Raw genomic sequence first — 288,358 nt, forward strand, 5'->3', positions numbered from 1 at the left:
TACAGGTATGTAGTGAGAAGAGCCTAATTCTTTCCAGGAGGAAATGAGTTCTAGTCCCAGCTGGGCCACTGATTTGGTGTGTAACTTTGGGGAATCTTCTTCCTTTTCTGAGCTTCAGTTTCCCAGAAGTTTTATTTCCACTGAAAGGTTTCACATGCTTAGCCCATATCATTCTAATTTTTGGAGCTGATATCTTAAGGGCCCCTTCTAATGCCTGCAATCTATTGTCCCACCCTGATCTCTCTGTCTATTAAGGCTCAGGGGAATAATTTCCTCCTTGAAGCCTTCCCTTACCCTCTCATCATCTCCTCAAGTAAAGGCAGTTTGGTGCCAAAAGAAAAATAGGAGATGCAGAAGGGCACCCAAACAAATAGAGCAATTTAACGAGTGTCTTGTTATATCACACACACGTTATACACATGTATAATACTTCCTCATTTATATGTGGAATTTAGTTGCTCTCAATTCCATGATTAGTTTGTTCTCAAGTTTCTTAGCATAAGGGACTGACCTGCTTCCTTTTTAATTATCTCAATCTCCTTTCTTTGCATTACATTTATTGGTGCATACGTATTTCTTCTCTCCATAGGAGCACAGAATCAGAGTCTCCCACGTGGGAAGGATTTCAGAGGCTACCTAGTCTGATTTATACTTTAAAAACAAAACAAAACAAAAAAAAACCCTTACCGTACCATCTTAAAATTGCTACTAATAATCAGTTCCAAGGAAGAAGAGTGGTAAGGGCCAGACAGTTGTGGTTAAGTGACTTGCCCAGGGTCACACAGCTGGGAAGTGTCTGAGGCCAGATTTGAACCAGAACCTCTTGTCTCCAGGCCTGGCTTTTGATCCACTGAGTCACCTGGTTGCCCTAGTCCAATCTATACTTTATCCATCTCAATACAGGTTCATTTGGTCACTGCTTGAAGACTTCCTTTGAGGCGTCACTCACTGTCCAATAAAGGCCATTCCACTTTGGAGTGGCTCTAATTATTGTTATTGTTATTAATAACAAGAAGTTGACACATATAGCATTTATATGGCATCGTGGGGTTTGAAAAACACTTTACATATATTATCTCATTTATCCTTCACAATAACCTTGTGTAGTAGGTGCTGCTATTACCCGCATTTTCCAGATAAGGAGGTTATTAAATATCACATAGAACTAATAGATATCTAAGGCAAGATTTGAAAGATCAGGTCTTCCTGACATGAAGTGAAGTCCAGTGATCTATCATGCCATTCCTTTTTTGCTTGGGCATCCCTATCTTGACCAAGCTGGAAGTATGGTGGCCTTTCAGGACAGGAATCCCTTAATCAGTGCTTTGATCTGCTGACTGGCAGGAAAGCTTTCAAGGACTCCACTTCCAAACTGGGATCACCATACTGGTGCTGGATTTCATGCAGATGCCAGATTGGTTGTAGCCCTATTGCAGCTCAGACCTCCTGAGCTCATGTGATCCATTAGCTTCAGCCTCCTCAGGAACAAGGACTACAGTGTGCTATTACTCCCAGTCTCTATTTTTTTTTTTAAACAGCGAGTTTCAGTGTGCCCCCTGCCCTTGCAACTTCTGTCAATTTTTCTATTTCTGCTCTTTGGGGACAAACAGAACTCCTTGCCCTTAAGACACTTGAATACAGCTATCATGTCCCCAGTAAATCTTCTCTTTCCCAAGTTAAACCTCCCCATTTCTTTTCACAGCACTGAACTGGAGCATCTTCCCTTTCTGGTGGCCATTCTCTTGATATTCACCATTTACCAGCTTATTTATCAATGTCCTCCCTAGAATCTAGTGTCCAGACTTGAACCCAATGCTCTCGACTGTTCTGTGACATCAAGGTATTGGTCATGTCAGAAGATAACCTTGGCTTCAGAGTTCTAAGATTGGGCTTTAAATCTTCACTTGGCCATTTTCTCTGTCACCCTAAAAAGAAGTATCAGAGGTAATGGAGAGATGCAGGGTGGACTCAAGTAGGCTTCAACATATTTCCAATAATCACCCCTGTGCAAGAAGTGCCAAGGAGGCAAAAGGATTGAAAAAGAAGATGGGTAGTTCATGTGGCAAGAGAGTAGATTGACTAATGGATGACATAAGTGTTGCATTGAAGAAATAAAAATAAACCTAAATACCTAATAATCTAAAAATACAAGAAATGTAAATATACCTAAAGGAAGGTCTTTAGAATGTTGGGTCAATAGGAGAACATGGACAAGAATTGTGCAGGTTGAGAAAACCATGACTGAAGGAAAAGAATGCCTATATTGATGAAATCTCAGATCTATTCTAATATTGAGTATGTGACTTTGGAGATACTCGATGTTTCCTCATCCCTAAAAGAGGAATAATATAATAAACAAATATTTAATATTTTATTATTATAAACATAAAATGTAATTAAAAAGAGGAATAAAATAATATAAGGAATAATAATAATAATATGTTCCCTACCAACTTCATAGTATTGCTTTGAAATTGCAAAGTCTTTAAGTACTACATAAACACGAGATATCATAATTATTGGTTTTTCCTAGTCAGTCAATAAACATTTTTTAAGTACCTACTGTGTGCCAGGTACAGTGTTAATAAGTACTGGGGATACTGAGGAAGACAGAAATCAATCCTTACTATCAAATAGTTCTGTCTAATGGGGAAGAAAAGACACCATACAAATAAGTATGTACAAACAGGCTATATTCAGAATAAATTGGTAATGATTAACAAAAGGGAAGGTGCTAGGGGCCCAGCTCCAGACCTCTTCAGACACAGTTTTTAACCTGCTATAAACATTCATAGTATGTGAGACCTGGAGCTGCAATGTGCACATGGAACTATTTTTGGAAATTGGGTTCCACCCAGTGTTTAGGAGGAACATGTCTTTCCTGTGGCCTTTCCTGGATCTCATCCCAACTCCAATGGGGACACACTATATTTGTGAAGCAGCTTTTGATCTGGATTTCAATTCCTTGTTTACAAATGAAGAAACAGAGGTCCTGAGATTCTAGTTAAATGATTTGTTTCAGGTCATTTAGATAATACACAGTGGTGGTGGGATTTGAACCCAGGTCTTCTCATTCCAAATTCAGGTCTGTTGCATTTATTCTATTATTGTTTATACATAGTGTATTGTTTCCCTCAATTATTATGAACTCTTCGAGAGCTTGTGGTTCAATCTTGTCTGACACTTTTTGACCATATTTAGGGTTTTCTTGGCAAAGATATTGGAGTGGTTTGCCATTTCCTTCTCCAACTCATTTGGCAGAAGAAACTGAGGCAAATGGGGGTAAGTGATTTGTTCAGGGTCACAAAGCTAGTAAGCATATAAAACCAGGTTAGAATTCAGGAAGATGAGTCTTCCTGATTCCAGCCCCGGTGCTCTATCTACTGCATCACCTTCAGAGCACGGACTATCTTTTGCCTTTCTCTATATCTCCAATACTTAGCACAGTGCTGGACATAGAGTAGGTGTTTACTGAATGCCCAACTGATTGAAGCCTTGTTTCAGCCCTGGATTATACACTTTGGAAGTACTGTCCTCCTTTTGGCTCTCTTCAGATTAGAGACTCCTTTCAGAACCAGAACTGGAGGACACCCAGGCCAGGCTGGTGTCATTCCTCTCCAGAATATATTTCAGACTTACTCTAGCTTGCCCAGAGGCTGGGTACTTTTGTCTGAGACCCCCCTCCTACCGTTCTCAGCTTCCCTCAAAGGGTAGTCTTTCTCCATTAGAATGTAAGCTCTTTCTGGGCTAGGACTGTCTTTTTTTCTCCCTGTATTTGCATTCTCAGCACTTAGCCCAGTGCTTTAAATGCTTAATAAATGCTTGTCAACTAACTCACTCTTTTCACTTTACCCTACAGCTTTCCAGGGAGTTGCTATTTGTATTGACCAAGAGAATCCCACACTGAGGAAATTACAGATTCTGGAAATATCAAGGCATAGAAATCTACCTCCATCTGGTCATCTCTACTCAAAAGCTTCAATGTCTTCTCTATTCCTTCTGAAGTGAAATCACTTTGAACTGATATTCAAGGCTTTCCACAATCTGGTACCACCCTCCCTTTCCAGTCTTATTTCATATTACTCCTACATGTATTTTATAGTCCTGTCAAACTGGTCTACACTCACCAAACCCTGAGCATGTCCTGGGTTTTCCGGCCTTTGTGCCTTTGCTCATGCAGTTCCCAAAGCCTAGAACAATGTTCCCACTGGGCTCTCCTTTTCCCCACCTCCTCCCAAAACTTTTCAAATCCCAGGGCTACTTTAAGACCATATTAAAATGCTGCTTCCTGCTTGAAGTCCCTCTTCACCACACCCTGTCCCTGACTTTGAAGAGATCTTTCTACTGCTAGGACCCTGAACAGAATTTTGTTTGTACTTTTTTTTTTAATGCAGTTAATATATTATAGGCATAGTAGTTATTTTCCTAGGTCACCCAGGTAGACTATAAGCTTCATGGGGCAGGCAGAGTCTCTCATTTAGGGTCTGTCTCTGCAGTAGAGTCCAACAGTGTTCTACACTCAGTAAATGATTAATAAGTGTTCGTGTTCAGTTGAACTGCAAGAAAGAAGAGGGAACTTGGCAGAGGGGAAAGGGCATTGAACTGATAGTCAATAAAACTGGGTTAAGTCCTGACAGGCCTCTTCCTGGATATGTAACTTTCTCTCTCTTCCCTCTTCCTCTATGACATTTATATTCTATATACCTTGGGTAATTTCCCTTCATCTAAATTTCCTGATCTGTAAAATTAGTCAGTTGGATTAGGTCCCTTTCAGCTCTGATATTTGGTATCTTAAAGTCCCTCTCAGCTCTGACATTCCTTGTCCTTAGGGCCCTTCCAGGTCTGATATCCTGTGTTCTAAGGAATTTCCCAGGTCTGATGTCCTATATTCTAAAGGCTAAGCTCTGCCATTCTCTGTTCTAAGGGTCCTTCCAGCTCTGCCATTCTCTGTTCTAAGCTCCCTCCCAGCTCTGACATTCTGTGTTCTAAGTGTCCTCCCAGCTCTGACCTTCTCTGTTCTAAGCTCCCTCCCAGCTCTGACATTCTCTGTTCTAAGCTCCCTCCCAGCTCTGTCATTCTCTGTTCTAAGCTCCCTCCCAGCTCTGACATTCTGGGTTCTAAGCTCCCTCCCAGCTCTGACATTCTCTGTTCTAAGCTCCCTCCCAGCTCTGTCATTCTCTGTTCTAAGCTCCCTCCCAGCTCTGACATTCTCTGTTCTAAGTGTCCTCCCAGCTCTGACATTCTCTGTTCTAAAGTGTCTCCCAGCTCTGACATTCTCTGTTCTAAGCTCCCTCCCAGCTGACATTCTCTGTTCTAAGTGTCCTTCCAGCTCTGACATTCTCTGTTCTAAGCTCCCTCCCAGCTGACATTCTCTGTTCTAAGTGTCCTTCCAGCTCTGACATTCTCTGTTCTAAGCTCCCTCCCAGCTCTGACATTCTCTGTTCTAAGTGTCCTCCCAGCTCTGACATTCTCTGTTCTAAGCTCCCTCCCAGCTGACATTCTCTGTTCTAAGTGTCCTTCCAGCTCTGACATTCTCTGTTCTAAGATCTCTCCCAGCTCTGATATTCTCTGTTCTAAGCTCCCTCCCAGCTCTGACATTCTCTGTTCTAAGTGTCCTCCCGGCTCTGACATTCTCTATTCTAAAGTGTCTCCCAGCTCTGACATTCTCTGTTCTAAGCTCCCTCCCAGCTGACATTCTCTGTTCTAAGTGTCCTTCCAGCTCTGACATTCTCTGTTCTAAGCTCCCTCCCAGCTCTGACATTCTCTGTTCTAAGATCTCTCCCAGCTCTGATATTCTCTGTTCTAAGCTCCCTCCCAGCTCTGACATTCTCTGTTCTAAGTGTCCTCCCGGCTCTGACATTCTCTGTTCTAAGTGTCCTTCCAGCTCTGACATTCTCTGTTCTAAGCTCCCTCCCAGCTGACATTCTCTGTTCTAAGATCTCTCCCAGCTCTGACATTCTCTGTTCTAAGCTCCCTCCCAGCTCTGACATTCTCTGTTCTAAGATCTCTCCCAGCTCTGACCTTCTCTGTTCTAAGTGTCCTCCCAGCTCTGACATTCTCTGTTCTAAGCTCCCTCCCAGCTGACATTCTCTGTTCTAAGTGTCCTTCCAGCTCTGACATTCTCTGTTCTAAGCTCCCTCCCAGCTGACATTCTCTGTTCTAAGTGTCCTTCCAGCTCTGACATTCTCTGTTCTAAGCTCCCTCCCAGCTCTGACATTCTCTGTTCTAAGCTCCCTCCCAGCTCTGTCATTCTCTGTTCTAAGGACTCTCCCAGCTCTGACATTCTCTGTTCTAAGTGTCCTTCCAGCTCTGACATTCTCTGTTCTAAGCTCCCTCCCAGCTCTGACATTCTCTGTTCTAAGATCTCTCCCAGCTCTGACATTCTCTGTTCTAAGATCTCTCCCAGCTCTGACCTTCTCTGTTCTAAGTGTCCTTCCAGCTCTGACATTCTCTGTTCTAAGCTCCCTCCCAGCTCTGACATTCTCTGTTCTAAGATCTCTCCCAGCTCTGACCTTCTCTGTTCTAAGTGTCCTTCCAGCTCTGACATTCTCTGTTCTAAGCTCCCTCCCAGCTCTGACATTCTCTGTTCTAAGATCTCTCCCAGCTCTGACATTCTCTGTTCTAAGCTCCCTCCCAGCTCTGACATTCTCTGTTCTAAGCTCCCTCCCAGCTCTGATATTCTCTGTTCTAAGCTCCCTCCCAGCTCTGACATTCTCTGTTCTAAGTGTCCTCCCGGCTCTGACATTCTCTGTTCTAAAGTGTCTCCCAGCTCTGACATTCTCTGTTCTAAGCTCCCTCCCAGCTGACATTCTCTGTTCTAAGTGTCCTTCCAGCTCTGACATTCTCTGTTCTAAGCTCCCTCCCAGCTCTGACATTCTCTGTTCTAAGATCTCTCCCAGCTCTGACCTTCTCTGTTCTAAGTGTCCTCCCAGCTCTGACATTCTCTGTTCTAAAGTGTCTCCCAGCTCTGACATTCTCTGTTCTAAGCTCCCTCCCAGCTGACATTCTCTGTTCTAAGTGTCCTCCCAGCTCTGACATTCTCTGTTCTAAAGTGTCTCCCAGCTCTGACATTCTCTGTTCTAAGCTCCCTCCCAGCTCTGACATTCTCTGTTCTAAGATCTCTCCCAGCTCTGACATTCTCTGTTCTAAGCTCCCTCCCAGCTCTGACATTCTCTGTTCTAAGCTCCCTCCCAGCTCTGATATTCTCTGTTCTAAGCTCCCTCCCAGCTCTGCCATTCTCTATTTTAAGGACCTTTCCAGTTTTGACATCCTAAGCTCTTTTTTTTTTGTTTGTTTAAACCCTTATCTTCTGTCTTAGTATCTATTCTAGGGCAGAGGACAGGAAGGGCTACAATTGGGGTTGAGCAACTTGCCCTGTCACACAGCTGGGAAGTAGCTGAGGCCACATTTGAATCCAGGTCTTCTTGACTGCAGGTCTGGTACCCTATCTGCCCTGACATCCTATGTTCTAAGGGCCCTCTCAGCTCTGATGTTTTCTATTATGAGGGGCTTCCTAGCTGCAAAGTCCTGTGTTATAAGGGCCCCTCCAGTTCTGATGTTCACTGTTCTAAAGTCCTTTCCAGTTTGGACATCCTTTGTCCTAAGGGCCCTCCTAGCTCTAGCCTTCCAAGTTTCAAGGGTCCTTCCAACTTTGTGTTCAATGTGTACTAATGTGTTCTAAATTCCCTTCCATCTCTGACATTCTCGGTTCTAAGTGTTGTTGGTTCCCCACCACCCACCTTCCAACACTGGTCCCTTACAATTCTGACATTTTCTATGAATTGACTGGAGGCTGGGAAACCAGCTTAGCTCCTTGTTTTGTGGACTGGATAAGTAAGGGCTGTTTAATAAATACCTGCTGGAATAGAATTGCTACCTACCTATGTGGGTGTGGCTGAAGAAGCCCGTGTTCCAGCACCAGGGCCAGCCCATAGAGTTGCTTTGTATTTTTATCTGTGGCTAGATAGAGCTATTTGCTGTTTTCTGTCCCTCCCTTGGCTCCAAAGCTGGCCAAAGGATCCACCCTCTCCCTAGTTTGTTCAAGCTGGGCCAGGTTAGGCAAGTCTAATGACTCCTATAGGAGGCAGATTTCATTTCAGGATAAAGAAAAACTCCCATTATCCAGCAGTGGGACTTTTTCTAGACATAGTGGGCTCCCTGACTGAACAGAGTTCTTAAGGGGGCAGCTGGGTAGCTCAGTGGATTGAGAGTCAGGCCTAGAGATGGGATATCCTAGGTTCAAATCTGGCCTCAGACACTTCCTAGCTGTGTGATCCTGGGCAAGTCACTTGACCCCCATTGCCTAGCCCTTACCACTCTTCTGCCTTGGAACCAATACACAGTATTGATTCTAAGACAGAAGGTAAGGGTTTAAAAAAAAAAGGGGTTTATTTTATTTCATAAAAAAAAAAAACCTTTTATATTCCAAAGAGATACAAAAGTTTGTAAAAAAAATATTCATAGCTGTGCTCTTTGTGGTGGCAACAAATTGGAAAATGAGAGGATGCCCTCCAAGTGGGGAATGGCTGAACAAATTGTGGTATATGACAGTGATGGAATACTGTTGAACTATAAGGAATGATGAACTAACTGCTTGATTTCTATAGGAACTTTAATAACCTTCATGAACTGATGTGGAATGAATTGAGCAGAACCAGGAAAACATTGTACACAGTAGCTGAAACATTATAGGACGATCAAGTGTAATAGACTGCTACTAATAGCAGTGCAGGGATCCAGGACAATCCTGAGGGACTTATGAGAAAGAATGCTATCCACATATAGAGCTGTGGGAGTAGAAACACAGAAAAAAAACAAACAAATATCACTTGTTAATATGGTAGAGGTTTGGGGTTTTTGTTTTAAAAATTATTCTATTACAAAAATGGAATATGAAAATAGGTATTGAAAGATAATACATGTATAACCCAGTGGATTTGCTTGTCAGCTCTGGGAGGGAGAGAACATGAATCATGTAACTATGGAAAAATACTTAAAAATGTTGTTAAGGGCTAGGCAATTGGTATTAAGTGACTTGTCTAGGGTCACACAGCTAGGAAGTGCCTGAGGACAGATTTGAACCCAGAACCCAGTCTTTCTGTCTCCAGGCTGGGCACTCCAACCACCTAGTTTCCCCAGTAAGTGGGATGGATCTTCCTAACCAAGTCCTGGCTCTTGAGGAGCTCAAAATCTAATGGGAAAGAACATGCAAAAGCTTTTGTACAAATATATTTGTAAAGGAGAAGTTGCATGTTGTCATAGATGTAAGGCAATAATAATTAAGGAAGACTGGAAAAAATTTCTTGTAGAAGGGGAGATAGGTTAGCTGAGACATGAAGGAAGGCAGGGAAGTCAGGAGGCAGAGGTGAGGAGGGAAAAAATTCCAGCATAGGGGATTGCCAGGGAAAATTTCTGGAGTAGAAAGATGGAGTGTTTTATTTGAGGAACAGGAAAGAGGCCAGTGACTCTGGATGGCAGAGTGGGGGAGGGAAAGGGGGAGAGTTTGGAGTTGGGCGGGGAGGTTGTAAGAAGAATGGGCAGGCTTTGAAAGGCTTTGAAAACCAGAGATTTTACATTTGTTCCTATGTGTCTATATCAAGGGAATCACTTGATTTTGTTGAGTTAGAAAAGTCTTTGGGAAGATTACTTGATAGCGAAATGGAAGATGGACTGGAATGGGGAGAGACTTGTCCTAGGCCAGCTCCATGGCATGCTATTGCAACAGTCCAAGTGTGGGGTGATGAGAACATCCACGAGAGGGGTGACATCAGAGAAGAGAAACAGGGCATTTCAGAGACCCTGCAAAGGTAAAACCGACAGGCTTTGGCAGCAGATTGAATTGGAGGGAAGGGGAAATCCGTGAAGAGTTGAAGATTTTACCCAAGTTAGGTTTCTGAGGAAGATTGTTGGTGTTCTTGATTATAATAGGGAAATTTGGAAGGGAGGATGGTTTAGGGGGTGAGATAAAAGTTCAATCTGAGACATGCTGAGTTTAAGATGCAATAGACAGCTGGAGATGTGAGGCTGGAGATCAATGGAGAGGTTAGGTCTGGGTAAGAGATATAAAAATTAGGGGCAGCTAGGTAGCAGATGGGATAGAGCTCCATGGATGGAGTTGGGAGGACCTGGGTTCAAATGTGACCTTCAGATACTTCCTAAGTGACCTTAGGCAAGTCACTTTACCCTTATTGCCTCACTGTTCTGTTTTAAAATTGATACTAAGAGAGAAGGTAAGGGTTGAAAAAAAAAAGATATTTGAAAATCATTAGCATGGAGATAAGTGAATCCATAGATTAATGACAGGCCTTGAACTCAGATCTTTCTGACTGTAAACCCATAATAGTAGTTATAGATCAGTGGTTCTTAACCTTTCTAATGCTGTGACCCCACAATACAGTTCCTCATGTTGCGGTGACCCCAAACCAAAAAATTATTTTGGTGGCTACTTCAAAACTAGTAGTAATTTTGCTATAGTTATGATTCGGAATGTAAATACCTGATATGCATTATGGATTCTCATTGCTACAAATTGAGAGGTTGAGAACCGCTGTTATAGATTGTTTTAAGCTTGCCTTTCTTCTCATTTTACAAATAAGGAAAACTGATGCTTCAAAAGGCTTTGATGGCATCATGAATCAGGTTGAATTCCCTGGACAGAGATAGACGGGTGCATTGGGATTGTCTTTTTTTTTAAACCCTTACTTTCCATCTTGGAATCAATACCGTGATTTGGTTCCAAGGTAGAGGAACAGTAAGGGTTAGGCAATGGGGGTGAAGGGACTTGCCCAGGGTCACACAGCTAGGAAGTATCTGAGGTACCTGAACTCAGGACCTGTCTCGGTCTGGCACTCCACTGCCCCAGCCCCACTCTCCCTATCTTCCAATTGCTACAGTTTCTTTGACTTTATAATCTCTCACCCCCTACCTGGTATGTGTAGATTTCAGTACAGACGCATCTCAGTAGGACCACTGTGCACAGGACTCTAGGGATAGATGTTTTGTGCCTGGGTGACTGAAAGGTTTTCCTGGGACACAGAGCTTGACACCAACTAGTTTCCTGGTCTACCATTCTTGAGGATGGCTGCTTAAAATAGATGGCCTTAGACTGGCCCTGTTATATAATCCTGCTTTACTCTGCTGCCTAATGGACACTACCACAGAGCTGCTGCTGCCTTAAGGCCTTCGGGAAATTCCTCTGGCTCAGCCAGACTTGCCAAACAGATGCTGGGCACGAGACCTGTGTAGTGTATCAAAGGCATTGTCCCTCCATAGAGCAGAATTAGAACCAAAGGGTGGAAATAGAGTCCTAAGTAAGAACTTTTGTGCTAGAGGTAAGTTCCAAAAAACTCTATAAAAGACAAACAGTAATGAAGCATGCTCTCAGTGAAGTAGGAGCTGAGTATGGGAGGGAGGGAGGCAGAGTTCCTGGGATAGTTAGGTTAAATATAATATAATATAAGGTTGCTGATAAGCCATGTGAATTAGGCTTGGGGCTTTCCCAGTTAGTCAATTGGTATCCTTCCTGAAACTAAAAATTCTTGCTAGTAGGTGCTGTTTAGTTATATCCACATTAATGAAGGACTATTAATCATTTTGATCAGTGCCTTTAGCGCTGGCACCTTGAGCCAAAGCCTTGATCACACATTGCCTTAGAGCAGGGGTCCCCAAACTTTTTACACAGGGGGCCAGTTCGCCGTCCCTCAGACCTTTGGAGGGCCGGATTATAAACTATGAACAAATCTGTATACCACTGTCTGGGATAGTGGAGGCTGCAGCGCTGGCTGTGATGGGCCTGTCACACCTTTCACAGACCCATCACTGCCACCACTATACTGGGCAGCAGTATACACAGTGCGGACTCCCCAGATCACCGCTCACCATGCTGACGTCTTTCATTGTGCAGCCACATAATTCTTTGTGCGGCCCCTCATTCTTCAGTTTCTCTCAGAACAAGGCGCCATGCAAGGGATTATGTCACTGGACATAGTACTATATGTGAGTGGCACTACTGCATCCTGTGCTCCTCTCACAGACCACCAATGAAGGAGGTGCCCCTTGGGGAAGTGAGGTGGGGGCTGGATAAATGGCCTCAGGGGGCCACATGTGGCCTGCAGGCTATAGTTTGGGGACCCCTGCCTTAGGGTATGACTCTTAAAACCGTGATAACTAAATCTAGGAGAGGGTCCTAACAATCAAAGATGTTCAATTAGGGATCCAGTTGCCTTGTCAGGCAGGGAACTTCTCATAAGTGTGTTTAAATAGAGGTTTGATAGCCTTGTTGGGATGTTTTAGGGAGGATTCCTTCTTGGGGTAGGACAGTGGACTAGATGGTCTTTTAAGGTCATGAAGAGATGGCATTATGGTGTACACTAGATTTGGAGTAAAAGAACTTGAAGCTTAATCCTCCTCTGTGATCTTAGGTAGGGCACATCTCATTTCTGAGAGCCTCAGTTTTCTCGGAGTCTTTATGGTCTTTTCTCAACTGTAAATTCTAAGATAGCTTTTTATCTCTAAGGTAACAGGATTTCCTGAGTGAGGGGTTGGAGGTTTAGATAGGTGAGTAATAAATAATATCCTGCATCAGGGTCTGCCCTGAGCAAAATCATGAAATAAATTTTTCCACTTTCACTGTTCTGACCCATCTAATCTACTCTCCCCAAAATACACAAACTAGAAGAAAATATCCAGCATTTGGCACATAACCCCCCCCCCCCCCCAAATGTTAAACTGAAGGAACAAAAAACTCAAGATCTAGCCTCACTCCATAAATTGAATTAAATTTAAATACTTATTAAAGTGTCAATTAAGGTGTAGAGGACAGAAAAACAGTACTACCTCCTTTTACCTATGGAGAAACTGATTTTCAGAGACATGATTTTGTCTCAAGTCACCCAGCCAGTCATTGATCAGCCTAAAGATTAGAATCCAAGTTTCCAGCCTGAGGAGCCAGTATTTTCCCCCATTACTTTACCGTGAGTCATCAATTTTTGACCTTATCAGGTTCCTCAGACTTTGGTAAAGTCCTTCAAATCCTGCTCTGCTCCCATTCCAGTAAGGAGATAGAGAAGTATGCAGGCTCAGTTTCTTCCTCCCTCAATGTCATGGAAGACGGTGGTGCTGGGGAGTAGTAAGGAAGGAAATAAAGTTTCTGATGGACACCCTAAGATTGTTTCCTTCTTTACAAATATTTCCTCGACACCCCCATTACGGGGATCCAGGAAGCACATGGCAGGAGGTGCTATTAACATTCTTAATCGGGCTACTCCTCTTCTCCCTCTGCTCGGTTCTGATCCACTGGGCTCTGGGGCGCCTAGCTAAAGCCACCAGCATGGTGTAAGACTTAAACCCCTAGGATTACTGGGGTTTGAATCTCGTCCCTGTAACCCTTTTCGACCTTGAACAATTCACTTCCTCTCGGGTGACCTCAGTTTCCCCATTTGTGGACGGAGGCTCGCAAACGCCTTTTTCAAGTCCTAGCAGGAAAGAGTGTGTCAAAGCTTTCATCATCCGCCCCCATCTTTTGCAAGCGTCTGAGGAGGAGCAGCTCCACAGCTCGTGCAGGCATCCCTGAGGCTGGCCGCGGGAGGGGAAGGGGAGGGCAGCTAAGGACAGGAAGGGAGAGCCTAAAGGGGCGGGGGAGGAGAGGACGGCGGAGGGAGGGCGGGCCCTCCGGGGCCGTGCGTGCCGTTCGGCTCCACCTCCTCGCTCTCCGGCCCTCCCCCCCTCGCGTCGGAGGAGTGGTTTCGCCCAGCCCCTGGCTCATTGTGCTCGCCTCACGCCGGCCAAGATGGCGGCGGCGCTGGAGACCCGGGGGCTGTAACTACAAAAGAGCCAGCGAGCCAGCGTGGGAAGGTGGGAGGGAGAGAGAACGAGAGGGAGAGAAAAAGAGAGAGAGAGAGAGAGAGAACCTGCGGCTTTGCTGCCGCCGCCGCTGCTGGTCGTGACTTCTGGGCCTCCGCCTTCCTCTTCTGTTGCTGCCTCTGCTGCTGCTGCTGCTGCTGCCGCTGCCGCCGCCGCTCGTGCCCCTCCTCCCTCGTTGCCCGCCCGCCCCCAGCCGCCTCCCTCGGCCAACCGTCCCCGCGGTCGCCAGCCCGCCCGCCGGCCCCGCTGCGCCCGCCCCGCGCCCGCGCCCACTAGTATGGTGCAGCGGCGGTCGCGCTCGCGATCATGGGTGAGAAGCTGGAACTGAGGCTCAAGTCGCCCGTGGGAGCCGAGCCCGCCGTGTACCCGTGGCCCTTGCCTGTCTATGTGAGTATCCGCGCCCCGTCCCCGCTTTGCCCCGAGTGTGCGTGTGAGCATGTCTCTCGTCTGACCCTGTGGGGCTAGAGGGTGCTTGTGCCCTAGCACCACTGGGGCCTGCGCCTGGATGGGTGCTCCCAGACCCCTGGCTCCAACCCCTAAGGCGCTTTCCTTCCCGGCCCTGGCTTGGGCTGCTCCCCTCCCCATTGCTCTGTTTCCAGGCACCCCTCTCTGCGTCCTCAAACGCCGGGGCTCGGGGCTACCCCTTACGATTCTCTTATCCCCCACCCAGGCTCCAGACCACCTTCTCCCTAAACTTGCAGGCTTCTGCCAAGCCCTTAGCGTCAGTTACCCTTCTTGTCCCACAGCGAGCCGCCCTTCTCTCACCCGCCCCCCTCCATTGCTTTCAACCCTCCTTGTCTCCCCTCAAATTTCTAGGCTCCTGCCAAGCCCCTTGCTCCGGCTATGCCCTTGAGCACCCTCCCGAAAAATTTTCCCCAATCCCCCCCCCCCCAAAAAAAACTTCTGACTATGCCCCTTGGCTTAGAGTACCACTCTCTGAAGATTCCCTAAACCCCTTCGATTCGATTCAATCCAATCAATCAGTAAACACTTATTTTACCTACTATGTGCCAGGCACTCTGCTAAGTCAACCTTCTTGGGTTGACCTCTCCTAGTTCCCGTTCTGTAATTGCCCGTTCATCTTCCTCCCACCCCCCACCCCCAACCCCTTATAATTCTGTATATACCCCTCCTGAATTTTTTAACACAGACACTTCCCCTAAAGCCCTTAGGCTCCTGGCAAGCCCTTCATGGGATTACCACTCTTTTGCCCCTTTGGGTCTTTCTAAAATTCCATACACGTTCCTACCCCCCCCCCCCCCCCCCCGTTTCTTTTGCACCCTTTTCTTCCATAGCCCTCTCTTGCTGTTTACCTCCTTCTGGGCTCCTCCACCCCCCAAATTCCCTAGACACTCATCGGTTTCTGCCCTGTCCCAGGCAAGCCCCCCCCCCCATTCTTCCCTTGCACGTCTTCCACGCCCAGAACATTTCCCACTCTCACTCCCCTCCTTCCCTTGCCTTCCCTTGCCTTCCCTTGCCTTCCCTTGCCTTCCCTTGCCTTCCCTTCCCTTCCCTTCCCTTCCCTTCCCTTCCCTTCCCTTCCCTTCCTTTCCCTTCCCTTGCCTTCCCTTGCCTTCCTTTGCCTTCCTTTGCCTTCCCTTGCCTTCCCTTGCCTTCCCTTCCCTTCCCTTGCCTTCCCTTGCCTTCCCTTGCCTTCCCTTCCCTTCCCTTCCCTTCCCTTCCCTTCCCTTCCCTTCCCTTCCCTTCCCTTCCCTTCCCTTCCCTTCCCTTCCCTTCCCTTCCCTTCCCTTCCCTTCCCTTCCCTTCCAATAATCCATACTAATTACCAACTCCCCTTCTACAACGCTCCAGTCTATTCTAGACAGGTCTCTTTCTGCCTGTCTTCTGCCTACACCCCCCTTGTACTCCCAGTGTGTTGGTGGGTTTACTTGGTTGTTTGGCTAACCCTCTCTCTGAAATATATAATGGAAGTGTGGAGGGTGGGGGACTATCCTAGATGAGTGAGGGCCCCAGACTTGCCAATCAATTTTACACTGTACCTGGGAGCCCAGGCGGTCTGTGAGATTGGGCAGTTGAAGTTATTTTTATATTCCCCCCCCCCCCCTTCTGCTCCTCCTCTCTCCTCCCTCCCCTTCAGTCATGTGGGCATGATTCCTTTTTAAAAAGAAAAATGCAGAAGCAGTAGGGGAATTTGGTTTCTAAAATGGCTCATCAGTCTTGACAGATAAGCTATGTGTTGGGGAGGAGGAGGGAAAGAACACTGACTAATGAAAGGGGGAAAAGTTTAAAAAAATTTTTCCTCGAAGATCTCACAATTCTCCAAAGCTAAAATGTGGGTTTCTGAAACTTTCTAAGATGATGCATTTGTCAGTGGAGGTCAGTATTCTGAGTGGTTCATGGAGGCAGTCAGTCCAGCAGTGCAAGCCTGTTAGTGTTTTTTTCCTATCTACCATCTCTTGGGAAATCTGAGCAGTGTTTATGTGTAAAAATTTCCCCCTTAATTCGTGTTTTACCTACCTCTGTTTCTTTTTAATATTCATTATATAGAAACTCAATTTTATCTTCCAGTTGAGGGGATTTAAGATGGTTCTCATTTTCATCTGTTTTTTAAAACCTTACAAGCTTATTCTTTAGGGGAAATATACAACCTTTTCTCTACATTTGTTTATTTTAGAAGGTGACTTGTTGGCTTGTGTTGCCTACATCTGAATTGTAGGACCTCATTGGTGACACCTTCTGTCCCATGACGGCATCTTTGCTTAAACTGGAAAAGCCCCCCACAAAGTGGAAATTTACAAATGGCTTACAAACCATATAAAATCCACTACAATCCTTGGTGCAGTGGCTCCTCTACCCTTAGTATGGAAATATTTCATTATGTTTCTTGGACTCTATAGACTGAATTGAGTATATTGTAGAGAGCAAGTAAAATAGCAACAATTGATAACAATTTTGGTTGCATTTTACTTTGAAACTTTTGTCCTGGGGGTGGGGAGTGGAGCTTGATCTAAAAAATTCCCTGATAGGCTATATATATCTCATTTGGAATTGAAAAATATATTTGTATATGTCAATGAGTTATTGGAAACATCTTGCTTGGAGGTAGTGTAGCAATTTGCCTTTGGCTCAGAGTTCTTGGGTACTTCATTTTGTGCAACTGTGGTTTCTCAAAGCCTTGCCAGTACAGTAGGACTTTCTATTTTTGATCATCCTGTTTCCAGAGAGATGTTGAGCCTTCCAGCACTCAAGCAGTTAATACAGCTTTTCCTGTAGGGCAGCTCTGGGTGTGTTTGGGTCTCTGTGTATACAGTATAGACAGAGGGGGAAGGGAAATCTTTCATTTGATTTGTAGAAAAGGAAAAGGTTTTTTAACCTTGTCACCTAATCTAGATTATATAGACCAATATTTCCTAGGAAATAATATTGGTTACCTTCAAGTGCATATGTTAGTTGTGGGTAAATTGCTTTTCAGAAAAGGGTAAAATAAATGATATTTGTTAAATATAAGAGATTTCCATGCCATTCTTTATGCTTGCATTTCTCTTTGCTAGTTTTTTTGGGGGCAGGGGGAGATTCTATTTATAAATTTAAAAAAACATCCTGTTATTTGGATGAATTTGCTTTGCTTGAGTTGCATTTTTTCCAAAGATGAAATGTCATCTGGAGATAGTGACATTTTCTTTCCAGCAGCTTGGTTGAAGAGACGATATGCCTTTTTTTTTTTAAATTGTGAGGGGGAAAGGGTATTTGCAGCTTAACTGTGGTGTAGTCAATTCCTTTTTGGCTTCTAGGATATTTTAGAATTCCTGTTTGAACATTGCTATCCCCTAGCTTTCTAATATTGGGCTGTCCTGAACTACAGACTTTTTTCCCTCGCTGGCCCAGGCTTCATTTGGCAGGAGGGGTATGTGTGTTGCTGTCCTTGCAGAGCTGTTTGACGTCAGCAGTGCATTTCTTAGTTTCACTGCACATTTAACTTTGGGTTTCTAGGTGGTAGGAGGACAGAGAAAGATTCTAATTTTGTATGCTCTTCTCTTTTCCACCAAATGGATTCTTAGCTTCAGTATTAAATCTCAAGTGGCATATTTCTTTTAATTTTTTTTAGGCTTGCCTATTCCCTTTTGGGTACCTGCTTTTGGAGACTGAAACATTTTCTATGGAAAATGGGTGATGATTCTTACGGAAAAATGTATTTTGTATGCTAATCTAATGAAATTCTTATGCAAGTACCAAGTCAAAGAAAGTATGATTCTTGAAATGTTATGGAATTAAGTAGAATTAAAGTTGGAGTGGCAACATATTTTAATTTTTAGGAGCAAACAAAACATAGTTATCCATATTTGGATTTAGGCTTAACTCTGCTACTAATTTGTGTAGCAAATTAGTGGCTTTAGGTAGGTTACCTCTGGGACTCAGTTTCCTTATGTCTATAAAGTCAGAAGGCTAGATTCGTTTGACTTTGAAGATTCTTCTGTTTCTCATTCCAAACTCTGAACTGATAACTCCTTAGAAATGGAGGTCTCAATTAAAAGGAGGTCAATACAAAAAGTTAGATTAAAATTAAATGAGGATAGTCAAATAGGATAACAATTTACCTTGCTATCCTTTAGGCTGTATTCCATACTCTTTGTTTTTTCTTTGGTAAGTAGGGCTAGGGACACTTCCAAGATACCCCTAACCTATTTAAATTTGATTGAAAACAACTCTTTCTGCTTCACTGGCATACATATGCTTGTCAGAATTTGGAAAGAACCTAAGAAGATGATGTGAAACATATATTTCCCTTCAAGACTAATTAAGGCTGTGGGAGGGGATGCAAGGGTGTTTCAGATATAGCCTCCCACTGGCTTATATACAAAACTGAAAGTATGACTTTTTCCCCCGCCTTCTGCTTCCTTCAAAGGGAAAGGCCATGATTTTCTAATGAATACATGGTGAGCAGTTGTGTCCTTAACGTGCTGTGTTGAATAGAGCATGGTGAGTAATCTCTCCCTGTGACTCAGAAAATATTTTCTGATGCTGACCTCCATTTTTATGAGTGCCCTCCTTAATCAGAGCTCAAATGGGTTTATTCATACAGAAGTAGACATTAACTCTTTGACTTCCTTTGATGGACAATAATTGCCTTTAAGAAAGAAAGCTAAATATGTGAAACTTGAGGTTTAGAAGTTAGTATCACAAATAGGATTAAAGCTTTTCTTATCATTTAACTATCACATGCCCCCCAAAACTACTTTTAAGGACCATATAGATGATAAAATTCTGTGTTAATCAATCAATAAAGTCATTAAGCGGTTGGAGATTGGAAGTCTGCAAGAGAATTTGGGACAGGATAAGAAGATTTGAGAATCATTAACATAGAGCTGGTAATTAAATCCATGGGAGCTGATGTGTTGAGAATAATAATGTGGTTGAATGCAGTAAGGCAGGTTTAGTAGGAAGAGAACACTGGCCCTGGGTTTTAGTCCCTTTCCTGCCCCCTACATTGTAATGTGATCTTTAGGGTAAGTCATTTGTCTCTGGCCTTCAGTTTCCTCATTTATTTAAATCAGCATTGGATGGACTAGGTCAGCACTACCTTTCAGTCATTCTACCTACAGAACAGGTTCTTGCCTTCATCCTTTTCTTAAGACATAATTATCTAGTTCTTATCCTTTTAAGGTATGTCTAGCTCTCTCTAGTTTTAAAAGCCAAACAAACCACTACTTTGTCTCCACCCTCCTGCTTTATCTGATGTACTTTTTCTTTTCTCATTCATAGCTAAGCTGCTTGAAAGGTGTAATCTATACTTTTCCTCCCCACCAGGATTTCAGAGTTGGAAAGGACTTCAATGGTCATCTTATTTAGCCCATACTTGAAAAGGAATCCTCACTGGGTGTTAAGAAATAGACATCCAGTTTGTGCTTGGATGCCTCCAGGGTGTAGGAACTGACTCTCCTTCCTCTCTTACCAAGCCTAATTTATCTCCTTGCAATTTATACTCATTGTTGTTTTGTTACCCTGTGGAGCAAGTCAGATTATTCTTACAGAAGAAAGACATCAGCCCTACCTCATATTTTCCTTATGTTAACAGTCCCAGGTACTGCAACTTACTCTATACAATGGCAGGGGCTGAGTAAAAGAGACTGACACTTTTTCATTCCAGTGGCGCCTCTTTCAGTGCTTCCCAAATTACATTTGCTTATTTGGCTACTGTATTATTCACACTACTCCAGCACATGGACTTTGCAGTCTGCTAATGCCCCAGAACTATTGGACAAAGTGCTATAACAAGCCCTCTCTCAGAAAATGCTGATGCCTAAGTGACCAGAGGCTCCTGTTAGATCATCCAGTAGTGATATCTCTTTAATATTTCTGTACCTTTTTCCTGTCTTTATCATGAAAGGCTTCTATGTTTTCAAAAATAGATATTCAATTTGACCTCTTCTGCTACACCTTCCCTTTCCATTTTTTCCTCTGACAATCTTTGCCTTTTCACTATTCTGCTTTTGATTCTATATTTGTCTTTTCCTTCCTCCTTTGAAGTCCTGACCACTTCCATGGGGCATATAGTTTATCTCTGAGTAAATGAAACCCAGATCTTCATTTCTTTCTTTTGTCTTATAGTGCATGCTGTTAACTCCTTAAAACAAGACCCACCTTAAAAATGAACTCATTTTCTTATCTTTGGACTCCACAGTATTCCTGTGTGGATTGGCTTTTCCAAGTCTCCAGCTCAGTAAAATAATTTTTTGGTAATTGGTATGGCAGAGTAGAATTGCCATTTTAATTATATTGGCTCTGCCCACCCATGAACAGTTAATATTTTTTCAGTTATTCAAATCTGACTTTATTTGTGTAAAAACTGTTTTATAATGATTTATAATTTATAGTGAGAGCCCCAAACCAGTGCATATCTGGATTCAGGTCCCTCATACTTCTCCTTGTAGAAACTTCCCTGCTGCCCTTGAGGGCTGGTAGGGCCACCAAGGGTCAAGCCTTCACTGAGGGGAGATCTCCATTTTGTCTCCCTCAAGTAATTCAGGGACTCCTGGAGGGAGTAGTGAGGGAAGCCATTTTCATCAACCCTTTCCTCACTGCCTTCAGCCTTCATTTCCCCATGTAAGGAGTGAGAGTCCGTCCCCCCCCCCCCCAAATTACACTGAGAATGAGGAATCAACATTAGGGGATCTAGTGGGTGCCATTGAAAATTAGGAAGAAGGGAGACTTTTTTTTTTTTTATTAAAAAACCCTTACCTTCCGTCTTGGAGTCAATACTGTGTATTGGCTCCAAGGCAGAAGAGTGGTAAGGGTAGGCAATGGGGGTCAAGTGACTTGCCCAGGGTCACACAGCCAGGAAGTGTCTGAGGCCAGATTTGAACCTAGGACCTCCCGTCTCTAGGCCTGGTTCTCAATCCACTGAGCTACCCAGCTGCCCCCAAGAAGGAAGAATTTTTTGAGGAAAGATAACTTGTGTTTTGACCCTTTCATTTAAAAAAGTACAGGGTTGGGGGCAGCTGGGTAGCTCAGTGGATTGAGAACCAGGCCTAGAGACGGGAGGTCTTAGGTTCAAATCCGGCCTCAGACACTTCCTAGCTGTGTGACCCTGGGCAAGTCACTTGACCCCCATTGCCTACCCTTACCACTCTTCTGCCTTGGAGCCAATACACAGTATTGACTCCAAGATGGAAGGTAAGGGTTAAAAAAAAAAAGTACAGGGTTGTTGTTAGACACTGGGGCCATGTGAATCAATATGGACAGTGCCTTCCCCCAAGGAGTTGGCTTATAGGAGGCTTACTATGTAAACTAAGAAGAAGTAAAATAGAAGGGAGAAGGCAGTAGAAGCAACAGACTCATCTAGACAAAAGGCACTGGGGAAAAAATAAAGATGAGGATTATTTCATCTGAGGGATTAAGGAAGGGTTATGGATGAAGGTGCCACCTGAGTGGAACTTTGGAGTAAATAGGAATTTGATTGAGATGGGAAAAAGTTTTGAGACTTTGATGGTCTATCAGAATGTTGGGGGGGGGGCAGTCAGGTGGCAGCTTGGAGCTCAGATAGGTAGACATGCACAGTCATAAGGCTGCAAAGGTATGTTATTGGGGCAAGGTTATGGAAGGCCTTAAGGGCTAGTACCCTAAGGAATCATATCTTTTTTTCTTTAGAGCCAAAAGAAGATTTCTGAAGGAGGATTGATCTGGCCAGATGTGTTTGGGAAAATGTGTGGAGGATAGAGAGGAGGAGGAGGGGGGAAGAATTTTGGGAGAGGAGTGGACCTAAAAAAAGAACCATCTGAATTAGTCAACAAGCATTTTGATAATCTAATGTGCCAGTCATTGTGCTAAACTCTGGAGATGCTTGAGAGGTAGGAATTTATTTATTTTAGAATACACTATTTTTAACTTTCTTAGAGGAATTTAAATGGTTTGTTTTTTGTTGGACTTCTACAAACTATGTGCTAATAATTAAATTAGTGAATAGAGAGTACACCTTGGGGGCAAGAGCAACTAAGATTCCAATCCAGCCTCAGGCATTTAATAGCTGTCAAACCTTGGGATAGAGCCTACCCCTCTAGCCTTATTTTTTTAATCTATAAAACAAGAATAATCTTTGCAGTACTTATCTCATGAATTTGTGGGACTCAAATTCAATAACTATGGGAAGTGTTTTGCATATCTTAAAACAGTATAAAAATATCTTTATATGACCTAGGGCCATACTTTTTTTTTCTGGAACACTTAGAAATATCTGTGCATAGAAATGACAAATAATGACTTAATGCCAATGTTTGGTCATAAAGGTGTTTTTTTCCCCCAATTAAATTTTTTTTTCAGTAATATGTAGAAACAGTTTTTGACAATTGTTTTTAAACATTTTACAATTCAGATTTCTCCCCTCCCTGAGGCAGTGAATAGTCCCATATAAGGTTATTTCCACACAATATTTCTTGTTATGATAGAAGACACATATCTATCGCACATACAACAGAAAATCTCATGAAGGAAATATAATGGAAGATGGCACATTTTGATCTGCCTTTAGATTCCAATAGTTTCTTCTTTGGCTGTGGATAACATTTAATCATGGAGGCCCTTGTGGGTTATCTTGGAGACTTGTTTTGCTGATAATGGTTTAGTACCTCACAGTAGATCATACATCATACATTATTATTGTTACTGTACATTGTTCTCCTGGTTCTGCTCACTTCACTTTGTGTCAGTTTAGATAAATAAGCCTTTTCAGGTTTTTTTGAACTCATCCTTTCTTATGGGGCAATAGTATTCCATTATAACCATATAACACAATTTGTTCATCTATTCCCCAAGTGACGGACAACCCCTCAGTTTCTAATTCTTTGCCACTACAAAGAGAGCTGCCAGAAGTATTTTGCTACAGGTAGGTCCTTTCCCCTTATCTTTTATCTCTTTGGGATATAGACCCACTAGTGGTATTGCTGGATCAAAGGATATGTATAGGTGTGTGGCCCTTTGTGCCTGGTTCCATATTGCTCTCCAAAGTGGTTGTATTAAGTCACAGTTCAACAGTGTTAGTGTCCCAATTTTTCCACATCCCCTCCAACAGGTATCATTTTCTTTTTTGGTCATATTAGCCATTCTCAGTAGGTTTTAACTCAGAGTTATTTTAATTTTAATTTCTCTAATCAGTAGGTGGTTTGGAGCCATATGATTGGATAGTTTTAATTTTAGACCACTAGATTTAGAATTTGAAATCAGCTTAAAATGCCACTGACTGCATTTTTTGCAGTATTGAATTAATTTTTCCTTCCTAAATATTTTGATAATTTTTGACAAGGCTTCAGATACTGAGAAACATCCTGTGGGTCATAAATATATGCAATAGTATTTCTCAGAGTTGGAAAAACCTTAGAAGTCATCTAATCTAATCAGGATCTGAGGAAGCTCCAATGAATGATCATATTTACCTTCTACTTAAAAGATCTTCAGAGATGCACTGGTAGATAATTCCATCTATCTACTCATCTCATTCCTTTGGGGTATGTTAGGAAGTTTTTTCTTAATTCTGGCTAAAATCTGCCTTTTTCTAATTTTTGTCATTGTTCCTAGTTTTACCCTTTGGGACCAAGCAAGATGAATTTAGTTTTCCTGATTTAGAATAGATTTTCAAGGTGGAGGGAGAAATGATAACTACCTTCAAGTAAACTTTTTCCTCTTGATATTTCATAGGTTCCAATTCAATTAGCAACCTCAGAGTTGCTTTATCCAAATATACCACCGAATCTGAATCTTGGTGACTATTATTTTCTGCCTTTTTTTTTCAAATATAATTTAACAAATAAGATTTCCATAGACAAAGAGGTTTGTATATGAATTTGCATCTGTACCATACTGGTTACTTTAAAAAAAAAAAGCATATCATTCAGCATATTATTTTCAAAGCTGACTTATTTGTGTTTCTTTTCTCTTGAATGCATTTTATTTATTAAAAAAAATTTTTTTAACCCATAACTTTTGCCTTAGACTCAATACTATATATTGGTTCCGAGGCAGAAGAGAGCAGTAAGGGCTAGGCAATGGGGGTTAAGTGACTTTTCCAGGGTCACACAGCTAGGAAGTGCCTGAGGTCAGATTTGAATCCTGTCTCTAGGCCTGGCTCTCAATCCACTGAGCTACCCAGCTGCCCCCATGAATGTATTTTAAAAGTGTTTCAAGGGTCCTATTTTAGGCATTACTATTGCAAGCCCACTCTTCTCATCCTTTCTCTTTACTTAAAAAAAAAAAAGATGAAAACCCTTGTAACATAGGCATAGCTAAACAAATATCTACATAGCCATATCTGAAAGTGTATGACTCTTATACTTTCTATATATCGCTCCTCATGAAGTAGGTAGCATGCTTCATCATGGTCCTCTGGTCATTGCATTTATCAAGGTTTGAGGATTTATTTTTCTCTACTTCCTACTACTCTACCCCTATGGAACAAAAAAAAATAGAAAAGAAAACCCTTATAATCTATATGTAGACCAACAAAACTAATTCATAATCTGGCTATGTCCAAACTGTTCCCTATGACTATCACCTCTATTAGTCAAGTATAATTTTTATTTTATTTATTTTCAAAGTTCATTTATTTATTTAATTAATTTGGAATATTTTTCCATGGTTACATGAATCATGTTCTTTCCCTCCCCTCCTTCCACTCCACTCCCATAGCCAAAGAGCAATTCCACTGGGTTTTACATGTGTCTCAAGTATCATTTTTAAAAGCACCAGCTTGTGTGCCAGGCATTGTATTACATTCTAGGGATACAAAAAAAGGCAAAAGACAGACTCTGCTTTCAGGGAGCTGAATGTAATGGGGGCTCCTTATATGTGAACAAGATCTAGACAAATTAAATTGACTATCAGAGGGAAGGCACTAAGATTAAGGAGGACTAGGAAAGATTTCTCACAAAAACATGGGACCTTAGCTTAGATTTGAAGGAAGCCATGAGGATGAGATGAGGAAGGAGAGAATTCCAGGCATGAGGAATAGTCAGAAAAAATGCCCAGAATTAGAGATGAAGTGCCAGCCAAGTGTGAGGAACATTGGGTTGACCACTGCCAGTGTCACTGGCAAATGCCATGAGAGTAAAGTTTAAAAAGACTGGAAAGATAGCACAGTGGATGGAGCTCCTGGCCTGGAGTGGGGAGGACCTGTATTCATATCTAGCCTCAGATACTTCCTAGCTCCATGACCCTGGGCAAGTTACTTAATTCCAATTGCCTAGTCCTTGATGCCTTTCTGCCTTGGAACCAATACTTGGTATCAATTCTAAGACAGAAGGTAAGGGTTTTAAAAATTAAAAGAATACTTGAAAAGTAGGAACAGGCCAGGTTACAAAAGACATTTGAAATCCAAACAGGTATTCTATTTGATCCTGGAGATAATAGGGAGCCACTAGAAGTGAATAATTATGCAGTCAGGTCTTCATTTTAGGAAAATCACTTTGATAGCAGACTGGAGGATGGGCATGTGTAGGGAGACTTGAGATAGGGAGACTAACTCCAAGGCTGTATTAACAGACCACATATGAGTGATGAAGGCGGGGGGGGGGGGGGGGGAATAGTATATTTGAGAGATATTATGAAGGTAGAAAAGACAGGACTTGATAATTTTTTTTAAAATTTAATTAATTTAGAATATTTTTTCCATGGTTACATGATTCATGTTCTTTCCTTCCCCCCCTCCCTCCCACCTCCCATAGCCAATGTGCAATTCAACTGGGTTTTATAAGTTTGATAACTAATTAAATAATGATAAAAAATGAAAGAAAATTTTATCATAAAATTTCATCCTGAGTGATTAGGAGGATGGTGATAACCTCAATAATAATTGAAGTTAGGAAGAGGTGAGGATTTGAGGCAGGAAGATAATAATAAATTCAATTTTGGACATGTTGAGTTTAGATGTTTTAAGGGACATTCAGGTTAAAATGTCTAAAAGGCAGTTGGGGGTGTGAGCTGTGGAGTCAGGAGAGAGTTTAGAGTTGGATAAGTCAATTTGAGAATTGTCAATATGTGATAAGTAAAAGAATAAAAAGCAATGAGAGAACCAAACAGAATAATATTAGAGGGAGAAGAGAAGAGGATCCAAGACTGAGCCTTGTGGGACACCTCTGGTTAGCAGGAGTGACCTGGATGACGATATACCGAAGGGGACCAAAGGAGTAGACAGATAGATGGGAGAACCAGGAGAGAGCAGTGTCACAAAAACTTGTAGAGAACAACATGAAGGAGAAAAGGGTGATTAACAATGTAAGAAGATGCAGAGAAGTTGAGAAGAATGAGGATTGAGAAAAGGTCATTGAATTTGTCAACAGAGATCCTGGTTAACTTTGGAGAGAGTAGTTTCAGTGGAAGGATGAGTTCAGAAGCCAGATTTCAAAGTTAAGAAGAGTGATAAAAAGGGAGTGGAGGAACCATAGACAGCTTTTTCAAGGACGTTAACCACAATAGGAAGGAAAGATAAAAGTTAATAGTGAGAATGGATAGGCCAAGCTGGCGTTTCTCACATATGGGTGAGACATGGGCATGTTGTAGGCAGAAGGTAAGCAGCTTCTAGATAAGGAGAGTTTGAAGATGTGAGAAAGTAGATATGATAGAGGTAGTAATCTACTGCAGATGACAGTATGGAGTAGGATCACATGTGCATGTAGAATTAGCCTTGGCAAGAATAAGGGATACTTCCTCATTTGAAACATGAATGAAGGAGGTTTTAGAGAAGACATCTGGGTGATATGAGGTGAAGAGGAAGGAAGAAGAGGGACATGCTTTATCATGGGTCCTCTAGAAGGTAATCAGGTTTTAAGTCTTTCAAAGTGGTTTTCCTCATTGAATTTGATGTATTTCTTCTTCATGAAACTATTCACCAGTCCTTTGTTAAGTACCTGTAACTCCTACTTGTCCCTCAATCTTCTTAAACTTGTGCATCTCAAATATGAAAAATAATGCTATTCTTTTTTTCCTCTTAACCTAGTGTATTCATTTTACCTTCTCATTCCCCCTTAGCAGTATCCATCTACCCCCCTGGTTCTTTTTCTTTAACTCTCTAGATGCCCTCTGATAAGGTCCTTCTGTGGAAATGGAAATCATTAGAAAAAATGTGATTGATCACATAATGTGATAGGGCAATGATTGGGGTTTGATCACTCTACTGCAGATATGAATATCATGGAAATAGGTTTTAAGCAATGATACATGTGGAACTGCTTGTTGGATTCAGGAGTGGGGAGGAAAGAGGTGGGGGAGAATCATGAATACATGTAACCATGGAAAAATATTCTGAATTTTTAAAAAAGGGAAAATAAGGTTCTTAAGGAACACTTGTCTCTTCTATTAGATTGTTAGCATTTTATCATCAAATAGGCCCTACTAATTTCTTTCTGAGGTTCTTTTTACTCCTCTGTGTACATTGTAGAGTTTCTGATATTTATAACTGAAATAATGATGGTCCTCTTTCATTAAAGGTCCATTTTTTTCCCCACCCTGGGCCAGATCTACTTTAATTATTTTTGGTTGTAAAGCCACATCTTTTGCTTGTTAGAGTTTTGTATTCCAGAGCCCCCTGGTTTACTGGAGAAGATGCCAGGTTTGGTATGATCTCAGTTGTGTTTGCTTCCTTGTTTGGTAATTGACTTGCTTTTCTGGCTTTCTTGCAGTATATTTTCTTTGACCTGGAAACTCTGGGTTTTGACTATGACAATCCTGGCACTCTTTGACTTTTTGGAGTTTCTTTTCAGAAAAACAATCAATGTATTCTCTTTATAGCTGTGGTAGATCTGATTTAATAATGATTTCTTGAAATAGAATGTCTTGTAATCAATTTTTTCAAGGAGTCAGATGATTGCAAAATTATCTTTCCTTGATCCATTTTCCAGGTCATTGTTTTTTATATCACATCCTTTATTTTGTTGTATTTTTTCCAATCTTTTGTTTTTGTTTTAGAATTTCTTGCTTTCTCATGCAGTCTTTGATATGTACTTAATCTAAACTAAAATCAAGAAATTCTCTCTTTTAAACCCTTACCTTCTGCCTTAGAATCAGTATAAGGCAGAAGAGTGGTAAGGGCTGGATAATGGGGGTTAAGTGATGTGCCCAGGATCACAGAGCTAGGAAGAGTCTGAGGCATTTAGACCTGGCTCAATCCATTGAGCCACCTAGATGCCCCAAGAAATTCCATCTCTCTTAAAAAACAATCAATTAATTAATTAAAATAGTATTTTTCCATGGTTATAAGATTCATGCTCTCTCTCTCTTCCTCTTCCCTCCTCCTTTCCAGAGCTGACAAACATTTCTGCTGGGTTATACATGTATTACCACTCAGAACCTCTTTCCATATTATTCATTTTTGTAACAGTAATCTTTTAAAACCTAAACCCATATAGACAAGTGATAAATCTTGTTTTCTTCAGCATTACTTCTCTAACCATTCTTTCTCTTTATGTGGATAGCATTCTTTCTAATAAATCCTTCAGGATTGTCCTGGATCATTGCATTGCTATTAATAACAAAATCTGTTACATTTGATTTTTCCTCAATATTTCAGTTATTGTATGTTTTCCTGGTTCTGCTCATTTTATTCCACATGGGTTCATGTAGGCCTTTCCAGTTTTCATAGAAATCAAGCAGTTTTTCATTCCTTATAGGACAATAGTATTCCATCACCATTATATACCACAATTTCCCCCAATTGAGAGACAACCTCTTATTTTATTTTTTGTTACCATAAAATGCGCAGTTATAAATAAATAAGAAGTTCCATCTCTTAAGCCATGTTTGACACTTTCTTGTTTAGGTACTTTTCTTTCCAGGTTTTTCTTCAGGAACTTTTATCTCTTTGTTCACCTTTTGTTCCATCTTTTTGTTTTTTTTTTAATTAAAAATTTTTTTAAACATTATTTTATTTGGTCATTTCCAAACACTATTCATTGGAAACATCATTTTCTCCCCCCCAACCCCCCATAGCCGACATACGATTCCACTGGGTATCACATGTGTTCTTGATTCGAACCCATTTCCATGTTGTTGGTATCTGCATTAGAGTGTTCATTTAGAGTCTCCCCTCAGCCCCTGTAGTCAAGCAGTTGCTTTTCCTCGGTGTTTTTACTCCCACAGTTTATCCTCTGCTTGTGGATAGTGTTTTTTAGATCCCTGCAGATTGTTCAGGGACATTGCATTGTCCCTAATGGAGAAGTCCATTACCTTCGATTGTACCAGGGTGTATCAGTCTCTGTGTACAATGTTTTCCTGGTTCTGCTCCTTTCACTCTGCATCACTTTGTTCCATCTTTTTCTGAATTAGAATTCAAGGTTCTGATTTTGCCCCTTGTTCTTCTTTTGGGTAAGGCTCTCCATAAGTCTCTTATCGGTCTTCACCTCCCAGGGTAAATCTGCTCTGTGTGCTGATTGGTTTTAGGCCTTTCTCCTCATTACCCTCTCTCCTTTTCCTCTTTCTTGAGACTCTTAGGGTCTTTTCTGGGTCTTCTGTAACATCTCAAGACAGAGTACTAGGGACTCTGGTTAGTGCCTTGGTTGTCAATTGTCAATTTGAGATTCTTCCTAAGACTTTCACCCATCTGACCATTTGGGGGCTTTTTCATGAGAATTTCTTGCTTTTTTTGTTACAGAGAGAACCTTGTAGGACTACTAGTGTCAATGACTGGTCTCTGGTTGTACTTGCAAGCTGTTTTAAAATTTTGGATTCTTTATATATATTTAAAATTTTTTTTTTCAATTTTAGTTTTTCTTGCTTTGTATACAGGCTTGTTTGCCTGCTCTTGGTTGTCCTAGCTTTTTGGGCATCTTATTTCCTATTATGTTTGGGCTTATTATGGCAGACTTTTTGTGCAATTAGGGTAGATAAAATTAAAGTAATTCCTCATTGGATTTCTTTATTGGTATTTGGTTTGGAGTTGTTTTTATTTTTTTTTTTTTTGCTGGAGTGTACCTTTCTTAATTAGTTCTGTGCCTGGCTCTCAGCCTTTGTCTCTTTTTCTGCCCAAACTCCTGCCCTTAGACTGAGAGACTTGGAACATACACAGTTATTTTCTTGATAATGTTCCTTTTATGGCTTCAGTCCTCATCTCTTCAAAATATTCTTTTATGGCTCATGTCTCCTCAAATCTCTTCAAATTTCCCTGATCACCTGCTCACTCCATCATATCTACACCTTTGTTTTTGCCCTCACTCACATGTCTACCTTTTTTTTTTAAACCCTTACCTTCCATCTTGGAGTCAATACTGTGTATTGGCTCCAAGGCAGAAGAGTGGTAAGGGCTAGGCAATGGGGGTTAAGTGACTTGTCCAGGGTCACACAGCTGGGAAGTGTCTGAGGCCAGATTTGAACATAGGACGTCCCATCTCTAGGGCTCACTCACATGCCTACCATTTCAGTGATCAGTAGCTCTAAAATTCCTCCGTTAGTTTATATAGTTTATATTTTCTTAGGATTATGTCTCCTTTTCATTATTATTCTTGGTCCTTACTGTGATTTATAAACCCTGCCTTTGCCAGGCTGTCATGCTTTCTCTTTATATGCTCTTTTCTGTTCCTAATTTTGGTCTGAAAAAAAAAAATAATTGTCTTTCATCTTAGAATCAATATAGTATTGGTTCCAAGACAGAAGAGTGGTAAGGGCTAGGCAATAGGGGTTAAGTGACCTGCCCAGGATCACACAGCTAGAAAGTGTCTGAGGCTATATTTGAACCTAGGACCTCCCATCTCTAGGCCTGCCTCGACAACCACTTAGCAACCTAACTTCCTTTATTTTGTTGTGGAACATTTACATGTCCTAGAACTGTACTGGGTGAAATCTAACTTTTTTTTACTGTGTCTACTTCAGATTTATTATTTAGTCAAAACTAGGTCCTTACTGTATAATAATGTGATTGTTTTACTCCTATCTGATTCTTCATCCTATTCAATCCAGCAGTTTTTCCAACCCTTTTCTTTCTGTAACCCTCTCTTTGTACTACTTTATTCTCATCCTTGCCCATACACATAACCCAGTAGTAAGTGCCTGTTGGCTGACTTTGAGTGGTAAACCTTGCCTCTTTTATGTTACTGAGAAAATTTGAATCTCCTTTTTCCTTTCTCATCTCATAACCCCTTGGCACCATCCTCTATTACTTGTATCCACATACTTTACTATTGTTTCTGATGAAGATATAGACCTTCTCATCAGGTCTAATTGTATATATTAATGAATAAATGAAAAAGCATTTATCAAGTGCTTACTGTGTCCCAAGCACAGAGAGCTAAGTGCTAGAGATACAAAATAGAAAAGTGCGACAGCCCTTTTTTCTATAAGGTCACATTCTTTTTTTTTTTAGCATTTGAACTAAGTCTTTTTAAATTTTTTATATTTTTTCCCATTTGAATAAGTTTATTTAGTCAATTTAGAACATTATTCCTTGGTTACAATAAATCACATTATTTCCCTTCCTCCCCTCCACCCACTCTTCCCTAAGCTCACATTCTTAAAAGGAATAACATGAAGCCACAGGACTGATAGTAATGCCTAGTCATTTGAAAGGCACAACAGCAAGTATATGGCATGGTTGGGAACTCAGGGCCACCAGGAAGTGTTTATCACTTGGAACTTCCTGACTGAAGAGTATGCAAAGCATTTTTTCTGTGTGGGCAGGCTTGGTTGTCTCCCTGATGGGTACAGATTGCCAGTGCTTATAGATCCTAGTTACTTTGGATTATCTGGTCTTCTCCAGCAGATTTAATATTTTAAATTTAGTATTACTGTACAACACTATCCTGCTTACCCGAGTCTCCCTCTGATGCCTCCGCCTCCACCCCTCAGATATTCTTAAGTCTAGTCAAAAACATGGAGTTGTAGGCCTCTCTAGCACATCTTTTCTCTTTCAAGAGGTGGAACCACTCCTCTGGTCATTGGTTCATTTCATCACCCAGCATTTGGAACTTCATTTAAAAAGAAGTTCTTTATATTATTGTAGTCATTGTCTTAAGTTCTGCTTATTTTACTTTGCATCAGTTCATGTGAAACTTCCCAGGTCCCTCTAAATCTATCCCTTTTGTTGTAAGTCAGAAAGAATATATTGAGAAAATCTTTTTATTTTTTTAAAACCCTTACCTTTCATCTTAGAATCAATACAGTGTTCTAAGGCAGAAGGGTGGTAAGGGGAAGTGAGTGACTTTTCCAGGGTCACATAGCTAGGAAGTATCTGAGGTCAGATTTGAACTTAGGACCTCCTGTCTCTAGGCCTGGCTCTCAATCCACTGAGCTACCCAGCTACACCAGAAAGAATATATTGCATTTATATTTTAAGATTTGTTCTGCAATTTTCTAGTTTGTGAGCACCTGCCCCTTTAGATAAAAGTTTTTTATAGTTTTAAAATAGTATTTTAAAAATTTGTGATTGTATTTTTATTCTTTTCATATACTATTTTTTAAAAGATTTTAATTAATTGATTAATTAAGAGAATTTTTCCATGGTTACATGACCTATGCTCTTATCCTCCCCTCCCAACCCTCTCCCGTAGCCAACACACAGTTCCAAGGCCTATTTCCATATTATTGATATTTGCACTAGGGTGATCGTTTAGAGTTTGCGTCCCCAATCATATCCCCATTGACTCATGTGATCAAGCAGTTTTTCTGCTCCCACAGTTCTTTCTCTTGATATAGATAGTGTTCTTTTTCATAAGTCCCTCAGAATTGCTCTGGATCATTGCATTGCTGCTAGTAGAGAAGTCCATTACATTGGATTGTGCCACTGTGTATCCGTCTCTGTGTACAATGTTCTCCTGGTTCTGCTCCTTTCACTTTGCACCGGTTCCTGGAGGTTGTTCCAGTTCACATGGAATTCCTCCAGTTCATTATTCCTTTGAGCACAATAGTATTCCATCACCAACAGATACAATTTGTTTAGCCATTCCCCAATCAAAGGGCATCCCTTCATTTTCCAATTTTTTTTGCCACAACAAAGAAAGTGGCTATAAATATTTTTGTACAAGTCTTTTTCCTTATGCTCTCTTTGAGGTATAAACCTAGAAGTGATATGACTGGATCAGAGGACAGGCCATAATTTCAGATTGCCTAGATAAAAGTTTTTAATAAAATAAAAATGCTGATATATATTATTTGTCTACATGGGTCCTTTCCTTATGTCTTTGGTCCCTTTGGAATATATGCCTAGCTGAAGAAGATGATAGCTCTCTGTCATGTTATCAGAATCCTTAAGCGTTCAGGTCAGATTTGCTCCCTTCTATTCCTCTAGGTTAGGGTTTATTAAAAAAAAATGTCCTGGACAAGCTTGCCTGATCCACACAGTACAGTGGGACTGTTTCCCTTTTTTTCAAATACCTCTACAGGGCTCGTGCTACTTAGTGCATCCCAGTTTTCAGGTTCTTTTTTCCTATTATGATTTTATTGATAGTCTTTTATGTTTTAGATGGAAATTTGTTGTTTTTCCAATCTTAGACATCTCAACCGTGGGAAGAGTCTCAAGCATGGTTTTATAAACATTTTCTCATGAACATAGTTTTTTTCAGAGCATAATTTTTATAGCTTTTCCCCTCTTTTATTTGCTTCAAGTGGCTACACAGATCAGAGTTTGATGTTTAGTAGTTACAAAAGGAGAAAGTGTTCTCTTTCAGCAGGGAGTAGTTGCTATCTGTTGGCAGCCTTTGGCAAGATTGAGCTGTGTAGATGATTCACTGCTTAGTTGTTTTTCTCACCGAGACCTCTTCTCTGAACAGAAAACATTCCATGAGAAGGCAGAGTGAATCATAGCTATCAATGATAGAAAGCACTTATTAGATCATTGACTCATCTTTCTGACTGAGTAGAATTAATTGAAGCTGTGTCATCAACTTTTTGCCCTCCTGTTGCATTTCTATCTAACCCACTTGATGATTAAACTATTTTTTGACTTGGCATTATTCCCATTTCTTAATACTCACAAAAATTCCATCACTGGAATGGCTTTCCCCTAATAGCTGTTGAGAAAATTTTAAAGCAAAATTTAAAATTGCATAAAATTGTGGCCTGTTGGATAGGAAACACCTCTTCTAAAACTGGGAGGATCTTAAATATTGTTAAATATCTCAAGAAAGATGGCTTAAAAAAAAAACCCAGCAACAAATATGTATTGGTAATACATGTTAGGGAGATTGAGGGTGGAAGAATTGAGCTGAGATCTTGAGGGTATGGTCCTGGTGGAGGCCTTGAAGGCCCTTGAAGACAGCTGAGCTGCCAGTGGATTTAAGGATAGTAGACTACATAATGAGAAGGACCTACAGGGGTAGCAAGCATAGCCAGACTCAGAGAACTATATGTAGAATCAAACACCAGGAATAGGGCCCTTGTTTCAGTAGATAGAAGAAAGAAAACCCATTTCTAGGGTAGTCAAGTTTGTGAGGAGGGACCCCTAAAGTCAGAGGGCAAAGGGTTCTTTGTAGAGACCAAAAGATTTAAAAAATCTTTACTAGTTGGAGTTGAGGTGTATTTGAAGATTCATTGGTTAGTTTTTTTAAACTCTATAAATAGGAACTGTGTTTGGGTTATTTCTCAACTGTAAAAGATGATTCTCAATCTACTTTTCCAGCCCCAATCCCTCTGCTTACCTCCACTTTCTCATCTCCAACTGCCTTTTAGACGTCTCTTCAGACATCTTCCAGACATCTCTGGATGTTCAGTAGATATCTTAAACTCAGTATGTTCTAAACAGAACTAATTTTTTTCTCCCCCAAATATTTGACTCTCTTCCCTCTCCCTACTTCCCTACTATAGTGAAGTGGCAACATCATCCTCGGAGTCCCTCAGGCTCACAACATAAGAGTCATTTTGGATTCCTCACTGTCTCTACCCTTCCCCCTCATTCACACTGTTGCTAAGGCTTCTTGATGTTGTATCCTATTACCTCATGCCTGGACTACTGGTATAGCCTGCTTGGTGCACAGGAAGGGAGTGTGTGTGGGGGTGTCTCCTGCCTCAAACCTTTCCCCACTTCTTCCATCTTCCATTCAGCTATGAAAGTGATTTTTCTAAAACGTAGGTCCAGTTATATCACCACCTACTCAACAAATTTGACTGGCCTCTGTTTCTATTGCCTCCAGAATAAAATTCAAAATTGCTCTGTTTGGCATTCAAAGCCCTTCATACCCTATTCCTCCCCCCCCCCCCCCCCCACCTTTTCAGTCTTGTACCTTACTCTGGAATGAAAAACACTTCATATGCCTAGAATTTCTTCTTGTTACACTCACTTCCTTGACCTTTGAGTCCCCCTCCTGACTTCCTTTAAGTTTCAACTAAAATTTCACCTTCTACATGAAACTTTCCCAACTTCTCTTAATTTTAGGGAGCAGCGAGGAGGCTCAGTGGATTGAGCCAGGCCTAGAGATAGGAGGTCCTAGGTTCAAATTGACACTTCCCAGCTGGGTGACTCTGGGCAAGTCACTTGACCCCCATTGCCAAGCCCTTACCACTCTTCTGCCTTGGAGCCAATACCCAGTATTGATTCTAAGACAGAAGGTGAGGGTTTAAAAAAAAAGTGTTGGACAAGCCTTGTTTTCCTCATTTAAAAATGGGGATAATGGGGTATTTGTTGAAATTCACTTAATAAATTTTAGTAGTGTTTCTTAGACACCTTGAGGATGATCCTCTTTGGAGTATCATATTTTTCACAAAGTATTGTGCTTTTTGATGTCTTAAGGCAAGATACTATAGTTATCTGCCAAGATCTAATGTGGTGATGTCCCATTAAAGACAATGAATGTTACTTATACGGTTAATTTTTTTGAAGGACCGGGGCAAGGGTGGGGGGTGTGTTTGTGTGTCTGTGTATCTTGCATTTTTCAGCCTACTGGCTGAGTGTTGACTGTCCTAATGAGATACAGATAGCATCCTTAGCACAAAGGTATAATGGTTTGGCCATGTCCCAGATGCTGTTCCTGAAAGAAAAGCCTAAATATAGGGCCAAGGATGTGCTGAACCTAGTTAATGACCACTGCATTGGCATGCTTTATCACCTTCTCTTGTCATGGGGTCACCCTGCCAAAGTAGGGGCAGCCAGTGCTGCAATAGAGACGTGTTGACAGACACTGGCCATAACCCAAATTCAGCTTGGGAGTTGTCTTCCTCACTGTTCATGTCCTACTACAGTTTGGGTGAGGAGCCAAAAGCATAGCAAAGCCTGAATGGGAATCACCTTATGACCCTGATAAGTGGTTTTGCATCTCCTCACCAATATAGCTAGGTAGTAGCCATATTTAGGTTCTGACTTTTAGCCCTTTCTATGTGATTGGCTTCATGTTTGAATTCATTAGAAGTTTGGACAGGAGCCAGAGATAAACAAGGTCAAACCTGGAATGTGAGCCTAAATGTGAGTGCTGCTGCAGTGACCCACAGGCACTTTACAGTTCTTGGCCATTTGGAATAATTTCAGGTCCCAGATTTTAGCTGCTGTTTGCCAACATCATTCTTGGTGCTTGATAAATCCAAGAAAGGACTTGGGAACATATGGCTACATACATGCCTTTGGTAAACACTGCTGATGCCTAGGAGAGCAATCAAAACATTACAATTGCAGTATTCTGCAACTGATGGACAGTTGCTCAATTCTTTGGTGTAATTAAGAAATGAAGTGTCTTCGATCCAATTGAATTTTCCAGATGGAGATAATCTCCCTTCCCTCTTGTTCTATTTTTTAAGTTATAAGTCTAAGTGCTTTCTGCCTGCAGTATGTTGCTAGGCTAGGGGGAGGTAGGAGAGCATCTTTATAGAGAATTCTCATTTTGAAGACCAAGGACAGCATGAAATTCTGGCCCTGATGAATTACTTTGTGGCTTCATGTGAGTTACTTTACTTTGTGGGATTTTTTTTTAATTCAAAGAAAGATATTTTATTTTCCTAATTACATGTAATAACAATTTTCAATATAGGTTTTCTGAAATTATAAGATACAAGTTGTCTCCCTCCTTTCTTTCCCTCCTCTCTCTCCAAGATAGTTAGTAATTTGATCTGACTTATACATGTAATAAAATGCAAACAAAACACACTTCCATATTTGTCATTGTTGTAAAAGAATACTCATATAATACCATACCCCCAAATAAAACTGTAAATAGACTGTTATGGAAAATAGTATATACTGTGTGATAAGTAGGATGATTTCAGAAAGAACTGGAGAGATTTACCTGAACTGATGCAGAGTGAAATAAGCAGAACTAGAAGAACATTGGGTACAGTTACAGCAATATTGTACAATGATCAACTGTGAAAAATTGTTTACTCTCAGCAATTCAGTGATCTGGGACAATTCTGAAGAATTTCTGACAAAGAATTCTATCCACCTCCAGAGAAAGAACTGTTGGAGATGGAATGCAGATTTTATTTTGGGGTTTTGGTTTTATATGAATGTACTCTTCCAACAATGACCAATACTGAAATATGTTTTGCATGATAAGACATGTATGAACCAGATTAAATTGCTTATCAACTCTGAGTTGGGAAGGAAAAGGAAGAAGGGAGACAGTTTGGATCTATAATTGTGGAAAACATGTTGAATATTATTATTACACATAATTGGAAAAATAAAATAAGGTAGTGTGATTTGATCTGCATTTTACTCCAATAGTTCTTTCTTTGGAAGTGGATTTTGCTGGACTTTTAACAAGCATTAGGTATTAGGTGATTTCTAAGTTTTGACTTTATATGTCAAGTGTTTGTACAATACTTAGATAAGCTATTAAAAATAAAAAACCCTTACCTTCTGTCTTAGAATTAGTGCTTTGTATTGGTTCCAAGGCAGAAGAATGGTAAGGGCTAGGCAATGGTAAGTGACTTGCCCAGGGTCACACAGCTAGGAAGTGTCCAGATCTAGATTTGAATCCAAGATCTCCTGTCTCCAGGGCTGGCTCTCTGTCCACTGAACTACAACCTAGCTGTCCTTTAGATAAGCTATTAATCCTATGTCAAAGACCAGTAGGGGCTAATATAGCTGTTATTCTACAAAGTTATAGAAGGACATTAAACAAGTTCTGTGAAATTTGAGGGAGAAGAAAGGTGGTTTACCTACTTGTGGGTAGACTTTAAAGAGTAGGATAGGAATTCAAGAGGAGAGAGGGCTTCCTTTCCAGGCATAGGAGACACAACATATATATTTCACCTCTTTCCTTAAGAGGATTCTCAGCTGATCTAGCAGGGTAGACTGGACATGGAACTCTTAAGCTATGGTTTGAATTTCTAGTTCTATTGGGAGATATTTTGGTGTCAAAAGGCTGATCATCATTTAACCTTATCTACAAATGAAGAGAATATTTAGGAATCATAGGTTATTGAGGAAAGCCCAAAAGGATATATAAGCATATGCTGTTTGTTGTTAAAACAGAAAACCTTTGTTAGAAATGTTATCGTATTTTTTTTTTTTGGTCACAAGAGCTATTTATCATTAGTGGTTTCAAGGTGTGTTAAGTTGTTTTGACATTTTTTGCAGAAGTGTGGGGCGATGCTCAGGGTCACACAACTAGGAAGTGTCCAGAGCCAGATTTGAAGAAACCAGGACCTTCTATCTCCAGGGCTGACTGAATCACCTAGATGCCTCCCTATCTAAGACAGCAGCATATTTTACCTTTCCAAGGAAATACAAATACTTCTTCAAAAAAATACATACTCCAGGGGGGAATTAGGAAGAATCACATATCTATAATATCTAGGGTTTGAGAAATTTTTGAACCTAAGAGTGCCTTGAAAAATACATCTCCTCTCCCTACATTCTTTACATTAACTTATTCACTACAAGTAGATATGAAATTTTCCCAAGATTGACTTTGCCAAGGTCCAAGAACATGTTCTAGAAGGTGGAATTAGAACCCCAGATTCCCAAGACCCCTTATTCCATTTATGTTTCCCATTTGAATGTGTTACCTTCCTTCTTTAGTTCATGGTGTATACTTTTAGAGAATTCTGTCATTGCCTAAACCTCATCATAGCCTGTATCTCTGAAATGTAGATGTGTGGTTAATTTGAATTCTCAGAGAATAGGATGTTTGGGTTAATTGAATTATAGACTGGGTGTTCTGATAGTCACTGTGCAGTTTAAATTTTAAGACAGCACTGAGACTTGGGACAATCTATTTTTAAACCCTTCTTGAAAATTTTTGTAAAATGTCTTGGTCTGTTTTCTTGCCTTGCCAAATCAAAACAGTGAATTGGGCCAAACCCATCTTACTGGGCAAATTGCTTAACCTCTGTGCCTTAGTCACTTCCATTTATAAAATGTGGGTTTGGATTAGTTTAAGGTGGCTTAAAATAATTTGATTATATTTATTTCCAAGCATTTCTAAGTACCTTAAGGTTATAATTATAAAGGTTAGAAGTATTTTGCAATGACCATCTATGAATATAAAGGATGTGGGAGTATGAGTTCCATATACTAGTAACCTCTGAGGCCATTTGATTCAACCTAGATCTAAACCGACAGTCCTCTCTATAACATTCACAACAAAGGGGCCAATCTAGCTTTTCCTTGAAAGACCTTAGTGAGGATGCATCATTCATTCTGTTTTCAGATTCTTAGGCATTCCTTCCCTTTCTTTTCTCCTTCCTTTCCCTTACACTTAATAGATATCTATTATAGTAATTTAACAAATCTTTCTCCCTCCCCAATGCCCCAGTAATTCTTAGTTCTCCCTTTTTGTTCCAAGCAGAACAAACTAAATCCCTCTTCTGAATTTCATTCTCTAAAAAATACCAGGAGTCTATAATCATCTTATTCTTCTATAGGTGCCACATTCCTTGTTCTTTTTAACTTCTTAAGTCAGTGATGGTGAACCTTTTAGAGACTGAGTGCCCAACTGTAAACTGTGGAGAGAGGGAGGGGAGCACCCCTCTCCCATATCCCTCTGACTTTCTGTTAAAGAATTCTGGTGAATTCTGTGCTTGGGTGATGGTGGGTGTACCCATAGAGAGGGCTCTGAGTGCCCCCTCTGTCACACATGCCATAAGTTTACTATCACAGTCTTAGGTTATAACTTTTAGATTTCTCCCCATCCTCACTGGCTTCATGGATGTCCTTCAGTCTGTCTTTATCCTTATTTAAAAAAGTAAGTTTTACAAAATTATTAATGAGTAGAGAAGTATAAGTTAGGGAAAGAATTTGATTTGGGATTGAATAAGCTTCACTTGTGTTCTTGGACACACACATGGAGAGTATCTTTACCTTTGTATTATCATTTAACATAGTGCCTGGTATATACCAATTGACTAACAAATGCTTATTGACCATATGTTTGATTGATTGACTGAGTCCTGGTGATGAACTCCCCATCCTGAGGCAGATTGTTTCCTGCTCTGCAACTTGCAGATGGTTTTGGAGAGGTGCCTGAAATCCAGAAGTTAAGTGATTTGCTCAGTGCTCAACATATAGTAAGCATGTTGTTAGAGGAACTTGAACCAAGGTTTTCATGACTATCCACTATGCCATGTTTCCTCTCCAAAAAAAATTATTAAGCATCTTTGTTTTAAACAGCTGGAGATAAAAAGAAGCAATTTAAATCATAGTCCCAGCCCTCAAGGAGCCCATGTTTTTATATTACAGGAGAGAAATAGAGATAGATAGATAGATAGATAGATAGATAGATAGATAGATAGATAGATAGATAGATAGATAGATAGATATAGATTTGGTGCAAAACCAAAAGTAAGGTTTGAGGTGTGGGCACTAATATCTGGGGCAGGAAAAAAGGTGGATATTGGAGGAAGGTAGGTAGGGTTTGAATCTATGAGGTGAGGAGTGTGGGGGACAGAATAAAGGCACAGACACAGATTGAGGAAAGAAAAGTCATGTTTATCAAAGGTTGGACACATAGGTTGAAGCCTGAATTTTGAACCTCTTTAAAGGCCCAAAAGAGGAATTTGATTATAGAGTTGATAGGGAGCCATTGGTGTTTGAATATTGAAGTGACATGGGTAGACTTGCACTTTAGGAAAATCACTTGTAACTATTTATAACTACTTTTTTTTAAACCCTTACCTTTGTAAGGGGTAGAAATGTGAGGGGTTTTTATAAAAGGTTGGACTGGATTATTTAAAATAGGGGTGCCAGGAATTTGATTAATTCCAGCATGATTTTTTAGCAATTTATTTATAAAATATAGAAGGAGTGAAAGTAAGAAAATCAGAGAGAATAGGGTTAGATATCTAGCCTACACACTAAGTATTTTGCTCCGGCCCCTGGCTCAACCCAGGCAGTGCTAGTTAGTCCAAGCCGGAGGGGCCTCAGCCCTGAGCCTAGGACCCGGGGATGCAAGGAACCTCTCTCAAAAGGGCAGGTCTCTCCTGAGGCCAGTCCCTTCAGAAAATCCAGGAAAGGAGTCCGCCTTCTTTCCCTCACCACCTATAAGTCCAAAGGGAAGCAGTCTGAGATCTCAAGCCTGAGCTCCTCCAAAGTCAAGTGAAGACCCAAGAGAGAAAAGACTGCCTCAGGAAGTTCTTGGCATTTTAAAAGATCATTCCTTTTAGTCACTTCCTGTGACTTTCTTCTATCTATCTATCTATCTATCTATCTATCTATCTATCTATCTATCTATCTATATCTAAATCAATCAATCAATCAAATAATACACATTTGACCTGTATCAATTATACAGGTAAAGCTTTGCTTTAGTCGACTGATTCATCATCCACTAACACACATGTGGGTTGTAGACCTCTCCTACTCAAGCATGAGTGGAGTGTATAAGCCTTTGGTTATTAAATCTAAAAATGGGCAGGGGAGAGTTAATTTAATCTTCATACCTTCCATCCTAGAAACAATACTGTATATTGGTGCTAAGACAGAAGAGCAAAGGGATAGGCAAAGCTGTTAAGTGACTTGCTCAGGGTCACACAGCCAGGAAGTGTCTGAGACCAGATTTTGAACCTAGGACCTCCCATTTCTAGGCCTGACTCTCAATCCACTTAGCTACTCAGCTGACCCTTAAACCTCCTTATTCTTTACAGTCAATTTTAGATCTCTTCTGGAATCTTTTCAAGAATATTTTATTTAGCAAAATATAGTTTAGTGGTCACAAGAACATAGATATACTGTGAAAGAGACCTTAAGAGTTTACCCTCATTTTACATGAAAAACTTAAGACGAGAGTGTAAGCCACTTGTCCAAGGTCCATTTCACAGTGGGAGAATTCTTAGTATGAATCCAGATAATCTCATTGCAAACCCTGTACTCTCTCTCTTTAGTTTACTGCTTCTTCCCTTCTATTACCCCAAATCTCTCCTATGCTCTTTGAAGGTAAAGAATTGTGATAGTTGCATTTTTCCCTTTCCAGTGTCTAGCATGATATCTTGTACTCTTGTTGAGTTGTTTCAATAAAGTTCAGTTGTATCCAATTCTTTATGACCCCATTTTGGGGTTTACTAGGCAATGTGATTATTTTGAGAAGTAAGGATTTATGTTATGTACATTTAACGTGAGTGCCATTTAAATATTAAATTGATGATTTCTGAGTTTTGGATTAGATATGTAGAGTTGGTTTTCGGTTTTTGTATAGGTAAATTCATTTTGCAAAATCTCCCTCATTGCTCAGAGTTGAGATGTTGAATTCACTATCAAACCACAGCATGGTTATTTAGCATTAAAAGATTTGAAGTATTTTAAAATTTATCTTTGTGTTGTCCATGTGAGTTAAGTGAAGGAAGGTAGTAATTTGAAAATTCATTTGGAGAATAGCTGCACAAACTATGATAAGTAAATTTGTCGGAATACTATTGTACTGTTAAGAAATAATGAAAAGGATGGTTTCAGAAAACCTTAAAGTACTTGTATGAAGTGATGGAAAGGTGAAGTGAGCAGAATCAGAAGAAAAATCTATACAATTAAAACAATATATATTTTATATATACAATCAACTATGAAAACTTAGTAACTCTGATCAATACATGACCCACTACTATTCACCTCCATATAGAGAACTGAAAGATTGACTCATAGGGCAAAATGAAGCTTTATTTTCCTTTTCTCTTTAGGGTTTTTTTTTGGGGGGGGGTGCATTTTGGACTTTTTTTTTTTGCACTTTTTAGGTCTAGATTGTAATCCTGTTATACCTTCTTATCCTGTATGATTCTTTTCTATTCCTAATAGGATTATATACTTAGAATAGGAAGGAACCTTAGTGACTTTCTAGTTTTGTAGACTAATAAACTGAAAGAAGACTTTACTAGGGTCAGTCACATAAGTATTTGCAAAGTCAGGGATCAAAAAAGGCCTTCTGATTTTAAATCTAGCGCTCTTTCCAGAGCATCTGCTGCTGCTTCTTACTTTGCTCTTATTATTATATTGGGCCTTGAACTAAATAGAACTAAATAAAGCTTTTGCAATTTAATTCTTCTGAGATCACAATTTTCTATTATTTGTAACTATACTAATTGTTATCACCAGAATATTGATGAACCTTTGCAACCACGAATAGTTTTGTATTGTTGAAAGTCTCAATTTTCTAAATGCCATTTAGTTTGATCAATTTATCTTTTATTCAAATCTGGGCACCTAGATCCTTGTTTATCTGCAGTGCTCATTTTAAGTATATTTATGGATAGGCCCAATTCGACAGGATGTTTGTGGTCTGGGTATGATGTATTTTTATCTTTATTATTTTATAGATTGTTAGATTGATTTTTAATGTATTATTGTGAATTTCTTTGTGGATTTTTGGTTTTTGCAAGAAATAGCATGTCATCTGTGACTTCACATCAATAGGAAATTCTTGCCTTGTTTATCACATGAGGCAGCTAGGTGGTAGATAGACTGTTAGACTTATAGTTGGAAGACCTGAGTTTGAAATTTGACTCAGGCACTTACTGTGTGACTCTGGACAAGTAATTTAATCTCTCTTATTTGTAAAATGGGGGTAATTTTTTATGCATCTGTCTCTGGATTGATGTGTCAACCAAATGACATAACACATGACAACATAATTGCAAACTTTAAGTACTTTTAAAGGCTGGCTAGTTAAAATGATAATTATTATTAGGGCATGACACTGGCAAAACTCCTCATTTCGCATGAGATTCTGTATTCATAAATGGTAATACTAATAAAAGTGGATATTTCTATAGCACATTCTATGTTCCTATCAGGGTCTCTTTACAGTTACCTTATTTGATCCTCACAACAACTTTTGGAGGTAGATGCTATTGTTATCCCCATTTTACAGATGAGGAAACTGAGGTAAACAGGGGTTAAGTGACTTGGTCAAGGTCAAATAGCTAGTAAGTGGCAGAGGCTGGATTTGAACTCATAGTCTTTCTGACTCCAGACCATTATATAAATGAAGAAATTGACAAGAAAAGTCACTTGCCCTAGCAATAAATGGAAGAGTCATGATTAGAACCCAGGTTCACTGATTTAAAATCCATCATTCTTTTCACTATCTCACACTGCCTCAGCTAGGCCTGAGGTTTTTATATCATTTTATTTTAAATTTTATTAATTTATTTTTTAAAAGATATTTTTCCATGTTTACATGATTCCTTTTCTTTCCCTTCCCTCTTCCCTCTCCCCTCCCAGATCTGACAAGCAATTCTACTGGGTTGTACAAATGTTGCCAGTTGATACCTATTTCCATATTCATTTTTGCTATAGAGTGCTTTTTTAAAAGCCTAAACTCCAAATCACATATTCACATATCCATATGTATGTGTGTGTGTGTGATAAGTGATGTCATGCTCTTTACTCCCATATTTCTTTCTCTCAATGTGGATAGCATTCTTTTACATAAGTGTGTTCTCACTTGTTGCATTCCTACTAGTAGCAAAGTCCATTACATTGGATTTTTCCACAATGTTTTACTTTCTGTGTACAATATTCTCCTGGTTCTGCTCATTTCACTTTGCATCAGTTCATTGAGGTTCTCTCAGTTCATATGGAAAACCTCCAGATCATCATCAATTTTTTGCCACTTATAAGCAATACTATGTATTGCCTCCAAGGTAGAAGAGTGGTAAGTGGGAGTCAAGTGACTTGCCCAGGGTCACACAGCAGGGAAGTGTCTGAGGTCAGATTTGAATCCAGGACCTCCTCTCTCTAGTTCTGGCTCTCAATCCACTGAGCTACCAGGCTGCCCCCAAGGTTATGCATTCTTTTAAATCCCTTTATGCATAAATTGCTTTCCACAATGTCTGGATTAATTCCACAACTCCACCAGCAATGCATTAGTGTCTAAAGCATTTAGAGGTGGCACTTCCTTCATTGTTTTAATTTTCATTTCTCTAATTATAAGAGATTTAGAACACTTTTCCATGTGTTTATTGATAGTTTTGATTTCTTTATCTGAAAACTGTCTTCATGTCTCTTGATCATTTGTCAATTTAGGAATGGCTTGAATTTTTGTGCAATTGACTTAATTCCTTATGAATTTGGGAAATGAGACCATTGTCAGGTTTTTGTTATAAAGATTTTTTCCCAATTTGTTGCTTCCCTTCTAATTTTGGTTGCATTTTTTTTTGTTTTTAATTTTTATTTAGAATATTTTTCCATGATTCCATGATTCAGGATTTCCCCCCTTTCCTCCCCCTCCCAAAGCTAACAAGGAGTTCCAATGGGTTATACATGTGTCATTGTTCAAAACTCAATTCCATATTCATATTTGTAGTAGAGTGATCTTTTAACATTAAAACCTCGATCATGTCCCTATTGAACTATGTGATCAAACCTATGTTTTTCTTTTGCTTTTCTATTTCCACAGTTCTTTCTCTGGATGTGGATAGTGTCATAAGTCCCTCAGAGTTGTCACATTGCTGCTAGTAGAGAAGTCCATTACATTCGATTGTGCCACAGTGTATCCATCTCTGTGTACAATGTTCTGGTTCTGCTCCTCTCACTCTGCATCAATTCCTGGAGGTTGTTCCAGTTCACATGGAATCCCTCCAGTTCATTATTTCCTTGAGCACAAGAGTATTCCATCTCCAACAGATACCACAATTTGTCTAGCCATTTCCCAATCGAAGGACAATCCCTTATTTTCCGATTTTTTTGCTAGCACAAAGAGTGAGGCTATGAATATTTTTTGTACAGATTTTTTCCCTTATATTTTTGTGGTACAAAGCCATCAGTGGTATGGCTGGATCAAAGGGCAGGGAGTCATTTAAAGCCCTTTGTACATAGTTCCAAATTGCCCTCCAAAATGGTTGGATCAATTCACAACTCAACCAAAAGTGAATTAGTGTCCTGATTTTTCCACATTTCCTCCAACCTTTATCACTTTCCTTTGCTGCTTGCTGTATTGGCCAGTCTGCTAGGTGTGAGGTGGTACCTCAGAGTTGTCTTAATTTGCATTTCTTTAATCAGGAGGGATTTAGAACAGTTTTTCATGTGCTTATTGATAGTTTTCATTGTGTGAAAATTGCCCATTCATGTCCTTTGGCATTGGTTTTGAGTGCATAGAAACTTTATAATTTAATAAAAATCATTTATTTTACATTTTGCAGTCCTGCTTGGTCTTAAATCTATCATCCGATAGATCTGACAAATTATTCTATGTTCACCTAATTTGTTTATGATTTCCCTCTTTATATTTAAGTCATTTATAGACTTGGTATAGGATGTAAGATGTTGATCTAAGCCTAATCTCCCCCATACTGTTTTTCAATTCTCCCAGCAGTTTTTGTCTGATTGTGGTTTCTTGTCCCAAAAACTGTGATCTTTGGGTTTATTGAACACTATCTTGCTGCTGTCATTTACTCCAAGTCTATTCCATTGATTTACCCTTCTAACTCTTAAGCCAGTACCATATAGTTTAATGATCATTGCTTTATAGTATAGCTTGAGATCTGGTAAAGCTAGACCTTCATCCTTCACATTTTTTTGCATTAATTCCCTTGATATTTTTCATGTTCTGTTTGTCCAAATGAACTTTGTAATAATTTTTTCTAATTCTGTAAAAAAGTGTTTTGGTAGTTGGATAGGTATAGCACTGAATAAGTAAATTAATTTAGGTAGGATGGCATGAGGTTTTAAGTTCTGGACTGGGGTGGTGCAAATCAAACAAGCATCCTGAACCCTTGGTAATTAATAGATTTGCATCTGAATGGAGAGGAAGAACTTAAAGAGGAACCTTAAGATTTGTCTTAGGTACTTGAGAGATGTTTAATGGATTTCCAGAAATCATAATTGTTTTGAGGATAGGAGAGGGATGATTGAATGACGGTATATTACAGAAATGTAATAATAAAGGAACCACTTGGAAATATCAAGGGTGAATACATTTGGTACTCAAGCTTGAGTGACAAAGCTTGGTAAGCTACAAAGGCAGAAATGAAATGTAAAGAAATAGGGATAGGGGGGCAGCTGGGTCTCTCAGTGGATTGAGAGCCAGACCTAAATCTGGCCTCAGACACTTCTCAGCTGTGTGACCCTGAGCTAGCCACTTAACCCCCAATGCCCAGCCCTTACTGCTTTTCTGTATTGATTCCAAGGAGAAAGGTGAGGGTTAAAAAAAAAGGAAATGGGAGTACAGACTTGGAATCTTGGTGAAATTTGGAATTAATGTGTTGGGAAGAGAAAGAAGTAGAGAAGGAACTAATTATAAGTGACAGAAAAAGGGAGTGATACAGTTACAAGAAAAGTTAAAAGGGAAGGTCTTCAGACATTAAGTTCTGATATAGGTAAGGAGAATAAAGAGCAAAAGAAACCATTTGATTTTGCTGGGGCACAAGATAGATGAAAATTGTTGATAGTAGTTATAGTCATTATAACTTAACATCACATTAGTGGGGTGGGCAATAGATTTCCCTCATGCTTTTTTTTTTTAACCCTCACCGTCCATCTTAGAATCAATACTGAGCATCAGTTCCAAGGCAGAAGAGCAGTAAAGGCTAGGCATTGAAGGTTATAGTGACTTGCTCAGGGTTACATAGCTGAGAAGTATCTGAGGTCACATTTGAACCAAGTACCTCCTATCTCTAGGCCTGATTCTCAGTCCACTGAACCACCCAGCTGCCCTGCCCCCCCAATGCTTTTTTTCTTTTAATTTACTTTATAGACCATCAATCTCATCATATAAGATGGCTGAATAAAATGATCTTTCTTTTTTTTCCCCCCTCCTAGGACAAACACCATGATGCTGCTCATGAAATCATTGAGACCATTCGGTAAGGCTTTAGTATCCTATCTGTTGGAATGTTGTCTGTTTTTCTCCCATGTCAGGATGCTAATGGAGAGGAATCTAGTGATGAATTTTTTATAACCCTAAACTCTGCTTACCCTTTGTTCTTACTCATAGATAGCCAATTCATTTTGTGTTTGACTTAATTTCATACTGGTGTAGAGAGAGATACTTTAAAAAAGTTAACTTAATCTAAATTTGTAGGTACCTCCATTTAAACAATTTTAGTTCCTTATGGGTTCTGCTCCTCCCCCATCATCTTCCTGACTATCCTTACTCCTGCTTTTAAAGTTTTTTTCCCTTCCTTTTACTATTTCTAATATTTAAGTCCCTCTATTTGTTGAACATTCTAGTGGGCTTTTTCAGAACTAGAGTAGTGGAGTTCGGAAGATCCAAAGGTATGTTGGACCTTATGTTACCAGACATAGGTCCAATGCCCACTTTCTAACATGGATGTGACCATAGTTAAAGTTATTGTGGATTGTCAACATTGTCAGTCAACTGGAATGTACCTTAGCAGATATTGTATTATAAAAAGTTGGGAAGAAGTGGGGAAATGGTCAGAATTAAGAAAAGATCTGGAGAGAGTAGTGTTACTTTTCAACAGTCATCAGTTTTCCACATTCACCTGTCCCCTCCTCCCCTCTCGTTCCTCCCTTTACCTTCCGTCAATTCTGTGTATCAGTTCTAAGGCAGAAGAGTGGTAAGGGCTAGGCAAATAGGGGTTAAGTGACTTGCCCAGGGTCACACAGCTAGGAAGTGTCTGAGGCCAGATTTCAACCCAGGACCTTCCATCTCTGTGCCTGGCTCTCACTGAGCCACCTGGCTTACCCCCCCCCCCCCTTTTTTTTTTTAATTTAATGACATGGCCTTTTTATTTAGGGCTTTTTGTGCTATATGGTTTTAATATAAGCCTAATTTCTCTCACACTGTACTGCTATGATTGCTTCTTGGCCTTATTTAAGTAATCTATTTGATTAAGCAGAACTTTTTCTTTTTTGATCACTATGAATTAGTTTTAGTTATTGCTTTGTAACACAGCTTGAGATAGCACTTTTTCAGTCTTTTTGGTTCCTTTTATATCCTTTCATGGATTTTTCAACTGATAAACTGAAGGTGACAATTAACTACATTATATCCAGATGAAGCTTAATAGCAAGATAGTGTGCACAGAGAGGGGATGTGGGCTTCAGAATGACCACTGTTGAATGTTTATGAAGGGAGAAACCTGCTTACTGCACTGTGGCGTGGTTTCTTGGAACTGAAAACTCCCTAATGTTCCTTCCTCACCAGTTCTTACATGCTGAAAGTCTTTTTTACTGTTACTGAAATGCCATGTACTAATGCCTTTTGTCCTACCAGAAATTGTAGACATTCTGTGATCATGAATCCTTTGCTTTATTTAGCACATCAAGTGAATCTGTTGTTTGTATAAACAATAGCAAGGGGGAGTGATTGGGGTGAAAAGAAATTATAATCCAGCCTTCTATACTCCAATGAAATCAGTAACTAGCTCGGAAGCCTTGATTTGTGTTGTCTATTGTCATGTTGTGGATAACAATTCTTGTACCTTCATACTTTCATGTGGGTCACCTTATTTTATCTACCCTACAAAAACAGTGAGAAGTGATAGATATATATCTTCCTTTTGTAGTTAAGTAAACTAAGGCATATTAAATCGAACAAGTTAATATAACTGTGTGTTGCTGGGTTTGAAACACATCTTAGGACTTAATAGTGTTTTTCCCCAGTACATCATGCTGTGAGCTTGATGAAATCATTTTCCCCTTTTCCCTCATGTAAAATGAAGGCATTAGATGAGTTCCAACATTCTTAATTGTAAAATGGACTGGTAATTTCATTAGTATAGGGAGCTCTCAGGTGAGGAAACTTAATACTATTATAGATCACTATAGTCTTAAAAGAGTTTCCTAGAGTATAGAGAAAGGTTAAGTGTTTAGGTTCCTACATTTCATATGTGGCAGAAGTAGGTTTTTGAACATTGGTCTGTCTTCTTGGTTTTTAGGTTATCTTTTATAGATATTCTGGAGTCTGATACCTGTCTAATTTAGCTCATGTAGTTCTGAATAAACTGTTTTATACTGTTATATATAACTGCTATATATTCTGTTAAATTTTTTTGAGGGGGGAAGAAAAGGAGGAAGCTAGAATTGTTGGCAGTAAAGTATTGAATTTTTTTCACCTGGAGGCTTTTTAGAATCCTTGTTTTCAGATACTTTCCCTCCATATGTAGATAAATCACTTTTGACTCCTCTGAACCTTCTGGCTAATTTTTTTTCCCTTTTAAACATTATTTTATTTGGTCATTTACAAACATTATTCATTGGGGGATAAAAAGATCATTTTCTTTTCCTCCCCCCCTCCTACCACCCCTCCCATAGCTGATGCTATGGGCAAAATGGCAAAATGGTAATGCCCTCCAAAGGATGGAAAGTGTCAGTAAAACTTGGAAGGTCAGAAGTTAATAACTGCAAGCAAAATAGTGCTTGAACTACTGTGTTAAATTTACTATATATTTAAACAATACTCATTTTCTCTTCCCTGTGTAGGGAAACGTTCATAGTTGTCAAACTCATAATAAAATAAAAAAGAAGTTTTATAGTAATATTTAAGATTTAGAATTCTTTATAGGTATTTTTAAAAACATATTTTGTAAATTGGTGTTATAAATTTTTTTATTGCACCATCATTCTACCAATATCTGGGGGCTGGCCTAAAAATCATTAGGACATAGTTTTGAGATAATTACAACAAATTAATATTTACATAGTAGAAAGAATTAGTTTTGTGTCCTTCGAAATCAGAAATCTCATAGGTTAAAAACTGATGTATTTCCTATCAATGAAATGCATGTTTTTCAAAAATCTCAGAATCTTGATTTGATATTTAAAAGGGCAAATCCCCTTTGATTGACTAGTCAATTGGTTCTTTAGGCCAATTTATTTACTACTACTACTTTACAAAAATAAGCACTCCTTTCCAGTTGATACCCATACTCTTTTACAAAATCTCTTCTCGAAACAGTTATTGTCTATTGACAGAGTAGAGAACTATGTATGTCTTGTTGAGTGACTGGAATTTATGGCTGCTTCAATCATCTTAAAATTTACATGACTACTCAGTTTCTCCATTTCTTGCCATTCCTTATGTCCCATTATTTTATTCATATGCCATGATTGGCTCAGACATTTAGTCATCACTGGACACATTGTTTCCTGCCTTTTTTCACAAATAATGCTGCTAGGAACATTCATTTTTTAAAAATTGCGCCCCCCCCCCCATTACATGTAAAAAAAATTTTAAACTTTTGTTATTTTTTTATTTTTGAGTTACAAATTTCCTCCCTTTCTTATATGGGACAGTAAGCAACATGAAAGAGATTATACGTGTTCAATTATGTAAAACATTTTTCCATATTAATTTTGTGGAAGAAAATTTGAACAGGCAGAAAAAAAAAGAAAAATAATATGCTTTGGTACATATTTAGACTCCATCAAGTCTTTCTGTGGAGAGCAATGGCAGTTTTTGTCCTGAGTCCTTTTGTGACTGTCTTGGAACATTGTGTTGCTTAAGAATAGCCAAGTCATTCACGTGCTATTACAAGTTTCTTGGTTCTGCTCACTTCACTCTGCATCAGTTCACATAAGTCTTTCCAGGTTTTTAGGAATGTTATTATACACATCTGTTCTGTTTTCAATAATCTCATGATATAGACCCCATACTTGAATCTCAGGCTATCATTTCCTATTAGCCACTATTGGTTATGATAACTTTTGGGCACCTTCTAATGAATTCTTTGAGTATGTTCAATTTATAAATTGTTATAAATAACTCATATTTGCACTGATAATTAATGTCAGTAGACAATGGTGCCTAAAGATAACACGAACATATTAGCTCTGTATGATTTTTCCTGACTTGGACAATAAAGAATTGCAAATGCTTCCTTAGTCATATGTCCTGTTCACTTAAGCTCTTGGTCTAAAAAAACAATATTATTTTTTTTTTCCGATAAAAAAAAAAAACGGAGCCAGAAAGATAGGTAGCCCAGTGGATAGAGAGCCAGGCTTGGAAACCAGAGGTCTTGGATTCAAACGTGGCCTCCCAGCTGTGTGACCCTGGGCAAGTCACTTAACCCCAATTGCCTAGCCTTTATTGCTTTTCTGCCTGAGAACTGATACTTAGTATTGATTGGAAGACAGATAAGGATTTTTCTTAAATGTAGCAAATCACTTAAACTGAATTTTTTTCCTTTCTTCACCCTTCCATTTCTATGTGTAGCTCTTTAGAGCTATCTTTATTTCCATAAGTATACCTTTATTAGGGTTCCTTTTGTTTGTCTTTGTCTCAATATTAGAATAAGAGATTGAGTTTCTTGGGTTTATATTTTTCTTGGGTTATAATTTTCAAGTCTTACTAATCAATTTTGAGCTCATTTGGAAAATTTTTTTCCCCTCCATTGTTCTGTCTACCACCAGTGCCTTGACACATAGTAGACCCTCAAATGTTGCATTGGACAGTCATCTTACCTCTCCTTAAGTCTTTCAATGTCAGTACATTCTCTGCTTTGTGATAATAATAATCCATTTAGGTTTTCTTATTTATTGTGTGGAATGCTTGTCCTTGTCTTTCCATTGGCTGATATTGAGCTCTGTTGGTTTCCAATAAGTAGCCTAGCTAAATAGAATCTCATCTCCAGAAATGTAGCTGTTATTTTTTTATTCATTCATTCATTCATTCATTCACTCAAACCCTCACCTTCTGTCTTAGAATCAATACTGTGTATTGGTTCTAAGGCAAAAGAATGGTAGGGCTAGACAATGGATGTTCTTAAAGTGACTTGCCCAGGGTCACACAGCTAGGAAGTGTCTGAGGTCAGACTTGAACTTAGGACCTCCCCTCTCCAGATCTGGCTCTCAATTCACTGAGCCACCTAGTTTGCCCCCCCAGAAATGTAGCTTTTAGGTGCTATAGCAATATATGTATCAAATTTGCTAAGCAAGAAATATTATTATGATATACTGTGAGATGAACACAGTACGCCCATGCCAGTAATCCTACAGGTATTTATTTTAAGTAGTTTTCATCCTTATGGTTTCTTTTTGTTTTTTTTTTCTTTTAAAATTTATTATTTTAAAAAGTTTTGAATTCCAAATTCCCTCCCATTCTTTTGTCATCCATTGAGCTCACATTTTCTTAATAATAGATGTTATATTATCATCTGTTTTAGAATCAATACCGAGTATCATTTCAAAGTCAGGGGTGGTAGGGGCAAGCAATTGTGGCCAGTGACTTGCCCAGGGTCACACAGTGAGGATGTATCTGAGGTTAGATTTAAACCCAATATCTCCCAGCTTCAGGCTTGGTTCTCTATCCACTCAGCTACCTAGCTGCCACAATAATAGATTTTTATTACTATGTTTTGTGTTACCTAGATTTTCCTCTGTCTATCGCTTCAACTTTCAGATAACCCTCCATAATAATAGTTTGTTTTTTAAATATTGTTTTTTAAGCCCTTGCTTTCTGTGTTAGTATCAACTCTCAAGAAAAAGGGGCAAGGGCTATACAAATAGGGTTAAGTGACTTGCATAGCTAGGAAGTGTCTGAGACCAAATTTGAACACAGTTCCTCCCATCTCCAGACCTATCCACTTGGTGGTGCTCTATCCACTTATTTGTCTTTTAAAAAAGACATAGAAATGGCAAACAAAGCCCAACCAAGCTCAGTCACATGATAGATTGTATAGGTCTTTGATGGCAAACCCATGGCACTTGTGTCAAGGTGGGGGGGGGGTGGGCTGTTCCCCTCTCCTTCATGGGCCTGAGGACATTCCTCACTTCCCCAGCCCCTCTGTCCAGCAGCCAGTGGGAAGGGGGAGCTGACATACTAAGTGAGGGGTGTGGCACAGACAGGCAGCCTGTGGAGTCTGTTGTGAAGGTGATCCTGATGGGGTTGGAGAGGAGCTAGGTGTGAGGGGAGCAGAGCTCACAGCGTGGAGCAGAGCTGGAGGGGAGCACAGCCCATGGGCAGCCACTAACCCTAACCTCCCCTGTCCCTCTGCCCAGCGACCCAATGAGAGCACATCCTCCCTGGTCTGGGTATTGGGAGGACGAGAGTTGGGGGTGGTGGGACCCTACACTCCATCTCTAAAAGGCTTGCCATCACTGTTATAGATTGTCAGTCATTTTGCTGTCCTTTACCCTCCCTCTCCAAGGCATGACATATGTATAATGTGTGCTGTGCTTACTCTGCCTTCTTTTATACTTCAGATGGGTCTGTGAAGAAATACCGGATCTCAAGCTTGCCATGGAAAATTATGTTTTAATTGACTATGATACCAAAAGGTAAGTTGCATGTTCTATGTTTTTCAGTACCTATTGAGGATGGGCTGGAGACTTTGTGATTCGTTATCTGTAATTGGTTCCAGGGAAGATTTTGTTACCTTTTATAATTGGCTTTGGGTCTGCAACATTCTTTGGGTTGGAAATAGGTAAAAGAAAGATTGGCAAAGGCTGTCAGATTAAGAATATAATTGGAATTGGCCCGGAGTGAGCTATTATATATTGGAATTACTCACCCAGCAACAATGATCAGCATCTCCAAATGGGTGGTGGCCAAAGGTAGGGTTTGATATGGCTCTGAGTATTCTGTTTACCTCAAGTAATTAGGGGCTCTTACTTGAAAGCAGTATACTGGAAATAGGCAAGGATTCCATCTTCCTTGCTTAATTCAGTCTTAGAAGTAAATTCCACTTGCATTTGATAAGCAGCTGCTTTTGTCCTGCTGCTATTGCAATCACCACCAGGTGCAAGAATACCTAAAAATGTAAGAACACTTAACATTTCACATGTCTAAAGTAATTTATGTGGACTGCTAGGTGCTTCAGTTTATAGGGAGTCAAGCCTGGATTTTGGAGGACTTGAGTTCAAATGTGGAATCAACTACTACTTACCCATGAGACCCTGTGACACAACCTTATTTGTCTAGCCCTTACTGCTTTTCTACCTTGTAATCAATACTTAGTATTGATTCTAAGACAATAAGTGAGAGTTTAAAAAAATGAAGAGCTTTATCGTTTCCAGATGAACTTTCTCACAACAACCTTGGGAAGAGGATCATAAATTTATAATAGGTAGCATTTATATGATACTCATGAGTTCACCACAGTTACGATTTAAATTATCTCAAGAGACTGATTTTTAGGTAAGAATATACGTTTATTGGTTAAATCAGGTTTTTTGATTAATCCAGCATCATGGGTAATATAGTGATATATGTCTCCATGGTTGTCTTTCATGACCAGGGACAACCTGAGCTGTCAGGCAGCTTCATAAGTGGATTTTTAGGAGCTCATTATTCAGCCTCTCCCTTGACCATTCCAAGCCCAAGATATCTTTTAATTGGTGATAACTAATTTAGAGATGATCTGTCTGCCTGCCCCTCAGTTCTTCCCCAAACAAATGGATAGTCATGTCCACAGGAAAAGGACCAATTTCTCCTTCATTTATTTATCAAATTCTGTTAAAAAGGAAGACATTCTTTGGGATTCCCAAGGACAAAGAAAATGTATAAAGAAGCAATTTAGATGGTAAATCTGACACAGATCCCAGACATAGGGATTCATAGTAATTCTTCCTAATGTGTAAGTTCTCTTACAATGCCCCCTCTGCTTCTTAGAGAAACTAAATCTCAAATTTTCCTAATAAATCACCCAAATATGATTAACTATGTTATATGGAGGGCCTAACTATGATGCTTGGTTGATCCTTGGTTGACAGGATGTCAAAAATGATTGATAGACATATTGATAAGGAGTCATTAAGGGGGCACGCCTTTTGGTATAAGTGTTATAAACAAACAAAATAATGGCATATAGGAGAGATATGAATAGGATAGGTGGCCCAGTTGTCACATTCCAGTCTATTTTGTCCAAGAATTCATGATGCAACAGTCTGAGTTCTGGGATCCTCTGCTATTACTATCATCTTGGGCAATTTGAAGTCATGCAGATCTTAAGAGTAGGTCCTCTGGCAGATCTGCTTTCTCCTGTTCTAGGGTCATTGAAAACCTTTTTCTCTAATCCTGCTTGAAAAGTAGATCTTAGTACAATTTAACATAGTTACTAAAATTTTGTATTGCCAATAGTTAGATCAGATGGTAAGAGCTAAATTAAAACTTAGGATTCTAATTTTATTAATATAAATGATATCCAGTTATGGACTTCTACACTAAAGAATATACATTTCCTTTTTTTACTTCTATCTAAACCAAATAGCCACTTTGGAAAACTTCCAGTAACAACCTGAAAGGAAGAAAGTTGATATATATCCTCCTCCCCCCTTTTTTTTAAGCTTGACATCAGAACATGCTCAGTGCCTTAGAAATAAGTAGAAATATACTTGAAACACATATATGTACATATAAAATTAACTGATCCGTTTAACTTTCAAAACTTCTACTTCAATTATCTTTCTATTAGTTGTATTATTTATTATTATTTGTTTTTATTTATTTTATTATTCTCCAATTTTAATTTTCCTTATATTTATTATTCCCCAAGTTTCACAATTAGTCTATGGAGTAGGATCTCTATATTTTATTATCTACATGTTATAGATGAAGAAACAGAGGGACAGATGTTATGAAGGGATGTGTCCATTGGTCCTGTAGAATCATCAACTAGTTTTCCTGACTCCTAGTCCGGCATCACTCTCTCTTCTTGCTCAAAATCTAGGATTTAGAGTTGGCAGGGAATTTTGAGAGATCATCTAGTCCAGCCTCTTCTCATCAGTGACAGGTTAGGAAATGAATGCCTATAGAGGGAGTCACATACAGGAGAGATATGGATTAGTCAGGAAAATCTGATCCCCCAAGCTATGGAACATTTATATTATCTGGGATTTAGACAAGAGTACCTTCACAGGACCACACATACTCAGTTGTTATGCAGTTTTGTCTAGAGGATAATTCACAAAGTACAAGGTAGATTGAAATAGATATAACTAAATGTTAACATTCAGTAATATTTGGAAAAAGCCAAGACAAAGGGTTAATCCATAACACATACTTGGTAAGCCTGAGGTATGAAATGTTTTGGGTGAATTTAAGGCCTAGGACAGTGATGGTGAACCTTTTAGAGACAATGCCCAAACTGCAACCCTCACACTGCATGTAAATTGCCCCCAGGTGGGAGGGAGAAAATACTCCAATTGGGCTGCTGGACAGAGGAGTGGGTGACAAGAGATATCCTCAGGAGCACTTGGAGAGGGGAAGGGAATAGCTCCCTCCAGCATGTGTTCCACCTCCAGCATGTGTTCCATAGGTTCACCAAATGGGCCTAAGGGGTCCCAAAATTTACCTCTGCTGTCTCTGGCATTCATGGAGGTCAGGTTACCCTGAGGTCAGGGTAACATTCTGGGTTTAAATAATCTTGTTAGATCTAAATATATAACATTTAATATATATATATATATATATATATAAAATAGTACAATGATTTTTCTGAATTTATTGAATATATATGTTCATATATATTTATATATATATAATATATATATATTATAGCTATGGCTTATTCAACTTGCAGAAAGGTATTTTATGTGGAAAGATATACATGGCAAATATTTATTGTGAGCCTGCTGCTTTCAGAGCTTTGTGCTGAGAGAGATCCAAAGTTTATAGAAGAAATGAACTTCTTACCTTAATTGAGCTCAGGGACACACATGCAATATTATCTTGGTCAACAAACATTTATTAAAGGTTGGCTAGGTGACTCAGTAGAGAGCCAGAATTGGTGTTTGGCGGACCTGGCTTCATATCTGGCTTCCAACACTTCTTGACTATGTGACTGTGGATTAGTCACTTAACCCCAATTGCTCAGCCCTTACCACTCTTCTGCCTTGGAACTAATACTTAGGATCAATTCTAAGACAGAAGATAAGAGTTAAAACAAACACACACAAACATTTAATAACAGTGCTTAGTATGTGGTGGGTACTGTGCTAACTAAATGCTTGCTAGGGATAAAAAGAAGAGTAAAAACTGGGTTTCTGCCCTCAAGGAGTTCACATTGTTTATGGAGATAATATGCCAAACAACTATACTCGTAGAGGGTTGACACAACATAGATCAGAAGCCGTTTTTGAAGTGAAAGGCATCAACAGCAGGGGGATTTGGAAGAGAATTCCTGAAAGGTGAAGTTTGAATTTGATAGTGTGAGAGGAAGGGGAGAGTAGGTATAGAGTTGGTATCACAGATGGTCTTTAGTGGTGGGTTGTTTTTGGATTAGGAAGGGCAAAAAAAGACAGCCTTGTTAAAATGAGGGCTTGCAGTTTTTTCCCCCACCATCCCCTCTTCAGCATTAGATGAACAGGTGGAGGGGGACAGTGCAAGTAATACAGAATTGGGGTTTGTTATGGCATGACTAGGGATAAAATGGGGGGGAACACAAGGGTTTTTGAGTGTGAATTTTGAGAATGCTTTGTCAAGTCTGAAGGTCCTGATTGTTATCTAGTCATAACAGTTGTCCTTGAAGGCCCATGGAAGTGCTTGGGTATTTCCTGTAATTTTAAGACAGAAGAAACATTTTACATAGAGAATGAAAATGGGAGGCAACTGTCTCTGGAATGTCTTTATGGAACAAAACAAAATAAAAGTTTCTTGTCGTAAAGTAAGGAAACCAAACTATTTGTTTCACCAGCTTCTGAGCATGTGTGAAATTGATATGGGATTATCTAAACCAAACCCAAGAGTGCTCCATCTGCAAAATGTAAAGTGAACTAAGTCTTTAATTCCTTGACTGTGGTGACACCTTAGGTGAACCTGGAATAGACCAGACTGATTCCACATCCAGGTTTTATTTAACTGTATTCTTGCTTCACTTTTATCTTCTGAAAAGAACTCATTGTTCTTTGCTTGCTGTTTGTGACTCATCAAACCACTTGATAACTCTATGGCACTTCACTTTATTCTTCATCAGGTCAGTTTGTTTTCTGACACTGAAACCTTTTCTTCTTAGTTTTCTTCCTCTTCCTTCATCTTTTTTTTTTAAACTCTCACCTTCCGTCTTGGACTTCCAAGGCAGAAGAGTGGTAAGGGCTAGGCAATGGGGGAAGTGTCTGAGGTCAAATTTGAACCTAGGACCTCTCGTCTCTAGGCCTGGCTCTCAATCCACTGGGCTCTCAATCCACTGAGCTACCCAGCTGCCCCCTCTTCCTTCATATTAAAAGAATTAATTTAGACTTTTAAAAATCTTTCTCCCAGGACTCCCCCCCCCCCCCCAAAGCCTGAGTAAGATACAAGAAAATCACTGTGCTTTCTGTCTTGAATAATTTAAACATTTAAGAAATTTAGATTTTGTCTGTCTGTCTTATTTTTGACCTGCCTAGTATTTCGAAATCTTAGTATTTAACTAGGTTTTACATTAGAAATTTTTTTCAATTATGATTCAGATTCTTTCCTTCTTTTCCTCCCCTCTACCTTCCTTGATGGGGTAATTGGTTTAAAATAGGCTATACCAGTGCTATCATACAGTATATATTTCCATATTCCTTATGCCATGAAAGAAGACACAGATTGCACATACAATAAATTAAAAACATGGCGAGAAATAAAATGAAAGATGGCATGTTTTAATCTGCAATCAGACTAATAGTTTCTCCTTTAACAATATAATTTTTTATCATGAGTCCCTTGGGATTAGCTTATATGTGTGTGTGATTTTTTTTTTTCTTACAGAAATGGAAGCAAAGCCAGGGTTGGAGGTTTGTGGAGGGGAGGGAGACATGTCTTCTCATGTATCTCTTCTTTGGGGCCACACTTGTTCTTCCTAATTTAGCTGCATGCAATTTTTAGTATGAGTGATTCTTTCCCTTTGCTTTGTGAGAGTCTTTGCTAGGCCACTGTTTATTCTAGATCCATGGTTTGTGTTTCCATTTGTATTAGGTTTTTACCCTCTGAGATACTATTTGAGGTTGCCATGACTTTGTATAGTTTATTGCAACCTGCCCTTACAGCATCTTAAAGGCAAAAGACAATCTCTGCTCTCAAGGAGCTTACTATATAATAGGGGAGAGAGCAAATAAACAAAAATGTACAAGCAAGCTACATTCAGGATAAATAGGAAATTAATTATGGGGAGAAAATGCTAGAATTAAGAGGATTTGGTAAAGGTAGAAAGTAGATTTTATCTGGACTTTCAAAGATGGAGATGAGGAAAGAGCAGGGAAGCCAGACAACAATGCCAGGAGCCTGTCTTGTTTGAGGAGCTATCTTGGAGGAGACCACTATCTTTGGATTGAAGAGCACATGGAGGGGTTTAGTGGGTGGTATAAGGTGTAAGAAGACTGGGAGAGGAGCTATGGGCTAGGTTATGAATTCCAACCTGAGGATTTGTCATTTGGTTCTGAAGGTGATAGGAAGCCACTGGGATTTGTTGAGTATGAAAATGACATGGTTGATGCTTTAGGAAAATCACTTTAGCAGCTGAATGGAGGATGGACTGGACTTGGGATAGAGACTTGTGACAGCTAGAGCTATCAGTAAGCTAATAGAATAGCAAGGATGAATTGATAAAGTTCTCTAGAGAAGTGACAATATCTGAGAAGAGAAAAGGAGCTTGTTGAAGATAGAAGTCACAGATCCTGAAGGCAACAGATTGGATATGGGAGTGAAGAGATAGTGCGCAGTTAAGTTACTACCTAGGTAGTAAGGCCCTGAGAAGGATAGTTTTGCTCTTAATAGTAATTGGGAAATTTAGATTAAGGAAGGGTTTAGGGGGAAAGAATGAATTTGGTTTTGGGTATGAGTTCAAGATCATCTAGTTGAGATGTCTGAAAGGCATTTAGAAATTCAATTCTGGAGATCAGCAGAAAAGCTTTATTTACCAATATACAGATATCTTTGTTTTCCCTTCCTTGGTATTTTAAAAAATACTTACACATTCTGGTGTGTATGGAGTGTTTGTTATTAGTGACTTCCTTGAGGTATTTGCCTAGCCAGGTAATCTCTGGATCAGAGAGCATGAACATTTTAGCTACTTTATTTGAATAATTTTAAATTGTTTAGGATAGGACTCCCTTTTTGATAAAAAACCTCTGGGAAAACTAGAATGGCATCTGGCAGAAATTAGGCATAGACCAAAATATATCATCATATTGTATAATAAATTCAAAATGGATCTGTGGCCTGAATATTTAAGACCATATTGTATAGAAGACAAGCAGACCATCTCCTTTTCAAAGCTATGGATGGATAGATGAATTCTTAACCAAACATGTATAGAAGCAATTATAAAAGATGTAAATAAAAATATAATTGTTGTTTTTCAGTTGTGTCTTGACTCTTTGCGACATCATTTGGGGTTTTCTTGTCAAAGATACTGGAGTGGTTTTTCATTTCCTTCTCCAGTTCGTCTTACAAATAAGGAAACTGAGGCAAACAGCATTAAGTGACTTATCCAGAGTCACACAGCTAGTAAGTTTCTGAGGCCAGATTTGAATCTTCCTGATTCCTGGCCCAACACTTTTATCTACCTAGCTACCCCAAATAATAATTGTTAGCCCTTAAGATGCTTTTCAAACCCTAAAAGGAGCCCAAGAACAACAATCTTCATAAAGCTGATGTTTGACCCAAAAAAATGTGAAAAGGGGGAAAATGTCATAAAAGGAATAATAATACATAATAATAGCTACATATATATAACTTGTTCAGGTTGCTAAGAGCTTGACATATTGTCTCATTTGATCTTCACACTGGGACATAGGTCCTATTATCAGGACCATTTTATAGATGGGAAGAGGCTTGAGACAAATGGCAATAGGGCCAACTTTTGAACTGTGATCCTTTGCTCTCTCCACTGTGCATGTACCTTGTATGCCTTTATCATAAAAGATACTTTTGATTACTGTCTGTACAGAAACTTTTCAATTTTATGAAAAGTCTTTGTATCAAATTTTTCAGATAAGATTTGGTATTCAAAATAGATAACTAACCTGTCAGCCAAAAGCCAGAGGATAGGAACAGTTCCAAAGTAAGAGTTGCAAACTCTTAATTATTTGAAGGAATCTTCCAGATCTCTAATTATTGATTTAGTTTCTCTTAAGTAATTTGTTTCCTACAGTGTAAAAAGATATGAGAGGGACAGCAGACAGTGATAACAAGATTGCAATCAAATTAGCCTATAACTTGGATTGTGTTTTTTGGATGGTTGGACCCAAGATCTGTGATTAAGAATTATTATTATAATTATTATAAGAATAAGAGCAATTCCCCTGTTGAACTTATGTCTGCATTTTTTTAGGCCAGTGCCTCTTCTGTACCTTCTGTACTTTGTAGTTAGAGAGTTGCCTGAGTCTCTGAGATTTTAAGTAACTTGCCTGTGGTCCCACAGCTGATTTGTGGCAGAGGCAAATCCTGAAGTACCTGTTCATTTATTGAGGGCTTGCTTGGAGCCACTTCTTGTGTGTTAGCTGTTCATCAGCTGGATTAGTCCTTTGCCAGATCCTATCTTTTTATCCATATATTGGAAATCAAACCTCTTTGGCTGCCAGGGAAAGGAAGGGAGTCTTCATAACCAGAAGACTAAAAGTGACTCTTACAGGACTGAGTTCCTTTGAGAGAACCTGAGCCCACCTTGCCATTACTGTAGGCCATTCATTGTAGGCCTGAAGATGATAGAGATGTCTGCTCTGTGGAGTAAAGGTGTAAAGAGCAAAAGATGAAATAACTGAGACAAATGTGATTTGATCTTCTGAGCATATCAATTCATTAAGCAGTGAAAGCCAAATTGGAAACAACCAGTTTCTTGGTGGACCCCAAATACAGAGGAAGACAAGACTTCTATATAGTAAAAATGATTAGTCAAATAAGGCCAATTAATTAAAAGGAAAAATATAACATTAGGTAATTGGATTTTTTTATTGGATGAAAGATTTGGGACTTTCCAAGTTGGGTGTAGAGTGAACAAGTACAATTTCCTGAGTCTAGGGAAAGAAGTTTCCAAAACAAATGTAAATAATCAAAGTGTTATGGGAGAGCTTTGAGATGAAAACCCTGGATTTGGGCAGGTTACACTTTGCAAGAATGCAAGACTCTAAAACTTAGCTTCTAAATAAAAAGAATGTATTAATTTGAAAGTGATGTTGGGAGATGGGTAGACAGTGTGAAGGTAGAGCACTGCCTCCTAGAGGAGATGCATTCTGGGCTTTATATACTCTTGACAATAGGCCGATGATGGCATGTTACTGGGTCTCTGGAACCTGAGATGAGTCATGTGGTTATGTCCTTCCTATACCTCAAAGCCAAAAGGGGGTGAACTTCCAGTTTAGAGGATAATAAGATATCTGTGATATAAAATAGATGCTTACCAGGAGCAAATTGGGATGTCCCTCTCTGTGCTCAGTTACCCAGCTCAGTGGATTGAGAGCCAGGCCTAGAGATGGAAGGTCCTAGGTTCAAATAAGTCCTCAGACACTTCCCAGCTGTGTGACCCTGTGCAAGTCACTTGACCCCTATTGCCTAGTCCTTACCACTCACTCTTCTGCCTTGGAGCCAATGCACAGTATTGACTCCAAGACAAAAGGTAAGGGTTTTATTTAAAAAAAGAGAGAGAAGAAAGAATGGAGAACCCAGAGGGGCTCAAAGTCACTTTCTCTAACACTGCAGGAATGCAAGGGAAAAATGAGTCTTTTATGAACACTCTGACCTGGCACACAATCTGGAGTTTTGGGGTGTCTAGGAGAAGCCTGTATATCAAAAGGTACATGGAAAATTAGAATTTATTAATTCTTATGGGAATCAAATAAGATATGGGTTGCTTGAGAGGTACAATTATGAGAAAACGCCTTACATCAGTTTTAGGATCTGACATGTTTCTGGTCAGCATGACCTAGCCCCTTGGTTAAGGGTCTCTACACAGTAGGTACATGTGGTCCAGTTTCACAGCCACGCAGGGCTAGGTTTAAACAAAGCAATAAGGTTTTCTCTCAATTTCCACAATTGAATAAACTTTTCTTGCAAGACAGTATTTGGACTTGGAATAGAAAGGAAACTAAGTTAGGCTAGCTCCAGAATTGAGTAACAAGCGATTCACTGTGGTTCACTCAATTTCCACAATTAACTACTTGCTGTCCTAATTCCCCTCAATTCCTTTACTATGGGGAGAGAGTTGGACTAGTAGTCTTACTTACTCTGTCATTTTGTTAAATACTCATATGATGTATCTTCTGGTAGAATATACTTTCCTTCCATAGGAAATGTTTCCTTTTGTCTTTGTATCTTCAGAGCCTAGCAGTGTGGTTTGCCCAAATGTGGAATTTAATTGAACTTTTGCCAGCTCTCCTCACATAGTGCCTTTTGAGTTCTGGTTTTACCTTGAAAGGGATAATAAGAGATCACATTTAAGGTGCTCTTTAATCAGTGCATTGTTGAAGAAACCCAAGATGATATTTTTTTCTTTTCTGAGGAGTAGTTAGACTTATTAGCCAATGATACGTGCTTTTCTTGTAATTTTACTTAATTGTATTATTTCAGAAGGACCTGCCCATTACTTCTTTGAAGTTGGGGGGAAGGGAGAAGAAGATTGGCCTTTGAAAATGGATGAACCCTTTTTGTTTTTTTTGGCTTAAAATCCTGGATCATTCATAGGCCCTACTAACCTTGATTCTGTGTTTTTCCTGAGCAGTGCTGGTTGTTAATGGTTTCTTTTGAATTGTTAAGTGATGATGAAACTTCCCTTTTTTCAGCTTTGAAAGCATGCAGAGACTTTGTGACAAATACAACCGAGCCATTGATAGCATTCATCAACTGGTAAGTATTGACTTTTGTTAAACTCCTGGTTTTGTTCTAGTTGGGAATTTCAAGTTCAGCAATATTGAAATACTTTTCATAATGGGCTCTCAGCATCAATTCCTCCTGTTCATTCATTCTGGGATACTGATGGTACTTTTCTTTAGCAAAGAGTCTTGGTAAGAATTTAATTGCTCTCCTCTAATGGAAATAAAATTTAGCCACCATGTCTTTAGTCTTTCTGTGGAGTGACCAAGTTGACTAATTGTGAGACTTAAGAAATTTTATTAGAATATGTAACTTCCAAACTATTTGTTCATGGATGTAGGTTAAAGGTTCCTTAAATACTTAGGGGAAGCCAGCATCTTTAAGCTGGAAATGACTAGTGTCATTGCTTGAATATAGAGAAATGATTTATGTAGGATATTGTGGAGAATTTTTAGAATTGATTTCACATTAATAGTTATCTCATCTATCCTCATAATAAACACACAAACACATAAGCTCTTTTTCTCTCTTCCTCTCTGTTAATTCTATAAAAGCACTAGAGCATTTTAATGTTTTCAAAGCACTTTTCCTACTTTCATTCATTCATTTATTTGTCCATTCATTCACTTATTTATTTATTCGTTCATTTGTTTATTCATCCATTTATTTATTTATTCATTCATTCATTTATTTATTTTTAAATAACCCTCACCTTCCACCTTCGAGTCAATACTGTGTATTGGCTCCAAGGCAGAAGAGTGGTAAGGGCTAGGCAATGGGGGACTTGCCCAGGGTCACACAGCTGGGATGTGTCTGAGGCCACATTTGAACCTAGGACCTCCTGTCTCTAGGCCTGACTCTCAATCCACTGAGACTTTAACTACTTTTATAAGATAATTATTGTAAGTAGTATCCTGACTTTATATCCCCATTACTGACAGGGCCTCTTTGAAGATGCTAAAGATGCCAAAGTTTCTTAATTTGAGTTGTTTTAAAATTTTTTTAAATTGTCCTAACTCTTGTCTTTGAGACAGTATAGTATGTATAGCTTTCTGAGCTAAGAAATTTGTTTATTTGCTTACGTGATACAATTTGAAACCATGAAATAGGAAGACCATTGGATAATGCTGTCTGTGACATTCATCCCATAAGCAAGTCTCTCAAATCTCTGGATCTCATTTTCTTCATCTGTAAATATGAATACATTTTTTTAATGCAAGTATTGTTGTTGTAAGGAAAGTGACTTCTATAGATGAGAATTGTTTTCTCAAATGATAAAAAGTTTATATTTTAGGAGATTTATTAATGAACTTTAGAAATAAAGGAATAAAGAGGATACAAAATAAAGACCACGTGGCAGTGGCTAATCAGCCATTTCAACACACACACACACACACACACACACACACACACACACACACACACACACACACCCTTAAACCATCCTTGCCTTCAAGTGCAAGAGGGAGAAAGTAGGACTGCCCACTCAATTTATTTCCTGTCTATAGGAAGTCCATAATGACAGGAAGTCAGTGGGTACCTGGGGAAATGTAATTCTTTTTTAGGGTAACAGATTTTCAACTTTACAACTAGTGTTACATCTTAGCAGCCTTCTGAAAACTTGATCTTACTATAATTTCATGTAGATAGATTGCTATAAATAAAAATTTAGCTTACAAAAATACACAATGAAAGGGCACTTATTGTAAAATAGAAAAGACCTTTTTTAGAGCTAGGAATACAAAATTTTAAAAAAAGGAGCTATCCAGAAAGGTTTTCTGTATAGTATTTGAGGTGAGACTTGAAAGAAGTTGAGGTTGAAGTGAGGAGGAAGTTTGTTCTGGCTAGGAGGTCAGCCAGTGCAAAATCCTAGAGGTGGGAAGCTATTGTCAGGCCACCTGTTAGTATGGAATGAGGAATAAAAATGCAAGAAAATTGAATTAGTGTGAAGTAATGATAGGAAGTTATTTCAGCTTCCTAAGTAAAGATGTGACATGAGAAATCTTGAAAAACTGGTTGGAGTTTGGATCAAAGGATAGAGGGACTTGAGAGAGGATAGAAAATCATTGATATGGTAAGGTTGAGAAATAACAGGTATTGTTTGTTGGTAGCCATGTAAGTAAAGAGAAGGGTACATGTAAGAGATATTGTGCTGAAAGGTGTTGAATGTATTGTAGGATCAGTGAAAATTTAAGAACATTTACATTGTTGGGAAGAGGTGGGATGAAAGATAATTAGTATAATTTTGAAGCTGTAAGGACATATGGTTTGAAATGTCCACTAGACCATTGGTGTGACTGTAGATTGGACGAGACTAGGGCTGGATATACAATATGAATCTGTGATTCATATGCATTGAAGTGATAATTGGTCCCATGTGAGCTGATGAGATTAACAAGAGGGAAAAGAAAAGAAGGTCCACAATGAAGGCTTGGAGAATGTATAAGTATCTCTTCTCCATAGATTCTGCCAACATTATTATAAAATACTTGACATTACTTGTAGTGAAATTTAAAGTTGATGTGTCAGTTAGGAAAACATCTGAAATGTGGGGGTTGGGAGGGGAGGGGTAATGAATAAGCAGAATTAAAATTTTTTTTATTATTTGAGAAATCCATTATTATATCATCAACTTGTCATAACCTGGTAACCAATCTTTTGCATGTTGTATCCTTAAATTGAAAGATTTGCCAAAGTATTCATTTGGATAAGATATCTGAAAAAAATTCAGGGTCATTGCTATTCCTTATGAGTGGCTAGTAGGATTTCATCTTTGAGAAATCTGAAATGTACAAATTAACTATGAAATGTACAAATTAACTGTCACAATTTGAGTTACTGTAGCACAGTGGAAAAAATAGTGGCTTTTGAATTCAACCTTGCTTTGAATTCAGGTTCTCATTTCTTCTTATGGTCTCATTTTCTTTTTCTGTAAGACGGAGGAGTTAGACTATAATGTCTCTGAGTCCCCTTATAGTCTTAAATTATATGCTCTTATATTATTTGGAATAGGACATGAAATCTATAAATGGGTGCCGTTGGCCTATAGGAACACTGAGTTGGTCGAACTTTTAGGCTTTTAAGATTCCTTTAAAGTCATTTTTGACTGATGCTACTCTACTTTTTTTTAAGATACTTTAATGATTGTTAGAATTTTGTGGGTGAATCTCTTGACAGTTTTCTATTCGTTTACAACTCAAAACTGAGAGCATCTTTTCCCATATCCCTTTATCCAACTTACTCCTTTAGAAAAGTATTGAATGTGAATTATTACTTTTGACTTGATCCAATTTTCTATTACTGTTTTTCTGCTATTCTCCCTCTAATTCCTTTTAGTGGAAAGGAACAACCCAGCCCATGAAATTGAACACTCGGCCATCCAATGGGCTTCTTCGACATATCTTGCAACAAGTATATAACCACTCAGTCACAGATCCAGAGAAACTCAACAACTATGAGCCCTTTTCTCCAGAGGTGTATGGAGAAACTTCATTCGACTTAGTTGCCCAAATGATTGATGAGATTAAAATGACCGAGGATGATTTGTTTGTTGATTTGGGCAGTGGTGAGTATGTATCAGTAAATGTTTGGTGATTGTCATGTTAACCAAAAAGTTTGGGGTGTTACATACTAATTATATACTAAGGGGAGAAGCTTCATGGTCATGTAAAGTATAATGGAAGCACTAGGATGCTCATAGGAGGAACAGATTAAGCTGACCACAGGACCAATTTTGTCACCCACATTAAAGTCACAACACAGCTAATCATTAAACTAGCCAGAAAAGCCAAGGAGGAGGGGCTGACAGGTAAAAAAGAAAGCTCTGCTTGAGAAAATGTTGGTTTGTTCAAGTTACTCAACAAACATGTTATTCCATGTATTGTGCCATGTTCTAGGGATACAAAAGCATGTTTGATTCTGGTATCTAGAGCAGGAATTAGTCTTGGAGAGCCATCAATTCTATTCTAAAACCTTGGTTTTATAGCTGACTTTTATAAGCTGAGGGGATAAAGGCCTATGCACAATTATAATACTGTTGATGAAAAGATAAAGTTTAGAGAGAAAGCCTAATGTTTTGGCCCTTGAAGACTGATCAAAAGGCCTTGTGTGGTGTTTTCCTCACATGACTTTACCTTTATCTTCTTTATAATTTTTCTTTATCTACCTTTATAATTCTTCTAAAGTGGCAGAGATATTGCTGGCATGACAGGCACCAAATCATAAATGTGTGCACCACTTTTGTACAACCAAGTTTGTTGCCTATCAGATTAAAAGAATTAAGACTCCTGATTTCCATTTAAAGTTTTCCAAGTATAAAGTATTATTGACTGTTCAATTATTTCCTCTCTAATTACCTTAACTTATAGACTTTTATCTAAGATTCCTTTTCCTTGTTCTAAAGTGACAACTTTTTAGAATAGCTGAAGTTTTGAGGCCCCTGAGATTTGATCTAAAGTATTTGTGGCAAGCATAAGGAATGTATCTCTAGTGATGAATGATCTTTGAGTAAAAGGGTCTCTAGCACAGAGATTTACTTTTTCCATGTTGAACAAGTTAAGATAGGGTAGTGATGGTGAACCTTTCAGAGACTGTGTGCCCTGCCCTTTGTCAGCCTTACCCCAGACAGTGGAGGGAAAAAAGGAGGGGAGCAGACCTAGCACTCTGCTTAGGGGCAGAGAAGAGCAGTGCTATGGTGGGGAGAGGAAAGGGAGCAGCTCTGCTTGTGTCCCTCTGCTTTTCTAGTAACTAATTCTGGCAAGCAGGGGTGTGTGTTCCCACAGAGAGGTCTCTGTGTGCCATCTTTGGAACAGGTGCCATAGGTTTGCCATCTCAGATAGAGTGGGTGTGGGTGTGGGTGTGGGTGTTCGTTCATTGTTAATAAATGCAAAGCTTGAAAAATTGTTATAATGGAATTTATGTGGTAGTGGAGAAATTAGTTTTATTTTTCCTTAGATCCTTCCTGTTTAAGGTCTTTTTCTAAGTGTATTATTTTGCATATGTAATCTAGTATACAACATAATCCATTGAAGAAGCAGCTTAAAATAATAGTCATAAAGATAGTTTTACCATACCATTCTTCAAAATAAAACTTTTAAGGCACTCCCAGCTTTTAGCACTTTTTTGAGGCAACAAAATGGGTTAGTACATTTCCCAATTCATGCTTCCTTGGGATTTTTTTTGGTAGGAAGGAGAGGATATATTTTAAATGCAGATCTCCTGCCTGGATAATAGGAACTTATTTCTACTTTGGCAATATAGATAGTCATATTCAATATAGTGCACTTTTTCTTTAATGTTCTTTTTTTTCTTTTTTGGGGGGGAAAAATGGAAATACCTAAGCATTTGAGTTGGGGAATCCCTTATTTGGTGGTAATATTGCTAATACTTGCTTTTTATTGGGGATGTTATGTAGTAAATAGAATGATGCTTAAACAAGTAATAGAATTTTTTAAAAATTGTCTTTATTCCAATAACAAATTTATTCATAAGTTTTCCATTGTTATGATTCATGTTGTCTCCCTCCCCTCTCCCAGAGTTGACAAGCACTTCTACTAGATTATACATGTATTATCATTCAAAACATATTTCTCAAGTAATTTGAGTTCCAGAAAGCTCAAGAAATCTAGTCCACTTTTCTTTCCTGACTGTACAATTTCGAAACAGGAAACTGAGATCCAGAGAAGTTGACTTCAGTTTCTGACTAAAATTCTAGTGTTCTTTTTCTTACTCTTTGTTGCCTCATCCACTGAATGTTTCATTCCATTGCTTTAAACATAAAAAAAGGTCTCGTTGATTTTTATTTCCTGGTGACCTTCTCATTATCTTCCCCACTACGTGCCTCTCCTTGATAGTTCAGGTTTACCTGGAAAGGGGCCTTAAAGGCCATCCTGTTCAGCCTCTTTAATTTTACAAATGAGGAGTCTGAGGCTGGGAGATGTTGAATGACTTGCCTATCTTCTAGCAGCCTACTTAAGTGTCACAAAGGTTATTTTGTTTTAGTTCTTCTAGTACTTTAATCATTTATCAAATCGCATCTCTTGGAATAATTAAGTATGAACAAGCAAATAACGAACACACTGATCACCATGTTTATATATATTCTTTTTTTAAAAATTTTACTGTCTATTTTAGAATCAATTCTGTATATTGATTCCATGGCAGAAAAATGGTAAAGCCTAATCAGTTGGGATTAAGTGACTAGCTCAGGGTCACTCAGCTAGGAAGTATCCAAGGTCATATTTGAATCCAAGACCTCCTATATCCACTGAGCTACCTAGGGCCCCCACGCTCCCCATCACCCCCCCCCCTCCCCCATGTATTTTTTTATTTTGCTTTTTTAGGTCTCTTTACCCATAGCTCTTTGAAGTTATACTTGTTTACTGTATTGATCAGAGTTCTAATAATGGCATTGAGCTTCTTTTCCTTACATTATTTATCATCTTTATATAAATTAGTATCCAGACTTTGCTCATTTCACTACATAGCTTGTTTTTAAAGTTGATATTTAATGATTTTTATATTGTAAAGCCTGAGTTTCATGGTTAGATAAGGAGTCAAATGCCATATTTGGGTTACTTAGGATTTAGGGGAATTGAGGAAAGGTCTGATCATCCAAATATACTAATATTATTACAATATAACAGTTTTTTATAAATTGAGAAGTTGAATTGATATGTGGGTTTGCCCAGAGTTCTGGGAAGTCTGATTTACAGGATAATTACTTGAATTATAGAACCCTTTTCATATACATGTATAGGGAGGGTTATTTTATCAGCATAGTATAGTCATTTTGGGGATGGAACATTGTAATTATTATAGATCAGGATCATCATACCATGATTTAGAATGAAAAAATTAAATGTCATCTAAAGCCAGTTGAACAATTAAGGGCAATTCTAGATAGGCAGAATGTTATTTACCATACCCCCCTTCTTTAAAAATTCTTTCCAGGGGGCAGCTGGGTGGCTTAGTGGATTGAGAGCCAGATCTGGAGAGGGAAGGTTCTAGGCTCAAATTTGGCCTCAGACACTTCCTAATTGTGTGACCCTGGGCAAGTCATTTAACCCCCATTGCCTAGCCCTTACCACTCTTCTGCCTTAGAACCAATACATAGTATTAATTCTAAGTCAGAAGGTAAGGGTTTTAAAAAAATTCACTCCAGTCTAAATCTCAATGGAGTTCAGACCTAATTTAGATATATACTTAATAGTGACCTTGAAGGTATTTCAAGTCTGGTGTATTGACATTTGCCATATTTATGCAACAAAATGAAATCTTTTATTTTCATAGAATTTAGCAATTGGGCAAACAATTTTAGGGACTTAAAATTACCAAATGTGTCTTTCAACCTATTATTTTCTTTCCCCCTTCCCTTTCTCTCTGCAGCAATGTTGTGTTCTCTCTTCTGAGCTCAGACCATCAGGCCTCTTTGGTAGTTGCTTCCATCTAGAAGTATGATCTTACTACATTTTATGTAGTATCTGAAAGCCCTGGTCCTTAGCCCTTTTAAGTTAGTCCAAGGGGAGAATGTGCCTTCTTATGGCTGTTCTTGGTGGCCATTTTAATTTCTCAGGCTTCAGTTTTAATTATATGCTGTGGTTCTTTCTATGTACCTTGTGGTCATTGTATATAATATTTTCTTGGCTCTGCTTATTTAATTCTGCATCAGTTCATGTCATACTTCTCACTTTCTTTGCATTCATTATTCATTGTTTCACAGCATAGTAATTTTCCTTTACTTTCTTGCACCACCATTTGTTTAGCTATCCTCCAATCTATCAGCATCTACTTCATTTATTTATTCTTACATTCATTTATTTAATTTAAAACCTTTATCTTATGTCTTGGAGTCAATACAAAATATTAGTTCCAATGCAGAAAGGCTAGGCAACAGGCGTTGGATGACTTGCCCAGCCAGAGTTACACAACTATGAATTATCAGAGATTTGAAACCAGGTCCTCCCAAATCCAAGCTTGGTGCTCTGGCCATTGTGTTGGAATCTAGACCTGGCTCTTTCCACTGAGCCACATAATTTCTCCCTCTCTCTAGTTTTAATTAGTATAGCCTTTATGTTTTTACTCATTATTGCTATAGAAACTTTCAGAGGGGTAATCTCCTCCCTGAGCAGTTTTGCACCATCTTTGCAATTTACAGACTATTTACAGAGATATTTGAGACAAATATTTTTTTGCCCCCTCGGTTGACCATTTCCACTGTTCATCCTATTTGCATCAATTCTGTTTGTGAAAGCTTTTCAATATCATGACATTTAAAAATTGACTTTTTCTTTTATAAATGCCTTATTTTACACCATCTACATATGCCTTTCTTCCTTATTTATTTTTAATGATATGATGTTTCATGTTCTGGACGTTTTGACTCTTATTATGGAACATGGCCTAAGTCTGTGTTGGCAGACCCATGACACCTATGCCCCTTCATGCTCGAGGGGGCTACTCTGTTCCCCTTCTCCACAGTGCCTGAGGACATTTTTCACATGCCCCAATCCTCTGCCCAGGAGCCCAATGTGATCACTTCTCCCCTGTCTGCAGTAATACTGGGAGTTCACAGGCAACTTGAAGGTGCAGTTTTGGCACAGGTCTCGAATTACTGAATATAGTTTCTGATCCTTCATTGTCTACTCCATTTAATTGAATTTTTAATTATTTTTGTTTAATATATCTTTAAGTTTGTGAGTGTTATTGCTTTCTTTTCTTTTTCTTTTCTTTTCTCTTGATAATCTAGATCTATTTTCCCTCAAAATTAAATTCATTTTGTCTAGTTCAGTGAAGTATACATATAGGATTTTGGTGTAGAACTTTAAAATCTGTGAATTAACTTGGTGCCAGTTTTGTTTTTTATTATATTGGTAGAGCCCAGTCATGAAACCTGAACATTCTTCCAATAAGTTATTCTTTATTTAAAATTAATCTTGGAGAAAGAAGAAAAGATATTACTAGATCTTTCTAACTACCATAGTCCGGACATACTTCTTCAGGTCCTGATTTCCAACCAGTCCTGGCCCATTCCAACCAAGTGGTGGCAAGGTAGCTCAGCTAACCACATGATTGGGCCAGAAAAATTAAGACAAGGCAACGAGCAGGCTTGCCCTCAGGAAGAAAATGGAGCAAAAAGACCCAGAGTTCCACTTCCCCTGACTCTTTTATCACCCATGATGTTTTATACTTGGTTTTTGATTGGACAGTTAGGGTGGGGAGGTGGTACCATTCTGGAAGTTAGAAACTGCACTGTCTTGTGGGTTCTACCTTAATGCACATGTGCTATTTATACTTTTATGTTAATTTCACACAAATTGTACATATTCCCAGGTAGAGTTTCCCTTAGTTGACACTGATATTTTAAGTTTTTATTTAATGGGAATATAGCCTTGGTGTTCATCAGATTCCTTTACTAGTCACATCCTCCAGTAAATGCTTTTTCAGCTTCCACAAGGTTGCAAGTTTTTCCTAATGTCACTTCCATTGTTCATCCCTTTCTGATAAGTTATAAGATTTGTATAGAGTCACCTCGGAACTGCCCAAATAGATTTTTCTCACTTACACAGCTTAACTTTATCTTACTAATCTTTCTCTCTCAAGGAGTGGGACAAGTGGTTTTGCAAGTGGCCGCAGCTACAAACTGCAAGCATCACTATGGTGTGGAGAAAGCAGACATCCCAGCGAAGTATGCTGAGGTGAGAAAAATCCTTTCTGTACTGGAAATTCCTGATGGGCTTATTGTCTTTGTTTTATTTTGAGGCAGATGCAACAATTTGTTGTTTCCAAGCCACATCTGCTTGTGATCAGCCCAGGTAAAGAATTGCCCTGAATCTCATTGTCATTGCTCTGTTGTTGGCCATTGTGAGTGGTCAAGGCAAACTAAGGTAGCTCTTTTAGTTGTGATTCTAGGGCATGTAGGTGACTCAGTGGATAGAAGGCTAGAGTTAGGATGACTAAGTTCACATTTGACCTCAGATACTTTTACTAACTGTGTGATCCTCAGTAAGTCACTTCACCCTGTTTGCCTCAGTTGTCAAATGAGCTGGAGAAGGTAATTACATTCTAGGGTCCTTGCCAAGAAAACCACATGGACAGTATTATTACAGGGACACTAAACCATGACTGAGTGACTGAGCAACAACAAAGTTCTGGCTCTTAAATGCTTTTTTTTTAAAAATAAAAAAAAAGGACAATCCCAGCATGCTTCTTTTTTTTTTTTATTATGTTAAAGTGGCATAGCATCTGCTGTCAGTGTGATGAAGGAAGATACTGAACCTTGGAAAAACACATGGGGTTTGCCCAAGACCACGTTGCTAAGAGGAGCCAGAACTGAGACTGGTTCCTAGCATTCCTTAACCCAAATTCTGTGTACTTTTTAGGAGGTTACCACTCCCTGGTTTGATTAGAACTCTGCTCACCATGGGTAATTGCTTAAGGGAATTAATTTATTCTTAGATGAAAGGTATGTCTGTCACTTCAATGAAAAGCTAATGTCAGTTCTTCCCTAAATAACCTGAATTTAGAGGGGAAAAACAAGGAAGCTTAAAGTATACATCCTGCATCCACACTCCATGTTGCCATCTCACCTTGTACTAGTTTGAGGCACCCAAATGTTGTAAGGATATAGTATTTTAATTTTTTTCCCTTTTTATTGTCATGCAAAACACACTGCCATATTGATTATTGTTGTAAGAGCACACTTTTACATAACCAAAACTCCAAAATGAAACTTAAGATACATTGATATGAAAGAAAACTCCAACAATTCTTTCTCTGGAGATGTATAGCATTTCTCATTATAAATCTTTAGGATTGTTCCAAATCATTTAATTGCTGAACACAGCCACATTTTCAGATAATCATCACTGAATATTGCTTTTATTGTATACAATGTTCTCCTAGTTCTGCTTATTTTGCTCTTCATCAGTTCCCAAACAACTTTCCATGTTTTTTTGAAATCATCTTGCTTACTATTTCTTATAGCACAATAGTATTCCATCACCAACATATACCACAGTTTGTTCAGCCATTCCCCAATTAATGGAAATCCCCTCAATTTCTAGTTCTTTGCCACCACAAAAAGAACAACTATATATATTTTTGTATATGTCCTTTCCCCTTTTTTATTATCTCTTTGGGAACCAGATCCAATAGTGGCATTATCAGATCAAGGAGTATGCACAATTTTATTGCCTTTTAGGCATAGTTCCAAATTGCCCTCTAGAATGATTTTATCAGTTCACAACTCCACTAACAATGCATTATTGTCCCAATTTTGCCACACCCCCTCTAGCATTTACCACTTACTTTTATTGCCATATTGACCAATCTGAAAAGTATGAGGTGCTACCAGAGCTTTTTGATTTGCATTTCTCTAATCCAGTGATCTCTACATTGTAAACATTTATTTATATGATTATTTATGGCTTTGATTTCTTATCTGCAAATTGTTTGTTCTTATCATTTGACCATTTGTCAATTGGGGAATGGCTTGTATTCATATAAATTTGATATTTATAATAAAAAGGATGTAGTAATTTAGAAAAGCCTGTTTAGGACCTAAGGGTCTTTCATTGAATCACTGGAAAGTAAAAGTAATTTGTTATCTACTAGGGGCCTTAATTTTAGTTGTTCTTTATGTATATATAGATAAGATTATGTACATTTTACATATATGTATTCAGATAGAGACTCTACCAGATTCATAGCATGGCTGCCAGATAAATCATCCTCTCCTATATCAATATTGTATCTTCTAACTTGCAAATAGGTTAAAAAAGAGAGTTCAGGTAGTTAGTAACCCCTACCTTGGATCTGTGGAACAAACCTTGCTCCAGTCTGTACTTTCAAGCATAATGCTAAGTCAAATAAGACAGTTAGTGCCTCCTTTAATTTCAGAGGACCTGTGTTTTTTTCCTTTATAGAGAAATGTTGTATATGTACATACTGATCCCTTAGACTTTAGATCATTGGCTATTCTAGCCTTTGAGAGACTTTTTTTTCAGGTTCTCCTGAAAATTCTGACCCAAACCTGTAGTACTTGCAGAAATGCAGAGATTCATTTAGATCTTTTCATACCTCTCTATCTGTATGGGCCAGAATGTAACGAATTAAAAATTAAAGGATTGAACTAAATTATTTAAGAGTGTGGTCACCAGAAATTAATTAATTCCAAATGATTTTTTAGCAGAGAAATGAGAAAGAGTACAGAGTAAGAAATATAGCTTAACAAGCTATATTATTTGCTCAAGCCCTGGCTTTACTCTGGGCAGGGCCCCAAGAAGCCCTAGCCAGAGGGCCTAGGGGTCAATTTAACAAGGGTTTTAGCCATGAGGCCTCCTCCTCTCAGGACAAACCGAGGAAGGGGAGTCAGCCTTTTTCACTTACCCATATGGTAGTCCCAATAGAAAGTAGTTCTCAGCCAGAGCTCCTCCAAGGACCAGTTGAAGGTGAAAGATCCTAACTTGAACTCAGAACTCTGAAGAATGAAAACCTGACTTCACAGGAAGTTGTAACTCCTTTTAAAGACACTTCACATCACTTCCTGTGCCTTCCTCTACTTTTATGTGGACCAATTATAGTCTATAGTTTTGCGTAGGACTGCCCAGGGGACATCAGTGGGTTCTGATTCGTCATACACTTGCACATGTGGGTCACAGACCTCCCCTACTTAAGGATAAGTGGGGTGTGTAAATTTCTGGTGATTAAATCTAAAAACAGGCAGGGGAGAGTTAATCCCATCTTCACATCAAGGCCTTGTAGGATTATTTAGCAAGTACCATGTTATTCATTTTCACTCAACAGAGTTATTATAAACAGAACTATTCCTATTTCTATAGGATGAGCAGGCCTATAAAGCCTTGTCTTTGTAACAAGCATAGGAGATGGGCAGTGCCAAGTATTATTCTCATTTAATAGCAGAGCCAAGACAGAATCTAGTTGTCTTTCCAAGTCAAGTGTGTTCTTTCTTAGTAGGATCTAGACTATAAAAAACTAAGATTATCTTTAAAATCAAGATGAGTAACTGACTTTGTTTTGGTCAGATTAGCATTCCTGGCACTAGAAGAATTTGTCTTTCACAAATGACTAAGACAAGTCAGTTTAAAGATGGGTGTTCTAGTCACATTGTTATTTGATTCTCACACTTGATTTTTGATTGATAATTAATACTCATTGGAGTATCTTCCTGATCCTCTTTCCTGGAGGAAAAAGAATACTCCAATTTTTTGATAATGCCTGCTCTAGATAGCTCTCTACATTGTAGTTTGAGGTTATACAGAAGATCAGGGCACGAATCCTTTCTTTAGATTCCTTTGTTAAGGACCTAATATTTAATTCATAGGTATTATATTTTAAAAGTTTTATTAATAATAACTAGAGCAAAATAACTGCCTGAATTCAGCTGGGTCACAGGTCAAAAAAAGAGAAAGAGCTGGGGGCAGCTGGGTGGCTAAGTGGATTGAGAGTCAGGCCTAGAGATGGAAGGTCCTGGGTTCAAAAGTGGCCTCAGACACTTCCCAGCTGTGTGACCCTGGGCAAGTCACTTGACCCCCATTGTCTGCCTTGGAGCCAATACACAGTATTGATTCCAAGAAGGAAGGTAAGGGTTAAAAAAAATGCAACACAGAATATCAGAAGAAAGAGCCACTTAAATACAACCACACAAAAGGCAGGGACACAGGAAAATAGAATTTTGTGAAATACTACGGGACTTCTGGGGGATGAAGTCCGAAGGCTCAAAAATCTCCGTTTATACAGATCCCCCCTAAAAATTTTTTTGGGGGAAGCAGATCAAAAGTTCTGAGATAAAGCATAGTTTCTAGGTTTACTCAGTGTTTACATATGAAAGACACAAGGTTTATTGATAGTGATATATAGTGGATAGAGATCTGAATTCCAATCTTGTCTTGAGTTGCCATGTGAAGTCTGACATGACCTTTTAGGTGACACTGGTCAAATCACTGAAAATGCTAGTACCCTAGATAACTTACCATAAAATACAGAGGAGATCTACATTGTTGGAGGGTCCTTAAACCAATGAAATCATGGGTCTGGTCCCAAAAGAAAACCTATCGTATATAGCAATCAACAATCAGTTAACAAGTATTAAATGTCAGATATTCTAGGTGATGTGGTTACAGGTATAAAAGTGTCAACAAGAGTCCAAAGCCATGGGATCCAAAGGTTAGGGGCTCCAATTTGGAGGTAGGGTTTGGTCTGAGCTTTGACAAGAGGAAGGATGGCTTCTAAGAAACAGGAATGACCTATTTATTCCTATGCTTTTTAGTGTTTTCAATCAGAATGGGTTTTTTATTTTGTCCTAAGCTTTTTCTGTATCTACTGATAATCTTGTAAAGCATTTTGAATGCTAACTGATTGGATGGAGTTGAGTGGGATGAGTAAGAGTGAAGAGTCAAGGATAACATCTAGATTGTGAACCTGATGAAGGCAGGAGAGAATAGTTTCTTGAACTTGACTCAAGGAAGTGGGAGGAGGTTATCAGAGTTGAGTGAAGGTCAGTACCTAGAAGAGACCAGGGGATATGGAAAAAAATGATTGTCAGTGATAGTGGGATAGGATAAGTGAGAAAATCAAGTAGGAACTTGGAAACAACAAATAAAGACAGAATCTATTCTTGGTGCTGTGGAGATAAAAAGATGGAAACAAAGAAGTTCATGTCTCTAGTGTCTTAGTCTTTTTCACAGATAGGTGAAATGCATTGTGTGGGAGGGAGAGATTTCTTAAGATACTGTCTTTAATTCTTATTCTTGTCATAGCTTTGGACATAGCTTGTGATGATGGAGCTTCTGATTGGAGGGTTGGGATATATGGGGAGTTGCTACTGAGTAATTTTTTAATCCCTTTGTCGATTTGATCCACTATCCTTTGCTTTGTCCCTAATAATGGAAAGAATTATCTTAGCCTAATCCTTTTTTAATGGGGGAGAGAAAGATTAAAACTGTTTTGGGATGAAAAAGGCAAATTTTATAAAATATTCACTGGGGTTGTTCCTTTGCCTAATTTTCCTGGCAATGAAGTATTTTATATTGAACTGCTTCCTTTTTCTTTTCTTTTAGACAATGGACAGAGAGTTCAGAAAATGGATGAAGTGGTATGGGAAGAAGCATGCAGAATACACAGTAAGTTAATATCCTGATTTTGAAAAGATCTCTGTGTGCTTTTTGGGGGGTAGGGTCCAAATTAAATTTAAATTACCCCTTTACTTGCATTTTTTTAATGGTTTATCAGTTAGAACACTTTTAAAGAAGTTTGATTCTTAAAATGCAGTTTTTCTTGTTATTTTGTTTTTATGTTATCTACATTTCTAGTCAGTCAGTAAGCATTTCTTAAATATACTTGTGACATGGAAATCACTTTAAAAGACTGATATATATTAATTTAAAGTCGCCAAGGAATTCAGCTATGTAATTCCTAAATGAAAACTCAAGTCAGCTGTCAGTCTTTTATAGAGTTTAATTACAAACAGGAGGAAGAAAGGAATTAGAGATAGAGAGAGAGAGAGAAAGGGGAGAGAAGGGAATAGGGCTTAAATACCCCCTCTGTTTAGGCTGGGCCAAAAGACCCAAGCCCTTAGATAGCTGGGGCAAAGAAAGATCAGTCCCTATTACTCACGTGACCAAAATGGAGAAACAGTCTCAGAAGCCCCCACCTCCAGCTTCCTTCAGAGCAAGCTTCTCAGAGAACCTCTCCAACCACTCAGAGCCAAAACTCTCCAACCACCCCTCAGTCCTCAGACCCCTCTATCTTTAAGGAAACCATCCAAGTTCCCTCCCCTCAGTTCTCACATCTACCAATCACTGTCCATCATTTTCCCTGTGCCAATGGTGGCTCTAGCTTAACCCAGGACCACCCAGAGGTCTATGGCTTTGCACATGTCTGTTGGAGGTCATATTCTCAAATAATTAAATCTTGATCTTTTGCTACAGCCCTTCCTAAATCCTGTTACCCTGAGTAGGGTAGAGATTGGAATAATTAAATTTTGATCTATGCTGCAGCCCCTCCTAAATCCTGTTAGGACTGAGTAGGGTGGAGATTGTAAGTTCCAAGACTTGGTTCTGTCATTCCAAATATCTCCATTGTATCAATTCTAAAATCAATCATGACTCAAATAAATTCCTGTTCTATGCTTAAGCATAGGTCAAAGTCCTTTCCATTGTTCAGCAAAAGGTTTCTGTCCTAAAGTAATCTTAAGAAGGGAGGAGGAGGAACCTCCCATGCCAATGGGGTTCACATTCCAATAGCCAAGACCCACTATCAATAGAAAATTTTTCAAGTATGAAATTTCCCAATGGTGAAATTTCCAACATTTATAAGTCTAAGAAATTTTAAGGTTTACATACTAGATGGTGTGCTATGAGGATACTACAAGCAGATGTGTACAAACAAACCACATACAAGGAATAGGAAATTAAATAGTAAATAATTAGTGGAGAAAAAGCACTAGAAGGAAGAGGAGTTGGGAAAGTCTTCCCTTAGAAAGTACGTTGTTAATTGAGTCTTGAAGAAAGCCAAGAGGAAGAGTATTCTAGGCATGGAGGACTTGTTTTATTTGATTTTTAAAAAAATTCCTTTTTTATTTCTTCCAGCAATTGAGACCAATTTCCATTTTTCTTTGAAGTTTTGCATGTGTGGTTGATTGGGTCTCACCATCTCTTATTAACTTTGTGTTTTGCTCTGTCTCCACAGAAATTTTCTAGGGTTAAATGTTTCTTTTGCTGCTTGCTCATTTTCTCAGCTTTTTTTGCCTTGAACTGTGGAATTAAACACTGTTGATTCTGTTTCCTCTGCTGATGGCTTGCAGGGCCCTCTGAGTTATTTTGTCCTGGGACCAGGTTTTCACCACAGTGGCAGGCTTGAAAGGGCCACTGAGGGCTGGTGCCAAGACCTGGTACTTCAAGTGGTGGATCTGAGATGTGGGCTGCTTTGTTGTTGGTGTAGCTAGGGTGATGGGATCCTAAAGTTGACTTATGCCCAGACCTGGAACTTAGTAAGCAGTAGGTGAGTTGGCCAGTACTCTTCTGTGTGCAGTTTTGCTTCCAGTTCCTCCTTATCCTGTGAAAATCACCTCTTTCTGTCTACCTTTCAAGTTGTATTCAGTGGGAGAGTCCCCTCACTCCATTTTGTTTTTGGTCTCTTGTTGTATTGAGGCATTTTAAAAAGATTTGTTTGGAAGAATAGTCAGAGTGGTTTCAGCTTTTGCTTCATTTAAGCCACTATTTTGGCTCTGCCCTCTTGGAATCTGGTTCACATTTGTTTACCAATGAAAACCATGATGACAACAAAAAGAATTTCTGTATTAATTTATAGTCATATCCTATGGGATTGGAGAGAGAGGATTGTTTTTGAAAAAGCTGTAGACAGACACCCAGGCAGGATTTTCATTGTTTGGGCTATGGAATGCCATGGGGAAGACAACCATTTCCAAGAGGTGGCCAGTCTCATGTTGGAGAACGTATTCTGTTCTTCTCAAAGTGTCTGGTTTGTCAGCATAACCTATCAATTAGCATGGCCTGCCTTAGGCACTCCTTGGGAAATAGAAACATACTTGAGAAGTCCATCATTGTCTGTTTGCTTTATCTTTGAGGAGTTCGCCATCTGTTGGCTTGTTCCAGTATCATCTGCTCTTGAGACAGAATGCTTATGGGACTCTCCATCCTTTCTGAGCTAACCTTCAAGAAAGGGGAGCATAAAAACTGATGTCTGATACCTACATAGTGTTTCCTGAATGTTATACTGCTAGTTCTTCATGAAGGTTTTTCATATTGTTTCAGATATTTAAAATTGCAATTCTTGATTTGCTATTTCAAAAATGCCTTAATTGTCCAGGGGAAAGTGTCTTTATGTGTCTTAAGGCAATTCCTATGGGAGGACATGATAAAGTAGGGATAGCAGTGTAGATATGCCACATAGCAAACATTTCAAATTTAGGGTTCTTTCTAGTGTTCATATCTAATCTGAAAGGTTCCAGCCAATATTCCCAGATCCTCAGATTCCGAATATAAAGCATTGCCCAACCTGTAGACTCAGACTTAGTTATTGTGCTACCTGTGTGACTTTGATTAGTTCATTCAGTTTTCTTTAAGCCTTAGTTTCCTCATCTACAAAAGAAAGTAATGAACTAGATGATTGTTCAGTCATTCAGTTGTGTTTGACCCTTCCTGATTCTGTATGGGATTTTCATGGAAAGGAATAGTTTGCTATTCTCTTCCTTGATGGATGAGAAAAACAGGGTAAGTGATTTCCCAATATCACATAGCTAGGGAGAGTATGAGGTCATATTTGAACTCAGGTCTTCATGACTTTAGGCATAGTGCACTATCCACTGTGCCACCTAGCTAGCTGCCTGTAATTATAGATTACCTCAAAGTTTTTTTGTTTTTGGTTTGTTTTTAAATAACCCTTACCTTCCATTTTGAATCAACACTGTGTATTGGTTCCAAGGCAGAAGAGTGGTAAGGGCTAGGCAATGGGGCAGTTAATGACTTGCCCAAGATCACATAGGTAGGAAGTGTCTGAGGTCAGATTTGAACCTAGGCCCTCTTGTCGTTAGGCCTGGCTCCCAATCCATTGAGCTACCCAGTTGCCCCCACTTCTAAGCTTTTAAAAATTCTGTTCATTACTTAGCTTTTGGATATTATAGTAACCTTTTCTGAATTGTTTTGGGATACATTATAATTTTGGTGGGTGGGAAGGTTTCCATGTGTTCATTTCATTGTGCTAAATTCTGAAGCCATAATGTTATTCTCACCTGAAAGACTCAATGTACTTTATTTAGACATAGACCTAATGATTATTATTTAGATTCTACATGTTCTGCCTCTTTTTTCAATGGTCTGATAGCTTTTTAGAGCTACTTCTATATAGGAGGAAAAAGTAGGTATTGATTCACAATGTTCTCAAAACAGCCTGAGTTAGGGTGACTCTTTTGAATGTAAGTAATTACAGCCTTTCCAGCTTAAAATTTAAGCATTGCAATTAACACAGACAGATGGTATTTCAGTCTCTCAGCTGTAAATATTCTCTAGGGCCCTATTCTCAATGTTTCTAGGGCAACTCTTTGAGAATCCACTTAAATGTTTCTTTATTTAGGGTGTTTGTTGGAAGTTTATGTATCCTGTAATGTTTTTGCCTGTCTGCAAAGCAGCCTAGTAACCTCTAAGCCTGTGAGTGTTAGAGCTTTCTTTGTGTATTCTTATATTGATAGTTTGAGTAAGCCAGATCAGTCAATCAGTATGTATTAAGCCATGAAGCACAGAAGAAAAATTGGACGTTAGCTATCATTCTTTCGAACTTGAAGGATCAAGTGAGCGATTTTTGAGAATAGGGGAGAGACATAGTTATATTCATAGGCAGTAGGAAATAAGCCAACAGATAGGGATAGATTGAAAATAAATGGAGTAGAGAAGACAGAGCAAAAGGTGATGGGCTAGGTCACATGAATCGGGAAAGACTTTGGCATTTTAAGGAGTAAGGTCACATCATCATGTGTAATAAGGGGGAAGGAGAAGAATGTGACTGGAGGCATCTGTGTGATACAAGATGAGAAAGGGAAAAAGAGGGAACTCTTGGTGGAATGGCTTCACTTTTTTCTGTTAAAATATGAAGCCAGATTCTTGATATCCTCAAGGGAAAGGTGCCTTATTGATCTCCCACTTACTTTGGAAGATAGTAAGAGATTATAAAACTGGACCATCTGTTCTCTCTTGTTTCTTATAGTGTTTGAAGAGCTCCAGGCCTGAAGTCAGGAAGACCTGACTTCAAATCTGTCCTCAGAGAGTTACTAGCTTTGTGTTCTCTGGGCAAGTTAGTTTTACCTGTCTGTCTTAGTTTCTTCAAGGACTGCCTTTAAGGTTTTTAGGTGTGATAATATTTATAAAATGCTGGAAGGGTTGTTAAACTGATTTGAAGTTCTCAAATTATATTATATATTTGCAAATCTAAAAGTATTGAATAAATAAATATTAGCTACTATTATTAGACACAGTTGGTGGGGGAAATACATCCCTTCTGGGGAGTATTGGATACAGGATAACTTGTCATGACATTTATAGTTATAATTGGAGGATCTGAGCTTATTTTCTAAAACATGCCGTGTTAGTGATTGCTTGCCAGGGGACCAGAGTGACTCTTTGCTCCCTGCAAAAAAATGGATTAAGGAATTATGCTGATCAGGTAAAATGTATTTGACCCCTGGGTTGAAATCCTTGATTTTATGACTTTATAGGCAGTTACAAGATGGAATAAATACATACATATCCTTTTTTTTTTTAACCGTAACCTTCCAATTTAGAATCAGTAATTGTGTATTTTCAAGGCAGAAGAATTTTGAAGCCAGGACCTTATATCTCCTGGTTTGGCTCTTTACACATACCTAACTGCTCCCATGTGCCTCCCCTGCCCCTAAATAAAATCTTGATGTCAGGTATATTACTACAGATTTAGAAAATTGTCAACGTGATGACTAAATCACTTCACTTCCCTTTTGGTAAAAGGAAAACTCTTTAAAAACAAACACCAATTCCTGGACTTTAAAAATCCAACCTCTACAGGATGATGTATCTTTGGTCTCTGACATTTACTAGCTAGGTGACTCTGAGGAAATCATGTAACCACTGTAACCTTGCCCTTATCATTCTTCTGCCTTAGAACCCTGGTATTGGTTGGTTCTAAGATAGAAGGTAAGAGTTTTCATATTAAAAAAGAAAAGGTTATATTGGCCTTGGGGGCAGTCACTCTTCTGCCTTAGAACTGATACTTAGGATCAATTCTAAGAGAGATAGTAAGAAGTTTTTTAAAAAAGAATATATTGGCATCCTTGTACTCCCCAGATTCATCATTTGAAATGTGCACTTATCCCTCAAATGTATGTTTATAACAAATGGTATTTGAGTATGCCTCTGTTAATAGGGGTGATGATCCATTTCTTAAAATGATCATTCATTACTTAACTTTAGACAATCAATTGCTAGGATATGTTCTGCTTAATAGTTAAGCATTTCTTAGAAGAGAATATAAAGGATGCATTTTTCTCATAACTTATTTTGAATATACAATTTCAGCAGGAAATATCATGTGTTCTGACATTTGAATAGCCCTCCAAACATCTCCTGTGGCTTTGACAAGACTCAACGTTTTGGAGGCTTGGATTCTTGCCGCTAGTTATTTTTAAATTGAACAGGGCTCTAAAAATAACTGTGTACTTTTCCAGGCAGAATCACATTTTGTTTTCATTGTGCCAAGTATTTTGGCTTGGGTAGGGTGTATGTGTATGTGGGCATGTGTATTTAGGGCAATAATATACTGTCAAATAGCAAAAGGACTGCTCATGTACTGTTAATGGGAAAGATCCAGGGTAAAGCTGTCTGGATTGAAAATAGATTTTTTTTGTTTTTTATTTTTTACACTATAGTTAATTGCCCTGGAGTACTTTATAACCTTAAGTGGAAAGCTGTATTTGCTTATAGTTCTCTGGAATCAAGATTGTTCTTTATAGATGTTCATCGTCTTATTTTTAGACTTTATTCATTACATTATCATTATGTATATTGTCCTCTACTTCATTTTCCACTCTGGGTCACCTTATGCTGCTTCTGTGTTCTTTTTTATTGGCCATTTCTATAGCAGTCTTGATTTTTTTTCTTTGGAAGAGTTTTTGTGAATTAATTACTCCATTACTGGTAAAACATTAATGAGAGTCAGCTTATCAAAATTCATCTAAACCCTAGAATGCTAAAACTGTACTTGGATATTTAGGGCCAGGGTTGTCAGAGAGAATTATGTTCATCATTAATCCATATCAAAGCCATTTTTAGCTTGATGGGAGACATCTAAAATTATATTGTCCCTCATGACTCTCAAGAGGCATAACTGCCCCATGATGGTTTCAGAAAACTTCTATTGAACTCTTGAATAAGAAATAGATATTTTAACTTGCCAGAATTAAGGGACTGAGTCAATATTCCATTCTTCCTGAAATATTCTATTCAATCCAGGATTGAACTTACTCCTTTCTTATGGAGTAAAGTGGGTTGCAACCAATCATTACAGGTGTGTTGGAGAAGAGGCAATAATGAAAGTTTTTTTCCCCTAACCTATCACCAGCTTTCCAATGGGCCTTTCCCAACAATCTGAAAGGACTTTATAGAGGTGGAATTTTAAATGGTGTATTTACATGGGCATCAAGATCAATGACTCTCTGGGAACGGTTTCAATGAAGGGATTGTTTGAACTCTGCTACATTTAATATTTGTTTTTATGCTTTATTATAGTCTTTAAATTTTGACTTTGTTTTTCTTTGAACACAACAAGATTTGTAAGTGCCTTATGAATGTACCTACTCCTCATGGACATATTATAGCTGTCACTTAAATAGTTTAATTAGACTTTATTATTTTTGGTTGGAGTCAGGATATGTAGCCTCAGTATTGGATAATAATCTTTTTCTTCCTTTTTTCTGTAGCTGGAAAGAGGTGACTTCCTTTCAGAAGAATGGCGGGAAAGAATTGCAAATACAAGGTATGATCAATTTTGAAAAATAATTTAAATCTCTCAGCTACTTAAGAAACCTTGTTGGTGTATACTCTCATTGGGCGCTTGCTTTAGGTGGAAATAGTTATTTCTGATTATTATACTTTGGCATTCTTATTAGTAAATTCCTTCCATGATAGTTGAAGTTCTTCTGAGTACACATCTTTTTACCCTGGCCGTTTCAAAGGTGAATTAGGAGAATATCATATTCTTGTGGAGGTAGGGATGGAGAGCTGGTGGTGCTTTTGAGAAGTCTCCCACCTGATGAATGAGGGTTCCTCATCACCTATGGGAGAGTCTCTTCATGTTGGGTGAAGGTTAGGGACTTGGGAGAAGTCTACCCCCTGGAGTAAGTCCTTTTACTCCTGTTGCTGACTAAACCATATCATTGATTTTTCTTGCTAGGAATAACTAGTATCCTTTTTTGAAAATAGAATGGAATCTCCTAGAGGCTTAAGATAATCTGTGTAACCTCCTATGTATTAATGATGAAATTAATTGCATTGAATTATTTTAAATAACTTCAATTAGCCATGAAGTTGTTTCTTGTATCCTTATGCATAACCAAAGGAGACAACCATCCAGGTTAAAAGCTCTCCAAGAGCAACCATTCAGCATTTTGTTTCATTATTCAATCACACTCACAGCAGGGAAGTTATTTTTCTAATTTTACCTAAATCTCACTTGGCCATTTAAATCCATTTTTGTGAAGATTTGTGCCACAGAGGGGAACAGCAAGTCAGAATCTGCCTTATCCTTTACCCTTAGCTTCAGTTGCTTTTAAAGTAACTATTTTTTTTTCCTTTATAGTCAGCATTTTATTTCACTCTCTTGACCTTTTTATTATTTCTTTGGGGGTTTTGTTTTACTTGTCTCCTCCCACCCCCACCCCCTTTTTAAAAAAATAAACCATAGAATCCCTCTAAAGTAAAGGCATTGGAGAGTTAGGGTGTGGGGACGTGGGGCCAATGCCAGAGGCACCTCTTGTTGGGATGATGGGTTTTTAAGTACAGGCTTGGTTAAACACTCTGGTTTGCCATGTCCCCAGTAGTCAGTTGGTGACTCTAGCTATACTTTAAGCAACTAACTCATGATTGCATGTCTTAATCCTTCAGTGTTTTGGTAGCTTTTTAATAACACTACTTTCTGTTTCATGTTTGTTTGGGAAAATCTCTCCTGGACCCTGGGCTTTTCTTTCCTTTGCTTTTAGCGTGTGGCTTTTTGCCAAATTTTTTCCTTAAGTGTGTTTTTGTATTTTTCATTGAATTGGATTTTCTCATGGACATTTTATTTTGAGTCATTGTGGTACAACTGAAGGCACTGTTTTTAAAGGCACATGATTTGGACTCTCACTCTTGCCCTGCCAGCTTTGGACATTGCCTAGATAAGAATTCTCAAACTTTATAGTCTCAGGACCCTTTTGTACTCTTCAAAATTACTGAGGACTCAAATGAGCTTTTGTTTATATTGATTATGTCTGATGATATTTACAAGAGTTAGAAATTGAAACAACTTTGTAAAAAAAGTTTCATCCCTATAGACCCCTTGATTCACACTTTGAGAACCATTGTATAAAATGATTTAAGGTAATTTTCATTTAGTAATCCTTTGTATTCTGCCACATGAGCATATTAGCCTGTATTTTTAAATTAAATTTTATCCTTTAAAAAAATGAACAAAATTCACTTCTCTCCATCCTACCTTTTACAATATAGAAAAAATAACTCCTGTAATAAATATGTATAATCAATGAAAACAATTTACATGTTTACCATGTTTTTAAGAAAATGTTTTATTACTATCAGTCATAATATTTATTAGTTTATTTATCACACATTTACTGGCATATGCCTTCTTCTAAATTATTCTATAATATGAAATAATTCTTAGCACCAGGTCTGAGACTAAAGGGTTCCCAGTAGATTTCTACTTACTTGACACTGAAACATTGTTCACATTTTCACTTACCTGAGAACTAGATTCTGCATCCATTCAAATTAGCAAGGTACTTATTAAAATTACTAAAAATAAATATGACTAGGTGGAAGAAAACATGAAAAGACCTAGCAAAGAAGTGGTGACGTTTTATATGCTCTCAGTGTTGTGGTGATTAATCAATACTGTGGCATTATTGGGCTATTGATACATAATTTATTGTAGTGTCTTCCTGAATCTTTATGGCTATTGTCTTTAGTGTCAGCAAATTTGGGAAATCTGTGAAGGTGGGCATTAATTATCTAAGGGAATTAGGTTTATTTAGCATAATTACAACCAAAAATAATTAAAGTCTAATTAAGGCATTTAAGTAACAACTATTATATGCCCCATGAGGAGTAGGTATATTCATAGGGTACTTACAAATCTTGTTGTGTTCAAAGAAAAACAAAGTCAAAATTTAAAGACTATAATAAAGCATAAAAACAAATATTAAATGTAGCAGAGTTCAAACAATCCCTTCATCGAAACCGTTCCCAAAGAGTCATTGATTTTGATGCCCATGTGCATAGACCATGTGGAAGCACATTTAATTATATTATTAATATTCATTTTCCTATTTCTCATTTGGAGAAATGGAAGATATTTGAAACTATTAAGATGTATTTAGAAATCCTTGGCCTCAAGTCTATGAATATTTCCCAAGGAAAAATATCAGCTGGATTTATTTCTTGGTATGAAATCCTTTTCTTCTTATTTTTCTGTTTGGGCAAATCATGTTGTATCTTTGGTCTCCCTTAATTTGTTTTTATGGGTTAAGCCCACATCAAAAATCTGTCTCAAATAGAGAGATAGTGTAAATGAATAGATTCTTGCACTGAGGATCAGGATGCTTCTTTCCCTCCTGGCATTGACACTTGGCTGTTTTGGGGAATCAGGTTTAGTGACCCTAGTTTTGTCACTTAGAAACATGGAATGATTTTTGTCCTGCTTCCTCAGACAGTGTTGAGGAATGTAGTAGCAGCTTTAAAGCACTAAACAAATGAATGTATTATTATAGTTTTTTGAGTGGAGGGAGACCTTGACCTTTTGTTTTTTAAGCCTTTTTTCCTGGAATGTGTATACCTTCCCTCCTGTCTGCTTTTGTCATTGGCCATGGCATGGTCATAGCATTCTGTCATCGTTATCAGGATAAAGTATATCTTTTCAGTTTTGATTTAAAGTTATCCTACAAAACAGAATGTCAGACTTTGAGAGGTGTCATTCCAAGTACATATTCTCTTATTGTAAAAGAGTAGGAATTGGATGGGCTAGCTAATTCTTGCTGCAGGTCACTGGTTCTTCTCAATGAAAGATGCTCATCATTCCCAGACCTTTTAAAAGTGGCTCCCATTCCCTTTGTGCAGCTCTCTCTATGTATATACTGTGGCCTGCTTTCTTGCTTTGGCCAAATGTTTTTAATCTGCTTACTACTGAGCAGAGCAAATAGAGCTCCAGTCAGAATTCAGGAAGCACAGACAATTCTTTGGCAACTATACCTAATCTGAATCTAAGCTTTATTAAGTTATGCCCTAGTTGTCTAGCAGCTATGAGCTTCTTAAATCAGATGCTTTTGCTACTTTTCACCAATAGCTAGAGCTACTGTTAGATGTTGTATACTCTTTGTTAATAGTTTAGTGTTTTGAAGACATTTTTTCCCTTTGGTAGAGAGTGACTATTTAATGGTATTGCCAGTCCTTATTATATTTTGAACCCCTTTGGTTTTTATATGTTACAATCATCTAAAGGGTTTGAAAAGCCTGAGGGCAGGCTACCAGGGCAACTGGAATAAGGTGTACAAAAGCTACTGACATTGCCTGATTGCTTTGTGACTCTGTTGCCATCTGGATTGTATTTAGTCTTGCTTACAGCGCTCTCTGTTTTGCTTGTTATACTATGTTGGGGAGTAGTCCTCTGTTTTGTACATGGCTAATGCTTTCCATGAAAACGGCTTGTTACATCAGCTATGGAGTTCTGGGTCAGGTCTTCCTCTGTGGTGTGCACCCAATGATCTCCCTTCACCCTGCCACATGACAAAACCAAAATATAACAGCTTACCAGCCAAAAACTAGTAGCCCTGTACAGGGACTTGGTTTCAGCTATTTAAGATTACCTTTGACAGTGGTCATCAGCTTAATTCTGTGAGCAATATCCTCTTGTTTCATTCAAAGGATGAGCATATTTTTACTCTATCACTCACAGACAAGGAAATGTGGGGTTTTTAGAGTCTGCCTGTATACAGCAGCCCCCCTTCAATACTTGTTCCTGAAGATATCTCCTGGCTTTCAGGTTCCCAGCACCTTTAATACCTTGACTTCTCAAGCTCCTCTACCATGCCAGCCATGCCATAATCCTGTGATAAGACCAAGCCACAGAATGGATGCTGAGTAGTTGGCAGAGGGCAGAATCTGGCCCTGAGAGTCCTGCAGGATCGAGTTAAGTGAGAAGGTGTGCTCTGGGAAAAGCCATTTGGTAATTAACCAAAGAGACCACTGGATGGGCTGAATTTTTATAGTTTGCAATTCACAATATTCCCATAGGATAATTCCCTTTTGGAAATGCTGTTAGATATTGTGTGTCCTTTCCAAATCATCCATCATCCTGATGTCATTGCTGGCCTTCATTACTGTTTTAAAATATGACCATTTCTTGTCCTGCCTCTTCTTTGCATTTGTCACATGAAGGGGGTGGGAAGATGGGTGTTTTTGGCTCTGTCGTTTACTATGCCCGATCTACAGAACAATTCTCTCTTTATTCTTTGCTGACTTAATTTTCTTTCCTTCCCTTTCTCCAGTTCTTTATTATTGTTCTGTTTGCTCATCACAGCTCATGATCCTGGTGATTGATACCTTGGGTTTGGTGTGGGGGGGACTGGTCTTTCTTATCAGAATTTCCAGAAATAACATCAGTATATGAAAGAAGTGATTCCAGAAATTATAACTTGTTAGATACATGCAGGGGAGTAGAGGGGTGGTGGTTCATTGGTGTCAGTGAGAGTGCATCTTTTGGTATAGGCCTGAAAAGATACTTTGTTATGAAGTATTTTAAGTTCTAAATGAAAATTTATAAGGATTTGGAAAAGGCTATGCACTCATACAAATACCATTTTTGGGGGGCCAGCTAGGTGACTCAGTGTATTCAGAGCCAGGCCTAGAGTGGTGGGTCCTGGGTTCAGATCTAGTCTCAAACATTTTCTAGCTGTGTGACTGGGCAAATCACTTAACCTCCAAACTTCCATTGCCTAGCTCTTGCTGCTCTTCTGCCTTGGAACCAATGCACAATATGTATTTCTAAGATGGATGGTAAGGTGTTTTTTTTTTTTAATAAAATGCCATTTCCCATCCTTCAAAATAACACTTCCTTTGTATACTCCCAGCTATCTGAAGCTCACATGAGGTTTGTGATGAGAGTATGGTTGACCTTCACTTGTCGGTTGTGCTGGTCTCAATTCTCCCTTGTAAACCTTTCTTTGATCAGTATAAATTTTTGAAATTATTTTTTACTTTAATTTTTTTAAACCCATCTGTCTTAAAGTTGATACTATGGGGTTGGTTCCAAAGCAGAAGAGAGGTAAGGGCTAGGTAGTGGGAATTAAGTGACTTTTTCAGGGTCACAGAGCTAGGAAGTGCCTGAGGTCAAACTTGATCCCAGGACATCTCTAGGCCTGGCTCTCTATCTACTGAGCTACCTAGCTACCCTTGTTGAAATTATTTTTGAACAATTAATGATAGACTGAATTAATCTTATTAATCATATGTGTAACCTTTTCCTTCTTGCTTAATAATGGTAAAGAAACTGGTTTGTTTATAATCTGAAAATTCTACCCATTAAATTGGTGACAGTTTAGTATATAGATTACCTTTTGGAAGAGTGTTGTGTGATACTTTTGGGAGCCTTAGTCAGGGTTGGCAGTGTTGTTTGAAATGTTTATTATATGATGGTTACCCACATTTGGAGGAATTAGATTCTGATTCTACTCTCCATCTCATTAGTAGCTTTTACTTGCCAATGTTTAGGAATCTGGACTAGCAATATGAAAATGCCTGAATTGGGGGAACAGGCACCTTCCTAAATTCTAGTCTCAAAACATTTTTTGTGTTTCCTTTTTCAGAAGATGTTCATAGAAATTGTTTATAGGAATGAAAGATGGACATTGTAGGGGCTTTTAGGGAGAATTTAACTTTTTTATTCTTCTAACTGAAGTATTGTCTTGCAGTGTTATTTTTGTGAATAATTTTGCCTTTGGTCCTGAGGTGGATCACCAACTGAAGGAGCGATTTGCTAATATGAAGGAAGGTAAGGCCCTTTCTTTGACCCTCATTCTCTCTCTGCTCTCCCCCTTGATGCACTCCCCTCCCCACATGCATACTGTTTTCTCCAAACTAATTAAGATGAGGTCCTAGGTTGGTACAACATGGGGCTGTTTTTTGTATGGTAAGGAATGTTGGAACTCTTAATGTTGTTCAGAGCCTTTAAAAAAACCCTTACCATCTGTCATTAAATAGATGCTAATTATTGGTTCTGATTGAGACACAAAGTAAAGGCTAGGTATTTGTGGTTACATGACTTGCCCAAGGTCAGATAGCTAGGAAGTGTTTGAGTCCACATTTGATCTCCCTTCTCCAGACCTGGATCTCTGCCACTGAGCTGCCTCGTTGACCTTACCCCCTTATATTTGTGTTCTCTCACTCCCTTCCTGCACTTCGACTTGGTGACTTCTCATACCTCCACAGAAAGTGGAAGGAGAAGAGATTTTACTGGCAGGGGCAGGCTATTGATATAAGACTTTTGGCACCTTAGAGCAACTTCCAGCACTTTGAGTTGATCAGGGAAAGTAAAACCAGAGATCAGACAACCCTACTATACCCAGGCCTGCACCAGTGAAAGCATAGATCTTGCCTAAAGATGTTCTTGTAAGGGAGGCTTTTGGGGTTGAGGATGGGTCATCAAATCACATAGGGCAAGTCACTAACCTTCATCTACCTTGAAATGTGGGTTAGACTCCCTCATGTATACTCAGTGTATATGAGAGAACATTGTGGGATTAAATATGCAAAATTTCTTCCCTGTTTCCATTTCTCATTCTCCTACTTCTCAGGAATTGTGCAAGGTGGAAAATGCATGTATACTAACAGTCATTATAGTCAGGGTAGTGCATAGAGAGTTGGAAAGACCCATATTCAAATCCTTCCACTTAAACATCCATTTGTCCCCCTAGAACCCCTGAGCCTGAGAGCTGCAGAGCCATTGCTGATTTGCTTTGGTAGACTGTCAGGGGAAGTTTCTTATGCCATTACAATCACATAGCCATCCCTTCCCTGTTTCTGTCCATAGTCAGAGTGGGCAAAGGGTTTTTGTTTTTAAATTGATTTTCATTGGAACTCTGCAGAGCAGTTGAACAGTAAAGAACTATAGAGCTATAGAGTACTCTTGATCACTTCTCCACCCCTTGCCTTTTTGCTTACATATGAGAGAGAAAGCTGGGAATATTTCTATGCTGATTAGCAGTAGGGCCTGCCATTTCTTTTTGTACCCATGTAGATTTTACAGAAATGAGGTATAAATTTCCTTTGGCAATCGGTGTATTTGGGAATTCAGTTGACACTTGGCCTAAATTTTCTTTCTGTATAATATAAATAAAATTCTGCTAAGTTTTATCTTTCTTCTTAAGTAAGAGGGAAAATAGTACAGTGTGTGAAAATGGAGAAGTCCTACTTTGGCTGCATTATGATCTCTTTTCTTCCTACTCTATATATTCTTTACCCAAGCTAGGTTCTTATACCTTGAACAGGAGGTGTTGGATTTTCAGGAGCATGAGACTTCTGTTTGCTACTCTTTAAGGAGTTTCTGTAATAAAATTAACCCCAACATATTAGATGCCCCAGCTTATTCCCACACTCGTCATCCATCCAGTTCCCAATAGTACCAGACTTATATAATATTTGTTTTGTAGCAAAAGCCACATAGCTTTTAAAATCTATAAAATCTATCATGGCTATTTCTTCATTTCTCTATCCAAATCTTTTATCTAGTATTCTGTACCTGGGAGAACCAAAGAAAAGTCAATGGTGCCCCCCTTAATATCTGTATTAAAAGGATACTATTTATAAGTAAAATCCTTGGATGTGTTTTTCTGTTGGTTCTTCATGGGAGACATGCCCTTTACTCTTTTCCCTATAGCATGACTAGCTATGGGTTAGTTCACCTCCACTGTAGTTCTGACTCCATATCTGTATGACAGCTGGCAGACTTGGCGTGGATCCTGAGGTTCCCAAACATACTTCTGTATATATGAGACATCAGAAGATGATTTTGCCAAACTATTTTAACAACTTTTCATCATATGTGTCTGTGGCTTTTTGTTGTCCCAACTAGGAGTCATGTTTCTGTCCTGAGTATGAGTTTTTGAGGTTTCTCCTGATCCAGTCTTATATGGACTCAGTGCAAGGGAGAATTCCCCCGCTACCAGTTAAGAAAGGAGAATGTGGTGGTGGAGGCTTGACTTTGAAAGTGGTGGAGTTTTTGTGCAACTTTTTTAGAAATAGATTTTAGGTTTTGCAGCCTTACATCTTATTGATTGTCTCCCTTATTCAATAATTCCTGTTTTTTCTTTTTCCAATTCTGTCATCCCCACTGTTTTTTGTGACTTGATTATGGTAATAATTTAATCTTTGTGTTTCAGGTGGCAGAATCGTATCCTCCAAACCTTTTGCACCTCTAAACTTTAGAATAAACAGTAGAAACTTGAGTGGTAAGAATCTATTAAGATTTTATTATATGTAACTATAGACCTCTATAATCCATTTGAGGGAGTTGGTTTGAAATAGCTACACAGCACAGTAGGTAGAGGATTTGACCTAGAGTCAGGAAGACCTCAGGCATTTCTTAGGTATGTGAGCTGGGGCAAGTCACTTAATCTCTCTATTTCCTCATCTATAAATAGGCATAATATAGTACCTATGATTGAATAAAGTATTTTTTAAAACACTTTGTAAGCATTCAAGCACTATTTACATGCTAGCTATTAATTTTGTCATTAAGAAATACTTTTCAGTATATCTTTTTGATAAATATTGTCACTTTAGGTTTGTTGTTTTTTTGTATTTAGGTTATATACTTTTAAGGAAGAACTCTAGCAAAAATATTATTAAGTAAAACAAGTTTAAGTGTGATTTTAAAATATCTTATTAATATTACTTTTCAAAGGAGAAATTTTAAATAACTAATTTTTGTAAAATCTTTTACCAGACCAAAATTTATAATCCAGGAATTATGGTTAAGTAAAAAACAGATAGCTGTATGCATTGCTTATGGTCTGTTTTTAAATTTTTATTTACCTATATTTAATTCACATGCACTTCTCCCTTTGAAGAATAAACCCACTGTGGTTCATGACATTCTTTTAGATACAATATAAAGAAGGACATGCCCATTTTGTAAGTAAGGATCAGACAAATGTAAACACTACAGTCTACATAGAGTAAAACTACACTCATGCCAGAGAAATTAGCCATATTACATGTCATGGTGGGTACTGCTAGGCTCAGCTCTGCAGAGCAAAGCAGCTCTTCTCTTATGAACCTTGGGAAACTTAGAAGAAGGTTGGATTTTTATCTCAATAAATTCTTTATGCCAGTGATGGCAAACTTATGGCACAGGTGTCAAAGAAGGCATGCAGTGCTCTCTGTGGGCACAAGCCCCCACTCCCTCCTCCTGCCCCCAGTTCATTACTAGAAAGACCAAGGGACTTGGGCAGAGCTGCTCCCCTCCCCCTCTCCACTGGGCCTTTGACATTTTTCACACTCCTCTGCCCAGCAGCCAATGGGAAGGAACAAGGGGTCAGGTGGCAGAGCTAGAGGGGAACAGAATGCTTAGGAGTCCTCTGCCTAGCAGATTAATGGGAGCATGGGAGTGCTTCCTCTCTCACCTGTGTGGGTTAAAGGGAGAGGTACATGGCTGGCCTGGTTTGGGGGTAAGGCCCAACACCATCTCTAAAAGGGTTGCCATTACTGCTTTATACTTTTAAACTGGTGATGTGGAACTCCACAGAGGAAAAAATGGCAGCCTAGCTCTGAAAAACTTGATTGGGCTGTACTCTCCTTTCTTTCCCTTGGTTGGGGTTGGGGGTGGATGGGTGCCAAGGGTAGGCGTGGGGGGGGGGGGGAGCACCATGGTCAAGGGCTCAGCTCTGGCTCCTGAACTGATCATAACTAAATAACTAATCAGTTTCTATTGTCTTTAGATATTGGCACTATAATGAGAGTTGTGGAACTATCACCACTGAAAGGGTCTGTTTCATGGACTGGCAAGCCAGTTTCTTACTACCTGCATACTATTGATCGAACCATAGTAAGTGTCACCTGAGATTTGTTAGTGGCTCATTTGGTCTCTTTTCCCTCACTTTTGCATTCTTGATTTCTGGATAATCTCTCTCATTCCCACCTAGCTTATAACTGTTCCATTATCATTTTACTATTCTGCTGAGTTGGCTTTGTAGGAACATGAGGCCGTTTGTGACAAAACAGATATGAATCTCATATCAGAAATGGCCTGGAATTATTAGCAACCATTCTCTTCTAAATACTAATGAGTTCCCTCCTTGTTTTCCCTCATTTTCCTTTGTTCCATGTAGTTATACTCATTATTAAATGGCAAATTTATTTTTTTTTATTGAATCTTGAGTCTATGTTTTCCCGCATTCTTCCCTTTTACCCTACTCTTAGTGATTTCCTTTGATCTACTTTGAATTCCAAGTCTTTTTCTATTTGAAAGGTGAGACTTCAGTTACATTTAATGTACAATTTTTAAAGTACTTTATATATACAATGATGAAGAATAGTAATCCTGAGCCTTTAAGTGCTTTGTAGTCTAGTGTATGATATGAGACATATATACTAATTTCAGAGAAAACAAAGTAATAACTCATATCTAGTTGTGGTCATTGTATGTATGTATGAGATGTTGGAAGAGAAAGAAATTAATACTTGCTAAGGGTGGGAGTTTGTAATCAAAGAAGGCTTTATTTCAGTTGAGATTGGCATCTTGGTCTAAAAAGCTTAACTGAAAAAATTCCCCAGTTATGAGCAAATGCTGATTTGAAGGATCTCTAGAAATAAATACTTAAAAATAATAAACATTTCCCCCCTCTCTTTTCAGCTTGAAAACTATTTTTCTAGTCTCAAAAATCCAAAACTCAGGGTAAGTTTTTGTGTATGATGTGCTTTTTCCTACATTTTAGCATCAAAGAGTAATAATAGTTTATGTAATGCAAATATCTACAATTTGAAATGGTTTCCTTTAGAAGATGTGAAAGCACAGGGTTGTGGGTGACTATTGTCATAAAGAGTATCTTTGGTTTGAAAATTTTTTAAAATGTAATTTTTTGCTAATGTATTTAACAACCATTTCTTGAAGATTAAAAACTTTATTATTATTATTATTATTTTAAACCCTTACCTTTTGTCTTGGAGTCAATACTGTGTGTTTTATGTATTGGCTCCAAGGCAGAAGAGTGGTAAGGGCTAGGCAATGGGGGTCACGTGACTTGCCCAGGGTCACACAACTGGGAAGTGTCTGAGGCCACTTTTGAACCTAGGACCTCCCATCTCTAGGCCTGGTTCTCAACCCACTGAGCTACCCAGCTGCTCCCCAAAACTTTTTTTTTAAAACCTCTTACCTTCTGTCTTAGAATGACCTGCCAAGTTTGTAAATTTAGAGGAATTAGAAGGATGATGAGGCCTTCTACAGAAATAAGGAACTTTGGGAGAGGAGTGGAATTGAGGGGAAAGATAACAATTTCTAATTTGGATATTTTGATTTTGAGATACCTGCGGAGTAAGGTGGAGCTGATACTATACAGGATATATAGAAATCTGTGACTCATCAGCCAATGATAAGCCATTGAATTCAAGTGCAATTTAGTGCAACTAACTTTTTTTTTTGTACTTACCTTCTGTCTTAGAATCTTAAGTATCAGTAGTTAAGTAGGACCAAGGGCAAGTTATTCACAGTGACCCAGGCAATCCTGTTGGTTACTGTTAAGTTTGAGACACTTCTTTTCTTTCTCTTTTATTTAAAAAATCTTAACCTTCTGTCTTAGTATCAATTTTAATACAGAAGAGTGGTATGGGCTAGCTATTTGGATTAAGTGACTTGCCCAGGGTCACACAGCTAGGAAGTTTTTAGGGTAGATTTGAACCCAGGTCCTCCCAACTTCAGGACTATTACTGTATCCACTGTGTCACCTACCTGCCCTTGTGAAACAGTTCTCACAGTGCCCCAAACATATGAAATCACAGTCTGCATCCAAAACAAACATTGAACACAAATTTGATTTTGATGAAGTTCAGGTTCTTGTGCATTTGAGCCAAAAATATTTAGTCAACTGGTTAATATTCAAAGCAAGAATGCTTGTATATTCATGTAGATCTTGACTATTTGCATATCTGAGGTTTTAGGATCAGTTTTGAGTGGTTGTGTGTTCAGGTTATGAATCTTTTATGTACATCAGAACTGATACTTGACAGTGAAATCTATGACATTTTGTTCTAGGAGGAGCAGGAGGCAGCCCGACGCCGGCAACAAAGAGAAAGCAAAAGTAACACAACAACCCCCACAAAGGTCCAAGAAAACAAGGGAGCTGTTGCCTTGGAACCTCGCATGGTAAATATTTGTCCCTGAATCCTTCTTGACACTACTCACTAATTTAAAGAAGATACAACTAAAGGTACAGATTACATGTTTCAACCTACCTAGTTGGTTTTCATCTGTTCTTGAATAAAAGTCTTATTTCACAGTTATCTCCAGGTTAATTACAGCTGTGGTGTATTAAAGCTGGAAGTGTCTTTAGACAAAGGGATAGCCAGACTTCGCTGTTAGTGCACCACACTGAGAATCAGGAACCTTGATTTTAAATACTACCTCATTATTGTTTCCTATGGCAAGTTATTACTTAAATTTGTTCAGCCTTAGTTGGCTTTTTAGAAAATGAGGCTAATAATAGCTTTTACTCAAAGGGTTATTTTGATGATCAAATAATAGTTATAAATTACTTTGTAAACCTTTAAAATTACTCTAGAAAAGTCAGCTGCTTATCATCTTCATGATCATTATCATCCTCTTTCCCATTCCTTTCATGTCACTAAAGAGGACAATAACATGCAGAGAAGGCTCAAGTCAATAAGCATTTTTAACAGTATGTCCATTGTATGCCATACCAGGTACCTAGATATTTGATGAATAACAAATACCACTTGATGAACCTTATTTTGGATTTAGAGAAGAAAAATCACAGTTGGCAAGAAAGCAAGAAGTGAAGTGTGAAGTTGGTGATTAAAGTGACTCTTTTGTCTTTTGTTATATATTGTCAATTGATTCTGACCCACTCCTACCCCTCTTGCTTTGGGGGAACCTGGCTTCTTCTTTGCGGGGACCCCCCTTTTCCCTTTTCTTTAGGATTCTGGTGCTGAAGAAGATAAAAATGGGGCGGCTGCTCTTAAGAAGCCATCTCCTTCCAAGCCTCGAAAAAAGAAATTAAATAAGAAAGGAAGGAAGATGGCAGGAAGAAAGCGTGGGCGTCCCAAGAAAATGAGTGCTGCAAACCCTGAACGCAAAGCCAAGAAGACTCCAACTGCCTTGGAACTTCTGCATGCTCAGACTGTGTCCCAGGCAGCTGCATCCTCTCCTCAGGGTAAGGGCCTTGGGGTCATCAGCATGACTTAATCCATGTCTTTGAATGCTAATATTTTTATTTCATGTTCAACAATTACACAACCAAGGAAAGTTTTTTTTTTTTTAGGGAGAAATGGGATGGTCAGGGAAGAGGAGAAGGGCAACCTTATTTCTGCTTTCATGGTTTCATTTACACTACAAGCATGTCCCATTGAGATTAAAAATTTTTTTTCAGTAAATAATATGTATCTGAAACAGTGTAGTCAGAAAAAAAAAACAACTGTATATATGCTCTATTGATAGATGCTGGCTCTGGGAACCTTAACCACTCATTTTCTTTCTCTGTGTCCAGAACAATTCATAAACTATATAATTGCCTAACTTTTGCTTATCTGCTTGGTTGGGGTTTATTTATTTATTTTTGTCTTTAGCTCCCTGAACCAATGAAATTATTGCCCCTCTTCTCCCTTCAGCTGATGGTAAAGGGAGGGGAGAAGGGAAAGGGCAGACAGAGAAAGGAGAATATGAGAGAGAAAGAACCCACAAGATGTTTATTTTATCTTTATGGTCCTCCTAGTATATTGTACATCTAAGGAAATCTGAACCTGAGAATTCTATAACCATTTAACCATACTGCCAAGTTTTCTCACCTGTAAAATGTTCTTAGTTTCTACCACTTGTGAAGTTGATTTCATAATCATGGAAATAGTATACATGATGTTTATCAGTTTTGGCAACTCCTAGAAACTTGCAAGAATTATAAGGTGCAAACTAGTTTATTTAAAAGATTTCTTTTCCCTCCTCTCCCCAGTTAACTCTAGTTCTTCAAAGAAGTTGGGAAAAGAGAATAGTGGTCACAAACTAGTATTTCTGGTAGGTAGAGCACCATCTAGGCCTTTTTTTTCATTGCTCCCTGCAGAATATTTCATTGCTATTATTGTATAAATCAAAATCTGATAGTTATCAGTCTATCTCCGTCCATCATGATTCTCACTTTGGCCCATTTACAGTCACCTTCCCTCTTCTTCCTCCCCCAATTATATGATATTTTTATATAACACTTGTAGTATAATCGAGTTGAAAAAGGTCAGTTCAAGATTGTTTATTTGGATGCATTGAGTAGAATTCACTTTCATATTTCCAAGATAGAGAATTGGTCTATCCAAAAAACAAACAATAAAAAGATTCCCACACATTAAAATTCAGCAAGGCTTATGTCTTCTCCAGTTAGTTTTTCAATATGTTGGTTTGTTCTCTCTCTTTAGATGCATACAAGTCACCTCATAGTCCATATTACCAACTACCTCCTAAAGTACAACGGCATTCCTCCAATCAGCTATTGGCAACACCAACTCCGCCTGCACTCCACAAGCTTTTAGGTAATGTCCCTTTTGTTTACAGATGACATAAGTTTTTTTCTATCACTTTCCAGTGTTGGTGTGAATCATACTTCCTGGGATTCCTACTTTTGAGTTGAAAGTGTCTTGGATGGTTTAAAGGAATTAGTAACCAGAACCTTCTGTTTTCAGTTCACCAATGTCCTCAGAGCATATTTATTATGATTGTAGACTAATGTAATTTGATAGTCATCCACTCTTATTTTTCTTTAGATAATATACCAGCTCCCATCTGTTACAGTGTCACAGGTGCTAAGGATTAGAGAAAACATCAGCCTAAACAACTTAAAAATCTGGCCTTTTGTTATATCCCTACCCCAATTTGTACTTTTAAGTGTCCTTCCCTGTACCTGGAATACAGTCTCTTGTACTGTCTTCCACAGAGCTTTCCTTTTCTTTCATCAGCATGGAAATTATCAAGTACTTACTTCATGAAAGGTAACACACCTGCTGCTAGTCCGTCTCATGATTTCCAAGATAATTTCCAAGATATAGTTTCATTTGGAATATAAAAACATTAAGTAGAATAAGAAATGCTCTTATTGCTACCTTAGTCTGCTTGTTAGCTGGCGCATTCTCTCTCAAAACTAATGTTTCATAAGTCAGAAAAATGTTTCAGTGATTTTAGTATGCTCATTCTCCACATAATTTGTGAGAAGGTTGAAACCTAGTGAATAGAATCACTGATTTAAAAAAAAAGTGCATTATTCATTAACCCTTGCAATCCTTTAGATTGTTTCCTTAAAATAAATAATGGGGGTAGCTGGGTAGCTCAGTGGACTGAGAACCAGGCCTAGAGTTAGGAGATCTTGGGTTCAAATTCGACCTCAGACACTTCCCAGCAGGGTGGCCCTAGGCAAGTTACTTGACCCCCATTACCTAGTTCTTACCACTCTTCTGCTTTGGAACCAATACACATTATTGATTCTAAGACAGAAAGTAAGGGCCTAACCAAAATAAATAATTAATTGAAAAAGGAGGGAATAATATAAATAAAACTAACCATGATCAGATGGCAGAGCCCATGGAAAATATGATCATCACAGCAGGGCTGGTGTCAGAAATGTACTATGTTATTTTGGACATTAATGTTTGTCACATAGCTCTCTTTGCAAAAAGAGGGGCTACAGGAAACTGGAATAGTCAAGTGGAAAATGAAAGAGGAGGGATCCAGTAAAGAGTTCTTTGCCGCCAGAAAGGGAGGTAGTATATCTGACCTAACAAGGGGTTTAATCTGGACTTATTTGGTGTTTTAGGAGAATACATTCATTTAGAGTATTTTGCCTCAGGAACATCTGGACTCAGGAAAGGGAAAATTTGCCACCCGCAAATGTTCCCCCCAGAAAGTTAGGGGACGGATGAGTGATATGGACTTAGATGAAATGATAGAGCCAATTGGAAAGAGAAAGTCATGGGGATATTGGAGTGGAATCATCATACCAATTGGTTTGAAAAGTATTTTCTACCATGAGATATTACTACTTCTGTTTACATTGATTTGATATTTCTTGAATTAGGCATAATAGGAAAAATTGGGATTGTAATTTGAATTCTGTGAAGACAATTTCTATAGCAATTGGTTAGAAGAAAATATTTACATTATTCCAGAATTTCAGAAATTTTACTCCTTGAGGAACACAAAGATATTCCAAGAATGAATAAAAGAAATATTTAGACCATTCATTAGAGAATCCATTTTCAGAATACCCATGGATTGGAAAAGATTAAATTAAAAATGGAAGCAGAAAAGTTGTTTGTAGAAAAAAATATAGCGGCACTCACAAACTTCCATAGAATTTAGAGGGGTAGAGGAGAGTCAAGTTTTAAATTAACCAGGAGTGTTAGAGATGGTGAAGGCTGTGGGAAGAAATAGGTAACTAAATAAAATTCCAGAACCCTACTGAAAAGTGTCAGTTAAATAGGAGTGCATGCTGGGGGAAGGAACCTTTTGAGTGAATTGAGTTGCATGGAATTATCCCCAAATATTAGGAAGAAAGCAGAAATATTTGCTCTTTTTGCCTTGGCTTGGCTCCAGAAACCAAAAGTACCTTCTACAAAAGGGTGTGCTCAGATGGTTACGTGAGACATATTTCCTGCATTGCATGTGAATCTAATAAATGACCTTGTGATAACAAGTATTGAGCTTAGAGACTCTAACACTTAGGGGAAAGTTTATGGATGTGTTAACCCTTTATTGCAGAGAAAAGAAAATTTTCCTTTTTCCTAGCTTTAATGGATGCAGAATTAAGTGAGGAATCTTTAATGTTTTACTTTTTCTCCCACTTGTCACATGATCCTTGTATCCTTTTTTCCTGTACCATGTCTCTGAATTTGCTTTATATGATATGGTATTAGTACTTGTAGTATATTAATAAGAATGGAATATCTCTACCAGGGACCAAAGCCTCTTTATTGGAGAAGTGCCCAATCTTGAAATAATTTGGTGTATATCAGTCATGATTATTTTACTTGGCTAGCAATTGTTAATGGTGAGACTTGTCAAGCCTGCCTTCTTAGAACTAGCAAGAGGAATTTTAAAATTAAGTGATTACAATTCAAGGTTATTGAAAATCTCTAGTCTATTATTTTCCAACTGCCATTTGGATCCAAATTAGACCCTGCCAGCATTAGGAAGCACTAGACCTGAAGACAGTATTTGATTGTTAACCCATTGTATTTAGGGGACTTGAATTTTATCTCAAGCTTTACCAGTGACTCAAAGTGTGAGTAGTCAGATCACTTGAACTGTTTATGCCTGTTTATCCCATTTGAAAAGAATAATTTACACTAAAATGTGAGGAATTTGTGTATTTCAGTAGATCCTTACTTAGTGAGTGCTTCCTGTTTGTTAATTGTTTTAACAAAATACACTTTGTATCTTTTGTAGAATCTTTTAAGGTTCAGTACCTGCAGTTCCTGGCCTACATGAAAACCCCTCAGTACAAGGCAAACCTGCAGCAGTTGGTAGAGCAGGAGAAGGTGAGCATGGAAGAATGTCAAACAGACCTTCTTCTTGCCCTTAATGCTGCCTGTTTATGCATCTTTATTATCCTCTTACATAGACCAGAAACCTGGTGAGATAGAAGGTACCCAAATCAAACAAAATCAGAGGGGCAAGGGACTTGACCCTAATTCAGTACAACTTGTGGTGTAGTAGTCACTGATTATGTATAGCAGAAGAGTAATAGAAACCCTAAAAGGAACTTGGCTAGACACTCAAATCAAATTTTTAAGTATTGGCTGCCTTTTCTGAAATAGGGTACCTTCTTGATGTAGGGTTACTTTGCTTACCAGAAATCATCAAACCTAGTTTAAACTAGGTTCTCTTATGTCATTTGTACAGAGTGGAAGGCAAGAATATCTCCTTAATTTCTATAATTTTTATAACTCTGGCATTTGTTTACCCTTTATTCCTGATAGTTTTTTCCTTGAGACCAAAGACATATGTCATTTCTTTATTGAAATACCAAAGTTTAGCTCAGGAACCATTTCTGGAAACCTTCCCTTTATTATCTGCCAAGTTTTTGGTAATGTGGCTTTTTTAGGGTAGCAGGGCATGTTTTCTTTGATCACCAGTCCTTATCCTATAGTACTTTCAACATGAATATTGTCTTTTTGTCAAATCCTGAAGTGTTTTCTGATATATCATAGAACAGATTTAATTTTCATTCAGAATTGAACATTGTACCCCTAACTGCCTTTTTCTCTGACTAGAACCATCTATTGCCTGGCCACTGTAGACAATTTCTTTCATTCATTTTAAGCATTTATCGGACTTGCAAAGCATTGTAGTATGTAGATATCTGTTCTTCTTAGAAAGAGTAAAGTAATATTCTGGTTTTTGAGAAGTCTCTTATTGTACTGTAATGCTTTTTAATGGGTTAGTCCTGGGGTTGTATTTATCATCTTTTGCTTAGGAATTTAGTACAGATTCCCAGTGTAAGAGAGTTCATAGAAATTAAGAGATAAAAGCATTTGTACAGTTCTAGGCATTGAGTTAGAGACCTAAAATCTGTTAGTAGATAAAGTGATATGATCATGGTAGAGTTAAGCAACTTAACGCCTCCCCAGCCCCACCTTACTCATCCCATATTTGAGAAGAAATTCAGGCTACTCTAGTGTTAACTAATCCAGTCACACAGTATCAGGGCTGACATCATGTAGAGACAGCCTCCTTTTTCTCCTCCCAGACTGCCTTGCAATTTGCTTTCTCATTATTTGTGTTGACTTAGTCTTACCTCTCCCATCTTTTCTCATGCCATGTGTTTGTCTTGACATGCATCATGGCCCCTTCTTATTTCTTTTTGTTTCTTTTCCTTGCAGGAAAAGAACACTCAGTTGTTAGGTACAGCCCAACAGTTGTTCAGCCACTGTCAGGCCCAGAAAGAAGAGATCAAGAGATTGTTTCAGCAGAAGCTTGATGAGGTATGTGCCCTTTTGGTTGTGTTTTTATATTCACAGTATAGGACAGAGTTCTGTGATATATAATAATAGATGTAAGTTGAGGATATATTCTGTTTCCATAAAAATATAGACAGACCGTTCTCTACATCTCTTTTTCATTATCCATAAGAAGTCCCTTCCTTATTCCTGTCACTCTGTTCTTGTCAAGGTCCTGTTGATAGGCTGTTCTCTAGGGAGAGACCTTTTCTCCCAACCTGCCTTGGCAAATTTGGTGTTCTGCTGTCACTGGCTCAAGCCAAAATCAATCAATTTGTGTTGACACCTCAGTTTGTGGAGATTTCATCCTTGCCTACTTTGTGTTATAGTAAAGTTTATAGGTTGGTTTTGTGTGCTGCCTCAGTAAGTAGCTGGATGGCTAGGAGATTGTAAAGAGGGAAATTAAAGCTGGAGGTCAAGGAAAACTTCCTAAGAATTAGAGCTCTTCAGAATCAGCAGAATTTGCTGCCTCTAGGTTGTAGGCACAATTTCTTTGGAATCCTTCAGGTAGAGATTCAAGCACCATTTTACTTACATTTTTCAGTTGATATATTTTGGCTAAATGACCAGTGAATCCATATTCTTATGTATCCATGGTAAATTTTATTTTCTTTCAGTTGGGAGTAAAGGCTCTGACCTACAATGATCTGATACAAGCTCAGAAAGAAATCTCTGCCCACAACCAACAACTAAAAGAACAGACAAAGCAACTAGAAAATGATAACAGTGAACTCAGGAACCAAAGCTTGCAGCTGGTAAGGGCATTTCTATCATTCAGGCAACTGCCCACCAACTATTGTAGGATTCTATATTTGTGCATTTGAGTGAAAAAAGATTGTGGGAAAATCAGCTCTTTTTTTTTGAGTTGTGTCTACAAGCTAGAAAATTGATTCGTGTAACCTTTTTTTTCCTCCTTGAGATTAGTATATAAAATCATTGGTGGATTTGATGGATCAAAAGTGGCCAGTATATTTTCTAGGATATAGTGACTTGTCCACTTTTACTTACACAGCACATAGCATCTCCAATGTTGGGTGTAACTGCATTTTGGTATCTATAAGTGTTTGCTAATAGGTGTGTGTCAGCTCTGAGGAAAAGTTATGATTTTCACAGGCCTTAAACTCTCATCCTTGTTTTTATTCTCCTATCTCTCTGTCACAGTTAGAGGTATATTTTAGTGAGGGACTGATCATTTTAAAGTGGTCTCAATATTGCTCCCTCTTTAATTGTATTAGTACCTGCACAAGAAACAACTAGGAAAGAACAATCCAGAGGCTTGACCTACCACCCATTAAATACTTTGGCATAGCTACAAGTTCAGTAACTTATTCTGTCATTAATTTGGCATGTTATTTTTCTTTTGATGAACCTATCTGTGCTGGTTTATAGTTTTTATTACAAGCTGCCAATATATCTCTTTGCATTCCCCACATTTTTCTTACATCCCAATCACCAGTCAACAAAAGTAATGACTTGAGTTCGTTGTGCGTAACTTTTTTTTACTTCAAAAAAATATTTATTTTTTTTTTATTTTTTTTTTTAAAACCCTTACCTTCCGTCTTGGAGTCAATATTGTATATTGGCTCCAAGGCAGAAGAGTGGCAAGGGCTAGGCAATGGGGGTCAAGTGACTTGCCCAGGGTCACACAGCTGGGAAGTGGCTGAAACCAGATTTGAACCGAGGACCTCCCGTCTCTAGGACTGGTTCTCAATCCACTGTGCTACCCAGCTGCCCCCAAAAATATTTATTTTTAATAAATTTTTAAGGTTTAACTCATGTTCTCTCACTTCCCTCTTCCCTCCCCACTCCCAGAGCTGACAAGCAATTCCACTGGGTTATTACATGTGTTATCACTTGATACCTATTTCCATATTATTTTGTAATAGAGTAACCTTTTAAAATCAAACCCCCCAATCATGTTTCCATATAAACAAAATAACTGTTTTCTTGCTCAAGCTTCTCTGCCTATTTTAGTTTTATTTAGCAATAGGTATTTCTGCACATAATTTTTTTCCTTGATATGGGGGGGAAAGTAGTATTGGCAGTTATCAACAAAATCAATCTTTATTTCTCTATAAAAAACTTGAAATCTATTGATGTTCTTCAGTTTATTATGGTATATTCTTACATTTTAGAGATCGAGAAGAAACATGCAAGGGAATTTTGTTGTAGGCCTTAAGTTACTAATTCTTCTTTAACCCTGTAGCTTAAGGCTCGGTGTGAAGAGCTAAAGCTGGATTGGTCTACTCTCTCACTGGAAAATTTGCTGAAGGAGAAGCAGGCACTGAAGAATCAAATTTCTGAGAAGCAAAAGCACTGTCTGGAGCTTCAGGTAGGCATTGTAACAATGGTAGCAGTATAAACTGTTCATGGTTATACCAGCTCATGGTGTTAGGGCAGGAATCTTCCTCATTATCCAGTTAGTCCAACCACCTCTAGAGGATGAAAGGGAAGTCCTGAGGGTGTGACAAGTGTTTCCAAGATCACAGAAGTGCATGAGGACCAGAACCAGGCCTTGAGCCCAAAAGTCAGTGTTTTTATCCTTTAATTGTTTTAAACTTTAAAAAGACATGCAAATCAAGACACAACTAAATATGTGTGCAGCATGGAGTCATGTGGACAACTTCCCTTCACATAGAGGGGCTTTTCTCTGAATAGTGAATTTTGGGTGGTTCCATTTGGTAATAGCAGAGTCCTGTCATTCTTGAATATAGTTATGTGACTCAGTTAAGAAGCTGGATTATTACTTTTCTAGATAGAACCAGTATTTCGAGTGAATATGAGTGTCAAAATGAATTGATCTGATTTGGGGATTTTGTGGCATTGTGTGCATTCTGTGATTATAATAAAATTACTTCTCTCCATTCAGTCATCCCAGGTTTGAGCAGATGCCACATGTTCAGAGTTCTTAATGTACTCCTGGTTTTACTTTATGGAACAAGTAATTCTGAAAAATCACTAATGTTAATAGGTGTGTCATTTATTATAGGATTATACCTAGCTACTTGGCCTTATTTTTCTAATTCAAGATATTATTTTTGGGAAGAAAAGCAGGAAAGCATAATCCCATTTGTCTTGGAACATCATCACAGTCTTAAAGTCGCTTTATCTATTTGACCCACCAGCTTCTCAATGTTGCTCTGCCTTTTTAGGTACATGTGGAATAGGTGGACAGGGCAGTAGAGATTCAATACATTGGTCAGCTTCATTCACATGGGTTGGCTTTTATGGTATTTTGTATCATTGTAATAGTATTAAGGCTCCTTGGGACATTTAAGCAAATAGATCCAATCTTAGTGAACTTGAATGTGATGTGGGTTCTTTGGTTTGGCTTTAATTAGCTTTAATGTGGTTAAAAAGTTGTTGTTTTTTTTATCATGTTACAAGATCTACTTTTGACATGTGAATTCTGTTTAATTTGTATTTGGAAGATGTGTCCTTTCTATCCTTAATCTATAAAGGTAAATGGGGTATAATAGATAATAAAACACTGTACTTGGTAACAGGAAGACCTATGTTTACCCATCAGACAGTTACCTAGCTTTCTGACCCTGGGCAAATTAATTTGGATTCTCTATCTGCAAAATAGGGGTTATTACAATAATAACTAGCTCATTGGGCCTTGGGGTGAATCAAATGAGTAACAAATATGGAAGGAACCTTTCAAGCTTCAGAATATTATAGAAAAATAAACTGTTACCAGCCACTGGAGTATCCTCAGCCTCAATTTTATCATTTGTCAAAGGGGAGGGATACTTGCACAACTTACCTGAAGGTGTTGTCAGGAAAGCCCTTTTATAAAACTAAGTATATTCAATTATCTGAAATTTTGGGTGTATCTTACAGTTGAATTTTTTTTTTAACCGTTACCTTCTTATCTTAGAATCAATACTGTATGTTGATTCCAAGGCAGAAGAGCAATAAGGACTAAGTATTGGGAGTAAGGGATGTGCCCAGGGTCATACAGCTAGAGAAGTATTTCATTTCAGATTTGAACCCAGGGCTTCCTGTCTCTAGGCCTGGCTCTCCATCCACAGAGCCACCTTGCTTCCCTACCACCCCCTTTTCAAATATTACTTTTAATTGTATTCATTTTTACTATTAGTCATTTCAGGATTGAAATAAACACTAATTCTTATGAATGAAATTTACTTGAAAGAATTAGAATATTTGCATAGGAAACATGTTTTTAAAACAGTAATGTAATTTTTTAGTGTCCATATGCCTTTTGTCTCTGATTTGGGGAATGGCCTGTATTAAGCTCTATGCTTTTTGCTCAGCATGTCAAATCTTCTTTTATTTGAGTCCTCACCAAGGAGACTTTGCCCTAGAAGCTTCCATATAGATATCTCTTTGGCCGGGGGGGCGGGGTCTGGTCTTCTGGGCGGCACCTTTCATTGTGTTTCCCTTGATCCTCTTTGTTGTAAAGATCAGCATTGTGGAGCTTGAGAAAAGCCAAAGGCAGCAGGAGCTACTGCAGCTGAAGTCCTACGCACCGGCTGATGATGCCCTGTCCGTCCACCTTCGAAGTAAAAGCACTTTTAGCAGAGAGCTGGAGACTGACCCCACAAGGTTCCAGCTGGAGCTTGAATGCTCCAAGTTGTCTTTGCCCCACATCAGTAGCATGAGCCCTGAACTATCTATGAATGGCCATGCAACCACTTATGAGATTCATAGTATGCTAAGCCGACCTTCTTCCAAACAAAACACTCCACAGTACCTGACCTCCCACCTGGACCAAGAAATAGTTCCTTGCACCCCCATTCATAACAACAGACAGAAGGCAGACAAGTTGTCAAGTTTGTCCTTACCTGACTACACCAGGTTTTCCCCTGCTAAGTTAGCTCTAAGGAGACACTTGAATCAGGATCATGTAGTCCATGGAAAAGCTACAACTAATGAAATACACCACAGGTGAGCAAAAATGTGTGTTTTGGGTTGCCAGAGAGAGAATGGAAGAGGGGAAATTAAAAGCATGGTAATTCAGTCTTCCTTGTATGCATTTATGCCTAGAGGATTCAGGCTTTATGAATTTTGGAGGCCTGTGTATCACTGGGCAGAAATCTCCCTACTTCCCTCCCCTCCCTACTCTGTGCTTGTCACTGTGCTAGACCTTGGGGATTTGAAGATGAAACAAACCCTGAACTAAGGGAGTTTCGAGTCTGTTGGGGTGAAGTAAAACCCAGTGTGCAGGGGGAAAGTAACAAGGAGCTAACAAAGCAGTGTCTAGGGAGGGAGGGAAGTACCAGGTAAGGGGCTCAGGATTGGCCTCAAGTAGGAGGGGGCACTTGAGCCAGACATGAACTTGGTGCCTCTTCATTCCAGAGCTGAACATGCAAAAGAGAATGGCCTTACATATCAGAGTCCTGGTATTTCAAATGGCCTAAAGCTGAGCCCTCAGGAAACTCGGCCTTCCTCCCCCTCGGCCTTACAGATTGCAGGAGAGAAGAGCAGTGACAAGGTGAGGATCTTTGAAAGGTTGGATGGATGCCAGTGCAGGATAGGTCATGGCTTCGAACAGAACATTCTCCATTGCTGAGGCTAGGTTACCATTTTCCTGGAGGAACAGTGTCCCTTGCTGCTCTCATACCTGTCTGATTTGCATTTTCCCCAATGACATTTTGTTTATGACATTTGTTTTTACATTACCTATATTTTCATAGGAAGGGGAAATGAACTAACCCATACATCCAAAATGTCTTATGTTTTATGTTCTATACTCATAGATCCCCAACCCTACTCAGAAGATGAGGGAGGTGCCTTCTCACATCTTTTTGTTAGGGCCAAGCTTCGTCATTATAATTTTGCATCTTTCAGTTGTGTTAATTTTGTTCTTGTTTTTTCCATTTACATTGTTTTCATTGTGTATATTGTTTTCTTGATTTTGTTTACTGCTTTGCCTCAGTCCATATTAGTATACTTTTGCATTTTATGTATTCATATTCATTTCTTATGGTACAGTGATCCATACCAGTTTATTTTTCTTTTCCTAGTCAGTGGGCATCTATTTCATTTCCATTTCTTTACTCCTACACAGGAATAAGTGTCTAGCAATTTAATTTCTGGCGAAAAGAGGATAATTTTAACTCAACCACTTTAGCATTATCCCAGTATTTTTTTCCAGAGTTATTGGACCTATTCACAGTTCTGCCAGTAGCATATTAGCTTGCCCATCTTTCCACAACCCTTCTAACATTGATTATCCATACTTTTTGTCATCTTTGCTAAATTGTTGGAAATGAGGTGAAACCTCATACTTGTTTTGATTTGTATTTCTTCTCTTGGTGTAGTATTTTGGAGCTTTCTTTTATAGATGGAATTCTCTTGAGAATGTTTTCTTCATAGCTTTTGACCATTTATTTCTTGGGGAATGGCTTTTTGATTTATATTTCTTTTGCTAATATTTCGTAGATTATAGATACTTATCAGAGACACAAATTCTTAATGAATTGTGGTATGTGAAAGATGTATAATTTCTTCCAGATTGATTTCTAGTTTTCTTAGCAGTTCTTGGCAAATAATTATTTCCTAAGCAATTGTGTTTCAGGTTCATTGTTAAATGGGTTGTTACTCTGCTCTTTTCTGATCTTTCTTTATGTGGTGTATTCTTCTCTATTTTAAAAGTTAGTTCCTAATGGGAGAAATGAGCAAAGAAATGCACTGAGGGAATTAAATTAAATACTAGGATATAAAATAAACTATTAAGCATTGATAATACTTCTATTTAGTGATGAGGATCCATGAGAATAAAATAAAAAGGGAATTACAATTCAGAATAGCTACAAAAGGCATAAACCATCTAAGACTTGAGCTAACACACTCAGTCTTATTGGTACAATATATGCTCCTTAAAGAAACAAATGCTGAATTAAAGTAGATAGAGGAATATTGATAGTTCATCACTATCCAGTGCTAATCTAATAAAAATACTACTACTACCTAAGTTAATTTACAGACTTGTTACTCTAGTGATCAGAATGCCTAGAGCAGTGGTTCTCAAACTTTTGCATCTCATGAGTCCTTTATACCTTTAAAAGTTATTGAGGATCCAAAACAATTTTGGATCAAATGTGTGTTATGTTTATAAATATTTGCCATGTTCAAAATCAAAGCATCTTATGAAAATCACTTACCTCATTGACCTCCCTAGTGTCCACCATATCTCAAGTTTCAGAACCACTGAGCTACAGTATATTTTATAGACCTAATCAAAGCTCTCTTGAAGTAACAAAAACTTGAAAGCAGGTAGAAATGAAGGTGGAATAAAGTCTTGCAGACCGATCTCCACACTATATCATAAAGCCCTATGGCTTTCAAATTTCTAATGTGTAGACTTAAGTTTTAGTGTGTTAGGATTCGATTTTATTCTTTGAGATTTTTTTCTTTTTTACCGTATTTGAAAAAATCATTTTGTGTTACAGGTTTTAAAAGAGAGAGCCTATGCCAGCAATGGAGAAACAATCACCAGCCTACCTATCAGTATTCCTCTCAGCACAGTGCAGCCCAATAAACTTCCTGTCAGTATCCCATTGGCCAGTGTAGTGTTGCCTAGCCGTGCGGAGAAAGTGGTGAGTAAAGAGGTGTTAGAGACTGAATCTAAGTTCCGAGTATTTCTAGGAAATCTAGAATGTCCTGATTTTTTATACTCCTTCCAACCAAACCCAGCTTCCTTATCCTGCAGGATTCTCAGATATGTTTTCCTACAAGGTCAGAGATCTTGCTGGGTGTACATCCATATTTCTTTGCCCCATTGCTTTTATTTATTTATTTTTTAAAACTCTTACTATCCGTGTGTATTGGTTCCAAGGGAGAAGAGTGGTAAAAGCTAGACAATGGGGGTTAAGTGATTTGCCAAGGGTCACACAGCTGGGAAATGTCTGAGGCCAGATTTGAACCTAGGAACTCTCGTCTCTAAGTCTACCTGTTAATCTACTGAGCTACCCAGCTGCCCCCTGCCCCGTTGCTTTATGAAAGCCTTTCTTTTCTTTTCAATTCCTTTGCATTTCAGGCTACCCAAAACTCACCTTGTCTCTCTCTAACCTGCAACTTGAATTTTTCAGAGATAGTGGTATTTTATGATTTAGTCTTTCACTATCACTGGAAATGTATTACATAGAGAGCTTGGCTTTGGGGGAAGTTTGGTTTCCATGTTATCAAGAGTTTCTTCTGACCCTTGGTTCACCTGGACTAGGTCTGAATTTTCAGTAATAAAGTAAAAAGTAATAAAGTAAAAAGAGGAATTCTTTTCTTATTATTCTTATTTTAGACATAAAAACACAATTTCTGGTTATTGCTTTTTTACCTCTATGAATTTGATAAATGTTGTTTAGGTTTTTATAAAGGAAATAGTCCAAGGACCATCTTTTTTTCCTTCAATGCCTATGTCAATCACTTGAGTCTTTAAGATATTATGTTTTAAGTTTTGATTATGTTTTATAATTGACATGTCCCCATGATTATGACAAGTGCTATTGTGTGTCATGTACCCCCCCCCCCCATTATAATTTAGTGGATAATGAGCATTCTTTCAAGATTCCTATATAATAATTGAAAATTAACCACTCCTGTAATCTCCTTTTTTTTAATGATAGTATTGTTGAATCAACAGTTTCCTGTTTACTTTGCCTGAGGGATGATTTTGGGAGGAAAAGACTAGCCTGAAATGTGGCTTTTTTGGAGCAAAGTATTAGATCCACGATTTCCCAGGTCATTAATTCCAACTTTGTGCTAGGATTGATTTATGTGTACTGTTTGGTTTTATACTGTTGTCAAACTCTTATTTTTTGTGACATGCTATTTTTTAAACTATTTTTTGTAAATGCAAGAAGGTGTTTAATAGTGTGTGTTATTTGGCTTCAATTACAAGGTGTGTTCATTTCCTCTGCAGAGGAACACACCTAGTCCAGTTCATCAGAATCGAGAGTCTACTTCAGCAACACTTGAAAAACAGTTTGGTGCTAATTCCCATAATGGTATGAACAGTGCTGTAGGAAACAAGTCCCTTGCTTTGGCTACCTCAGGTATGGTCCTTCTATCCACTAATACCTTTGCTTCAGAATGGGCAGCTTTTTGACTTTTATCATTTCTAAGCCTTCACCCGATTTGGGGCTTTACTTCTGAATTGCTCTTCTGTGTTTTTAATAAATCTTCATATTTGGGTCCAGGGCAGAATTATAGTTCCCTAATACCTTTGCATTTAGGTCTTTTGTAATTTGTGCTAGAAGGCTATTAAACATTTAAGTATATTGTTTCCTTTCCTCCTTCCCTCCCACCCTTTCATCTTAGAATCAATTTTGTGTATTGGTTCTATGGCAGAAGAGTAATAAGGACTAGGCAAGGGGGGTTAAGTGACTTGCCCAGGGCCACACAGCTAGGAAGTATCTGAGGTCACATTTGAACGCAGGAGCTCCTGTTTCTAGGCCTGACTCTCAATCCATTGAACTACCCAGCTGCCAAATATATTGTTTTCTAAGTGGGCATAATATTCCTGCCAATTTATTAAGAGTCATCAGGGTTTTCTTTTGCATACTCCTTTTACTCTGCCTGTTGAAATTACTGTTTCCTATTGACCTTTTTGTCTCAAACTATTATTGTCAGCCTTGGCTCCTGTATGCTTTTTGTTTTCTTTGATACTGGCTATACTTCTCTCTTGCGCTTTCTGTGTCTCTTTCTCTCTGTCTGTCTCTTTCTGTCTCTGTCTCTCCCTCCTTCCTTCTCTCCCTTTTCCCCCTTTCCTCTTCCCCCTCAATATTGGTACTCAGTTTCAACTGTAAACTCTTAACTGACCCTTCTTTTGAGGACTTCCTCATCCAAATTCTAGTTAGTTTTGGATAGCTCCTCCATCCCTCTAGTCATCCTACCTCCTGGCATTCAGCTCCTGCTTCATGGCTCTTGTTCTTCACCAATTCCTTTCCTTATTCTAGGGGAATATCTGCAAGGATGTTTTGTACCCTCAAATTTCAAAGTCTTTCCCCTCTAAGCATATCTAAGTATGGTCATATACTAGATCAGTGATGGTGAACCTTTTAGAGACTTGAGTGCCCAAACTGCAACCTTCACAGTGCATGTGAGGGCCCCTCTTTAACCCAGACAGAGGAGGGAGGAAAGTGCTCCCAATTGGGCTACTGGGCAGATAGATGAGCAGGTGATGTGAGAAATGTCCTCAGGTTCATGTGGAGATGAGGAGGGGAGCAGCTCCCTCCAGCACTCATCTCATAGGTTTGCCAGCATGGTCCTAGATCCTACTGTTATCTAAAAATGTTCAGCTTTGCTACTTTGAAACTCTGCTATCATCCCTTTTGACTGCAATTTTTGGTCCCTCCATTTTTTCCTTTGCCTGACTTTTTCCAAACCCATTCTTGACCCTCACTGAGACCTTAATGACTGCTGTTCTCATTTCCATTTCTTTTCTTTCTAGTTTTAGTCCTCCAATTAGCTTTCTTGTGCTCTTGACTACCTCGCCCCCTAAACTTGCTAATTCTCTTCTCTTACCAACTCCCCATTCTATATTATTCCCACTCTCTACCTTTTATTTACCTATTTACCAGCTATTACCTTGCTGACTAGTTATTTGACAACAAGGTAGATCCTTTATTTCTCTCTAATTGTTCTGTCTTATTACCCACAGAAGCTATTCTAAACCTTGTCTTGCCTGTTGCTCCCCATCTCTGTTTCTTTGCCCTGACAGCCCTTAACAACTTAAGTGCTTCTCTCATTGATAATTCCTAGAATCTCTCTTCTCTTCAGATGCTGCTCAAGCTTGTTCAGTCCTCCCCAACTGCTAGTTCCTCCCTCTCAGACTATTTTTATTTAAATATTACTTACACACACACACACACACACACAATGAATAGTAAAGCTCTTTATGACTGAATTAGATCCACTGCCTATATTGTGAAGTATCTAAAAGTGTCATGATGATGTTACAACAAAACTGAATGGTTGAACTGAAATGACGGCAATATTCTTTATTAAAATAGATCCTTACTCACATTTAAGTAAAGCTACTAAATTGTCATTTGTCAAAAATTTATCGGGACTATTCCATGTGATATATTGTAGCATAGTAGTATCCCTTTAATTTTTCTCTGCCCTATTCCTAGGTTGTCTCTTCACAGATTTAACTTTTTTTTTTAACTTACAATTGATTCGTTTTCCAGAGTAAGAATGTACTGACTATTTAAAAAATTTAGATCAGCCTTGGTCGCTGATTCTACAGGAAGTAGTGTTAAGGGCTTTTTATTCATTGTTGTAGGATTGTTGTCTTGTGATTTCATTAGGATTGGTAACTTCCTTGTGAGGAAATTTCTTCTTTCTATATATAGGCTAGCTCCTCTTTTACAATTTGGTCTTATAGAGTTAGCTGGACATTTCCTGACATAGAGATTTATTTCCCCAAGATCACTTATTTAGATAAGTTATAGATTTGAGCCACATTTGTCCAGTTTCACTTTCTTGTAAGGTCTCTCAATCTATAAGGATACTAGTTTGATACACCAAATTTAGCATAGACTGTGATAGCTAGATAGGAAGAAGGCCTTTGAAATTGGATGATGCTTTGGAAACAGTTATCCTTGAGTCAGGACCTGGCCCTGCTTTTGGGGCTTACTACCAATAATGATTTTGGGTAAATCTTGTAAGCTTCTACGGCCTCAGTGTTCTCATCTGTATTTGTTCTTGAGTTTATGCAGGTGGCTTAAATTCTAGGTTTTGGCTTTCTTTGTCCCATATTATCTCTCTAAGGTATCTCTTTTTTTTTTGGTATTATAGACCTCTGGTAGTCTGGTTTAAGTGTGTGGACTCCTCCTCTGACGGTTTTGAATTACATAAATTAGAGTATACAGGGATATATAGGAAATTAGTTAGATTGAAATAGTTTATCAATAAAAAAATCTGAATCTCTTCTCTAAATCCATATCTTAGTCTAATGATAATATAACAAAAAGGTAGACGGGGTTTTTGTGATTTTTGCTTATAACTTTGGGGGTGTGTGTGTGTGTGTGTGTGTTTCAAAATGGTGTATATTTTGACAAAATATTGCCATTGATAATCCATGTCTCCAACAGGTTTTTCTTATACTGGCTCCTTGGCAGTTAATGGCACCCTTTCCAGTAGCCCAGCCCATCTTAACCATGGTGCTGAGCAGGCAGCCCTAGATGATTCCTCTAATTCAGGGAGCCTCTTTAATTCAGTGGGTTCCCGGAGTTCTACACCACAACATCCCTCTTTACTCATGATGCAGTCCCGCAACTCTGGCCAGAACTCTCCAGCCCATCCACTTGCTGCCAGCCCACGTCTCAATGGAGCTTCTCAAAGCCTGATGGGGATCTTGCAGTTCTCGGATAGTACAAAATTGTTCTCTGAAGGTAACAAGGGGGATCTCCCACTAGATTCAGGCTTTTCAGATCCTGAAAATGAAGTCAAGAGAAGAATCCTCTTTACAATCTCGACCAATACAGGAAACATGAAGCAGTCTCCTTCCAACAAACACAGCCCCCTGGCAGCCAGCATCCGCGCGGATTGTGGACAGGCTTGTGTACAGGAGGGCAAGAAGAGAGGCAGGAGGAAGCGATCTTCTACAGGGAACCCCGGAGCAAACTGTGCAGTATCTCCCAAGCGTAAGCCCTTACCATCTGTGGCAGGCCTCTTTACCCAGTCTTCAGGCTCACCTCTGAACATCAACTCTATGGTAAGAAAAAGGATTGGTTTATGGATTCATTTGTGTTAGAAGGGACATGATCATAGATGCATGGAATTTAAGGGCCGAAGGATACCTTAGATCCTCTCCTCTATCCCATTTTTATAGTCAAAGGAACTAACCCATTGAAAACAAGGGACCAATTTTCTCCTTAGTCTTAATGCCTGTAGAATTACAAAGCTATTTCCCAAGGTTCTGGCTCTGACCTTGATTATTATTCAGGATAGTCATAACCTTTCACAACATACCTTTTGTTTCACTCACCAGAAAGATAACTTTGGGGATAATCATGAGTCATCAATTATATGCTGCTATGCATACAGTAAACTTCTATTTGAGAGTTGCAAAAATTGCTAGAACAGCTTAATATTAATAGTAATAGTAAACTGTGGCTAAAATAGTAGCAACAAACCCATAAATAAGACTGAGAATGTTTTTTTGCAATCAGAAATGTGTGTTGTTGTTGTTCTTGTTTTTTATTTGTCACCAGTGGTATTATAGGGAACAGATCCCAGGATATACATTGAACCCTGGACATTCCAAGTGGACAAACTTCAGGACATGGATGGTGTCAGGAAATCAGAATTCTGACTTTTCACTAACAATCAGTCATGTCTTTCGTGGTACCTATGGCCATGGCTCTTACTCAGTACTAATTTTTGAGCTAATGGGGACCTCATCTGCCACACAGGAGTGACAGTCTTCCTTGAATTGTTTAGCATCTAAAGGTCAATAATTTATGCACGCCTGCTAATAAAATGTTTTTATAAGGAACTTGTCTTAGAGGTCATCTTGTCTTATCCTCTCATTTTTCAGATGTGACATTTGAGGCCTTGAGAGATTGTCATATCAGTGCTGGTATTCCATCCTCATTTTCTAGTCATAAAATATAGAACCCTTTTTGCTGGGTCATATTAATCCTTTTTTTCTTTACCCACCTATCAGCTCAGGAGTATGCTGAAATTATCTGTCCACCTATAGATTTCTAGTAAGAGAAATTTTTAGGTTGTTAATCCGAGGCAAAATTAAATTAGAATTTGAAAATCATGTTTTGGTGACATGATCTGCTCTAAGAATACATTTAATTGGGTTTTTGTGGTGTGTGTTTTGTTTTTGATCCCTAGGTCAATAACATTAATCAGCCTTTAGAAATAACAGCCATTTCCTCCCCTGAAAACTCCCTGAAGAACTCTCCTATTCCTTACCAGGACAACGACCAGCCTCCCGTGCTGAAAAAGGAGAAGCCCTTGATCCAGACCAATGGGGCACATTACTCACCCTTGACCTCTGATGAAGAGCCAGGATCTGAAGATGAGCACAATAGCATCAGGTGAGTCAAGAGCATGGAGTCAGTTTCATGTCGGCCATCTACATATGGGTCTGACAATGTGGGGCTTAATTTTCAAGATATGTGATAGAAACATTAACTTTTTTCCAATGGGGTGATTATATTAGACACCTAGGACCTATGACTTATTCTTGAGTTTTTTACTCTAGCAGTGTATTTTCATTGATATGAAAAGAAAAGCCCCACAAAATTAGGGAAAGACATGGTACATCTTTTCAGAGATACCAATATGTATAATCAAATATTTTTTAAGACCCTTCCATATGCATTCACTTTGATAATTTATGCTGGTATTTGTGATGTATATCATCAAGGGTATATTATATAGTCTTGGTTTCCTAATTTTTTAAATGGTGGTGATGATAAAACTTGGATTTTCTAAGTCACGGGACTGTTTGGAGGCTCTAAATAAAAAAGGCTCTTTGTAAACCTGAAGAATTATATAAATGTTAGTTATTAATATTTGGGTTTATGGTCTTTGAGTTGTTATAAAAAAACAACCACCAGAAAATCATTTGTTGGCTAACCCTTTGGCATGAACCTTTCCCATAGGTAGGTTTGGTAGGACCATTGCTTAATGTTGAGTTTTAATATTTCAAAAAGAATTGAAGTACCTATAATACTTGATGAACTCTTGTGAAGAATACTTTAGGAACCATTAATTTATAGGACCAAAACCATATATAAATTATCTGTTCACCAGTAGTACATTTGAAATTGGGAATTACAGAATACCAACCTCTGACTGTTGAGAAGCTCTGAGAAGTCATATGAGAACAGTGGTGTGGGAATTTACTTGATATAAGCCATAATTTTCATAGGATTTCCATTTTGTAATAGCAGCAGTCAGATATATGTGCTTCTACTGACACAGGATTTCTGACTTTTACCAGATGAAACTATATTATCTTATTACTAATGTTAATTATTTCTCTGACAGTTGAGTGCTATATTTCATGCCATATGCATGGTTGTTTCATTGCTTTCTTTTGTTGTGTTTTTAATTCTATTGTTTTTAAGAATGGATATTACTCCAAGGAAACGTGCAAAATTCATAGGTCTTACAGAGCACACTTCAGTGACTATTAGAGATATTTCATCGATTTTTGGTGTGGGCAAGTCAAGTATTTCAAGGATCATGCAAGTGCACAGTGAAACCACATCAGTCACAGTGAAGCACAAAGAAAACTTGGGTTGCAAACATAACATAGCATCAAGAACTTCCTGCAAGACAGCCTAATTACACTACAGTAAATAAGCAGAGACCAGCAGAGGTACCAGGTAGCTAAAGAGGCTGGTGGCAGTTCCTTTACACTATGAGGAAGGCTTCTTGAAGCTGGAAGACAAGTTGAGAAGACCAGAAAAACGTAGCTACTAGCCATTCCTATGATGAAATATTGTCGTGGCTAAAATAGTACCAAGATTAGAGGTCTGAAGACTGAAAAAGCAGTTTTATTGATTGATTGAAGCTCTGTTTTTCATTCAAGGCTATATTAAAGCCATTGTCAGAAGTTGAGAATAGCTATTCAAACCTGGCCACTCTGATGATATTATAAAACATATATGCCACAAAGCAACATTTTACGGATTTTTTTACTTCCAGTGAACCTGGAAGTCTTGTCCCCTTTGAGAGGATGGAAATCTGATAAACATTGATAGAGGGTCTAAAATTCTTGAATAGAAAGGAAATGCAGTTAACACCTGCTTTGTATCATTAGATTTTAAAGAGATTTATCCAAGAAATAGAGATAAATACAACTATCCTAGAAACCTGTCCAGTATAACCATATTGAAACTTGATGACTAATCTGGGAATTGTTTTAGAATGTGCTCCCAAAGTAACTAAGTTGTATATGCCCTTTGACCCAGTGATACCTCTTTTAGGCCTGTATTCCAAAAAGATCAAAGGAAAAAGGGCTCATGTATAAGCATTTTTATAGTAGCCTTTCTTGGTCAGAGAGATGCCCTTCAGTTGGGAAATGGCTGAACAAATTGATAAATTAATGGAATAATATTGCAACATAAGAAAGAACAGATGGTTTCAAAAGAAGACTTATAAACTGATGCAGATTGCAATCATTAGAACCAGAAGAACAATCTGTACAAACAAAACAGTATCATCAAATGTTAAATGGCTTTGAAAGACTTAACTCTACCCCATAACCATCTGTGATTCCAAAGAACCATTCATAAAAAGTACTCACCTCCTGACTGAGAGGTGATAGACTCGGAGTACAGAATGAGCCTTATTTTTGGATGTTGTCTATATAGGGCTTTGTTTTGCTTTACTATGAATGTTTGTTTTGTTATATACCCATAGCCTGCTCCCAGTAATTTGGTGGGTGGAATATGTATTAAAAACCATATTCGGCCTGTATAAGAATGGATTTTCTTTGTCCATATTTGTTACAAGGGTTTGTCTCCCCCTCCCCAGCTCCCATTTAGCCTATGGCAGGATGGGGTTGAGGAGAAAAATTCTTGTTAGTTGAACCAAAAAATAAAAAATAAACGTTTTAAAAAATTCTTGTAAACTCATTTTTAAATTGTATAAAATGATACCGCAACAAAGAAGACACAGGTTTTTATGTAAAATGTTCTATGGCTAATTCTATTAAATCAATAAATTTAAAATTATTACTTTGTCCCAATTATTTTCAACATCACTAAATCAAGTAGAAGACCAAAATTAAGATTGTTAGTTAGTTAGATCTCTTGGTTCTAGTTCCACATTTAGTTTAAGTTTTAATTTATTCATTTTATTCTGAAATGTTTGGTTTTAAGCTCAATTCTTTGAGTTTGCCCTCTGTAGAACTGGAGGAATTTGTTCACCAGCTATTCAATAACATCAAAGGTTTATTGATTTTATTTCTAATTAGTATTTCTAATAAACTTAATATAAAGGTATAAAAATTATATTCTATGAAGGCTAAACAATTATCTTGCCTGTAGCTAATTTTCATCCTTAAAACTGGATTAACTTTCCACAAATGTCTAGTAATATTCCTTTATATTTTATCTAAAATTTTTTGACTTGCAACAGTTAGTTGCAATTCTTCTTGCCTTTTTAAAAGCAATCTTACTTTTTTAAAATAAAGTTTTAATGATGTATTGATAAACACCAGGACTTCACTCTCATTATCCATTTCCTTCCAGAGAGCCATCTCATATAACAAATAAAGAAGGAACAATGAACAAAATCAGTTAATACATTGAAAATTTTTAAAAATACATGCATTATACCATATCAATAGAGTAAAATTCTTTTCATATCTCTTCTAAGTCTTGTTACTTCATAATTTGGCAGCATCCATTTTTGAGGCAAATGACCACATTTATTTATCCATTCCCCAGTCCATTAGCATCTACTGTTTTTACTATCACAGAAAATGTTGCCTTTAGTATTTTAATGTGATGGCTTATCAGTGATCTCCTAACAACACAAAAGAAATTCTACCAAAACTATAAAATACCCAAACTAACAAGAACATATAGAGACTATCTTAAACAACAAACAAACCCTAAAACTAGTTCTGAAGAAATTTGCCAAGGAAACTTAAACAAGATAATTCTATCAAAAATAATTAGTATGAATACTACGCAAATTTGAGAAAGGACATCAACCAGACTACTTTTATGAAATAAATATAGTCCTAATATTTTAGGGAAGTATAAATCAAAGGTTAAAATATAATTGGAAAATATTTGACAATGTAGAAATAGAACAAAATGTAAATAGTGGTAATCTGTGGTTTTCTAAGTTAGTATTAGATATCCCTTCATCATGGGGGTTTGTGGGCATGGTACCTCTAAGATCTGGAAAATCGGTATAAAAATTTTTGGCCCTCCCTTCATACCAAAGAATTCTGAATTTTTTTCTTTTATGATGTGTTTACAATGCTTTATTGTAAAATTTGGGTTCGGTATTTAGTTGTAGACTTACATGTTGGTGATTGTTTTCACAGTCCTTTTCCAAACATTTAACATTTTACTCATTTAACTTTTAAAAATTGCTTATTTATTGTACCAAAAGACAAAATATGTTAATATACAATATTATACAACACATTTTCTGCATTTCTTAGTTTCTAAACTTTTCATTTCATCTGCTGGCCTTCACATTGCTGCCTGTAGTTTCCACAAAACTCCCCCAAATTCCCATTTAATTTCTTATGTTCACCCACCATATACCAAAACCACAAGGAGGAGAATTCCCAATGGTGGGATACATGTTGTTGGTCCCCAGGGATTCTTTTTTACATTTTAGTGGCTAGGTGGCACCCTAGTACACAGAATTCTATCTATGCCAAAAATAGCCAACTTAATATAGGGTAAATTAAGAATGCTCAGTCTCCTTGCTATTTGAGATAGTATTAGAATTAGCAGTAATATGATTGAAGAAATTAAAGGGGAAAAGCTGAGCAACTAACATTATTCCCACTTATAAGATAATTATTTACATAGAAAAAGCAAAGATACAGCTCTAGATCATAGGATCTTCCAAATTACAGGCTACAGAATAAACTCAAAAAGATTGATAGTATTTCTGTGATAATAAGAAAATCTTAAAAGAGTGAGAGGAATTAAAATTCTATTTTAAATAACTAGCAACAATCTGAAAACAAGCATACTGTATACTGTATAGAATCAGTTATAAAATGCTCCTTTAAAATGAGTAATTTAAATATCTGGAAGAATATTCAGTACTTATGGTTTGAATGGGCCACTATTATAAAAATGACATCCAACCAAAGTTAGCAGTTTTATTTTCATACCAACATATCCAAGGAGTACTCTAAAATAATGGCAAAATGTCTTTAGAGAAACAAAAGATTCATAATCTAAGGATTATCAGATGAAAAAAAATGAAGAGGAATTTTCTTACCTCAAACTCGATAGTAAACCAGTCATCAAAGCATTTAGTAATATTTAACAGTAGATTAATGGAATAGATCAGAAAAGGGAGAATAAAGAAATGGTGCAACTCAGTTCAGCTGTCCTTAGGAAAAAATTCCTTATTTGATGAAAAATGCAGAGAAAATTGAGAAGCAGTGTGGCAGGAAGTAATCCTAAATCAACAATCAACATTTTACATTAAACAGATTCAAAATGGATATGGGAGTTTATTATTAAAAAATCATACCATTAAAATGTTTTATATGATTACACATATAAAATCTATCAGATGGCTTAGCTTTTCAGGGTTGGGAGGTAGATAGGAGAGCAGGAAGGAAGAGAGAGTTTGGAACACCTCCCCTCCCCCAGTGAATGTTAAAAATTTGTTTTTACACATAATTGGGGAAAATATCATTTTGAAAACTCATACTATTTAAAAACTGGATTGTAATCACATGTTTTGCATGTTATTAGGTAGGAATGCTAACTAAACAAAGGATAGAGGTAGTTGGAAAAGATAAAATAGACAACTTTGATTATATGAAACTGGGAACCTTGTGCACAAACAAAAATCAATATCTAGGATAAGGGAAGTGGCGGTAGAGGAAACTCTACTATACATACACATACATGTATGCATGTATATATGCCAAACTTGATATACATTAGGGGATAATATAGAGACACAATTTTAAAAAAAGCACTCACTGATATCTATTTTTTAACAAAGCCCTTGCCCTCTGTCTTAGAACCAGTATCAATTCTAAGGAACAAGAGTGGTAAGGGTAAGGCATTTGGCATAAGTGTTTTGCCTAGTGTCACTCAGCTAGGAAATGCCTGAGGTCAGATTTGAACCAGGGACCTCCATTATCTAGGCATGGTTCTCTTTCCTTTGGGCCTCCTGGCTTTTCCTCCCAATGTTTATTAAAAGATAGGGAAAAACAGAAGAATTGTAGACAAATAATTCTGGTATAGGAAAATTCAGATCAAAGCAGCCTTGAGTTATCAACTCATCCTCAGCAAACTGGCAAAGATGACAAAAGAAAGGAATAGTTCAGTTGTGATTCAGTGTCATCATTTTATAAATGTTTTAAATAATGGCATTGAAATAACTGACCTGGCCTACCCTGTGATCTAGAGATTCCCCTACTAGGCATATATCTCAAGGTTGTCATTTACCCCAAGATATTTATAGCTTTCAGTTAAAACTTTAGTGACTATTATGTGCCAGGCATTGGTGTGCTTTGTGTGGGAGCTAAGAATTAGAAACCATGACAATGCCCAGTGGTCAGTGAATCCATTCTGGTACATAAATGTTAAGGAATACTATTGTAGGAAATACTTTTTGAATATGATCTATGTGTGTGTGTGTAAAGCAGAAAACATGGAAGATTAATGTGACCTGATTACGTGGAAAGCATGCAGTCAATCATTAATGCACATATAGCACCACAATGTGAATATATAAAAAACAATCACAAAATAAAGTTGAATGCTGCCAAGTTACAAAGGACAAACAAGTTGTCTCCAGCCACTCTTTGTAGAGGTTGTAGTTCCATGAGTGTGGTACATAGCTTCAAACTTTTTTCATTTCTTTTTCCTTTAAAAATCATTAAGGATGGAGGTAGCTAGAGGCCACAGGGTATAGAGTGCCTGGCCCAGCCTCAAGACTCTACCTCAAGTTAAGTCACAATAATCCTAATTACCTAGCCATTATTTCTCTCTGTCTTAGAATCAATATTTTGCATCAATTTGAAGGCAGAAGGTAAGGGTTTAAAAAAATTAGGGATGGCTCTCTGGGATGGGGAAGGGTGGTAATGGAAGAAATTATATCAGTGTACAAGGAACACAGAAAATGCTAATACAAATTTATTTTAAAGGCTCCAAGGTTTCACCTCAATACCCAGGAAATTTGCAAAGATAACAAAATATGGGAATTCAGTATTGTTGGGATTATGGGAAGATAGGTACAGTAAGTACAGTGTTAATAGAAGTATGAGTATAATTTTGGAAGTAGTTTTGAGTTATGCTCATAAATATGCACAAAACTAAATTGCCCATATCATATCACCTAGGAAAGTGGTTCTTAAATTTGTTGGTCTCAGAATCTCTTTACAGTATAAAAATTTGTTGAAGATCCCAAAATGCTTTTGTTTATATGAATTATATCTACCCTTTCTTACCATATTAGATATTAGAGCTTCTCAAATTTTAAAATATTTATTCATTTAAAAATAGTGGTACACTTTTAAACAAAAAATTAGCCATCAAAAGATTAGAGAATGGTATTGTTTTACATATTTTAAAAAATGTCTAGTTTAATAGTTGACTAGATTCCCATGTGCTTCAGTCTCTTGCAGTCTGTTGTTTTGGTTGCAGTATATGAAGACTGGTCTTAGAGATAACATGTAGTTGGAAAAAGGAAGAGTATTTTAATAGGCAAATAGCATCTTAGTCATATAATGAAAATAGTTTTGACCTCATGACCTTATGAAAGAACCTTGGGAATAGCGTGGAACCTGAGGGCTGCCCTTTGAGAATTGCTGTCCCACGCTTCTACTCTCAGGTTTATTCACCAAAGAGGTTATTGATAAGAGTGCCTAGCTTTTTTTTTTTTTTTTGCTAATAATCTTTTCCCCAAATAACATCACTTACAATATAGTTTGAGATATTTTTCCTTTTTCAAAATTGACTTTTATATTTGTAAATATCACAGACAGAAAATAGAGGGGTATCATTTGGAATTATTCGGTAGGGATAAAGAAAATTTTATAGCAGTTAGGAGCCTTCTTTTCCTGGACAGGGGAGTCACATACATGATTTCGTTGCTATAGGAACCTCTGTGAGGGCAAATCGGTAATCCTGCAGTAATTGAAACCCATTGAGAATTTCCTGGGACACCAAGTATGTAAATGAATTACCCAAAGTGAACAAAATCAGTGTCCCAAAGATGAATTTCAACCTAAATGTTGCTGATTCAGTCTAGCGCTTTTCCCACTGTAACTGACTAATTCTTTCTGAATTTAAAACACTTTTTTGTTTTGTTAAAAATGGACAGTTGCCTTCATTAGCAGAGGAATGCTGTTTATATTTGACCTGTGCATTCAAATTATAATTACATTTAACTCCTGTTCCTGATATTTTGGAATGTATGATGTTTTGGAACATACAAACCAATCTATTTCTAACAAGCCTCTGAACTATGTAATTAACAACTGTCATCCTCATTTAGAAAAAGGGAGTCTAGAAGGGTTATTAGTCTCCTCAATTATTATATATAAGTGATGGAGCTGACATTAGAATCCCTAGTGCTTTCAGATACCATTTTTGCAGAATGTGGCTTCCTCAACCAGTGATACATAAAATATCTGTTTACACTATTCGTGAAGTGCTCTCACTTAAGTGAGAGACTAAAATGTGGGACATCATAGGTAATTATATTAAGTAACTATTTCCTTTTTCCCTTCTTAGGATTGAAAGGAAAATTGCAACAATCTCTTTGGAGAGCAAATCTCCCCAGAAAACAGAAAATGGTAAGTGAATGAAATATTGCATGTCCTTTTGTTTTATATTTCCTGTTAGCTCTCTAAGATAGACTTAGTAGTGTTGCACTCTATTCTAAGTAGTCTCTCTCTTGTCTCTCTTTCTCCTCTCCCCTCCTTCTTCCTCTCTCTTTTTTCTCCTTCTATTCCACCTCTCTATCTTCTCCCCTCCCCCTTCTCATTTTCAGTTCTCATGCTTCTTTGGAATTGTTATCACTTTATGCAAATAGAACCTTAGATTAGTTTCTTAGACTACAATCCTTCCACCTTTCCCCCGTGACTAAGCTTTTACTAATTAGATATTTATTTTGTACATGCATTTTGTATACTGCCATTTATGAACACTTAAATGTTTGCATTGGGTAGCATGGCACAGTCACTTATTTTTCCAACTGTTTAGCCATTGGAGCAGGAAAAACATTCTTCAGCATTTAGTGGAAATTCTTTCCCACAGTTCACCATTTTTTAATTTATGATGCTTCCCATATTCATTGATAGCTGACATTCCTGGCTGTAGACTTTTCTTCTCTCATTTCCCAGGAGTCTTTTCCTGGAGTTTAGCTCCCCTGTATAAACAGTTCTTAAACTCTTTAGCATTTTTTCCTGGTTTGCTCCTATCAGTCTGCCGGCCTGCATAGTCTGTAGGACTTCTCATAGCAGCCCAGAGGATCCAGTTTGGGGGTGTTTGCCCACAGTTGTGAAAGTTCCAGATTCCCTTCAGGTAGATCCCCTCCCCCCCACTACCACTCCTGATCAGATGATTGATCTGGGATTTACTTTTTGTTCCGCTATCCATACCAGGTGGTGGCCTTACGGGAAGGAAGCAAACCCAGCTGACCGAGAGCGTCAACAGTAGTAAATGGAAGTCTACCTTCTCACCAATATCAGACATCAACCTTACCAAAACATCTGACAGCCCCCTACAGGCAGCTTCGTCCCTGAGCCAGAATTCCCTCTTTGCCTTCCGTCCATCCTCAGAGGATACGATGGCTATCGATGCCAAGATCTCTGTGCACACAAGGAAAAACTTCCCCAGTTCATTGTCTGGGACGGATGGCCTCAGCCCTAACACAAACTCTTCCAATGGATTTTCATATGCCGGGGGCTTGTCTGCTGCTGACATGAGTTTACACAGCTTTCACGATGGTGCTTCTCTTTCTCATAAGACTACCGAGGTGGCCAGCTTAAACTCTCCCCTGGGTTTTCAGTCACAGCGGAGCAAAGATAGCTCAGATGCCAACCCTTTCCTGAACAAGAGGCAGCTGGATGGTCTGGGAAGTATGAAAGGGGAAGAGTTACAGAGATCTGGGGGCAGAAGCAAAGAGGTGCTCGACCTGGGCTTGCAGCTGGGGGGTCCTTCTGACAAGGTCTCCCTGCAACACAATGGCAAGGCTGGCAAAGGACGGGACCGGGATTTGGAGTTTAAAAATGGCCACAATCTTTTCATTTCTGCTGCTGCTGTTCCTTCTGGGGGCCTCCTCAATGGCAAAGGCCTTTCCACTGCAGCTTCCACCTCTGGCCATCCCACTTCTTCCGTTTCAACACACCACCCTTTTTTGAACACTTTTACCACTGGATCCCAGTTCCCCCTGGGCCCTATGTCCCTGCAGGCCAACCTCAGCTCGGTGGCAGGCTCCTCAGTATTGCAGTCTTTATTTAATTCCATGCCCGCTGCTGCCAGTTTGGTCCACGTGTCATCAGCTGCGACCAGATTGACAAATTCTCACGCTATGGGAAACTTCTCTTCTGGGGTTACAGGTGGAACAGTTGGAGGTAGGTCTCTTTTCCAGGAAGCAGCTTGGAGTTTGCTTATGAGAGTCAGGCTGTGTAGGGAAGGTGCTAATATACTTGCAGAACCAGGGGGGCCATTCAAGTTCATCTGTTCTAATTCCCCCTCATTTTCCACAATAGGAAACTGAGGCCCACACAGAAGTGACTTCCTTAGGTTTACCAAGTAGTAAGTAAAAGATTGCAGGCTTTTGTCTCCAGGCTTCTGAACCTGTAGTGAGCACACACTTGATGAGGAGCCTCAAATCACTTGTTGCTGTTTGAAGGATTATTCTGGTTTGTCCTTTTGATCCCTCTGCTCCCAGTAAACTACTGCTTCCTTCCTCCCTATCTTCCCCCCATAGCAAACACACACAAAATTTAAACTTAATAGTTTTTCACAAAAAGATTTGATTTGCCCACCTATCAGAATTTCCTGAGTTTTAAATCCAGCTGCTTTGTGTATAATGCCGTAAGTGATCTCCATCTGTCCAGACATAAGTGCTTGCACCTTGTCATGATAGTATGTCATTTATAACCCCTCCCCATCCCCAAACTAACAAGTGCTTTTGTTTGAGGACCCTGCTGTTGGAATATTTGCATGGCATTGATTTCAGTGTCTTCAGCTGTCCCTCCTTGGGCACCCCCCTCCACAAGATCTGCTTTTCTGCTCCGGAGATGGTCTCATACAGGGAGGAGGAAGCAGACCCTCAAATCCTTAATTGTCTTCCTTTTCTGTGAGAATGGCCAAGAACTGGCTGCCCTGGTAGAATCCTCAAGCTCCCTGTCAGTCCCTGCCCATAGTGCATCTCCCCAGCCTTCAGTGGTGCCTCTGTCGAGGCCCAGCCTTTCTCCTTTGTCTCAGCCAGGGCCTTTTCTCCTCTCCTTTGTCCAGGTGAAGGTAAGTTGTGATCAGAAGCCTTTGCTCTGGCATTGCAATTTCCCATGGCGTGCTGCCTGTTGGACACCAGGCTCTCACCTCGACAGCTCTGCTCTGTGCTGTATGTGTGTGCGCGTGCGTGCGTGTGTGGGCACACCTGCATGGGTGTGCGTGGGGGTGTTGGCCCACGTGTCTCTTCACCATTACTGGTCAATGCCTCCCTGTTGAAGCTCAGTTTTTCTCTCCTGTTTGCAGGTGTTTTTAACCATGCGGTGCCTTCTGCCTCTTCTCATCAATTTGGAGCCAGTTTCAGCAGCAGTGCTGTCTGTAGCAGCACCATGCTAAGCTTAAACCCAATGCAGGCTGTGGTCACCCCCACTTCCTCTTCCTTCCAGGCCCCTTCCTCTAGCATAGGAACATGTAGCGAGGCTCGAGCCCCTCAACCCCTGAACCGAGTGCCCGTGCAGCCTGTTCTGCACCCTCCTCCTGCTCCTCCTCTTGCTAACGTCTCATTACCTCCCCCCCCTCCATTACTCGCTGCTTCTAACCCGGAGCCGGGGCTTCTGCAGACCTTAGCATCCATTCCCTCTAACAAAGCTTTTGTCTCGCCCTCTTCAGCTGCTTCTCTCCAGGCTAACGCTTCTCTGTCTATCAAGCTCGCTTCCCTCCCCCACAAAGCTTCCCGCCCTTCCTTCACAGTCCACCACCAGCCTCTGCCCCGTTTGGCCCTGGCCCAGGCTGCACCCGTCATCCCGCAGTCCAACGCCGCTGGCCCACCCGCTATGTGGGTTACCCTTGGCATGCAGTCTCCTTACGCTTCGCACCTTTCTGGGGTTAAGCCGCGATAAAGAGCTTGCTTAGCTAGCAGTTCATATTGTGTAAGGTAAGGCTAGAGCCAAACTAGGTGGTTTATGCACAATTGAATTCCATTCCTTTTACAGAGGTCAGGGGCCAGCTGAGGTCAGGGTAGGAGTCTTGGGTGTGCTAATGGCAGGCTTTACCATGGCTTGGGGATCCATGTCCCTTTGGTGGCATATGTTTTCATGTATCCCTTCGTTGTGCTCAGCAAGAATTCTCCAAACCATATGCCAAGGAGGCAAAAAAACCCATTGTCACCAGCTGGAAATGTACGGGTAGTAAAACTCATCAAGTAGGTGCCAAGCCCTTCCTCCTGTCAAAACCTCATCAAAGGCCTGGAGCCATTATCTTGGCCTCTCTAGTCCAGAAGGTTACTTTGTTATTCCTGGGCCAGGCTTTCTCCATGTGCCATGAGTTGTGATTATGTTTCAAACATCCAGAAAAATGTCCATTCCTTGTGGGTGTGCTACCTTACGTAGGGGGATTAGGGGTGACTACAGCTTGAGGGGCACAATGCTGATGAAAGAGGAGGAAGGGACTCTTTCATGTTAGCCTGGCTCAGCTGGTAGTGCTGCCCAGTAGCTTGTCTGTTTCAATATGGCACCCTGACCTTGGACCTGGGTACTCAGGCAGCACCTGCCAGGCTTTGGGGTACCAGGGATGGTGGTTGGGGAAAGATTGTGCATTTATCTTGGGAAATCCCCTTCAGTTGATCAAGTACAATGGGCAGAATGAGGCTTAGATTGCAGCGCTTTTCTATTCCCTCCCAATAATCTTGGTATCCAAACAGGACTTGAATGAGCTAGAAATCAGACTCCACTTTGTCCGAGGACCATTCTAGAATCTACCTTTCGTGATGCCCACCGCCCCTTGTGGTCACTGCCAGGTAGAAGAGCTATACTTCTCTCTGCAGTCCCACTTCAGTTTATCTTGCTTCCTTAGGGTATTTCAGGGAAGAAAGTCCCTGTTGAAGGTGTGACTTTCTGGGCCTCCCATCTCACTGAAGAAGATTTTGAGGAGCAAGAAAAGAAGCTTATTTTTCCTTTGGGATTAGCCAGACTTTTTCAGCACACAAAGTATTCAGTGGTATTGTGCTCTGAGTCATTTAGAATCCTGAAGAATCCTCAGTATACTGGTAGCCCCATTGTTGTTGCCATGTACTTTTCAGACATTTTTACATTCCCCTGGTCATGGTCATGGTGTGTATATGGAGATGATTTACATGCAGGTCAAGTATGTGTTTAGGGGAAGGAAAGAGAAGTGGACTGTTACTTATTTAATGCCTGTTATGTGCAAAACATAGCAGTTGGATATTTTAGTGTCACCCAAAGAACCTTACATTTGTGTCAACGAATTTTATTTTTATCATATTCCTTCTTAAGAGGCTTAAAGTCCAGATCTTTTGAATAGTTGAAGTCCATGAAATTGCCATAGAACCAACTCAGCTGTCATTTTCTTTCCCCTACAGCCAGCCACACTGCCCCACAACTAATAAAGAGAACCATAGTGTCTCTTATTTCCTGAATTGGGTAACAAAAGCAGTAGGGGAATGACTACCCTTTTTACAGGCAGGTTGCATGTTGTTGGAAGGTTATTTTTAAACAAGTTCATGTAAAATGTGACCTTACCAGCTGGGTTGTGTTCATGTGGCCATAATTTCCTTTCATATATAAAATAGCAACTGAAGAAATCTGGTTCCTTGTCCATCTGAAATTCCAGGCAGTTTTGATTGCATGATAGCTTAAGATTTTCCTTTTGCCTTCAAACAAATACTTATTGTCAGATTTTTGTGCAGGCTAGTGAAAATATCCATGTTGTGGGCCCTGTCTCAGTATCTTGTCAGATTCAGTGGAGTAATAATCTGCAGAGGAGGCTATTTAAAAGCCTTTTTGGGGGCCAACTAGGGGTTCAGTGGATGGAGAGCAAGGCCCAGAGATGGGAGGTTCTGGGTTCAAATTTGGCCTCAGACCCTTCCTAGCTGTGCAACCTTGGGCAAGTCACTTAATATCCATTCCTAGGGCTTACTGTGCTTCTGCCTTAGAACTAATACACACAGTATTGATTCTAAGACAGAAGATAAGGTTGTTTTTTTTTTAAGCCTTGTAAATAAGTCTGCCTCTAGTTTTGTTGTTGATTGTGGTGATCTGGAGCAGTTGTTTGAGCCTATTTCAGTTTTCTTAATTGTGATCATACAGATCAGTGCTTGCTTAATAAAGCCTATGCTCAATCTTTATAAGAGTCATACCCCCGAAGCAAAAATAAATTAAAAAATTAAGGTATGTCAATTATTTTTTATTTATATTCTGTATACACAGATTTCAATCTCTAATGCCTTGTTCTTGTACCTGGCAAACTTGCAGCAGAATTTGATATTGGCAGGTCCTCCTGAGCTGGAAAGGCTCTGAGTTTAGTTCTGTAGGTATAATACAGAGTGTTTCAAAAGTCTAAATTTTTGCAACTTAACACTGCACAAAAGGCCTTTGAAACAGACCAAATATGTCATATAGAAAAGCTTCCCACCTCCATGGCTTCAGGGCAATGAATTTGTCAGCTTCAGTAACTCACCAGGACCTTAGAGGCTGAAATAATTTAGTGGAAGAAAAACACATCATGAAATCATTGCTCCTTCAAGAATAAATCTTTCAGCCTGACTTGAGCCATCTCTTAGCATCCCACCACATCCATCCCCCCTGCCCCACTCCCCAGTGCCTTCTAAATGAAGTATGCTACTATTCTTATTTCTAGTGTTAGGACTGTTGGTGTTAGAGGTATTTGGCAAATTATTATCAGTTAACTTGAAGAGCTTGCTGTGACCATTTCCCTAGTTCTGTAGGAGACAATCATCTGGGACACAGCAAACCAGGGTAGGATTTAAGGGAGTCTTATCAGCCTCGAGCAATCAGCCTTGCTCAGAAAACCCCATTTGCCTCTGTTTTCTTGAGCTAGCTGCTAATGCTGCTGCAACACTGAATTCATTGCTTGCCCTTCCTGGTATCATTCAGAAGAACTGAAATACCATCTTAAAAAAAGAAGAGCTTGGCTGAGACCTACCAGAAAGAGGAGCAAGAGATTTGGTTGGCAAATAATCCCCAAAGGGAGGAGACATCGTCCTCTTCCTATCACTGTGTGTCTTCTTGTATCCTTAGATGAGGTGGCTAGGGCACACACAGGAAAGGAAGGGGCTTCCCAGAAGCTGTCCAGTGCAACAAAGACAGCTCCTGGCTCCGCCCTAGAGTGCCTAGTCTCTAGCCAACTCTTTTCACAGTTTGTCAAGCTTAGCTAATGCTTCCCTGGGGAGGGTGGGGACCTGCTCATTCTCAGATTTTTCAAATGCTATTGGCAAAGGAAGATCTGTCAGTTCAATTTTATAATCTCTGAAGGCATCAGATCTCCCAAATTCAGTAGCTTGTTCCACTAAGTAGAAAGGCATAAGTCACTTAAACTTCTGTGGCCTCAGTTTCCTTTCCATTTGTTTCCCCATTAATTACAAAAAATGAATTTGTGTTCATTTTGCACAGCCCTTGAAAAGGTTACTGCGATACACTTTTTTATCCTGGCCAACCTAGTGTTAGAAAATTTTGGGACAAATTTTTTATTTTTTTGCTTGCTTTCTTTTTTCCCTCCCCTTCCTTCTAGGTAACTAGAATTTCTACCTCAACCCCATGTGACCTATGCAAGGACATCGTGGACCAACTCACTCAGCTTCCACTGAAAGGTGCTCACCTGGCCTGCAAGGGTTTCAACTCACAAACTACTGGATGACAACATAAACAAACAAAAAGTACGACAGAGTAAAGAATATTCTACTGTGAATCGGAGTTTAAAAAAAAGAAACTGCAGAAGAAATGGCTGAAAGGCTCCAGTTTGTATTGTCAATAGTTTTAGATAAAGTATTTATCATTTTTTAAAAAGTAAAAACAATTTTGACTTATTTTATTCCATCTAAGTCATAAAAGGCAACTTATTAAGAAAATATAAATAACTATATATAAGAAAATATATAAATAAATAAGATATATATAAAGGACTGGCACACCAGCAGAGATGTCAACAGCTTGTTCTCGGTGCTATTTCATCCATCAGAACTGTGCCTCTGTAGTTCTCCTTGGTGCTGACTTTAGAGGGTTGACCAATGCCAAATACAGTTCATGGGAAAGTCTGCTTTATTTATTCAAGTCACTCTGTTCATTTACCAAAGGCTACACCTGTCCTGAAAAAGTGAGGGCAAAAAAGTTGATGTGTGGGTTTGGGGCCTTGGTGGGTTTTGTTTTGTTTTGAAAAACAACTCCTTTAAGCAGCTGTGTTTATATGACTGTCCTTCACTTTCTTGACCAGCTGCTATAGATAGCCTGGTCTTTAGTCCTTGTTACAATCCACTCAGACAGTTTATCTTGAATTGAGAATACCTTAAGCTAGTTTCACTGAATGTTTTACTTGTCTTATACCACCCATCACTGAGTTCCCCTGTCACTGTGAATTTTGCCTGCTATATTGTTAATTCTTTCAGCCCTTTTTTGGCAGGATGTCATTGGCATATGAACAGGGTGCATAATTACTGGTGTTGGTCAGGCCTATTTTAATTCTACATGGCAACATTGGATATTAATTTCCAAGCTGGGGCAAGTTTTGATTTCTCAGCTTTTGTTGTTTTTATTCAGAGTACTCTGTATTTTGTCAGTAAGTTTTTGATACTTGACCCCCAGATGGCTTGGCCTTTGTACTAAGTGCATTCACTTTTGTATTTCTTTGCTTTTCAGTAGGTTAAAATGGTAGTTCTCGCACACGCACACATTCACACAAATCCCACACAACTATCTTATTAAGCACCGATCTGATGATGTGGCGACAAAATTATTTGTCTTGTGACCTGGTGTTCTGTGTACAGAAAAGTGTCACGCTAAGGAAGTGACGGTATTTTATAGAGATGTGATGAAAATTTATAAATTTCATATACTTGATTTCATTTATTTTTAGATTGTATAATGCACAGTAAACTTTTAAAAAAGAGAGAGGAAAGAAATTACAAAACATTTTTATTTATTCAAGTGCACAAATAAAGGGTATAGGTTCCATTTTTAAGCTCCTCATTTTGAGACTTGGTATCCTGGACTGGAACAAGTACTCAAATAGGAAATGGCAATAACCACAAATTGCCATACTATATTGACTAGACCCAGCGTCCCCCTGCCTAAGCAAGTGTTCAGTCAGAGCCGACAGAGGCTTTGGAAGCCTTTTGACCTCCTTAGATCCATTCCTACAAAACTTACTGAATGAAGCATCGGCAGCCCTAGGATGAAGAAACACATTTCCTCCTAAGCTGTTCTTATCTACCTTGATTAATTTCTTCTGCTTGGCCACATCGTGTTAGGCTTCATCAATTAATTAGTAATGAATTAAATGACTAATCTTGATAGTATTTCCTTTATTTGTGTCTCTCTGAATCAGGTTATTGCCTAAAACCCAGCATGTTGTGTCTGGGAATGTTCTCAGTGTAGAATTGTGTTTAGATTCCAGTTGCTGGATTAGGTATTCCAAGCTTCAGCCTCTGCTACAGAGTTCCCCAGCTGGTGATTATCCCTGTTCTTCAACCCTCTTCTCTCCTTCCCCCCATCCCTATCCCTGCACTGAGCCACAGGGAGGTGAAGGTTTCACTGTCGGTACTCAGCAAAAATTAGCATGTTGAGTAGGACTGTTGGGAAGAATTGAGTGGAGGAGGAGTTGCAGAAGATACTCAGAAGGGCAGCAGACATGGTGTCTGGGGAAACTGTCCATGGTAGCTTCTAGTAGAAGCTGGAAATATTCCCTGGAATCCAGGAAGTCATGAAATGAAGCCTAGTAACTCATGAGTTGTCCAGCTTTCAGTTTTCCTCCCAGATGTCCTGTGTGGACCTTGACCGTCAGGAGGTGTATCTCCTGGCATAGGTTCCCCTGGAGGCCCAAACCTGGATGCATATCTTTTGGGTCTTTTGGAAACCTATAAAAATTTAATATGCTGAAGTAGAGGTGAGAGCAGCCTCACTGTGCTATCTCCTGACATTACAGAGCTGCTGTTTTGTAAGGCAGTGGATGTGTTTTTGGAGAAGGGAGGGCAATGTAAAATGGTGAGGCCATTGCCATTCCTTGTGCTTTGTTTAAATGGGGATTCAGGATTAGGAAAAACACTTTCATCATTGCTCAGATCAGCTCAAGACTGAGGGTAGTCAGGATCTGCATGGAAAATCAGTGGTGACCAAAATTGTTCCCAAGTTTGAGTCCAACTGGTGACCAGAATTAAGCGTGAGACTATTTGGCAAATCTGTTTATTAGTAAATTCATCAGTGTTTCTGACTCAAAGTTGAGACCCTTGGAGTTAGTTGGTCAGTTGTCCAGCTTCTGTCTGGAGGTTCAGCACCCCCAGGTCTCCCCCTTTGCCCAGTTTGCTAGCAGGCTGTCATTACTCTTCCCTCAGCTGCTTTTCCATATAGAATCCCAAGAGCAATTCTCATAGGAACATCAACCAACATGTTGAGACCCTTGAGGGTAATAATTTGTTTTTAAAGTCTACTTCAGAAAGCCATTGGGACCCAGGCATCCCAGTACTTAAAGCACTGATTCTAGTACTTAATCTCCAAGAGTTTCTTTTAGAAGAGTGCTCACCCCCCTGGGCATCTTTACTGCTTATTTTTACGTTGACCTGATGCCCAAGTATGGATGTTTTGAGGCTGCTGGGAGAGAGGAGTTTATCTGTGGATAGTTTGGATCTAACCTTCCTGGGCCTGAGGGCAAATTAAAGAAGGAAACTAGCTCTACCATTGGACTTTTCTGGAGTCAGCAGCAGAGGTGAAACCTTAGGTCTAGGAAGACTGTTTTCTGAATGGATTCTAGGCTTTATGCTTGATCCCTCCAGAAAAGCTCTGGTATGCCAAGTCTCAACTGACTGAGTCACTTTTCAGCTAGAAATTGAATCTCATGCAGGGGTCTGAATAAGGCCTGAGCTTGGACTTTCTTTTTCCTCAGGAGTTAAGTCAAAATAGGAAGCTAAACAATTAAAATTGTACGTTGTGTTCCCACAATTTTCATATCCCCAGGATGTCAGTTAATTCACATCTAAATTCATAAATGTTTAGAGAGCAACTTTGTAAACCCATGTTGAATGTTTCTTCCCAGTATAAGGAGTCTATGTCCACGTCAAGTTTTGCTGGTTCCACAATAATAGCAAGTCGTTTAAAAGAGTTGCAAAAGTGTTGGCTCGTCGCTCCAGTTGAGGACATTTGACATGCCACCCCCCAGCCCATAAAGATTTTATCCTGGTTTATTGAGGGGATGGGTGGACCATTTGAAGAGAATATCCTAAGGGCTTTATGAGGCCAAGAGACAGTGGTGCTGAATTGGCTTAGGAGTTCAAAGCTTTGAGAAGTTCTGGAGTGACTGATGTTTTCCAGTGATCTTCCTCTCTCTGTTCTTTGAGGGGAAATCCAAGACAGCTGCAGACCCATGAATGTTGAGTGAATAGGCCAGGAGTAACAGGGTATGCCCAGTTGGGCAAGAAAGGCCTGAAAAGTATGAGATTGATCCATTTCTTTCTCTCTCTGCTCCACCTGCCCCATCTCTCCTCCCACTTCTCTCCCCAACCCGATAAAGATTATTATTGAGCAGAAATGGAGGCTGGCTGGCTTCTGGGTCAGCTTGTTCTGGAGTCCATGTTGAATTAGGTCTGAGTTCCCCTTAGGCATGTTGTTAAGGGTATTCCTACATTGGATGATCATATATCTGGGGTTTTCTGTTTCTAAACTTTTATAGCTGTCCCCAGTTCTTTTAGGTTCTCCTGATAATTTTTCCCTGATCATATTTTCTGTTTTCATCTTCAGTAGTCTATCCCTCATCATTGGAAAGGCTCTAAGCTATTGGATCTTTGGAGAACACCTACTTTCCATAAGTTGGTAGCTGCTGGAGATTTATAGCTGGGGTTTGGAATGCAGTTGTAGATGGGGAGGGCCCTCTCAAAAGCTAGCAGACTGCCCTGAAAAACTTTGTCTAGTGTTGACTTTTTAGTAGTTTCGATTGTCTGCAATCTGCTTGATGATGAGAACATGTCGCATTTGTAGGGGTGGCTCATTTTTCCCCCCCTTTCTGCCCAATTCCCTACAAGTTCTTAGAGGGTGACTATTCCCCTCAGAAAACCTGGCATGAAGCAGCATAGGAACAGGACAATTCTGGGCATCTCTCACTTGCTGTCTTGCACAGTTGGATTGGGGGTGGGAAACAAAATTGGTCTGACCCCTTACGGAACTCAACATACTTGACTTGGGCTTTAGAGCAAAAGACCAGTTTTAAAGATGGTGCTATATATCAGCTCTTAAAAAAAAACCCACAACTTAATATTCAAGAGGGAAATTGTCCCCTCTCTCCTTCCTGTGAAGTTGGTGCTCTCCTTGCTCCAGGTGCTATGCTGTGGATAGATGAGCTAGGAATCATCCAATCCCTTTCGGCAAACATAGGCCTTTCCTTTCCCTCTTGGCCTCCTAGGTTAAGGAGCATATCTAAGTTCCGAGTTCTCAGCACTGATCTCCAAGGCCCCTTCTTTCCTCTTCCTGGTCCTTCCCTACTTCTCCTGGCTGGAAGCAATTAGGTAACATCTCTGCCATCTTCCCCAGCAGTAGCTCCTATTCCCTGTACTCAGTTCCCATGAGAGCTAGGCTCTCACCTGCTGAGGGAAGCAAGTGTCTCTGGGAATTGTCATTGCAGCACTAATGCAGGGAAAAGGGACACATTCAGTTAATGTGTGTTTATCTAAAAAGAGTTGTTAGAGAGTCCTTCTGTACTCTCAAACAGCAGTCTTTTGAACAGTGGCTGGTTGTCTTTCACAAACATGTTGGGGAAATTGTTTTGTGCCATTTTTGTTTCTACTTTCTACATAAAAAAAAAATGTGTATACACACATGCACACACATATTGACCGGAGTATTGCAATATAAGACATTACTCTGGCTACCAGAGCAGGCGCCTAAGAATAACCTGAACAATACTCTCAGTACATGGCACTTGTGAAACTCTTTAGGGATTGAAAAAGTGTGTGTGTGTCACTCTAAATGCTGATGAATGATTATAATGTATTCTACATTATTAACCCTTCAGGTTGCCCTGTGACTCTAAGGTACACCTGTATGCTTCACTGAGATTAGCCTTTCATAAAGGTGCTTTTTAGGAGACAGTGGGGGAAGGGAGAAATGAGATCTTCAGCTTATGAGAGTTCAAGGTTTTGCATCCCTTTAGCCAATTGGTCAGCTTTTGATTTTGTGAAAACTCTTTGGACTTTGTTCTTTCCAGATGGCTTTTAGGCTTGGGATTCTGAGCTGTTGGAGAGCAGAGGGTTCTTAAGGGAAATGAAGTAGGTTATGAAATTACTGTTGCTCAGGAATTGGTTTGTTAAACTTTTTAACAACTAAAACAATCCCTTCCCCAGAGTGGATTAAAAAAAAACAAACACACCCACCTCTTGCTTAGGACATGTGCTTTGGGATGGTTCCTAGTCAATAGGAATTAGTTTATATTATATGCTTTAGTCTATGAATTTGTGACTTATTTAAAATTCAAATTGTTTCCCTTAATTTATGTCAATACATTGTCATTCCGTTCATTTTTTAGTAGGAAATAGCTAATCCTGATCCTTCTCCCCTCTCATGCTTGTAATTAATTCTTCACGGTTCCGAAATTAAAATGTTTTCCCTTCTGTTGGTTTCAGTTCCTCATCTTAATTTGTAATTGAAAAGATGCTTTTAAGTTTGCCTTTATATTAAGATCTGTATTTTAATTGTGTGTATCGCTGTGTTGCTTCCCTCTTCAGGCTGTTGGTTTAAGTATCCTTTACTATGGGAAATCTGTAACATTCTTCATTTCCACCTCTAGACTCAAATAAAAATATTTATTTTCACTTCTCTGTTTTTAATGGGAACTTTTATTCAGTATTAAAGATGGATGATAGGAATGTGATGGTTCCTTTTCTTATCAGTCATAATATTATATCGTTTGTGCTGAGCCTTTCTGCTCCCTCGCGTGATATTTCTCAGATGGGAAAACTAAGACACAAATAATTAGGGTAGCCTAAAGTGGCCGGGTCACTGCATCACACCCACCCCGAACCAAACGAACACACGCATACCCTGTTTCTTTCAGTTCTCTCCCAATTCCCCAATCTGCCTTTAAAGTTTAAATAGACATGTAGAACGGTATCCTCTCATACTGTCCTCTACTCGGAGCCTGTCACTGAGAAACTGAGTCCCGAGTGGTGGTGATTCGCACCTCAGTTTCAAACTCCTCTTAGAATCAGATGCAAAGCCAGGAGGGGCCTCAGAGGCCACTGGCTATAGCATCAATTGGAGGATGAGGCCTCCCAGGGCTGTGCTGCTCCCCTAGCATGTTGTAAAGATCTGGCAGCCCACTCAAGCCATAAAATACACCAACCCCATGCCCTGGAAGAAATGGAAAGACTTCAAAGCAAGTTTGGAAAGAGCAAGTCCAGCAGAGCCAAGACTTATGGGGGAGGTCACTCATGACACTCCTTTAGGGAGACTGACAGGTTGGCAATTGGCCCTTGCATTTTCATTGTCCACCTTCAAGCCTTCCAGCTCCTCACCCTGCCCAAGACCCACACAGGCTCCCAGGTTCCTTATTAAAAATCACTTTTTTTTGCACTTTGGGTGGAAGAGAATGCTTGCTAGAGTACTGTTTTTGGAAATCTTAGCTCTCAGTTGGCTCAGACTATCAGCCTTCTCTCTGGGGAGCTATGAGGAGGGCAAAACGGATCATGTATAATTTCTCTTAGGGTCCTGCTATTTGCCCTACCAAAGGAGAAGCCTCACAAAGGAATTTTGAAAAAGCCACATTTATTTAAAACCCACAAGCCCCAACCTAGGACAGTACCTGGACAACTGCTTCTCTGGTGAAATGGTAGTAGAAAAGAAAGGACAGCTTCATTGCAGCTGGATTGTACCCCAAAGTAGAATCAACAGTCACATGGGGTTTGGCCTCCCCCCCAGGGCCATTCACAGCATCATCTAGAATCATACATTCAAGTGGTTGGGGAGATAGAAGTCCAATCTGTTGCCAAAAGCTTGTGGGCAGAGAAGGCATCCTCTGGCTCCAGGCCATCTTCAGGTAAGGCACTAAAGCCCTTGAACACGTTCTCTCAGCCTGTGCTCTTGGTTAGTGACCCTAAGAGCTTGTGAGGCCTGAGGAAGATGGCGGCCAACACAAGCCTTGTTTACTTTGCTCAAACTGGCATCTTCCAAGCTTCTGGCTGTCAAATGAATTCAGCCACCTCAGCTGAGTTAGAGAAGGCTTGACCAAGCCCTGCCAGAAACCAGTTTCTGAGGGAGGGGTGGCCCCCAGATCTCCTGTCCTACATTTTCCTCTTACTCCTCTGTCCCAACTGGCATGGAACTTGATTGAGAGAGACAATCTAAATCTAGTTTATCCTTTTACTGATAGGGAAAACAAGGTCCCGGAAATGACTTGTCTGAGGCCACACAACTAAGGCTCACTGCCTCTAGGGCCAGGGGATAAGAGGAAAGTACCAGGCTTACCCCAGAAAGGATGGAAGGACAGCTTCCATGGTTGCATGGAGGTCATGATAGCACACCCCCCCCCCCCCGCCCCCCCATCTTTACACTGTTCTGCAGAGGAAACAAGGCCATGCTTGTCAACACCAAACTCAAGTCCATGCTTATTTTTTTCAATCCAAGAAGGAAAACTTTTTTTTCATCCCCTTCCTTCTGGGCAGTCTTTGTTGAGACAATCCACATCGCCCATGAAAGGTTTCTGCTGTAGAAGGCCCAAGGCCTATAAAACCTTTCTTCTCCATTTCCCCCTTCCCTCCCCACCCCCCAATAATCACTGAAGAGAGCACTGGCAGGCAGGAGACTGAGGAAGGCAGACTTTTCTTAGGAGAGATGCTCTTGTCTAGTGAGGGTTCAGCTGGAACCTGGCCTCTTCGGAGATGCCATATTGCTCTAGGGGGTCCTGGGACAAGGGAGAGAAAAGAGTACTGAAGGCACATCCCCCAAGTTCCATTCTACAGGCCCAACTATGAGGGAGAGAAGGGCCTCATTTTCCAACAATTAGTTCATCAGTCAGTACTAAGAGCTCTCGTTCTTGTTTCCACACTGAGCCTGGGGACAGAGGGAAAGGGGCAAGAAATCTCACAGGGGAATCTGGGTAGCTCAGGGACAGAGAGCCGGGATTGGAAACTGGAGGTCGGGGTTCAAATCTGACCTCATACTTCCAAGGCATGATTCTGGGCAAGTCACTTAATCCCAATTGCCTGGCACTTACTACTCTTCTGCCTTGGAACTGATACTTAGTATTGGTATAGTAAGGCTTAAAAAAAAAAGGAAAAGAAATATCACACAAAGTCCAAAATGAACTTTTAGAAATAGTCTATAAAGTCTGTAAAGGATACTGAGGTTATTGGAGTTATCAAGACAATAAAAGGTTCATGGGAATAGGTGGGTGTGAGAACACTGAGAAGCCAGGTAGGTTTGCCAGAACTGAGGCAAAGATGATTCTGCCTCTGTCTCCAAGAGCACAGCCCCTTCTGCAGGCCTTACTCAAGTCAGAAAGGGAAGGAGCTAAGCCTCTGTCCTTCATATTATCCTATCTCCACAACAGGGTTGTTTGGAGGTCTCAAACCCCTGAGCTCACAACAAGGATCCTGGCGTATCAAAAACCTAGATCCCAAGATGAGGAGGTTCTTTTCTGGAATATTCACCTTTCCTGTCATCTTCTGGATCTCATTTCTATAAAAGATGAGGCTTCTCCGCATGAACTCATAGCTAGGAAGTAAGAAGAGGCACAAAGAGGGTGACTCAGGCAGCCATTCCTACGTAGACCCCAATAAACCCCCCCTAATGCTAGAAACGGAAATGCTAATGTCCACATATCTCCATAAGCACCAAGGCATCCTTAGTCTGCCAACATCAGGCAGTGTGGGAAGGAAAGGTGCCCAGAGGCTGCCTACCTGGCCTCCCCCGCCCAACTAGAGTCAGAATCACGGCCCCATTTAGTGCTCCCCTTCCCTCCCCTGCCTTTGGAATACTCTGCTCACAGGCAGTGCTTACTCCATACCACTCACTAATATAACAAAAGCATAGAAATATGGAGAACTTTGTGCCAGCTCTCTGCTCATCCCCAAAACCCACCTGGCTCTCCTCAGGGCATCAATCCATTCCTGACATTGTTCTTCACTACTGCACTCAAAGTAGTACTTCCTGTCAGGCTCCTCAGTGAAACCTGAGGGGCAAAGGAGAGGTCTTCTGAACAGGGACTATCCAACAGGCAAGCCCTGGCAATGGGATACCACCCCAGGACAAGCAGCAGGAGCTGGTGGCAGGAGGCTCCTAGAAGCCCTTGTCAGACATGTCCTATCTATCCCACTTTCATTCCCTTGCCTCCGTCCCAGTTTATGGACAAGAATATCTGTCAAGAGTTGGAGTACTGGATTATAATGGAGGAGGCTGTGCGAGACACAAGATGCAGGTAGGATGAGAAACTAAATCTATCCAGATGTCTCCTTGAAAAGCAGAGCAGCTGAGAAAAGCCATGCTCACCAGCCTCAATGGCAAGCCCCTATTTCAGGAGAGAAAGAGGAAACAATGAAAAGAATGGCAGTGCTAGCCTCCATTCTCATCTTTGAAGCACTAGTCAATGAAGTAGAGATGACCATGCCATCTTAAGAGTTCAGCATAGTGAAAAAGGAGGCAGCTGGGTGGCTCAGTGGATCCAGAGACAGGAGGTCCTGGGTTCCAATGTGGCCTCAGACCCTTCCTAGCTGTACCACCCTAGGCAAGTCACTCAACCTCCATTGCCTAGCCCATCCTGCTATTTTGCCTTAAAACCAATAAACAGTATTGCTTCTAAGATGGAAGGTAAGGATTTAAAGGAGAAAAAAAAAAGAGCCATGCTGGACATTTGAACTCATGCTCACTTAACGTGAGGGCAGTGAAATTAGGGCAAGCCTGAGACTCTCAAAGGGAATTTGGCACAAGAGGGTCTCTAAAGCAGTTTGGTTAACTAGTAAAAAAAGAGGGAAAGGGAAGAGAGACTTAAAAACAAATGTGGGTAAACAAGGCATTTGTTTTCATCAGTGACAAATATAAGGGAATTAAGAGAGGAAATGGGAACAGCAGCACAGTCCTGTAAATATATACAAAAGATAACCAAAATGACCTTTTTGAATGCTCTCCACCACCAGAGAAAGAACTACTGAAGATGGAATGCAGATGAAAGTATATAATTTATCCATTGTTTATTTGGTTTATGTTTGGGGGTTTGATTTTATAAGATTATTCACTTACAAAAACGGATAATATGGAATTATAGTTTGAGTGATACGTGTATATCCCCAATCAAATTGCTTGCCAGCTCCAAGAGGGGGATGGGAAGAAGGGAGGGAGATAATTTGGATCATATGACTTTGGAAAAATTATGTGGAAATCTGTTATTACATGTAATTGGTAAAAAAATACACTTTTTTAAAAGAGCTTTTTAAGTCATGATAGAGACAAAAATATTAAAGAAGGATTAGGATCCTTGATGGAGATCTGACCTTCCCTGGAATATTTGCCTTTCTCATCATCTTCTGAACCCTGATTGTCATAGCTTAGAAAATAAAATAGCACAGTTTTCAGAAAAACAGATACTTAAAACAATGTGATGAACTACATTTTAGTCCTTGGCAAAATTCTAGAATTCCTTATTACAAGAATAATTTGTAGAACAGGGAAAAATGGTCATCCATAGGAGACAACATAGTAAGCTCAGCAAGGACAAATCATTCCACTCCAACCTCATTTCCATTTTTGAAAGGATCACTAGAAAAACAACCAGATCATTGTGCACAGTAACGGCAGTGTTGTAATGATGATCAGCTGTGAAAGACTTGGCTAATCAATTCAGTGAACCAAGACCATTCCCAAGGGCTCAGGATAAAATCCACTTCCAAAGAGAAAGAGGGAAATGATTAATTGACTACAAACTGACATCCAAATGTCTCGCTTTATTTTTTTGGGCTTTTAAAATATGATATAGCTAATATGTTTTGCGTGATTTCACATTTGATTGCCTTCTCAGGGGGAGGGGAAGGCTGGGAGAGAATCTGGAACTCAAAATTTAAAAAGAAAAGAATCCTAAAATAATAAACCAGAAAAAATAAAAGAAATGGTTACTAGGCCAATAGATCAGAATAATGCTATAGTCGTAGTTAACAAGATAAAATATAGTAAGCAAGAATGACCTACACAACAATTGAAAAAATCAGCTCCAAAAGCATAGGATGGGGAAAGTGAACTTAGACAACATGTTGTTCTTGTGAAAAAGGACTTTAGTGAACTCCAGGAGTCAGCAGTGTGTGTGCTGCTACGGATCAAACAGCTGAATGAATAGAAATCTTGTGTACCCACTTTGGGATCCAACAGTCTTCTCTAGGCTATGGCTTCTGCTCTTATCATGAGCACTATGGCCAATTTGGGGCATCCTTTTTTAGGAAGACTACTGGGACTAGATGTGCCACTAAAGGAACTGAGGAAGGGAAGACTTCGAGGAAGTGTGGTAGCTGTTTTAAAATATTTCTTGGGCTGTCATAAGAAAAGACTTGCTATTTGCATTCAGAGAAGAGAATAAGAACAAGAGGAGACAGATTTTGGATCAATCTAAATAAAAACCTGTTCACCTATTTAATATGGCTGGCTGGCTAAGAAGGCAGTGAACTCCCTGTTACTGATGGTATTTCAATCTGGATAAATGTTGGAGTAGATGACCTCTGAGGATCCTTCCAACTCTGAGATTCCATGTCTGAATTCATCTCCCGGAGTGAAGCTCTTTACTAGAAGGGAGGTATCTTGAAAAAAAGCAATACTAGGTCAAAGGAAGGGTTCAATAGTTGAATTTTCAGCTGCCTGTGGGAGTGGTCTTGAGATCAGAGGATTCAGAGCTGGAAGAGGCCTTGGAGATGGACTAGTCCAATCCCCTCATCCCAGGGGCACCAGAGAAGGGGAAATGATTTGCCCAAGGTTATATATGCAGCCATGATTTTTGAAGCCTGGTTCTCTGACTCCACATCAGGTGTTTTTTCCACTACGCTACATGCTTTGGGAGGTGTTTCCTGGCCATCGTGCAGCCCTCCCCCAATGCACAAAGGTGACTTTGCAGCCTTGCTGTGTCAGCCTAGCTTTATTTATAGTAGCCCACCAGACTAGGCATCTCCTACAAAGGGACAAAATATGTCTTAAAGAAAAGGCATTCCTGCTAAGTGGAAAGAAGGGCTACTTTCCCTCCTGATGATAGGTACTGAGGGAATGGGTGAGTTCCTGTTAAAGTTTAATCCAAGGGAGCAAGAGGAGATCCCCAGGTATGTGCACCAGCTGCAGTAGGCCAAGGCCCAGAGCTTGGGCTGACCTTGAGAAGAGGGAGGGCCCTGGGTGCGGCAGCATTCTCATACAAAGGGCCCTTGTTTCTCAGGAGAACTGGGAGGAGCCAGGCCGAGCCTCTGCTATCCCAAGGTCAAGCCACCCAGGCAGAGCAGCCTGGGATAGGTATGAGGAGGGGTTGGAGACTCCCAGGCAAAAGAAGAAAATGACATGCCTAGAATGCATGGGCAGGGTCCATAGGCCATCCATTTTCTCCGAGGACTGAGCAGAAGCAATTTCTAAGGTTGGGATCATGCTGTGGGGAGGGGTGGTTCATAGAACCGACTGAGGCTTAAGAAGCTCAGTTCCTCTTCCCCTTCCAGGCTACTGGGGGACCCAGAAAGGACAAAGGAAATAAAAGGCCCTGTATGAGTCTTCCCCAAACCTGCTCTAGCCACCCTCCTAACCCTGGTTCCACAGTCACAAACTGAGGAACCAAAAGGGCAGGCCCCATCTTTCCCCACATTCCCTCCCACCCCCCAATCTTTCCATTCCTCTGAGGTCTAATCAGACTCACTGATAGAGAAGCCACTTGGCTCTTCCTTGGCAATCCGGCAATGTTCTAGAAGCAGGGCTCCAATGGGCTGGCAAGATAGAACAACAGAAAAAGTTTTGAGAACTCTAAAGTAAGTACCTTTGGCTTAGGACCCAGAAATCAGGAGAAGAACAACAAGGAGTGGTTCCCTGTGTATAGCACTACAAATTTTTCCTAGCCTTTGTCTTTATAGATCCTCAGATGTCAACAACTCCACTCATTCGAGACAGGGAAGCTGAGACTGACAGCAAAAACCAGGTTTTCTAATTCTCTGCTTTTTTTAAACCCTTAGCTTTCATCTTAGAATAACACAAATATCAATTTCTAAGGCAGAAGATTGGTAAGGGCTAGGCAATATAAATAATTAGAAAGTGACTCAGGCCAAATTTGAACCCAGGACCTCCTGTCCCCCCCAAGCCTGGCTCCCTAACCACTTAGATACCTGGCTGCCCTAATTCCCTGCTTTTTATTCAGAATGGTTTGTCTCCTATTTGACAGATAAAGACATTGAAACTGTGTTGGATTTAGCTATCTCCTGATTGTAACAATGAAGATACTTAGCTCTTTCTTTATTGTTAAGATAAAATTGTAATCTGATTGTAACAATGAAGGTACTTAGCTCTTCCTTTATAGTGAAGCTAGAATTATAAGCTACAATCTATTTTTAGGTTTTAACTACAAAAAGGTATTAAGTAACTACAAAAGGTGAATTAATCACAAAAAGGTGTTAAGTAACTACAAAAGGTGATCTTAACAAAAGAGGATTTAAGTAACCCAAAAAGATATAAACTAACCAGAGAAGGTGAGAACTAAAGAGTGGGCAGTCCTGGAGAAAAACATCTGTTGTGATTGGTAGATATGAAAATTTAGGTGACACAAGAGAAAAAGGTCTTTAAATAGAGGGGAAAAAAGACTGAAGAACAGTCAGTCACCCAGACTTGGAGTGAAGCAGACAGTCAGTCACCCAGGCTTGGAGTAAAGGATCAGTCACTCAGAGCTGAAGGGAAGACGGACATTCAGAGATTCGGACATTCGGGCACTGACTCAGAGAAGCGACTGGAATACAGACACCCAGACTTTTTTTAGACTCACTGTTGGTGAGTGAAAAACTGACTTAGTGACCTCGCCTTTCTGGAGGCATGAAGCCTCCAGTAAAGGCCCATCATCTTGAGACTCTCTTCCCCTGGCTGGGGCTTAGAATTTCTCTCTCTCTCTCTCTCTCTTTCCTTAATATCTTCCTTCTATTGTAAATAAAACTACCATAAATTCCATTAACTTTAATAATTCATTTTGGGATTTAGAAATTAAATCCTTGGCAACCACCTAATTAATATATTCAGAGTCCAACTATAATTAATTTTAACAAAACTCAGGAAGAGAACTATCTGTTGAAGGGTACTCTAGGAAACAGTGAAAGGACCCAGAGCCTCTACTTTACTATTACCATCATTAACCAATATAGTAAGGCTGCTGAGAACACTAGTTTACAGTATCAGATCAGGGTCCACTCCTCCATGGTGTCAGCCACTGTACCAGTTTATGTCACCCAGTGTGACCTAGGCGCCCAGGGCAGGCATTGGGTTTCCAGGAAAGGAGGCAAATGGAAGAGGAGACATTCCAAGAAGGAAGGAATAAGCTCAGTGGGTGGTGTCAGCAAATAGAGTTGTTGCTCCTCCCCTCCTCCTGGAACTTTTTAGAGGTCAAAGGGACCTTCAAAGTCATCTAGGCCAACCTCATTTTTCATAAGAGGAAATTCATTTTGGTAAAAATTCATTTTGGAGTTTTGTAAAAGGTCACGCGGATGGCAAGTAACAGAGTCAGGATTCAAAGAAAAGCCTTCTGACAATCTAGTCTGTCTTTTTTTACACCATGACATGGCTGCCCCTTTTGAGGACTCTTGGAGATGCTGCTGGTATATCTTAGGAAAGAGGGCTTTGTTCTGGGTGAGAAGACTTGGCTTGGGTCCCATGTCACAACTGGCTCATTCTGTGGCCATGATTTAATTCCTACAGCAATTTTTCCTCCTATTTCCTCCTCTGTCAAAAGAGAACAGTATTTGTACAACTCTCCTCACAGGTCTGTTGTGGCAAAGATAGTCTGTAAACTGTTCCATGGCTACAAAGCTAAGGTAGCATTGCCACAATGCTATACTGTCTGCAGGATGCAGACCCAGGTTCAAGTCCTGCCTCTGACACTTCAGATGACCCTCACCATCAAGGGGAAGTCACCTGACTATGCTGTGCCCCTTTGGCCTCTTCAATGATGGGGTTGGACTAAGTGGCCTCTTATGAAGCCCCTCCCAGCTCTCAACCCAGGGTATAGAGGCACATAAAAATGAGTAGACTATCGCTGACCTTGAAGAACCTGGGACACTACATTTTAACCTTGTTTCTTCTGAGAAAAGAAATCATGTGATTCAGGAAGGGGGTGGCTCAGAACAAACCTGAAGGCATAGTGAAGAATACTGGGTCTGGGACTCAAAGAGATTCCAGCTGGGCTCTGATCTTGTCCAAGTGACTGGGAGTTGGTCACTGACCCTCTCTGGTTCCAGCTGGCTCATCAGTAAAATTAGGGATTTGAAATAGAAAACTTCTTGGTCATCTTCCAGGTCCACAGTTCTTTCTATCATACAGTGCTGCCTAGGGGGTTGCTCCAGGTGCAACATCTGGAAAAGACCCCTAGGAATCTTAACCCCTTGCTAGAAATGACCTTATCTAGGACACACAAGGGCCCAGCCCCAGATTTGGAGTATATGTGGTTCAAATACTTCCAACAGACAAGGAAACCTTATGTGTACATTAAGAACTCACTGATAAGATTGGAAAGAGCAGTCTTATTTGAGCAAAAAGATCAGAAGCCAGATTAATATTGTAAGGAAAACAGAGGAGAGGAAGTAGAGGTACCAAGAGGACAACTTTTTCAAGGAGTTTGAGAAAGAATGGGAAATGGGTGTATATTTATAGTGTGAGTTAAAAATCTAGTCCCAGTGACAAGTTTCCAAGGGTCCTTTACTTTCAGAAATATTTTCACTGTGTATACTGGGGGATTTTTCCCTATTCTCTGAAACTATCTTGAAGGGGCTTGCTCGGGTTTGTAGTCTGATAAAGTGTTGGAAGCCCTTTGCAATGATGCTTTTAGTTGCATAAAATAAAAAACACAGAATTACAAAGAAAACCAGTTGTATATAAAACCCAACATACATATCCAAGTTCACAAATTCCAGATTAAGTACCCTTGACTATTTCTTTCATTATTTTTTTTAAACCCTTACCTTCTGTCTTGGAATCAATTCTGTGTATTGGTTCCAAGGCAGAAGAGTGGTAAGGGCTAGGCAATGGGGGTCAAGTGACTTGCCCAGGGTCATACAGCTGGGAAGTGTCTGAGGTCACATTTGAACCTAGGACCTCCCGTCTGTAGGCCTGGCTCTCAATCCAGTGAGCTACCCAGCTGCCCTCACTTGATTATTTCTTGTCTCAGCCTATGATTTACAATAAAGAGTACCAAAAGCTTTTCCAAGCCTTCTCTTCCCTCCTGCCTTCTACCCTTTTTCCTACCCCTCCTCAGTGAAGGTCCTTACCTCTAATTGTACTTTATGCACTTCACAGTGAGCTCCTCTTTCTCCCACTTTTTTATCTCAAAACCCTTGGCCATCATCTTTCATGCTCTTCCTCCTTTCCCTTGATCTTTAACAAAGAGGTGGCCCTTCTCCTTACCAAGGCTAACCCTTCTATGTATGCCTTTGCTCCCATTCCCTCCTGTCTCCTCCTGAATCATTCCTTCCTCAAATTTTCAACCTCTCCATATCAAATAGTTCCTTCCTAATTCCCTTCAAACATGGCCAAGTTTCTCCTATCTTTAAAAAATGTTCACTACACCCTACACCCCCTCAAGCTATCATCTTTTATCCTTTGTCTTCCTTTTCTTTCTCAAACTCTTTGCAAAAGTTGTCTACTTAGTACCTCTACTTCCTCTCCTCCTTACTCCCCTATTAATCTGGCTTCTGACCTCATTGCTCAAATAAAACTGCTCTCTCAATCTTATAAATGAGTTCTTAATTATCAAATCAATAGTCAATAATGTGTAAACAAATTTAAAAATGAAGTAAGATGGTCTTTTCTCAATCTTCATCTTTCTTCACTTATCTCTTGGATGTGACCCTGCTGGCCAGACACTAGCTCTTCTGACTTGCCTCCTACCAGTCTGCCTACTCCTACTTTGTCTCCTTGGCTTGTCTATCATCTGTATCATACCTTCTAATTGTGTAGGTGTGTAGCTCCCCCATCAGATGGTTCAATTACCATATCTCTGCAGGTGACTCCCACATCTAGTCTCTCCTAAGCTTTCATCATATATTACAAATTAATTGATGAATGAACATTTCAAACAGGAAGTGCTAGAGTCAGCTTCAACTCAATGGGTCTAAAATTGAACTCATTATTTTTCTCCTTGAACAAGGGGGAAAACTTTGGAGTCTGTGAACTTTAAAAAAATTTTGATAACAGTATTTTAATAATATTGGTTTCTTTTGCAATCTTGGTTTTTTGGGGTTTTTTTTACACATTTAAAAGGATTACTCTGAGAAGAAATCAGTAACACCAAAAAGGTCAACAACATCCTGTACCATTCCCTGCCCTCTTTCTAAATTTCTCTTTTTTCAATCTCTTGTGAGTTAGCCAAATCAGTCCTCTTTCTGTTCTTTGCCCTTTCCTTCTCCCTCTCTCCATACCTTTGTACTTCCCACAGCTCCGCCCTCCCCCCCCCCTGCCCCCATGATCTCTCCCAACGTCAGGGCCTTCCCTCAAAAAAACTACTCAGCATTTTACTCCTTGACACATTTTTCTATTTATTCACATGTACTTTCTGCCATCTCATCAGAATGTGATCTGCTTGTTCCTTTGTTTTCCTTATTTGCCCCCAGATCAGTTCTTGGATGGGTGATTTGGTTAATGGTTCTAACGGTGCCATCACTGGCCTGTGACACTTTAACCCTGTCATATAATCTCTGGGGACATGAAATAAGATGGGTACAGAAAAAGCCTGCTTAGTGCAGTGGGAAAAAACCTCGATTCTGGGACCTCTTTTTAGCTCCACCACTGTCTTCACTGGATGACCTCAGGAAAGCCACACTTTGTTGCCTCAGTTTCCTCATCTATAAAATCAGGGGGTCTACTAGTAGTGCCAAACTCATAGAGAAACAGGGTACCTAAAGACTCATTTGTGTTACATGTTGGCTTAGAAAACCACATGGTAACATTATGTATGTTCTATTGTATTTTTATTTATTTTGTTCAATATTTCCCAATTACATTTTAATCTGGTTGGGGCTGTACTAAGGAGTACTATGGTCTTGACACCCTGAATCAGACTATATTATTGCTAAGGTTTCTTCTAGATCAAAATGTTCGAGGAATAAAGGTTCTCCCTGCTTAGAAACTCCATGGTGTTGGAAGGGATTCTACATCATCACAGACTACTTGTGACCCAAGATCCTCAAGGGGCAGCTCTCCTACCTCTGCTTCATCTGTCCGGAAATAAAAGAGGAAATTCACCACCAGCTTCACAAGCCTCCGTTTCACCACTGACAGAAAGGATCAAAAAGAATAAAGAAGTTGGGTACAATCAAGAAATCCTAAAGAGTCCAAAGCACAGGTGAGACCAGGCTTATTCCCCGTTTTCCCACCCTTTCCTCAGGCTCCCCACCCAAATAACAAAGCCCTTTAGAATTACCCTAACTTTTAAATTTTGGGAAAATCTCACAGCCTTGTTAAGGGCAGTCTGACCCAATTTATTTATTTTTTATTTTTATTTTTTTTGAAATTTATGGTAATTTAATTAATATAGAGGGAAGGAATTTAAGAAGAGAGAGGGAGAGGAAAAAAGAGTTAATTTAAACTGCTCCTGCTCAGGCTGAGCCTGGCAGGAGTTAAAGGCCTTGGCCAAAGGGGCTTCCCTGAGCCCAAGGGAAAAGGAAGAGTCTGACCCAACTTAAAGAGATGGGTTGACAGAACAGGAAAGTAAAATAAAGTGGAATGCCTAGGGAAAAACAGAAAACACAATCTCCTGCCCCCCTAAATCCTAATCTCACGCCAAAGAGTATGGTTCTCTGTACCAGCTATACTAGAGTATGAGAGAAGTTATTTTGGGGGTTGACTTGATTTTTCTTTAGTCATCTACTGGTTACTGAGTACCTCTCTGTGGTCCTACCAGTAATGCCACACTCCAAACCATGGCCAAATTCCTTTTAGAAAGAGGAAGCCCATTGCAGTGTTAAGATGGAACCTGGATTATCTGGAAAGGTTTGAAGGCAGGCCTAGAGTGCAATGGGGTGGCCCTCATTCTCCAGTGGGGAAAGAAGGGTCAAGAAGCTTTGGGAATAGGGTGGAGGGTTCTCTTTGGAAAGGTGAAAGGGGAGAGTTTTAAAGAGAGGCTAAACAGGCAGGTTCTCCATAAAAGAACAGTTGAGGCAGAGGGCCTGGGGTAACCTTTTGGGAGGTTATATAGTAAGATTCTGTCTAGGGGCTGCTGAACTTGAGGCTTGGACATGAAAACCTGTCATAAGAGGCTATTAATATTATCATTTTTTGCTTGGGGGGGATAGTAATGGTGCTTGTAAGGACAGTTAAGGCACCATTATCTTTTCAATTTTTACGGCTTCACTAGTAGTTTGACAAGAAGGGTTAGATCAAAGTGGAGATTTCTCTTTGGGAAGATGGGAACTTAGAATGCTATATACAATTTGAGATAACTTTCCTGGATTCAGAAGGAAAAGGAGGTTGGACCTAATAAATTCCAGGAGAAGGTCAGATTAACAAGATCAATGACTTAGAGCAGGAAGGAATCTTGGACAGTAGCTCCTACAATGCCATAGTGTTACAGATGAGGAACTAAAAGGTTAACTTGCCCAGGGGCTCACAGGTATTATCAGTCAGTGTCTTAATCAGGGTCCTGGGGAATACATGGAAGCACATGGAAGCTGGAAGGAAGGACTGGGGTGGGGGTGGGAGGTTGAAAAGCTGTATATATGGAGGGCATCCTGGTGGGAGAGAATGATGCTGGGATGATGAAGGGGACTGACTATGTAAGGGGGGAATAACCTCATGGAGACTCAGCTGAGGAACCTGGGAAGTGATATACATGGAGGTGAGGGGGTCTTGGGGTCAGGGCCTTGGGAGAATGTACATAGGGACCACTCTGAGGTCTTAGTTTGGGGAAGCTGATTCTAAAGGCCCTATAAGCTGTGTACCTAGATATGCTGGGGGAGAGTAAGGTGGGTGTGCTCACTAAGGGTTAAGAGGGAGACAGGAAGCACAGAAATGACCCCGGAGGTGGTAGTATTATGAAATTGGGCAGGGTGGCTCACTCTGGTAGCCTGGGACGTTCTCAATATGGGAGTGACCCAAGAAGAGTAAGGGAGGGTGACTTAGTGGGGAGTCAAACAAGGAGGGTTTACTGAAGGGGCCTGAGCCTAGTGGACTGGGAGGCTTCTGTACACAGGAAGGGTAGAGGGTTTCTGGAAGGCGAGGCTTGGCTCAATCAACGAGGGCTGAGATGGGTGGCCTGGGAGGCTCTGTACAGAGGGGCGACCCTGGAGGGATTTTAAGGGGAGGTTGTGAGTGGGATGGGGGGCCTCTGGCAGGCGGGGCAGAATGGGGGTCAGGGGTTGGCCCAGTTGAGGGGGATTAAGGCTGATGGTCTTGGGAGGCTCTGTACACAGGGGCGACCCTGGGTGCTCCTGCTGGGAGTACAGTGGGGCAATCTCAGGGAAGCTGGAACTACTGCCTCCAGGGCGCCCTCCCGCCCCTGCCCCATCACCCCTCAGCTCTCACCGCTGCCCTTCTTGGGAACCCGCATCCCGATCTCCGCCGCCTTCTCCGCAGGCTGCCGAGACAGCGCCTGGAGTTCCTTTTCGTTGTACCTCATCTCGGTGGCAAAGAGAGGCGGGAGGCCTCTCGGCCACGGACTCTGGTGCTCTGCACTCCGACAGCCACTCTGTTAGTCCCGGCCGGGCCGCTCCCCACTCCGCCCCTCCTAGGCTCCCTCCTCCCCTCGGGCTCTGCTTTGTTTGTGTTCGTCGAAAGGGACCCAATAAAGTTTCCCAGCAGAGCCTAAGCCCGCAGTGAACAATAAAGTTTTGTTGATGGATGAGTTGCGTGCGCCTCCCCTATTCACGTTCGTTTCTTCCTTGATTTCTAGAGTCCAGGACGTATGGGAATTCCGTGTGGGGAGAATTAAACTCCAGCTGCCGTTCCTTTCGCACGTTCAAGGGAAGGAAGGAGCAGTGAAGCCGTTGACGCTCCGGGATAAGGGGCGCGGGAACAGCCTGCTGTCCATGAACAAAGTAGCCAATAAAGTTTGTGACAACTCACCGTGGCGCGTGCGCAGATAGAAGCTACCGCGGCGGCGCGCATGCGTGGAGAATTAGTTCGTCGACCTGGCAGCAGAGAGATAACGGTGGAGGGTCTCGTGGCGTTAATCCTGAACGCTGCCGGCCCGTAGCGGAGCCTGGGATTTCTCCAAGCAGGCTGTTGAGGAGACGGGAGCGGGCGCTTTGAGGCAGTGGGGCTCGCGGCAAGGAAGAGGGGTATGCTCAGCCCGGGAGTGAGGGATGGGAAAGGAGAAGGCAGCCGCGAGGCCTAAGGCCCTAGTCGCCTTGCATTTGGATCTGAAAACGAGTCCGAGGTGGGGGTGGGGTGAGGGACGGGGACGCGCCCTCTGATGGCGCGCGCGGAGGGGGCGGGGGCGAGCGTGAGAGGGCTTGAATTGGTGCAGAGAGGGGCGTGCCCAGAGGGTCTCACCCGGGAAATGGTAGAGTGTGGCAACCTGGTAAAGATTTCTAGTGAGTCCAAGAGCTTGGTCTGGACCGGTGAGAACCGGTGAGCTCCCTGATCCCTAGATTCCAACTTGAATTTGCTTTGTAAGCATTTTGCATTTAAAATTAAATTTTCGAGTCACCCCTGTAGGTTCCTTGAGGGCAAATACTATTTCACTTTTACCTTTGTGTCCTCAGCACTTTGTACATAGAAAAAGCTTAAATACTTAGTGAATTTCACGTCCTTTCTCTACCTCACCAAGGTGATTTTCCAATAGCTTCTTTTTCTCCTTTTTAAAAATAAAATCTTAACTTGTGTTTTGGAATCAATACTCTCGGTTCCGAGAATAAGGATTACCCGTCCAGAATCCCTCAGGTAAGACACGTCTGAGGCCATATTTAAACCCAGATCCTCTTCTCTCTAGGCCTGGCTTTATCCACTGAATCACCTATCCACCCCCCTCTTCTTTTATCTCTTAATTGTAGAATCTAATGGGGTTTTTTTCTCAGTCCTCATTCTTTTTTACTTCTTTAGCATTTAAACTTTCTTCTCCATATTTCTATCATTCTACTCAGTCTGGACCCTTTTATTAATATGGACAGGCAGTGTGTCATGAAAGATACAGAACTTACTGCAAAATCAGGGGGATACCTGTCTGTTTCTCAATTCCCTTTCCTGGCTCTTTGTTCAGATCATGACCCTCTAACCCTGGATGTCTCCGAGGCCTCTGAGGGGCCTTCTTTTCTTCTTTTGTATTATTTCATCAGTTAACAGGTATTCAGTTTTCATCTGTATAAAGATGACTTAGATCTGCTTATCTTACCCTCTTTTCTGTCTCTAGGCCAGGATCTCTAACTTATCTATTGGACATTTCAAACTGGCTGTCCTCAGACATCTTAAACTCAATATGCCAAAACTTAACTCATTATCTTTCCCCTAAAACCTTTATTATTTCTCTACTTCCCTAATACTGTCAAGTATACTACTATCTTTTCCTGTCACCTAGGTTTGCAGCTAGGTGGTATTCTAGACTCTTCACTCTCACACCCTCTTCCCCCATATGATCTGTGACCAAAACCTGTCGGTTTGACCTTTGTGACATCTCATATAAAACTCTTGCACTCCATTGACCCTGTTACCACTTGGTCTAGGCTATCATCTAATGATTGAGCTATTACTATAGTCTCTGAAATCTTCCAATCTCCTGCCTTAAATCTCCCTAATCTGATTCATCCTCCACTAAGCAGCTGAGATATTCTTCCTATCACCTCCAAGATCTACTCTAGAAGCCTCTTTCATAGACCTCCATTACCTGACCACCTTCTACCTTTTTACTCACTCTATCTTCTAGTGACACTGACCACCTTGCTGATCCTCAAATGAGACAACCCTTCTCCCAACTCAGAGCATTTTCTCTGGCTGTCTTCCAAACCTAGATTGTTCCTTCACTTCTCTATATCTTGGCTTCCTCAAGTTTCAGCTAAAATTCCACTTTCTGCTAAAGGCTTTTCCTTGTCCCCTATAATACCTTCCCTCTGTAGATTTTCTCAGATTTATTCCATATATCTTGTCTCTCCATTAGATTGTGAACTTCTTGAGAAGGATTCCCAGGTTTTTTGCTTTGTTTTACTTTTTTTGTTTCCTCAACACCTAGCACAGTGCTGGCACATAGTTGGGACTTCATAAATACTTATTGACTGACTGACTTCTTGGAATCCCCTGGTTTCATTCAAAATTCAGCTCAAGTACCTCCTTTTCCTACATGAAACCTTTCTTAATTCTCTTCTGTGCCTAGTGCCCTCCCTATCAATGTTATCTTGTCTTTATTTTATTTTAGTCTTCATATATTTATATGTATGTGTTGCCTCCCCTGATAGATTATGAATTGTTCCCATTGTCTTTGTATGGTAGCACCTACCTCAGTACCTAACACATATATAGTAGATACATAGTAAATGTTTGAAGATTCTTTAATCTACAAGATTAAAAAACTGTAGATCCAGTTCTTTACCACCTATATGAAAATGTCCCAGATAACACACTGATCTTATTCTCTTGGAACTCTTACTAACAGCCTTATTATTCTTCTCTGGTATATTCTCCTAAGGTCTTTGGAGTCCTGACCCCAAGTCAGGTGACAATGTTTTGTTACTATGCCAAGCCATTATCTTAGTTTAATGTTAGTGGCAGCATTGTGATAGTCATGGTAGGAATGTGATTTTCATACAGAATCTCAGTCAGAAGGGACCTCAGGGCTGACCATGCCATTCCTCAGTAAACTACCTTTGATTAAAGACATCAGGGAAGGAGAGAACTACCTCCTAATTCATCTGACTCTTCTTTGAGATTGCTCTAATACATTCTGAGCCAGTTCTGCCCTCTGAGACCAAACAGAATGAATCTCCCTTAAATTTCCTTTTTTCTAAGTTAAATGTCCTTATATTTTCCAGCCAATCCTTTTAGGCCCTTCACCACCTTTGATTCTCTTCTCCATCAAATTTGGTAAAGAGATCATCAATAATTTTGAAGAAAGCAGAAGGGAAAATAAGATAGGGCAAGTGATTTCATCATAGGATCATCAAACCAGAAGGACCCTAAAAGGTCTGCCCATGCCATTCCTCAGTAAACTCCCAGTGACTTCATGTTATCTTGAAGTTAAAATAGAAACTTCTCATATGGGCCTTTCTGGGTCTTTGTAACCTGATGTCAACCTTCATTTATTTATGTATTTATTTTGATTTATTATATTTATTTTATTATATTATTATTATATATAATGATATATATTTTGTTATATATTATTCCCCTTCCTGTACTCTTAAGGCATGGCCACTGGAATTTTTTAATGTACTTCATATATAACATCTCTTCTCAATTCTTGGAATATATGTCCTTCTGCATTGCCACTTTTTAGAATTGATTTTCCTTCCCAGTTGCTAGTATCCTCCACATGAAATTTGTATTTATGGGGAATTTTTGTTTTTTAGTGTGGAAACAGTGTGTCATGGAAGATGGAGAACTTCAGAATCTAGGGAACCTGGTTTTAAGCTATTCCTCTATTATATACTTAACTTCTCAGACTCTGCATTTGCAGAGAATACAGATTCTTTCCTCGTTAAATCACAGCTCCAGTGTAAAGAAATGTGATGGATATATCTGTTTGTTTGCACACACACATGTCTCTGTGTACATGCGTCTTTTGTGTGTATTTGGAACATACATGTTTTCTATAGCAACCCCCCATGGGAGTCCTCTAATATTTATCTGTGGGTAATAACCTGAGGTGGAGAGAGGAGGCTAAGGAAATGGGAGAATAATAATGATTCAAAGGCAAAAGTAGAAACACATGAGGAGTAACCTGAACTCCAAGGAAATCGGAGGAATAAGAGAATAGATGGGGAGTATCAACTCCTTGATGCTCCTAGACAAGAGAGTCTGCTTTGGGGGCAACAGTGTTGCTAAGAAAGGTGGGGAGTCTCTACTCCCCGGTGCCTCCTATAGCAATAAGGGCACTGGGGGTGACCGCAAGCTAGGAAAGGAGGAGTCTCAACTCCTTGGTGCCCCCTATTGTTATAGGGGGCACTAGGGGCAACAACGTTGCTAGAAAAAGGGGGGAGTCACAACTCCCTGGTACCTCCTATAGCAATAGGAAGCACTGGTGACAGGGTCGCTATGAAAGAGATATAGTGAAGCAAGAGAGGTAAGAGGAGAGGAGGAAAGAGAGAGAGAGAGTGAGACAGAGAGAGTCAAGGAGGAATAGAGGCAGAGAGAAAGTGAAGGGGGAGAGAGCTAGTTAGAGTGAGCTAGTAAAGGGCTAGAAAGAGAGTTTGTAAGAGAGAGTTTCTCACTAGTCCCCTAGTATTTATTGAAGGTTTTTAGGTTTTAACCTTGGTTGAATTGACCATGGCAAGATCAAAGAGGTGGGGCTTAATCCAACCTGCCCTTGAGTGTAGTCCCAGCAGAGGCAGCATGCCACCCCCCCACCCCCCAAGGCTCAGCCCATGAATTTGCCTGTCCTTTGCTAGTGCTTCGGCCTATCCCTTTCCATACAATGACCATCAAGAGGTCTGACCATGTGTCTGGTAATACAATATCAATACATCAATCATACTTCCCACATGCCAACATGCCTGGTATGCTACATTTTCCCTGTCAAAATGTGAGCTCATGGAGGACAATAACTATTTCTTTTTCTTTGTAGTGCCACTATCTAGCTTGGCACATATTAGGTGCTAAATACATACCTGTTGCCTGCTTGACTGATATAAACTCTTTGTAAACTTTAAAGCACCACAGAAATATTAGTTATTTTATACAGGATGTCCCAAAATCTTAGTGCAGATGAAAGTTTCAGTAGTTTGTAGTTGCACTAAGACTTTTTTGGGGAAAGCTTACATTTGGTGTATACACTATTTTAAGAGTTTTTTAAAAGCACATTAAGTCCAGCTCTTTATAGCTCATGATTTGGTTTGAACACTTTGATTGAGAACTTTTTATATTGTGTCACCACATGGTCCTTGAAGTCAGAGGACATTTTTCTTTCTTTTTTTTTTTTAACCCTTATCTTCTGCCTTAGAATCAATACTGTATTGGTTCCGAGGCAGAACAACAATAAAGAGCTAGGCAATTGGGATTGTGACTTGCCCAAGGTCACTCACTAGGAAGTATCTTAGGCCAGATTTGAACCTATATCTCTCATCTTCTTGCCTGGCTCTCTAAATCACTGAGCTACCTAGCTACCCCTGGTTGTTTTTCATTTTATCCAATTACTCTTGAAAGTGCTTAATAAATATTTGCTGAGTGAATGACACAGTTGAGGGCATAGGCATCACAGTTAGCCCTCTCTTTAAGGCATCAGACCCCAGGCCTGTCTAGGACCCAGATACATGCTTCATTCACATGCAGTATATTTTATGAAATATGTCATTTCCTGCCATATTGGAATAAGGACAAATTGGCACGGCATGTATATGATCTGATCACTAGGTATATATTAATTCTTAACTATCCAGGCCAGATTATCCCTCTACTAGTGCAACTTCTCCCTTCTATGTTTGAGAGAAAGCAAATTGTCTCAGCCCTGTATTATAAAAGGATCCTAAAAGGTGGGGACCACACACACATATTTTTCTATGAAGCATGCCCTAATACCAGGTTCCCCCTACTTCCCATTCTCTCCACCACCCTCCCCTCCCCTTTCAACTTTACTTTATGTATTCTTCCATTTTAGTAAATTCTTTGAGAGCAGGAACTGACTTTTACTTTTTATTTTATTTTATTTTTTTGCCCATTACATGTAATAACAAATTTCCACACAAGTTTTCCTAATTTATATAATTGAACTTATCTCCCTCCCTCCCTTATTTTCCCTCTCCCAGAGCTGGCAGGCAATTCGATCTGGTCTATACATGTATTATCACATGTAACTTTGTTATATTCATTTTTATAAGTAAGTAATCTTATAAAACCCAAACCCCAAAACATAAACCCAAATAAACAATTGAAAAATTGCATGTTTTCGCATTCTGATTCCCAACAGTTCTTTCTCTGGAGGTGGAAAACATTCTTTGTCACAAGTCCCTCACAACTGTCCTGGATCATTGTATTGCTGATAATAGCTAATTCTATCACAGTTGATCATTCCACAATATTGCTGTTACTGTGTACAGGGTTTTCCTGGTTTTGCTTATTCACTCTGCCTCAATCCATGAAGGTCTTTCCACTCTTTCTGAAATCATCCTGTTCCATCATCCCTTGCCATCATATTCCACAGTTTGGCCATTCCCCAATTGATGGTCCATCATCCCTTGCCATCATATTCCACAGTTTGGCCATTCCCCAATTGATGGTCATCCCTTTAATGTACAATTCTTTGCCACCACAAAAAGAGCAACAGTAAATATTTTTGCACAAGTAGGTCCTTTCCCCTTTTTTTATGATCTCTCCAAGATACAGACCTAATAGTATTACTGGATCTAAGGGTATGCATTTTTTATTGTCCTTTGGGCATGATTCCAAATTGCTCTCCAGAACAATTGGATCAGTTCATAGTTCTACCAGCAATGCATTAATGTCCCAGTTTTGCCACTTTCCCTCCCAACATTTTTCACTTTACTGTAATATTGGCTAATCTGATAGGTGTGAGGTAGTACCTCAGAGTTTGTTTTAATTTGCATTTCTCTAATCAAGAGTGATTTACAACATTTTTATGTGATTATTGATAGCTTTGATTTTGTCATCTGAAAACTGCTTATTTATATCCTTTGACCATTTATCAATTGGGGAATGACTTGGATTCTTATAAATTTGACTTTGTTCTTTACATGAGAAATGAGAACTTTATCAGAGAAATTTGTTATAAAGATTTTTTTTCAGTTCTTTCCCTTTAATCTTGTTTGTATTTGTTTTGTTTGTACAAAACCTTTTAAATTTATTGTATGTATATAATTATTCATTTTATATCTTGTAATGTTCTCTATCTCTTATTTGGCACAAATTCTTGTCTTTCCATCCATCTGACAGGTAAATTATTCTATGTTCACCTAATTTACTTGTAATACCACTCTTTATGTCTAAATCATAAACCCATTTTGACCATACCTTGATATATAGGGGTAAGATATTGATATATACCTACTTTTTGCCATATTGTTTTCCAGTTTTCCCAGCAGTTTTTGTCAAATAGGGAGTTCTTATCCCAAAAGTCTTTGGGTTTATCAAACACTTAATTGCTAAGGTTAATACTGCCCCTACTCTATTCCTTTGAGGAACTGACGTTCTTAGTTTCTCCCAGTATCTAACCAGTGCCTGACCCATAATAGTTACTTAATAAATATTTGTTAAGTTGAATTGAACATTTCTCCTCTCCAGCAAACTCCTCTTCACATTGGTATAACTTCCTTTCCCTGCTACCAAATGTAATCTCAAATGAGCCTTTGAAGCATTTCTTTTATTTTTTTTCTGATTGGCTCATTCTCCATGCATTGGCTGTTCTAAACTTCTCCATCCTCTAGCTTTTATCTCACTTGTCCTACATGTCTGTCAGTGACTAACTACACCTTCTACTTTTCTGAGAAAATTGAGGCCATCCATTTCTCTTCCACATTTCAAGGTCTCCTGTTTTCTCTCTATTCCTGTCTCTGAGGCTGACATAGTCATTTCCTTTACAAAGGCTAACCATTTTACTTGTGCCCTTGTTCCCATCCTCTCGTGTCACTGCTGAGAGCTTACTAGAATTCAGTAGTAAGATCTGGACTAAGCACTGGGGATACAAACAGATCAAAATAGTCCTTGCCATTAGGGGCTTCACATTCTCATTGGGGGAATTACAGAACAGCTCATATTATTGTACAGTTCAAGGTAGGTGGAGAGGCTGATGGTATTCGATTTTGGCAAGTAAAATGATGGGCCACATATTAGTCAATGAGCACTTATTAAGCACCTGCTGTGTGCCAGACAGTAGGTGAAGTGCTGGGGATACCAAGAAAGACAAGAAAGAGAACTTGCCCTTAATAGTCTAATGGAGGAAATAATATGCAAAGAAGATACAGACAGGAAAAATCAGAGGTAAATAACAAAGTAAAGAGACTAGAATAGCAGTAAAAGGGAATTGGGAAAGACTTCTTGTAGTAGGTAGAACTTAATAGTTAAGACTCCAAAGGAAACAAGAGATGGGGAGGAAAAGCAATCCAGGCATGAGGAACCAATGAAAAGACTTGTAGCCAGAGATGGAGTGTCTTGGTTGAGGAGCAGACCTGAATCCAGGCTTACTAGGTTGGGGGGGAGGGTGGAGGAAGGGATGAGAAGACTGGAAGGAGCCAGTTGGGGGAGGGAGGGGAGCCTTATAAACCTAGTAGAGGATTTCATGTTTGCTCTTGGAAGAAATAGAGAACAATTGGAGTTGAACTAATAGGGCAAAAAGAGGGAATTTGTAACAGTCAGGATTGCACTTGAGTAAGATCAATCTGACAGCTGACATGTTCCTCTCATCTGTAATCTCTTATCAACTAGTTTCTTCCTTACTGTGTATAAACATGCCCCGGTCTCCTCCTTCACTTGACCCTGTTCCCATCCTCTTATCTAAAATTTTACCCATTCACAGGCAATTTCTTAGAAAAGGCCATCTAGACTTGTTGCCTTTACTTCCTCACCTCCCACTTCTCAGCCTATTGTAATCCGCCTTCTGATTCCACCACTTGACTGAAACTACTCTGTCCAAGGTTACCCGCTATCTCTCATCTGATAAATCCAGTAGCCTTTCTAAGTCCCCATCCGGCTTGACCTGTCTACTGCTTTTGATACTGTTGACCATCCTCTTGTGGATATTCTTTTTTTCCTTTTTTTACATTTTCCTATCTAGATTTTTCTGGGCTTGTGTGACTTTCTTATTTTCCTTTGCTGAATCATCATCCAACTCCCCTCAATTTGAGTGACCTCAGGATTATCTCTTGGGCTACTTTTCTTCATTTCCTAGATGTGTGTGTGTGTGTGTGTGTGTGTGTGTGTGTGTGTGTGTGTGTGTGTGTGTGTGTGTGTGTTTTGTTTGTCAAATCAGCTCCCTTGACCTCACTTTTGTGGAATGCCCAGTTTACTTAAAAAAAAAAATCTGCTCAAGAACCATTAAGCATTTTCTAATTTCCTGCTGGTGCTTCCTCCCTCCCTTATACTTATGAATATGTTTTTTTGTCTCAATACCAGCTGCCTGCTGAATATTTTCACTTAAATGTCTTATTGATTACTCAAATTCAGCAATTCTAAAACAGAATCATCTTTCCCTGTAAGCCTGTTCCTATCCTGCTTCATTAACTTTTTCTATTAAGGGAACTCCCATCCTTCTAACTGTAGGAATTTGGATAATATTTCTACCCAACTATATATTTTATAAAGTTTATTGGAAGGGTAGACAGATGTTCCTATAAGTAACCTGACTGCATGATGCCTAGCCTGCCAGTCTCTTTCCTCTTTCCTTCCCTCACCTGCCTCCTCTGTCCTCTTCTCCATTCCCCCCACCCCCATTCTCTCCCTCAGAAGCCCCAAACCTTGACCTTTATTGACGTACTGAACATATACAGAAGCAAACCTGCAACTACGCTATGTCAGGAATGTTTGATAGACAGATAAAGCTCCTCAGGAGGGGGAGCGGATAAACTTCCTTGACACATAACTATCTATCTAGATTTACTTCCTCAGAGTCGCCTCTGACTTTCTTTTCTCCTTTATTCTCTCTCTTCCCCTTATGCTTTCAGTTGCTGAGGCTTGTTGATGTGATCTTCATCCTGTTTGTTCTAGCAGCCCTTTTCTGTTACCACCTAATCTTAGGTTAGTTCCTCTTCACTTTTTACTTAGACTAAATGACTAGCCTCCTAATTGTTCTCCTTGCTTTTCTAGACTCCTTTTTCATCAGTCTTTAGTATGACTACTGAAATCATCTTTCTAAGGCACAGATCTAACTGTGATATTCCTCTGCTTAAAGTCCTGGGTGGCTTTCTTTTGTCTCCTGGATAAAGCAAAGAATGGCATTTAAATACCCACATAAATTATTTCCAAGCAACTTTGTATAGACTTATATCATATTATTCTCCTTTATACATTTGGTTCCAGTCAGGCAGATCATTTTAAGTGGTGCCATAGATGGAATGTAGGACTTAGAATCAGGAAGATCTAAGTTCAAATGCTGCTTCAGACACTCCTTAGCTTAAATGTGATTGTGGTTAAATCACTTAAACTTTGTGCGTCTGATTTCTCAATTGTAAAATAGGGATGATAATAATAATAACACTTTCCTCCCAGGGTTGTTATGAGTCAACCTATGTCAAATTCATTTTCATACCTTAAAACTCTAAACAAATTTTAGCTGTCACCATTTCTGCCTTTTAACCAGCTGTTCCCCAGTCCTGGAATGTACTTTTTAAAAACTGTTCCTCAGAAACTATGTATTCCTTCAAGACACAGGTACCCCTTCCTCTGTGGACCATTTCCTTCTTTCTTTCCTTAAATCTTTCCTTTCTTAAATCAGATAAGTAAATGCATATACATATTTATTCTTTGTCCCTTACTAAGAATGTCAGCTCCTTGAGATCAAGTACTGTGTTGGGGTTTTGTATCCAGAGCACACAGTAAGCATTTAATAAATATTTGAATTGAATTTAGCAGCATATAGGTTGGATGAGAGAGAGGTCAGGTTGCAAAATATGACCTTTCTAAAGAGGAGGGGGGGGGGGCATATAAAAAGACAGTCTTAGGGCAGTTAGGGAACTCAGTGGATAGAGCCAGCCCTAGAGACAGGAGGTCCTGGGTTCAAATTTGGCCTAAGATGCTTCTAGCTGTGTGACCTTGGGTAAGTCCCCACCTCTTACAGCTCTTCCACCTTGGAACCAATATTTAGCATTGATTCTAAGAAGAAAATAAGAGTTTTTAAAAGAGAGAGAGATAATTTCACTTCTCTACCTAATGGAACAGGGGTATGGAAGAGACGAGACTTAGTGAAGACCATAGATGGAATCACCATGTACAAAAAGTGGTACCAGAATTCAGAGGAAGGAATGAGAAGGATAGGCTTCACAGAGGAGGTAGGATTTGTGGGTGAATGTATCCATCAATTTCCTAAGTTTAAACCTAATGTTGAGAGGACAATATTGGGGATTCTTTAGAGCATTTGAATCAGGGAAGAGAGGTGGTCATATTATGTGGAATGGAAGATGACAGATTCCGGTTAGAATGAGAGAAGCTGTTTATGAACAGTTATGTTTCCCAGGGTGGTTAACACTTGCCATTCAGAGTATTGTGTTGTATTTATATGTTGAATCCAAAACAAGCATGGGGAGTAATTGTCAAATTTCTAAAGTTCAAAGCTTTTGTCCTGAGTAAACTTGCCTCTCATTCTTCCCATCTTATTTTTCAGATTTTCTTTTCTTAGTATACTGAAGTACAAAAAGCATCATCATGGATTTTCAACATCGACCTGGGGGCAAGACAGGGAGTGGTGGGGTGGCTTCATCCTCAGAGAGCAACCGTGATAGAAGGGAACGCCTCCGACAACTGGCTCTTGAAACTATTGATATCAACAAGGTAAAATTCAGGTTTTTTTTTAGTTAAAGGAAGCCTTGTTGCCTGCCTCATTTTTAAGAGTTTGATATAGTATCTCATATTTGTGAGTTTGAGAGCCTTCTCCCCTCCCCACCAATCCTTCCTTTGTACTCTTTGCATTTTGAGAAGTGCCATGTTACAGTAGAAGGACTAGAAGTCAAGTTCTAATTCCAGCTTTATCACTTGACTTGGACAAGAAAACTAAAGTTTTCTTCCCACCCGTAAAGTTGTATGACTATGGATTTCAGAGAACAAGTTAAAATAAAGGTTAGAAACAGAATAGGCAATATCCTAAGCCTTTTAATAATGAAATATAAGTTCTACCAAAATGCCAATACAAAATCGAAGTCAAGGGTATTAGGGTTAAATTTTAGGTTCATGGCAACTTTAGCAATGGCACATGCCAGTTTCTTTTCTATATTTATTCTATTTTACTGTACTTCTCAGTGCCTGCCATTGACATGACCTATTATGTTCTCAGGCGACTTTAGGTTACTTAGGTCCTACAGTGTGAATGGGGGCAAGTTTTGATCACCTCATCTCAAAAAATAGAAGAAATAATACAAAACAATCTCTCCTTCAGTTTCAAAATTCTTTGACATCTTTTTTGTGAAAGCATGTTTCCTAATACCTCTTTCTCTTCCAAAGAATAGCAGTCTATAAAATTATAATTAACCTAACAGTCAAATTTTAATCTTTACTTTCCCTTAAGAGAATGAGCTACTCCTTTCTCCTTCCTCAAATATAAGGTCATTGACACTTTTTTAATGTCTTGATGATTATTCTGAGATCAAAGAATTTTCTTGGTAGCTAACCTCAGTAAAATCTCTACAGACACACTATGACAGGTTTTTATAGGTTTTTGATTTTGCATTTGTTTAAATGATGCTACCACTTAATTAGTTAATAATACTTTGAGGAATGGGGATGACCTAAAATGTAATGTTTCATTCTGGAAATGACTGGTAAAAGTATCAATAAACTTTTTAAATTTAATTTTTAGTCTTTAAAAAAGTAATATAACGTTTTATGAAGCAAAAAAAAAATAAGGTCTTCGAGAATAAGAACTGGTTTTTATTGTTTTATTGTTTTATTATTTTTGTCTTTTTGACCTTTGCTCTTACCAAAGTTCCATGTACCCAAGTAATAACTTTTTAAATAAAATCTTTAAATTAGTTTTCATTCTCATCCTCCTTGACCAAAATATTTAATCTCTCTTTGACAAGAGAGAGGGAAGTAGCCATTTCTAGGAATTAGAAAGATTCTTCATTTAAAGCCAAAAAAAGAAACTCTTTTCTCCCTTCCTGTCTCCTTCAAATTATACAGGTCTTTGGGGTCATAGTGTCGCCAATGATTTTATTAAGAGATAGCACACATATCCAAAGAAATAGTATAATGAATCTTCATTTTTAGTGGCTAGTCAAAGGCACTTTGGACAAAATAGGAATCTTCCTATAGTTTTCATTCTGTTAGTTATTTCAGGCAGAAAGATAAGCAAAGTAAGACCAAGAAAAACCAGCGTCTTTTGTTTATAGGCTACTGTTTTATTTGCCATTAAAAAAAAGCCCTTCTGGTATATCAAACATGTTATCATGTCTATGGTTTTCATTTCACTGACACGATTATATTTTTGTTCTAGGATCCATATTTTATGAAGAATCATTTGGGTTCTTATGAATGCAAACTCTGCTTAACACTTCACAATAATGAGGTGAGTTATATGTTGACTTTGTATTTTGAATTAGATCATTTCTAATTCTGTAAATGGAGGATACTACTACTTTGACCTTTTGGGGGGTTTTATGACCAGAAGTAGGCAGGAATTCTTGAAGGGTGATGAGAATCTAACTGCTGAATACTTGGGTTTGCTTGTGTAGTGAGTTGAGACCTGGGCAAACATTCCTTAATGTCTGTGAAGACATTATCTCCCTGATTCCTTTTTGGTTAATGAAACTAGATCAAGTATCCTATAGTTAGATTGCAAAATGTTTAAGAGTATGTCACATTTTCAACATTAACTAAAAGTAGATAGCCAGTGTTTATGAGTTGATTGATGGTCCTTTAGAAGCCTGCAAAATATGAGGTGAAATAAATAAAAACTGTTCCTCCGTCCTGTTAGACCCATTTAGCTGTAAAAAATCAAAGTCTTTCTTTTAAAAAAACAAATTGATTGGTTAATCTGGTCAATATAGTAGGCATCCAGAATAAACTCAAGAGGCTAGATTAGTAGGTTGAAGCTAATAAAATGAAATATAATGGAGTTAAATATAAAGTCCTGTATTTTGGTTCAGAAAATCAATTGTACAAGTAAAGGATAGCAGATGTGACTCAATAATGTCATGTGAAAAAGACCTGGAGTTTTAGTGAACTGAAATTTTAATAAAACTCAGCGATGTGTTTTGGCACCTAAAAAAACCTGGTGGTATTCTAAACTGTATTCATAGCAATTTAGTATCATGAATAATAGTCATATGGGACTCTTATCTTCTCTAGAGCCTAATTGATATTGTATCCTGCTCTAGGTAGGGACCAGGTGAAACAGAGGAGGGCATCCAGAATTGGGAGGAAGTGCACTCAACAATAGGCAGAAAATAGACTATACTAGGTAAAGGAATCGAAGGACCCTAGCTAGAGGAAGTGTATATGTTTGGGGGAAGGGATAGGAATGTATGTAGTCTTAAAGTATTTTTTAAAAGTTATCAAGTGAAGAATTAATTTTGTTCAGTTATTCCTTGGAGGGCAGACCTTAGTATTCCTGGTAAGTGAAATTTAAAAGGGAAATAAATTTCAGCCCATTATAAGAAATCTATTTTAACAATTAGGACTCTTCAATAAGAAAATGGATTGCCTTAGGAAAGAGCGAGTTTATTTGTCACTGGAGGGTCTTTCAGCAGAGGCTAAGTAACTTTTCCAAGTTTTCCAAGAACCAAAGTTCCACATTGTAAACAGGATTTACACTTGGGGTAGCAGTTAAAACTACATAATTGCTAAGGTCTCATTCTCTTGAATTTTGATTCTGTGAGACTTCTTATAATTTAACTTACCCTAATTTCTTTTGTGTATTTCCCCCTAGGGAAGCTACCTAGCGCATACTCAGGGGAAAAAGCATCAAACAAATTTGTAAGTATTTAAACAAATAAGTCATTTCTGAATTTGTGACCAGATAACAACCTTTAAAGATTTAAGGATTTTAACTCAATTTTAAGTTCACAATGCTGGTATGAATCACACTGCTTTTATTTTAAGACATTATTCGTTGAGTTGAAGCATTTATGGGGTTATATGAAAATAGCTACAGGTAAGCATACACAGGTCAGTCAGTGTGAAAAAAATGGGGGGATGGGGCAGCTAGGTGGCACAGTGGATAAAGCACCAGGCCTACAGTCAGGAGGACCTGGGTTTAAGATTGGCCTCAGACACTTAATAGCTTCCCAGCTATGTATGTCTGGGCAAGTCACTTCATCCCAATTATCTATCTCTTGACCTTCTGTCTTAGGGTCATTGCTGAGACAGAAAGTAGGGGTTTTTTAAAATGGAAGGATTGCCTTAAAAACTGTACTCTCAGGAAGAAAAAATGAAAGTTAGTTGGAAATAAGACTCAATTAGTCACGTGACTAATAAGATGTCTTCTTATTGGTTTAGAACAGGCCAGCAAACTATAGGACTCCTAAGAATGCTTTTTAAATAAAGTTTTATTTTAATTAAAAATATAAAAACCATTTTTGGCTCATTGAAAAACTGCCCTTTAGCAGCAGTTTGTTTACTCCTGCTCTTGAAGCAATTGATATTTGCCCCCAATAATATTTCATGTCAAACAGTTTAGCCCAATAAAATATGTATAAAATAATGAAGTGCTTATCTTAGTGTTGTATGGTAATTTTGTATTATCAAAAGATTTTTTTTTGCACTAATAGCCATTATAGATAATATGGGGACATGAGGATAATCAAGAATCATAAAAAAACAAAAATGTTAATTATCTGGCAATGAAATAAAAATCCATGGATTTAATTTGCGTGTCAAAAGTTTAAAATACTAGAGAACTATAAAAGCAACATTAACTGTCTCTGATTTAGGTTTATACTTCATTTATTTGTTTGTTTATTATTAAATTCTTACTAATACATTTTGGTTTTATATCACCTACATTTCTCAAATTATCCCTTCTTCCCTTACCCCATCCCAGAGAGCTATCTTAAAATAAAGAAGGGGAAAATGAGGAAGAAAAAAATTGAACAGAACTAAGCAATATATAAGGAAAAAGTCATCTGAGACATTTAGCAGGGTTCAGTTCTTATTGCCTCCTCTGCTTTAGAGTCCAACTGTTAACACTTGCACCATATTGTTCTTTCCATGTTTGTTCTTGTCAGGTTTATACCTATAGTTTTCCTGCTCCTGCTTCTGTCACTTCTTCAGTTTCCATGTCTTCCTCCATTTCTCTTCTGTATCTGTCATAGTCATGTTCCTTATGTGAATCTTAAAATTTCTCAGACTTGTGAATCTTAAAAATTCTCAGACTCTACCTTAGAACATTTGGTTAGGACCATTCCCCATTTTAAAACAATGAAGGGACTTTGGTCAGGAAGGTAGGAACTATAACATTACTCCACCCACACTTAGGCTACTTTAGGGGAAGATAAAGTTGTAAACTCCTTACTGAACAATGAAAAGTACTCAACCCATACTTAAAGTGAAGCAAGAACCCTTAAACTAGGTCTATTTTTAGATCTAATACAAAGGGGTACTAAGTACCTATGAAGATCAAATTAATCAGGCAACTTGCAAAGGACAAGATTAGTCTATTCAGGTGTGAATTACTCAAAAGTTGTAGTCTACTCAGGTGTGAATTAAGAACGGTCAGTCCTTTGGAAAACGTCTATTGTGATTGGTAGATGTGAAAATTTAGGGGAGGTGACATAGGAGAAAATTCTCTTTAAAAGGAGGTCAGAAGGCCTCTGAAAGGAGAGTGCAGCTTTGGTAGCTGAGTTGGAGCTTGGACTAGTTGGAGTAGCTGGGTCTCTCTGAACACTAGAATCTTTCTTGGGACAAAATCTTGTGGTGAGTGGATTAAAGATTGACTGGTCTCTTAAAGCTCAGGCCTAGGCCAATGGCCTAGGCCCCTTTTCCCATTATTTCCTCTTACTCTCTCTCCCTTTCCTTAATTCCTTATTTGTATTAATTAAAATCTCCATAAAAACCCAGCTGACTTGGGTATTTCATATTTGGGAAATTTTCCCATGGCGACCACTTTATTTTTAATATAAAATCAAGACACAAAAAATTATCTTTACAGTTTTGGCAATTAAAGTCTTGAAACTGTATTTTCGCGGTCACAGTTTAAGGCAACCACTCTTTTAACTGTAACACTTATACCAGAATGGTTTTCCAACACACCCACACACCACAATGTAGTTAGCCAGTAGGTCATCCTTTTTGTGAACTGCAGTACTTTGCATGGTAGCTTCTAAATGGAAATAGGTACTCTGAACAAACTGTATGATGGGAATGGTGCAATATTGCTGTTCCTTAAGAATTCAGAGAAGCATAGGATAAACTTAGATGAAAGAATGGAAAAGGAAGTCAGCAGAACTAGGTTTCTTTTCTTTTTTTTTTAAGTCCTATCTTCTTTCTTAGAATTGATACTAACAGTTTTAAGGCAGAAGAACAATAAGTGATTTGCCCAGGGCCACAAAGCTGGGAAGTTTCTGAGGCCAGATTTGAGCCCAGGTCCTCCTGACTCCAAGCCTTGAGCTACCTAACTGCCCCTAAATTTACTTTTAATAGTTATATCAGGTTGATCTTGATGTGTTATATAGCCAAGTTTTTAAAAAAGCTGTATGATTCTAGCAAAATTACAAAGGAATTTATAAGTAAAACAGTTAATTCAAAAACAACTGTTTTAAAAAGTGAAACTGATGAACTAAACCAAACCAGAATGCTGGTGAAAGGGGAAATGAAAATTGTTGTGAATCATCTTAAAAGATGAATTTGCACATGCAGTATTATTTGCAGTTAAAAAATACTTACTGATGCTATTATTCACATCCTTTTCACTAAGTTTCTTTTAATTTGTCTAACTCTGGAAAAAAAATAAGATGAAAATTGTATTGTTTGGGGTTTTTTCTTTAAGGCTAGGGCTTAAAATTTTAAATATTAATGGCTTTGGGTTCATTAATATAATTGTACCAAAGTTATAGTAATGAACATTTAAAAATAATATTAAACGGTCTTCATCAGCAAGCATTTATTAAGTGCCAGCCACTTTGATAAAGTGCAGGGAGTACCAAGAAAGACAAAACAGTCCCAGGATTTAAGGAGCTCCCATTCTTATGAGGAACAGTATTCAAACAACTATATCCAAACAAGATATGTACCGGGTTAAATGCAGATAATCTTAATGGGAAGGCAGTAGCATTAAGTGGGTCCAGGAAAGCATTTAAGCAAAAGGTATGATTTTTGTTGAGACGTGAAGGAAGAGGAGAACTCTGGAGGCAAAGATGAAGACATAGAGAATTCTAGATGTGGAGGACAGCTAGTGAAAATGCAGATTCAGAAATGTCCCGTGCAGGAGTCCACTCAGCAGGCTATTACAATAGTTCCAAGTATGAGGGTTTGCATTAGAGTGGCAGCAGTGTCAGAGGAGGGAAGGGAAGGTTCATGAGAGATATTCCAAAGGTAAAATTGAATGGTCTTGGCAACAGATTGCCTGTGGGGGTTTGAGGCAGTAAAGAGTTAAAGATGACACCTAGATTGGGAGCTGGGGTGACTTGGACAATGGTGGTACCCTTGACAGAATAAGGGATTAGAAAGAAGATGTGGTTTGGGATGGGAGGGGGGAAGATAAATGGCTTCAGTTTTAAACCCATTGAGTTTGAAGTGGCTGTGATATCTTTTTCAAGATGTCTAAGAGGCAGTTTGAGAATTTGGCAGGAAATTAGGAAAGAAGTTAGATTTGGCAAGAGATCTGAGGATCATCTCCATAGAGCTGATCATTTAATCCATAAGAATTGAGATCACCAAATGAAGTAGTATAGAGGGAAAGGGGATGAGGGCCCAGGACAGAGCCTCGGAGGGGAAACTCATGAATCCAAGAGTTCCCTTGAATTTTGTTTAAAGTGCTTCTACTTCTACAAAAAGTTTAAGAACCACTGCTTTGAGGTATATGTCAAAAAGTTGCTTGAAGCCATCTTAGGTCATCATTCAGGTTATAAAAAGCTTTGTCACTCACCCAATCTGTCTGTGATTCCACAGGCAAAGGGACTGGTTGATAAGAGTAGAGGCAGTAAGGGCTGCATGGAATTTTCCAGGCCTTCTTCAGTTTGCCAAGCCTTGGAGAAGATCCCAGAGCTGCCACAGTCTTGGGGTCAATTTTGATTATCAAAGGAGAAATATATGTCTGAGAGGCAACCAATTTGGAAACACTATGGGCTTTGGGGTTAGAAGACTGTTGGTTTGAATCATGGCCTTGCCACTTAATAGCTTTGTGACCTTAGGAACCCATAGCCCTCCTAACATATAATGCCCATCTCACATGATTTCCAAGGCAATCATTTGGCTGTCTGCCCCATAAATATGAGTGATCTGTGGCAGTCCTTCATGGAAATAAAGATTATACTTCAGCTCTTTCCCATCTCATTGTAGCATAGTGGAAAGAAAGCTGGATGGGAAAGCCAGAGAACTGGGGCTCAGATCCTGCTCCATTACTTGAGCAAGTTTTTTAATCTCTTTAGAATATCCTTATCTGAAAATGAAGAATTTGGGACTAGATGACCTCTGAACTTCTTTCTATCTCTCATTCAATCCTTTTTTCTCATTCCATCCTCTTCACACTCTTTTCAAGTAGGCAAAGCAAGTTTTATTATTCCAGTGTGCAGGTGAGGTGAAAAAAGGTGCTCTAGGATGATCTGGGAGATCTCTAACCAAGGAAACCAGGCCCAGGGACAGACTAGAACCTGAGCCTCTTGACACCTAGTCCAATAAGGATTCCCCCTTCATACTACTCAGAGACACAGGGAAACACTGACCTTTGACTTGCATGACTGTAGGGCTCGGAGAGCAGCAAAAGAGGCCAAGGAGGCTCCAGCCCAGCCAGCACCAGAGAAAGTCAAAGTGGAAGTGAAGAAGTTTGTGAAAATTGGTCGTCCAGGCTACAAAGGTATGTGATTTGGGGGCTCCCTCAGGCCAACCAGACTTGTAGAACAGTGTAGCAGGTGGTCTTTGCAGCTGCTTTTTGAATTATAAATGAGCTTTTTAGCTACTATAATCAGTGACCCTGAAACCCTCCCTTTACCTATAGAAAGACTGCTCATCTCTGGAATTCATATCAAGAATTCTGTCAACTCACAAAAATCTCTTCCTAGCTCTTTCTATGGACTACTTGATATCTGTCTTTCCCTCCTTTGTGAGGTGTTCAGAATTGTTGGCAGTTTGTCTGACCTAGTCATGATTAATCTCACCTTATAAAGTTCCTGTTGGTGGCAGTGCTCCTATGGGAAACAGTGCTCTGTTCATTTTCTTGTAAAATATGTGTTTTGCCAACCATCCCCAGCTAATGAAAGGCACCAGAGTAACAAATCTGAATATGCTTCTCCCTTCTCTGCCTTTCCATTTACCATTGATTTTTACCTTCTAGCACAGAACTCCCAGGCTCCCCTATAATAAGAGAATGCCTTTCAATATTACTGTCTACATTTTTTCAAAGAAAGCAACACCCAATGTAGAAGTAGCAATCTTTCTCTAGATCCAACATAGAAACTTGTAGGAGTTTTTTCCCCCTTTTATATTGATCTCTGAATAATTGAAGTGATAACCATTCTCCTCATCCCTTTCCTTCCTATTCCCCCATACCTCAGGTACCTTTCCTTTGAGGTGAAGTTTGGGAATAGGAGGAATTTTGTATGTATATTTTTAAATTGTTTATTTCAGAGAAAGTTGCTTCCAGGAGAAGCCTCATATAAAGGTTGGACTGCTTTATGGAGCCAGCAGCCAAAAGCCAATCACTTGACCAAGCAGGTCCTTAAGCAAGCCTGGGACAAAGCCCAGTCACAAAACAAAGAAGGGTTGCTCATCTTTGTAGAAGTGCTCTTGGCTTTGTGGCAAGATGTTGTTATTCTCCCAGCACACTCCCATCACTATTTTGCTCTTATTTAAATTGATTTTATAGTCATTTTTCGAAATATCTTAACTCCAGGAAACTGTTATTGAACACCACCATTGTGCAGAGCTTTGTGTTGGAGGGAGATCAAATAGCCTGGTAGGGAGAGATGATAAGGAAGACACAGGTTAACTATAATATACAGGATTATAGAGGCTTTAAAGAGATATAAAGTAGTGAGAGCTGAGAAATACAGGTTTTAGCATTTGAGTCTTGGAAGTTTTCATGGAGCAGCTGGCATTTTAATTAGGCTTCAAATCATGCAGTGAGACAATAGGGGAAGGAGGATAGTCCAGGCATTAGGGATGGCATAAGTGCCAGTATTTGAGGGGCAGAATACATAGTCTGTGAAGTTACCTGAGACTGGACTACTCGGGTAGAAGTAACAAGAAATAAAGTTGGAATGATAGGTTGTACCAGATTATGGAGGGTCTTAATGCCTCATAAAGTTAAAAGTTTCCTTATTGGATACCAAGGAGCCGCAGACAGTGTTTGAGCAGAAGAGTAACATGACCAGAGAGATGCTTAAGAAGGGTTATTATTTGTTAAGTGAATGAAGAGTTTCAATAGTTGCCTAATGGGCCTTTAAAGTATCGGAGGGCCACATTTGGTGCTAGGTGGTAACACAGGCCTCCTTTTACAGAGGTGTGCTAAGGTCCAATAGGGTGAAGTATCTAAGTATATAGTTGGCAAATAGCAATCAGGATTTGAATTCCAGTCTTTTGGCCTGGAAATCCAGTGCTCTTTCCACTTTACTACATTGTCTTTTATATGTAATGCAAAGTGGAGAACATCTATTGTTTTTAGTCTTTCAAGATACAGAGAACACATTTAAACTTTTTTTTTATTATATAAAATTTTTTTCAATGAACAAGAATTTGGGTTTTTTCTGTCCCTGATCATTAAAAAAAAAACAAACAATAAGGAGGAAATCCTTGTAGCACATATTCATACTCAAGGAAAAGTGATTTCCCCATTGGTCTTCCCCCAAAAAGCAGTGATTCAATCTGTACCCCAAGTCCCTTGCATTTTTGTGAGGAGACAACAACTTTCAAAGAGCCAGCATCTGCTTTATTTAGCTTACATCGGTGGTTGCCACCCCCATTCAAGTGGGCAGCATACATTCAGGTTTGCCTGCATGTGAAATGGCAAGTAAATGTGCCACCCTCCATAGGGTATAAACCTTTGTAAACCTAAGAAGCAAAGATCTGAATGTCTGGAAGAACACAGTCAGCTCTACAAGTATTAGGATATTGAGGCAACCCGCCTTGCCATGATGCTTGAGGCTCTGCCCCCATCATTCAATAGGCATTGTTCCTTCTCTTCCCCTCCCCTCCCCCCCTTTTTTCAGTGTGTTCTCTTGGCCTAGTACTGGGCCCTGTAGGGACCATAGAAGATGACACCGGACTCCCCCACAAATCTCTTATCATCTATGTAGGAAAATAGTGTAGGGCATATTCTTAAGTAGTATAGCTCTGAGAAGAGATGGGGTAGGGAGAGCTGAAGCCATTGGGGTAGATTTAGGATTTGGGTTTTGCTAGAATAACCAACTACTTCTTTGCCTATGCCAGTGACCAAGCAGCGGGACACAGAGATGGGCCAGCAGAGCCTCCTCTTCCAGGTAAGGAGACTGCCTCCCCACACCCTGCCTCCCTTTATGGATAATCCTGATCCCCTGTGTACTAGTTCTCAGCATGTGATCAGGGTTCATAAAAGCCCAAAGAGCAAACCTGATCTACATCTCAGAGTTATACTACTCTAGCTGAGCTATCCCAGTTCCCTTAGTAGGAAATTGACCACAAAAAAATTAAATTGCTGTTGATGCTTTTTCCTTTCTTCCCTCTGCATTAACCACAATACTTCATTTTGCTCCTGGGCTTCTCTTTGCAGATTGATTATCCTGAAATTGCTGAGAGTATCATGCCACGCCATCGGTTCATGTCTGCATATGAACAGAGGATTGAACCCCCAGACAGACGCTGGCAGTATCTTTTAATGGCAGCTGAGCCCTATGAAACTATTGCTTTCAAGGTAATGTAGGAGGGAGCTGGGAAGTTGTGCTTCTTCCCTTTGCCCTTATGTTGTCTACCAAGTCATTGTGTCCTTCCTCTAAAACAGTTTTTCCAATACTTATTGAGCCTGCCATATTTAAATCTGGTGATTGTAATTGTAGACTATTCATTCCTACTTAGAAACATGGTCCCCTTGAGGATACCAGGCATATAAGAGAAAATGCTATATGACATCAGGATGGTAGATTTAAAGCTGGATGTTAGCCCTTGCAGCAGTGATGGCAAACCTTTTAGAGACCAGGTGCCCAAAATGCAAACTGGAGAGGGGGAGGGGAGCAACCCTACCCCACATTCCTCTGGCTTTCTAGTAATGAACTCTGGTGAACTCTGTGATGGGGTGACAATGGGCATGCCCACAGAGAGGGCTCTTAGTGCCTTCCCTGGCACGTGTGCTATAGGTTTGCTAACACTGCCTTATACTTTCTTTCAGTCTCTGGAAGTTCTTATTTCCAACCCAGGTCTTCAGAGCTTCAGGCCCACATCCTCAGTTGTGTATTATACACTTTAAACTAGGTGTCCCATAGTCATCCTTAACTCAACATATCCAAAACAACCCATTGTCTTGTCCTCCAAACCCTCCCTGTTTTCATGTTTCCTTCCTTCCTTCCTTCCTTCCTTCCTTCCTTCCTTCCTTCCTTCCTTCCTTCCTTCCTTCCTTCCTTCCTTCCTTCCTTCCTTCCTTCCTTCCTTCCTTCCTTCCTCCCTCCCTCCCTCCCTCCCTCCCTCCCTCCCTCCCTCCCTCCCTCCCTCCCTCCCTCCCTCCCTCCCTCCCTCCATCCCTCCCTTCATCCCTCCCTCCCTCCCTAGCCAAAAACTTGATTGTGAACTACAATCAGTACGTTTCATAGGAATTAGAAAATGGTGGGCTGGAAAGGAGACTTCATGAAATGGCAAGACTTGCTCTGGAGTTTGAAGAGGGTAGAGGGGCATGGGATTGTTATCTTGGTTTTGGAGAACAAATAAATGGTAGCCAGAAGGAGGAGGGTATATGCATCTTGCCTGGAATGGAGGATTTCAGTTGGAAAAGAATGGGAGATAAGGTTATAAAATTAAGATGGGACCAGATTGTGACAATCAGGATAGGTACACCTTCATAGATAATAGTGAAATCCTCACTTCAAGCATCTCCATGTTTGCTACTGACTCCCTACTGTTCTCTACATTTCTAATACTTCCTGTTAATTCTTATCCCAAGAAAAATGGCCCTATTTGGGGGGATGTTTTTACCCTCTCTGGCCAGGCCCTTAACCACCAGATTTCTCTTGGTCTAAGCCTAGATCTTGGGACATTATCCTCAAGATTGAATTTTTAGCCTACAGGACTTCTGGATTGTGCTTGTGAAATTCTTTTCCCAGGGTGGGTCAAAAGTACCCTTGTGACTGGACAAATTACCTGTTGTCATTCCCCCACCAGCATTATTAGATGATCTTTAAGGGCCTTTTAGAACTTATCATGATCCTAAATCCCTCTGCCAAAAGCAATTCCTGGTCTGTAATAGTCTGAACTAGAGGTCTTCAGACCTTTGACCCCATAAGAAGATAATCATGGAATCCATACATTGCACTAGTGTGATTTTTTTTTTTTAACTCTTTCTGTTTTACAGTTGATATCAAGTATCAGTTCCTAGGCAAAAGAATGGTAAGGGCTAGGCAATGGGAGTTAAGTAAAGACTTGCCCAGAGTCACACAAATAGGAATTATTTGAGATCAGATTTGAACCCAGACCTCTTGTCTGTTGATTTGAGCCACTTAGCTTCCCCTACTAGTGTGATCTTGAAAGATACCAAGCCCTCTCCATCTCCCTTTCCTTTTCCCATTTTTAGCAGCTTTATATATCAGCATGCCTGGAGTGGATATAAACAGAAACCTAAGAGATTATCCCTCAGCTATTCCCTATCTAATCTTTTCCTTCCTGCTCAGGTGCCGAGTAGAGAGATTGACAAGGCAGAAGGGAAGTTTTGGACCCACTGGAACAGAGAAACTAAGCAGGTAACTGGTGGTTGCTTACCTAAAAGAAAGAAGGAATTGGCCTGGATGATTTTGAGAACTTTTCTGGCTCTAAACTTTTTAAATTGAGAGGGCCCTCTAACCTGTGGCGAGAGTGTACCTCAAACTAGGAAGCGGTCCCCTTGGTTTCTGGGGGATTGTACCCTGGTGATAGACACTTTCAGACCTCTAGGCATGATCAAATCAGAACTATTTTCTATCGTGTGACAAAAAGAGAACTTGTTTGTGTGGAGGCTTCTCTTGCTAAGACTCCCATTCAGCCCTGAGTTTCCTCTTATGCCTATACCCTACTGTGACCTAGAGATTTCACTTGACCCAGTTCACTACAGCTTACAGCCAAGGCCCTCGCTGGGAAGCCCTTTGCTCACGAATGTGCAGCCAAGAGAGTTTTTACTCAGTGAGGCTGTTGGGAGACTAGAAGTCGGGTGGATCATTTTTACCCAGCTGGTGATAGATAAAGATAGTGGCTTGTTGGAGCCATTTTTCCCTACTCTAGATCGCAGAGCATATTGGGAAGGCTTGAGTGCCTGCTTTAAAATGAGGAAGCAACTCCGAGGAAAGCTTATTGAATTCCCTGCTGTAGGTACAGTTTGGGGGCTCTTGCAGGATGTCATGTCTCTCACAAGATTTGCTTCCTCACCTTTCTCTTTCCTTTTAGTTTTTTCTCCAGTTCCATTTTAAGATGGAGAAGCCTCCTGCGCCTCCAGCCCTCCCTGCTGGACCTCCTGGAGTGAAGCGGCCCCCACCCCCACTGATGAATGGTTTGCCTCCTCGACCACCTCTGCCAGAGTCTTTGCCACCCCCACCTCCAGGTGGCATGCCTCTGCCACCCATGCCTCCCAGTGGGCCTGCACCTCCCGGCCCTCCTGGGCCTCCTCAGATGCCCCCTCCTGCACCTGGAGTTCATCCTCCTGCTCCTGGGGTTCACCCTCCAGCTCCTGGAGTTCACCCACCTGCTCCTGGGGTACATCCTCCTGCTCCCGGGGTACATCCCCCTGCTCCTGGAGTACATCCTTCTGCTCCAGGGGTGCACCCTCCTGCTCCAGGGGTGCATCCCCCGGCTCCTGGGGTACATCCCTCAGCTCCTGGGGTGCATCCCCCGGCTCCTGGGGTACACCCCCCTGCACCTGGGGTGCATCCTCAGGCTCCAGGAGTTCATCCCCAAGCACCTGGGGTGCATCCTCAGGCTCCAGGAGTTCATCCCCAAGCACCTGGGGTTCACCCTCAAGGTCCTGGGGTACACCCCCAAGCACCTGGGGTTCATCCTCAGGCTCCAGGGGTTCACCCCCAAGCACCTGGGGTTCACCCCCAAGCTCCAGGGGTTCACCCCCAAGCTCCAGGGGTTCATCCCCAAGCACCTGGGGTACACCCCCAGGCTCCAGGGGTTCATCCCCAGGCTCCAGGGGTTCACCCTCAGGCTCCAGGAGTTCACCCCCAAGCACCTGGAGTTCACCCCCAGGCTCCAGGGGTTCACCCTCAGGCTCCAGGGGTTCACCCTCAGGCTCCAGGGGTTCACCCTCAGGCTCCAGGGGTTCATCCTCAAGCTCCTGGGGTTCATCCTCAGGCTCCAGGGGTTCATCCCCAAGCTCCAGGGGTTCATCCCCAAGCCCCAGGTGTACACCCCCCAAACCCAGGAGTACATCCCCCAACTCCTATGCCCCCAATGTTGCGGCCCCCTCTTCCTTCAGAAGGACCTGGAAATATTCCTCCTCCTCCACCAACCAATTGATAAGTTTTTCTGCTCTCCCCCCTCCACCCCCCCTGGTTTTTATTTACATTTCATCATTTTCCCAAAGACAAGTTTTGGTGGTTTTTGTACAGGGGTTTGGGCTCTGTCCTCAAAAGTTGATTAAATAGGTTTCTACCTTGTTTACATTGAGTGGAGTAATGTGGAAAATAGTCTCATTAAGCTACAGTACAGTCCTAGGCAGAAGTCACTTGGGAAGTGAAATTCTGCTAAGAAATGACCCACCACTGATTGTAAGGAACATGTTGGGGTGGCAGCCTTTGTTGCCAAGACGTGGCCAGAGTTCCTTCCACTCTTGAACTGTATTTACCAAATATGACCGAGATCTTCCCAGAATTATGCTCTATATCCACTTCTCCCCATGAACCCTAGAGTTGAGTTTGTCACCCCTGGTCTGAATATGAGATTTAATAGGCATCAGTTCCCAGCTTGGGGGTGTTTTTGAACCTTAAAGTCAAGGGAAGGAGGGGTCTGTGTCTCTGAAAACGTCTAATGAGGGCCCTGGCCAGGATATATATTGTGAATACTTTGTGAGGGCAGTTTTAAGTCACTTTATATTCCTGTCGCATCGTCTGACCTCTTAACTCAATTTGAGCTTGGTTCTAATGAAGCCAAAGTCATGCATCCATTCGACACACTTGGCCCTGGCCCCAGCCCCAGGCAGGTGTTTTCACAAATGTGTGCTCAGGTAACCTGCTATAGAGATGACATAGTGCGGCGGCCCCCTTCCCAATTCCTGCCCCCCACCACCTACCACAAATTGCACAGCCCTCCATGAGGCCTAGACTTCAAAGGCCTAGCTCTGCAATTCTACATGGGTGGCCAGTTCTTTACAAAGAACATTGCCTACCTATGATAGAGGAAAGACAGGAGGGGGCAACCCCTGCTGGAAAGAAATTAGTTAGGAAAGCAAGATAGATACACATAGAGGATGATATTGGATGGAAACCAGATTCTGGTTCCAGCTCTCTCACTGGCTTCCTATGTGACCTAAATAGAATCAGGACTTGGAAGGGACTTCAGAGCTCGCTAGCCAGAATCCCTTTTAGAATATTCTCTCATAGTTTCTGTAACACTCAAGGAAGTAGTTGCAGAGCCTCTGCTTGGAGACTCCTAATAAGAAACTTTTCCCACTGGTGGCAGCCTCCTTCGCTCGAGGACTTGTTGAACTATTTTTTCTTGGAGCGAGCTTAACTACCTGCCAGCAACATTATTGCCCTCGTTCTGCCCACACATCTTCACCCAGGCTGCATTTGGGAAATGGATTTTTTTTCCCAGCCCAAATGTAAAATTTGTCTTTCATCCTTGTTCCTATTAAATTTTGGTGAACCCAGTTGTACCGAAACTCAGTCTCAAATCAAATTGGTTCATCGTCTTGATCCATTCAGATCTTTTTGGATCCTGATTCTCATCCAACATGTTACTAAGCCCTGCCAATTTTGTGTCATCTGTCCATTTTTCAAGTGTGCTAGGTAAGCCTTCAGCCATAGTATCATTTAGCATGTATACTGTCGTTTGAGCCCCATACCTTTCCATCTTGTCTGGGGAGATAGCTTGAGTGACTTCTTCAAATGTTTTGCTGAAATCTAAGTGTGCTATGTATATAGCACATGGAAATGAGGTTAGTCTGAAAAACAACTCTAAACAACTAACAACTTTTGTTATTCTAAGCTTGCCCCAAATCAGCAAATAAAACCATTTCCACCTACATACAGGAACAGAAAAAGAGAACTGTGAAGGCATCAATCTCCCTTCCATAAGCTTGAATTTCTTCTCAAAATTACATAATAAATTCAACACATTAGTTTCAAAGCTGTTCTGCTTAAATTTGTCGCCTTCTAACCTCTTCCTGTTCTCTTTGATGCACTTTTTAAAATGCTGCGATGGTACTCTCTCATTTCCTCTTTTTTATATCGCTATCACTAGTCCCTCTTTCCCTCCCAACCCCCCCCCCCAGTTTAAAAAAAATAGCCAAAACAAAACCCGTATCTTAGGAACACAGCCTATTTTAGTGAAGCTCTGTTGGTCGTTAATAATCTCCTTAGAAACCATTTTCCTAATATGCTCTAGAGTCTTAGCTGGAGTAAAAATCAAGTTTGTAGATTTGGGCCTCTTGAAAATAAGACAATTTGCTACTGTACTTATCATTCCCCAGGATTTTATTAAGATTATCGGCACTGACTCAGCTCCCACATCTGCCTGGCTTTCAGTACTCTAGGATGTAATGGTTGATTTGCTGACTGACCGAGCTCCCTTCATGTCTCAGTAACTTTAAACATCTCAAATTTATTAATGGGATAGTGAGGTGGTGTAATGGATAGAGTATTGGGCCTTGAGTCAGGAAGACCTGAATTCAAATTCAACCTCAGACACTTAATAACTGGGTGACCCCAAGCAAGCCACCCAACCTCTGTTGGCCTCAGTTTCTTCATCTGTGAAATGGGGATAATTATAGCACCTCCCTCCTAGGGTTGTGAGGATTAGATGAGGTAATTATTGTAAAACTTTTAGCACAATGCCTTGCACAAAGTAAAGGGTATATAAATATTATAGCCATCATTATTATTCATCCCTGCTGGACCTATTTCTTCTAGTCTTTAGAATTTCATGCTTGAGAGCTGCCTGTCTCTTTTGAGGTAATTTCTTCTTGAAATATCATTGAATCCTAATCCTTTCCCTCAATTCTTTGAAATCTGATGTAACACCTAGAGTACATGACAGATCACCCAGATTTCATCTTCTTGACCCTGTTACAAGTTCAATGAGAGTGGTCATTTGCCCTCTGCTCACTTTATGTCCATTCATAGGTGTCTTACCAGGTTTTTTGGAAACTGTCCCTTTAATAATTTTTTTTTTTAGGGCACAGTAGTAGTATTCATTTACCACAATTTAGCCATTTCCCAATTAATGGGCATTCCCTCAGTTTCTAATCCTTTGCCAACACAAAAAGAGCTGTTATAAATATTCTCACACTTATGGGACCTTTCCCATTTTCTTTTGATTCTTTAGAGTATAGACCTAGTAGAGAAATTACTGGGTGAAAGGGTATGCCCAGTTTTAATAGCCTTTTGGGCCTACTTTCAGATAGTGTTCCAGAATGGTTGCTCTAGTTTGCAGCTTCACCAGTTGTGAAGAGTACATTAATGTACCTGTTTTCCCATATCTCTTCCAACATTTATCATTTTCCTTTTTTGTGATCTGAGCCAGTCTGACAAGGGTGAGGTGGTACTTCAGAGTTGTTTTAATTTGAGGAAAGTACATATGGCAATTGATAGCTTTGGTTTCTGAAAACTGCCCATTTATGCCTTTTTACCCTTACGCATTTGGGGAGTAGCTTTTTTTCCCTGTAAATTTGACTCAGTTCCCCATATATCTTGCTGCCAGGAGGTTTTTTTCATTAGTCCTTTGGGATTATAGTGGATTGTTGTTGATTAGAGTTCCTAGATCACTTCAGTGTTATTACTGTATAAATTGTTTTCCTAGATTCCTCAAATTCCCTTCATCATTTCTATTAGCACAATATTACATTTACCTTGCACAGCTTGTTCAGTCATTCCCTGATTGATGGGCACCCCTTCAGTTTCCAGTTTGCCACCACAAAAAGCTGCTGGAAATATTCTTGTACATGTAGGTCCTTTCCCACTTTCTTTGATCTCTTTGGGGGAGAGAAATTAGGTCATAGAGAATGCCCAGTTTAATAGCTTTTGGGCACAGTTCCAAATTGGAAGAATGCATTAGGGACAGCTGGGGGCTTGGTGGATTGAGAGTCAGGCCTAGAGACAGGAGGTACAGGGTTCAAATGTGACCTCAGACACCTCCCAGCTGTGTGACCCTGGGCAAGTCACTTGACCCCCATTGCCTACCCTTACCACTCTTCTGCCTTGGAGCCAATACACAGTATTGATTCCAAGATGGAAGGTAAGGGTTTAAAAAAAAATGTATTATGCCTGTTTCCATATCACTTCTAGTATGTGTCATTTTCCTTTTTTGTGATCTGAGCCAATCTGATGGTACCTCTGAGTTGTTTTAATTTGCATTTCTCTTAGCAATAGAGAATTTTTTATATAGCTATTGATAGTTTTTATTTCTTCCTTTGAGAACTGCCTGTTCATATTCATAGCCTTTGAAAGTTTATCCATTAGAGAATGCCTTATTCTTCTAAATTTATCCATTTTACCTCCTGTGAATTTGTCTTGTTTGGTAATGAACTCTTCCCCTAGCCACAGAACTGACAGGTGATGTCTTCCAGGTTCCATCAATTTGCTTTTGATTTCACCTAATTTTGAGCTTATCTTGGTATATAGTATAAGATGTTGGTCCATACCTAGTTTTTGCCAAACCACTTTACAGTTTTACCCATATTTTTTGTCGGATGGTGAGTTTTTGTCCTAATAGCTAGGATCTTTGAGTTTATCAAATACTAGGTTACTGTGCTTGCTTCTGTATAATGTATACTGTGTGTGTATCTGTTATCCAGATTTGTTTCATTTCTCCTCTCACCAATACATAATCTTAAACCCTCCCCTTTGAAATCTAGTTCTTTTCAGTAAGAGACGCCATGTTCTGATCCCATCCCACCAAGTCTTAGGGGTGTTGAATTTGTTTCTGCACATAAAGGTTTCTGAGTTTCTTCTCTTTATTACCATATCATTGGCCTTCGTGGACTCCATTTTCCTCTGTAAGTGGAAGCCTTTAAGATCCTTTTCAGCACTAACATTTTTAAAATGATCAAATATGGGGGCGGCTGGGTCGCTCAGGGGATTGAGAGCCAAACCCAGAGATAAGTGTTTTATTTTTTAAAAAATGATCAAATGTACAGTTTATATATTATACTTTAGCAGTTAGATGTACTGACCACCTACACCCTCGCTGGTGAAGATGTGGCACCCATGCAGAGCCAGCACTCGGGGAGCTGCTCTCGCCCCCCCAGTCCAGCTGCCCAAAGCAAACACTTTCTCCCTCTGCTCTGTCCAGTAATGTTGGGTTCACAGAGCTCGAGCTTGCATCTTTCTCATTGTCTTTTATTGTCAAATGTGTACATTTAGTTGTCGTGGTCTAGACCGTTCTCATCAGCATTCTTATTGCCCACTTTATCTGGGATCCCTGCTTAGCCGTGAACTGCCTAGTCGGGCTGCTGGGATTTCTGGCTTCCCGAGGCAATCCTGAGCCATGAGGCAGGGCTGGGCACTGGCTTGGCTATCACGGGACCCAAGTTCAGATCCCATCTTGGATCCCCGCCACTACGTGACCCCGGGCAAGTGATAAGGAGGCTCCCAGCCTCCCGGCTTCTGCATAGATCCCTCAGATCCTACTTCCACAGGAGGCCTTTCCCTGGCCCCTCCCTCCCCTTTCTACTATAGTCCTCTTGTATGGAAGGACGTGGAGCTCGTCTCCCTCATACCGTAGGAGCTTCTGAGCCGAGAGGCCTTGCCTTTGCCTTCCTTTCTCTATCTGCTCCCTAGCCTAGTCCCTGGCACAGAGCGTCAAGAGTTACCGCTCGATGCCTGACATCTGCAGCTGGAAGGAGCCCCACGTCACGTCACTGCACCATGAGGACCCCGAGGGCCGGGGACAATACGCGGCCTTCCCTTGGTCCAGAGGCGACCCCTGGGCCTTGGGCCTCCGAACCAGGACTCTCCAGGTTGTCTTGGAGGTCCCTTCAGCCCTTTGGTTCCCATTGCCATCCCCAGGAGACGGGATTTTGTTCTGAAAAAAGGCTAATGGCCTGCGTGACAAAGCAAAGCTTCTAGCTAGTGGCTTCCGCGTCCCCAGCAGAGTTTCCCAGAGGCCCGACTTCACCCCCCGCCCGCCTTTCCTACATGGGCCCTGTGCCTTGGTGCAGCTGCCTCCTCCCCACCCTGTTTGTTCCCGGGCCTGGCTTCCCAGTGCACTCCCCGCTCAGATTCCCACTCGCTTTTTTTACAAAACCAGTCAAGGACAGCATTTTGACAAATCTGGTCAACAGCCTGAAATGTATATCACTTCTAAGAAGCGAGATACCCAGCACAAAAATAGAACAGAAAGCCCTTTGAAAAGGCCTCCCCTCACTCAGACGGCCGGTCTCCCAGGGTCTTGAAGGGTGTGCGCAGCATTGTCCGTTCAAGGTCGCCTCCATCGGGAAGAGATAGTCGTCCTTCCCTCCCTCACAAACAGTCTGCAAAGGCTTTTCTGCCACCTTCATCTCATAAAAGCCCCAGATAGCCCAAGGCTCAGCCACAGCCGGCCCAAGATGAAGGGCTCCCTTCTGGTTTTGCTCCTGTTCCTGCCAGGGATGCTTGCTGTGCCGAGAGAAGAGCCCCCCGAGAAGAGGGGGCGAGCAGATGCCAACCCCAGACTCCTAGCGCCTCTGCCCAAGAGCCACAGGAGGGAGAGGGTGGCCGAGTCGGGCCTTCCCGATTCAGTCGGGGCCAATCCTCAGGAAGGAACCGCATCTTTAACAAGCCAAAAGGGCCGCGTGAGTGAGGTCCACCTCCCTTGGCTCTTGTTGCCCCAGAACAATGACACCTCTGACGGATGGACCGGGCCTAAGCCCCATCCTTGGCCCCTGGGGGGCCTCAAAAACCCAGTGTGCTGGGTTAAAGTAGGTCGGGGTGAAGATGGGGCCACAGGCCCCCTTCAGGTGGTGGGGGCCTTGAGTGCTTATGAGAGGGGCTTTGTGGAAGCCCTGAGACAGGCCCGCTGGGACCGTCAAGGCCTGGCCACCTTTGGGATCTGCCCGCCCGGAGGCCCAGGGGGCGCTCACCTTTCTCTGCAGCGCCTGGGGGCATGGCTGGTGGAGCCAGGCGGGTGGAGTCTCGTGGTTCTGCACCTGGAAGAAGGTAGGTATGCCCCTTTGGGGAAAGGCTGGCAAGCTTCCTCGGGGCGGCGGGAGCCATCCCCAGGCCGCCTCTTCTGCAAAGCACCGTGCCCCGAGGCCCTCGTGAAGGGCATGGTCCAGGCTGCTGGCATCCTGGAAAGAGGCACACCCAGAGGGGCCCCCCAGGGTGGTAGCATCTCATTTGGTTCTCGCAGCCACAGAGGGCTGGAGGTCTGCAATCGGAGCTCGCCACGGCTCTGCCCCTGGCCGGGCCCGTTTCATCTTTTGTGACAAGAGAAGGAGACGAGACGAGGTGATGTCCAGCCCCAGAGCCTCCGGATTAGGACTTTATTGAAGGTCTATGACAGCGCTGAGGCATCGCCGAGGTTCTAAGACTGGGATTTAGAAGAGATTTACCAGGCCTTCGGTGGGGAACGAGGAGTGGGCCGGCAGGAATGGCTGGAGCGAGGGCTGGGCTCCCAGCCCAGCGGGCGGCACAGCAGGCAGCCTGCCCAGGAAGCTGCCCGCCTCGCCTTTGTCCAGGACAACCTGAGGCCGGGCTCCTCTTCCCTGGCCCCCATCCGCCTCTCCTGGGTCTCCCTTGGTGGTCGACTGAGCGCCTTCTCCAATCCTGGCCCCTTTCCCCAGCTATAAAATAGGAGAAATGGGTCCCTTCCTGACCATGCCGGGAGCCGTTAGGAAGGACCAGCCGGGGCTAAGGTGGGATAATGAGGAAAGTGGGTTTGAGTTCCGGTTCTCTGGTGGTCCCTGCGGACCCTCCCGGGCCTTGTCTGTCAAAGGAAGCCACTGAGCCAGCCCTTCTGGCCTAGAATCAGCTCTGCTATCCCGCCATCCTCCCAGGTGTAAGGCAAGAGGAAACTCCAGTTAAAATCTGGATTCTCCCCAGGGTAGAGGCTGCAGTTTGAGGTGTAGAGCCAAAGGGACCCAGGAGGGCCGACCCCCTCCTTTTACAGATGAGGGAGCCGAGGCCAGGAGGGGGGCAGCCCCAGGCCCCCTGCCTCTCCCTGCTGGGAGCCCCCCCTCACGCCTGCCCGTCCCACAGTGACCTGGGAGCCGGAGCTGAGCCTGTGGTTCCAGGAGCCCCCATCGCTGCTGCGAGGAGCAGGTGCCCCGGAGCTGGCCCTCCTGGTGCTGTATCCTGGGCCGGGGACTGGCGGAGTCCAGCCTGGGCAGCAGCAGTTCTGGGTCACCGGAGCCGGGCTGCCCCCTCAGCAGGTAACCCCAGGGAAGGAGGCCGCCGCTGAGATGCTCACTAAGGACCGGAAGTGTTTTCACGTCAGCCGAGCCGAGCTTCCTTCTCCAGAAGAAACACTGGAGAGAGAACCTGGGCTGGAGGACTAGGCCTGGCCCGAAGGAAGAGGGGCCTTGGCATCCCCCAGGACTGGGGTTCATCCACACCGGGTTACAGAGGATGGAATGGGGGGCCAGCATCTCGGGGGAGGTCGGGCTGACCAAAAGCGGAACACGCCGGTTTGGAAGAGCCCAGGAAGTGGCTGCTCCAGTGGGGCTGGGACCTTCCAGGGCCAGGCGGCCTGGCCAGGGTGGGCGGGGGGGTCAGCGGGGTAGGCCGGGCACCTCCTCTCCTGCATGTCCCCTGTCTCTGCAGAGCCTCTGTCTCTCCTTGGACACCCGCTACCTGGTCCTGGCTGTGGACAGGACGGCCGGCGGCGATGGGCTGTCCCTCGCTTTGCGGCCCCAGGGTGGATCTGGTATGGAGGGCCAGGATCCCAGGGGGCCCTGGGCTGGGTCCGGGAGGCGCTTGGCCCCTTGGGGGGGGGGACCCAGAGGGCCCCGGGGAGGGGACGGGTCTCTAGCGTGGCCTGACCCCTCGCTGTATCTCCACATGCTGCCGCAGGCCCCTCTCTGGCCACTCCGGAACTCCAGGCCTTGCTCTTCGGCCTGGACCACAAGTGCTACACGAGGATGACTCCAGTCCTACTCTTGCTACAGGGGCACAGCTTGGGAGCAAAGCCCAAACCCGGGCCTCTCCCGGCGGAGGGCCGGCTGGATACGGCGCCGTACCCATTGCCCAGGTGTGCAGGGCAGCGGAGAGCCCTGGGAAGGGAGGTGGGGTGTTTCGTCCCTAGTCTAGGCCTAGTCCCAGAGCTAGAGAGCAGACTCCCCCGCCTCAGGCTTTTCCTCGCCCGCAGGCCATCCTCCCAGCCGGCGGCCACGGAAGCCGCCCCAGCGGGCCCCACAGACCCCTTCCTGGAGACCCTGACCCTCCTGGTCCGCAGAGTCCTGGGCCCTCCTCCCAGCCCCGGGCCGCTGCGGCTGGCCTTGGACCCCGAGGCCCTGGAGGCCCTCCCGCATCAGGTTTTCAATCTCTCTGACCCTGCCACCCTGGAGCAGCTGGTGGAGTCGGAGGATCCTCTGCTGCTCCTGTTTCCGGCGGGCAGCCCGGCCCTGCTGGACGGCCTAGCGGGATGGTGGCAGGCTCAGGAGGGTCCGGCCCAGCGCCTAGCAGGCAAGCTGCAGGCTGTGGCAAAGGAGCTGCTGAAGATGCCCGCTTTGCAACCCCACGCAGAGCTCCTCCGCCAGCTCCTGGCCTTCTGCCCGGCGCCTACCAACAGCAGCGGAGAGCCGGCCGAGGCCCCGGCCAGCCCACTCCGGGCCCTGCTGCTCCTGAAGGCCCTGCAGAGCCTGAAGGCCGAGTGGCGAGAGCGGAGGAAGACTTCCCGGGCCCTCCGCAGCGCCAGGCTCGGAGGGGACGGTCCGTGCCGGCTGCAGGAGCTGAGTGTGGACCTGCGGGCCGAGAAGTCCGTCCTCATCCCCGAGACTTACATGGCCAACAACTGCCAGGGCCCCTGCCACTGGCCCCAGTCCGACCGGAGCCCCAACTACAACAACCACGTGGTGCTGCTGCTGAAGATGCAGGAGAGGGGCGAGCCGCTGGGCCGGCCGCCCTGCTGCGTGCCCACGGCCTACGCCGGGAAGACTCTCATCAGCCTCTCGGAAGAGGGCCTCAGTGCCCGCCTCATGCCCAACATGGTCGCTACAGAGTGCGGCTGCCGGTAGGGCCCCGTCCTGGTGTCCGGCGGCCGCCGAGCCCCGGGCAGCGAAGCCCGGCAGCCCGACGTGGAGCAGCGGCCTCCGCGGCCCTGCCCCAACCTCGACCTCGACTTCGCTCTGGCCAGTGGCCTTCCCCTCCCTGCCTCCATGTGCCTGACTGCCCCTCGCCACCATCCGTCCGGCTCCCTGCCGGCCTCCTGGGATGGACAGCCAGGACTTCTCCCCTTCCCAGGCCCCACAGGGAAGGGGAGGCCCTGGTGGAGGGGCAGGGCATGGCGGGGGTGCTGCCGTCGCTGGAGGGACGTGGGCCTGGGCACAGAGCGGGTCAGGCCAGCACCCAGACAGGATCCCTGGGCCCAGGAATGATCCAGCCCAGCTCGGGCACCCAGAGAAGCTCCGGTCCGGGAGCCATATTTATTCTGACCAACTGCAGCATCCTCTGATAAAGCCGGGAGAAGGGGAGGAGCCCAGGCAGAGGCCAGCAGCAGGAGAGCAGCCTCCAGCGTGCCTCCTTCCCTCGCCCACCCAGCCTCTCCTTCCTCCCCCATCACACAAGTGGCTCTGAGGCGCCCCAGAGCCTCCCTTGAGGCCGGCGACACATCCTTCCTTCTCCCCCACATGCTCGTGTTCCAGGCCACGGCCCAGGGAGGAGCAGGAAGCGGCCTCAGGGCTCGGCTCAGGCGCCACAGAGGTCTGCGACGCCCATGTACCTGGGTGCCGAGCCGCCACAATAAATCTGAAGCATGGCGTTTCTTTTCAGACGTTCGCTTTAATAAACTGGGGGGCCCGGGGGGAGGGACGAAGGCTGGAATCGAGGACGCCTCCCTCGCCAAGGTGGCCGGGCCTGGGGGACAGCTCGATGGCCCTCCTGGAAAGGCCGGGCGCTCCTCAGACCTTCATGGCAATCCATGCCAGGCAGCCTCCACCCCCTTGTCACAAAGGTATCCGGGACATCAGACCTCACTTTCCACAAGGAGAAACTGAGGCCCAGAGAGAGCTTAGACATGCTTGAGTCACACAGGTAGTGACTGTCAGGGCTAGGCGTGGCACCAGGGCCTCCGGGGAGGGGGGGGGGGGGCTCCTCAGTCCCTGCGCTTGCCCTCCCGGTACTTCTGTTTGGGGAAGAACCTGGCCCTGTCCTCCTGCCTGCGCTGCTCCTCTCTCTTGTTCCTGGCTCCCTCCCGGGGGGGCTTCTTGGAGTCCTCCCACCTGCCCCGGTGGTGCTTGTGCTCCCGCTCCCAGGGCCGGCGCGGAGCCTCCTCGGCCCCTTCTCTGGGCGGCCGCGGCCGGCGGCCTCCCTCTTTGCGGTCCCGTCGGGGAGGCTCGGCTCTCTCCTCCCGGGAGCCCTTCTTGCTTCCGGCCCAGGATGGCCTCTCGGGCCTCTCCGCTCCGGGGCCCAGCCCAGGGTCCTCGGGCAGGGCGGCCACTTCCGGGGCCCTGGCAGGGCCCGCCTTCTCCTCCTCCGGGGCCTCTGGCTCCAGCTCTTTTGGAGGGGCCTCCCCGAGCCGGAAGGCCCCGGGGCTCTCCTTGGCAGGGGGCTTGGGCCCCGCAGGTGGGGCCGGTGTCTTGGCCCCGTCCCTGGGCTTGGGCTGTTGGAAGAACAAAGGCCTGGCCTCAGCCAATGGCTCAGCTGGGGTTCAAAGGGCCCGGGAGGGTGGCCCGGGGTGGAGTGGGGGAGAGGTCAGCAGCAGCCAGGGGACAGGGCCTGGATGAAGGCCCAGAAGCCCTCAGCAGCGGCTCAGAGGCCACAGAGGGGCCCCAGGAGGATGAGGGGATTCCCGAAGTCCTTGAGCTAGGGAAGGGGGGACCCTGTGCCAGCCTCTCCTCCAGCTCCTTACCGGTGTGGGACCCCCGTCCTTGGGGGCACCGCTGCCTGGCCAGGCCCACAGCGCAGGGGCAGCCTCAGGGCCCTCCTCGTCGCCATCGATGACATCTGAGGAGAGTGCAATGCTTGGGCGGGCTCATTGGACCAGCCCAGGACGTGGGGGGAGGGGATCCGCCAGGAAGTGGTGGGCGTCCTGAGGGCAGAAGACCTCACCAGGGTCCCCTCACCCTCGGGCTCACGGACAATTCCAGGGAAGCGGCTCCACCCCCAGGAGCCCCCCCACCCGACGGCTCCAGGCCGGGGTTCTCCTCCCTCAGGCATCCTGGGACTCTGGGCCAAGACTTGGGCTCAGGAAGGAGGCCGGCCCAGAGCGCTTACCCTGGAACACCTGGAAGGCCATGCTCAGGACGGCCACGACGGAGGCCAGCGCCAGGCACTTGTTGAGGGTGATCTCTCCCCAGGGCAGCTCGTCGCTCAGCGGCCCGGGCCGCAGCTGTGGCTTTCCAGGGGGCTGGGCCTGGGCCTTGCTTTTCTTCCGAGTGGGGGCGCTCTTAGGAGCTGGAGAGCCAACGAAGCGGGCGTCGGAAAAGGTCTCAGAGACCCCCGAGGCCAACATCTTACAAACGGGGACGCCTCCCTGACTCCCAGCCCAGGGAGGCAATCCGTCCCTCGTCCCCCGTCTGTGGGGCTCTCACCTGTGGCCGCCTTCCCGGGGCCTCCCTGCTCCGCCTTCGCCTTGGAGGGCCTGATGCCATCCGGGGCCTGCTGGGGCGCTCGGCTCTGCCCGTCCTCGTCCGGCCCCTGGGCGGGGGGAGAAGCCGGAGGAAGGCTGCTGAGGGCCCAGGAAGGCGCATCCAAGTGCCACGGGGGGGGGGGGGGGGGGGACAACACCCCACCCTCAAGACACACAAGCAAGTCGAAAAGCGGGAGAATGGGGCTGCCGGGTGGGGAGCAAAGGGGCCCAGGAGGCCGCCTGGGGCTTGATCCTTCCACTCCAGGATCTGTCATCTCCATTTTAGAGGTGAGGAAACTGAGGGGCCCGACCACAACCCTAGAGGCTGGGTCTGCCTGGGGCCTTGCTGCCTGCCTGGCCTCGATAGGGCCCAGGCTGGGACTTGGGGCCTCGCGCCTGGGACCCAGAGTGGCACAGTCCCGGGGGTGTCTTGCCCGCTTAGTGCACCCCCAGGAGGGTGTTCCTGCAGCTGGATGGGGCCTCCCTCTTGCTCCCAGGAACTTCCCAGCACCCTCTCTTCCTCCTCCCATCCTTAGGGAAGCCCCACAAGGCTGGAGCCAGGGCTGAGCCAGGCCCAGGGGGGTCCCAGAATGGGGCTTTAGAGCTGGCAGACCTGAGCTGGCCCCTTGGCCAGCCCCCAGCGCCCTCCATCCTCTGCCCAGACGCCCCTGAGGGAAGGCCCATCCTCCCGGGCGTCTGTCCCATTTGGGGGCAGCTCCCCTCCATGATGGATGGGGAAACTGGGGCCCTGGGAAAGGGATGAGCCCAAGGTCGCCGAGTCATCCTGGGAAGGCCAGCATGGAACGCTTTTCTTCTTTTTTTTAAACCCTTACCGTCTGTCTTAGTATGAATTCTAAGGCAGAAGAGAGGTAAGGGCTAGGCAATTGGGGGGAAGTGACTTGCCCAGGGTCACACAGCTAGGAAGTGGCTGAGGCCAGGTTTGAACCCAGGTGCTCCAGACTGCAGGCCCAGTGCTCTATCCACTGAGCCACCTGGCTGCCGCTTTTTCTTCTTTTTTATCCAGTTCTACAATTTTGGGGGGGGGGGACAGGGACCTCGTGGGGAGGAAACTCCCGCTTCCGGTGTGGACTGGCCCTCCCTGGCAAATGTGGCAATTGGGGAGCTGCCCTGGGGCCTTGAGAGACTGTGTCAGAGGCCAGATTTGAACGTAGGGCTTTCTTGAGTCTGTGGCTAGCTTCCACGCCTCTCCCACCCACCTCTCCTCGTGCTAAGGGTAATGCTTTTTCATTCTTGCAACAGGGAAACATCCTAAAGAAGGGAAGAGACTTGCCCAGTGTTCTAGAGTTCCTTAGGGAGTACAGACAGGATTTGAATTCAGCTCCCAGGACTCTAAATTCAGTGTGTTTTCACTATAGTTCACTCCCTCCACATAGACATAAGCACATGAGTTTGGCTCATCTGGGTCAAGGGGAGTCATGAGAATGAATCTGGAAAGTTTATCTGGAGCCGGCAGTGAGGGCCTTGAAGGACGGAGTTAAGGGAGGCAACAGGGAAGCTGTCAGCTGGGGAGGGGCACGAGCCAGTCAGGGGCCTTTGTGAGATGCTGGGGTGCTCTGACCCGGCCGGGGCTTTCCCCATCCTCCCTGGCTGAGCTGCAGACACCTTTGCTGGGCGGGTGGGGGCCCAGCCTGGGCTTGAGAGGCCAGACAGCTCGCCTTACAGCTGTCATCCTTTGTGGTCCCTCCGGGTCTCCCCAGCCTGGGCATCTCTATTCCGGGGCTTTAAACACTGAACATAAGCCAGTACAGCGAGGCTTCTGTCTTCTTCTCTGCCAGAAGCCCTTTCTGGGCCCTCCTTACCTGGGCCTGGCTGCTCACCTCTTCACTCCTTTCTGCCATCTCGCCACCTAGGGAAGACACAGAGCTAGGTAAACTGAGGCAAGGATGCTGCGGAGCGAGGCTACCGTCCAGGCCGGAGCGGAGCTGGCCACCTCCAGCCTGCACACCTCTGCTCCCTGCCCCATCCTCTCCTTTTTCTCCATGCACAGTTCGAGGACCAACAAAACCCCACAAGGGCCTGACGCCAGGGACAAAGAGAAGCGAGATGAAAAGCTCGAATGCGTCTGGGCCTTGAATGGCGAGTCCTCTGCAGCCAGATGGCTCAAGTGGAGGCCTCTGAACCCCACAACTTCTCAAACCTCTCTAAAGTAGGAATGATCACTCAGGAGACAAAGCAATTCCAGCTGCTCCCATAGTTTAGGACATCATGAACCTGATCAAGGGAAAAACCCAATGAACTAGCATCAGAAAGGCTACACCCTGACCCTCATGCGCCATCTGCCCCTGCCCACCACCAGCTGGTCGGGCTGCACAGAGACCAGGGGCTTCGGCAGAGATTGGGGACAGGATGTCAGAGCAGGCGTGGGTCCCCCAGCCTGCCTGAAGCAGAGTTCTGTCCCCCAGAAGTCAGACAGACAGAGGCAGAGGCAGGGGTTGAGATGGCTTTGAGGTCCAACCTCCAGGAAAAACTCAAAGGAAAAGGAGTCAGAAAGTGAGTAATAGAGGAATATTTAGGGGAAAAGGCTAAAATTACCAAGATCTCAGGTGGGAGAAAATTCAGTTAAAGATCTTGAGCCTAATTAGAACAAACCAATAGAGAAAAAAATAATAAAAGAAAGGAATACGGCCTCCAAACCAGGTAAAAGAGATTAGGCATATATGAAAAAATATTCTGAGACAAAGGAAAATGAATAGATACACGGTGAGGCAGAGCATCTTTCCAAGAAAGCATGGAACCCCACCAGGATGTTCCCAAACGGTTTAAAAGAGAAACAAGAACTGTGAAAGCAGAATCTAAGGCTGGCACAGAAGAAATAAATGGCAGAATAGAAAACCTGGAATCTGTCGTCATACCAAAGAAACACAATGAGAGAATAACAGATTGGTAACGCAATGAAACAGAAGTGAAGAACAATCCTGAAGAAGAAGAAAGGCAAAAAAGCAAGAACATTAAAAGGAAACATGATTCCAGACAAGCCAAATGTCCTGACCTGAATTACAAGATAGCTTAAGGATCTGAGATTACCCAGAAGAACACAATGAGTTTAAAAAAAAAAAAACCCTGAATGCTTTGATGCAAGAAAAAAATAATACGTGAAAACCGCCCTGAGAAAACACAGCGCCCCCTGAAAGAATCTACAGATCATCTACAGGAAAAAAATAAGCCAAAACAAAACCCATGCTACAAACTCCATATCCCATAGTTGTTAAATAAACCACTGAGAAATTCTGCAAGCAATCAGGAGAAAGGCTTTCAAATATAGGAAATCTGAAACACACAAGACTACTTGGTACCCACCAGAAACTTCAAGAGAGAATGGAATAATGTGCTCTGAAGGGCAAAGGAGCTCAGGATGCAACCCAGAACAGCATACCTAAGCCTAAGCATTAATGAAAAAAGAAGTGTGTTAAATTAAAAAAAAAAAAGACATTTGAAGCTCTCCTACAGAGAAAACCAGATCTGAACAAATTACTTGCTCTTCAAAAAACTCCAGATGTCAGAAACACAAGAAAGGTCAACAAACACTGCAACTAGGAGACAGGAGAACATGTCTACCATGTGGCCAGATTGTCCCTAACACCTTCAGGAGTTGGTATTTCTAGAGTGAAATGCAGTAGGAAAAAGGGAATAGACAATAGAAAGATAATAGAAAGAGATTTCTAACAAAGTATAAGAAGAAATGAGGGTGAAAGCAGAAGTCAAAAAGAAGTGATGGTGGAGAAACAGGCCTAAAACATTAGAGACTCAACTTCCCAATGCCCTGCCTGCAAGTGAATCAACATTTCTGTGGACTTACATTTAGAATGGGAGCATGCAGGGGGCAGCTGGGTAGCTCAATGGATTGAGAGCCAGGCCTAGAGAAGGGAGGTCCTGGGTTCAAATCTGACCCCAGACACTTCCCAGCTGTGTGACCCTGGGCAAGTCACTTGACCGCCATTGCCTAGCCCTTACCACTCTTCTGCCTTGGAGCCAATACACAGTATAAGGTAAGGGTTTAAAAAAAAAAAAGAATGGGAGCATACATAAAAGGGGAAAGGGGAGAAATAAGAGAGAGAACATGTGAAATACATTGATTGGAGGTTAACAATGAAGGGGAAATAATCAGGATAATCTACAGGTGAACAGGTAAGAAGGAAATGGGAAGGATCAAAACAGAGAAAGAAAGGGAGAAATCTTGTTTCAGGAAGGGGATAGGGTACCAGTGATGAAGTCCATCATGGAGAAAGAGAGAGTCTATCTATACAGGGATCTTAGAATGGGTATGATCTGGGTTTAATTGCAGACTCGTAACTCAAACTGCAGGTATTTAAGCACCATTTATCCTGCCTTAGGAGAAAGGGAATCACTGACACCCAAAGGTGCAGGAAGCCATGGACCTAGAGTGGAGATTTCATAGCAACTGGGAAGGGAAAAAAATGACAAAACTTGTTAATAATGAACTACACATTCAGGGACAGGGAGGACTTGTCTACCATGTGGCCAGATTGTCCCTAACACCTGCAGGAGTTGGTATTTCTAGAGTGAAATGCAATAGGAAAAAGGGAATCCCATGAGGGCAAGATCTACTAGGTAGAGTACAGAAATCGTCTAAAAGAGAGCAAAGAGGTATGCTTAGAAGCTTTACATCCATGAGAAATGTAGAGACTAAAGATTAGCAAATAAAAGAGCTTTGAGATGAATCAAAGAAGAGATAGGAAGGTAAGAGAAATAATGCAGGAAATGAGGGGGAGAAATCTTTTTCACAAAAAGGCACAGAAAATGAAAAATGTAAACATTAATGAACACGGCAAGCTGAAATAGGCGGAAGAAGGTTTTTTCTTCACTACTTAACTGAGGGGAAGGGAAAAATTAGGTAACAATAAAAGGAAGAAAGAAAAAGGAACTAATGAGATAAGCAAAACTCTAAAACTAAGGAAAGGGGTACAAGTGGAGGAGGAAGGGGGGAGCCTTGTGAAGCTGCTTTAAAACAAGATTAAACTAAAGTAACTGAAAAGACAAAATGCCGTGTTTAAGAAGAAGGGTGGGGGAAATCCTAATTCTGAACAATGTTGGAGATAAGCGGAGGAAACTGTAAACGTAAACGTCTCATCGCGGTAAGTGTTAACACATTAAACAAGCTAATGCCATGAAAAAGGAGAGGGGCAGATTGATGCACTCGGTGGCTTCTCAGGGCCTCTCCAGTTCCTCCCTCCACTGCGTTATTCTCAGAGACTCCAGCATCCCTGATGAAGGAAGATTGGGGCCTGGTTCCCCTTAGCAGAGAGCTCAGAATATGGCTTCACTAACAAGCATTTCAGGGAAGTGACTTGTATACAAAGTACCAGCCGTTCACAAGTGTCGGTACCTTTGGCCTTCTCCTCCTGCGATTGCTTCCTGGATTTCTCCATCAACATGGCCAGCTCCTCCATGGCCTCGGGGCAGCCCAGACCCCTGTCCGGCACCTCGAGGTCTCCGGTGGCCATGTTGAGGCCAGGCTCCTCACAAAGCAGGAATGTGTGGCTCAGAGGGGCATCACACGCTTCTCACACAGACCCCTTCCTGAAAGAAAAGTTGGCTGTAAACGGGGAAGGGGGGGATATTTTTGTTTTTAAACCCTCATCTTCCATCTTAGCATCCGTGTTCAGTACTGGTTCCAAGGCAGAATTTCAGTAAGGGCTGGGCAATGGGGGTTCAGTGACTTGCCCAGGGTCACACAGCTGGGAAGTGTCTGAGGTCAGATTTGAACCCAGGACCTCTAGGCCTGGCTCTCCATCCACTGAGCCACCTTACTGCCCCCCTAAATGCAGCATTTTTTAAAAAACATAAGTGCTAGATTCAAAGGCCTTGAAGGCCCCTTCGGAGCCAGCATTCTAGGGCCTGACACCATGGCCTCCCCACCTCAGTCCCTGCAAGGGGAAGGGCTGGGATGGGGCAGCTAACACGTCCCTTGCCCAGTACAGAGACCAGCGGGCCACCAGCGGGCCACCAGCCCTCCGCCGCCGTGGGCTGGGGCAGTTCTTGTCTCCCCAGGCTCGGCTCAGCCCCTGCAGGCTGGAGCAGGCCACCAGGACCCAGACCCCCCTGCCCCCGTCTCCCGAGCAGGCGTAGAGGGGAGAATAGGAGGCTGGGAGCCCCAAACCCTGGGCCCTGGGGCTAATCCCTTCCCCCTGGGCTGCACTATGGCCTCTAAAATGGGTGAAGGAGGTCACGTGTTCTCTTGGGCCTCTTTCGACTCCACATGGGAGGCTCTTACATTTTGGCCTAGAATGACAGGCCGAGACGATTCCTGTCCTACCGACCTCCCTGGCCCTGCTATTCCCATTTGACAGATGAGGAGATCTGAGGCTGGGAAGGGAAAAGGCCCTGCCGGAGATGACACCACGGGTGAGGGCCCCTAGGCCGAGGCTCCCACCCAGGAGTGTCAGCCAAAGGCCAAACTGCGAGAGCACAGAGACCACAGGGGGCAGCTCGGCACGGCCACATCGGCCAGAGCCAAGCTCCAGTGCCCCACGGTGCCCCCACTCCAGAGGCAGGAGCCCAAGACACCCCCAAATCTGTGATGCCTGAGCCCCTAAGACCTCTGCGCTGAGGCCTACACCTGGGTCCAGGCCTTGGGTCTAAGGATCTTTGGACACTTCCCCTTTTGGGGGGCGTCTCTGCCAGTGTCTTTCTTTTTTTAAACCCCTTCCCTTCTGTCTTAGTATCCATTCTAAGCCAGAAGAGAGGTAAGAGCGAGGCAGTGGGAGCTCCGTGACTTGCCCAGGGTCATATAGCTAGGAAGTATCTGAGGCCAGATTTGAACCCAAATCCTCCCAGCTCCAGGCCTACCTCTCCATCCCCCGAGTCACCTAGCTGCCCCCTGCCAGTTTCTTTCTTTCTTTCTCCTTTTTTTAAACTCTCACCTTCTGTCTTAAGAATCAATACTGTGTATTGGTTTGAAGGCAGAAGAATGGTTAAGTGGGGGTTAAGTGACTTGCCCAGGGTCACACAGCTAGGAAGTGTCTTGAGAGGTCAAATTTGAACCCAGGACCTCTTGTCTCTAGGCCTGGCTCTCCATTCACTGAGACACACAGCTGCACCCCTCTCCCCCTCTTTCCCCTACCAGTTTCTTAATTAGAATCAAAGGAAATATGGGAGCCGTCTGAGTGTGGGATACTGCCCCCTCCTCTGTGGCCTCACAGCTCCAGACACCATCTGAAGTCTCCAACTGGCTGCCCTGAGACAGACATTACTGGGGGCAGCGCTGCGGTGGCACCAAAGCAGGAGCAGCTGGTGGAACGATGGCTCTTTAGCCAGGAATTTCCGAGTGTGAATTCTGCTTTTTGTAGCTGGGTGATCTTGGACAAGTCACTTAACCTTGGTTTCCTTAGCTCTGAAGTGAGTATTATAATGGTGGCACTTCTAGTTGTTGGGGATCAACCCCCCAAATACATGGAAAGTATCGAGTTAACCTCGATGCTTTATCATTATTATTGTTCTTTCTTGAGATTCTAGTGGTAAACCAAGCAAAAGGAAAGAAGAGAAGACAGAAGAGCTGAGATGAACTACAGGCTAAGAGCTCTAGAAAGGGTTCTGCCAGGCACTAGGGCGAGTTCCCTCACGTCTGTGGAGGTGAGACACTACAGGAAGGAGCGAGAAGAGCCCAGGCCCTAGCCCACATCCCCAACTTGTGACTGGGGCAAGGGACTTCCCCTCTGTAAAATGAGGAGCTCAACCAGATGGCCTTGGAGATGTTCCATGCCAACATGCTGGGTCCCAGGCTCCCAGTCCTTCCCAGAGCCTGCCATCCGGGTGCCCGGGAGCTGCCCCCTGTGCTCCTCCCCCCACGGCCCCCGTTCCCCCAACACACACAGTGGCGACAGAATCCCTCTTGAGCCCTTGTCCACCTCCAAAGCTTCACTCACTCGCTCCCTCGGCTTCCTCCTGGGCCCGCGCCTCTCCACTTGTCCCGTAGCCAGGTTGCCTCTAGTGTCTATCAGTTGCTCCCCTTTACCAGGGAGAAGGAGGGGTGGAGAGACCCTGGCAGGTGCCCTGGGGTGGGGAAGGGCCTTAGTTCTCTTAGTCTTGGTTCAAGTGAAAAGAGGGGAGCATGTTCATGCTGGAAGGGGCCACTGGAGTTGTCCCAAGGGACTCCTCCCTGAAGAGTGATAGAGAGCTCCCTCCATAACCTTCATTGTTTGAGCATCCTGCTTGTTACAGTGGCTCTTCCTGGCCCAGTTCAGGAACCTGCCAACTAAGGGATGGTGGGAGATGGGTGGTGGGGAAAGGGCAAGGTCTTGGTGGCCTTAAGCAGGAAACTGAAGGGGCCTTGATTCTGAGAAGAAAACTCATAGAAATAACCTCTACGCTGGCCTGACTTGAGAAGCAAAATTACTGGCTGCAGACAGGGGAACTGAGCCTCACCCCTGACGCTGACATGACCCACTATATGTGTGACCTTGGGCAAGTCACTTAACTTGTATTTTCTCTTCTGTCAATGAGGAGGTGGAATAAGATGATTTTTCAGATTCCTTTCAACTCTAAATCCTGAGGTCTTGGGTTCTCTGCCCAGAAATGCTGTCTAAAAAACTGGCTTTAACCTAACTTGGGGATTCAATCCTAATAGTCCAGAGGGACCTTAGGAGAGAGGATGTCAAAAGCTGAAAGGGACATGACAGAACCACTACCTCAGGAGTCACCTACACATTTTATAGGTAAGGAAACTGAGTCTCAGAGAACAGACTTACCAAAAGTCCAACAATAAATCAGTAGCAGAGTCAAGGAAAGATGCCAGGTCCCCTCCTTTGCAGGACACTAAGAGTTTACCCAATGCCAGAGCTAGAAGGGACTTTGGAGCTAGAATAACCCAATCCTTTGGTTTTACTGAGAAGGGGATTGAGGCCCAGAGAGCATGAGGGGCTTACTGGAGGCCAAACTATAGAGACCCTGGAGATAATAATCCCGACTGTCACCTTTCAGGCAATGCCTTAAGGGAAAAGGGAAGACTCACAGAACTTCCTCTCTAGTGCCCCTGCCCGGACCAGATGAATTAGTTCTGAAAGAAGGGACACCTGGAAGGACTCCTCCCCCTACCCACAAGCATGGATAGGATCCTTTTAACCTGAAACGTCCAATAAGCCAATGAGAAGGACTGGAAACGCAAGCTTCTCAGGGCTGCACCTCCCGAAATAACCCCAAGTCTGTCCATTACAGTTGTAGGGCCTGGATGGCAGGAAACCCAGCCAAGCCTGGGCATGCCCAAGCCACCAGAATCAGGGGCTGGGGTGAAAGAAGCACTGCCCACGTTTTTCCACTGGGGAGTTTGGAGGATCAGAAAGCAACAAAGGCCCACCCTTACCTGGGGGCAATGAGTGGGGTTGCTCCAGTAGCTAGCCTTGGGGGTTGAGTCTCTCTTCTCAGTCTGCTCCTAGGGCAGGACTGGTGAAGGACAGCAACAGATGGTCACCTCAGCTGGGACAAATCCTGACCAATCCCCTCAGGCCACGGCAAGCACAGTGCTCCCCCTGGGAGGGGGAGTGAAGAGACTGACATCAGGGTCCCCCAGGTCCTCTGACGAGGAGGCAGCTGTTGTAGGCTGGAGGAAAGACACTAGCTTATCTCCTTCTCTGTCCAACTGGACGAGGGAGTGTCAGTAGAGAGGAATGAGGGGCTGTGTGCCAGGCAATAGGCAGAGGGAGGCCTGCGGGGCCTAGTCAAGCCCATAACTTCCCATCCTAGCTGCTGCATGTCAGCACGGGGTTTGTAGTGCTGGAGAATTCCCTGAGCCTGATTTTCAGTCTAGTCAGACCTGCAGGCCATCATCAAGGCTCCATAATGGCCTCTGAAGGTTTCCTTTGTGCCTTGGGTGAGGGGGGACACAGGAGGAGGAATTTGCTGGAGGCTACCCCCTATTTAGAAATAACAGTAGAACATAAGCCACAGAATATTGTTGTGGGCAGAGACTGAGAAGCCGCCCAATGCAGTTCTTTCCTGTTACAGATAGGAAAACTGAGGCCCAGATCACAGGTCCCAGAGAAATGTGGGAGAAGAGGTATGGTAAAATGGGATTTGGAATCAAAAGATCTCTTTGAATTTTTTGGAGCTTCCTTTTGTCTCTGAATACCAAAGGGCTTTATCCAGGGTAAGTGAGCACCTCATGTTTGTGAAATTGAATTAAGGATAATAATCTCACTTGTACCAACTTCCCTGGGTTACTGAGGAGAAAATGCCTTGCAAACCTTAAAATGCTTCAGAAATAGGCATGATGGCCTCTACTGGGCCAGGCCAGGCCCATTTCCACAAAGATTCCTCTACTGAAGGCACCAGTAGGCACCTTGGGCTGATTGCTCAACAGATCAGTTAGCTTTGCCACAGACTAAACCTCTAAGCCTAGCTGGCCTTGGCAGGCACCAAGCAAGGAGGAGAAAAAGTATAAAGGATGACTGGGGAGCATCACCCTTAGGAATGCAATCTTCCTTTCTCCTTTCTTCCCCTCCTCTTTCTCTCTTTGTTTCTCTTGTCATATTTCTGCATCTCTTACTCTCTGTCTCTTTCTCTTCTTCTCCTCCTTCTATCTCTCCTCTCTTGTCTCTCTCTTCCTGTCCATGTCTCTCTCAGAATACTCAGGAATAAATATGAGCTGGGCATTGTGGGAGAGAAGGCCTGACTGGAGCAATTCCTCTTCTCCTCAGCTGTCAATCTTTCAAGAACTTGGGCCTGACCCCGTCACTCCCCTGTTCAAGCAGTCTTCCTCTCTAGGATAAAGTCCCCATGCTCCCGCTGACAGTCTGGCTCCAGCTGCTGACCCAGATTTATTTCCCATTACTCTCCGTGCACACTCTCCATTGGTGTTAAATGGGCTTATTTTGCTGTTCTTCAGTCTTGACTTTCAGTTTCCCATCTCCACACTTTTACATGGACAATCTTCCATGTCTAGGGTGGCCTCCCAGCCTTCTTCCAGGTTCACTCCAGGAATCTCCTGCTCCTGGAACCTTTTGTAATTCCTTTAGCTGTTTGTGTGCTCCCCTCCTAAAACAGTCTTATACATGCTTAGGTGTTACATGGTATGCCCTCCTCTAGCATATAAGCTCTCTGAAGGTAGACGAATCTTGATTTTTTCTCTTCGTATTCTCAGTGTTTTCTACAAATGAAGACTGGGTAGGGCCGACTCGAGAAATATCACAGCACTTTGCTATTTCCAGTCCCCAGCTATCTACTGCCACAAAAGTTCATCTTTTTAAGATAAATATTCTCCTTTTGAGGCTACGGAACTACCGATTTTGGGAAACCAAACTATCTGCAGAATCATGACAGCACAGCAAGTAGGCCTCTGCCAGTTACCAGCACTGACCCTCAGCCCAGAAGGGGCACCAAAGGACTTCCATGAAAATGGCAGTGTGGAATGTCAGGGAGGCACATAGCTTTCCTGCACACACTCCAGCAGTGATCTCAGAAGGGCATCAGATCAAATAACAATCAGGAAGTCCAAAGCAATAAGTTCCTTCAGAGTCAGAAAGTCATGGGGTCTCGTAGAAAGGTTCCCACTGGGGAAACCAGAATGAGCTCTGATGACCAAGCAAGAAACCTGTAATGGGGGACCCTGGGGTGGGTGGGGGGCAGAAAACCCACAGCACCCCCCCTGATTGTGGAAGCTTCTAGGAGGATGGGAGCTCAAAGCAGAACCCAGCATGGGGATAATTCCAGAGACCAGAAGCCTGCAGTGGCAGGAACCAGAAGATTGTGGAACTCGGACTGGGGTCCCAGAAACAGGTCAGAAATCTGAAGCCCAATACAACTAGGGAACTGTAAACCAGTGGGAATATTCCAGGAAACCGAGGTCAGGAGCAAATATAGCCCTACCACCCTATTCAAGAGTTTGGAAGGGTCCCGGAATAAAGTCCCAAATGAGGGACTGAGGTTGACAGAAGTAAATAGAAAAATACACCAAACATCATCAAGGAATATTAAGAATTGAAAGACACCCATGAGATTAGCCCATAAAAAAAGATTAATTCCTTAACAACTATATGCATAGCCTCAAGGGGGCGGGGGATGGCCTGGTCATGAGGTCTACAAGAGTATCTGGAAGAAATGAAGCAAGAGATTTTTTAAAAAGGAAATTATAAGTGAACTAATAGCAATGGGAGAAAAAACTGAAAGGAGAATAAATCACTTAGAACCAGAAGGCAAAAAATCTTAACTCAAAGCAGCAGACTCCCCCAAGACTTAGAATGGACCAAAATTAGAATTATCTTTGAATACATCAAATTAGAAAGTTAGAATGACCCAAATGGAACTCAGTGGCTTTGTGAGTCCATAAGAAATATTAGGACAAGGGGGCAGCTGGGTGGCTCAGTGGATTGAGAGCCAGGCCTAGAGACAGGAGGTCCTAGGTTCAAATCTGGTCTCAGACACTTCCCAGTTGTGTGACCCTGGGAAAGTCACTTGACCCCCATTGCCTAGCCCTTACCACTCTTTTGCCTTGGAGCCAATACACAGTATTGACTCCAAGATGGAAGGTAAGGGTTTTAATAAAATTTAAAAAAAAAGAAAAGAAAATAAATATTAGGACAAAATAAAAGTATCAGAATGAAATTCAAACGATTGGTTAGTTGCCCAAAACAACTGACCAGGAAAACAGACCAAGGAGAGACAATTTAAGGATGGCTTCCTCCTGAGGCCTGCAAAGGCAGAAGTCTTTTCATTTCACTTTTGCTCTCTTCCCTCAAGGCATTTCTTAGCACAGAATTCCTACACCTTTCTCTTTCAGTTCCTTAGGGGAACTGGATTATACTTACAGCATGTATAAGGGGTGAGTGGTGTAGTAAGCCCCTTGTTCAATGGTAGCAGAGAGCTGAACACTATTGTTCCTTTCTCTACTCAGGCTGACAGTACATTTAAGGAGGGAAATAAGTAGGGGAGGATTTTTAAAAAAAGAAACATTCATTTTATTAGGATTATTTCTAAGGGAAGAAGAGCTGTTACGGTCCTTTCCTTCTTATTTTAATTATTAAGCATTATATATTAATTTGTTTTTAAATTTAATATTATTTAATGTTCTTATTATTGAAATACAAATAATTCTGTTTGGTCATTGTATTAGTCAGAGTTCTCTAGCCTTCCAAAGTAGTTTGTCTTTACCGTGTTGTTACTGTATAGATTATTCTCCTGGATCTGCTTACATCACTCTGCATCAGTTCATAAAGGACGTCTCCCGCAGGACCCCAGGCTTTCTTTTATTTGCATTTCTCTAACTATTGGTGATTTAGAACATGCTTTCACATGGCTGCAGATAGCCTGGATTTCATTCTCTGAAAATGAGCTTCATATCCACTGACCATTTTTCAGCTGGAAACTGTTTATATTCTCATGATTTTAAATCCATTTCCTATATATGTTGGGCATTATACACTTAGAAAAGTCTGCCTCTCCCTTTCTTTTTTTTTTAAACCCTTACCTTCCGTCTTGGAATCAGGACTGTGTATTGGTTCCAAGGCAGAAGAGCAGTCAGGGCTAGGCAATGGGGGTCAAGTGACTTGCCCAGGGTCACACAGCTGGGAAGTGTCTGAGGCCACATTTGAACCCAGGACCTCCCATCTCTAGGCCTGGAACTCTTTCCACTGAGCTACCCGGCTGCCCCACCTGCCTCTCCCTTTCTAATCACATTTTTTATTATCAAAATTGCCCAGTGCCTCTTCTGCCACCCTGGCTGGGCACTGTCTGGCTGAGGACTGTCCCATCCAGAGGCCTGAAAGGGAACATTTTCCTTCTTCCTTTATTTATGATGTCAGGTGCTCATTGAAGGGGGAAGGGCTGGTCTGCACCTAGTATCTGTGGGAGGCCAGTGAGGGGGGTCTCTGGGTTTATCAGACACTCGGCAGGCCAATCTCTCATTTCTTCAACATTTATTGACACCTTCCCTATTTCCCTATGCAAGGACAACTGTAGAGCTGTCGACAACGCAATACCTTAACTGCACAGACGGCCTTCTGGAGGTAAGGTTTGAGGGGTCAGAATCCAAAAGGTGGGGAGGTTCTCCCTCAGTCCAGGCCCGCAGGGGGCTGCAGGGGTAGGAGAGGGCAAAGGTCAGAGCCCAGTATAGGGGCGTGTGGGGAGCAGGTGCATGGAAGGGAGGGGCGAGCATGTATCAGGCGCCTTCGATGACCTCACAAGCACCCTGAGAGGAAGGCACTATTTTTAGTCCCATTTTACGCATGGGGAAACAGGCGGAGAGCTATAAAATGACTTGTCCAGGTAGAAGGCGCGAATGAACTCAGGTCTTCTGACGCCACTGCGCCCCCTAGCGGCCTCTGCGGAGATAGCGTGGAACGAGGCCGGGAAGGTGGGCGGACCCAAAGGTGGAAAGCCAGGAGTTCTGGGCAACGAGGATCTCCCGAAGATCTGGGCGGGGGGCGGGGGAAAGTGGCCCGACCAAACGTCGGTGTAAAGACGCCGAGTGTGGCAACATGGAGAAGAACGGAAATCCGGAGGGAGGGCAGGAAGAACAAAGGCTCCTCCGCTGCGAGCTGGAATCCTTAGAGCCCCGCGAGGCATGGGGGAGGGGCCGCCACCTGGGGCTGCAGAAAGAAGGGCGGGCTGGATGGAGGCTGCGCGGAGGAAGGGGCGGGGCAGGGGAATACATACGGGTACCGGTCACCTAAGGGGAAGAGATAAACCGGCTGGGCCGGGGTTCTGGCCTTCAGGTTCGGCATTCGAGCACCGGGGGCGGGGCCACCCGGAAGGGGGAAATCCATGCACATGCGTAAGTCTGTCCCTGAACCCTTCGCTCATTTGGAATACATTCTCCAGCCTGGCCGGGGGCACCAAAGCCTTTATCCCCGCCCGTAAGCCCGGCACTTCTCGCTTACTCAAATGTAGGACCAGGGAGGTAGTTACAGGAATAATGAGCTAGGTAGCCCAGCGGCTGGGAAGAGGTCCTCCATTCAACAGTGGCCTGAGCCGCTGCCTAGCGGGGTGACCCTGGGCAAGTCGCTTCACCCCAGTTGCCTAATTCCTGCCGCTCTTGTCTTAGAATTGATTCTAGGACAGAACGAAGCGGGTTTGTTTTGTCTTTTTTAAAACAGACCTTAGAACAGACAGGCTGTTGGAGCTGGACGGCAGCCACGAGGGATGCTGGAATACAGACTTTTAAGAGCCTGAAGGGACCTCAGAGACCCTTGGGGGGGGGGGAGCAGGGGGACTCAAGGACTGAGAGAGCCAGGCCTAGAGACCGAGGTCCTGGGTTCAAATGTGACCTCAGCGGGGTGACCCTGGGCAAGTCCCTTAACCCTAGCTAGGCTCTTCTGCCTTGGAACCAGTTCACAGTATTGATTTCGAGGCCAAAGGTCCTGAGGACCCCTAGATAGCCTAGTTAACTCCTGCCTATCCTCAGCCTAAAACTTTCTCATTTGTCCCCATCGAATGTATTTTTCATGAGCCTATAATCATTGATAAAGGTCCCAGGAGCTGGATGCCAAAGTAGGCAGGACTCCAGAACCTCATCATCGCTCTCTAGTCAAAACCTCCTCCTTTACAGAAGAAGAGACAGACCCAGAGGCCTGCAGCCAGGCCTGAAACTTCATCTCCAGCCCCCCCACCCCCAACTGTCCATTTCCCTGCCCTGCCAACCTACATGGGGAAGGAGCTTTTTTCTGAAAAGTAGGTCAGGCCAGTCCCCAGGGTGCTGGGCCATCAGAGCTAGCTCCTAGGGGCCTTTCCCTGGGGTTGGGGCCCTGGGTCGGCCTGCAAGACCCCCAGAAGGGCTGTCGAAGCCCCTAGTGCACACCAGGTAGTAGGGCTGGCTTCTTGGTCCCTGCCGCAGCACCCAGGCCTGTTAATATCTCACCAGGCTCCCCAGGGGTCACAGGGGGAAGGACTCCCCAAACAGGATTTTCTCTGCTTACCTGGGAGATGGGTGGCCCTGGCCCAGATCCCCTGCAGGTAGCAGCTGCCAGGCGGCACTGGGTCTGAGGGGAGGGGGGGCACTGGGGGTGGGGAGCCACTCTGCTGGTGGGAGAATCAGGTTTCCTTCTCCCAGTTCAGACACAGCTGCCTGGGCCTCTGGCCCCCTGCTGGCAGGCCGCAGAAACCGCCTTCCACCACCTTTGACCCATCCAGGCTAGCTGTCTGGTGGCTGCTCACACCCCTCCCCCATCCCATTTAATAGAAAAGGAAACTGAGGCTCAGGGAGGGGAAGCTGCTTACAGGCCTAGACTTAAAAGTTAAAAAGGCCCGCAAAAAGCCTGGCTGCCCATCCTCCTGCTTTGGGGTGCTTTTTTTAAAGGGGATTGTAAGTGAACACAAACAAGAGAAAAATGGGATTGTGTGCGAAATTGCTGATAGTTTGCTTCTTTAAAAAGTTATATAGGGGGCAGCTGGGTAGCTCAGTGGTTTGAGAACCAGGCCCAGAGACAGGAGGTCCTGGGTTCAAATCTGGCCTCAGACACGTCCCAGCTGTGTGACCCTGGGCAAGTCACTTCACCCCCATTGCCTAGCTCTTACCGCTCATCTGCCTTAGAACTGATACATAGTATTGATTCTAAGACAGAAGGTAAGGGTTAAAAAAAAAAGTTATATAATAAATTTAACATGTTCTTCTGGTCCTGACTCTGGGATTCCTTTGAAACTTAATTATGTTCCCTCGGGGCATCACCTTCAAGGTGCACATCTGACTAGGGAGGCGGCTCAGTGCAGAGTGCTCACAGCCCAGCTCTGGGACCCCGGCAAGTCATGCAACCTCACCTGCCTCCGTTTCCTCATCTGTCAAATGAGCCGGAGAAGGAAATAGCAAAGTGCTCCAGTATCTTTGCCTAGAAAACCCCAAATGGGGTCACTGAGAGTCAGACACAACTGAACAACAGCAATACAACAGCTGGATGAGCATAGATGAGTATAGTAGGTGTACAGCATGTACACGAGCGCATATGTATTACATACATATCTCAGAGAGACTCGTAGGCACGTACAGATATACACATAAGCATAAAGAGATACTTGTCTTTTGGCATATGTGGGAGCATGTGTGCTCAATACAGCTCTGCCTGTGTGTACGTGTGTGCGTAGTTTAATATAGTTTTTTCCTAGAGAGAGGCAGACGGATGGATAGATGGACAGTCAGAGAGATAGACAGAAATAGATAGATAAAAAGACAGATAGATGGATAGAGACAGGCAGATAGATAGACAGATAGACGGACAGATAGACAGACAAATGGATGGATAGACGGACACAGATAGAAAGATGGACGGACAGGTAGCTAGACAGATGGATGGATGGATGGATGGATAGACAGACAGATGGAGAGATAGATAGAAAGACAGATAGACAGAGACAGGCAGATAGATAAATGGACAGATAGTGGATAGATGATAGATAAACAGATAGAAAGGCAGATAAATGTATAGACAGACAAATAGATAGATGATAGACAATAGACAGGCAGATAGATAAATGGACAGATAGTGGATAGATAGATGATAGATAAACAGATAGAAAGGCAGATAAATGTATAGACAGATAGATGATAGACAATAGACAGGCAGATAGATAAATGGACAGAGAGATGGAGATAGACAGGCAGGCAGAGATTAGATAGATAAGTCGATAGACAAACAGATGGATAGATAGATAGGCAGATAGACAGAGATAGATGAACAGGCAGACAGAAATGGATGGATGGATGGATGGATGGATAGATAAACAAAGAGACTCCATACTTCTATACTTGACCCAGCCTCGCAGTGGGCCAGCTGTTCCCGGATGGGGAGAGGGTCTGTAGCTGCTTTGACACAGAGCCCAAGAGAGCCCAGAGACCAAGGTGGTAGAGAGGGGAGTGTAGCTCCCTTGTCTTCTCCCTCTATTCTACTTCCCCTGGTGATCTCATTAGCTTCTATGCATTTAGTTTCCATCTAAATGGAGCTGGTCTCAGCCCTCTTGGCCTCACATCCTGACTCTAGCTCACACTCCCCTGCTTGCTCCCTCCAACACCAATCTATTCTCCATCCATCCACTGGAGTGATTTACCTAAAGCCTGTAGTCACTTCTCTACCCAATAAACAGTGGCTCCCTGTTGCCTCCAGGTACAAATGCAAGTACTCTAACCTAGCCTCCTCCTGCCTTTCCAGTCTTCATTCCCATCCTTGCCCAACATGTACTCTGTGACGCTGTTCCATGAACAAAACATTCCATCTCTTCACTTGAGGCATTTTCTCCGACTCTCCCTAATATCTGCAATGTCTTCGGGAAGCCTTCCCCAATCTCCTTCAGTTCCAGTGCCTTCACCCTTTGGATTATTTCCTATTCATCCTACATATAGCTTGTTTTGAATCGATTCTTTTACATATTGTCTCCTTCACTGGACTGCAAGCTCCTGGAGGCCAGCGGCTGTCTTTTGTCTTTTTGTATCCCTAGCACTTGGCACAGTCTGGTACATAGTTGACGCTAAACAAATGTTTATTGATTGGTGGGGAGAGGAGGTGTGTTTGCACTTCTTGTAAATTTCTCAGTAAACATCCCTTAGGAAAAGCCAATCTATATTAATGGCTTATCAATGCTATGGAGGAGAGATCAATTGCTTGACTGATATTAGGGCCACGAATTTAGCAGTGGCAATCCATATTGAGGAAATTGCACCAGAGCAGAAGCCCAGGCTGACAGCAGTGGGAGAATTCCATTCATTGCCCCTCAAGGTACTCCCAAAACTGAGTGTTTGAGGGACTTGACCCAATAGGGCCCATGAAATTAGGGCTGGGAGGGTGAGCACCAGAGCCCTGCTGCATTAGGATGGGGGGAAGAGGAAAGAAGGAAAACTCAACCCTCTCATTTGCAATAATTCCAGTGAAATCCTGTTCAAATTCTACCACTGCTGGCTAAGAAGATCCTCAGACTGACTACCTATGCCCAGAAAACAACTGATCAAGTTCAAGGGAGTTCACTATGGTCCTATGGGGGAGTTCACCAAGGAAACAGACTATTTTAGGATGGAGCCACTGTTTCCAAAAACATGCCACTTACTGATGTAGCTCCTTCTATACACCAGCCTTTTGGCATGGCTCTCCTTTAATAGACTACTTACTTAAAGGTGTCCTTGGCTTGACAAATGTTGGCCTTTATATGGGTTTCACTGGGCTCTGCAGCAACCACTTCCTTATAGTAAATTAGAGAAGCTTTCTTAGCTCCTCTCAGGCTCCTGGACCTCATCGAGTACTTGAAGGAAGAGGCAGATCTCAGATTAGGAGAGGCAGAGGGCCAACTTGACAAGAGCCCTGGATCTGACAGAGCCTTTGGGGACACTGGACACTGGACAAGCCATGGGCTCTCTTCTCATCTCTCCACACACCCTCCCCCTATGCTTACATGTCCCAGATCTATATATATCCAGCCCAGTTTTTCTCCCAAATTCTAGCCCAGTATCTCCAACCTGTTGGATATTTCTACTGTGTTGTTTTCTCCTATCCCAAACTCAACACATCCAGAGTGGAAGCCATAATCTTCCCTAATAAATCTGTCCTTCCCAACTTCCCTGTTTTAGTTGGAAGTACCACCATCCATCCAGTTCTGAACTTGGAAGCTTTGAGGTATTCTTTTTAAACCCTCACCTTCTGTCTTATGTAAACCTTAAAATTTCTTAGACTTATAAATGTTGGAAATTTCACCATTGGGAAATTTTATACTTGAAAAATTTCCTACTGATAGTATATTGGAATGTGAACCCCCTTGGCATGGGAGGGTCCTCCTCCTCCCTACTTAAGATTACTTTAGGACAGAAACCTTTTGCTGAATAATGGAAAGGGCTTTGACCTATGCTTAAGCATAGAACAGGAAGTTCTTTGAGTCATGATTGATTTTAGAATTGATACAATAGAGACAGAATGACAGAACCAGGTCTTGGAACTTACAATCTCCACCCTACTCAGTCCTAACAGGATTTAGGAAGGGCTGCAGCATAGATCAAAATTTAATTATTTGAGAATATGACCTTCAACAGACATGTGCAAAGGGGCAGACCTCTGGGCGGTCCTGGGTTAAGCTAGAGCCACCATTGGCACAGGGAAGACATGGACAGTGATTGGTAGATATGAGAACTGAGGGGAGGGAACTGAGATGTTTTCCTTAAAGACAGAGGGGTCTGAGGACTGAGGGGTGATTGGAGAGGTTTTGCTCTGAGAGGTAGTGCTCTGAGAAGGCTTGCTCTGAAGGAGGCTGGAGGTGGAGGCCCCTGAGACTGTTTCTCCATTTTGGTCATGTGAGTGATAGGGACTGATTTCTTTCTTTGCCTCAGCTATCTAAGGGCTTGGGCCTTTTGGCCCAGCCTAAACAGAGGGGGTATTTAAGCCCTATTCCCTTCTCTCTCCCCTCTCTCTCTCTCTCTCTCTCTCTCTCTCTCTCTCTCTCTCTAATACCTTTCTTCCTCCTGTTTGTAATTAAAACTCCATAAAAGGTTGACTGCTGACTTGAAGTTTCATTTAGGAATTACATAGCTGAATTCCTTGGCGACCTTAAATTAATATATATCAGTCTTTTAAAGTGATTTCCTTGTCACACTTAGAATCAATACTGTGTATTGGTTCCAAGGCAGAAGAGTGGTAAGGACTAGGCAGTGGGGGGTCAAGTGACTTGCCCAGAGTCACACAGCCAGAAAGTGTCTGAGGCCAAATTTGAACCCAGGACCTTCCATCTCTAGGCCTGGCTCTCAATCCACTGAGTTAACCAGCTGTTCCCTGAGTTATTCTTGAATCTTTATTTTTCCTTTTCCCTTCCCTAGCCCATATCCAATCTGTTTTCAAGTTTAAATCAATATTCAATTATTGTGGCTACTATTCAGACCAGTCTGTTCAAGATCTCCTGCATCCATCTGTTCTTTGCTCTCCCATGACATTTTCACCACCTTAGTTCCTGCTCTTATCTTGCCTAATCTATTGTATTAGTAAAATAATGGGCCTCCCTGTTTCTGTTGTCTTTCCCTCCTCCAAACCCTCTAGAGGCCTTAAACACTGATTTCATTTTAGGGACTGAAATGTTAGAATCCATATATGGTGGTTCTGCTGTTACTGGTGAACAAAAAGAGTTTGTTATAGAAATACTGGCAGAGCTCTTTCACTTTTTATCTCTTTGGTATCCTTCCATTATCATCTATAAAAGATCTTGGGATGATGATCTGGTTTAATTGGGCTTCACACCAAACTTTCTGCAAACATGTTCTTCTCTCTACCAATTCTATTTTATGAGTCAATACTGCGAATAAGCTTTCATCATTGTCCTCTATAAGGCCTTGCAAATTAGGCTTTATCCTAACTGGTGTTGCCCTTGTCTCTTTGCTTGACAAGGAAATTAAATGTTTGCTGGTAGAGGCAGTTTCTGAGCTTTTTGGGGGCTTCATTGTGCTGTTTTACATGGGAAATGATGATAATCTGCGTAAGTGTCTTCTCTTTAACCATTTCCTATATTTGTCAATATCAGGTAATCTGAATAGGGTCACATTGGAGATGTTTTACTTTATCTTATTTTTATTTATATCTTTTGTTTTTTAAATCACTTTCATTTTCAAATACAATCCTTTTCCCTACCCTCTTCCCCAGAGAATCATCCTTTGTAACAAAGAATATATACCTTATTCATAGTCTTCCATCTCTACAAAGAAGGGAGTTAAGTGTACTATAATTATATAAAATTATTTTTTATTCTTTCCATTTTCATTTTTTTAATCATTGCATATATTTTTTTCACAATTCTGCTTACTTTACTCTGGATCAAATCTTCCCATGCCTTTCTAAATTCTTATTTATTGTTTTATACTATATAATAATATTCTATTACTGTCATAAATCACAGTGCTGGTCCTGGAGTTAGGAAAAATAATAATAGCCAACATTTATATTGTGTTTACTAATGTTCTAGGTACTATAAGTTATGAGATCAAATCCTACCTCAGACACTTACTGTGTAACCCTGAACAAGTATAAGGATGATATTAGAAATTGTCTTGTTATATTAGTTTAGAGATAAGAAGTAGAGAAGCTGGCTTGAGAAAGAACTGGAGTTTGAAGCAGAGTTGAGACAAAGTGTCAGTTTCAAATGTTGACAGTGTATGTGGGAGGGGTAATAGGTTTTCTGTGGCAGTTGGTCTCTGGCAGTTACTCTCTCTCTTGGAGTGGTGAGAGCAGGTGACATCTTTTCTCTCTCTCCTCACTGTCTGAGGCAGAAGGAAAGGAGGGAAAAACCTGAAGGAGCTAACCTTTCCAACTTGGGAAAACTAGTAACTATAAATTGCTGCTTCATAAAGTGTTTTATATCTGAGAAAACCAAAGAAAGACCTGGTTTTTGGTTTGGACTCTGAGTCTGCTAAGGCTCAGAGTCCTAACTTGGTTCTTGCTGAGGCTCAGCCAGGTAGCCTTTGTGAAAATTTGGGTTAGTTAGGTCAGGAAGGATCAGTGTAGCCTGTGCAAACAGGAGAAGCAGTTCCTTGCAGAACCAGAGAGTTTTATTTGGATGGAGTTAGAATCCCTTAGAGTTAGAAATCTTTTTTTTAATCCTTATATTCTCAATAAATAGTTTATTTTTCTATAACAAGAGTCTTCTTAACATCCTTGCATCTGGCCCTAAAGAGAAGTTCACTTACGAGCTTCACTTCACTGATATAAACTGAAGATATTTTGTAAGCTCAACAAGCAGAGTATCGAATCAGTTTATAATCAACAATCAATTCATTGATTATTATTTTTACATAAGTCACTTAACCTCTGTCTGCCACAGTCTCCTCATCTACAAAATGGGTATAATAGCATATATGTATGGTTTTTATGAGGCTCAAAGGAATTAATATTTGTAAAAGTGCTTTGTAAATTTTAAAGTGCTATTATTATTTCCACTTCTTTGATACAATGAAAAGTGCTGCTATGAATATTTGGATGTATGTGAGATCTTCCTGTCTTTGATCTCCTTGGGCATAGTCTAGCAGTGGGATCTCTGGGTCAAAGGGTATGAATATTTAAGCATAATTCAAAATTGTTTTCCAGAAGGGCTGGGCAAATTCATGGCTAGATCTGTTTTAATTACTCTATCTTCTTCTCACCTTTATCCTTTCTTCTAATTTGGTGTTGATTCTTATCTTTGTTCTAACAAGCTGAAAGCCTAACTGTACACAAACAGTTGATTTGGAAATGATTCCCAAATAAGAAACCAGTCATTTCATGTAGGGTATGATAAACTGATTTTTTTTTAACCCTTACCTTTCCTCTTAGACTCAATATTGTATATTGATATGGGTAAGGGCTAGGCAATGGAGGGGTTAAGTGACTTACCTAGGGTCACACAGCTGGGAAGTGTCTAAGCTCAGATTTGAACCCAGGACCTCCCATCTGTAGGCCTGGCTCTCAATCTACTGAGCCACCCAGCTGCTCTCTCCAACTCTTTCTGAAAGATGTAGTCTTGATATAGACATGAAGCTCCTGGGAAACCCACCACCTTAAACCTCTTCTGTTTATTAATGAACCATAATTCCTAAGCTATATTACACTATGCTTCCCTATGTCAGTCAATTAGTTAATTAGCATTCATGAAACAACTATTTTGTGCCAGTCACAGTACTAAGACCTGGGGATACAAAGAAAAGGCCTCGTCCTCAAGGAGTTCACAGTCTAATGAGGGAAATAATTACAGACCACTATGGACAACAAATTCTATACAGGCTAAACTAAACTGGAGATGATCAACAATCTGGCACTAAGGGGGGTGAGGACATGTTTTGTGTTAGAAGTAGGATTTTCTCTAGGGCTTGAAGGAAGTTGAAGTCAGGAGGTAGAGATGAGGGGCAGAAGTCTAGGCATGGAAGACAGCCAGTGAAAATGCCCAGAGGCAGATGTATGAGGAATAGCAAAGAGATCAGGGTCACTGGATCACAAGGGGCACAGAGGAAAGTTAGATATAAGGAAACTAGAAAGGCAGTAAACGATCAGGTTATAAAGGGCTTTGAACACTAAACACCTGATTTTATAATTAAACCTGAGGTCACAGAGAGCCACTGTAGTTTATGGAGAAGGGGAGTAACATGGTCAGCCTCTCTCTGATAGCTAAGTGAAGGGTGAACTGGAGTGGGTCAAGGCTTGTAACAGGGAGACCAGTGAGGGGTTATTCTGATAGTTCAGGCATAATGTGATAAAGACCTAGACCAGGGTGTTGGCAATGTCAGAGAAAGGAAGAGGGTGTATGTGAGAAGGGTTACAAAGGTTAAATCAATAGGCCTTAGCTCAAGATTGGACATGAAAGTGGGGGGGAGAGCGATGAGTTGAGGATGATATTTAGGTTTTGAGATGGTTTGGAGGTGCCTGGGAGGATGGTGATGCCCTCCAGCGACAGTATTAGAGATATGAAGTAGAGGGGAAGGCTTTGGGGAAAAGATAATGAATTTGGTTTTGGACACATTGCATTTAATCTACTGGACATTCACTTCCACATATCTGAAAGGCACTTGAAAATTCAAGATTGGAGGTCAGGAGAAAGGACAGGGAAGGATAAATAGATTTGAGAATCATCAGCATAGAAATGAATTGAATCCATGGGAGCTAATGAGACCTCCAAGTGAAAAAGTATAGAAAAAGAAGAAAAGAGAACCAAGATCAGAACCTTGGAGAATGCTCCCCATTAGTGAGTGTGACCTGGACAAATATCCAGGAAAAGAAACAAAAGTGGGCAATGGTCAAGTAGGCAGGAGGAAAACCTGGATAGCAGAGTGTCAGAAACCTGGAGAGAAGAGATTATCAAGGAGAACAGGGTGATCAGTAGTGTCAAAGGCTGGTTGCTGTCCTCTGTACTCAAAGAGGATCAAAATGGCATCACTATGTCAGGATGAATGTATAGTGTGTCCAACGGCAGCTGATCAGACCAATACAAGCTTGGAAGGTTCTCCCACAGATCAGGTACAAATAGTCTCCGTATGAACATTTGGGATGGAAATGCTTCTAAATTCATACATGTCATGATTCTTTTGAAATTAATGAAATAGTCAAATGGTATGAATGCTATCTTTTGATTCGTGCATAAATTGGATTAAGCTGAGGCAGAGTTGTGGCAAAGTTGTCAGTGTTATTCTCTCTCCAGTGTGTATAATTGGAAATCTGTTACCCTAAAAACTGCATTTCCCAGGAGCCCATTGACTTTCTGTCCTGTCATTACATACTTCCTATAGACAGAGGGATAACTTCAGTGGGTGTTCCTGGTCTGGGCACTTGGTTTCCTGTTGATGGCATGGTGGTGGTAAGAATGGGGATTTTGAACAGGCTGATTAGTCATGGGCAAGAGGTTTTTTTTTTATTTTGTATCCCTTTTATTCCTTTATTTCTAATGATCATTAATAAATCTCTTAAAATGTAATATTTTAATTATTGAGATTAATTTTAATTTCTACAAGTGTCAAGGCAAAAGTCAGGATGAGTGGTGATGGCTCAGGATGCAGCGGATGACCTTGGCTTCTTCCATGTTTAACCAAGCTCCTTAGCACCTGCTTCTACTTCCTTCCTACTGGTAGATATGGATTGAGTAAACTTACTTAAAGGAGGAGAGGTTTCTGAGTAGTGGTGGTGGTGGGGATCTTGGAAGTGGCCATAGAAAACAAGGGAAGTTGGAACAAATTGTTCATACCTGCCTCTTCTGCTGGAGAAGTCTTCCCATGCTTGGAGTAGACACCCCACTGAAAGGTTTGAGGTCTGTTGGTTACCTTCCCTGAACATCATATCAAAGGCTGCAGAGAGGTCAGGAAGGAGAGACCAGTTTCAGTTGAATGATGAAGTAGGAAACCAGACTGTAGGCAGTTAAAAAGAGAGTAAGAGGGCAGCTGGGTAGCTCAGTGGATTGAGAGCCAGGCCTAGAGATGGGAGGTCCTAGGTTCAAATCTGGTCTCAGACACTTCCCAGCTGTGTGACCCTGGGCAAGTCACTTGACCCCCATTGCCTACCCCTTACCACTCTTCTGCCTTGGAGCCAATACATGGTATTGACTCCAAGATGGAAGGTAAGGGTTTAAAAAAGAGAGAGAGAGAGTAAAAGTAAAGGAAGCGTAGGTACCTATTGCAAATGGCCTTCTGAGTAAGGATAATCATTAAAGGGAGGAGAGATAGGGAATAATGGTGAGTTAGGAATGGTCTAGTCAAGTGAAGGTTTTTTTGAGAATGGGGGAGACATGGGACTGTTTGTAGGCAGTAGGCAAGAAGAGATTGAAGATAAGTAAGAATGAAGGCAAGAGAGGAGGCCATCTGCTAGACAGGAGAAGATGATGGGATCACGTGTATAGTGAGGGATCTGCCTTGGTCATAAGGGCCACCACTTCGTGTGAGATGAAGGTGAAGGAGGAGACGGTGGCAGTAGGTATCTGAGTGAAGCTGAAATGAGGAAGAGAGGAGGGAGCTCCGTTTTTCCTGTAAAATATGAAGCAAGGTTCTCAGCTAAAGGTGGGAACCATGAAAGGTTTGAGGAGGAAAGAAAAGATCTGGAAAAGCTGCTGTGGAGAGTGGGATAGTGAGTCACATCGAGGGGTATATAAGGATTGCCTTGGCATAATGAGGTCCCAGTTGAAATTATATTACATAGATTCATAGCGGAGCCACTCAACAGTTTTGTGATTTTCTCCAGCTTCATTCTGGAAGCTTCATTCTCCAGCTTCATTCATTTAGCAGAGAGAGTAGTGAAAAAGGCACAGATGGTGGAAGTAATCCAAGTCTGAGGCTTAGCAGGGCAAGATGGGTGATGGGATCAAGGAGCAAAAAGAGGAGAATGGAGAGTGGACCGGATTCACCGAGGTGTCAGGATAGGGAGGGAAGGAAAGTGTAGCCAGGGGAGAGCCTAGGGTGAAAAAAAAATTAGGAGTTGAGGGGGTGGAGGTTACAGTGAAGACGAAGAAGAGCTGAGGGCGAGGGGGAATCACAACAGATCATGATCCTCCTGGGGAATTTCAGAATTCATGAACACGGAAGTGGCATATTTGTTGGTAAAGGCCTTCTCCGTCTGTAGCTGGGGTAGAATAGAGGCCAGGCCACAAGAAATGAGTCAGCTGAGGGGCTACGAAGGCGGGCTGTTAGAAGTATCAGTACACACGTTGAAGCTCCCTAGTGTGAGAGCAGGCGGTGGAGGAGAGAAAGGCTGAGTGAGCCACTGAACTTGCTGAGGAGGGGACAGTGTCCTAGACTTGGGAGATAACAGCTACAGGAATCTGGAGTGAGTGGACCTCAAAGGAGGTTCTGAGGCATGGGGGGGGGGGGGTGGGGAGCTTGGAAGTGGTCATGGAAAACAAGCATCTTCCAACTCCCCCTACTTCAACCAGGGAATCGGGAATGAGTGAAAATGCAGCCAGGGATGGAAAAGGGACTCTGTCTGCAGGAGGAGAGCACGAAGGTGGAAGGAGAGGCAAAGGAAGAGCCGTACACCGAAAGCAAATGTATTCTCCACGGGACAAGCATTCAGAGAGCACCGTGCAGAGGTGAAGGACGATGGGAATAACGGATAACGGATTGGTCAATAGGCCACAGAGAATGGGATGCGAATAAATGACTGAGTCACTGGGACCGGAGGGCAGGAATCCCTTGAAATTGGTAAATCATTGAGGAAGGAGTTCGGGTGGGTCTGGTCTCAGTGTCAGGCAGCTCAAGCAGGGGACCAGTGGAAGGCAGTCAGTGGAATGGCATGTCTCTCTTGGGCTGGGGGAGAGGAGGGAGCACAGTGGAATTTTGACATTCACTGCAATCAGAGAAAGGCCAAACGAGAAGCCCTCTTAGGGATAGAATGATGCCTCTCTTGGTATCCTGCAGCCCTAAAGATTCTGACTTGACTCTTATTTTCTGGAGGAGTTAATAAAAATCCCCCCCAAATGACATACACCTGGGCTAGACTCATACTCATGCTATTCCCATGCTCTGCCATGCTCTCAGCTAAAAACAGTGGAGGCCAGAAGTGGGGACTAGTGGCTCCCCACAGGGAACACGGGGACAGTCACCTGACTTTCTTGGTCTATCCTTTCTAAAGTTTTTTTCAAAAGAAAAAATGTTAAGAAGAAAGCAATATAAACAGGGGGAACCCTAGATTCCAAGGTCTTGATTCTGCCACTTAAAAAGAAAAAAAAAACAACTCCTTACCTTCTGTCTTAGAATCAGTACTGTGCATTGGTTCTAAAGCAGAAGAGCAGTAAGGGCTAGGCAGTGGGAGTGAAGTGACTTGCCCAGGGTCACACAGCTAAGAAGGGTCTGAGGCCAGATTTGAACCCAGGACCTCCCAACTTCTAGTCCACTATTACTGTCAACATAGAATCTGGAAACCCCAAACTTATAGCCTGGTGAGATCTGATGAACCCCAAGTTGAGAACTAGCTTGTAAGTTGTAAGTTGGAGACCCCAAAGCTTGTACTTGTTCCCTGTTCCTGTGAGAATCCACCCTGAAAGGAATCTTAGTTTAGCAAGTGACTCTTTAGTGCAGAAGGCAGTCTTATAAGCTGAAGGCCCTGAGTTCGATCCTCAAATGGAGTGTGTGATACAGTGGGAGATGCTTCTGGAGACAAGAAGAGTTACTTGGCTTGGGCCTGGCCCCACCTGATGGGGATTGTCACTTAACTTGGGGGCCACCACTCAGGCTGAAACTGTTCACCTGAGATTCCCTTCAGGGTGGATCCTCATGGAAACAAGGTGCAAGTACAAGCTTTGGGGTCTCCAAGTTACAAGCTTGTCCTAAAACTTGAGGTTCACCAGATCTCACCAGGCTACAAGTTTGGGGCCTCCAGATTCCATGTTGACATTACCTAGCTGCCTCACACCTTCTAATATTCAGCAAATCCTTTTTGCTTTGGGGGACTCAGTTTCCCTGTCTGTAAAATGGGAGGGTTACTCTCTAAGGTTCTTTCTGCTGTCTTCTAGGGTCCCTCCTAGCTCTGACATTCTCTGATCTCAAATGGGGATAATAACACTTAATTATCTCACTGGGTGTTGTACAAATCAATTATAGTTTATTAAAAGGTTTAAGTTCTTGGAAGAAAACTGCCATATAAAAGCAATGACGTTTTTGTCTTTATTGGGATAAAACAGAAACTGAGACCAGAGAGCAATAAAAAAAAGAAAAGCAGCTTGTTTTATGGGCTTGTTCAAAGGCAACATTCTGCCCACAATTGTGCATTTGTTGGAAGGGTGTTTTCAGTTGCTTCTTTATTCTGTGTGAGGAAAAGCAATGATTTGTATTTCCAGGTTCCTTTTCACCCCCAACTGATTTATAAATTCAGATTAATTAAAGCTCATGACCCTCCTACCAAAGGGGTACGCTTACTTTTTCCATTTTGCAGGAGGGAAAACTGAGGCACCCAAAATAGAAGTAACCAGTCAGTGATCTGAGCAACATGAACTGGACAGTCCTCAGTCCCAGAGTCTTGATTTGGACCACCACCACCCCACTTCCTACTGACCAGACAATAGTGTGTGGGAGGTGATGCACCCTGGGGGAAGGAACCCTGACTAGATCCAAGTCCTGCCTTAGACACTTACTGGTGGTGTGACCTCGAACAAGTCTCTTTTAATCTTTCTGGGGCAGACAGCCAGACCTGGAGATGGGAAGTCCTGGGTTCAAATTTGGCCTCAGACACTTCCTTAGCTGGGTGACGTCCCTTCACCCCCATTGCTTGGCCCTTACCACTCTTCAGTCTAAGAACTGATACGAAGACAGAATGAAATTTTAAAAAATATATGTCTGGACCTCATTTTTCTCCTCCAAAAAATAGGGATGATCATCCTTGGAGTACCTGCTTCACAGGGCTATGATAAGGCTCAGGAGAGGATGAAAAGTGCCTAGTAAACTGCACGAATGTTGGCTCTTATCCCAATCATTGTCTCTTTATTTTGGGGGGAAAGCCTTGTCTTTGTCTATTCTCACTGCTCGCTCCCCCTCTCTCCATTCCCCCCATAGTGATCCTTATTTGGATTCTTATTTCCTGTCTGGACCTTTCAAACTCCCAGAAGACCCATCACCAACAACTCCCAGAAGACCAACCTCCCTCAGGCCCTTGTCTCTTTCTTTTAAAGACCTTTTTTCCTGCCTCACTTCCACATCTACCAATCACAGCTGATGCTCTGCTCTAGGACTGCCCAGAAGGCAGTTAGTCGATTCTAATTTGTTACCCACTATGGTACACATGGGTCACAGACCTCCCACCTCATGATTAAGTGGGAGATTTATACACCCTTGGTGATCAGATCTAAGAAGGGCAGATCTTCCCACTCAACTTTAAGTACTGCGCTTATATTTTGGGGGATTAAATCAATAAATAGACAGGGGATTACAATTTCATCTTCACAATCAAGGAAGAGCTAAGTACCTTGTTGTTACAATCAGGGGAGAGCCAAATCCAGTCTTCACAGGCCACAGAAAGAGGCTCTAGGTTCAAATGTGAACTCAGAGGCTTCCTAGCTGTGTGATCCTGGGTGAGTCATTTACCATTGTTTGCTTAGCCTTCACCCTTCTGTCTTAAGAGTTGTTACTGAGACAGAAAGCAAGGATTTAAAAAAAAATAAATGTTGAAAGCAGAGACTAGAGAAGCCATCTGCCTCATTAACCAGCCTGGCTGAGATGCCATGCCCAGTGGTGTTCAATGAACCAATTGTCAACCAGCTCCGCTCAGTAGTGAAAAGATCCTTCCGACATAAAGGCCATACCCATTAGGGAGTTTTTCTGGACAATTTTTTTTATTCTGCCTCATTTTATTTTAAAATTTATTTACTTTTAAAATATTTTTCCAAGGTTCCATGATTTATGTGGTCTTCCTCCCCTTTTCCCTCCCCCACCCCCCAAACCTAACAAGCAATTCCACTGGGTTCTACATGTGTTGTCCCTCAACCTATTCCCATTCATTTTTGTAATCAAGTCATCTTTTGAAACCTAATTCTGGACAATTCTTGGGACCCCAGTTTAAGAACTGCTGCTCTAAGCCCTGAGAGTATTCTTGGAGCTGACAGGTAGATCTGAGTCTTACCCATTAGTTTCTCCCAAAGGTTGGAGGAAACAGAATCAGAAAATCAAGTCCCTTCTGCAGCACTGCCAAGCCTGAGGCTCACAACCTCAGTGGGAGCTGTGCCTCACCACCAACTCTTAAGCCATCAAGTGGCCAAGGTCTGGTGATTTCCTCTCTATACCAGCCTAACAGACATCACCCTGCAGCCCCCCTTGTTTGGGTCTCTGTCCCCTCTTACCTGGGCTATTTCGAGCACTTCAAAACCAGTCTGGCCACCCTTCCCAGAAAGATCAGGGGCAAAGCAGGGATGCCCATTATCATCACTACTGTTTAATACTGCACTAGAAACACTAGCTATGGGGATAAGAACAGACAGAGAAATGGAAGGAATTCGAATAGGCAATGAGGAAATAAAACTTTCACTCTTTGCAGATGATATGATAGTAAACACAAAGAATCCCACAGAATCAACCAAAAAGTTAATAGAAATAAACAACTTTAGCAAAGTTTCAAGATAACAAAATAAGCCCACACAAATTGTCAGCATTTCTGTTTGTCACTAATAAAGTACAGCAATAAGAGATAGAAGGGGAAATTGCATTTAAAATAACGTAGACCATATAAAACACCTCACGGTATATTTACCAAAACAAACCCAGCAACTCTATGAACACAATTACAAAACACCTTTCACACAAATAAAGCCAGACCTAAACTACTGGGAAAATGTCAGTTGCTCATGGATACACCAAGTCAATATAATTAAAATGACAATCCCACCTAAATTAATTTACCCTCCCCCAGGACTAAGCACCCCATGGGCCCAGTCCTGATGAACACTGCCCCAGAGTGGTTAAGAAGAGCAGCATTTAGGTTGGTGTTGAGTGCTTTCCCTTCTCTCCACCACTCCCCACCCCAATCCTTGTTTTTGTTTTGTCAGGAAAACAGGTAAGTTGACTTGAACAACCTTCTTTTGCACTAGGAAAATGAGCAGCATTATAGTTGCTCAACCTTTGGCAAGTATTATATCTCTAGTGTGTCTATACCAACTTTAATGTCATCAGTGCTCACTAATCTAATGAATGTTTAACTAGACTACATAATTTCTGAGCTTTTGTAAAATAAGAACAAAATTCATCTGGAAGAATAAAAGGTCAAGAATATCAAGAGAATTAATGAAAAACAAAGGAAAGAAGGCCTAGCCATACTAGATCTCAAACTAAATTATGAAGCAGTAATCCTCAAAACAATCTGCTACTGGCTAAGCAATAGAACACATGGATCAATGGAATAGGTTAAGAAATCAACATAGGGTAATGTAAAAATGGAGATTTGAACCCTAGACTTCAATCCCCAGAAGTTCTTTTTATTTTTTTTCCCAGAATTTTCCCCAGAATTCCCTATAATCTCACCTGAGTCTCCACCTGGGTGAGATCACAATTGGTATTTAACTGGCAGTAAGCCTACCTCACCTCTTCTATTTTCTTCTCTCTCTGCTCAGCCATTGCGATGATGTAGTAAGTAAGCTTTGAAGGGGCTAATCAGTCCTGGGCACAAACGTGTTTATTATTTTGTATCCTTGATTCTAATAATCCTTAATAAACCTCATAAAAATAATATTACTAGATACTAATTTAATTTTTACAGTAATTAATGACCATAGTAACCCAGTGGTAGATAAATTCAAAGATACAAGTTATTGGGGGAAGAAATGATAAAAACTGCTGGGAAAACTGGAAAACAATATGGCAGAAACTAGGCATGGACCAACATCTCAAACCATACAGCAAGATAAAGTCAAAATGGATACTTGATCTAGAAATAAAGACTGATAGCATAAATTAGGGGAATGCAAAAAAGTTTGCCTGCCAGACTTATGGATAAGAAAAGAATTTGTGACCAAACAAGATAGGGAATATAACAAAAATGACCCTTGTATCCTTGATTCTAATAATCCTTAATAAACCTCATAAAAATAATAGGTTTTTGCATTTCTCTAGTCAGTAGTGATTTGGGGCATTTTTTCATATGACTAAAATGCAAAAACTACCTTTCACCTATCAGATTGGCTAATTTGACCAAAAAGAAAAATGATAAATATTGAAGAGGATGTGGGAAAATTGGGACACTAATACACTGCTGATGGAACTGTGAACTAATATACCATTCTGGAGAGTAATATGGAACTATAGCCAAAGGGCTGTAAAATTATACTTACCCTTTGACCCAGTAATACCACTACTGGGTCTATATCTCAAAATAATCAGAGATAGGGAAAAAGGACGTACTAATACAAATATATATGTGTATATATATATATAATTATTATTTTTTTAAATCCTTACCTTCCATCTTGGAATCAATACTGTATATTGGTTCCAAGGCAGAAGAGTGGTCAGGGCTAGGCAATGGGGGTCAAGTGACTTGCTCAGGGTCACACAGCTAGGAAGTGTCTGAGGCCAGATTTGAATCCAGGACCTCCCATCTCTGGGCCTGGCTCTCAATCCACTGAGCCACCCAGCTGCCCCCTACAAAAATATTTTTAACAGGTCTTTTTGTAGTGGCAAAAAATTGGAAACTGAGGGCATGTCTATTTGTTGAAGAATGGCTGAATAGGATGTGGGATATGGTTGTGATGGAATACTATTGTACCATAAGAAATGACAGACAGGATGAACTTAGAAAAGCCTGGAAAGACTTACATGAACTGATGCAAAGTGAAGTGAGCAGAACCAGGAGAACAATGTATTATACAATGATCAGCTGTGAAGGCCTAAACCATTATCAGCAAAACAAGTTCTCAAGATAACCCCAAGGATGTAGACTCTAAACCAGGGGTCCCCAAACTATGGCCCTTAGGCCCCCATCACACTTCTGGAAGGGGCACCTCTTTCATTGGTGGTCAGTGAGAGGAGCATTGTATGTGGCAGTGCCGCAAAGCACAGCATCGCCCACCTACAGTTCTACTTCTGGTGACCTAATTCTTTGGGTGGCGCCTTGCTCTGAGAGAATAAGGGGCCCGCGCAAAGGATTATGTGGCTGCACAATGGAAGACATCAGCATGGTGAGTGGTGATCTGGGGATTCCACACTGTGTATACTGCTGCCTGGTATAGTGGTGGCAGTGCTGGGCCTGTGCAAGGTGTGACAGGCTCATCACAGCCAGCGCTGCAGCCTCCGCTATCCCAGACAGCGGTATACAGATAATTTTTTTTATAGTCTGGCCCTCCAATAGTCTGAGGGACAGTGAACTGGCCTTCTGTGTAAAAAGTTTTGGGACCCCTGCTCTAAATGATCACCCTAGTGCAATTATCAATAATATGGAAATAGGTCTTGATCAATGATACATTTACATCAGCTATGGGGGTGGGGGGTGGGGTAAGAACATGAATCATGAAACCATGGAAAAATATTCTAAATTAATTAAATAAAAAATTTCAATTAAAGAAAAGATAACCCCAAGGGATTCATGACAAAAAATGTCATCCCACAGGATGACAGGAACTGTTGGAATCTGATTGCATATCAAAGCATGCCACCTTTCATTTTATTTCTTTTATGAGCTTTTTATTGTGTGTGTGATATGTGTCTTCTGTCATGGCATGGAGAATATGGAAATATGTATTACATGAACTCACTAGAGTAACCTATATCGGACACTTTATCACCTCAGGGAGAGGGGGAAATGGAGGGAGGGAGAGAATCTGAATTGCAAAATGTCAGAAAACAATCATCAAAAATCATTTCTATGTGTAATTGAAAAAAAAATCAAAGTTACAATAAAACCCCTACGCCCCACCCCCCCAGCCAATGAGCAATCCCACTGGGTTTTCTATGTGTCATTGATTGGTTGGTTGATTTAATATGAGCCAGCCAATGTGCCATGGCCTTTCCCAAAGCTAATACAATTCTAGGCTGAACTGAGAGATTCAGGGTTCTGAATGAAGGAGATATATTGGTGTATATTCTACTGGGCTCAGGAATACTATGCTTATTTTGGGGTACCATATGTCAGGAAGGACATAGACCAATTCAAATATTTTCAGAAGAAAATGACCAAGGCTGAAAGAGAACTAGAGAGCATACCGTAAGTAGATTAGCTTAAAGAAACTGGGGACATTTCGCCTAAAAAGAGTATATGTTTCCTTTAGGAAACATATCATTTCCTATCATTTCCTATATTACTTCCTCTAATTTCCTAGAGGAAATGTACTACCTGCCTTCACGCATTTCCTGATTTTTTTTCCTCTCTCATGTCCCTCACCCTAATTGTTAGTTTTTTCTTTCCTCAAAATATCTTGTATTTCCTTATCAAGCGTCACTAGCTTCTGTATAATATTAAGAGAACTAAAAGACAGCCCTGGACACAATGGGGTGGACGATGAGAAACATGGCCAAGCACTGCAGAGGATGAGACAGCAAAGATAGCACTGGGCACCAGGAGGAAAGGACACTCATATCAGTGAGACCGTAGATGCATCAGAGTATCAAGGTAAGTGCATACTGTGTTCCCTCTCTCAGTACAATGGAAGCTCCTGGAAGGCAGTGACTAATTCTTTTTTTTTTTCTTTGTATATTCAGTGCCTTGTACAAAGTATACACTTGGGCTTACTGAAATGAACTGAAGCGTTTGAAGGAATGCCATATGAAAAAGGGATGTGGCTTCTTAGGACAGAAATGGGAACAATGGGTGTAAGTTATAGAAGGGGTTGAGGTTTTGTGTCAGGAAGAACTTCCTAACATTTAGAGCTACCTAAAAGTAGAATGAGCCTCCCTAGGACTACATGGTGGATCTTATCTAGCCTCCTTGGAGGTCTTCAAACACAAACAACAGATTGAGGATGTGAATTAGATTTGGGTTGGACTCTAGATGGCCTCTGTGATTCCTTTCAGCTCTTAGATTCTGTGAAATGCAGAATATGCTTTTTAATTGTGGATTTAGGGGAAAGACAGGCCTAGAGATGGGAGGATCTGAGTTCAAATCTGACCTCAGACACTTCCTAGCCCTGTGACCCTGGGCAAGTCACTTGACCCCCATTGCCTACCCTTTCCACTCTTCTGCCTTGGAGCTAATACACAGTATTGATTCTAAGACAGAAGTTAAGGGTTTGAAAAAATAAAATTATGGATGTCTTTTGTTTTTAAACCATGGTCATTTCCCAATAACCCCTCCTTATAATCAGTCTTTCTTTATAACAAAGAAAGAATTAAACAAATCCAACTGGCTTAGTGACTTTCTCTGACAGCATAAATAATATTCTACACTGGTGGTTCAGGTAGCTAGAACCATGGTGCAATGGATAGAGCACCCAGCCTAGAATTCAGAAGGCATGTTTAAATTATGCCTCAGACACATTCTAACTCTGTGACCCTGGGCAAGAGACTTAACCTTGTTTGCCTCATTTTCCTCATCTGTAAAATAAGCTGGAGAAGGAAATGGCAAACCACTTTGCCAAGAAAACTCCAAATGGAAATACAGAGTTGGACATGACTAAAAACACAACTGAACAGCCAATAAGAAAAGGAAAGGAAAGTGGGGCTCATGGGGTCATTGTGAATAAAGAGAAAAATGAGGACCAGGAGAGCATTTGTAGTAGAATCATAAAGCAGGAGAAAGAGAAGCAGATCAGAAGTAGAGATATGGGTTCAAAGCCTGACTTGGCTGGCCTAATGGCATCACTGGTGATGTCTTTTGACTCGTGCCTAAATTGGATTTAAGGGAGGCAGACTTGCACAATGTCATCAGCCTCAGTCTCTCTTCCGGAGTCATCCAAGTCCAGTGGCAAAACAAAAGTCAGATTGGCAGGCCACGGCCTCAGATGCAGTGGATGACCTTGGCCTCTTTGATGTCTGATTGAGCTCCAAGCACTCCGGAGCCTGCTTCAGCCGCCTTCATGTCTGTTGGAACAAACTGTTCTCATCTGCCTGTTCCACTGGGGGAAAAGTCTTCACGTGCCTGGGGCAGACATCCTCCAAGTCACCGACAATTCTGAGGCCCCTTTTTCTCCTCTGATACTGCCATCCCCTGGTGCACCCCAGCCCACATCATCTCACACCTGGACTGTTGGTACACTAGCCCGCTGGATGGTCTCCCTGTCATAAGTCCATCTGCCAGGCAGTTATCAAAATACTTTCCTAAAGGTTAGGTCTGATGATATTACCTCTTCATTCAATAAATTCTCTGGTTACCTGTTATCTCCAACATCAAATACAAAGTCCTCTGTTTGCCTTTGAAAGCCTTTTATAACCTGGCCTCTTTCTACCTCTCCAGTCTTCTTATACCTCACTCACATACAGGAAGTCTTCAATCCAGTGACACAGGCCTCCTTGCTGTTCCTCACACAAAATATTCTCTCTTGGGAAGTTATGTTTTAGTGTCTGTCCTCTCTCTTCCCTAGAATTCCTCCCTCTTTATCTTTGTCTCCCAGTTTCTTTCAGTCTCAACTCAAATTCCAACTTCTACAAGAAGCCTTTCCCAATCCCCCTTAATACTAACATCCTCCCCCACCATTTTCTTCTGGCATCTGTTTCCTTTATGACTTAATGCATCATTTATAGGAACCCATATCCCAGAATTCAGTGCAGTATTCTTTCTGTTTCAGGGCTGGGCTTAAAGCCAAAAGAAAAAAGCCCAACGTCATCATAGGTGGTTTTACTTTTTTTTTTCTTTAATCATCTCCCTCTTAGATTCTAAAATATATGACCATTGACTAAAATTAAACATTAAACTCAATAAATAGTTGAATGAACAATTCAGGTTTCAATAATGAAAAGTACAGCATGCCTTCTGTCTTCAGTGATACATGTACATGGTTTGTGAAATAAATATAGCACTGTAGTGAAAAAAAAAAACAACAATTAACGTCCTCCCTCTGAGCCTGCCCTCAAGTTATCCTGAATTTTTCTTGTTTGTATATTAGTTGTCTGCATGTTCTCTCCTCAGTTAAGACTGTGACCTCCTTGAGGTCAGGGACTAACTGCCTTTTTGCCTTTTTTTGTACTCCCAACAATTAGCACAGTGCCAGGCACATAGCAAGTGCTTAATAAATCTTTCTTGTCTTAGTGGTTTGCAATTTTTCTTTTGTAAAATCTCTTTTTTCACACTGCTCTGTTCTGATGATGCCATATGCCTGCATATCAAAAGTATCCCATAGGATGTCCCCGAACTGGGGAATGGCTGAACAAACTGTGGCATATGATGGTGATGGAATACTTTTGTGCTGAAAGGAATGATGAATTGATGGATTTCTATAAGAACTGTGTACGGGTTAAATGGTAGGAGTTTGATGAAAGTGAGGAGAGCAGTTTGATAAAACACTTAATTTGAGAAGTACGGATAGAAAACAGAAAGGAGAGATTATTATTCTAATACCCTATGAGTATACCTAAATTCCCAATACTATCTAAAATTTCTAAAAAATCTACTCTGTCTTCAAGGACAGGTGCTTCTTGCCTGGCCAGGCCAGTCCTAATCTAACCTACTCGACCTAAACTTTATTCACGAACTACCTATCTATACTAATAAATTAACATTCACCACCCACCACTTCCTTAAATAAGGTTTTATCCTCCAACTGTCAGTAGCTGACAGAGCTCCTGCTCCCTCAAGGTCCAGAGGCAAAAGACCTCAAACTGCCAACTTTTCCTTCCTTTCACTCTCTCATCTCCTAGGTAATGGAATCTTCAGCTCTGGCTAAATGGCACCTGCTAGTTCTCTTCTACTTAGGAACCCTGCACTCTTGCCTCTTAAAGAGACAGAGGGAGAGATTAAGAAAATCCCTTCAGGGGGCAGCTGAGTGGTTTAGTGGATTGAGAGCCAGGCCTAGAGATGGGAGGTCCTAGGTTCAAATATGACCTCAGACACTTCCTAGCTGGGTGACCCTGGGCAAGTCACTTGACCCCCATTGCCTAGCCCTTATCACTCTTCTGTGATAGAGTGATAGACAGATAGACAGAAGGTAAGGGTTTAAAAAAAAAAATCCCTTCAACAACTAGAAAGACCCACATGAACTGATGTGGAGTGAAATGAGCAGAATCAGGAGAACATTAAACACAGTAATGGAAATCTTGTGGGATGATCAAATGTAATAGGCTTTGCTACTAATAGCAAAACAATGATCTAAGACAACTCTGATGAACTTATAAAAAGAATGCTGTCCACATCTAGAGAAAGAACCATTGGAGTAGAAATGCAAAAGAAAACATGATTTATCATTTGTTTATTTGGGCATAGGATTTGGTGGTTTGGTCTTATAAGATGACTCTTACAAAAATGAATAATATGGAAAACAGGTTTTGAGTACATGTATAACCCATTGGAATCACTTGTCAACTCTGGGAAGGGGGAGGAAAGGGGGGATGAAGACAACATGAATCATGTAATCTTGCAAAACTTATGTGGAAATTTGTCATTGGAATAAAATAAAGGTATCCCATAATCTCTGGGAAACTAAAAGAACCAAAAGGCAATAAAGAGCCCCATGATGGTGTCGAAAGGCAACAGTGTCTGATACATTTTAAGTTGTGTACACAAAATGATATCAATAACAGAGAACTAGAAATAGAAAGAATGATAATAATATTATTAATAATGATAATAAATGCACAGCCTGAATGCTATAGTAGTTCCCACAGAATGAATTCCAAAGTGGAGTAAAGCCCCCAGGGGCAGTTGGGTGGTTCTGTGGTGGGAGAGCCAGACTTGGAGACAGGAGGTTCAAATGTGATATCAGACATTTCCCAGCTGTATGACCTGGTCAAAGCCATTTAACCCCAATTGCTTGGTCCTTACCACTCTTCTACCTCCAAGACAGAAGGTAAGGGTTTAAAAAAAAAGTCAAGCCCCCAGTCTGTTGGGTGGACTCCCTCTGGAGCACCCTGACAAGTATAGAGCAGCATGAACAGTTATAGATAGGCTGGGATTTATACCATGAAGGGGAGCAAACTGGTGAGATCACAGATCTATTTAAGTGAGAGTAACTTGCAATGAACAGATCACTTAATAACCAACTGATGGCTACACATGAAACATTTGGGGGCTCTTGAAAATAGTTTTGGCTCTAAAGGGGTTTAAACATTCCTGCTGAAATCTTGATGACACACCTATCAAGGCATTCCTCCAAGGAATTCAGAGAGAAAGTGCAGGCCAAGCTCTATAGAATCCTCATAAATTTGGAATCAATGAAGCCTGAATTAATGAAGTTTTATAGGATTGCCCAAACCCCTCGCTTTCCTATGTTCTTTATCTAATACTTATAGACAAAGTAGTTTAGGAGAAAAACTGGGAAGCTAGGAGACAGGGTTCTAATCTTGCCATTAGCTCACTATGTGATCTTGGACAAATTATTTCCCTTCTTTGTACTACAGTTTTCCCTTCTGTAAAATGAAGGACTTGGCCTAGATGCTTTTTAAGGGCCTTTATAGCTGTGACGTTGTTCTAAGATTCCTTCTACCTATGATAGACTGTCCTATGGTCCTTTCCAGTTTTGACATTCAATGTTCTATGTCCCTTCCAACTCTGATGTTCTATGGTCCATGTTCTAAGTAAGGTCCCTTGGAGCTCTTAACTTCTTAAAATCCCTCCCAACTCTGAAATTCAATGTTCTTTGTATTCTGGGCCCTTCCTACCTTGACATTCGATTCTATGTTGCCATTCATTCCTTTTCCCAGAATTCTGACTCTCTCAGTCCCTGCTTTCTTGCCCATTTTGCTGAGGCTTGGAATAATTTCTATCTCCAACTAATTCGCAAAGTAAAACACATTCCCTTATCCTCATAAGAATGTTTAAGAGCAGCTATGACCCACACATGAGAAGGCAAGCAACAATTCAATGTTTCCCTTTAACTATCCCAATACAACTAATTTTCCATGGAAATATAAATGAGGCTCTGATTCCCATCATTAAAATATTTCCCTTGAGCACTTCATGTTAATTTATAATGTACATAAACAGACTCTATGCCAAAACCAGTTTAATCTTGCTAAGGATTAATTTTGCTCAGGTTGGGAAGGAAGGTGGGGGGCAGGGGCAGGGCTAGGGTGGAGGTGGGGTAATTGAGGGCACCCTCATTGCATCACCTGGGCCTGGCCTGAGTTCCTTTGGTCCTGCACGTAGGGTATGTCTGAAACTGACGTCTGACTCACACACCCTCATCCAGTCAAAACACAATTTTGGCAAACAGTCAAAAATGTCCAGGTATATTTTTTTCTTTCCATGGGGAAAAAAAGACTATTTCCTTCCTTCCTTTTAATTTTATTTCTCTCGTTTTAACCCAATTACATGTAAAGGGAGGCTACTTTCTTAATCGAACTGTCACAACAAAAATAATTCAAAGGTTGGACCAGGTTTCTTTTTTTTTTAAGTTTATTTATTTAATTTGGAGTATTTTTCCATGGTCACATGATTCATGTTCTTTCCCTCCCTTCCTCCCACCCCCCTCCCATAGCCAATGAGCAGTTCCACTGGATTTTACATGTCATTGATCAAGACCTATTTCCATATTATTGATATTTGCACTGGGGTGATCCTTTAGAGTCTACATCCCCAATCATATCCCCATCGACCCATGTGATCAAGCAGTTGTTTTTCTTTTGTGTTTCTACTCCCACAGTTTTTCCTCTGAATGTAGATAGCATTCTTTCTCATAAGTCTCTCAGAATTGTCCTGGATCATTGCATTGCTGCTAGTAGAGAAGTCCATTACATTCAATTGTACCACAAAATATCAATCTCTGTATATAATGTTCTCCTGGTTCTGCTCCTCTCATTCTGCATCAATTCCTGACGGTTGTTCCAGTTCACATGGAATCCCTCCAGTTCATTATTCCTTTGGGCACAATAGTATTTCATCACCAACAGATACCACAATTTGTTCAGCCATTCCCCAATTGAAGGGCACCCCCACATTTTCCAATTTTTTGCCACCATAAAGAGCACAGCTATAAATATTTTTATGTCTTTTTCCTTAATCTCTTTGGGGTACAGGCCCTGCAGTGGTTTGGCTGGCTTAAAAGGCAGGTTTTAACACCCTTTGGGCATTGTTCCAAATTGCCATGCAGAATGGTTGGATCAATTCACAACTCCACCAGCAATGCACCAGTGTCTCAACTTTGTCACATCCCCTCCAACATTTATTACTTTCCTTTGTTGTCATATTAGCCAGCCTTCTAGGTGTGAGGTGGTACCTCAGAGTTGTTTTGAGTTGCATTTCTCTAATTATAAGAGATTTAGAACACTTTTTCATGTGCTTATCGTTAGTTTTGATTTCTTTATCTGAAAATTGCCTATTCATGTCCCTTGCCCATTTATCAATTGGGGAATGGCTTGATTTTTTATACAATTGATTTAGCTCCTTATAAATTTGAGTAATTAGATCTTTGTCAGAGGTTTTTGTTATAAAGATTTTTTCCCCAATTTGTTGCTTCCCTTCTAATTTTGGTTGCATTGGTTTTGTTTATACAAAACCTTTTCAATTTAATGTAATCAAAATTATTCATTTTACCTTTTGTAATATTCTTTATCTCTTGCTTGGTTTTAAAATATTTCCTTTCCCATAGTTCTGACAGGTATACTATTCTATGTTCCCCTAATTTACTTATAGTTTCTTTCTTTATATTTAAGTCATTCCCCCATTCTGTATTTATGTTGGTGTAGGGTATGAGATGTTGATCTAAACACTCCCATACTGTTTTCCAATTTTCCCAGCAGTTTTTGTCAAATAATGGGTTTTTAACCCCAAAGCTGGGATCTTTGGGTTTATCATACACTATCTTTCTCAGGCCATTTACCCCAACTCTATTTCACTGATCCTCCCTTCTCTTAGCCAGTACCATATTGTTTTGATGAATGCTGCTTTATAGTACAGTTTAAGATCTGGTACTGGTAGGCCCCCATCCTTCACATTTTTTTCATTATTTACCTTGATATTCTTGATCTTTTGTTCTTCTAAATGAACTTTGTCATAATTTTTTCTAATTCAGTAAAAATGTTTCTTGGTAGTTTGATAGGAATGATAAGTAAATTAATTTGGGTAGGATTGTCATTTTTATTATGTTAGCTCATTCTACCCATGAGCAATTAATGTTTTTCCAATAGTTTAGATCTAGTTGTTTTTTTTTTAAACCCTTACCTTCTGTCTTGGAGTTAATACTGTGTATTGTCTCCAAGGCAGAAGAGTGGTAAGGGCTAGGCAATGGGGGTCAAGTGACTTGCCCAGGGTCACACAGCTGGGAAGTGTCTGAGGCCACATTTGAACCTAGGACCTCCATCTCTAGGCCTGGCTCTCAATCCACTGAGCTACCCAGCTGCCCCCTAGATCTAGTTTTAATTGTGTGGAAAGTGTTTTGTTGTGTTCATATAATTCCTGAGTTTGTCTTGGCAAATAGATTCCTAAGTATTTTACATTGTCTAGGGTGATTTTAAATGGAATTTTTCTTTCTAACTCTTGCTGCTGAGATGTATTAGAAATATATAGAAATTCTGATGATTTATGTGGGTTTATTTTATATCCTGCAACTTTGCTAAAGTTGTTGATGATTTCCACTAGCTTTTTAGTTGATTCTCTATGATTCTTTAAGCAGACCATCATATTATCTGCAAAGAGTAATAGTTTAGTCTCCTCAATGCCTATTTTGATACCTTCAATTTCTTTTTCTTCTCTGATTGCTACTGCTGGTGTTTTTAGTACAATGTTAAATAATAGAGGTAATAATGGGCATCCCTGTTTTACTCCTGATGTTTTAGACCAGGTTTCTAACCACTTATATTCTCTTTATCTTCCAAAGGCTGATAAAATTATAACAATGAAAGTTTAAGAATAGGCTATAAGCATTTATTGAGTACCTGCTATGTGCCAGGCACTGTGCTAACCTCTGGGGATACAAAGAAGGCAAAAGACAGTCCCTGTCTGGAGGAGCTCACAGTGTAATGGAGGAGACAGTATGCATACAACTATGCACAAACAAGATACATGCAGAATAGATAGGAAATAGTAACAGAGGAAAGTTTCTAGAATTAAGAGAGATTGGGAAGGGACAGCTAGGTGGCCCAGTGGATAGAGTGCCAAGCAGATCTGGGTTCAAAATCTTGATTCAGATACTTCCTAGCTGTGTGACCCTTAGAACTGATACTAAGACAAAGGAGGGAGAGAGGGAGGGAAGGAGGGAGGGAAAAAGAGACAGGGACAGAGAGAGAGAGAGACAGAGAGAGAGAGAGAGAGAGAGAGAGACAGAGAGAGCGAAATTAGAAGGAGAGGGAGGGAGAGAAAGAGAGATTGGGAAAGGTTTCTTATAGAAGATGAGACAAGCTGGGTCTTGGAGGAAGCCAGGGAAGGCAGGAGGCAGAGGAGGAAGAAAATTCTAGGCATGGGGGACAGTAAAAGAAAATGCCCAAAGCTAAGAGATAGAGTGTTTTGTGCATGGAACAACTAGGAGGTTATAAAATAGAAGAGAACACTTCAGGAGCTTAAAGACTAATATGGTAATAAAAATAGGGAAAATCCTTTATTTAGGGTTCAGAAGACTCAAGTTTGAATTCCAGCTTTGATACTTGCTAGCAGCTATATAATGTTACACAAATCACTTCTCATTTTAAAAAATAATTTAGTCAGGACCAGGCACTATGCTAGATTCTGGAGATAGAAAGACAAAATGAAACATGTCCTGCCCTCAAAGAGCTTATATTCTACTGGAAGGAAATAGGTAGTTAAATAACTAAAACACAGAAAACGGGAAGTGATTTTCTTGGGTTGGGGGAAGAGTGAATTTCAGGAGTGGCACATTATCTCTCCAGGGTCTCCAATGGTGCATCCACTGGGACATGATTTCTCATCCTCAGCAGCTCCCAAAGATTGTCTGGTAAGGATCAGAAGCAGTCACAGAATCATAGATTAAAAATTTCAGAGAAGAGATCCAAGGAGATAAGATGACTTGACGGTTGTCAGTGGAGGAGCCAGAATTCGAATCCATGTCCTGCGACTGTTCTTTCCAATGACATAATAAGGCATTAGGAGAGGAAGGACCCCACATTTAGGTGGCAGGTAGTAACATAAATAAGAGACAGAATGTGGGGTCAGAGAGACCCGGGTTCACATTTGACCTCAGATGTTTCCTAGCTGTGGGACCCTGAGCAAATCAATTAATCACTGTCTGCGTTGGTTTCCTCATCTGAAAAAAGATAAATAGCATTTACCTCTTAAAGTCACTGTGAGGAAAATGAAAACATTTGTAAAGTGATTTTCAGACCTTAAAGCTCTATATAAACAATCTAGGGCAGTGATGGCAAACATTTTCGAGACCAAGTGCCCAAACTACACCCTCATCCCACAGGGGAGGAAGAGCTCCCATTGGGCTGCTGGGCAAAGGGGCAAGTCAAGTGAGAAATATCCTCAGGCTTGGTGGAGAGGAGGGGAGCAGCTCCCTCCAGCACATGTGCCATAGGCTTGCCAACATGGTCCTTGGGAGTCCCTGGTCCCTGAAGGTGTGAGGCACAGAAGAGATTATCTATGGAGAGTACTTTGGAAAGGGCTTACTTTTACTTGTAAGGTATTATTCTTCCTATTATTCTATTAGTTCCCTGACCTCAAACCCAAAATGAGAGCACCTTAGGCCATAATGTATCACTGAGGCAGACCAGGGCCTGATTGGGTTTTCAGTTTGATGTTGGAAGACTTTTCCACTTTAAAGCATTTTTCTCACTACCCTTAGACCCTTGACTCTCTGGGCCATCTTGGGGGCGTACTCAGCTCTTACAAGCTGTGAGACAGCCAGCAAGGTATTTTGGTGCCTTTGTCTAGAAGAGAAATGAGCTTCCTGCATTTAGGAAAGCTAGAAGAGAAAGGAGGAACCAAGGGATACTTTTCAACACAACTTGATTATTGTACATTTTTCCATGTATTCATTCATGGTTTGAGTCTAGACTGAAAATCATAAGACCAGGCTTATAGTTCTGAACATGCCAGGCTGAACTAGGGAGAGCCAGGATGAGTCAGGGAGTGCATGTCCACAGAGTAGTCTCTGTGTGCCGTCTTTGACATGTGCCATAGGTTCACCATCATGGATCTAGGCCTTCTAGTGACAGTTCTGTCTTGCCTGCAGCCAATACAGCTTCATAGCCCTTTCTGGTGATTTACCAACAATATCCTATGTGACTGTAAGCAAGTCACCACTTGACCCCCCTGAGCCTCAATTTTTTCCTCTATTAAATGAGAATATTGATTTCTAAGGCAGAGACTAGCTCTGATTACTCTTAAGTTTTGAATCTGAAGAGTATAAGGAAAACTGGACAGTCACAATTACTGGGGTACTACTTCCTTACCTCCAACTTGCACAATCCTTAGTTTCCTTCAAAGCCCCACTCAGATGCTATCTTCTACCTCAGGCCTTTCTCCATTTTCCCTATAATTAAAGCTTTCTCTATGAGATGTGCTATTACTTTGTATTTACTTCTGTGTGTATTCATTGTACCATCTAGTGGAATGGAAGCTCCCTTAGGGCAGATGCCTCAAGCATTATTGGTCTATCTATTCTCAATAGTCAGCAAAATACCTATCACATGGTGGATTCTAAGTAAATATTTGTTGAATTAAGCTGAATACTATGACTTCCTTCCTTTATGGCAGGGGTCCCCAAACTACAGCCTGGGACCACATGCGGCCCCCTGAGGCCATTTATCCAGCCCCCACTGCACTTCCAGAAGGGATACCTCTTTCAAGTGGTGAATGAGAGGCTGCAAAACGCAGCATAGCTCAGGTACAGTACTACTTCTGGTGGCATAATCCTTTGAGTGGTGCCTTGTTCTGAGAGTAACTGAAGGAGAACAAGGCGCTGCACAAAGAATTATGTGGCTGCACACTGGAAGACATCAGCATGGTGAGAGGCCATCTGGGGGAGGGGATTCCGCACTGTGTATACTGCTGCCTGGTATAGTGGTGGCAGTGCTGGGCCTGTGCAAGGTGTGACAGGCCCATCACAGCCAGCCCTGCAGCCTCTGCTATCCCAGACAGCGGTATACAGTGTCACAGGCCCAGCACTGCCACAGTATACAGGCATCGGATAGCGGTGATTTGGCCTGTGACATCAGCAGTGGGCCCCTATTGTGAGAAGTCCACCACTGCCACTGGGTGTTTTATAAGATACCCTCTGTGTTTTGGAGGTCAAATTAATATAAGACAGTATCTTATTTTCAGGGAAACACGGTCGTACAATGGCCCTCATACTCCCCTAGATGCACAACATAATGGCCCCTCTTATAGGGACCATTATGTTGTCAGTTTGTTGATTTAAATTTCCTTGTTCTTTATTCTAAATGTTGTATTTGTTCCCATTTTGTTTTTTTACTTTAAATAAGATATGTGCAGTGTGCATAGGGATTTATTCATAGTTTTTCTTTTATAGTCCAGCCCTCCAATGGTCTGAGGGACAGTGAACTGGCCCCCTGTGTAAAAAGTTTGGGGACCCCTGCTTTATGGCATGGGATATCCCTGCTAGAGAGCTGGCATCTTAAAAACAGGCTCCCGCAACTCATCACTTTGCATCCAAAGGTCTTGGGGTTTGCCAACCAAGCTGGATATCATTTTGCCGGGGCTTGATCTCAGGACTAGGACTGGTGGCTCCTTTGAGAGGGCTCTCTTTAATTATCTTTGAGTCTGTGATGCAGTGAAATACAGTGACCATCTCAAGGAGAGGAAAGGAGTTGGGTGGGTAGCTCAAGGGGACATGTACACAGTAGGTGGTTAATACATGTATAATGAACTTTTTGGAAATAATGGCAGCTAGGTGAATCAGTGGACACAAAGAATCAAAGTTCCCGGGCCACACTGGACCCAGAAGACACATTCTATCAGCAAATAGAGCCAAAGTGCTGGCAGAGTAAGAGGATCTGGAACTGCAGGGAACTAGCTGGAACATCCCCTGCAAGCGGCCCAGTCATGTCTGGCTTAAAACGTCTCAATTCAGGAGACGCAGACAGAGCTGGACTAGGAAGAACAGGCAGCCCTCTGGCTCCTCTGCCACCACAGAGGGCGGGAGGACATATGGATCCTGACTCTTCTCCTCCACATTTTTGCTAAGGCTGCACCTATGCCCTGGAATGACCCACCCCACCCATCATGCTCAAGTTTACCTCCTCCATGAGGCCTTCCTTGATTCCTCTCCAGGTCCTCAGCTGGAAGGGACCTCTCCCTCATATGGTTTCAAAACCCTTTCTAGTCCTCTAACAGGTTTATCAGATCCCTCTCTGTATGCTATTTACCTGTGTGCATGGATGTGCCCCTCAGAGGATGGGGGCTGTCTGTCGTCTGAGACAAATCTTACTCCTTCTCTTGGGAGAGCAGTAATTTATATAAAGTAAGCATCTAATAAAGAACTGAAAGAATGTCCATTCCAAGCATGTGTATCAGAGAGAGCCCTTAGGGGAAGGCAAGAAACCAAGTATGCGGCAGAGGATGAATGAAAGAATTCCTTCTAAGGTCTCTTCCAGGGCTAAAACCCCTGGGACGGTAACTGATGCCATTCCTTCCAGGAAAGGGAGAAGAAACTCCCATTGGTGCTCATTGCTGCTCCTGTTTGTGAAGAGGGTCTTGACTTGGCTGTGAAGTGGATATACGCAGGGCCTCATTCTCTCTTCCAGAGCTGTGGAGGCCTGGTGGCCTGAGGATGGGCCGGGCGGGAGGCAGGGGAGCTCTTCGGGCTACTCCCCTGCCTCTGGTGTTGCCTTTCACCCTCCTCTCACCTGTGGCTCCAAGAAGCTGCAGCACGCCCAAGGGCCATGCTCTGCTAAAACCAGGGCCTGGCTACATCAGGTTGAGGGTGACCCACCAGCCTCAAACCCACTGGTGAGGTAGCGGGCTGTCTACTGCCCAGGCAGAATGGGAGGATGAGAACAATTGGTTCAGATGGCCACGAAGGCGGCTGAAACGGGCACTGTAGAGTGCCTAGAGCTTGGTTGGACATCCAACATGTGCTGTCCCTGTAGAGATCAAATAAACACCCTCCCTCCCTCCTCTCAGCGATTACATGGAATAGTTAGACTTGGGCCATATTGGCCTGGGAGAGCTGGAGGGAGCCCCCATGAACTGTTCTGTCCTTGGTCACCTCAGCTTCCCGATTCTCTGACCTCTTCTATGATCTCAACCCGATTCCCACTATCAAGATTTTCTCTTAAGAAAGGGTTGTACTCAAACAGTTGAATAGTGCTTGGGGAGGTTCTACATCTGGCCCACTGGTGCAAGAAAGCAGCTTTAATGGTGGTCATTCAGGCACCAACTAATCAGTGAATGGTAGAAGTATCTGGGAGTTGGTTACCCATAGACAATGAGAATCTCGGCCCTTTGTGACCGTCCTTTCCATTTGGCATGAAGACAGTGTTTAGAGAGACTGATCCAATGCCAGGGCACTCTCCAGTGATCAGATAGCCTCTAAGGGAATCTGTTGAAGTGGGAGATAATTCACTAGAGCTCTCACTGTATTTAAAAAAAAAAAGGTGGAGGAGCCAGATGGCTCAGGAGATGGAGAGCCAGGCTTAGAAATGGGAAGTCCTGATTCAAATCTGGCCTCAGACACTTCCTAGCTGAGTGACACTGGCCAAGTCACTTAAACCCAATTGCCCAGCTCTTACCACTTTTCTGCCTTGGAACTGAAACTTAGTAGTGATTCTAAGGCAGATGGTAAGGGTTTAATTAAAAAAAAAAAAGGAAACCAAGGAGTATACTATGACACTGTCAGAAGCTACAAAGAAACTGGACAAACCTGCCAACCCATGTGCCAAAGTGCGCAGAGTTCCCATTTCAAAGCATCTTAAAAATACCTTTCGCTAATGACTAATTCCTGATGTGACCCTGGGCAAATCGCTAAATATTCCTGAGCTTCAGGATCTCCATCTGTAAAGTGAGGAGGCTGGACTAGCGGATCTCTAAGGGCTTTTCTAGCTGAGATATTCTAGGCTTCTTTAACACTGATTCTTTGGCCCCCAGTTTTCCCATCTATGAAATGAGTAGATGGCTAGATGATTTTTAAGACCATTTCAAGCTCGGAGGCTCTGCATTTCTATGGACACTTCCTCAGAGGAAGTGGTTAAATTCACTTGTATCTGCAAGTGCCATTTAGGAAATAGCAAGTGCCCAGTCTAACAACATTGCCTTTTTTCAGGATTTCTGCTAGCTAGAGTTGAATATATTTTCCCCAGAAGGCACTCATTTACCAAGCAACAACACGTGCTCCCTTCAAAAGAAAAAGCATTGTCAAGATCAACACATTTCGGTTTATCACACTCTCTGTTTATCAACAAAAAGTCCAAGTGCTTCAGTGCCCTGGAGTCCTGGAAGTGTCTAGGGCTTCTTGTTAAATGATAGACATTTTGGCTAACCTGAGGCAGCTGCCACTTCGTGATTTGAGCATCAGCCTGTTGGGAGCTAAGCTGAAATCTACCAATTCTTTTGCTCTAAACAGTCAAGAGTTACAAATCAGGAACACTAATACACATACACATACAGGAGAACATTTGCATAGTTCTCCAAAATTCAAGAAGGGACATTCAAGACAGTATCACATGCAATCATGTGAAGTATAATGATTGTGTTTTATTTCCCCGTTTTACAGACAAGGAAACTGCGACTCGGTGAGGCTCAGTGGCTTTGGTGCCCACGGTCACACAGGCCATTTCAAACTGATCTCAGCTGGCTCAAAGCCGGCGCTCCTTCCACGGTCTTCACCAGGAAAAGCTGGATGAAGAAAGCGCACTGCTCAGCTGAAAAGGCACCTGCACGGACAGCCTTTTGAGTCTGTCTGTCATTAGGTATTTCTTGGACAGGTACTACCCATGGCCAGTGAGGCTTTGGGGTGGGGTGTGCTTGCAGAAATACACAGGAGGAAGAGCTCATCACATCTGGGAAAGTGTACACGCGGCTGCCGGAACGACCCCAAGCTGCTTCTGCACAAAAGGTCCTCACTCATGTTCCTCCATAATGCCGTGTGGCTGCACTATACAGTGAGTGTACCTGGCATGTGAGCAATGATGACTTCATGGAGTCAGGCCAGGATCAGAGGAGGAGAAAGGGCCACCTTGGCCCGGTGGGCAGCAGGAGGGATGATGGAGGTCCCCCCTTAGGCCTGCACTGCTCCTGGGAGCATTAAAAGATCTGGAGGAAGGGAGGCCTCTCATGGCCTGGGCAGATCCTCCGTGGAAGCTTTTGGGAAGGTCATGGACAAGAAAGGGCAGTGCCTGACCTGAGTGGAGGGACCTACGCCTAGGAGGTTCTGGATGTCTTCGGTCAGGGGCAGCTGGGTGGCTCAATGGATAGAGTGCCAGGCCTAGAGACGGGAGGTCCTGGGCTCAAATCTTGCCTCAGACACTTCCCAGCTGTGTGACCCTGGACAAGTCATGGCATCACTCTGAGCCCTAACCCTCATTACCCATGCCTTACCACTCTTCTGCCTTGGAACCAATACACAGTATTGTCTCCAAGACAGAAAGAAAGGATTTGGTATATAGCTATGTATCTCTGTCTGTGTGTGTGTCTGTGTATATTGGTTGATGAGAAAGACGACTGAACTGGGAGCCAGCCCAGGGTTCTAGCCCTGCCACCAATCCAGTGTATGCCCAGGGGGCACTCCCTTCCTCTATCTGGGCCTCACTTCGTCTGTGAAATGAAACTACTGATAGCGATAGCCACTCGGATAATTCATGAACCATGCTCCAAGGCCTCTTCCAGGTCCAACACTGTATGATCCTACCTCCAGTGGCTTCTTCCAGGCCACAGCAGTCAAAGATTCTAAATATTTCACTCCAATGTATCCTAGTGGACAAAGAATGGGATCGGAGGCAGCAAGATCTGGGTTTGAATCCTGCCTCAGATGCCTAATTGCTGTGTGACCATGGGCAAGTCATGGCTTTGCTATGTGCCTCAGTTTCCTCATTTGTAAATTGTTGTAAAGTGCTTTACAAACTTCAGGCATTTTCTAGATGTGGCTACTAGTGCCATAAGCATCCCATCAGCCAACACCACTGGGAACGCTTATCCCTCCATTCTGAACAATGAAACTAAACTAAACAATCTCCTCTACCTGGGAGGTTTGTTCATTTTGTTTATGGGAAAAGGTGCTCATTAATGATATTATCATAGCCTTGATCTGTTGGAGGAAGATAACTATACATTTTAATAAGCTGTTCTGAGAAATGAACAGATAGAAATGACTCTAAACATGTTCTTTGCAGATGATTTGGCCCAAGCTGCCTGGCTCAGACAGTTGGCATCCGGTTGTTTTGATAACATTTTAAGTGAAATTAAAGAATTGCGAAAAGTAAGTGTGAACTGGGAGCTTCCTCATCACTCAGTAACCTCACCCTCAGGTACCTGACTCATTACTTCACACTAAGTCCTTTAGCAAAGCAGCTTAGAGATCAAGGGCACCTCTGTTTGATGCCAAGTGGAAAAAAAATATCTCTGTGGAAGAGAGAAGAAAGAAGAGTTTTCTCTGTACTGTGAAGCCCCCTCATCATACAATGATCTCGAAGGTCCCTTTCAACTCTGACATTGTATTTTCTCACAGTCTCAGGTCTTTTTCCACTCCACCAATCTCTGGTCTATATTCCAAAGTCCCTCCTGGTCCCAAGACACTGATTTTTGATGTGCTGAATACCTAGTATTCGCTAACTAGATCAGGCTGTAGTCAGCCCTCTCTTGTTCCAAGAGTCCCAATAATTAACTCCTTTCCTGGGGACAACTTACAGAGATTTCTAGGAGATACTTTAAGAACACTGCAAGTCTAGTGCAAGATTGGAAATCTTGAAGTACTAGCCTTGATTGGGGGCAGCTAGGTGGCTCAGTGGATTGAGAGCCAGGTGTAGTGATGAGAGGTCCTGAATTAAAAATCTAACCTCAGACACTTTCTAGCTTCTTGTTTGTTGCTTCTCTTTTAGGGCCTCTTTAAATAAGAAAAAAGAAAGACACAGTTTAATTCAAAAGAATGTAGCAGGGATTCTTTTTAGGAGTATGGGTTAGATTAGATGGCCTCTTAGGTCTGTCCCAACTCTAAAATTCTGTGCTTCTTGCCTCAATATTGAACTCTCAGTTTTCTTTTGGTTTAGTTTACACTGTGTAGTATCTCAGCTGCTGACTGAGAAAGCCTTTTAAAAGCTGAAATTTTCACTAGATACAAATGTGTTACCTCTAGAGGGAAGATATAAAACATCTGAAATAAGGTCATTAAAATAAGTTAAATGAAAATGTTTACTTTGGATAGAAGTGATGACTTATTTGATAACCCAGGCGCATATGAAAAAAGAGAAGTCACAGAAAATGAACTTGTAGAGATTTATCTACAAAGGCTGTATCATGTAGCTAAGGAATCTCTAATGTCATCTAAAATCCCAGTGTTCACAAGGGAATGCATAGATTCCCATATTGGGAGAACTGAAAGAACCCTCAGAGATCTAATCAATCAATCAATCACTTATTAAGTGCTTACTATGCACTATTTCATAAAGACAGAGACTAAGATCCAGAAAGGACAAAGGACAAGCACAATGTCACACAGCTAGGTAGTGTCAGAGCTGAAATTCAAACACTCTTCCTTTATTGAGAAAATAAGGTTCCTTCTCTCTCTCACTCAAACCCTTATTTTCTGTCCTTTTAACAATTCTAAGACAGAAAGGCAAAGGCAAGGCAAAAAGGGTTAGACTTGCCCAGGGTCACACAGGCCAGATTTGAACCCAGGTCCTCCCAATTTCAGTACTGGAGCTCTATTCACTGTACCATCTTGCTGCCCCTTTTCTCTCATTTTTTTCATCTCAAAAGTCCTTTCCATCATGCCTCATTCTCTCCTCCTTTCTTCTTGTCTCTGATAAAGAGGTGGCTCTTCTCCCCTAGGTGACTTGATTCCCTTCCTATCTTCTCCAGCAGATTGTAACCTTAGTCATCCCTTTCCCCTCTCTAAGTCCTATTTATGGCTCCATTCCCACTGCCCTCAAACTTGCTCAACTCCTTCATCCTTAAAAAAAACTTTCACTAGACCCTACCATCCCCTGATGCTATTCTCTAGACCTCCCTTTCTCAGTTAAACCCTCCACTACAATCACTGCTGCCTCTGTTTACTCTCCTGTAATTCTCCCTTTGTAATCTGACTCCTGACTTCATCACTTAACTAAAATCGCTCTTTCTGATGTAACCAATGATTTCTTAGTCGCCAAATTGATGGCTTTTTCTCATCCTTTTTTAAATTAAATTTTTTGTCAATTACAATTTTGACAATTGTTTTCTGACATTTTGTGATTCATATTCTCTCTCTACCCCCTTCCAACCACCCTCTCCCTGAGGCAGTATGATATAGGTTATACCAATGCTTTTGTGCAATACATATTTCCATATTCACCATGTTGTAACAGAAAACACATATTACATATATATAATAAAAGACTCGTGAAGAAATTAAGTGAAAGATGTGCTCTGATGTGCAATCAGTGGTTTCTCTTTGGCTGTGGATTGCATTTTTTTATCATAAGATTTGTGGAACCTTGTTTTCCTTTTAATAGTTTAGTCCGCAGCTGACCCTCATACAATATTTGTCACTATTCTCCTGGTTCTGCTCACTTCACCTTGCATCAGTTCATATGAGTCTTTCCAGGTTTTTCTGAATTCTTCCTATTCTTTACTTCTTATGACACAACAGTATTCCATGACAACCATATACCACAGTTTGTTAGGCCATTCCCCAGTTGACAGTCCTCATTCTCCTTGACCTCTCTGCATTTGGCAGTGTTGACCACCCTCTCTCTCCTCTCTCTTGATTCCCCTCCTGTTTGACTGACTGCTCCTTCTATGGCTCTTTTGCTATCTCATCATCCACATCTTAGCCCCCAATTCTGAGTATTTCCCAGTGTTCTGCCTCGGGCCCTATTCTCTTCTTCCTACACGCTTTCATTTAGTTCATCAACTCCCATGAGTTTAACTGTCTTCCCTATGACTCCCAGATCTATATATGGCCTCAGTCTCTCCTCTGACCATTTCAAACTGACTGTCCCATGGGTCCCTCAAACTCACAGCCAAAACTAAACTCTTTATGATCATATCATCATTAGCCCATTTCCCCCTTAACCCTCCCCTTTTAAAAAGTCCCAATTTCTGTCAAAGGCACCATCATGCTTTTATACACCCAGGGATATAATCTCAGCATTATCTTCTTCTCAATCTCCCTCATAGATGCAGTCAATTGTTAATATTGCCATTTCTATTTTTTTGTGTGCCATTTCTGTTTTGATGACCATCACATAGCCACCATCCGAGTTCAGACCTCATTGCTTCTCATCTGGATTATTCCAGCAGATTCCTAACTGTCTCTGGCTTCAAGACTCTGCCCTCTCTAATGCTTCTAGGATAAAATATCAATTTTTCTCTTTAATTTTTAAGGCCCTTTAGAATCTGGCTCCACTCTATATTTCCATTCTCATTATATACTAATCCTCCTCCCACACTCTTAATTTAGTCAAAGTGGCATTTTATGTTCCTCACACATTCCATCTCCCATCTCTCCATGCCTTTGGCTATTCCCTGTGCCTAGAATGCCCTCTGACCGGATCTCTATCTCACAGAATTTCTTTCTTCCTTTAGGAAGCAGCCCAAGTACCTCCTATCTGAAGCTTTTTCTTGATCTTGACAACTAGAACCTTCCCTTTAAGTGATAATAACAGCTAGCATTTATATAACACTTCAAGGATTTACAAAGTACTTTCCAAATTTTATTTCATTTGATCCTCATGACAACTTTGGGTGGTATTATTATCCCCATTTTACAGCTAAAGAAACTGAAGTAGATAGAGGTTAATGACTGCCTAGAGACATATAGCTAGTAAGTATCTAAGGCAGAATTTGAACTCAAGTATTCTTGAACTCAAGTATTCTTGACTTCAGGTCCAGCACCCTATCTACTAGGCTATTTAGCTGCCTCAACACACAAGCTTGTGTTAAACTACTTTGAATTTATTATCTTTATTTGTTTTGTATATACTTTTCTAAGTCCTGGTTATCTCCTCTATTTATGTTAATGAGTAATTCTCATGTAAGTTTTCTGAAGTTATATGATCCAAATTGTCTCCCTCCCTTCTTCCCTCACCACTCCCAGAGCTGGTAAGCAGTTCAATCTGGGATATACATGTAATGGTTGTCTCCCTATTAGGATGTCGGTTCCTTGTGAGGATTGTTTCATTCTTTGTATTTGTATTTTGTCCCTTCCCCTCTTCACAGGAGCCATCACAGCTTCCACATTGCCTAACACTGTCTAGGGGGCAGTGTGTCTGTGGGATTCACACCTCTCATCCTCTGAAGGTAGAAACTTATCAACAGGATTCACAAGTTCCTGACCGAGTTTCTGAGGGTGTGAACTCTTTAAGGAAGTGACTTGTGAATTCTCTTACTTGATGGCTAACATTATGTTAAGTAGGGGTGTTTTCAGTTTGGGGTTGATAGACAAAGTTTGATTCACACTTCATATCAGTCTCTTCTTGAGTTCAAATCCAGCTTCTGACACGTACTTGCTATGGGAGCTTGCCTTAGTTTCCACCTCAATACAGTGAACTGTAACTCCAGTAACACTGCCAGGAAAACCCCAAAAGGGGTCACAAAGAGTCAGATAGGACTAAAAATGGCTGAATAACAACTTAGTACAAAGCAGTAGGACACAAATGGGGGAGTAAGACAATATCTGCCTTTCAGGATTTCACTTTCTAACAGGGAAGATTGCAGGTGCCAGTCAGCTGAAGAAGTCTTATGGTCCTTGGGTCCTTAGGGGGTACTCAAAAGCAGGTAGTGATACCTCATATTTTATGCCATTTCCACTCTTAAAACCACACAGTTTCTGATGTTAAACCATCTGACGCCCTAGGGCCAGGGACTTGAGCACAGCTCCCAGGCTACTGTGCACAAAGCCCTGTGCTCAGGTACTTGGGGTAGACACAAAGTTTGGCAAAGCACAGTCCTTGCTTGCCTAATTTACCAAATGTCAACTGTAGGCATGGTCCACCTCTCAGTTATGTGAAAACATGATTCTAGGTGAAAGGAGGGCAGTGCCCCCAAAACAAGCAGCTCCTCAACCTCGAGTACTAGCCCTCTGTCACCAGTACTCTAATTTACCCCTAAGGTAACAGCCCACATGGCGCTATTGAGAAGTTTCCAAGCACAAAAGTAAAGACTGGTTATAAAGTAGTCTTCTTGGTTTTAGCAAACAAGACACTGTCCCTAAAGTACCGTGTAACCTTAAAGCATTATGTAAATGCTAATTATTATAAAATAACATTAATTGGAGCAATATTATATTAGGTATGTTTCTCTTTACGCACGTTCTAACAAATTGTGATAAAATAGATAATCTATGTGACTATTTCAGGCTGTGGTGACTGGGCACTCTGGCTTGGGACTGTGACTAGAGCTGCTACTAGGGGACACACCTGAGGGCTGCTTAGTTACAGTGGGGATAGATGTACTTTGAGAGACACTGAGAGAGGCTGCCACAGGGATACTGCTAAAGGGGAATGCTCTGGGGTCTGCCTACTGATCACTCTTGATGACTAGTAGATCAATCTATTTCCTAATCTCCTTCTCCCTTCACGCCCAGATCCCACACATTCCCTCAACCCCTTCCCTTCTCCCAGCCTCTCCCTCCCAGTTTCTTCTTGAAGCTTGTGGCTTTGCCCCTCCCCCCTGAGTGGACTATGAAGATACTTTTGTTTTCTTTCTCAGGTAAGGGGCTTATTGGGAAACAACAGGATAGAGAACTGAGGAAAGAGGGATGAAGGTTTCCCTAAACTATAAGGAGAAATATGAAGGTTTGGGAAATCAGTCCAGTCACAACTGTGACAGAGGGACAGCCAGAGAGATGGAGGACAACTGTTATTCTTCTTTTCTTCTCCACAAAGCCACCAAGGTCTCTCAGCCTAATTTCAGAAGTTCCCCCTCTCAAGGGTCCTTCAACCTGGGACAAAAACTAATAATATTAGTTCTCAGCTTCTTCCCTCTTCAGCCAGGCTTGCCTCCTTTGGTCAGAAGAACTAGAACAGAGGTTTCTCTGTCCTTTCTTGGTCAGTCCATCCCAGAGAGAGACAAAATCAGCTCCTCTCCCCCTGGTCAGCTCAACTGCTTCCTCCTCTTGGGAACTTTCCATTTGGAATCTCCGTCTTGATTGACAGACAGGTCCCCAGCCTTGTTTCTTGCATGACCTGGCTTATAAGTCCTCTCTCTCTTCATGCCTCTTACACAAAATGTATATTAAGTCATAGCACTAAAGCCTGTTTTAAGCAATTGGACAGTTTCCTATCCCCCCCCCCCATATATGTTATATTATTTTTTTTTTATAATGAAATAGGAGCCTGGAAAATACAATGGAAATTCCCCAATAGGAAGATACCAAATTGCATAATACAAAAATGCTGTCTGTATAGGATCTTCTTCCTCTCATGTGCTATTCTTGTCCTTTTATTGGTCCAAGAAATAGAAATACTGTAGTGGGGGTTTTAGCTATCCTTGTCATTCTTTTAAGTGGAGATAGTTGTGTATTCACAGATTATTAGGGCTAGAATAACCTTAGAACATAATCTAAAGAATGTAAATGTTAGAAGAAACCTTATAAAAGAGAATTCAGAATTCAAGACCTGGAAGATATCTAGGCACATATGACCAAGAATGCTGAAGTTGTACAGAACCTTGGATCATTCCTTAACTTGAAATGCTCACTATAATAACATGAGACCAGGGGATATTAATCAATGAAATATCTGTTGACCATAAGGAAATTTAGAGATCACTGGTAATTTTGGAGAGAGCAGTTTCAATGGAAGATAATAGAGAAGAGTGTGAGATCAGGCTTGGAGTTGGGAGGACCTGGGTTCAAATTTTATCTCAGACTCTTCCTAGTTGTATGACCCTGGGCAAGTCACTTAATCCCATTTGCCTGGCCCTTGCCCTTCTGTCTTAGACTTCTTACTAAAACAAAAAGGATAAACAAAAAAAAGAATGGGAGAGAAATTTGTGAGTGGATTATAGGAAGTTGTGAGTGGAGTGATAACACCTGTGGATGACAACAATCCAGGAGATAACTATCTCTGGGTTTAGGGGTGGGGGGCAGGTCATTAGGCATGAGTAAATTGAAGAAGTGGTAAATGAAGTAGATTGAGAGATTCTCAGGATTTAGGGGCCTCTGAGATTCACCGATTCCTCAAAGGGAAGTATAAGTTAACCTGAGTGCTCATGTAACATTCAACATCTCTACTTGAGGGCTGGACACATCTTTGATTCTATCAGAACAGACTCTTTTCCTTAGACATCCTGGGACAGGACCTGTTCCGTTCCTGAGCTATTCTTGACTCAGTATGTTTCCTTGATATTGACTCCAGAGAAGTCCTGCCTTGACCATGACCCAGAGACTGGTGCTTGCCCAGGGCAATCCTTTAGGAGGAGGCAAAGAACCCAGAGAAGTCAACCCCATCATTCTGGGGGTGGTTTTGCTGCTTGATGCCTGATTTTTGAACCCTGCTTCTTGGTTCTGCTAGGATGAACTACATAATTTAAGGATCTGTGATTCCACCAAGTGTAGGTATTCCCTGACAGTGTAGAGCACAATGACTCTGGCAGCTGGCAGCTGGCCTTTGCCAGCCATCCCCGGGCAGTCAAGCTGTTGATGGGCCTTTCCCAACCTAGAGAGGCTATGTGGCAGATATACAGAAAGCCACGGGTCCATCCTTAGCTGGTCAGGACCTGCCAGAGCTTGTGCTCTGTTGGAAGAGTCAGTTTTCAAGAACTAGGGTCACCTCCACACAATGAGCAGGAGTTAAGTAAAGGTATTAACTCTCCATTTCCTGGTATTTGATACTGACCTCATGTAATAATTGTAATTCACCTTTATGTAGCACTCTATGTCTTGCCAAAAGCTTTCCTTAGTAATCTTGTGAAGTAGGTATTATCAACTCCATTTTAAAGTTTTAGTGAGAATATTATAAATAACAATAACTACAGCTAGATAGCACTTTCAAATATGCAGAGCACTTTACATACATGATCTCATTTAAATCTTAAAACAAGCATATAAGTTCTATAGGTGGCACTATCCCCATTTTGAAGATGAGGAAATGGAGGCTTGTGAGATTAAGTCAATAAATAAGAATAGTTAGCATTTCTATTTCTCTTGCTCTGTCAGACATTTTGCAACTATTACCTCATTTGCCCTAGAGGTGCTATTAATATCCTCATTTTCCACCTGAGGAAACTGAGGCAAACAGAGATTAACTGACTTGTCCTGGGTCACACAGCTAGTGTATGAGGCTGGATTTGAATTCAGTTCTTCCTAACTCCAGATAGAGCTTTCTATCCACTATATCACCAGGATGCCTCTTTCCATGAACTCACAGCTTCTAAGTATCATAGATAAGATTTGAATCCAGGTTTTTTTTGACTAGGATCTTAGCATGATTAATACTATGCTTACCAAGCTGATTCTCTTGTACTATTATCTCCATTTTACAGATGAAGAATATGAAGGTTGGAAAACTTAAATAAAAGCATTGTGTCATGGAAAGAGCAGAAAACAGTTAGAAGACTTGGGTCCCAAACCAGCTTCTGCTTTTTCCTTCCTGAAGGGGAGGAATCCCAGTAAAACATGTGAACCCACACACAGAGATCCTGGATTGAGGAATCTGTTTCCCAAACATGATGACCCCTGTGACTCCTTCTCCTCTACTTCCCTTTGTCTTTCATAGATAGCTGTGCATTTATAGTACGCTACAAGGGATGGTCTAAGGTTGTTCTACAGAACCAACAGCTACATTGGCTGCTAAATTCCAAGAGATAAATGGTCAAAGGACATAAACAGTTTTCAATGAAATTACAATCACAGGAAAGATTGCTTCAAATCACCAATAAAAGAAATGTAAATGAAGACAATTCTGAGGTTTAACTGCATATGCAGCAAATAGACCAAGATGACAAAATAGACAAAGAAGATGAAAACAGCCAATGCTCAAGAAGCTGAGGGAAGATGGAAACACTAATATACTTCATATGGAATTCTAATTTGTCCAACTATTCTGGGGAATGATTTAGAATCATGGGAGAAAAGTGACTCAACCCTTCATGCCCTTCAACATAAAAATACAACTATGAAGCATATGCCTCAAGGAGCATAAAGTCCCATACTTATGGCAGCACCTTTTCCTATTTAAAAATACCTGTATTAATCTTTTGTTTTTTATATCACCTTCATTTCTGAACATATACTTCTCCTCTACCCAGTAAAGCATCTCTTATAACAAAGAAAAAAAAAAGAGACAAGCAGTACAGCATAACCAACCCAACCCACCAACTACCTCCAGAAGTAGATGTGATATTTCCCTTCCAGATGTCTCCTCATTCTGGAATGAAAGGAAAGAGGCACCATTTCTCTACTCTTTTCTTGGAAGCTTTAAGGCCATCATGTTCTGGTCTGTTTTTTTTTTTGTTCTGTTTATATTGTTGTAGTCATTATGTATATTGTTTTCTTAGTTCTGGTAGTTCATTCTGTATCAGTATATAACAATCTTTTTTTCATGCTTCTCTGTGTCTTTCACATTTGCTATTTCTTGTGACACAGTAGGATTCCATTACTCTCACCCACCCCAATTTTTGCTCAGCCAATCTCCAATAAATGGCAATATGGTTTGTTTCCCAGTCTTTACTGTCACAAAAAGTGCTGCATTATCCAAAACTAGAAACAGAGTAGCCAGATGATCATCAACTGAGAATGGTTTATAAACTGTGGTATATGAACTTAATAGACTAGATGAAAACAGAGTCGTATAGGAAGACATGTGAGCTGATGTAAAGAGAACCAGGAAAATAATGTGCACAATGATTATATGGTAATGTCAAAATAAAGCATGAAATTAAAAATATATCTTTTAAGATATTAAATTTTATTTTATTTTTTCCCCAATTACATGGAAAAAGAGTTGCCAACATTTCTTTCCCTTTACTTGTAGTGATTAAAATAGTGGAAGACTTAAATTTTGACCACAGAAAATATGGTTTCAAGACAGTGTCTTGTTTTAAATCAAATATAAGGTGGTCACCAGGGAAATATTCCCAATTATGAAATATACCCAAGTCAACTGGGTTTTATAGAGATTTTAATTCATACAATGAGGAATTAAAGAGAGAAAGAGAGAAAAAGGAAATAAAGAGAAAAGGATAGGCCGGCCCAGGGCAGCCCTGGCCAACCCAGATCTAAGCCCTAAGAGAAAGATCAGTCAGTCCTTAATCACTCACCACAAGATCTGTCCAAGCAAGGATTCTAGTGACACCAGGCCAGCTGCATCTCAGCTGACTCCACCAGCTCAATCCTGAATCTGAATGTTAATGTGAAATGTCCCTTCAGCTCTATCTGAGCTCCTATTTAAAGGGAATTTTCTCCTATGTCACCTCCCCTAAATTCTTACATCTACCAATCACAGTAGACATTTTTCAAAGGACAGACCATTCTTAATTCACACCTAAGAAGGCTTAAATTTTTTATTAAGTTCACACCAGAAAACCTCTGAGTAAGTTCTCACCTCTTTGCTCCTTGTAAATTCACAAGTTGGGCTGACCTTTATAGGTACTTAGCACCCCTTTGTATTAGTTCTAAAAATGGGCACAGCTTAAGAGCTTTTTGTCTTACTATAAGTATGGGTTTAAGTATATTTCATTGTTCAGAAAGGAGTTTCTTCCCCTAAGGCAGACTTAAGTAGGGGTGGAGTAGAGTTCTCACATTCCTGATCTAAGTAGAGTTCTCACATTCCTGATCTAAGTTCCTTCATTGTTTAAAGTGGGGAATGGTCTTAACCCAACCTTATGAAGTAGGGTCTGAGAAATTTTAAGGTTCACAATCCTAACCTTATGAAGTAAGGTCTAAGAATTTTTAAGGTTCACATACTCCAACTCCTCACTCCCTATGAGATGGTAGGCAATCTCATAGATTTTACGTGTGCAATCATGTAAAACATAAAAATATGATTTTAAAAAAATTCTGCATACCATAAAGAACTGGAGAAACATAAACTTAGTTAACCATCAACTGTGCAATTGTGCTATAAGAAATTGAAAATGAGAAATTCAGAGAAGCACGGGAAGAGTTATAGGAACTGATACATAGTGGACAGTATATACAGTAACTATGCCAGTGTAAAAAAAAAAGAAAGAAAAAAGGAAGGCTGAATGTCCCAGAGAAGTACATTTTTTCTCCTTTCAATGGAGAGGTGGGAGACTATGTATATAGAATATTGTATTCCCTACCTAATGTTCTTGGGTCTGCTGGTTTTGCTTAACTGTTGTTTCTGTTATAATGCTTCTCTTGCTCACTAAACGATCTGGGGATAGGGTAGAGGGACTGCATCATCTAACTAGAAATAGACTATGGTGGAGGGGCAAAAGGTACCAATACAACTTTTTTTTTAAAAATCACTTGAAATATTCCAAAAAGTCTTTTGATTGACCTCCAATCTCTTCTTCTCTATATCTATCCTCCACATGGCTACCAAACTAATATACTTAAACCCCAGATCTGACCTGTCTCCCCCTCATTCAAGAAGCTGGTGTTTCCTTCTTATTTCTAAGATAAACTATAAACTTTTCTGTTGGGCATGTAGAAACTTCCACAACCTGTCTCCCATCTGCTTTTCCAGGATTACTTCACATTATTCCTCTTCCCATACCCCATGTTCTAGCCAAACTGTTTTCCTTGCTGTTCCTTATATGCAGCACCCCATCTCCTGCTTCTATCCCATTATACAAAGTATCCGCATATCCTGAATGCACCTCCTCTTCTGCTTTATATAATCCCTAGCTTCCTTTCTTAAGCACTGCTTCTTATCAGAAACCTATCCAGATCTTCCCCAGTTTTTAGGGCTGTGCCCTTCAGAAATCATTCCATTTGCTTAGTATATGTCTTGTATTTATGTATCATACTCTCCTCCAGAAAATAAGTTCCTCTATGTCTGCGACTTTTTGTTTTCATATTCCCAGAAGCTGGCACAATGCCTGGGACAGAGAATGAATCTAGCTTTTTTGATAAGTCTAAGGAAGGGAATTGAATCATATCCATTGATATTCTTGGAGGTAGAGAGGATCTGTGAGAAGGAAGTTGGAAAGGCAGTTACACTAGTGTCCTGGAACACTTGAAGACGTTTCTGCTCAATGGAAGGATGGCTCACAGGCTCTTCTTGAAGAGACTTATAAAAAAGCAGGTGGAGTTTGTTTCATCACATACCCAAAGGCAAGAAACCATTTCATACAACATTCTGTCATCTCAACTTAAAAAATACATGATACTGTATAGGAGTGTGCATTTTTTAAACCCATACCTTCTTACAATCAATACTGTGTATTGGCTCCAATGTTATAAGAGTGGTAAGGGCTATACAATGGGAGTTAAATGTTTTGCTTGGGATTACATAGATAGGAAGGTCAGCTTTGAACCCAAGAACTCCTGGCTCTGGGCCTGGGTCTCAATCCACTGAGTCATCTAGCTGAAATATATGAAATATTTCTAAAGCCCTCAGCACAGTGCCTGGTACATAGTAGGAGAACTCCATTATTATTATCATAATACCCTTTTTGTTGTTGTTGTTCAGTCATTTACATCTCTTTATGACTCCATTTGGGGTTTTCATGGCAAAGATACTGGAGTGGTTTGCCATTTTCTTCTCTAGTTCATTTTACAGATGTAGAATTGAGGCAAACAGGGTTAAGTGCTTTGCCCATGGGTCACATTGCTAGTAACTGTTTCAGGCGGAATTTGAACTCCAGGGACCTTTCCACTTTCCAAGAAAGGAGGGGCACAGGGCTAGAAAAATGGTTTAGGGAGCTACAAATGAGTGTCCAACACTTTCAGCCAATTTTCTCTCATCAGTCCAATTGACCTTATTTCAATGAACTTGTTTGTCAGTGTCCTTTGAACAATGAATGTTGCCTGGGATTTCGAAAGTTACCTCAGATATGGTGCAAAGAGGGCAGAGTACAGCACAACTAGAACTTATTCTTTTGGGTTCTATGGCTCTCACATAGCCCAAGTTCTCATGAATTTTTTGGGTTGCCAGATCAGATCTCTATTGAGCTAACAGTCCACTAAAACCCCTATATCCTTCTCATTCAAACTGTGGTCCTCTCAGCCTCTTCCTCCTCCTCCTCTCCTCATCCTGAACCTCCACTCTACCTATAACAATGATTTTTTTGGAAAGACTTCCTATCAGTGGTGAAGGTCTTCAAGAGTTTCCATTTGCATAAGACAATTATATCAAGCTCTCAAATTCAGGTTCATTCAAATATGGTCTATAACTGCACAGACAGTCCATAGAGTTTTGGTTGTTTTTTTTTAAAAACCTTTACCTTCTTAGAATCAATACAGGGTATTGGTTCCAAGGCAAAAGGACAGTAAGAGCTATACAAATGGGGTTAAGTGATTTGCCCAGGGTCACACAGCTAGGATGTGTTTGAGGTCAGATTTAAACCTAGAACCTCTCTTCTTCTCTAGACCTGGTTCAAGAGATAGTTTTTTTTTTTTATTATATATATACATATACATACTGGACAAATGCTGTGAGTGGAAAATGAATTTCATCCATAATATAATAGGCAAAACACACAAATATTAAGTACTTCTAAGAATCCTGAGCTGCTCACTGTTTACAAAAGCCCATCTAACACCAATAATTCTCCAGGAATGTTAAATGGCTACAGGACATGGAACCTCTCAGAAGAATTAAAGTTGCTGGTGGCTAGTTATAAAGGAAGGGCATCTGATTGGTGAAATCAGGCTGTAATATAGTGTTAATAACTTACAAGCAAGAAATTATCTTCAAAGGAAAAATGGAAAAGGAGAGGGATTAGCCAAGAGCTCAGAGAAATGACCAATGAACAGTCATAAATATTAATGAGATAGTAAAATAACCAAAGGTAGATATTTCACCCAAGGGTGCACTTTCTATAGAGGTTTAACCAGAACACATAGATCAAAGCCACAAAGAAAGTTGGAATGGATGGCTACCTACACAGTTAGAGGAAAACTCCTATACATGAAGATCACAGATTCATTTAAGTATTGAGGCCTAAGTAGGAAGTTATCTGTGAGCATGCTGTTTCCCCTGGTGAAATGTAAGCTCCTTGGGCAGCAGGCTCTATTTCTACTTTTTTCTTTGTATCTTTAATGTCAATTATAGCACCAGGTACACAGTAGGCTTGTTGAATTGAAATGATTCAGTGTTAGAGGATTTCTCCCCCCGCCCTCCCCCCGACTTTATTTTTCCATTATGATGATATCTTTCATGTAGACTACCCGAGGCAGGTCTGTAGTCCACAACTTCTCAGAATCAGTCACTTTTCTGACTGCTTTCATGAATTCTTCCTGTACTACAAAATTATGACCTGCTCAGATTGTAGTCGTCTCTGCTTCAGGGCAAACATTTCTCAGTTTTGTTCTATTTGAGTCATCTGAGGGCTTCACAATTGCTTTATAATCTATTTCACTAGGCTTTGTGGTAAGACCTGCATGAAATCTTCATTATGGATAATCTTGCTTGTTCGTTTGGTAAATTCATATTTTTCTAATTTATATTTCTGGACCAACAAAGCAGAACCCAGTGTGTCTATTCTTCAAGTAGTCATGCTCATTTTAAATTGGTGTAGAATAGCGAGTCCATCTATCTGATTCAGGAACTCCATTAGAGTTGTCTGAATTTCTCTAACATCCAAAGTACCACCAGAAAAACAATAGGCACCACCAAGCATCTAGTTCATCTGAGACAATGACACACAGCTGATGATCTGAAATACCTGAACGTTTCTCTGATTGCATGAGCAGTTTTACCAGGGCACTCATCTACAATAGAACTAGATACAACCTTTAACAAAGTCCAAATCAGCTAGACAGCAACAGTTCTCGCTAAAAGTATTTTTCATGTGCCTGGTAGTTCATGTAGGAAAAAAACCAAAACATTTTGGAAGTATTATTTCTACAGGCTAGAAAAACTCAGGGTTTATAAGAGAGTCAATTCTATTAACTTTCAATCCTCTAATTTGTTCTGCTAGACCCAATTCCAGAATAAGAAACATTTCCAGGGGCCTCATGAAACATGTTGCAAGCCACTAACTAGACCAAATTCTCTTGAAACTAGACCATTTTCTCATGAAAGTTAATGTGGGCAGGGCAGCTGGGTGGCTCAGTGGATTGAGAGTCAGGCCTATAGACAGAAGGTCCTGGGTTCAAATATGGCCTCAGACACTTCCCAGCTGTGTGACCCTGGGCAAGTCACTTAACCCCCATTGCCTAGCCCTTACCACTCTTCTGCCTTGGAGTCAACGATGGAAGGTGAGGGTTTAAAAAAATAAATAAATAAAAGAAAGTTAGTGTGGTCACATCCAGAGCAACACTTGTCACTGGCTTTAGCTAACTTTTGTCTTGGTCTATTTGATGCTTTAATAGCGTTTGTTTTCTTCAGTTAATTGTTTAAGCACTTCACCAGCAACCTGCTCAGCACTGTAAGGTCTTGGGATCATTTTCAAACTTTGAATTTTGCTTGGCAAATTCTTCCTTTCCTTTCCTTCCACCCCCCCCCCCCCTTCCCCAAACCCTACCGACTAGATAATGGGGTTAAGTGACCCATGTAAGATCACAGAGCTAGGAAGTGTCTGAAGCCAATTTGAACCCAGGACCTCTCATAACCAGATCTGGTGCTCTATCCACTATGCCACCTAGCGACTCCCAAGCAAGTTCTTTCAATTGTTCTCTTAATTCTCTGAGGTGCCCATCCATTTCCTTTTTCTGAAACAACTTCTTATGAGAGTCCTTTTGGTCAGTCATGAGAAGACACTTTTCACAGAAGAGGCTGGAATGGCCATGGTCGGCAGTAGGAGGGCTGAGACAGGATTTCCTCAGAGCCAGAGATCACTTGTAATTGGAGAGCTCAGGGAATGGTTCATGAGCTGATCACCGAAGCATGCGATGGAAGAGGTGCTCCAGGGAGGGGAACAAAATAAAAGTACAGAGGTGAAAAAGCCAGAAGACCATTTTGGCTCAGTTGGAAAACAGCTGGAAATTTTAAAGAGGTCAGATAATGAAGGACCTTGAACTCCAGGGTATGGAGGTTGCATCTCTCGTGGAATCATTGAAAACTTTTGAACAGGGGAGGGACATGATCAAAACAATCTCTGAGGAAGATTTTTCTGGGACAGTGCACAGAATGAATTAAAGCAGGAGAGTCTGGTGACAGAGTCCAAGTGTGAGAAGAGTCAATGATTGATGCTACCAAGGTTTTGAGCCTGGGTAACATAGACAACAGTCCTGTCATTATTTACAAACCAAATCATAATTTTTTATAAAGATTTAAAATCTGAAAGGGTTTTTCCAATGTTGTATTTTCAAAACAAACCAAAGCCAAACTCCTGACTTGAACTATCTCTTTTTAAATTATTAATTTTCAGGGAACTTTGTACTACATTTAATGTCATTTAATATATACAAATCTAAAGTGTTCTTCTAGAATACCACAAAGATCAAAATCAAACCTCAGAGATCAGAAGAGGATTAAATAGACATCAGAACAGGTTTGTTTGCAAAGGAGAAAGCTTCTTCTAACTAGAGAAGGCAAAGCAAGGTTGAAAAGACTACCTATAAGGGATGCTCAAGGAGATGTAATTTTTGTACTTATTAAGAAATGGTATTAGATAATACATAGGTTTATTCCCATTCTAAGATACTATGATTTGATTTTCTCACAGATAAACAAAACAAAGCAGCCTGGCAATGGAGAACACCCTGGGGCAGGGCCCCAATAGGGTGAGAGATAAACAGTGATCCCAATTCCCACCCACCCATGCTTTAGATGCAAGAGTAGGCTTGGGAAGCTGGCAGGGCCAGAGGGGAAGGAGCTAGTTGGGGCTTTCTCCAGGTCAAGAAAAGTATTCTTACCCTCCTGACTAGGCTCCCATATCCCTGCTGTTAAATTTAATTGTGGTTGGACTCTGAATATTTATATAGGTGGTCGCCAGGGATTTAATTTCTAAATCCCAAAATGAGTTACTAAAGTAAATGGAATTTATGGTAGTTTATTTACAATAGAGAGAAGATATTAAGGAAGAGAGAAAAGGGGGAGAGAGAAAGAGAGAGAGGAGAGAGGAGAGAGAGAGAGAGAGAGAGAGAGAGAGAGAGAGAGAGAGAGAGAGAGAGAGAGAGAGAGAGCTCGAGCGAGCTCTGGCTTCCTCTGATACCAGTTGGAAATTCTAAGCCTCCACCAGGGGAAGAAAATCTCAAGACAATGGGCCTTTCCTAGAGGTTTCACACTTCCAGAAAGTCGGGGTCTTAACTAAGTCAGCCTTTCACTCACCAACAGTGACCATCTAAAATAAAAGTAGTCTGAGGTCTCTTGCACAAGTTCCTCCAGGGGTCCAGTTCCTCTAGTCCAACTCTGAGTCAGAGATCTCCTTCTCCTCCAACTGAATCGAATATCTCTTCTTCTGGCCTCTGGTCCTCTTTTTAAAGATCTTTTTCCCTTGTTTCACCTTCCCTAAATTTCACGTCTACCAATCACAGCAGATGCTTTTCTCCAAGACTGCCCACTCTTTAGTTCACACCTTCTTTGGTTAGATTATACACTTTTGGATTACTTCACACCTTTTTTGGTTAGTTCACCTTTTGTAGTTACTTAATACCTTTTTGTAGTTAAAATGGGTAGATCTACTTAAAATACTGAGTTATAACCTTTTGGGGATTAAAATTTAAAAATAAAATAGATTGTGGATTACAATTCAATCTTCCCAATAAAGGAAGAGCTAAGTATCTTCATTGTTACAATCAGGAGATAGCTAAATCTGGTCTTCACACTGCCCTTTTTGAAGACAGTTTTCTTGGGTATTACAAGATGCATCTCCACCTTCCAGAAGGCTAAACTTCAAGGGAAAATTACAAAATGTCCAATCTTTTGATTCCCCCAACAGATTTCGCTCTAACCACTGATATTTTCCCTGGATTCACTGCTCCATGGTTAGCATATTCCCATCTCCTTTTATTCACTCCATTTTAGTGACTTTGAACCCCCGGCAGCTGATGTACAAACCACCTTCTCCATCTTCAACTTCACACTCCCTCAGGCCTACCCAATTAATTGACCCAGTGCCAATCTGCCTACCATATCACACTTGTGACCTCCAGAATGCCTGCTCTGTAATGAACACATTTCTTTTCCTCTTAAACCCCTTTCTTTTTCACTTTAGTCTTCTGTCCCAAAGTGATACCTTGTTTCCTGTTATCTATAGATAACCTTCCACACAGTGTTTTCCTTCCTTCTCCAATGAATTTTATAGCTTGTTCACAATCTTTCTGCCTTCATAATAGAGACTTGAACATACACACTGATTCCTCCTCAAATACCCTAATGTCCTGGTTCCTCAATCTACTCACTTCTCATGACCTAGTTCTCCAATCCATCTCAGCTACACTTAGAGATGATCATATGCTTGCCATTCTCCACAAGTGTTCCTCATCTATGCTCATGAATTCTGAAATTCCTTTAACTGATCATGACCTTTTATCATTCTATCTTTCCCTAAACCTTATGACCCTAACCCTGTTCTTCATCACTGTGACATCCACTTCCTTCATCCTTCAGTTTTTCCAAAGCCGCTAAAAACACTGCAACCTTTTTGTTCAGAGAGCTCCTTCTTCTCCCTCCTCCTCATCTCATATCATTCAGACTTATTCTTCTATTATCTCCTCCTTCACTCCAGTTTCAGATAAAGCAGTAGCCCTTGAGCTCTTTGCCAAAGTAAACTCCTCTACTTGCACCCTTAATTCCATCCCCTCCTCTTTTTTTTTTTCAGAAAATTGTTCTCATTATCATCCCTATTCTCTCACTTATCTACAACCTCTATCTCCTGGTTCTTTCTTAGCTGCCAAATATCCCCCATGCTCAAAAAGCTCTACTTGTTCCATCCATCTCGGTTAACCAGTGCCTTTTATCTCTCCTCCCTTTCCTGCCTAAACTCTTTGAAATGGACATTTACAATCCTCTGTCCTAAATTCTTTGCAATTTGTCTTTCAATCTTATATGACTGAAACTGCCCTCTCTACAATGACCACTGGTCTCTTAATGGCCAAATCTGCTGTCTTTTTCTCAATCCTGATCTTCCTTAACTTCTCCACAGCAGTGTCAATTATTTCCCCTCTCCTGGATACTTTCCCCTCTCTAAGGCTTTGTGACTCTGTTCTCTCTTATTTTCCTTTTTATGCCTCCAATTGCTCGGTCTCAATCTCCTTTGCTTCTTCTCCATGTCATGCCCTCTAACCAAGGCTGTTCCAGAAGGCCCTGTCCTTGACTCCCTTTTCTTTTCACTTACTACTATTCACCTTGATCTTATTAGCTCCTGTGGATTCAATGTAGATAGAAATATAGATGTGCAAACATGCACATATACCTATATCACACAATATGTACACATATATGTAATTATACACCTATATGTAGATGTGTGTATGTCTAGTCCTAGTTTCTCTAGGTGTAGTCCAACATCTCCAATGACTCCTTGAACATTTCAAACCAGATGTCCCATAGCCTTCTTAAATTCATCATGTCTATGAACTCATTATTTTTTCCCCAAACCCTGGCTCCTTCTCGACTTTGCTTTTATATCCTCCCAGTCACTAAGGCCACAACCTCAGTGTCTTCAATGAATTCTCACTTATATTCATCCCACATAGTCAATCCATTGCCAAAGCTTTTCACGAGGGGCTCTGAATGCCAACAGAGGATTTTATTTCTAATTCTAGAGGTGACAGGGAATCACTGGTTTCCCGAGTGGGAGATGGGAGTGTAGGGGTGGGATGACGTGGTTAGAAAAGTTCTTTAGAAGATCCTCTCTTTATATAAAGATCATCTATATATTTTATCCAATATATAGAAATAAAAATTAAAGAAAGCATTGTTAGTTAACAGATATACTTGGTAAAACTAGTTGGCAATTTGGTGAAAAAGAGACTTAGACCCAACTCTCACACCACATACCCAAATGAATACCAGCTTGACAAATTAAAAAAAAGGAATTATAAAAAAGTTGAAAATATAATGAAGTATTTATCTCAATTGTGCAGAGGGGAAAGATTTTCCCTAACTTAACAAAGAGAAGCAATTAGAGGCAAAAATAAACATGTTTATGTTAAAACAAAACATTTCTGTACAATAAAAATGACATAATTAAAAGAAAAATAGATTAGAAGAAGATATTTGCAACAATATGACACTTTAAAACATTTTTTAAAAAAAGGAACTGCTAAAAGTCACAGTAGTAACTCCCAAGTTCTAAATGGATTATTAAGTGGTCAAAGAACGTGAACTGAGAATTGAAATACAAGTTGTTAGTACTCACTTGAAAAAATGCTCAGCCTGACTAATAATTATAGAGATGCAAATTAAAACAGTTTTGAGGTACTACCTCACCTGGTAAAAATAATTAAAAGCAATAAAATGCAATACTAAAAAGAGCTGTGGAGAAGCAGCTAAAAGAGAGGAGGGGGGAAGGATCTTAATTGAGATTTAGAGCATGAATGATTATCCAGGATTATTCCATAAGTCTTAGTGTAGTTTTAAGTGTTAATAATCTGCACTATAACTTTGAGGATGTCCTGTATCCTATGTATTTAAATGAATTAAATTGTTACCAAGCAAGTTTAGCTGGATATACTGATGTTCAATATGAATTTTCAACAAAACATTTAAAAGAAAAATTCCCTGCCCATCAGAGGTATCATACTTTCAACTAGCAAAATTCTAGAATATGAAAATATTAAAATGTAATTGGGAAATGTTTAAAAAATAAATAAAAATATAATCCAACATAGGTAATGCTAATTTGTAGTTTTCTAAACCAAGATGCAGGTTATAGGAATAAGTTTGACTCTACGGCTCTACATCACCACTGCTAAATGGTCATACAGTCTCTTCCTAAAGACTCCTGATGGGGGCAGCTAGATGGATTGAGAGCCAGGCCTAGAGACTAGAGGTCTTGCATTCAAATGTGGCCTCAGACACTTCCTAGCTATGTGACCCTGGGCAATTCACTTAACCCCCATTGCCTAGCCCTAACTTCATCTGCCTTAAAACAAATTGATTCTAAGATGGAAAGTAAGGGTTTTAAAAAAAAACCTCCCAGTGAGGGAGAACCCATCACCTTCCAAGGTGGTTCATTTCATTTTAGACAGTTCTAACTTATTTTTTTTTAAACCTTACTTTCCATCTTAGAATCAGTACTGTGTATTAGTTCCAAGGCAGAAGAGTGGTAAAGGCTAGGCAATGGGGGTCCCAGGGTCACACAGCTGGGAAGTGTCTGAGGTCAAATTTGAACCCAGGACCTCCCATCTCTAGGTCTGGCTCTCAATCCACTGAGCTACCCAGCTGCCCTGGACAGTTCTAACTTTTAAGCTTTTCTATAAATCTTAAATCTGCAACTTCCACCCTTTGCTTGCCCTCTAGGGCTAAACAGATCAAGATACCCCTCTTTTGCCCCTTCATTTGATACTGAAGGAAAATAAGGCCTAAAGAAGGCAAGGGGTTGCCTAATAGCCAGTTTAAAGTGTGTAAAACAGAATCTGAACTCAGGTCTCTCTTGATTACAACCCAAGCACTGTCACCTATCTAGCTGCCTAATCACATTTTTTCCATTTTTGTCTCCTCCTGTGATTTTTTAAAAAGTTAGAAAGGCAACTAGAGCTCTAACATCACTGATCTACACAGGAAATTCCCAGGGGAGGAAACTCCTAGTAACAGGTCTGACCCTTTTTGGAAACTCAGTCTTAGCTGCCAGAGTAGAGATTTAATAATTTTGTTTGCTGAACTGGATTGCTTGTTAAGGATATAGCATTTTGCTGTTGACTTTAGAAATGAGCAGTATATTATCATCTCCCTTTTTACAAATGAGGAAACCAAGATTCAAAGAACTGAGATGATTTGCCCTAGGCAAGCTGATACTCAAACACTTCTGTTCGAGGTTGTCCCTATTTACTCTAAAACAAAAGGACTTCCCTTCCTCACAGAAATAAGGAAGTCCCTTCTCTCTTTCTCTCACTTGTCGTTGGCATGTGGCTTACACAAACTGAGCTTTTTACATTTTCTTCTGGCGGGAGAAAGAATGGGTAAATATTCCGTATTAGCCCAAGTTTAAAATTCAGGCTGAGATAAGGCAAAAAGCTAGGCACATCTTTATTTTGCTGGAGCCTTCACTCATCCCAGACTTTCTACAAAAGAGGTCAGGCGGTAGTTCTGTATAACAAATGTCTCACAGCTCTTGCCTTTGACAAACAACAGTGAATGTCTCCATCCCTATTTCATAGGTAGAGAAACAGAACAAAGGAGTCTTTCTTGTAGGCAGGATGAATGGAGCTGGTAAAGAATTATTTATTATCTTTTGTTATGGGTCCCGGAGCATGCTTCCGAATCATCAACAGTCATGTTGCAATCTTTTCTAGACTGTTTTTCTTTTTTGCATGTGTTATAAAACCATCAAGAAGTGTCTGACTTTACCACAGACCTGCTTAGGTCAAATCCTGCTCACTGTATACAAAGTCCTGCACAATGATGCCTTTTTCTCACTCTAACATACAAGGCCCATAAATCAGGTGTCATCCTGGTCCCTGGATACCAGTGTTATCTCGAATTATTTCCACTGCATTTGAACAGTTGACATTCACAGCCAGAGGACTGGCCATTTCATAGTTTAAACGCAAATAAAAACACCAGAAAACAAGCAATTGAAATGTACGCACCACTGAGTTCAACTAATTAAACTTGAAAAAGCAATATTTCCTTGGGTTTTGGTGAGTAGGTTATGCTGGAAGGAGCCAGTTTCTAAATATCAGATAGAGACTAGCCATTTTTTTTTTAAAGAAATTTGCCAGTCCAAAGAACAAGACTGGTCATTTATGGGGTTCGAGTTACAATACTGAATTTCTAGACCTCTTGGCTTTATAAATCCAAATTTTTCTTTTACTTGAAAATGTTCACTGTCTATAAAATTTAACATGCAAATAGCGTACAAATCATATATATGCATGTTTATAGAGAAATAGCCTAGTTGAAGAAAAATGCATTTTTCAGGGATTATCTAAATACTTTTCGGTAAGATAAAACATTGCATCTGTGTTTAAGTAAGGATTTCTTGAACCTTCCCTTCCCCCAGCACTCCCTTGAAATCTTTTCTTTCTGGTTGACCCTATAGTGAAGTCATAATGCTAAGCCTTGTAACATCACAACCATTTCCATGGTAGCAGACTCGAGTTAGAAACACTGCATGACCTGGACTTCTCTACAGGAACAAGTTGGAGGTGGTTAGGTTTTTGAGGCAAGAAAGTTTTCTTTAAATTAAGCACAGGATATGAAATCTTGTATTAGTCTACTCTGTGGCAATTTTCTATGACCTCGGGCAGCTAGGTGGTACAGTGGATACAGTGCACCAGGCCTAGAGTCATGACACTTACTACTGGGTGATCCTGGGCAAGTCACTTAACGCTCGTTGCCTTAATTTCCTCATTTGACAAATGAACTGAAGAAGAAAATGGCAAACCACTGCAGTATCTTTGCCAAGAAAACACCAAATGAGGTCACGAAGAGTAAGATATGACTTGACCTCAGTGGTGCAATTTTTCCTTCTTCTGTGACAGTGCCACCATCTACTTCTCAAGAACTATGATGAATTGTATTTTCATATCTGGAAGATGGAAAGCATTTTGTAAATATAAATGTCTGTTTATATGTTCTTACTCAGGGTAGGAGCAGCTTTAAAGTTTCCACAATGATTCCTGACAAGGGACTAGTTCTGCTATTTCTTGTTTATTTACCTTTTTTACGAGGGGGGTGGGGAGGGTCTTTCTGTTTAATAAAAATAAAATCATAAGTCTGAATTTTTCAGCTTTTTTCCTGTCTTTTATTTAGTGCTCATTCATCTAAATTGGATTGACAGTTATTTAAATATGCTTCTAATACAAATCATACCAATTCATTTCCAAAGAAGCTATGCCTCCTTGGCATAAATAATTGGGGATTTGGCAATTAGCTAATTAATCTGGTATTTGTGTATATATATATATATATATATATAAGAATGTACATATGTTATATGAATGTATGTAGGGGTGTATGTGTATTTAGAGAGAGACAGAGGTAGACAAGAGATCCCATTTGTAGATCTGTGAGATTAAGATTCAATATGATTTTTTTTGCCCTAAATTTTATTCTTCAAAACAAGGTGGTATTTTTGGTCCTTCATTCTCAAAGAAGACCAATGATATCATGAAGGTGATGTCCTGACTTGTGAGTGAATTGGATTTCAGGGAGGCAGAGTTGCACAAAGTTGCCAACCTTATTCTTCCAGTCATTGAATTACAGCATCCTCAAAAATCTAGATCCCACATTAAAAAGATGTTTCAGACAAACTTCTAGGATTCCAGTCTGGAAATCAGGTTGAGATCTATCTAAGTTTGTTGTCCTGGAGGCTTGAAGCATCATCTCTTTCAAAACAAAGATGACGACATGGACTGTGCTTTGAGGAGAAAACTAGATAGGAAAAGCAGTATTCTCTGGGCACCTTTTATCTAATAATCTCAAAGGGCAAGTCTAGTAAACAAATATTTCCATCTTTGTTTTTTTCGGAGGGTGAAAATGGATATATTGAAAGGGTGTACATTTGAAGAGAAAGCAGCACAGGGGAGGTCAGAGCCACCACCCAAGTCTCTTTAGGAATTTCTTTCTGCAAAGGTACCAGGAACTTTTTCTTTTAATGTCTGATTTTGTGGGTTGAATGCTTTTCAAAGCACTAGGAGCTGCTCTCCTGGCTCCTTGCGCAAGAATTTTCCTGACTCTCATGGCACATGGCCTGAGGTTTCTTCATATAGAACCATCCGTTTCTCTGCAAGCTGTTTCAGCTCCACTATTTTCCACTAAGTATCTACTTAATTTTCTCTCTTACAATTACCTAGAATCAAGGCTGTATTACTAACTCCTGGACACAGCCCATCCAATAAAGAATGACATCTTTCCAGCTCTAAAGAAAGTTATAGAGCTGGGAAGGGCCGTTGAGATCACCTACTTCCACCCCCTCGTGTTAGAGCTGAGGAAACAGAGGCTCAGGCAGCAGAATGGGCCTGTGTGGGTTCAAATTCTGGCTCTGCCTGCAGTCCCTATGTGACCCTGAGCAGCTCACTTTCCTCTCTGAGCCTCTGTGTTCTCAAAGGTAAAATGTGGGGCTTGGATGAGATGACCTATAAGGGCCTCTTCCAGTTCTAAACATATGATATAACTTAACAGCAGAGCTTGCTATCAAATGCATGCTGATGAGAAGCAAGAGAGAGAGCTACAGGAAGAATATTTTGATCTATTCTTGTGTCCTTTTGAGATTCAGAAACAATATCAGATATCAGAAACATACTGATATGTTTAGGGAGTCAGCTATGGCATGGGGGAATGCAGACTGGATTTGGATTCAGAGAATCTGGACTTTTCATTTGTCACACTGAGCAAGTTGCTTCACCTGAGGCTCAGTTTCCTCCTCTGTAAATTACTTGAACTAACCACTTTCACAAGTCTCTTGCAATAAAATCCTCTATAAATACCATTATTCAATAGCAGTGCAATCCTATCTTCCTTTAGGGAGGTCAGTTCCTTACAGGAAAAGGCTTCTTTACTAATGTCAGTTTGTTCATTATTGGAAGTAGTGTCTTCTAGCACCTCCCATAAGCAAGAAATTGGGCATACAAAGAAACAGAAGCCAGCCTCTGCTTTCAACGAATCAACAAGCATTTATGAAGTTAAGCCTGTGCTATGTGCTGCAGCGGCCAAGGAGAGCTTTGAAGGAGACTAAGGACTCTGAGACAAAGATGAGGAAGACAGCATTCCAGGGAGGTAGACCCCAGGCCCATGGAGACAGGCTGGGCAAAGGCAGGAAATATGAGTGAACAACAGAAGAGCCAGCCTGAAGGAACTCGGAGTCTCTGAAGCAGCTAGAATTGAAGGCTCCCTGAGCAGAGTGCCTTCTTTACTAGGCTTTTTTCCTCCTTAGAGCCCAGCCATTAGAGCCAGCTAAGGAAAACTGAGGATTTGGACAGAGACCAGCAAGGTCTCTCCTTTGGTTGGAGTGTAAAAAAAGTGGATTGGGACCTATAACAGAAACTATTATCAGGTTGAGGACTTTGAACTATATACAGCAGTCAGTGAGTACTGACACATTTTTCATGGGATTTTGAACTAGAAACACCCTTAGAAAGCATCTGGTCCCTACCCAGCACCACTCTTCTTTATTTTATACATGAAGGCACTGAAGACCAAAGGAGATTTAAGCAGTTTGCCCATAGTTACATAAAGAGCAAATATTTAGGCAACTGGGTGGCACAGAGGACACAGTGATGGACCTGTAGTCAGGAAGACCTAAGTTCAAATCCTGCCCTGGATACTTGACTGTGTGACCCTGGACAAGTCACTTCACCCCTGCCTCAGTTTCCTTATCTGTAAAATGGGGATAATAATAGCTCTAACTTCACAGGGTTGTGTGAGGATCAAATGAGATCATATTTGTAAAATGCTATAGAGTCAAGTTATTAGTATTCTCATGCCAAAGCCAGGATCCAACCTTCAAATCCTTTAAGGCTCAACTTAGTGCTCTTGATTTCATACCTTGAGATGCTACTTAATGACTAGGAAGACAGAGACAGGCACATCCAAGTTGTTTGGATGCTTTCATGCTCTCTTAGGAATGGATCATACCTGCACAGATACAGATTCCAACCCCTCCTTGGATCACTTGCTCACCCAACACCATTCTAGTCCACTTTTCCAGAAATTTTCCACCAAGCATCCACCCAGAGAATTGGCTCCTTCCAGATAACAATAATGCTTTACAAGTGAGGGGTTTGATATACATTCTTTAAGGCCTCCAGGGAACTCCCTTCCTCCTCCCAGGGTGTGACCGATATTATTACAATTTTATGACCTTGGAAACTGCATTTCTGAGAGGTAAATACTCGCCCTGTCTGGATTAAGCTATTGGGGGCAAGATTCAAATCCACACTTTTTGGAACTCTTCTCACTACACCCTGCTGCCTGCCTCTCATATCTATTTCCTATTAGAACAGAGTGTGGACTATATGTACTCATACATACACACACAAGAACACAAACGCTTCAGCGATGAGAGTAAAAGGCATGCTGGTTCCCGGGAGGGCCTGGGTCAGGAAAATCCGGGTTCAAGTCTTGCTCCTAGCATTTAACTAGCTTCTTGGAACCAAACCACTTAAATTCTCAGGGCCCTAAGGCAATACTCTAAGACCAAATCTGGTGAAGGAGATAACCCATAAAGGCAGGGGGTTCCCCAGACTAATGAAATCATCCAAAGCAACACAAGAGGGGTCCACTTTGGTTTCAAGAGGACTAAAGTTCAAGTTCTGCCTCGGGCACTTAGGACTGGTGTGATCCTAGGCTAGTCACAACGTTTCAAAGCCCAGCAAGCAATCTACCAAAGTATGAATAAGATGCCCAGCAGGATTGATGGAAGGACTAAACACACCTCCAGCTACAGAGCACTGCCACAAACAGATCATGCCCAGTTCTTCCAAGGGCGTGCTAAGTGCGGGCACCCCCAAGACAAAAGCAAGAAAAACAGTAACTTGCCCTTGAGGAACTTACATTCCACCCATAACAACCATGTGAAATCCGCGCAAATGATTTTTCCCTGCCCTCAGTTTCCCCATATGTAAAATAGGGGGGTTGGTTCCTCAGGCTCTAAAACCGAGCTTACGACTTCGAAGCCCACTTCTGGGGCACTTAAAGCTTTTTAAAGCGCTTTCCCAACAAATACCCTGAGTGATAGGCTGATGAGAGGACAATTCTTTACCAAGGGATAAACTGAGGCTCGGAGAGAGGGTCTGTGGCAGAGCGGAGGAAGACCTCAGAGGCCTCCTCAGAGGGGGCTACGACCCCATGAAAGCCCGTCTGGTCCCCTCCCCCCACCCGCGTAACCGACGGGGCCCGCGGCGGCGCGCGCACTCACCAGCCTCCCTCCCGGGAGCAGGGGGAGGAGCGAAAAGAGGCTCGCGCTCGGGAGCGCGCGACGCGCTCGCAACGGCCGGGCCCACCCTCCCAGCCTCTTCTCAGACTCGCCTCCCCGCAGGGTGCGCGCCGGCTCGCGCAGGGGAGAAGGCGGGGCCGGGCGGGGCAAAGGAGCGACAAGGCCCAACCAATCGCCACCCTGGCTCTCCCCGCCCCTTCTCTCTTCTCCTTCCACCAATAGGGTGCGGAGGACAGTTACGTGTTTACCTTCCCTCCCCCTCCTGCCTTCCCCCCACGCCGTCTCGGCGCACTCTCCAGTCGGAGGCGCGCGCCCCGGCCCCCGCCCCCTCCCTTCCCCTCCCCCTCCCCTCCCCGTTCCCCGCGGCGTGGGCGTGGCCCCCCAGGCGCTTGGAGAGCCTATAAAAGGCGGGCGGCGGCGGCGGCGCCATTTTGCGAACGGCGAGCAGCAGCGGCGGCCCGGAGAGGTGCAGCGGAGGTTTCCTGGTTTCGGACCCCCAGCGGCCGGATGGTGAAATCCTCCCTGCAGCGGATCCTCAACAGCCACTGCTTCGCCCGAGAGAAAGAGGGGGATAAACCCAGCACCACCGTCCACGTCAGCCGCGCCATGCCAGTCCTCAGCCTCCACAGCAGCGGCAGCCGCAGCAGCGAGAGGTGAGTGCGGGGGGAGGGGGGTAGACACTTCCCCCTCCCCCACCCACCTCATACTCTCGCAGCTTCTCTCCGCCCAGGGAAAAGCTTCCAGAAGCAGGGCTGGGGCTTCGGGACTTCTCCCTTCCCTGCAGCCACCAGCCGCGCTTTGTCTCCGCCCTGGGCCAGCCAGGCCCGAGGCCCTGGGCCCGAGGAGGAGAGGGGAGGGGGGAGGGGGGAGCGGGGAGCGGGCCTAGCCCCGGCTGTTGACGGCCCCCGCGGGGGGCGGGGCCGGCCTCGCTTTGGTAGCCTCCGTCCTGCCCCCGCCCCTCGTGGGGGCGGCGGCCCTTCCCCTGAAAGTAATCAATCCCACGCCCGAGGTGCCCCGGCGTAAATAAAGTCTCGGGAGAGGCTTCGCCACGCGTGCGCGCTGGAGGCCTCCTCACCACCCCCACCCCCACCAGACTGCCCTTGGTGGGCCCGAGCCGAGAAGAGCTTGAGCTCCGGCCCCTCGCCCCTCTCCTGGCCCGGGAATACCCCAGCGAGGACGGGGAGAAAGGGGAAGGGATTCGGGTGCGGGCCCCCTATCCTTCTGGAGGATTTAGGGCCGGGCGCCTGCCGTGTGACCTTGGGCAAGTCCCTTCCCCCACTTCAGGCCTGGGAACCGCTTGGAAATGAGCGGAACCGCCGTGAAGTTTTTAACTCGCGGCGAGGAAGTCCGAGTTTTAAATGAATTATCGGGAAATAAACCCGCATCAACCCCGGAATAACGCCTATTCCCCCCTCCCCCTTCCTCTTTTGTTGATGTAATAATAGCCGAGCATTTTTGAGAATTCTTTGGACTTCTCCGCTGCTTTGGGGACTCGGGAAGGGTCATCCTTAAATATTGAATTGTCTTTAGTATCTTTATGAGGCTCGGCTACGTTTAAGCCCTGGTTATGCTCCTAGATCAGAGAATGATAGAGCTGCCAGAGACACACTCCCTAGAGGTCATCTAGTCCATCCCCCAAATTCTACCCTTGGAAACCCAGGATCTTAACTTGAGTCTGTTGTGGAGGCCTGCGAGCTAGTCCTATGAATCTGCACTTTTCTTGGTGCTCCTACAGGCAATTAGTCTTATGAAAGGAAGGAGCTCGACCCATGGAATGCTTCCTAGGAGCTTAGTACTCTTTAATTTAAAATCCTAATCCGAGTTTGAGTAGAATAAAAATCTGAGAACTAATGGAACAGGATTTGACTTGCCACCGAAATTGAGCTCTGGGGGGAAATTTTTATTTAGCGTGAGATTTTCGTTGTATATTTCCCTTATATCAAGTAGAGTGATGTATTTGTTATAAATTAATAATTTAAATTTTCTACTTATTTTCATAATTCTGAAAAGTCTTGGAGTAACGTTAAGAACTGTGAAAAAGCCATCGGCTCAATATTTTTTATTAAATTCACTATTTTGCAAAAGAGCTTTTCGTGCCCTCCAAATTGTGTACGATGCAAAATGGTGGATTATTTGGTACATATTTATACTGATTTGCAAATGGCTGCTGGCACTCATAGACAGCGATTGTGAAAATTTCCCTACGGGCCTCGATTGCTGCATCTGCTGAGATGACGCAACCGAAGAGTGAGCTTTGCAGGGTGAAAGATGGTGCATAGGGAGGGGCTAGGTTGCCCGTTCTTCCGTTCTGGGTATGATCTAAAACTGTTTATCTTAGAGCAAGCTATAAGTGAAGCTTATTTCAGATGTTAACATCTAAAATGTTGATTTGAAATCTCTCTGACAAAAGTTTATACTTAGTGAGAAGGGTTGGAGGCAAAATAACTTAAGGATTTATTTAAGAAATATTTATTTATCTTTTAGGATTGGAAGTACATTATCTATAGTGTAAGATTTCAAAGAGTTTTCCACTCATTTGTTGACTAGTGCCTAGAAAAAACCCAGGACTGTGGATGTTTTGTGATGTTTCAATTTTTGTCTCGGCAAAAGAGGCAAGGTATTTTTTTATTAAGAAAAAGATGATATTGCTGGTTAACATTGAGTTTAGAGCCCTGTAAAAGGAGAAATTAAGTGACTGAAATGAGAATTCGCATTAATCCTGCATGATGAGGAGCTTGTTAACTTATTTTAAAAGCCTGAATTCAGTGGCAATAGAGCCACAAAATGAAGAGTCAAAAGTATGATGAAGCTGTTTTGGCTTATGAATAAGCATAACCTGTCAAGTCATAAAATTAGATAACTGTTTAATTTAATTGCAGGAGATAACTTTGGCAGCATAGAGCTGTTCTCTTGCTTAGAAATAGATGTTGGTTTTGCAATCCCTTTTAAACATCTAATCTCAAGCATAGCTTAGAGATTAGTATGATTCACACAGAGGTGAGGGAAATTTTGCCATATATCTTATTCATGAAAAAGGCCCTGATAACTCCTGTGCTTTCATACTGTGATGGAATCAAGAAAGCCAAAAGAAAATACTCTTCTTTGAAGGAAGGAGTCCAGCTCAGTGCAATTCATTGTATTCATAACCTGGGCATCAAAACAGGCATGCTTGAAGAAGGTTTGAGCAGAATCTAGTTACACCTTCTGTAGGAGTTAAGAGTAGGAGTGGACCTTAGAGATAAGGAAACAGATCCAGAATTTTTGTGATTTGCCCTTGTAAGCAGTCATCCTTTGACTTCAAATCTGTGCCTTTTCCATTGGTCGGTTGATAAATGTTCCAGATACTGTTAAGTATTTTGCCCAAAGAAAGGGTGAAAGTCCCTGCTCTCCAAGAGCTTTCAGTCTCAGGGGGGAGACAACAAAACTATACAATTATGCAGGAGAAATAGGAAATAATAAACAGAAGGAAGACATAAGAATTAAGAGGGTTTGGGAAAGACTTCCTAGTGAAAGGAAATTTAGCTGCTTTTTGAAGAGAGCCAAGAAGTAGAGATAGGGAAAGCATGGGAAGAAGATCATTGAAAATTCCCCATTTGATAAATTGTCTTGTTCAAAGAAGAGCATGAAACCACTATTGCTGGATCAAAAGAATACAGCCTTTTCTTACTAGGTGAATTTCAGATACTGTTTAAAATATTCTTTTTTCAACTTTTACTGTGATTCTAGAGATTTTTTGTGGTTTGCTTACCTTTCTGTAAACTTTTTAACTATTTTTTCCCCCTCAGTTCCAGGGTCTCTTTTAATTGCTGTAGTAACCTGGGTCCAGGGCCTCAGTGGTGCTCCTGATGTCCCTCACCCACCCCTGAAGATCCCAGGTGGGCGAGGGAATAGTCAGAGGGATCACAATCTTTCAGCTAATTTATTTTATTCTGTAAGTATGCATAATTTTCAATGTCATGTTTTTAACTTTTCATCTCCCTTCCCCCTAGTGTGTCTTGCATCTTCTAAGCTTATCATCTCCCTACTCACAAATCTTAATCTTATTTCAGACTCTTATCGTCTATCTCTAGAACTATTTATGTAGCCTCTTAATTGGTCTCTGTTTCTAGTTCTCTTCCTTCTGATCCATCCTCCAAAAATAGTCACCAAAATACTATTCTTGAGGCAAGAGGCCTGCTCGTGTCACTATCCTGTTTTTAAAAACATTAACAAATTTACTTACCTATAAGATCAAATATAAACTCCTTAGACTGGCTCACACAATTCTCCTTCATATAATTCTACTAGTTTCTTTTCTGAACTCAACATTTCATCATCTACCTCTGTATTCTTGATACCATTTATGTCTGAAGTTCACCTTATTCTGTTTCTCAGAATCTTTTTTTTCTTTAAAACTTATCACCTCCAAAATCCTCCTTTTCTCATTTGTTAATGCTCTCTCTCTCCTCAATGTTTATTTTGTATTTACCTCTGTATGTATGCATCTACATGTTTTGTCTTATGAAAATTCCGCAAGAAAAGGCTTTTGTTTTTGTAAACTTATTGGAAGTAATGGGTACTTAGTGAGAACTCCTCTTCCTGGGTTCAGATGCCCAGCCTCAGATATTTACTTGCTATGTGACCCTAGGCAACTCATTTAACCCTAGTTTGCCTGTTTCCTCAGCTAGAAAATGAGCTGGAGAAGGAAATGGCAAACAGCTCCAGTATTTTTGCTAAGAAAACCCCAAAAGGGTTTTCTAAATCACAATGCTTGTTGAATTATTACTATTTTAGTGTATATTTTGATTTCCTTCTCTGCCCAATAGTCAGGAAGTATTTTTCTTTGCTGAATGAACCAATTAGTAGAAAAATTAAAATTATGTTTCTGTGACTTGGGGAGAAACTTCCTAATGTTTTTCTGTCCACAGGATAATCGGCTGACTGTAACAGAGGAACTAACGTCTAATAACAGGACAAGAATTCTAAATGTCCAGTCCAGGCTTACAGATGCCAAACACGTTAATTGGAGAGCAGTGCTGAACAACAACAGCCTCTACATTGAAATTCCAGGTGGTGCTCTACCTGAAGGGAGCAAAGATAGGTAGGTACTTATTTATTTCCCAAGTTACTTTTATTTTTAAATCTAGTGTTTAGTAAAGTAGCATGTCCTTCATAAGGTTGTTTTGTGTATGTTAAGATAGCCTTACTTAAGGGGAATTTTTTTCATTTTGAAATTTATTCATTCTCCTATGTCAAGTTTTATTGTGTGTGTTTTTTTAACTGAATATTCTTTTGGGAATGAAAAACTAGAGAAGGAAGAAGACTGGTGGTAATTAATCTTAAAACTTGGTTACTTTAGAAACTAAACTATTGAATATCATGTTCTGAATATGATTAACATAATTATTTCATAAGAACTTCTAACTTCTGGATAAGGGAAATTCTTCATGAGCTCACTGACCTTTGAAAACAGTTTCCTGTAAACCTTTGTATACCTGTGTAAAAGTTTTTATTTCCATAATTATACACTTTACTAAGAAGACTTGATTGCAAGTTCATCATGATCAGAAGCTGTATTTTTCTTAATTTTGTATATCAATTTTGGAAGTACTAAATGAATGACTGTGTATATGTACATACTTGCATAGTGTGGTGATACGTAGCAATATTTTGGCAAAAGAATAGACAGTGTCAAGAAGGAAAAGTAGATTTTGTTTGAACTCCTGCTTTTATTTTAGTTTTGCAGTTCTTCTGGAGTTTGCAGAAGAACAGCTTCATGTTGATCACGTCTTTATCTGCTTCCACAAGAATAGAGATGATAGAGGTAGGTGCAAGAAGAATCCATTTTGATTTTACAGGGACAATTGGGGAAAAGAATTCAGGAAAGGACCTGATGGCTTTCTTTATAGTCTAATGGATTGTCATGGGAGAGGAATTAGACTTTGTCTTTGAACCAAAGGGTACACCTGGATGGGGAGAAGATGCTAAGAGGCACTTTGTTGTCAGGAAGAATATGCTGACAATTTGAACAATACAAAACGGAATGGGTTGACTCAGGAAGTGATAGCCACTTCTCAGTATGTCATAGAAGAGATTCTTCTTCAGGTATGGTTTGGACAAGATGGCCCAAAGGACCTTGAGATTCTGTGAAGTCCCTGCCCAGAGAAAAGTGATTTGCCCAGTGCCACATAGTTACCCAGGCTTAATGGATCCTCCATTACTCAAGCTACTGTGCTGTAGCTTCCCCCCTTGGAAAAGTGCTGATACATTAATGTTGGGTGAACTCCACTGTCCCTTGGACATTATGTAGATGAGAGGGAACCAGAGCTTGAAACCAGCCTCCTGACTCACTATTGAGCTACCTTTCCAGATTGATGTGTTTTTAAGGAAGATTACCCTTGAATGCATATTAACTTTGTTTCTATTCCTACTTTTGCAGCTGCATTGCTCCGTACTTTCAGCTTTTTGGGCTTTGAGATTGTGAGACCAGGGCATCCCCTTGTCCCCAAGAGACCAGATGCTTGCTTCATGGCCTACACATTTGAGAGAGACTCTTCGGAAGAAGACTAGATTGCAATGTTTTGCATCTTTAGAGCTTTCTTGTTGTCTGTAAAGATGAGTCTGTGGAAATTTTGTCAACATCGATTACAGTGCATTTAATGTTGTGCTTTGTACGAAATATTGTGACCAACTGCTCTAGTGGTGGGATGTTGAAAATTTCAGACTTTATCATCTTTTCTGGATTTGTCCGCATGTTGTGATTGTGCAAATAAATGCTCACTCCAAATTAGCAGTATATTTCTTGAAGTTTAATATTGTGTTTGTGATACTGAAGTATTTGCTTTAATTCTAAATAAAAATTTATATTTTACTTTTTTATTGCTGGTTTAAGATGATTAAGACTATCCTTACACATTCAAAAGAAGTTTATTTGAAGTAAAGTAGTATCCTAGGCACCAAAATGGTAGGTCTCTTAACTTTGAAAGAGAGGTATTAATCTGCCCTTCTATTGCTCTCAAATCAGAATAAAAAGATTAAAACTAGAATTACTTTGCCTTGGTGGTTTTAACATTTTCTCTCCCTGTGTCAATTATATCTTGGGTTCACTCATTTTGTTGGTTTTGAGGCATTCTCTAGAATGGAAGGTAGGCTCAACACTCAGTTTATCAGTATTTGAAGCTGCTTTCTTGTCCCAGATTTTTGTCAGACTGCCTATTGTTTGAAATAAGATGGAGCTTTGTTCAATTTAGATTTGCTTTTTTTTTTAAATGATGTTTGGGGGGAGGGTAAGGGTGTGATGTAGGGAGTGTATTTCTTCTCTACAATTTGAGTTATGGCTCAGCCCCAAAAGTATCACCAGGTAGAGCTGGTAGAGGAAAAGAAAGCCTTTTCTGATATCTTCTGACAATTGCAAGATTTATTTCAGTTTAAACTAGGTTTACTTTGGTCTTAACTGCCACCAATACCCACTTAAGACTGCTGGGTTATCTCATGTTAACCTGACTTTTTTGCTGCTGCTTAGAAAAATACAGACCCTGCCCATTCTTAAACAGTTGATCTCTTCATCTATCACCTGGTTATTTAATAACCAAACTCAGAAAAAGCTGTCTGCATTGCTTCTACTTCTCATTCATCTCTTCAACTTGGAATCAGGCTGTCCCCATCATTCATTCTACCAACTTTGTCAATGATTTCCCTCTTGGATATCTGTAACTTTGAAAACTTTCCAACTTTTTCTGTTGTAATATCAATCCATGTTCTTTTCCTACCTCTCTAACCTAGGATCATCATGTGTCCTATCTTGGCACTTCTACACTCAGGTTTGTCAGCATTTCATTTATATGCAGATTCTTTTACCTGCCTGTACAATTCTCATTTCCCCTGACCCCCAGCTGATCCACATTTAGACCCACATGTTTCTAACAGGTATTTCAAACTCTGTATATCCAGCCCAAAAGAGCAATGGGCATGGGTTCAAATTTAACTCTTAAATTCTTGTCTCTATCCTTAAAACTCATACTTGATTCTGCCATCCCTACTATCGATCCTGTATCCCATTCTTGGCTAAACTTGGAAAAAGCCATCTATATTTGGTGCTATTTCTCAGTCAGACATTTGTTTTCCAGCTTTATTCAACTGAAATCTTCCTCAAAAGCTATGAATAATTGCCAGATCTGATAACCTTTCCACAATCCTCATTCTTGACTTCTTTGCAGCACTTGACATTGTTAAGTATTTCCTGGATACTCTAGGTTTCCAAGACATTATCGTCTTCTAATTCTCTTGCCTGACTGCTTCACTAACTTAAGTTCAGGGATCTGTCCTGGATCTCACTTTATGTCAGGAGTTAAGAGTCTGAATTGGTTTCCCTGATCCTATGAATTGTATGCTTTTAAAAAAAATGAGGGTCCATGACAAAAATGTTAAGACCTCTTATTTGGTTCAATTATGAGCTCAATGACCTTTATGCAGATGACAACCGAATCTGCATACTCATACCTATTCTGAACAGTCCTTACATCAAACTTTCTTGGACATCTCATATCAAAACTCATTCCATCCAAAACAACTTGCTCTCTTTTCCTCCAAATCTTCCTTCCTTTTTCTCATTACTGTTGAGTAATCCTGCAACCTTAGTGTTAATCTTAGTGTCCTTCTCAATTCCTCATTTGAACATCCCCTTTTCCTCTTATTAATTTGTCTTATTTCTACCTTCACAACTTTTGTGTGTCCCCTTTTCACTATTCACCTAGCCACCACCTAGTGCACATTCATTATCTCATGTTTTAAACTATAGCAGTAGTTGTCTGGCTGGTATCCCTGTCTCAATTCTCTCCTCATTACAATTTATCTGATCGTGTCTTCATCACTCTCAAACTTCAGTGACTCCCTATTACATTCAGTATCACGTATAATATCCTCTTGACATTTAAAGGTCATTATAACTTGCCCCCTTCCTCCCTTTCCAGGCTTTCAAATTGTTCTCCAGAATGGTTGGACCAGTTCACAGCTCCACCAAGAGTACATTAGTGTACCTGTTTCCCCACATTCCTTCCAGCATTTGTCATTTGTCATTTTTTGTTAATTTTGCCAATCTAGGGATATGAGATGGAACAGCAGTTGTCTTCATTTGTTTCTTTAATTATTAATGATTTAGAACATCTTTTCATATAGTTATTGCTACTTTGTATTTCTCTGAAAATTGCCTTTTCATATCCTTTGACCATTTATCAATTGGGAGATCTTATAAATTTGAATTAATTTCCTATACAGCTTATAAATGAGGCTTTTATGAGAGAAACACAAATATTTTTCCCATTTACTTGCTTCGCTTATAATTTTGCTGGATTGACTTTGTTTATGGAAAAACTTTGTGAGTATATATAATCCAAATTGTTTATTTTGTCTTCTGTATTTTGCTTCTTTCAAGCATCCAGGTGGTGCAGTGGAATAGAGTGCTGAGCCTAGTCAGGAAGATTGAACTTCAAATCCAGCCTAGTTTACTAGCTGCATGAGTATCCCAGAGGAGTCTGTCCTGGGTTTGCTTCCTCTAGTTACTTAGTTATCTCATCAGCTCCCATGGATTTAATTCCTATTTTCATACTGACGATCTCTCCCGACCTCCAGTTTCCAAGTTTGACTCGGTTATCTTGAACTTGATGTCTTATGTAGACATTTTAAACTAAATATGTCCAAAACCGAATTCATTTTTTTCCCAAAATCATTTCCTCTGTCTAACTTCCTAATTATTGTTGAGAGTACTTTCAATCTCACCCCCTAGATGTCATCTTCCTCACTTTTACCACCCATATCCAATTGTCAAGCCCTACTGCTATGTTCATAACACCTCTTCTACATGCCCTTTTCTTTGACACAGCCACCATCCTGCTGTCCTCATCATCTCATGCCAGGTCTCCCTGCCACAAGTCTCCCCTCTCCCATCCATCCTGCACTCAGCTATCAGAGATCTTCCTAAAGCACCAGTCTATGCCTTCTCCTTCCCCTCTACCCCACTCAGTAAACTACTGGCTCCCCAGCATCTTGAGGGTCAAATATAAAATTCTCTGTTGAATGAAACATATTTCTGTAACCAACTCTGTGTGTATTCTTCCTTCCTCTGGCCAATTTAGGTAAGTGAAGTTCAAGTATCAGCTGTTTTCTTTCATCTCTTTCTCCTTGTTTGTATAGCCTTAGAGTGCATCCCAATTAAGTGAGATAATTTTCCCCATCAATTCTCCCCCTCCCCAACTTTCTTACTCACAGTGTAGTCTTCTTTGTTTCCATTCTTTTTTTTAAAAAACCCTTACCTTGTCTTAGAATCCATACAAGTATTGGTTCCAAAGAAGAGCAATAAGGACTAAGCAACTGAGGTTAAGTGACTTACTCAGTCAGTAAGGAAATGTCTGAAGCTAGATTTGAACCTTGGTCTGGTACTCTATCCACATTGCCACCTAACTCCTTTCCAAACTTCAAGATAACTGGCCCTCTGTCTAATTATACTTTGACCTCTTATGAAAATGGAATTCTGAGAGGACCTACAATTATATAATCTCTTCATATGAGAATGTAAAAAGTAAACAGATCTCTTCTTCATGTCTGCTTTGTTAGGTTTCTCTTGACTCCTATGTCTGCATTTGAAAGTTGCTACTCAGTCTTTTCATCATAAATGCTTAGAAGACCTCCATTTCCCCTCAGAATAATGCTCTCTTTGCTGGGTAAGTTATTCTAGGTTGTAAACCCATATTTTCTACCTTCTGGAATAACATTCTAAGCTCTCCATTTTTTTAAAAAATAGCTACTAAATCTTGTGTGATCCTAACTGAGACTTTTCAGGACTTGAATTATCTTTTTCTGGTTCTTTGACCTGGA

At 41.2% G+C, this 288,358-nt stretch overlaps 6 protein-coding genes and 1 pseudogene across 21 annotated transcripts; 4 read left to right on the forward strand and 3 right to left on the reverse strand.

Moving 5' to 3' along the window:
- The first annotated feature begins 13,724 nt into the window (after positions 1-13,724).
- Positions 13,725-143,170, forward strand: DOT1L (DOT1 like histone lysine methyltransferase). Of its 8 annotated transcripts, none has more exons than XM_056822202.1 (30): positions 13,731-14,247; positions 48,395-48,438; positions 54,743-54,817; positions 65,216-65,279; positions 68,583-68,811; positions 74,847-74,941; positions 80,324-80,386; positions 87,727-87,782; positions 93,985-94,064; positions 96,451-96,519; positions 98,011-98,117; positions 98,925-98,966; positions 100,320-100,430; positions 101,223-101,457; positions 102,704-102,817; positions 105,723-105,814; positions 107,159-107,260; positions 107,893-108,030; positions 109,482-109,607; positions 111,705-112,189; positions 112,601-112,736; positions 114,697-114,843; positions 116,163-116,295; positions 119,341-119,640; positions 119,734-119,963; positions 121,097-121,302; positions 129,685-129,746; positions 130,557-131,528; positions 132,658-133,285; positions 136,897-143,170. In XM_056822202.1, exons 1-29 carry the CDS (start codon positions 14,167-14,169, stop codon positions 133,248-133,250), a joined length of 5,187 nt encoding a protein of 1,728 aa, XP_056678180.1. In that variant the 5' UTR covers positions 13,731-14,166; the 3' UTR covers positions 133,251-133,285; positions 136,897-143,170. The 8 variants fall into 8 exon arrangements, with proteins under 8 accessions (XP_056678179.1, XP_056678180.1, XP_056678177.1 ...); XM_056822200.1 differs by adding an exon at positions 18,725-18,798 and having other exon boundaries at positions 13,752-14,247; positions 119,341-119,963; XM_056822201.1 differs by having other exon boundaries at positions 13,725-14,247; positions 119,341-119,963; positions 121,181-121,302.
- Positions 143,171-144,105: 935 nt separating this feature from the next.
- On the reverse strand, positions 144,106-158,194 carry PLEKHJ1 (pleckstrin homology domain containing J1). Of its 3 annotated transcripts, none has more exons than XM_007489319.3 (7): positions 158,061-158,194; positions 155,745-155,812; positions 152,678-152,785; positions 150,217-150,283; positions 146,436-146,526; positions 146,006-146,069; positions 144,106-145,257 (listed from the first exon to the last, which is right to left on the reverse strand). In XM_007489319.3, exons 1-7 carry the CDS (start codon positions 158,152-158,154, stop codon positions 145,198-145,200), a joined length of 552 nt encoding a protein of 183 aa, XP_007489381.1. In that variant the 5' UTR covers positions 158,155-158,194; the 3' UTR covers positions 144,106-145,197. The 3 variants fall into 3 exon arrangements, with proteins under 3 accessions (XP_007489381.1, XP_056678191.1, XP_001372265.1); XM_056822213.1 differs by having other exon boundaries at positions 152,678-152,899; XM_001372228.4 differs by lacking the exon at positions 152,678-152,785.
- A 457-nt stretch (positions 158,195-158,651) lies between these two features.
- On the forward strand, positions 158,652-185,240 carry SF3A2 (splicing factor 3a subunit 2). Of its 2 annotated transcripts, XM_007489315.3 has the most exons (10): positions 158,652-158,815; positions 169,503-169,612; positions 169,945-170,111; positions 171,769-171,840; positions 173,203-173,249; positions 178,175-178,284; positions 180,855-180,904; positions 181,174-181,314; positions 183,275-183,343; positions 184,020-185,240. In XM_007489315.3, the coding sequence occupies exons 3-10, from the start codon at positions 169,986-169,988 to the stop codon at positions 185,088-185,090; spliced, it is 1,686 nt and encodes a 561-aa protein (XP_007489377.1). In that variant the 5' UTR covers positions 158,652-158,815; positions 169,503-169,612; positions 169,945-169,985; the 3' UTR covers positions 185,091-185,240. The 2 variants fall into 2 exon arrangements, with proteins under 2 accessions (XP_007489377.1, XP_007489376.1); XM_007489314.3 differs by lacking the exon at positions 169,503-169,612 and having other exon boundaries at positions 158,680-158,815.
- A 390-nt stretch (positions 185,241-185,630) lies between these two features.
- Positions 185,631-195,696, forward strand: AMH (anti-Mullerian hormone). 2 transcript variants are annotated; one of them, XM_056822207.1, is made up of 5 exons: positions 185,631-191,926; positions 192,968-193,140; positions 193,532-193,634; positions 193,781-193,958; positions 194,453-195,696. In XM_056822207.1, the coding sequence occupies exons 1-5, from the start codon at positions 191,338-191,340 to the stop codon at positions 195,378-195,380; spliced, it is 1,971 nt and encodes a 656-aa protein (XP_056678185.1). In that variant the 5' UTR covers positions 185,631-191,337; the 3' UTR covers positions 195,381-195,696. The 2 variants fall into 2 exon arrangements, with proteins under 2 accessions (XP_056678185.1, XP_007489460.2); XM_007489398.2 differs by having other exon boundaries at positions 194,076-195,093.
- Positions 195,687-277,645, reverse strand: JSRP1 (junctional sarcoplasmic reticulum protein 1). 5 transcript variants are annotated; one of them, XM_056822212.1, is made up of 8 exons: positions 277,493-277,636; positions 206,833-206,998; positions 202,861-203,054; positions 199,334-199,362; positions 197,458-197,563; positions 197,141-197,320; positions 196,776-196,870; positions 195,687-196,526 (listed from the first exon to the last, which is right to left on the reverse strand). In XM_056822212.1, the coding sequence occupies exons 3-8, from the start codon at positions 202,976-202,978 to the stop codon at positions 196,020-196,022; spliced, it is 1,035 nt and encodes a 344-aa protein (XP_056678190.1). In that variant the 5' UTR covers positions 202,979-203,054; positions 206,833-206,998; positions 277,493-277,636; the 3' UTR covers positions 195,687-196,019. The 5 variants fall into 5 exon arrangements, with proteins under 5 accessions (XP_056678190.1, XP_056678186.1, XP_056678187.1 ...); XM_056822208.1 differs by having other exon boundaries at positions 199,316-199,362; XM_056822209.1 differs by lacking the exon at positions 277,493-277,636 and adding an exon at positions 213,377-213,505 and having other exon boundaries at positions 199,316-199,362.
- LOC130458258 (26S proteasome regulatory subunit 10B-like) lies at positions 239,267-277,480 on the reverse strand (annotated as a pseudogene).
- A 293-nt stretch (positions 277,646-277,938) lies between the features above and the next one.
- On the forward strand, positions 277,939-284,532 carry OAZ1 (ornithine decarboxylase antizyme 1). The gene is given in 5 exon segments (NM_001291427.1): positions 277,939-278,163; positions 281,296-281,441; positions 282,418-282,590; positions 283,228-283,313; positions 283,929-284,532. Coding segments are annotated over 5 exon segments (681 nt in total). The 5' UTR covers positions 277,939-278,017; the 3' UTR covers positions 284,060-284,532.
- Positions 284,533-288,358: the final 3,826 nt, after the last annotated feature.

This window comes from Monodelphis domestica, chromosome 3 (assembly GCF_027887165.1).
Source record: "Monodelphis domestica isolate mMonDom1 chromosome 3, mMonDom1.pri, whole genome shotgun sequence".
Lineage (NCBI taxonomy): Eukaryota > Metazoa > Chordata > Mammalia > Didelphimorphia > Didelphidae > Monodelphis > Monodelphis domestica.

What these genes read in the sequence shown, in the direction of transcription:
- DOT1L (XM_056822199.1), top strand. Translation starts at nt 14,167, where the DNA reads ATGGGTGAGAAGCTGGAACTGAGGCTCAAGTCGCCCGTGGGAGCCGAG. An exon ending in TCAAAAATCCAAAACTCAGG is followed by an intron (nt 98,967 to 100,319) that starts GTAAGTTTTTGT and finishes ATTTTGTTCTAG; the next exon opens with GAGGAGCAGGAGGCAGCCCG. An exon ending in TGCACTCCACAAGCTTTTAG is followed by an intron (nt 102,818 to 105,722) that starts GTAATGTCCCTT and finishes TATCTTTTGTAG; the next exon opens with AATCTTTTAAGGTTCAGTAC.
- AMH (XM_056822207.1), top strand. Translation starts at nt 191,338, where the DNA reads ATGAAGGGCTCCCTTCTGGTTTTGCTCCTGTTCCTGCCAGGGATGCTT. An exon ending in GGTTCTGCACCTGGAAGAAG is followed by an intron (nt 191,927 to 192,967) that starts GTAGGTATGCCC and finishes CCCGTCCCACAG; the next exon opens with TGACCTGGGAGCCGGAGCTG. An exon ending in CCGGGCTGCCCCCTCAGCAG is followed by an intron (nt 193,141 to 193,531) that starts GTAACCCCAGGG and finishes CTGTCTCTGCAG; the next exon opens with AGCCTCTGTCTCTCCTTGGA.
- SF3A2 (XM_007489315.3), top strand. Translation starts at nt 169,986, where the DNA reads ATGGATTTTCAACATCGACCTGGGGGCAAGACAGGGAGTGGTGGGGTG. An exon ending in TAACACTTCACAATAATGAG is followed by an intron (nt 171,841 to 173,202) that starts GTGAGTTATATG and finishes ATTTCCCCCTAG; the next exon opens with GGAAGCTACCTAGCGCATAC. An exon ending in GGAACAGAGAAACTAAGCAG is followed by an intron (nt 183,344 to 184,019) that starts GTAACTGGTGGT and finishes CTTTCCTTTTAG; the next exon opens with TTTTTTCTCCAGTTCCATTT.
- JSRP1 (XM_056822210.1), bottom strand. Translation starts at nt 202,978, where the DNA reads ATGGCCACCGGAGACCTCGAGGTGCCGGACAGGGGTCTGGGCTGCCCC. An exon ending in AGGTGAGCAGCCAGGCCCAG is followed by an intron (nt 197,564 to 199,315) that starts GTAAGGAGGGCC and finishes CCCCCCGCCCAG; the next exon opens with GGGCCGGACGAGGACGGGCA. An exon ending in CCCCGGGAAGGCGGCCACAG is followed by an intron (nt 197,321 to 197,457) that starts GTGAGAGCCCCA and finishes TTGGCTCTCCAG; the next exon opens with CTCCTAAGAGCGCCCCCACT.
- PLEKHJ1 (XM_056822213.1), bottom strand. Translation starts at nt 158,154, where the DNA reads ATGAGGTACAACGAAAAGGAACTCCAGGCGCTGTCTCGGCAGCCTGCG. An exon ending in GGTTCCCAAGAAGGGCAGCG is followed by an intron (nt 155,813 to 158,060) that starts GTGAGAGCTGAG and finishes CCTTTCTGTCAG; the next exon opens with TGGTGAAACGGAGGCTTGTG. An exon ending in GCCAAGTGGCTTCTCTATCA is followed by an intron (nt 146,527 to 150,216) that starts GTGAGTCTGATT and finishes TTTGCCCCTCAG; the next exon opens with GTTTCACTGAGGAGCCTGAC.